At 37.5% G+C, this 243,793-nt stretch overlaps 7 protein-coding genes and 2 non-coding genes across 15 annotated transcripts; 4 read left to right on the forward strand and 5 right to left on the reverse strand.

Moving 5' to 3' along the window:
• Positions 1–54,274: 54,274 nt before the first annotated feature.
• On the reverse strand, positions 54,275–60,692 carry c11h5orf15 (chromosome 11 C5orf15 homolog). The gene is made up of 3 exons (XM_005807191.3): positions 60,545–60,692; positions 56,385–57,016; positions 54,275–55,573 (listed from the first exon to the last, which is right to left on the reverse strand). Exons 1-3 carry the CDS (start codon positions 60,660–60,662, stop codon positions 55,439–55,441), a joined length of 885 nt encoding a protein of 294 aa, XP_005807248.2. The 5' UTR covers positions 60,663–60,692; the 3' UTR covers positions 54,275–55,438.
• Positions 60,693–62,067: 1,375 nt separating this feature from the next.
• On the reverse strand, positions 62,068–74,511 carry vdac1 (voltage dependent anion channel 1). The gene is made up of 9 exons (XM_023342908.1): positions 74,429–74,511; positions 71,931–72,000; positions 70,671–70,720; positions 69,464–69,616; positions 69,231–69,283; positions 68,706–68,933; positions 66,628–66,778; positions 65,118–65,175; positions 62,068–62,969 (listed from the first exon to the last, which is right to left on the reverse strand). Exons 2-9 carry the CDS (start codon positions 71,995–71,997, stop codon positions 62,878–62,880), a joined length of 852 nt encoding a protein of 283 aa, XP_023198676.1. The 5' UTR covers positions 71,998–72,000; positions 74,429–74,511; the 3' UTR covers positions 62,068–62,877.
• A 46,954-nt stretch (positions 74,512–121,465) lies between these two features.
• tcf7 (transcription factor 7) lies at positions 121,466–199,764 on the forward strand. 6 transcript variants are annotated; one of them, XM_023342295.1, is made up of 13 exons: positions 121,466–122,104; positions 122,355–122,424; positions 124,499–124,605; positions 167,516–167,642; positions 179,297–179,384; positions 183,890–183,979; positions 185,402–185,521; positions 186,724–186,886; positions 187,689–187,796; positions 189,124–189,171; positions 193,269–193,317; positions 193,918–193,990; positions 197,224–199,764. In XM_023342295.1, the coding sequence occupies exons 1-13, from the start codon at positions 121,922–121,924 to the stop codon at positions 197,582–197,584; spliced, it is 1,587 nt and encodes a 528-aa protein (XP_023198063.1). In that variant the 5' UTR covers positions 121,466–121,921; the 3' UTR covers positions 197,585–199,764. The 6 variants fall into 6 exon arrangements, with proteins under 6 accessions (XP_023198063.1, XP_023198064.1, XP_023198065.1 ...); XM_023342300.1 differs by having other exon boundaries at positions 121,470–122,104; positions 197,200–197,317; XM_023342296.1 differs by lacking the exon at positions 189,124–189,171 and having other exon boundaries at positions 121,468–122,104.
• A 593-nt stretch (positions 199,765–200,357) lies between these two features.
• Positions 200,358–206,250, reverse strand: skp1 (S-phase kinase associated protein 1). Its single transcript, XM_005807193.3, has 6 exons — positions 206,135–206,250; positions 203,588–203,687; positions 203,416–203,489; positions 202,911–203,054; positions 201,119–201,259; positions 200,358–201,026 (listed from the first exon to the last, which is right to left on the reverse strand). The coding sequence occupies exons 2-6, from the start codon at positions 203,682–203,684 to the stop codon at positions 200,991–200,993; spliced, it is 492 nt and encodes a 163-aa protein (XP_005807250.1). The 5' UTR covers positions 203,685–203,687; positions 206,135–206,250; the 3' UTR covers positions 200,358–200,990.
• A 2,122-nt stretch (positions 206,251–208,372) lies between these two features.
• Positions 208,373–219,609, reverse strand: ppp2ca (protein phosphatase 2 catalytic subunit alpha). Its single transcript, XM_005807194.3, has 7 exons — positions 219,341–219,609; positions 212,010–212,219; positions 211,753–211,926; positions 211,384–211,473; positions 210,393–210,554; positions 209,527–209,645; positions 208,373–208,973 (listed from the first exon to the last, which is right to left on the reverse strand). The coding sequence occupies exons 1-7, from the start codon at positions 219,440–219,442 to the stop codon at positions 208,901–208,903; spliced, it is 930 nt and encodes a 309-aa protein (XP_005807251.1). The 5' UTR covers positions 219,443–219,609; the 3' UTR covers positions 208,373–208,900.
• A 4,410-nt stretch (positions 219,610–224,019) lies between these two features.
• Positions 224,020–224,091, forward strand: trnac-gca. The gene has a single exon. It is a non-coding gene; the product is annotated as a tRNA-Cys (tRNA).
• Positions 224,092–224,438: 347 nt separating this feature from the next.
• trnac-gca lies at positions 224,439–224,510 on the forward strand. The gene has a single exon. It is a non-coding gene; the product is annotated as a tRNA-Cys (tRNA).
• A 3,834-nt stretch (positions 224,511–228,344) lies between these two features.
• ube2b (ubiquitin conjugating enzyme E2 B) lies at positions 228,345–239,517 on the forward strand. Its single transcript, XM_005807195.3, has 6 exons — positions 228,345–228,547; positions 233,899–233,979; positions 235,879–235,904; positions 237,035–237,124; positions 237,869–237,957; positions 238,807–239,517. Exons 1-6 carry the CDS (start codon positions 228,504–228,506, stop codon positions 238,933–238,935), a joined length of 459 nt encoding a protein of 152 aa, XP_005807252.1. The 5' UTR covers positions 228,345–228,503; the 3' UTR covers positions 238,936–239,517.
• A 2,295-nt stretch (positions 239,518–241,812) lies between these two features.
• cdkn2aipnl (CDKN2A interacting protein N-terminal like) lies at positions 241,813–243,502 on the reverse strand. 2 transcript variants are annotated; one of them, XM_005807197.3, is made up of 3 exons: positions 243,251–243,500; positions 242,209–242,314; positions 241,813–242,127 (listed from the first exon to the last, which is right to left on the reverse strand). In XM_005807197.3, the coding sequence occupies exons 1-3, from the start codon at positions 243,460–243,462 to the stop codon at positions 242,119–242,121; spliced, it is 327 nt and encodes a 108-aa protein (XP_005807254.1). In that variant the 5' UTR covers positions 243,463–243,500; the 3' UTR covers positions 241,813–242,118. The 2 variants fall into 2 exon arrangements, with proteins under 2 accessions (XP_005807254.1, XP_023197652.1); XM_023341884.1 differs by lacking the exon at positions 241,813–242,127 and having other exon boundaries at positions 242,269–242,352; positions 243,251–243,502.
• Between the last annotated feature and the right edge of the window lie 291 nt (positions 243,503–243,793).

Below are 243,793 nucleotides of genomic sequence, written 5' to 3' on the forward strand. Positions count from 1 at the left end.
TTAATTAATTTCTCATTTTCAAACAATTTGACACAATAATAATTAACTTTTATTGGCACCAATAAACCAAATACCTTGTGTATTTAAGCAGAGACAAAATCAGTACTAAATTCAAATTGTTGACATTTTGATGAGTTGTTAAAATTTCCTCTTAGCTACTAGTCACTCAGAAAATCATCTATATGCAGGATTCATTAAATTTGGTTTAGTTTATAGTGCAAATATCTTAGTTCATTACTACACTGTATTTTGCCGAAAAGTTATCTGCTTTGAATTATCATTTTAACATTAAGTATAATCTAATGTTTTTATTCTCCACGTTTAACCATCGTTTTATCTAACCATCATCATCTAACCTTAACCTTTTTGTCATTTTATTTATTTATAATGCCAAATTTTTATTAAAATTGTGAGATTTGTTACATTTTTCTAACAACATGGCCACCGTCCTTGTTCTCCTGAGCGCCACTTTCACCTCACACAGAGAAAAGGATGGTCACAATTCAGAGAACGGCTTAAAAGCAACCAACCGTAGCGCGGCACTTCGCTCTTTACAATGACAGCATGTACAGCTGCAGCCTAAAACCAGGAAGGAAACAACTGTACCAGGTGACCTTGAAATGAAAAGTCACAGATCATTTCATAGCAGAAAGGTTTAAATGTTCCTGCTGCAGCGGAAAAGAGCAGCAGAGGTTGTTTGTACAACTTTTCTAGGATTGTAGTTAATTATGAGCGATGTGGGACAGAGATCGATAAATCCTCAACTGTTCGGACCTGGAAGGCAGAATTTCAAGGAGGGTTAGCCATGTTAGCATTGACCACTAATCTGGTCTGATCCTGATATTCTTCTGGTTACCAGACAAAACTGATGGAATCAAGGAGCAAAGTTTCAAAGACACACCAGGCCTGGGCGTCGTGTGTAATGCTTCTGTGTTGGTCTCACAGGTTCACTTCACAACAGACACTCATGTTTACTGAATTTATTCTGACAAAAGATGAAATCAAGCTGCTGATTAACATCTTCTGCTTCTTTACATGAAATAAATACAATAAATAAACTACAGAACAACAGCTTCCAATCAGCAGTTAGCAGCAGCTAACAGCAGTTAGCTGTTGTAAAATGAAACAATGACAACATTAAAACTTACAAAACATGGAAACTTCCTCATGAAACTTTGTACATGATCAAATGTATCTAAAATATGTGTTAAAATATAATATTGTAAAGAAAACACAGAGCTGATCCTAATACCACGGTTACCGATGGCAACAGAAAAAGGGGGGGAGCTAATTACTGGTTGCTATGGCAACCACCAACTGTCAAGAGCAACAACAGAAAGTAAAACACCAATAAATGTCTAGAGACTTTTTGACTAACCAATATAAATTTCAAGAATAAATAAACACATTTTGACAAACTTCACATCTAAAATCATTCAAATAAAACCTGTTACACATTTAGAGATCAGTTTTATTGTTTCATTTATTTATGTTTCAAACTGCCGTGTTAACCTGACCTGCAGCAATACAAAACATGAACGTTCAGGCCTTCAAAATACTTCTTCTACCTGAGCCTCAGAAATATCTTCCTATAATTTCTCTGGGTTTCCCTAAAATAAAAGCCCCAGAATAATAAAAAAACTGTCACTGCAGTTAACTTCCTGTGTCAGAAACACAGACCAGAGGGAAAGTCTGGAGCTTAATGCTGGAGTGGAGAAACAGATTTCATCTGATGAAAGGGAATGTTTTAATACCTGATGCTGCTGACTCTCTGTAACCGACCCGTCCAACGCACAACCAGCCTCAGTTGATTGTAACTTTTCTGGACTGATGTGTCCAACAGCAGAATTCAACTTCAGGGAAAATAACGAAGTTAAGGAACTTCGGGCTCTGCAGCTGAATCCACTCATTTATTACTAAATAAAATTGTTTGTGCATCTAAATGCATTTCCATCCAAATGTTAATTCAGGGATTCATGTTCTAGAATCTAAAGTCATTTTATTGTGAGGTTATTTTCACTGAAACTCCTGTGGATATTTGAAATGGATGAAACTCATGAATCATTATTTTACTTGTGAAACGGTAGAATAATCTTTTCAACAGGATATATTTGGAAGATCAGTCAAACTATTTTGACTAAATTAGCCAAAACAATATAAACCAAGCAAATAAACTGGTTCAGATGTAACCAGAACAAAACTAAATAGAGAGGAATAAACAGATGATGGTAGATCTCTACTAAAGTAAACATTAAACATTAAAGACATCTATTATGCAAAATTCACATTTTGCTCATTTTTGTACTTCTATTTGAGTTTCTACTGCCTCTAAAAACAAAAGCTATAAGTTTATATTTTATGGTGTTTGAAAAACGATTCGTTTCAAAAACCTCCTGAAAACTGAGATACAAGCGATGTGCAATGTGCCGTCACCTAGCAACCCCAGTAGAGTTCTGCCCATCACCTAGCAACCCCAGTAGAGCTCTGCCCGTCACCTAGCAACCACCATAGAGCTTTGCCCGTCACCTAGCAACCGCAGCTGAGCTCCAGCCCGTTTGTTCAGCTGGTTTCCCCACTGCTGTACAATGGCTGCTGGAAAAGACAAGAGTTTAGTTGTTGTCTCACCATCCTGCATTCTAGTTTTTTGAGCAGGAGGCTCCACTAATGCTTTTCAAATATGTGCAGTTGTATAATTGCTCATCTTTTAACGTGAGTGTAGATGTTGGATTTAAAGTGACAGAGACCCTAAATAAGCAGAACTGAGTAGACTGAAATCTCATTATCTCAGAATGACATGTTTTGTATAGGCCGATCCTAAGTTGTTCAAGGAAGCATAATAGATCCACTTTAAGGTTTTATAAATTTATTGGCATGTCTGACTTTCCTCTTGCAACAGCAGCACACTGTGAATGAAATCTGCTTTTTAAAGATGTGGGGAAGAAAGTAAAACAGATTCTCCCCATCCAGATGTTCAGATTATCAGATGTCCCACATGCCATTAGCTTCTGTTTCACTGTAGCAACACGTTGATTCGTCTCCCAGCAAGAGCTGTTTTAGGAAACAGTTAATGACGAGAGTAAAAGAGAGATTGTTACTCACTGCGCTTCAGAGATAAAAGGCTCCTTGGTTCTCAGTAAATAATCCTCCATCTGGCAGAAAGTTCATTTTTTTCCCAGAGAAACTGTAATATCCTAATTGATACGGATATTGATACACGGTTCAATGAATGCTGGATCGTCCCTGAAGGACTATTCAAGCTGCGTGTGCAAATATTAACTCAGTCCCACCTTGCTGTTAATCAAACCTGTCGGAGACGAGGCGAGCGCTCTCTCAACAGGTTAACAAAAGCTTATGAAGATGAAAGTACTGTAAACAAGTCACCTCATTAAACCAGAGGAAATAACTTCTGAGCGCTCCAGCCTTACTGAGCAACATGTTTGTTCTTAATCAACGAGGCTCGCAGGTTGCTGAGGGAGTTCTGTGTTGGTTATGTGCAATTACTTATTTGCCATTCAATAAAGCAGCGAGGCAGCGAACCAGCTTTGTGTTAATCTAAAATTAATTCTCATGAATAGTAGATCAAGGATGGAGATTTCATGCCGCGGAGATAAAATAATGATGCACTCGCTGGAGATTCATTAACAGCCAAACTCAGGAGAGCAGAATGGGAGGCGGCCGACTTTATTTCTGCACCTGGCAGTGAGGAAGATTCAACAGCTTCTGAAAATATTTTATAAAAGATTACAATTAATCCTGACCAGAGATGGGCTCCAACTATAGTTACATTTACTCAATCACATTCCCTTTACCTTTTACTTTTCCTTGAGTAATTTTATCATAAAGTATTTCTGCTCTCACTTGAGTAAAATTTCTGGATTTTCTTCCCACTGAATAAAAATCAAACATGTTTAAACCAGAAATCCTCCAGACTCAGACACAAACCTGCAGCTTCTGTTCAAGTTTCTGAAGTTTTTTATTGAAAGAAACTGATTTGTAATTTTATTTTGCCTCATTTTTGTTGCTTAAAATACCAACATTTCCACTTAATTTGATATTTTTGATGTAATTTTTAAATATTAAATGATTGATAATTTGGTTGTTTTTAGTTCTTCAGTAATTTCTTGGACGGAAACTTTTTACTTTTACTTGAGTAAAATTATGTTGAAGTATTGCAGCAACTCTTGAGTTCAATTTTTGGATACTTTGTCTAACTTTTTGGTTACCTAGCAACTTGCTCTTTGGTTGCCAAGCAACAACCTACTGCGTAACTGGTGCAGCAGCAGTTTAAGGTTTTTTCCTCATAACTGCTTATATGAATTATTGTCATTTTGGTGCTTAATAATCATAATTTTCTTCTTGAGTAAAAATATGTTGAAGTATTCCTAGTCTTACTTGAGTAAATTTTTGGCATTCTGATCTTGACAAACCACAGCAAAAATAAAAAAATGTTTTAAATGTAGCAAAGAGACAGAAGATAAGGAACACAAAGGGAGATAAAAGCGACTGCGGCGCGTTCTCAGACTCTGTTTGGTGATTCATTTTGCTCCCACTGCTCTCCTAACCAACCACAGCCCATTCACAGCCTTCTGCACAAGATCATCATCACATAATTGGTTATAAATCAAGAGTAAGAGCCTGTTGCCCAGCGGGGACCGCGATCAGTCAGGGGAATCGATGACAAAACACTGAGATAATGTTTCTCAAATCGCATTTCTCAGCCAGGAGGGGGTCCTGAGGAGCCGACCTGGAACAGCACAGGGTGCGCTGGCTGTCAAACGCCTTAATTGCTTGATGTGTGATTTACTGAAGTGGGTATTTATTGCCTCTTTAGCTGGAATGTATTTCTCTATATAAACAAAAGTAAAGCATGTTGAAGCAGATGAACGTTATTTTGTGATGTATGTTAGAGAAAACAAAGGAAAGGTCAAGGTCGGCAGGGAGGCACAAAACATCAGACCACAAATGTAATATACTGCAAACATTAACACCCAGTTCCTCTAAATCAAGACCTCCGTTGCTTCTGAACCATAATAAATGAAACATTGAGCAACATTTTGTATGATTTTAGTGATGGTACAAATCAAAACGTATTGATTGTTTAGTTATTGACTGCTGGGGTTTTTCTTTATGACGTAATTTTGTGTTTTAATGATGTGATGATTAATGAAGCTTAAGCCACTTTGCTGCTGAAATATTCCATACAAATAAACTTGATTGATTGATTGAATACTTAGTAGGATATTGTCTTTCATCTCTCACTGCAAATAAAAAAACAAAACAATATCTTAACAAGTAATTTTGTTTAGTTTCTAATGGAAATATCTTACTAAACTTCAAACAAGGCAAAACTAACTTACAAGTAATTTTTCAGCAAGAAATATGAGCTTGTTTTAAGTAAATAATTCCTAAATATTGATGAAAAGTTCTAGATTATTTCATTTATAACAAAACAAGTAAAATAATCGGCCACTGGAGCTAGAACTGGGTTGCCAGGCAACGAATTGGGCGTGGCTGGGGTTGCTAAGCAACAATATGAAATAATCTGCCAGTGGAACTTTTTGATCAATATTAAGGAATTGTTGACCTAAAACACGAGTATTTATCTTGCTGTAAAGTTACTCATGATTCAGTTTTGTCTTATTTTCAATGTACTAAGATATTTGCACAAGAAACTAAAACTACTTGTTAAATTTTCTGTTTTTGCAGTGTAGACTGGAACAACGTTGCAGCTCGGTACCAGAGACGTTCTCACAGATTTCCTTTCCGATCTGCTGCAGAGTCAAATTCAAGCTGCTGTTGGGGACACGCTGTGCACAAACAGCTAAAATAAAAGTAACTTCATAAAGAACCGGATACATGCAGGTGGCAGCTTCAGACTATTTTAACAATAAAAGACATTAAAATGGTGTTGCAAACTTTAAAAAATGAACATTTGTAAAGTAATGACTAATGAAATAAAACCTTGTTTAATTATTAATAACTACTATGAAAGTCATTTCTTGGACGTCTACTTTTTACTTTTACTTTTTACTTACTTGAGTAAAAATATGTTGAAGTTTTGATGCCTTTACTTGGGTACAGTCTTTGGGTCGTCATCATTATTTAGTTTTATGATGTTTTGATGTTTTCTGCTGAAAATAATAATTTGTTCTCAGTCAACTTATCTGGTAAAATACAGGTAAAAAAGAGATACATCTTTTATATGCAAATATTAATATTTTTATACTATGAGACTGTGTTGGAAGAAAAGACAGAAAATAATATTTTTAGTTATTCTCATGACAACAGAAACCCAACTAAAGCAGAAAAACTGAAAACATTAAGAATATTGTGCATATGATCAAATGTACAGGTGTTCATTTATTTGCCCTTATTGTGCAAATTCTGAGGTAAACAGAGATTTTTCAAATAGCTGTTATTTTTTCATAGTGCTTGTTTGGATCTCACACTTATTACCAGTTTCTGTTCATTTGGGTGTAATTTTTTATCTTGTGACAAATGTTTTGTTAGATAGCTGAGCAATTTTATTTTTAGGCATAATTTATCAGCTAAAACCTGAGGCTACAAAAGTGTTTTAATGTTTGTATTAAACTACAACTAAACCAGGAAGCTGGTCACAGTTGATATGATGGATTTAAAATAAATCTCAAAATAAAACAGAAACTTAAAGCAGAGATTTATGTTGCAATGTGAGCAAAACTTAAAAATCATGTTCATATATTTACTATATCCACACCGACTGAGAAAAAACTATATTATTCATTTATTTACAGTATAAACTCAGGAGGGCTGAATACAAATATCCACCATTTCTTTCTCAAATTTTGAAAATCTGCAATATTTTCTTTGAACTTTACTTTATGTTGGTTTATGAATGAACGTTTGTGAAAAATCAGTTTAAAAAGTAAAAATCTGCAAAAAGAGAGATGAACAGAGTTCCTGAAGTAAAAGATACTTCAGAATGAAATTACTCAAGTAAAAGTAAACATAGAGTACTCCTAAAAGTACATTTAAAATTGAGTAAATGTAACTAGTTAGTACTGAGTTCTGTTGTGGACGGATTGCAGTTCTACTTTATTTAGACTGTAAGTGAATGATTACATGTATCCACTTCAGTTACAAGTTGTTGATTATTTGAAAATAAAGTCAGTTTTTGTCTAAAAATATCCGTTTTATAATCCATTTTAAATTTGCAGCAGACAGAATTACGAACCGTCGTCTTTCCATTGTGAATCGTTTGCTGGTCTATTTCTGGCGCTCTCTAAAAGCAGCACTTTATCTCAACCACAAAAAGCTGAGATGGTGCAGAAAACTCTCCACGACGGTCAGCTGTGGCACAAGGTGACATTAATTTAGTCCTTTAAATGGGTCAAACAACAACTTTAGGTCTTAGGTCGTCAACCAACAGAGAGAGAAAAACCCATGAAGCATCCAGGTGTATAATTTCGTCTGTCCTTGTTCTGTCAGCGGTCCCAGCTGAAGGTGATCCTGGTCAACATGTCCTGTCCTAATTACTAGTCTAGCAGGAAGGACCTGGGGCTCAGCAGGACTCTGCAGGACGGAAACCGTCCCTCCACCCATCCCAACGCACGTCAACACACTCCGGTGTGTGTGCACTCGGATTCAAATGTAGAGGGAGTGAAAACGCTTCCAGGTCGTTAGCCGCCGCCTGTCAGTCTGAGCAGAGACAGCAGGAGGTGACAAGTCGTCTCTATGGAGGACCAAAGCCGACAAAATTAAAAATAATACAAGAAATTTATATATTTTCTTTTGAGTTTTCCTTTAACATATACATTTTTTGACAAAAAAGAAAAACACTATATGTATATTTCTGCTTTATTTTTAATGATGTCACCTTTGGTCCTCCATAGTCTCCAAATGCATCACAGTGGAAAAACAGAACCTATTTATTTATTCATCTTTTTAAGTCATCACCTAATTCAAATTAAACATACCTTCCAGCAGAACGGATTTGAGGGACGTCTGTTTGCAGTTTGTCTTTTCATGCTGGACTAAACATCAGAATATTTAGAATATCAGAATGTTAAATGTTCTTGTCTGATGCTTTCCTAAAGCGTTTAAAGGGGCAGTATTACCTAAAATCGACCTTTTTCGGCTTTACATCATGTTGTAAAAAACATGATGTAAGTGTTGCTTTCATTCATGCATGTTTGAGAAATCCTTTAATCTCCATGGCAACCATTCAGCTGAGCAAAACGCCTGGGTGGGCCTAGCCCCGCCTTCCAGGAAAAAGCTCCTCCTCTGAGCTTCAGTTTCCAAGCTTCTCAGCTCCTTCAGACTAGCCAGCAGCAATTAGCAAAAGCCTGGTGGAACTGCTGAGCTCATCACAGGAGCTACTTCTCATTAATGCTGGTAAAAACGTTATTAAAGGGTTAACAGGGGAGCCATGTTTTTAAAGAGACAGGGACCCAATTTCAAGGCGCTAAATCAGAAAGTAAAGTTTCTTTTAAGCATTATTTGACATATAAAGCATTTTTATAACAACTGAAGGTAACAGAATTACTTTATTATGCTATAAAATGACACTATATGCTTGGAAACACATAATACTTTAATAGCTTCTCATTTACAAGCTTAAACATGATTTACTGTTATATTTCCAAATGTTAATTTTAAAGTTGCATTTTTCAAAGTCTTCCCATCTGAATGAACACAAGTCAACACTGTTTGCTGTCTGTGAACATTAGCACCTTTTGGTAGTCCTCAGCAGCTGTTTCAGATCCTTGAGCGAATAAACAAGATTCCCTTTTCATCTCCAAACAAGCGCCTCCAGAAAATATGATAAATGGAATCTCAACTCCGAAGGTTAAATTTGGATATTTTTCACACTTTCCTCCAGCTCAAAAGCAAACCAATACTTTTTTGACTACTTGTAAACACAACATGACAAATGGAGCAAATGTAGAGTCTCCAATTAGCCAAACATGGCTGGCTTTGGTCTGGTTCACACAACACAAACGAGTGTTTATGTGTAGGAAATATGAAGAGGCTGCATCGGCAGTGTGGACTTCATGCTGCCTCCTTCACTCTGCAGCGATTTGGCTGCGGCGAAGGGAAGGACAGCCAAATCCTGTAACCCACAGCAAATATGTCTAGCTACAAAAACTGGACCAAACTGCAGAAAGGAGACAACTCGGCTTAAGTTTTGTTTTCTGTGGAGGGAAAAATCCGCATTTTCAAAATGTAAATAGATCGCTTCAAAACAAGTTTTATTGTGAATATTTTGATGCTAATATTGCAAAAACACCAAATATTTCCAAGTGTTTTTGGTTTAGTTTCTAGTACAAATATCTTAGTACATTTGAAATGAGACAAAACTAATTTACAAGTAACTTTTCAGCAATTAAATAAGAGCTTGTTTTAACATTCCTCTAATATTGATGAAAAAGTTCCATTAGCAGATTATTTAACTTACAATAAGACATTTTTCCCATGTTATAGGTCAATTATGGAGGGTGATTGACAGCATTAAGCCCCGCCTCCTGGCTCTGATTGGTTGTTTCTAGTTAGCCCCGGGAGAAAGCAGAGGAGTTTGATCAGTGCTGAATGTTTCTGTTCAGGTTAACTTCCCAGTGTTCCCAGTTTGACTCAGGATTTCTACTCCAGTTTGCCAGGTTTACACCAGCTGAACATCTATTCGAAGGTTACTTCCCCTTTAAGACTCGACTCCAGACACATTACAGCTTCCTAGTTTCCTTCTCAGCTGTGAAATGTGTTGACAACAAGATGACAATTCCTAAGAAAAGGTTTTATTAAAGAAAGCAGTGGTGTAAACACACACACACGCCCACGCACACACACACACACACACACACACACGCACACACACACACACACACGCACACGCACAACCTTCAAAACTGAATAAGTGAGAAAACCAGAATGGAAAATAAAACTATTCATAATGAGAAAATGTTTTATTCATGCAGAATCTGAATTTAAACTTTTATTCCGTTCAAGTAAATTTAAAAATATTTTATTAATCCTAAAGGAAAAATAAGTAATAAATGCACTTCAAATTTTTTCTACTTTTAACTTAAAACAAACTGAACTTTACTGGAATTTTATGCAAAAGACTTTGACTAACTGGATTATTCTGCTGAATGTGTTTCTTGCTTTATTAATCCAACTTTAACAAATTAAGTTGCTAAGTTTTCTTCTTTCATCTAAATGTTGGATATTTTGGTTTCCTATTTACTTCAAAAAAGTTGCAATATTTTAAAACATTTTCTTTATTGAAGAAATTTCAATTTGTTGAAAATATTGTACCCTAATTTTAAAAAATCTCAGTGAGAATAATAGTATAATATTTTCACAAGTATTCAAACCTTTTGACATTTTTCACTTTGTTTCATTGCAGCTGTAGGAGCCATATATACATTTTTGGACATTTGCTAAAATCCAAAAAGTTCATATTATTTCTCATTAATATTCACTCAGTGTCCCATATTGACAGAAAAAAAGCAGAAATATAGAAATGTTAGCAAATGTATTAAAAAACAAAAACTGAAATATGCAAGCACTGCATGTGTTCACTGCATAAATTGGTCTGCCATTCAAATCCTGATAAAATACATTGCAGCTTATATTAAATAAATTTGCAGGTGGGTGTGTAACCTATAATTTAGTATTGGTGTTATTTAATATACAGTACAGACCAAAAGTTTGGACACACCTTCTAATTCAATGGGTTTTCTTTATTTTCATGACTATTTATAAGGCAATAAATCCCACTTATTAACCTGACAGGACAGGTTGACCTATGAAGTGAAAACCATTTCAGGTGACGACCTGTTGAAGCTCATCAAGAAAATGCAGAGTGTGTGCAAAGCAGTAATCACAGCAAAAGGTTGCTACTTTGAAGAAACTAGAATATAAGGGCTATTTTCAGTTGTTTTACACTTTTTTGTTTAGTGCATATTTCCACATGTTATTCATAGTTTTGATGCCTTCAGTGTGAATCTATAATGTCAATAGTCATGAAAATAAAGGAAACTCATTGAATTAAAAGGTGTGTAAAAAATTTTGGTCTGTACTGTGTATACGTTCTTTATTACTTTAATCTCTCAAATCAAAACAGGAATTTTTGGTGCAACAACTTTGCTAAAAGCCATAAATCAGCAGCGGTTTCCCTTAAAACACATAAAACAGAATTTCACAAACAAAGGAAGACAGACTTCATCAGCTAAATCCTCTCAGGCTCACCTGTGCTGCTCTGTGCAGACCTGGGAGAAGTGTGTGTTTCTCCCTGGCGTTTGTCAGGTCTAATTAAAGAGCAAGCTGCTCACGAGGCGCGCTGATGACACAGAAGGGTGTTTAATTAATATCGGAAAGCAGCTACGCGTGGCGGAGTCGTGAGACGGACCGAGCTGCAGGAGCAACAGGGGAAAAAGCAAGACAAGAAAAAACAAAGACTGGAAACAGGGATGAAGTATTTACTTCAATGGAAAGTTAAAGTTTATAGAGGAACAAAACTGACGTAATTAAAAATAAACATGCCTTTCATCAAGAAATGTATTTAAGGAAAACACAAAAGAACATGTATACATTTCATGACAAAATCGAATATTTAAGGAAAAGAAAAAATATTGATTTCTTGATGAAAATACATATATAAAAAATATGTACATTGTTGATGAAAATACATTTCTTAACAAAAATGCATTCATAAGGAAAAGGAAAAACAAAATATATATTTCTGCTTTTATTTTCAATTATGTCAGTGTTGGTCCTCCATAAAAGCTCTTTCTAAGCAGGCGGGAAAAAACAACAGGAAGCAACAAGGGACAAGAAAATGGGAGTATTGTTTTAATCAAAGGAAGTAAAACAGAAAAAGGAAGAAATGGAAGAAAAAGAAAAGGAGGAAAACAGATTATGGCAGCAGCACCGGCTGTGGCGATTTAATTCTTCTGAGAGAAACGTTTTCATTTTCTGTGTACACACATGGAAACCGTCTGCAGCTCAGTGGGGAGTGTGTGTGTGTGTGTGCGTGCGTGCGTGCGTGCGTGTGTGTGTGTGTGTGTGTGTGTGTGTGCAGCGTGGCAGCTACCAGTAAGGAGCAGGACTCCTTCAGGAGAACAAAACCGGAATCTAATGTCAGGTTACAAGAACAAACTCACTGATTTTTACTGGGATTTTTATTTTTTAAAAAGTTTCTGCCAACAGGAAACATGCATGTCACAAATCTGGGCTCCAAGGAACAGCTGCACTGCAAAAACACAAAACCTTACCAAATATTTTTTTTGTTTAGGTTTTAGTGCAAATATCTTAGCACACTTAGAATAAAACTAGACAAAACTAACTTATAGTAAGTTTTCAACAAGAAATAGGAACTTGTTTTAAGTCACTTATTCCTTAATTTTAATAGGATTAGATTATGTAATATTTTTCTCACTGTATGAATTAAATAATCTGCCAGAAATCAGATACATTCTCGTTAAATACATCACTATGTGGTGATACTAACCACTTCTGACCAAAAACAACCAATCAGAGCCAGGAGGTGTGGCTTAGCGCTGTCAATCAACTGTTTATCTGCTAACTCCTGCTAACTAGCTTTAGCAATCACAACCGAGGGAGAAGCTGTATGGTAGCAGAGGACAAGGGGCACAGGGTGAGTGGGCATGATTGCCAGCAGTAAGACCCGCCTCCTGGCTCTGATTGGTTGTTTCTCATTTGGAAGAAAGCAGAAGATTTTTAAGTAATTGAGACTGGAACATCCAGAGGTATTAAAGGGGCAGTATTACATGTTTTCCAGGCACATAGAGCCATTTTATATTATAATAAAGTAATTATTTTACCTTCAGTCGATATAAAATGCTTTATAAATCAAATATGAGTTAAAAGAAGCTTTACTTCCTCATTTAATGCCTTGAAATGGTACAAACATGGCTCCTCTATTATCCCTTTAACGAGGATTTTACCAGCTTCATAATGAGCTCAGCTTTTCCACCAGGTGTTTGCTAATTGCTGCTGGCTAGTCTGAAGGAGCAGAGTGGGGAGGAGCTGCACCTCGAAGGCGGGGCTAGGTCCACCCAGCTGAGTGGTTGCCATGGAGACTAAAGGATTTCTCAAACATGCAAGAAAGAACCAAAGCAACACTCCAGGTATCAATGAGGGAATAACATCATAACATGAGAAAAGGATCCAAAAAGTTCATTTTCATTCTAACAAAATGGACGAGCGGTACCGTTAATTATACTCAGGCTGGTCTTTAAACAATAAATTTGGCAACCCGATCTGGTTTTCCAACATCCAAATGGGAGCAATTTAAGAGGTCGTGACCCTGTCAGAGCTCTGAGACGCCAACAGCAGAGCTGAAAACATGAGCGCATGTATGATTAACTGAATAAAAGTGACAGGAAACGCCTATCCCATATGGGTAACCGGCCATGTGGAGAGCTGTGAACTGTGCGCTGCACACTTCAGAGTTTTTCATGCACTAACTGTCGTGGACACTGAGACACAGTTGGCATCTCCGCCAGGATGCCTCCAGTCACTCCATTCTCCTTTATAGCTTTATTTGTTTTGTCATAAAAGCAAATTTTTGAAAATTGACACTTGCCGTAACGAGCATCTGTTTTTGCCATCTGTGGGCTATGCAAATTAAGCCGATGAATATTCAGACAGGACTCGGTTTAGACGCAGATTTCCTCAAGCTTCTCTCAGTTGGTGGAGAGAATCAGGTGGGACAGGTGGAGAAAATGTGGATATGAATCTCTGAATCGCTGTTCTCCACCCACCAGGCTTCTTCTTCTCTGTAAGTGAGCATATGCTGAATGAAAGCTCCACTAATTTGGAACAATTTATGGATTTCCAAACATGACTGCTGTATTTATCCATTGCTTTGGACTTCTCAGTAAAATATTTGCCTCTTTTTATGTCCCAGCCATAATCTGCCGTTTTAAAGACTTACGTTTGTCTGCCTGGGTGAAGTTGATCACCTCTTCTTCTTCAAATTAGACGCAACTGGGGTCAAATGTTTGTGCAACGTTTATGCAGCATCATTTTTGTTTGTGATGCTTTTGCTTTGAAGATATTAAGAAAAGTTTAAAAGTCAAACGGCAACCAGCCACCCGCCGTCCACATCACCAGAATCTAGCAACGTTGGTGTCAGATGTTTGTGCTGTGGTTGTGCAGCAAACATGATCGTTTGTGCTGCTATAAAACAGGTTTCCAGAGGTTATCAGAGGTCAACCAACGTTGACACCAATTTTGTTAGATTTGTGTAAAGCTTGGGGATGGGAGGAGCTGGTTGACCTTTTGACCTTTTTCATTGAGCAGCGCAAAGGGAATTTTTTGCTGCACCAACATTGCTTAGTTGATTGACACCAATTTTGTCTGATCTGAAGAATTTGTGTGGCTGGTTGACCTTTCATGACCTCTGGAAACATTTACTAACATCTTCAAAATGTTTGCGGCTCAAACTAAAGTTGTTGCTGTTCAAACGTTTGACACTAATCTTGTCGGATTTGAAGAAGGTGGCAGGAAAACTGCACTCAGGTAATTTGTCTCCTCTGTCTTTCCGCTGCTATATTTTTCTCAAAAAGGTTCAACAAGTCTTTATTTTCCCAGTTTTATTACCTTTAATTCACTCTGCATTTTTCTTCTCTTACCTCTTCACTTAATTTCCATTTTTTCAGCTATCCCCATCTATTCACTTTCTCCCTACAGCAAGGCCATCCCATGAATAATTCAGAGAAACTGGAGGATGATAATGGGAAATTAGAGGTGAGACTGTGTGGAACTGGTGTGTGTATGTGTGTAAAACTACCAGATTTATTCCAGCCAGGAGGCAACTGTAAGGGCCTCTTTGTCTGTATAAATCCCCTCAATAAAGTGACAGTTATGTCTGGAGTTGCAACGTGAGGATGAGCGACAGCTGATTTAGCAGCCCTGCCATGATGAGGAAGTGATTAACATGCAGTTGTTACATCAACATTTTCACAAACAGCAGCAGGACCATCAGTCCAAATGCATTTCCTCAGAAACGTCTCAGAAAGAGAGAAAATGTTTCTTTGTGGTCCAGTTGAAGGGAGAACATTTTACAGCGTCACATCAAAATGTTTTACATGTTTGATTGAGCTTATGAAGCTGTAATCTGTCTGTGTTTTAAAAATGAAACGTTTTAAGTGAATTAGCTGTTTTTCAGAATTATATCGTTATCAGCCGATACTAAACCTCAGATATCGGTGAAAAAAGTGGATCAATGCATTCCTAATATTGATATTTATATAAACATCATGTTACAAAAGACTTTGAGAGAACTAAAAAATAGCTAAAATGCAAATGAGCTCCTCATTAAGTATGCAAAAATCAAACCGGTCGTCCTTTAAACATAAATAAACAACATATTTCCTAAAAATAAGACATAAAATCTCTGCTGAGTTTGTGTGCATTATAACCTTTAACACCCTGCATGTTAAGTTACTGTATTACAGAAAATAACAAAGCATACTAATCGCTAGATTCAAATATTTTGTGCCGTTTCTACAGCAGCCAGGGTTTAGTTGAACTTTCTACAAACAAAAAGACTTTAAACACAGTTTTAGTTTTATTAAACACAAGCCAATAATCACTGAAAACATGCAACTGAATCAACAATTAATCATGACCAAACTTGGTAAAATTTGATTAATATGTGAATGCTGTACACTGATAGACCTTTAAGATGCTTGAATTATTGATTTTCCATCAGACAATCTGACGTTTATTCCAACGTTTATTCTATTATTCCAGCGTTTACATTTGGAGGCAACGTCAGGAATCTCCAGATTCAATTTTCTGCCTGACAACATTTAAATCTTTATTAACCTGATTTTGCTGTGAGACTCAGCGTGGAAGGCGGGCGGGCGGCTCGGTCGGGGAGCTCAGAACCATCTGAGCCGGTTTTAAGGAAAACTGAAGGAGCCGTCTGGAGATTCGGGGCTCCGCACTCAGCTGCTCTGTTTACCGTCACTGCAGACATTCATGAAACACGAGCAGAACGCGCTCTGCTTATCATCCCTTACTGCTTTTCAATGAAAACCAACCAGACTGGTGGAAACTCAGCTGCTTATTGCAGCCGGTCAGCAGATTTCACCTTAATACCACTGAGAGAATTATTGAGTTTTTACAGTTTTCAAAGCTTTCGGACTTCTACTTCCTCTAATAAAAATCTGTTTTTCTGAACTTCTGTTTGAAAGTTTTCATTTCATCATCAGTTTTCATCACAATATGAACATTTTACATCAGTTGATATCAATAACTATTCATCAGTTTTTGTTTTAAATTTCCAAAATGCTACCAAACTAGTGTTTTTCCTCTTTTATCTTCTTGAAGTGTTTCTTATTTTCTCCTTTCAATCCACCTTGTTTTTGAAAAAATATTAGTTATGTAGTTATGAGGAAAAACATGAAACTGCTTCCAGTTTGATCTGATCAGTTTCCTGCCGAACGTCGAGTAGCGTGGCTCACCGAGGCGTGAAGAGCGACGGAGGGGAACTGGACACTGCTGCAGCTCATGTTACAAAACAAGTTGTTGCTAGGTAACCAAAGAGTGAGTGAGTTGCTAGGTAACCAAAGAGTGAGTGAGTTGATTCCACCAACCTTTCGTAGCTGATCGTTAGAGGCTGAAATTAAATTCAAATTCAAAAATACTTTATTGATCCCAAAGGGAAATTAAATGTTGTTACATCAGTTCAGATCGTAGATCATTATTGTAGAGTTTGAAATGTTTTTTTTCTAGAAAATTTCTGAGATTAATCACAAAGTTTAGTAGAAATTTACTCCTGTTTTTCTCTGATGAGGATAAACTGTTAAACATGTCCATTAGCATAACTATATTATAGTTAGAAAAGTTTACAATTTTTAAGAAAAAACTTTTGCATTTTGAGTTTGAAGTCAATAATGTTTGACTTTTGGAAATTTTCTAAGTTTGAAAAGTTGAACATTTCTGAGATTAATCTGAATTTCTGAGGGTTTTTTCTTGCAAATTTGTGACTTTTGGAGCTCAGACATTTCTGAATATTTTGTAGAAAAATTATGAGATTAATCTAAAACTTTCTGAGTTTTTCAGCAGAAATTTGCTCTTTTTCTCCACCAACAGTGGCGCTAGTACGCCATCGTACATTCCCGCTGCGATAGCAATCGTTATTGTTTTATCTGCCAGCTAAACTTGTGTCTCTACTCAGAATCAGCCTCTCAAAAGGTGGCAGCAGAAAGAATCTCTACTGGGTTTTACTCTCTGAATGAAAGGCAAGTTTTCTCTGTTTGCTTTGTTTCGAGTGCTGCTGGGAATCTCATTCACTCCTTCAAGGCTTCATTTAACTAACTTAGAGTCTAAGCCGCACAAATCCATCCAGCTGGAGGTGTCTGCAGCGAAGCAACTGTCAGCTGTAAACTGGCCTCAGTTCAGCTAAATCCCAAAGAAGCAGCAGTGACAGAAAGGGACCCCGATGCAGAACTAACCAGAGGGCACTTTGACAATAAAAGGCATCATCCTCTTTTATTCTCTCTTATTTTCATTGAACTGGATATCTTAGAAAAGGAAGAGTTGTGACAGGAATGAAGAAATAGGAAAAGAGCAAAAGGCTTAATAGCTGTGAGCAAGAAATTAGTGTCAGTTTCAAAAACCTGGGGTAGAAAATGAAAATGATTGAGACTTTGATTTCAGTTTAAGTGCTAAAAAGTAACAAAAACTGTACAACCTCAGAAAATAACCTAAATATTGCAGAACTGCCTAAAACAAGATTAGAGATCTTTTTTCAGAAAACTGGGTCTGTAATGGTTTTTCAGCGATAATTTGATCAAAAATTCCCCACATATTAATACATTCAAGGATCTGTGGGCCAATATGGAGGTGCTAATATCTGATGCTCAACACCACAACACTCCTTCAGGGATCTGGTGAAGTCCATTCCTCAACAGCTACTGGCTATTTTGGTAGAAAAAGGTCACAATAATACACTTTTACACAGATGTTCATTACAAAATGCATGATCGATGTAAGATCAGCTGACTTAGCACCTTAAATGTCAGTTTCCTGTCTTCTCTGGAGGCTCATCAAGTGGAAAGTATCTTTAAAATCTCTTCAATTATTATTCTGCTTCTGTTCTAAGCTTCTTTTTTATACTTTCTCATCCCCAGAGAGATCAAACAAAGGTTGTCTCAAGATGACAAAATCACAGTGAAGGATGTTAGACAAAGAAATCTGTCAGGAAACAAAATTCTGGCTTCAGGGTGAAAAATCTGTGATCAGAGTCTCAGCCTTCAGGTAATGAAAATATAACTTCTTACTTCTTGAAAGTCAGACTCGTTAATTCACTCAAAAACACTTTTTATTTTTTCTGTTGTACTGCAGAATCTCTTTATGTTGTTGGGAGAGGAGGCTCCTGTCTGACACCAGAGAAACTTTTGGACCGGCCGCTCAGGCCTGCATTTACTGAAAGCTGTGCACAACTCTGCTAGAACTGGAGATCACTGCAGGCCACAAAACTCTAACAGAGCCGGAGATCACTGCAGGCCGCAGGACTCTAACAGAGCCGGAGATCACTGTGGGCCGCGGCCTGCAGGAACAAAGCTTTCCATCTGAACAGAATCAGCTGCCATGGAGGAGGGATGGGAACCGATCAGCGATTCCTCTTATTGGTTCCCGTAACCTGTGACGTATTTGCGTGATGACGTCACGTACACGCTTCATATTTAAGTTAGAAAATATCCAAGATGGCGCCACGGCTCCAGAATATGTTTATATGTCACAAAAAAAGACTAAACTAGAGCCGCTTGGCTCTACACAGCATGCAACCGATTTGTACCAAAGTAAAGTGTTTGACATGTTGCTTAGCAACAGCTGTGACTCTCAAAGTCAAAGTGTGTTTTTGGCTTGTTTTTACTGCAAATATCTTAGCACAATTTAACAAAATTAACAAGTAACTTTTCAGGAAGATATAGGAGCTTATTGTTAGTAAAATATTCGTACATTTTGATGAAAAAGTTCTAGTTCCGCTGACAGTCCATAACAAGACATTTTTCATGTTATAAGTAGAAACAATTTGAAAGAACCACCAGTACATTTAAAAAAACAAGCTCACATCTTGCTGAAGAGTTACTTGTAAATAACTTTTGCCTTATTTCAAGTGTACTATGAGATTTGCACTAGAAAATAAAACAAAAATACTTTTGAGTTTTTACAGTGAAGTGCTGCTACAAAACCACATTGTAATTGCAGATCATGAGATGCTGTTATTTTATAATAAATGCCACATTTATGATATTCTCAGTTCTGGGGAAAATGAGGACCAACATCTGATTTTCATCCACTACCAGCGACTAAAGTCAGATTTACAGTCGTCCTTCTTGGTGCTTCCCTTATTTCACAGTTCATGTAGGAAAGCTTTCGAAGTAAATCACTACTAACCTGTGAATGAGCGACAGAGACCTCAGAAAAAAGCAAAATTCACTCAAGTTTCCCCCTCCTCACTCATGATTTAAACATGGAGCCACCATGAGGATATTTCTGTACCAGAGAAAAGCTGAATATTCATGTATCCTTCATCTGTCAGGGGGAGCTCATCCTAAATGTGTCAGTAATTAATCTAATAAGCTCAAACATGATTTTACTGGACAGTACATTAAGTCTTTCCTCATCTTTTTTTAAACTGAGTGAAGCAGCATGCGGGGAGCATAGATATTATTATTCAAAGGAATATTATTCATCATCATTTTTAAATCATTAAAGCTTTTAGATGAATAAAGATGATGAGATCCCAGAGAAACCGCAGTCAAATGGTGCCACTCCAGAAAGGAAAGAACTGTACTTAAAAAATTAAAACTTGTACTTTAAAGCAAATTGAAACTGCAAAGTTGACGTGCTTTGAAGAAAAATTACTTTGTATTATGGAAATAATCCAGAACAGGGTCATTTTTAACTCCAGTCCTAAACTTAAACTTAAACTGTAATGATAAAGCAACTCGTGAATTTCAGAGTTTTGTCATTTTTATGGGTCACTAGTGTAGAAAAACGTCTTGCAGTGTCGTACTTAAAGATTTGAACGTGCCACACATCTCATTATGTATTTTTTCTGATGCATTAAACATCACTGGCTCTCTGAGGTGTTTAAATAAAAAGCTTTGCTGCTGGCGTGAAACGAAATGAGACAAATATCCCCAGTCGCCTCCTGAGGGTTTTACATCTTTTAATATATTATTCTCCACCTTATTTGGAAAGTGGAAAGAAATAAAAAATGATCCGGTTTCACTTTTCTTAAACAGGTTAGGATCACTCTATGGTCTGTACAAAACATGTTCATTACATTTCTTACCCAAAATCACTCTTAGATAATGAGATTTCAGTCTGCTCAGTGAGTCATTTTAGGGTCTCTGTCACTTTAAATCCAAATAATCTGTAGCTGGCCACGCCCCCAACTCAGTACATACAGTCACACATGAAAGTAGCTGCAAACAGATGTGCAAATACACAACTGCATTTCTTTGAAAAGCAGAAGTGGAGCCTCCTGTTCAACCAACCAGAATGCAGCAAGTCAACAACAAAACTTGTCTTTTCCAGCAGCCATTGTACATCAGGAAAACCAGCCGACACAAGATGGTGGAGCTCAGCTGTGGTTGCTAGGAAACGGGGTGGGCTCAGCTGTGGTTGCTAGGAAACGGGGTGGGCTCAGCTGTGGTTGCTAGGAAACGGGGCAGCTGCTGATTTGACACATTACATCCGGACACTAAAAAACATACATTTATCTTCAAAAAACGACTGAAGGATTTTTTAAGTGCGTGGGCTGTTTATTTTTTTTAAGCAGTAGCGACCCAAATGAAAGTACAAAAATTTGCAAAATGTGAATTCTTAATTTAATTCCTTACTTTACTTCATATTATTTCTATTTAATATCAGAATAATGCAAGAGAAGTTTGCATAAACTAAAATTAATATGCCTTGAAGAATTAAGAATGAATTCAGGAAATAAACTCCCATCTGCGTCTTGTCCAGCCAATCAGCTCTCTCTCATTACAAGGCTGTTGGATTACAGTCTCTGTGGTAAACAGCCTTTCTTTTTTTGCTGTGATTGTTGTAAAAATGAAAGTTTTTCACCATAATGACTAAAATAACATTTAGAAAAAACCCATTGCAACCATTAGCGTTATGTTTTGTTGCTGCAGGAGGAACTGCAGCATCATAAATTATAAATTATAAATCATAAATCGCTTCCTAAATCAGCATGAGGAAAGAACACTCAGTATAATATTGAAGCAATATGTAAAAACAGGGCAGTGCTTATGGAAAGCTACAAACTGAATGTTGAGAAGAACATGGTAATGTTTTGTTTTGTTTCCTTTTAATTCATGTAAAGCACTTTGAACTGCCTTGTTGCTGAAAACCTGCTATATAAATGAAATGACCGAACCAATCACATACTCATCTGGAACCAAATCTATAATGCTAATACGTAGCATTAGCAAGATGTCCGTTTCACTTTATGGCCTTTAGAGCTTTATTCTTTGCTGTAGCTGTTTTTTTAAATGTAAGTTTCCTGCTTGGCAGCAAACGGGTCTGTGTTTATATTTTATTATCTGACAGTAAGGTATTATTCTCCCCATGGAGCTTTTTAAAACGTGATACAAAATAGCTAAAATATTTTCCAGCGAACATCATTTTTCTCACCTTGCCCCTGTTTATATTTACCATGGGATTGTGGCGGCTCCATTACTGGAGGTCAAGGCGCTGTGCAGGGAAATGGAGATTAACTCTGAGCAATTAGAGAAGTGAAATTCACTGGCAATGTTTATTATCCTGCCCCTCAGTCTGGCAGCAGGGATCAGCCAGTGAAATATGGATGTACATTCAATATTTAACGTAGGGACATCAAAGTAGGCCAGAGCCAGAGTAAAGGACGAGAACGAGGCAACTTCATCCACCGCTTTGAGCCAACGATGCTCATGTGGGAGCCGCCAAGAATAAACACATTCACAGAAGGACGCCGTTGTTCTTCATATCTCACTGACAGGAATTTGGTTTTACACATTAATTATACGCCTTGGCTTCAGCCTGTTCCTTTTTTTGTTAAATTCTGGGTTTGTAAATCAGATTTTGTTTTTGTTTTCTGTGTGTAATGTTGATAATTTACCAAAATAAAGTGAAACTGAAACCCAACCTGATTATTTCTTAATATACGTTTAAAACTAGGGAGATTCTTTAAAAACAGACTGACTCGATATAAATGGTTTGAAAGTACAGAAGAACAATATGGCTGAAAAACATATCATGATATAAGCGATATCAGTTGATATCGATAATTGTCGATAATTATTTATTAGTTTTTTAATCAGTTATGAGGCACAGGGGTGAAAACTCAAGTTACTCAGAAGGTTGTTGCCAGGCAACCGAAGTTGGGCAGAGCTTGAAACGGCTTCCTTCCCAGCATGTTGTTGCTAGGCAACCAAAGAGCGAATAAGTTAGTTAATTCCACCAACCTAGCTTAGCTAGTTGAGCAGTTAAAGAATTTCCCCTGCCTACATCTCCCAGAATGCCGTGCGGTTCTGGATCAGAGTTCAATGAAGTTATTGAATGTATTATCAGACGTATTATATATTGATATTGATCATGTGTCTATCGATATTGATTTATTGTCCCATCTGAATGTGATTTTTTAAAAAGTTACACCGGATTTTAGGACGAGTTTCAACAAACAGTAAAACATGCAGCAAACAAGAATATCTGGTACACTGTAAAAACACAAAGTAATTTTTCTCTAGTTCTAATCCTAATATCTTTGTAAACTTGAAATAAGATAAAACTGATTTAGCTTTAACTTCTCAGCAACGTATAGGAGTTTGTTTTAAGTCAATTATTTCTTAATATTGATGAAATAGTTACATCAGCAGATTATTTCACTGATAAAAAAATGTTTTGTTATAAATGAAATTATCTGCTAGTGGAACTGGTACTATTTCCTCAACATTAAGTCATTATTGACTTAAAAGAAGCTCATATTTCTTATTGAAAAGTTATAAGTAATATAAGTTAGTTTTATCTTATGCAAGTCAACTAACATATTTACACTAGAAACTAGACCAAAAATACTTGGTAAGATTTTGTGTTTTTACAGTGTAGGTTTTGAAAATGTGAAGCAAGAAGTTTTCCTGATTTAAAATGACTTGAACAGCAAACAATAAACTATCAGATTAAAATATGAGAGGCATCATTAAACTGACTCTGCTTTTAATGTTAATGAATAATGACCGGTAGCAGAAAAGGCTTGGAAATGTTTTACAGCAGCTGCAAAAATTTATATTAATAAATCTGTGAAGATTATGTTGCAGTCATGCACTGCTTTGCTGCTTCAGTGGCTGAACTCCAGCTGCTCACAGCTGTGGAGGTTTTTACATAATCACTGATGGCAGGTGATCCCACACTGCTGGCTCCCAAAAAACACAACTAAGTAAAAGCTGGTATTACCCCCACAGCCACGGCACGCTCTGAGGGGGGTAAGAAGTGACTCGTAATGCTGTTTACAACAAAACCTGCTGTCACCACTGGAGCAGCCTCACTGTGACACAGATTAACTTAATCTCATGTCAGAGCTGCAGTGGAAAAGTCTCTTTCAGAAAACCAATTCAAGGATTTTTTTCTTTCAAACATGGGAGGAGAAAAAGAAGCAAACATTTACGACTTCCTTAAGTTAGAACTAAAGCCGATTTCCACCAGAAAAGGGAAGGGTCAGCAAACATCTTATCTGATGTCCAGTGACGTGCAAAAGTATTCATACCCCTTGAACTTTTCCATATTTTGCCGCTTTATAGAAACAAAAACAAATATATTCCATTGTAATTTACTGTGGAAGACCAACACAAAGGGTATAAAGTTGTGAAGAAGAAAGAAAATTATACACTTGCAATAAAGCAAACCAAGTTTCGTTGATCTAGTTCCTATTGCAAATATTTTACTCTTGAAATAAAACTAAACTAACTTACAAGTAACTTTTCATCAAGAAACAGGAGCTTGTTTTAAGTCAGTACTTCCTTAATATTGATAAAAGTTATTTTTCCATTGGCAGATAGTTTCACTTGTGATCCCGCCCCCATGCGCTTCCTCTCTTCTGCAGCTGACAGGAAGACGGATGGAGCCAGACAAGGTGCAATATTAGAGGAAAACCTGCTGCAGTCTGAAGATTAGAGGCTTCAGCTTCCAGCAGGACGACGACCCGAAGCAAAAGCCCAGGGCTGCGACGGGGTAAAATGTAACATATTCAGGTGTTAGAATGGTCTAGTCAAAGTCCAGACTCAATCAAGAATCTGCTGTTCACAACAGATGCATTGAATCTGACTGAGCTTGAGATGTTTGGCAAAGAAGCAAAAACTTCAGTCACTAGATGACCAAACCCTAAAGACTAGCAGCTGGAAAACAGCAAACACAAAGTATTGACTCGGGGGGCTGGATAACTTTGCACACCGCACTAAAATGTTTTTAATTTCCACTTTGTGTTGGTTTTTCACATTAAATTCCAATGAAGTATATTTATGTTTGTGGTTTAATGTGAGGAAATATGGAAAAGTTCAAACTGTACAAGCCCTGGATTGACCTTTTTTAACTCCTTCCTTCCTTTTCTGGTTTCCTGTTGAGTCTGCGCTCAATCATGTCATTTTTCCAATCTGATGCATTAAAGGTTTCATTCTTTACCTTTTTCTTTTTGGCATTCAAGCGTTTCCTGAAGTACAAAGCAGATTTTGCCTTTCGGTTCCCCCAAGTGGAACAAATGGAAACTCCTCCCCCGAGCGTCCTCTCCCACCTGTGATTTCTTCTTGCCTTTTACCAAACTCCAGGATGCTGAAAGCCAGCCATTTATCACAGCTGCAGGGCTTCACCACGTGACGGCCGTAAATCTGAAACACACGGGGGGCATGTTTCACTCTCCGAAGGAAAGGGTCAGGAAATATCGAGTACTTTGTCAAGACAGAAGTGCAGATGGCATAACGAGGGTGGCTCATTCCAGAGCTAATTAATGGAGACATAACTACATTTCTACAGCGAGGCAGAAAGTGGATTTATTGTTTTCTGCTTGTTATTATGACATGTGGATCGGATACTGGATCAATTTTCATGACTTTAAGGTGGCAGCCCAGTTAATTAATTGGTGTCTGAAGCAGATATTATAAAGTCGTAACTCCTGTGTGAATTATGATCTTTACTTGCTAAAGAGAAACGGCAGAAAAGTGTCAAATGAAATGAAATATCAGGTCTCATTTATATATATATATATATAGACCTGATATTTCATTTCTATACATATATATATTGTATATATATATATATATATATATATATATATATATATATATATATATATATATATATATATATATATATATATACATATATATATATATATATATACACAGTACATATATGTACTGTATATATACTGTATATACAGTATATATACATATACTTATATATACAGTACGTACTGTATATATGTATATATATACATATATACTGTGTATATATATATATATATATATTTTTTTTTATATATATATACGTATATATATATATTTATAGAGACAGATATAGATATAGATAGATATCTATGTCTATGTATATAATTAAATTTAGATATAGATATAGATATCTTCCCCAGAAAGATAAATAGTTTTAAAAAAATTTCCAATTTGTATAGTTTAGATTTCTAAAAGCCTCTTTTTGTTCCATGTTGTTTACATTTTCTTTTTCCAAATCTCCCTTTAATTAATAAATGTGGTTTTCTTATTTTCTGTTTAGCATTAGAAATAAAAATCTTAGAATGGATGAACATGAGTCCTGATGCTGCTGAACGTGGGGGAAGCCGGAGCACCCGGAGTGAACCCACACCTGCACGGAGAGACGCTTCCCACCGTGCAGTCCTGGCTTTTTAATATTCAAATGTCCAATTAACAACAACAGTGGCTCTTTTTCTAATTACCGCCAATCACCCAACCCACACATGGCCCCGCCCCCTTTAAATCTAATAGACATAAAGTCATGTCTACGCTGGATGGCCGTTATTTCTCTTTAAACTGGCGCAGACATGTTGGAGTTAAAGCCTTTTTCAAACGCCTCCACAGAGAAATCTTCTTCATGGGTCTCTCTTCCTGTTCAGAGACGTCGTTCTGCTCAACTGATCCTTCAGCTGCTGGAGTCTCTGATTCCTCAGGTGTTGTTTTGATTACACCTTCATTTAATGTAACCTTTACCTGTGTTCTCTGTTCTTCTATCAGATGACTCTCCCCTTCAGGAACCCAACCTGTTACATCCTCTGAAACTTTGCCAGGTTTTGTCTCTGTTTGTCCAGAAGCTGCCTGTGGGATCTCTGGTATTATTTCTAAATCAGTTTTTGGCATCTTAGTGTTTTGGATCCAGTTTTGTTCTGTCTCTATCAGGTTTACATCAGTTTCCAGTTTAGCTTTCTTTGCCATCTTTCTCTTTTTGTTGCGTTTATATTTAGTCAATGGCCTTTTCTCATCTGGCTGATCCCCATTTCGTTGTATTTCAGGGACCATTTGGTCTTCGGTCGCCTGCTGTAGTTTATCAATCATTGTTTCATTTCTATGAATCTCAATTATGATGGTCGCTGTCTGATCCCCGACTATATCCGGTATTGAAACTTCTTGCTCAGTGTTTTCTACAGAAACTTTATCACTGTTGAGGTTTTCCAGCTCACAGGCAGCTTGTATTGCTGCCTTTCTCCTGATCTTGCGTTTATATTTCTTCGATGGTTTTCTCTCATCTTGCTGGTTCCCATTTTGTTGGGTTTCAGAAACCGTTTCTTCTTTGGTGATCTGCTGTACTTTAGCAATCTCTGTTTCAATCATATGAATGTAATTTTTAATGGAGGCTATCTGATCCCCAACTGTTCCCAGTGTAGGAACTTCTTGTAGTTCACTGTTTTCATTATCGAGGGTCTCCAGCTCACAGGCAGCGTTCATTACTGACTTTCTCTTGTTCTTACATTTAGATTTCTTTGATGGTTTTGTCTCATCTTGCTGGTCCTCACTTTGTTGTGTTGTGGAGACAGTTTCTTCATCGGTCGCCTCCTGTGGTTTATCGATGACTGTTTCATTTGCGTGAATGATGGTAGCCGTCGGATCCCCGACTGTTTCTGGTGTTGAAATGTCTTGTTCACTGTTTGCTTCAGAAACCTTTTCATTACTGAAGGTTTCCAATTCAGAGGCAGCTTTCACTGCCGACTCTGTCCTGTTCTCACCTGTAGATCTCTGAAGTAGCTCAGTCTGCCCATCCTGATGCCCATTCAGTTGTGTTTCAGAGGGCTGTTGTTTTAGCAATAAAGAGAGTTCAGTTTCCGTGGAAATGGTTTTATGGACTGGTTTTAATATATAGCTGGTTTCCTGTTGATCCATTTCAGTTTGTGTGGAAATGATTTGAAGGACTGGTTTTAATGGACAGCTGGTTTCCTGTTGATCCATCTCAGTTTGCGTTGAAGCACATTGATAACTGGCCGTTTTCTGCTTTGGCCAGTCTTGTGAATCTGTCTGAATTTGAACAGAAACCATTAACTTTTTGCTTTGTCTTCTCTCTGAGAGTACTTTCCTCATCATTTCTTTCTCCTGTCTAAGTTTAGCATTGAGTTTTTTGTTTGTATCAAACATCTCATCGAGCTGTTTCATTAAGTACTTCTGTACTTTGATGTATCCCAATTCAGTCTCCTTAAATTTGGCGAGACACGTACAGTTTGCTTGACTTGTTGTCTTTTCAGAAGAGTTTGGTAAATCTTGAATTTCCTTTAAACTCTCTCCTTGAACATTTTCTGCTGTTTGATTATGAGGAACCTCAGTTAAATTCTCTGTTTGGATGTTGTCCTTTTTCAAGGAAGCTGCCTCATCACGTTCTTGTGCCGCCATTGAAACATTTTGGGTGTCAATATTCTCAGCAATAAAACTTACATCGATGCGAGGTTCTGATTTGGGGAGCATTTTCCAAAATGTCTTCTTTAAACTGCTGGGCAAAGCTGCCTGAAAACTTTGGTTTTCCATCAGAGGACCGTTATTGATGTCACTGTTTTCAGTAAAAAATGTTAGATCTATGCAAGCATCAGGCTCTGGGAAAGTTTTCCATAACAGTGGCGTCTTCTTGATGCGCTTACTCTTTGATTTTTGTTTTTCCTCTTTCTGATCCACTTTCTTCTGTGATTGTGAGATTTTTGTCTTTTCGGTGACCAGTTGTGTTGCAGAAATCACAGGTTCCTCTTTGCAAATCTCCTTCTTTAAGGAATCTTCCTGATTACCTTCTTCTTCAGGCAGAAAAGTGTCCTGCTTTTTAACATTTTCAGTGCCAGACGTAGAAGACTGTTCCTTCTCTGGTGTCTCCTGCAGTACGGAGATCGATTCCTGTTTGGTAACCAGTGAATCGTTTTCTGTTCCAGTACTTTCAGCTGAAATCCTTTGATCAGCAGGGGCATGTTTCTCCAACCAGATATGAAATGGTATCATTTTCTTTTTGTTGCGTCTGGTTGTTGGTGGCTGTTCCTTAGACATAGAGGGCTGTTCCTTCTCTTCTATGTCGATCGTCTCCTGCACTCCAGCGGTGGACTCTTCTTCGCTGGCCAGTGAATCGTTCTGGTTTTCATTATTTCCTGCAGAAATCTCTTGTTCAGTGGGGACGTGTTCCTCCGACCAGGTTTTGAATGGTACCTGGTTCTTCTGATTGGACTCACTCTCAGGTGTCGGTTGGTCCCCTTTTTGATCCACCGTCTCCGGTGCTTTGGCGATCGATTCATTATCAGTCACTAGTGAAGCGTCCTGCTGTTTGATATTTTCAGCAGAAATCTTAAGCTCCTGCTGCTCCAACCAGACTGCAAACGACACCTTCTTCTTCTTGCGTTTGGGTGGCGTGGGTGGCTGAAATTTCCTTTCGACAATGTTGTCGGATTCAATCTCTTCAACTCTAAGTTGGTTGGACTCCATTGTATCCTTTGCTTGTTTCCGGTTCTAAGATAAATCACTTCTCTAGAAACTTAGTAAAGATTTCACGTTAAGTTTGTTGTCAATCTCCAAAAGAAAAGTTCACCAAACAAAGTTGAAAATCTTACTATGAAATGCTAAATAAATTCTCAAGAGAAACGTATCAACAACGGCGGCTAAACGGCTGTGATGAAAGTAGATGATGTGAGGAGCTTATATCATCGCTGGTGATGTCAGAATTCTGCCTTTGGAGTTGTATTGTGATGTCACATTGTGATGTCACCGTTTCGTTTGATATTCAGAGCGGGCTTGTCTGATGGATTTTTCATTAACATGATGCGTGCGCAACCTGACTGCAGAAAGAGTCAGTGTACTTTTAAACTGGTTGCCATAGTTACCAGTTACGTGCGGTGAGGGGACGCAAGTGAGGCAGAGCCACACCTGTCATAATGGAAAAATATAATGATAAAATAATTTATATTGCTATTTTCACCCTGTGGTTTGTACTGGAAAGTAATTATTTTTTATTTAGCTTAACCAATTTTTATTTTTTTTTCTTCAAAATTGCTGAATTTTCATATTTTCCCATTCAAAAGCTCGGAGCGCAGCAGGTGAGGCAGCAGCGAGGTGAGACTCACCTGAGATTGATCAACCTCCCGCTAACTGCCATTCAATGAGACCAAGTTCCTCCTGTCTGAACGTCGCCAATAAAATGGTTAAAAACATTGAATATTTAAACTGATTGTCCATAATTTAGTTGATGTATATAATGTTCAGTGTTTGTTGTCACCAACTGTGTGTGTAACGTGTTTCTGTGCTGAGCAGCGATCAGAAACCAGAGAACAGATTGGAGGTGAGGCAGGCAGTTCTCTGGCCTCATGGCAGGGGGCGCTCATGATCCCAGACATTGTGACTCCACAACTGCAGAGTAAGAGACAGAACCAGCGAGCTAGCCGTGGAGCTAGCCCGTGGAGCTAGCCGTGGAGCTAGCCGTGGAGCTAGCCATACAGTAAAGTGCAGCGATATATTTATAGTTTTCTCCTCTTTCCACAGCAATCACGTATTAATAATGGCAAAATAAACATTAAGCCTAAAACCATGTTACTGCAACAGACTGAATGTTCTGCTCTAATATTTCAGTGTTTTTTTAGGGACGTTGTTGTCCGTTGCTATGGCAACGAGTCTGCGTAGCCTGGCCGATGCAGGGAAGTGAGAAAGCCTGGTCCTGAGTTGCACTTAAACGGTTTTCCCTTTGCTGTGGAGCACAGCACGAAATTAATAATGTCTAAATGTCCATGTTTCATTGAGTTAACGAAATTATTATACCGCGGCGGCGCGGCTATGGATGGCATGTAAAAGATTTGATTTTGCCCTCCAGCGTTGTCCGCATGCGCGAAATTTCCTTATGCAAACAATAACATGCAGGGGGTTTATATTAGTAAATCTGATTCAGGCCGCAGCCCTAACCCTAACCACAGTCAAATACTCGAGTCACAATTTGTCCTACTGTGATTCGTATTGATGATTAAAAGGATTATTTTACTGTAGTTATTTGTAAGAAAGCGTTATATTTGTTTTTTTTTTTAATTTTTAAATGCTTGGGCCTGAAAACAGGTTTTGTTCTTTGGTTTCAATATAGAGTGTTTAATAATGCTTTATAATAATTGTAAAAAATAAAAGGATTTCGCCTATCACGGGTTCTCTTCGGAACGCAAACCCCGCAAAAACCAGGGTTCACATATATATATATATATATATATATATATATATATATATATATATATATATATATATATATATATATATATATATATATATATATATATATAAATTATTAAATAAATAATAAATAAGAAATATATTCTTATTTATGTTCTGCGCAAGTCTCTTTTTTACACCTAAAACATCTTTTGTAAATAAAGAAGTGGTGATTCTTTTTCACCAAAATCCCTTTTAGCAAAAAACAACTTGGGCCTTTATTTTATTACGGTGACGATGTTTTTAGAAGCTATTTTTGTTGTTTAATAGAAGCTGAATAAAATAACCAGAATTCATCAAACACATACAGTATCTGTTACTTCTTTCAAGTTTGAGTTTAAGGAAGCTTTTGTGATGTTTGATTTATAACACATTGGCCTAAAAGCCTTAAAGAAGATTACAGTAACAGACTTAGTGAGACGGCAGGTTTTTGTTTTCGAGTACATCTGCATGCAATGCAGAAAAAAACATTTAAAAAGTCTTTCTTAAACAGATTTTAAGTCCAGAACATGGGTTATTTTACATTGGCAGTTCTGGCGGTTTCAGTGTTGTTCTGGAAAGTCATTACTAACAGTAAGAAAAATGATGATTATGGAATGAAAAAGCTCCTCCGTTCCTGAGGTAAATATTAATCCCAACAAGCTGCTGCAGAGCACTTAGGAACAGATTTCTGGATGTAGATTTTTCCATATGATCCTGCTGAGTCTGCGCTGACGTCTCCTCCATGAGTATTTAACCAGAAGTGAGAGCTCAAAAAACTCTCCAAATAAACAAAGCAGATGAATTAAAACTACAGGATTAAAGGGATTATAGCAGCAGAGACGCTCTGAATATCTTAAGTCACGGTGGGCAGAGTGAAGGAGGGAAGGACTTACATGAGCTACTAATACACGTATGAAAACTTTTATAAATGTTTTGTTCTTAATAACAGTGGAAACAGAACACATTGCCGCCTGTCTGTTATTATTTTATAGCTTAAAAAGCTTAATTTTCTGTCCACACTTCCTTCCTCTCCTCAGCCTTTTCTGTCTTTGCAGGAGATGAAAGGAGAAAATCAGAAGGAGGTTCAAATTATGTAGAGCCTGAAGGATCTGGAGGAAGAAAAAGAAAAGGATAAATCAATGAGAGACAGCAGGAGGATATAATGGGAACAACACAAAAGCATGGAGGGAGGATGATAGAAGACAACAAAAGCTTGTCCTGTGCATTGAAAGCTGAAGTCATGCAGCAGGTGGTCGACCTTCGATTCCTGATTTAAGGGAACCTATTATACAAAATCCACATTCTGCATGTTTTTGTACTTCAGTTTGAGTCTCTACTGCAAACCCCAAAACAACCCAAGAATTTTAAAAAATTAATAAGTTAATGGCAATAAATTCATGTTTTTTTGGTGTCTGGAAAACGTAACCCCAGCAAAGCTCAGCCTGTTACCTAGCAATCTCAACAGAGCTCAGCCCGTTACCTAGCAACCCTCAGCCAGTTTTCCCACTGTACAATGGCTGCTGGAAAAGACAAGAGCTTTGTTGAAGATGCCATCATAAAACCCTGACAGTCTGTGGGCGGAGTTAGAAATGTGTGTGTGACGCAAGGCAGCATGCAAACCTGGATCAGTTACAGTTCTGTCAGGAGGACCTGGTCACAACTCAGGCAAACTATACGTAGCTCCCATGTGACGTCACACTTCCGTAAACTTTGTAACTGGCAGCCATATTGGCAGGCAGTTGCTATGACAACAATAAACAAGCCACAAGCTTAGAACTAGCTCTGGCCTGTCTAACTTAAACAATATAAGTATGTTAGAACTGCTTGAGTACTCTACCCACCTGTGTAATGCTACTGTAGTACTTCCGGCTTAGCTAGCAAAATTAGCTTAGCTGAAGTAGCTTTTACCTGCTAGCTAAGACGGACATGTAACCTACGTGTTTGTTACTGCATGTTCTCACTCTGCCAGTCACCAGAACTTTGTTGTTCACACAAAGAGTTTGTACGTAATTTATAAATCTGTCTAAACCCTGATGGTCTGAATCTCCTCCATGGTGAAAACTCTCCACCTGTTCACTAAGTAATGAACTATATCACAGCCAGTCTGACATGTCTCCATTCTCTGTCTCTACAGAAACCATGTTGTTCATTTATCTTTCTCTCGCACATCTATTCATTGAGCTGCGTTTGCCTACCAAGATGGCGCGGGGCACTTCCTGTTCAGACCTGTGGGAACTGTGTGTTGCAGAAAACCCAAAGGTTTGTCACATATAGTTTAAAACCCCGTCGCACCAAATACGATGTAAACTTCCCAATTTGAAGAAAGTTAAACCAAAGTTCTCAAAGTGGATGCAGAGATATAGGAAGAAAAGAAAAGGCAGTCACACAAACGACACTCACACACACACGCACAACACACACACACACGCACAACACACACACACACGCCCACATGCACAGCACACACACACACACACACACACGCACAACACACACACACACACACGCCCATTTCAACTTCATCCAGTTGTTTTCAGTTTTTCTTCCCTCCTGAGCGTCTTTATAGGTGCTTTAAAATCTGCCAGCTTTTTTCTCCATTTTTCTTGTTACATGTTTTTTTATTCTTAAAGAGCTAATTTACACTCTGCTTTCATTTGCTTCACTCATCCATGTTGGAGGTTTAGTGAAAAGACAAACTGCCTGACTGCTCAGCAGCTGCTGAGGAACATTACAGATTTTATTTTTGCTTTAACGCCACATACTGAGCTGAAGTCTGTTATTTTCTGAATATAATTTCAACAATCAAGTTAAGATTGTGACACTGCATGCGTGACCACATGCAGAGTGTCACAAACGATTTATACCTTTTGTTCTTTTCACAACCTGCATGTTTCTGCTTTCCCACATAGTGTGTACCGTGAAGTGAAATGAAAATCCCTGCGCATCTAACACTAAATAAAAACGCCCAGTGAGTAAAGTACCCAAAAATATTAAATGTTTCCACATCAGTTTCTTTCAATAAAAACCTTCAGAAACTGATTCTGGAGGGTTTCTGGTTAATACATGTTTGATTTTCATTCAGTGGGAAAAAATCCAGAGATTTTACTGAAGTGAGAGCAGAAATACTTTATAATAAAATTACTCAGGTAGAAGTAAAAAGTTCAGCGTAGTAAAAATGCTCCTAAATGTACATTTTTTCAGTAAAAATGTAGTTTTAATCAAAATTCACCAGACACAAACCTGCAGTGTCTGTTAAAGTTTCTGAAGTTTTTTATTGAAAGAAATTGATTTGGAAACATTTTTCTGATTTTGCCTGATTTTGTTATTTTGTAATTATTTTTATTTTGGTCCTTAATGATTTATGTTTTGATCAGTTACTCAATACCTGAATCGGCCAAACTATTTTATGAACGGCAACTTTTTACTTTTACTTGAGTAAAAATATTTTTAAGTGTTACTTTTACTGGAATATAATTTTTGGGTTCCTAATGAGGAAAACCTGCAAAACGTTTTGGCTCTTTAATGGTTTACGCATCTCGTTACAATAAAACTCTGACTAATTTATTTGCTTATTAAACTTTTGCATTGTTGGGATAAAATAAGAGTTTTAATTTAAAATATTCTATTTTTGGTCAGCATGTCATTTTTAGCCCTTTTGGAGGAAAGTTACCTATTTTTGTTTCTATATTTTAACAATATTATTGATATGAAGTTTGTCAAAATATGTTTATTCTTTAAATTTATTTTGTTTAGTCAATAAGTCATTTCTCCAGACATTTATTGGTATATTAACTTCTGTTGACAGTTGGTGGTTACCATAGCAACCAGTAACTAGCTCCTCCCCCTTTTTTCTGTTGCCGTCAGTAACTGTGTATCAGGATCAGCTCTGTGTTTTCTTTATATTTTAACATATTTTAGACTAATTTAATCATAAACAGTGTTTCATGAGTAATTTCTTCTGTTTATGTTGTTAACTGTTCATTATTACTGTTGTACCTTTCAGCTACGTTTAACTTACAACTGCTAACTGATGCTAACTAATGCTAACTGCTGCTAACTGCTCATTGGTAGCTATTGCTTTGTAGTTTATTTAGGGTTCTTTATTGATTTTTATTTCATGTATCGGGCCAAAGATGGATAGAGTAAATCCAGGGAACCTGAGTTTGAACCTCCTGGATCTGAGACGAATATCTGAACATCTCAGATTTAAGTTAAAGTTCTGAAGTTTACAGCTAAAAATGTTAACCAGTAGTATAAGATGCGAAATCCTTCAATCATTAAGGCAGATAATACATATTCTTCAGCCCAAATTAAAATTGTTCCTCATTTTTACAAACATATCTGGCTGCATGAGCATCTGCAGCACAAACACATGGCAGCGCTAATAAGCAATAAGACGTAAAGGCCTCGGTTTTTAACCCTCTGTCTGAGCGCGTTTACTGGCTGCCATTTTAACTGGCTGCTCCTAATATGCCTGTCTTTATGAAGCTAACGCCTGAGTTTATTCCTGCCTCAGCTGACTGCCTCCAAAAATGTCAGCCCTTCCCTCCTGTCGTTTATTTTCCTTATGAACATCTGTTGGTAACAAGTCATAACCAATACTTCAGCCACACATGATGCCACCCCAACAGCTGCCGTGTTAAAGTGGAAACCAGAAGCAGAGGCTCTCAGAGGGCCTGGTCTGCCCTCTATTTGACACAAACTTCTCTGGTTGGGCTTTCAAAGGCCTTCCAGCAAGCACAGCTGGTGCTGCCACAAAGATCAGCTGCAGAGATGCAGCTTATCGACGGATAGAAAGCTCAAAATGCACAACAGGACGTCAGGATTGAGGAGGCGGATTCTCCTAAGACTTACACATTTAATAAAAAGTCATTGCCCGTCTTTCAAGGACTGAAGCAAAAGTTAGTTTGTGCAGCAACAAGGCAGTTCAAAGTGCCTTACATCATAAAAACACTAAATACAAAGTCGTAGATCACGCAGTCAACAATGCACTGCAAAAACACAAAATCTTACCAGGTCAAGTTATTTCTATTTTCTGTTTCACTTGGAATAAGATAAAACTAACTTACAAATAACTGTTCAGCAAGGCGCTCGTTTCAAGTCAATACCTCCTTAAAATCGCAGAAAAAGTTTTATTGGCAGATTATTTCATAACAAAACATTTTTCATGTTATAAATGAAATAATCTGCCAATGGAACAGGAACTTTTCATCAATTTGAAGGAAGTATTGACTTGAAACGAGCTTTTATATAAAGTTACAGGTTAGTTTTGTGTCATTTTAAGTATACTAAGATATTTGAACTAGAAACAGCAGAGTGTTGATCACAGTTTCAGTAATTATGTTTCAAATCAACTGCAGTCAGGTGGGATTTTAGTCTGGAGTTAGAGGAACTCAGTGTTTTGGCTGTTTTTCAGTTTTCTGGAAGTTTATTCCAGATTTATGGTGCATAGAAGCTGAAAGCTGAAGGTTAAATCCAACAGCAGCAGATCTTTAATTTTTAATTCAGTGATTTATAAACTACCAGCTGTAGTTTAAAGTCTCTCAGTGAAGAACTGAAGAACCGGGTGGTGTAGAGCTAGGTGGTGTAGAACTAGGTGGTGCAGAACCGGGTGGAGCTGCAGCTGCTAGATGGCCCACTTTGGAACCGTCTGTATTTGGCTCTGGAGGCTCAGGTCAGAGGTCAGAGGTCACTCTGATCTCTGGTTTCCAGCTGTGATTTTTTCTTTTACCTTCTCAACAATAAACATTTTTTAAGGAAATCTGTAATTACACACTGAAACTAAAATAAATAAAATTTAAGATTCTAATCAGAGCAAAATTAAGAAGATAGAAAAAAAGAATAATTTAAATCATCTAACGTGAAATGAGACAATCTCTTTCTAAACAGTAATTTGTACCAATATGGTTCAAAGTAAGCAAAATTAATTTAGAACAATAATTTGTGTTGCATGAGGAAGTGAGAAGGAACTGCTAATCGAATTTAAATATTCCCTTAATAATTAAGTTTATTTTGCTAAGTAATTTGTTACATTACTTTGATAAATGCAACACAAAGTCATTTGTTAATTTCAATTAATTTGGCTGCGTTTTTCCACTGTAGATATTTAATCAACATCTTTACAAGAAGATGCATTTCAAGCTACCAGGTTATAATCAGATACTTTAAGTTAAACTACAACATGAGCAAGAACATTTTAAAAAGTGGCTGTGCATTAGGGGTCAAAAGGTCAAGCTAATTGCTATAAAAAGTAAAAATCTGCAACGAAATCTGTTTTTTATATCATCAGGCATTCTGTCATGGAAAATCTTAAAATGTTTGGAACAACAACACAAAATGAATCCGACCTTCATCTGTTGATGACGTACAAAGACTGAATAAACTGAGAAGGTTTGATTAAATGTGAGTCATTAACGTTCAAAAGAAAATCAGAGAGTTATTTTGAGTCTGGACACAGGAAGCTCTGGTTTATCCCCATCAGTTCCTCTTTAGCAATTCACAACGGGGCAGAAAAGACATCATGAGTTATCTGCTCAGGTCAGGGGGTAACTAATGGAAACGGATATTTATCAAAATATGTCAGTCAGAAAAAAGCTCCAACACTAATGAAACATCCAGCGATTAAAAAGGGAAGAATGGGGCTGGTGACAGTGATGTAACAACAGCAGTGATTATGAGTAACTTTACAGATTAGAGAAACATTCACTTCTTCCTGGAGGCAATTTATCTTCAAGCACAATTTAAGAAAACATTAAGTCACTTATGCAATCAGAGCGATCTGCGACGAAGCCAAATTAATTCACCCCTGAAATATTTGCTTTCTTATGCTTTAATTAATAACACAAATATGATTACTACAATGTTCAAATCAGGAAAATAACTGCTTATTAAAAAGCATTCCTGAAACTCATAATTTATGGAAAAAGCTCACCAATGCAGCAGAGCATAAAAATAAAGTCACAAAGCAAACAGTAAAATGATGACATCATTAATTATGGCAGCCAGCTAACCTCAAGGGAAAACGAACCAAAATATCTAAATTTACCCAACAAGCAAACATCTTTCAGGCCCACTGAATAATGATTGTACTCAAGAAATTAAACTCAATTCCTGCAAAAACCGTTAATCAAATAAATAAATTCACTTCAAGTTTACACCAACTTCACTTAATACAAAGAAAAACCAAAATCCATTGGCTCTGATCGCTCTAAAGACATTTTGATCTTACAGATTATTATAGAAAGAAGAAAAATCAGGAGGTCACATTTAATGTTTATCATCTGTAGGCCTGTCATGATAGCAAATTTTGCTCAGCGATTAATTGTCTCAAAAAATTATTGTGATAAATGATAATATTGTCTGAAGACCTTTTTACACTGATTTAATGGAAATGACGTAATAATTCATGTGATTTCTTGCCAAAGATAGATACACTTTATTTTCAAAAGAATATTTAACACTGGAGCTGATAAACAAAATAAACAAAACAACCAAAAACAAAATGGATTCTCAGTCTCTATTAACAAAAAATGTACTTGAATAAAAACTAAGCAACATAAAGCCAAAGTGGAAATAAATACTGCATTCAACCAAAAGAGTGCAGATTATGAAGTCTGTATATTATGTTGCCCTTCAGTAATAATTAGATTTAAATAGAGAAGATGGGCACATCGACTACCTGATGCAATAATTCACACTACATGACTTTTTGATCCTATTTTTCCCCATACAACAATCTTAGACCTTTGGTCTTCCTAAGATTGTGTGGTGTGTTATGGTAGATCATCATTGCCGCTCTAATCTAAATCAGGGTTTTTCCCCGACTGGGATCTTAACGCAGCCTGTTGAATGTGACAGGCAGCCAATCAGAAACCCAGGATTCTCCTCAGTGTTTTCTGAGGGGAAATTACGGAGGGGAATCCCAAACAGCTGACACGGAGCAACCCGAAGTCCAGCCGACGTGGAAACAACATTAATGTTTATTCAACATGCAAAGAATATAGAAATGACAAGAGGAGGAGTTGGAGCCAAATTGCTACCGCAGTTGATAAACCTGGTAACTTTTCAGCTGTTCTTCGTTAACGTGACGTAAATAGGTTATAATGATTTTCATTCAGTCAGGACTTTACTCTGACACTAGCCACATGCATTGCAGGTAGATTGTAGTAAAGCATTGATTAATGCCTGGTTTTAAAATTAGTTCACTGAACTTGTAGCCATTATTTTGTGCCCATTGTTGGACACCACACGGCAGGACCAAACCCGATGGAACCGTTATACCTAGGATTTCTGGCTAATGTTTGGTCTGTCAGGGTTTGAAAATGGGCCGACAATCGGCCAACAGCTCTAAGATCGGGTCGTCTGCTCTGGGCTTTACACTAAGGAAATGAGGTCAGAGGTCAGTGGAGAGCACCGGAGTTGAGCCTTTTTTCATTCAGTGTCATCAACAGAAAGAGAAAAAGGTCAGAAGAGACGATAATGCCGATAATTGAAATGACGTCGATAGTTTTAATTTATCGTACGATTAATCATTTTATCGTTTATCGCGACAGGCCTAATCATCTGTTACTGCAGGCTTTTTAACTAAACCTCATCTCTGTCATCTGATTAAAACATCACCTCTCACACTTTTTAACAAATTTGTACAGCAGAAATATTTTCTTCAGAAGAGAGAGGAGTGTAATTACAGAGAGTGCGACTTTATAGCCAAGATTTGTCATTTAAAACTGGATGTACGTTTGATATTTGTTGTCTTATTGAGCGCGTTTGCTCATGATCATCATTACTTCCTGGTTTTATCTACATGCACCTGAGAAAATAATCAACCAGTTTATTGAACTGGTGTTAGGAAACATCGTTATCTACCCCGTTTTCAATAAGCTTCAGCTTTTCTGGGCTGGAGATGATTAAGGAAGTTCCTTTCACTAAATTCTGGAGGATTTCATCAGTTCCTTCATCGGCTGCCAGATGAAAAGAGTTTGATTTGTAGCCCAGACTATTTATTTTATGACACCTGGTCTCTTTTCTCCTGCAGCCAATAACTCAGATCAGAATCAGCAGCCATTTGGACGGACGTTTAAACTCAATATGTCAGCTGACCACAAAGGAGAGACTCTCCTCACACCGCATTTTTTTAAAAAGTAAATATTACAGGAAACTTTCAAAGTTTCTAAGAGAACCGAGTTTTTCCTGGAACTCCTGAGAGAAAGGTTTTCTAATCGCTTTATATTTATCCCGATCTATAGAAAGTGTTTCCCTTAGTGGTAAAGTACGACAGCATATGAGACAGAAAACAGATGAAAATTTGAAGATTAATCTCAGAAACCTTTGAGAAAAATATGGAAATTTCTGAGTTTCAAAAGTCAAAGACTTTCGCCAAAATTTCTGAGCTTTTTGTAGCAAATTTTTGACTTTTCAAACATAGAAATTTTTGAGACTATGTCACAAATTTTCAAAACATTGAAAATTTTTCAATAATTTTCTAGGAAATTTCTGAGATTAATCTGAAATTGTTGCTGTTTTTTAAAATATATTTCGGACATTTCAAACTCAGAAATTTGTTGTTTTCTAAAACAAATTCTGAGATTTTTTTGCTGGACATTTCCACTTGTTTTTTTAATCGCCCTAATGCGACGTCATAATAAAGTTCTGAAATAAGTGGAATTTTCAATAATATTGTAACTTAATTAATGGAAAAAATTTAAATTAAAAAATAAGGGGGAATCAAAGTTTGAAATATGCAAATAAGTGAAGTCAAACTGTGGAATAATTTGAATATTGAACTTAGATCATGTTTAGACATAAAACTGTTATTATATAGACATGCAATTATTGTTAGATATCATAAGTCCATTATTGTTAGTTCTGTTTTTTTTAACGAGATAATAATTGTTCAACCACTAATTAAAATGAGATAGATAATAAATTGGTGGGTTAACTGTTCAGTTTCATTGTTACATGTATTGTAATTATGTAGGAGTGGGAATATTGACACGTTTATACTTCCTTAAATCTATAAAACTAAAGCTTTGACATTATGCTTCATGCTGGATGTATTTTTTGTACATATCCATAAAATAAACAAACTATATATAGAGTGTGTGTTAGAGGAACTGATAGCTAAGCTAAGCTAGGCTAAGCGTGTAAGTGTACAGAAATGCAGCTAAGCTAAGCTAACCGAAGCTGCTAAAAACAAACCCTGCGTTGGATTCTCTCTCTGGGAAAGTGGATGTCAGCTGGTTGTAAGTTGTACCACTCTGCTGCAGACTGAAATAACCACCAGAGGATGGATTGTCATGAAAAGTGATACAGACATCTGTGGTCCACAGAGCATGAATCCTAATGATGCTTTCCATCCTGCTAATTTATGCTTCCTGCCTTCCTGGCCCCTCCATCTTCTGGCTGTGTCAGGAAAACCAATCTCCCTCCGCCATCATGAAGGATGCTCCAATCTTTAAATGTGTCTTACAGAGAGGGAAGTACATCAGGATGGAGGATTCACAGGTGTGGAGAAGGTTCCTTTTTTCCTCTTTTTCCTTGGAAACAAGATTTATTTCATCATTTTGGCTTAAAGCCTTTTAATTATATCAAATTGGTCATAACTGGAATCTATAACCTCATATTTTGCTTTGATTTGTTTGACGGTTGATCCGATATAAATATTTAGGGAGGCTAAATGCTGACATTTTAGGCCAATTCAATTTATTTTAATTTGTCATTATGGTTTTTTTGGACAGTTTTCTGATCTATGATAAGAAATATGCCAGAGACAGTTTATGCAACCGTTTCAACAAATATGTAAAAATAAATATTTTTTGTAAAAGTTACTGCAGCTTTAAGTGGAACACACTTTTAATTTCCAAAAGGAAAATCAAATCAGTTATTGGTTTCATACCCCAATACGAACCAGTCACAGCCAATATGGCTCAAATAAAACAACTTACCTGTCCAACACCTGGAGCAGGTAAGTTGCTAACAAGCTTCAACATCCAAGACAGAATCAGAAAGTTCCCATCAGGATGAAGTTCCTCTCCTGAAAGTCTCAGAACCTCCTCATTGGCCTTCAAACATCATCCGTTCAGTTCAGTAAAACTTATGTTGTGTCCAAACTAAACCAGGACAGTTTCCACAGAGACCAAAACAAGCGAATAAAATCTCACAGAGGAAAAGGAAAACGGCGCCGGGTCGTTCCGGTTCTGAGATCCAGTTGGACACTCTGAGTTTTCTAACCACCTTCTCAGATTATTATAGATTTATTTGTCTCTGCTTCCTTTGGGAAACTGATGAATTGTTCATGTATGGAGGTTAAAGTTCAGACTGTGTGAGCAGATCATTTACACGACTTCCTGCTTTATTGCCAGCAACTTTTGTGCTTTATATAAAAACTTGATATCCTGATTTATCTCATACTTTGCATCTGTCCTTCTTATTGTTTTAATCCTCAATTTAAAAAATGACAACTCAGGCTTGTCATGACAACAAATGTTGCTGGACAATAAATTGTCCCAGAAGTTATTGCAATAACCAATAATATTGTTGTTTTTAAGACCATTTTAAAGTAACATGATGGCATCAGTATAATAATAACGCAAAGATCAATAAACTTTAAATTCTAATCAACATTTCAGACTGGAACTGGTAGACATTTTAAATAAAACACGAGCAACCTGAGGAATATGAGCAACACGAGCAACATGAGCAACATGAGGAATATGAGCAACATGAACATGAGCAACCTGAGGAATATGAGCAACACGAGCAACATGAGCAACATGAGCAACATGAACACGAGCAACCTGAGGAATATGAGCAACACGAGCAACATGAGCAACATGAGCAACATGAACACGAGCAACCTGAGGAATATGAGCAACACGAGCAACATGAGCAACATGAGCAACATGAACACGAGCAACCTGAGGAATATGAGCAACACGAGCAACATGAGCAACATGAGCAACATGAGCAACATGAACACGAGCAACCTGAGGAATATGAGCAACACGAGCAACATGAGCAACATGAGCAACATGAACACGAGCAACCTGAGGAATATGAGCAACACGAGCAACATGAGCAACATGAGCAACATGAACACGAGCAACATGAGCAACATGAACACGAGCAACCTGAGGAATATGAGCAACACGAGCAACATGAACACGAGCAACATGAGGAATATGAGCAACACGAGCAACTCGCGGTCTGGATCAACATTGAAAGATTTCCGTTACTTTCTGTCGTTTTCTTCATCTCGTCCTGAAAAACTCCTTGTTCTCATTTATTGTGCTGCAGAAATGCCGTCATCAAAGTGAAGGAAAAGGTTGAGGAGAGGGTTCAACGTCTGTGTGTGGGAACTATGTGTTGTAATTTTACAACACATAGTTCCCACAAGTCTGAACCGGAAGCAATAGGCGCCATCTTAGTAGGCAAGTGCAGCGCAAAGCATAGTGTACCCATGGCTCCCAGACCAACATATAGAAAACATGCAGACACTCTTAACCAACGTGCAAGAAAAAGTTCAATCAGCTAAGATAATGTTGCTAGTTCAGCAGTAAGTACTACAGTAAATATCATTTATCTCAGTATTACTCAGAGGTGGGTAGAGGACTCAGGTAGTTGTAACGAACTTGTATTGTTTTTAAGTTATATAGGAACCAGGCGAGAGCTAAATCTAAGCTTGTGGTTTGTTGATTGTTGCCTGTCAGTTACAAAGTTCACAGAAGTGAGGAGAGAAGAGGATTATGTTTGGGACGCCTTAAATGCTCTCCTGTATTTTGTGATGCGCATTATTTACATAAAACTATTGAATTAATCCAATAATTATCTAAACTCAGCAAAACAGCAGCTTTACTTTACTAGCAGCAAATTAAACCATAAAATAACTGGCACATATGTAACAAAAGCCTCCAGGGAAATAATAGTTATCCATCCTTAAGAAATCCTGCAGAGGAGCAAAAAAAATGCAAGAAGGCTAATTAATGCAAAGAAGAAACACCTAAAAATACACAGAGACTTTACACACAGGCAGCTGGGTGAGAAAGATCAAAGTAGCAACAGAAAAGCGTCTTTAGATGGAGACAGAGCCGAGAAGTACGACGCATGATAAAAAGAAACAAGACAAAAGAGGACAAAGTAACAAGACAGATGGGGAAAACAGAAAAGTAAAATGAGACGGATGAAATAGTCAAATCCAAATTACCTGAGAGGAAGACACACACTGTCAAATATTTAAAAGCAGGAGTTGGGGGTTTTTTCAGATCTTGGGTTGATATGTAGAAAAATTCCCCTGAGTAGAGGAAAGATGGGGCTTTTAAAAGGAGACAGTGACAAGAGCTGTTAAATGTTCAAAGTGCAGAGGGAAGGAAAATGTAAGGTAGGCTGTGACAGGAACTTTAAGGGAGAAATTAAAACAGCTGGCATAATGAGAAATCAATCCGAAAGAGGGAGAAAAAACGTCAAAGCTTTCCGGTCTAGCGCTGCGTTTATCGCTCGAGGGGACAGACGCACTTCAAATGTCTACTTTCAAAACTGAGATGTCTCAAATATTCTTCCTTCTCGCTAAAAACCAAAGTTACTGGCCTGTTTGTTCAAAGACTGAAAGCAAAAAAAGCTTTAAAAATCCCCAAAAAGTGATATTTAAAACATTTATAACTGGCCCCTGACCAGATCACTGATCCGTAATAATAATATATAAATCAGATTATAATCCCAGACTGTGTAGATAATTTAACTTTAGTTAACTCCTGCAGTCCTGCAAAACACAAATACAATTTATTTATTTAGGACTTACACTGCAAAAACACAAAATACTACCAAGTAAATTTGGTAATTTAAATATCTCAGTAAATTTGCAAATATGATTTCTTTATTCAAGTCGTGTTCCACAAAGACATGACAACAATCAATCATGTCTTGATTGTTGTGTATCTTGACACAACAATCATTTTAAAGGTGCAAAATAAAAAATAAAATCTTATAAAAGACTTGCACACCAATGTTTCCACAGAGCCGACCGGCATCTTAGCGCACAGAGACATGAGCTTGTTTTAAATAAATAATTCCTTAATATCAATAAAAAAAAAGTTCTACTTTCATTAGCAGATTATTTCACTTCTAATAGGCGAAAAATGTCTTATTTCAAGTGAACTAATATATTTGCACTAGAAACTAAACAAAAATCAGCTGGTAAGATTTTGTGTTTTTGCAGAAATCAGGGTTTATTTAACATTAAAGGAATAACTAACAATTGGGACAATTTATTGTAAAACAAAATGTTACAGTGACAGCCCGATCCCATTGCTTCAAAGCTTCCTGTCACATTTTATCCAGATTTTACGCCGATGGCGCGAGACATGCGTCATAATTCTGCAGCAGATGCAGTAAATCTGGACTTGGATAATAAATTATAATTCTGAACTTATTTGAGAAGTGTGTCACTGAAGGGAATCACATCACAATCCCACAAGTCACAACTTTTCCACTCCTTGCAGCCTGATGAATTCGGCTGGCAGCCAATCAGAAATAATAATTCAATAAATTATTTTAACTTACATTTTATTTTTAAAAAGTGATTGATAAGGATTATATAATCATTATGAAAATCTAAGATTAAAAAAAGTATGAGATTACACTTTTATTTCTTTATTTTATTTTTTTTAATTTCGTTTCCTCTTCTCCTTCAAACATCCTGAGGGCCCCACAGCGCCCTCTGGCGGCCCCGAATTGAAAAACACTGACCTGATCCCAGATAACAGAGAGTTACAATTATCTATAAAATCTCAACATGAAATTAGAAAAGGAATAAATAAATAAGGACAAACTATTTAAATCAATAGCTGCCCAAAATACTAAATTTTTCTCATTATTTATACAACATAAACTGGAGAAATATTTCTAAAAATGCTGAGAATCCAGGACGATTAGTTTTTAGAAATATGAAATTTACTGCTAGCAGAAATTAAAAATCGCGACACAGTGAGGTTTAAAGGTGCAAAAGAGAAACTGAAACGAACACTGGCTATAAGAACCACTGGTGGGGGAGAAGGTGAGCTGCTCTGCCTGGAGGCTCAGGTGACCCACATCAGCTGATGACCCTCTGCGTCGTCCAATTACCAGCCAGACTGGCAGGGACAGAAACAGGGAATGTTCCCATCACAATGTGCTGCCTCTCATTAAATCTCTGCTCGTTATGAACAAGACCTCCGTCTCTTCCTGTCATGCATCTGGAGCTGAGGATGTGATCAATCCTGTGTTTTTAATCTTAGCCCACAGATGAAATAAAATGTGTTCGCGTTCCTTACCGGTCAGCAGGGCTCGCCTCAACGCCGCAACGCCTCAACGCCACGCAAATGGAGCGGAGCGGCTTTTAGTGCCGCTGAAGCAGACGGTAAACACAACTAGTCTCAGGAAGAAATTAAAGCTCTGCGATCATCCAACCAGTGACAGCAAAGACAAAATCAATTGAAACGGGAGAGGAGTCGGATTTCTGCTACAGTCGGCGTTTCCTACGTTCCTTCCAAAAGTCCAGCTGTTTATTATGAAAAAAGGCAATTTCTGCTTTACAAAGATTGTATTACCTTACCTAGAAACGGCTATATAATAAAATCCAAACTTAATGGCTGCTTTCCAGACCTCATGGTTTCCTTCTCTGAACATGAGCAGACACTGGGATTAAAACATGCTAAGAACCAGAACTCCCAGTATGATTTTCTTCTGTTTATGTATTTTATATACGTTTTCTACAAATATGGAACAAACTTCCCATAAACTGCAGAACAGCTGAAACACTGACTTCCTTTAAATTAAGACTAAAACCCACCTGCTGCTTCTGAACCGTAATAAATGAAACTTTGACCAACATATTTGACGCGTCTCGATGATTTCGATAAAATGGATGTTTCTGTTTTCTGTGATGTTTGTGTGACTTTGTATTTTTGTGTTTTTATGATGTAAAGCACATAAATACATAAAAACATTACATAAAAAAGATAAACACAAGAAGCATAACAGAAGCACCTGAAACTCTTAAAAGGCAAAAAGACGATTCTTTTCCTTCCTCCCTGTAGAACCGTGAACTAAATGAAACCTGGAGACGAAGCTGTTATTAATTCAGTGCAGAGGGAAAATAACGCAGAAACACCAACACAACCACTTTTTTCTCGCTCTCTGTGTCAGCTACGCTACACGCAGACTTTTGTTTTTGTTTTTTAGCATTTCTTGGGGAAATAATAGCAACTGACTGACAACAACAGCACTACTGTATATGTATCAGGATTCAACACCAAAAAACTCTCAAACATTTCCCACACAAAGAGCAGAACATTCAGTCCGTTACAATTTTATGTCTTTGGCTTGATTATTAATAAGTAATCGCTATGGTAGATAAGCTACCGCTGTGCTAGCAGCTAAGGTAGATTAGCTAATTTTAACACTTGTTGTACTGATGGTCTGTCAGTGTTTCGGTCACTTTTATTATTTTTTAACTGAACTGAAACACACAGAATTCCACAGCACACCTACGTGTTGAGGTTGTCATAGTCAAGCTAGCATAACTGAGCTACTACCCTCTCTCTCACTATCTTTTTTTCTTAATTAAAACTTTTCCTGACTTTGTTATCTAGTTGTTGAAGTGTTGACAATTAGTAGCAAAGCACTGTGTCTATCTTTCCTTTACATGTCAAGCGTCCGTTTAAGATTTAGTGCGTTATGTTGACAACTTTGCAGCTAAAACCAATGCTAGCCATGGTTGGCTAGTTGCTTTTTGCCCTCCAGCAGGAAGCTGGGGGCGTGACGTCTACTGCAGTATAAAAACTCCAGTAAGTAACTTCTTTATGAGACAAATGTAAATGAAAAACGTTCATTTCTCCATTTCACTGCATCAAACTACGTATGTCCCAGCTTCACACTCTGCATGCAGATGAAATTATGTTTTGCTCATAGCAGCATAGTAACAGCGCTGACAGTGGGTAAACACAGAGTTTGACCACCAATAAATCTTAATTGAGGTGTTAAATTATACATATACTTTAAGAATCTGTGCCTGCAGCGCAGACTGCATGACCTCTGGTTTTAGCTCAAATGTATTTTATAAATGAGCAAATTCACCACATATACACTGTTTTATTCTTTTCTATGTATATTGATGTATAGTTGATGACAGCCTATAATGTTTTTCTTTTGACACAATGAGAGAATTTGTGTCAGTTTTAACAGTTTTATTTGAAGAAAGTGTGTTTTAAGCGCACCATGTTTCTTCTTTAGCTCCTCTTAATGCTCCTGCTGTCACTGTGAGGGAATCATTTTGATTATTGGGACCTAAAAATGGTCGGTTTCTGTCATATTTCCTGTCTGAATTCATGTTTTTGTGTTTTCTCTCCTGTTCCTCTTTTCTTTTTTCAGTTTTCTGTGAAACAGGGAAACAGTTTTGGGAGCAAACACCTGCATCTACACCTGCAGATCATCACTCAATCAAAAGAAATATTTTTACTCCAGCTTTCCTTCCAATCTGCACCAGTTTGTTTGGAAAGTAGATTTATCATTTCATTAAAGTTATTTCTAAATAATTATTTCAGACATTTTAACCAAATTCTGTCCTTGGTCTTTGTGTAACCCTGAGAAGCTTGATTGCCAAAACTGTGTTTTGCTTTCCTGCCCACTCATCAACTCCCACAACTTCCAAATTATTATTTTTCCTTCTTTTTCTACAATCTTTAGTATCTTTTAAAAAAAAACTCCCTTAGGGTAATTTAATATCTCCTGGCTTGTTTTTAAACCCCATTTTACCATTTTTTAAAGTAATAATTTAGTTTACTACTGAAAATAAGGATTAATAAAAATGATAAATGAAGTATTTTTTATGGGAACAAAAAGCTAATAAAATCTTCCTCCTTTAGTTTTCTTAATGTGTTTTTTACTCTAAAAATAACATTCTGTTATTTAAATTATATTACTATTTTATACAGACACTTTAATTTTAATCGGAGTGTGCAATTTTAATAACAGTTATTGTTTTCCTCATGTTGTAAATATGTTCTTTTTACCTTTGCTCCCATTATTATTCTGGTACTTCTAGCATGGAAGAGTGTGTGTGCGTGTGCGTGTGCGTGTGCGTGTGTGTGTGTGTGTGTGTGTGTGTGTGTGTGCGTGTGCGTGTGTGTGTGTGTTTGTGTGTGCGTGTTCTTACCTGGTGTCCAATGAAGGGACAGATTGTTTGGATCAACTCCAACATCACTCTTCAACCATTTGCAGATCTTCAAAATTTTTCCACTTGTGTAGTTCCATACAAAGGGAGCAGAACAACAAATTATCACATTGTTTTGCTAATTCTATATTACAAACGTATTTCACTCATTTAGTGGATTTTGGAAATGTATAACCAATAAGTAGAAATAAAACGTTTTCACAGTGAAAAATATTTGCATACTTTATGATTATTTTACCTCCAAAACGGGAAAATCGATTTGTTCTAAAATGTACCTTCAACATCATTCTTACCAAAATAATGTACAATTTTACAGATAATTAAATGAATCAGAAAAGTTCTGAGCTGATGGCAATTTGTCAGAAACAAAATATTGGTTTTATTTAAACCTTTATTATTTTTCTCTTACCAACAACTACCTGTTTCCATGACGACTGAAGAGCATTGACAGGAAGCCTGGTGACCGTCAGCGGTAGCGCCCCCTGCTGGCGGCGATTAAAGCCAGAATATCAACTGCGCATGAGCAGGAATTAGAATTTTAAGAGCTTGTTTAAATGTGTCTGGGTTTATCAAACCTACAAAAAACACTGATTTCTTTAAAAAATTACATTTTTGGTCACATTTTTTTTCCAGAGAAGGGCTGCTGTGGTGGGTCAGCGGTTAAGCCAACCACACATGGAGGCCTCAGTCCTCGACGCGACCGTCACAGGTTCGATTCCCGGCCTGGTGACCTTTGCTGCATGTCTTCCTCTTCTCTCATTTCCCTGTTGATTCACTATCAGATAAAGGCAACTAGAGAAAATAAAACCCTGAAACGAAGAGGGAGGCAAGAATGGCTTCATAAATGTGTCTGACAGAGAAACCCTGTTTTTCAACAGTTTGTGGCTGAGGAGTGCAGGCTGCTGCTGCTGCTGCTGCTGCTGCTGCTGCTGCTGCTGCTGCTGCTGCTGCTGCTGCTGCTGCTGCTGCTGCTGCTGCTGCTGCTGCTGCTGCTGCTGCTGGCAAAGAGTCACATTTATAATGTTATTTGACATGTTTATTAAAGTGTCACTATATGGTGACAGCTTGTTATGAAACTAATAATCTGAGAAGATCAACCTCCTCAGAGAACCGTCTGATAGATGCACTAAAAACAACCAATCAGAGCCAGGAGGCGGGTCTTAGCGCTGTCAGTCAACCTCATGTACTCGCTGCTAAATGTGCTAATGGTGGAGAAACAACTTATTGTTACAGGAAAACTGTTTTACCGTCGTTATTAGTGACCATGCTAACTAGCATTAGCTGTAGCAGCAGAGAGCAAGGGGGATGATTGACAGCGCTAAGACCCGCCTCCTGGCTCTTATTGGTTGTTTCTGGTTAGCACAGTGAGGAAGCAGAGGAGATTGATTTTTTTTAGATTATCTGTCTCATAACATCATGACATGGCGACAGGTTCAACAAATAAAAAGTATTACTTTATAAAAGTTAAATGCTGCAGCTTTAAGTTCAAAATTTTGTATTTTATGTATAAATAACATGACACTAAATAGAAGTTTGTTGGACAAACCTATCAAATAAACACACTCAGTGCTTTCAGATGAATACTAGAACTAATTTATTCCTAATTACAGCTGGGAGTCACAAAGATTCCCTTTTTAAAACGGCCATGTTGTGATTCCACACATTTAAAGAGCAGATAGCATAAAGCCATTCCTGCGTCCACAGCTCGGCCTAAAACTGCAGCTCCAGTGTGGACAGTGCAGGAGGTTGATGCAAACCGCAGCAGTGTTTGTGCGTCCTTTGACCTTTCCCACTGAGGAGGAAGCTAATAGGCCGGATCACACGACCCCATCACAGCGCCTGCTCTACGATACGCTCCGGCCTCAACCCAGCAGCTTTATCTGCTCTCCTGCTGCTCAACGCATCGACGGCTAAGTTTGGGAAAAATAACTGCTTACCTCCTGGAACTGATCAATCCAATCCTGCAAAAACACAGGAATCATTAACAAGAGGCACTGAAAAATGTGAGATATTTAAATAAAACCAGCAGCAACAGGGATGTTTATCTGCTTTCTCTGATTCACAGACGTAAAAACTGCATAAAATCTGAATGTTGATAGATAACATTCTGATCGGAGGAGGGTAGAGTACCAAAAATGTACTCAAGTAAGAGTAACACTACTTCAACATATTTTTACTCAAGAAAAAGTAAATTACTCAAGTAAGAGTAAAAAAGTATTTGGTAAAAAATCAACTCAATCAAAACATCATTTAATGTTTAAAAATGGCATCATTAGACAAACCAAAATATAAAGTTAAGTAGACATTTTGGTATTTTAAGGACCAAAATGACAATAATTCATATAAGTAACAAAGCTTAACAAAACCAGGCAACAGAAAATGTTTCCAAGTCAGTTTCTTGAAATAAAAAACTTTAACAGAAACTGCAGCTGTGTGTCTGTTGGGTGGATTTCTGGTTAAAACATGTTTATTTTTTATTCAGTGGGAAGAAAATCCAGAAATTTTACTCAAGTGAGAGTAAAAATACTTTGTTATAAAATTATTCAAGTAAAAGTAAAGATAAAATACTCATAAAAGTAAAGTTTTTCAAAAAAGGTAACTGTAAAAACACAGTAATCGTAAAGAAATGGTCAGATTTGGTGTCTTGTGCACAAAAAAAAATATTTTGTTAAAGATGTGAGATATTTCCATAAAACCAGCAACACCAGGGATTTTTATCTGCTTTTCTTGATTTACTGAATATTTTCCAGACTTAAAATCTGCCAGTTTAATATTAACATTCGGAGTCAGGAGTTTGATTCCCACATGCTCACCATCACAACAAGCAAACTCTCAGGATACTTTTACTGTAATTAATTAAAGTACTTTAGGAGGTTTTGACAGGCCTGTTAGTGGAGGATAATCTGCAACACGGGAGTTTTAGATATTTAATTAATCCTTTGAAACGAGACAAAAACAAGCCAATAACGCAAATAATTAGTCTCTCCCAGCTGACATTTTTAATCAGGAGTTTATGGATAATTTAATTCAGTTATCCTTATGGATGGACAAAAACATTTAAATATTGTTTTGGTTTTACGAAGAGTCTGTGTCTTTCTGTTTGTTCTTTTTATAGGTTTGACATTTCTTGAACCTTTATTATAAATTATTTCTGAAAATAAATATGCTGGTTGGATTTAATTTTGGTGCATGAATATGACCTGAAAAATTATTTTTAACAAAAGACCTAAAAGCAGAAAAACTCACCGAAAACACTAAATTATTATTTCAAAGAGCGATAATTAAAGTCTGGTGTTTGTAAAATAAACGCAGTGCCAACGCACGGAGCCCGTCGTGAATTTTTACCAATTAAATGTCAAATGGAACTAAATTTGTTTGAGGTTGCAAAAGAAGACGACAATATTCATGAGTTAAAATGGCCCAGTTAAAGTTCAGACATAAATCCAACTGAGAATCTGAGGAAAGACTTGAATAACTGTCTCAGTCGGCGTGCAAACCACCCCAAAAAATATTCAACTGCACCAAATATTAACTCCAAAACCAGCTAAATACTAATACACGCCGCACTTTTCAGATTATTTGAAAGACATCTTGCATTTTCTGCTGGTCCGTCACATAAAATCCTCCTGAAACAGAAATATGAATACTTCAGCAAAGCTCCGGCTTCTTCAGTCAATAAAATCTAAAACCATTTTTTCTGGATAATGCTTCCACTTTGCGGCTCAGTCTCTGCAGTCATTTCCTCCCCGTTGTTTTGCATCCTCTCTGTTTATTTGCAGAACTTTTAAAGCCTGCAGACAAACAGACAAGATGGACAAACGTCTTCCTGTGCGTGTTTGGTTTTCACTGATTGCACTGGAATGTAAATATTCGGTCTTGTTTCTGAATTGAACTGCCGACACTTGAAGCACTTTAAGTAAAATTGCACCTCTCTGAAAAATTGTGCACTTAAGTGCTGGGTGTAATTTCAACAATACACAAGCGGTGAGGTCTGGTGCATAATATGCTCTGTTGTTTGGTGCAACAATTCACATCAAAGTTGGATGATTTAGGAGGGCTTTGTCAGAATGTGACCAGGCAATATGTTTGGGTGCAGGCCTGTGGTACATTAAAACTAATTCAGCTCCAGGAACAGACTGTGGCAGCCATTCATCACAGCCAGACATTGGGGGGGAAAGAACAATACATCACATTTTGGGCTTTTTGTCTGCTGTTAGCAAACTTCTACCCCTTTCCTCTCAATCCAGAAAGTCAATTTTAGTGTAATTTATTCCTCTGTGACAAACCTAAATAGCAAATTAAATCATTTCTAAGCTTCTCTTTGTAAAATTGCAAAAGAAACACAAAACAATTAAAATGAGGTTATTTGCCTTCAGTACAAATCAAAAATATAAACGCTGCCATTCCTCTTCCTTCAATTCATAAAGGACGTTGCAAAAAATAAATAAAAAAAACCAGATAACTGAAAATGCTCGTTGCTTTTGAACCAGCTATACGTGTGTGCATACTGCCTCCTGGTGGAGTTTCAGGTTGCAGCTGATGCAAGAAATGCTGCAGCAATTGTTTCCAGTTTTCATGGTTTTAACCAACTTATTTTTTATCTTTCTCAAATTTAACACAAATAATTAGTTTTAGTCTAAATGGTGGCTGACAACAAGCATTAATGTTCCTTTTAGAATGACAAAATGCTGGTGCAATAATTTATAAAGTCAGATTAATCTCAGAATTCTGAATTTAATCTCAGAATTCTTTTTTTTTCGGTGGCCTTAATCCTCTAACCACTTCCCACCTCTGCGGAACACCAAGATAAATATCAGTGATATTTACTGCGAAGCTGAACTTAGCAAAATTAGCTTGGTTAATGTAGCTTTTGTCTGCTAGCTAAGACGGACATGTAGCCTAGTGTTTGTTTCTACATGTACTCACTCTGCCGGTCAGAACCTTGTTGTTCACATGAACCTTGTTGTTCACATGAACCTTGTTGTTCACATGAACCTTGTTGTTCACATGAACCTTGTTGTTCACATGAACAGTTCTTACGTCCTTTTCAAATCCATTTAAACATTGCCTGTTAGCCTCCGAAGCTCCTCCGTGTTGTACTCTCTGCATGTTCATTCATTAGTGAACTGTGTCACAGCAGCAAACGTCATCCGACATGTTTCGATCCTGACATTTTGTTCATGTCTATGGTTCAGCTAAGCTAACATGGCGCGGATCACTTCCGGTTCAGACTTCCGGGAACCACATTTTGTGAAATAGTTTTTCCAACTTTAGCAGAAAATAGAGAAATATTTGCAGACATTTGTAATGGAAACTCGGCAGCCATCTTACTGAAGACACTAACCCTGCACCACAAGAAAAACACAAAACGTAACATTTATATAATTTGTGCTTTATTGAGAAAACGATTGTTGATTGCAGTAGCAGTAGATCATAAGAGCATACCCCATATTCTAACTACCTGGACATGTCTAAAAGGCCATGGTGTTTCACGGCATCTCAACAAAAAGGCATGAAATGGCAACAGATAGAGGAGAAATACCCTGAAAAACTAAATCCTTTACTTGCTGCACATTTTCCTGGTAAGTGGGAGTAAAATGGGAGGCTGCAGTTGCTTTTCATCATTTGCCGATGATTTGACAGAGACTTCACTGAAGCCATAAAGCAGGAGGCCACAAAACATCTGCACAGCAAAATCTTTAGGAACCCAGTAATTAAAACAAAGATATCGAGACCAACACAGACACCTGGCAATAAAAGATTCCTATAAATATTCAACCCGTTCTTAAATGGCTTAAACACACGAGATTATTCCTCCCCTGATCAAATGCTATCCTTAAAAACACACTACCGTTTTATTCACATCCATAAACCAAAGTTGTGTAATACAGGAGGGCACTGTGCATTTTCTGAAACTATTTAAAAGTGCAAATAATATTTATTATATTTAGATCCAATAAAAACCCTAAACATTTAAATGTCCCTGGATGTTTTAAAATGATCTGTTCAGAACTAAAAACATTAAGAGTCTGGTGGCTAATATTTCCTTCATTTACCAACAATTAAGGTAGGTCAGTTTACACACAGGTGTTAATTTATTTTATTTCTGTATTTTACATGGCTGCTCTGCTTAGTTAATGCTTTTTATATGCATGACACAAAGTGCTTTACGTGCCAGTGTACAGCTTGGTTTGAATGCTGAGAGAAATCGACATTTATGGGTGGAAATACAGTAATTAGGAATCTAAACGTTACATCACCTTATTTGTTCAACTATCTTTGATCTTTAACGAAAAAAATTACACAAAGATGCAAAGATGTAATATATATATATATATTTTTTTTTTAATGAAGAAAACATAAAAATAAAAAAATGTCAAAGAAAAGGCAACAATCTGTCCAATTCTACTCTAACAAATATTAAATTATTTCCACTGTTGCAAAGTAAAAGATGATTTTTGAAAAAAAGCAAAGCCTCTCTACTTTATGCGAGTGATCAGATAAGCAGCTGGATTTCTGTTTATAAGATCCTCAATCAAAAAATATAATCTTTGGTCATCTTGAGGGACGGCATGGCTTCGTTGACGTTCTGGTCCAGGCGCCGATATTCCACGTTGTTACGGGAACACAAACCCTCCTTCCAACGGCGGCTCTGAACCAGCAGGAAGATCTGAGAAACAGAAACAGAGGGAGAGAAATGAGAGAAATTAAAGGGATCAGACTGATGAACATCGATTTGTTTGGTCAACTGAAACTATTGTCTGGTTGACAGGAGGACAAACAGACGAATCAACCCTGATTTTTACTTTAAATTCGAGGTGAGCAATAAGTTGCATCAACCTTCAGCTTCTATGCTCCAAACTACAAAACTGATGAAACACTGATTTCCTTTAAATCAAGGCTAAAAACCCAGAACGAAAGAGGATTAGGGTCAATGAAACAACAAAAACAAAAAAAGCAGAAAAAATATTTAGGAGGGAGAAAAGTCAGAATTTGGCTCTTTATGTTGACAACAGCTAAAACCAAAGCTAGCCATCGTTAGCGAGCAGCTTTAGCAGCAGGAAGCGGTTCGTATTTTGTAAACATGTCATGGACAGAGTTTCCCCCAGAAAACCTGCTAAGCCCAGTGGTAGCGGCGCTAGCGCAGTCCGCTACTGTCTCAACAGTTTTATGCTAATAAATGCTAAAAGTTACAAAAATCCTGAGGTGCACAAGCATCATAATTTGTAAATAGGGTGAGAACCCAGTTCAATGCTTCAACTATTGACAAATAAAAAAACCTGCATAGAAAACCGTTTTTAAAACAAAACGCTCAGCCTGGTGGGGGGAAAGGAAAGCCTGGTGGCTGCCAGGCTGATGAAACACAGAAGTTTGAGATAAACTGAAACGAAAACATCGATTCTCCACACACCCCAGGGAAACCGCACAGAGTTACTGTTCATCCAAACTCGACTGATTACCACTAAACGTCCCAGCCTCACCTTCCTCTTGTTGTGATAGGTGATGTAGATGACGGCCACCAGGAAGGCCAGGATGACCAGGTGGAAGAAGAAGTGGGAATCCTGTTCCTCTGAGCTGAAGTTGTCGACTTCCTCCAGCACATTAACCGGCTGCCCTTTATCTTCCTTTCTCCCCTCATAGGGAGAAACTTCAAAGTCTTTTTCATAATCGTAATCTTCAGGAGGTTTGGAGGGTGAAATTTCTGCTTGCTTCTCCGTACCCAGCTGTGGATCGACGCTTTCCTCTGTGGAGGTGCCCTGGACGTCGGGCTCACCTGTTGGCTGGGTCACCTTGATGTTGGCGGTGGGAGCAGGAGAAGTCACCTTCACTGCGTTCTCTTTCGTAGTTTCTTTCGTAGTTTCTTTGTCTGCAGGTGGAGGGAGCGTGACAATAGCGCCTTTCTTGCTCTGGGTGGGTACTACTTGACGGGTCATCTTGTTGACATCTTTGGCCTCGGCAGACGTTGGTTTGCGGGCGGCAGCAGTTGCTGGTGCGAGCTTTGGACTTGGTGTACTCCGTTTCTCTGCGTCTGTAGTCGCCTTCGTCCAAGCTGCTGCCACAGTCGAGACGTTCAAACTAGGTCGTGGGTCTATTCCCTGAGTAGTCTGCAACTCTGAAGGAGAGAAATAACAAAAAATATGTATGTATATTGATATCCATGATTGTCGACATAGAGAATTACTGATTAGTTTTTTGTTGTAAATATCTGAAATACTGCCAAACTGGTGGTGTGACGTTTTCTGTTTTATTCAGTTTTCTCTCCATTGTTTTTTATTTTAAAGCACTTAGGAGGCACGATGGAGAAACTTTAAACTGCTGTAGTGCAAGTTACTCAACAGGTCGTTGCTAGGCAACCAAAGAGTGAGTGAGTTGCTAGGTAACCAAAGAACAAGTGGGTTAGCTGATTCCACTAACCCAGCATACCTAGCTTTGAGAGGTTGAGCAGCTAAAGCCTTTCCTCTGCCTACATCTCCCAGAATGCCATGCGGTTCTGGATCAGAGTTCAGTGAATATTCTATCAGATGTACGTATTATCTATTGATATTGATCACGTGTCTATCTATAGATATTGTTATATATTGCAGTAAAAACAGAAAAATAAAATCCTCTTACTGGCATGTCTGTGATCATTTATATGAAGCTTTAAATAAAACATGTTGTTCCTCACAAAGACATGAGGAAAAAAAATGCAGAAAATGCCATTTCAAACCAATAAGTTCTTGTGATACACAAAATTGTTGTCATTTTGGCAACATTTTAATATATTGACAATATAGATTGCTTTTTAAATTATAAACTTTAATTTTGTAAAGAACTCTGAACACTGAAACTGGAAAATATTTTTAATACTCAAAATGAAACATGAAACCCAAAACAAAGCGGAAATAAAAATACACACAACTAAACCTGATGAAGTCTCTAAATAAAACTTCTCTTCAACAAATAGAATAATTTTAATTTATAATGTCATTAATTGATTATTGTGAAAACATGCCATTCTGGCCCAAATGCATCACGTTTAAAAATGAACCAACTGCATTCTCCTAAAACAGGTAAAACAGGTGCGTTGTGTTATTTATATAAATAAATCTATACATTGCATGCAGAAGTATTCATACGCTGATATTTTTCCTACAACTTCGGCACACCTGAACGTTCAGACATCACCGAACCAAACCTGATTTTTACATCTTTGATCCGTTCAATCAAGCCCAAAATAATTTGCAGAACATTTTTTAAATATTTTGTATCCATTATTAAACAGACATCTCTTTCCAACAAGACCATTTGTTCATTTTTTAAAAATTTAAATCATATTTTGTGGCCAAAGAGTATCTGTCTCAAAGAATTTGAACACCAATGTCTGTAGTTATTAATTTTATCTTGCCTCCTGTTCAAACAAATCATTCACACTAATAATTTTTTTTTTTTTTTTTTTTTGCAAAAGCTTAAATTTCCAGCAAACTGCAGCCTGTAACGATAAACCAAATTTAAAGGCGTTTTTAAATTCATCTCAGTGACAACATGAACAAGTGTTGCTGTTATTTCCTGCTCAGGGAAAATGAGGCGTTGCTTCGGACGGGAGGCGAACACTGACGACTTTAAGTGTGCAATAAGACGCCCCCGAGAGAAGAAAGGGCCTATTCAAAGTCAGGGGCCTTCGCCAGCATAAATCATCCCTAAACAGGAGCTACTTGTTTAGTTTCTCTGAGTAAAACATGAGAGACATTCAGGATATAGACAAGTCTCCTTAAACTCTCATAGAAAGTCAAACATTTACATTAATAATGTAAAAAAGTTTAAATGAATGTAGAATCTGAAAATGTTGCAAAGCAAAAACCTGAAACTTAATAAATCCTGTAAATTCCTCACATAACGGCGCTAAGCTTACAGTTCAAATGCTAACAAATCAAACATTTTCATTTTATTAAAAATAAAACTGAAATAAAAGCCAAAACTGCATCCGTCACAAAAACAAATGTTGCTGGACGACAAATTATCCTAAAAGTTACAGAGATAAACGATAATATTGTTGTTTTGAGACCATTTTTCAATAATAGTTATAATAATATAACGGCGTAATAATCCAAGAACTCATCCTCATGGACCAATAAACTTTAAATTCTAAGGAACATTTAGCACTGCAACTGGAAGACATTTTAAATATGCAAAATAAATAAACAAAACAACAAATAAATTAATTATAAAGTCTCTGTAAACAAAATTATTCTTTAACAGACGGTTAGCAAAGAAAAAAACACCAGACTGAAGACTTTTCATCCAGTTTTTGGTAAAAAAACGATAAATCATGCAAATGGAAATTATTGAGTTTGTTTCATTCATCATGTGATTAATTTATTGCTGCAGGCCTTTAAACAGAAAACCTTCAAGCTGCTGCTCCACTGAGTGAGGGAGGAGCTGCGCCTCGAAGGCGGGGCTACGTCCACCCAGGCGTTTTGCTCTGCTGAATGGTTGCCATGGAGATTAAAGGATTTGTCAAACATGCATGAAATAATCAAGGCAACACTCCAGGTATATCTTCATGAGGGAATAACATTGGAACATGATGTAAAACTCTAAAATGTTGACCTTACATGAAACTGACCCTTTAAATATCTGAAATTCCAGAAACTTTTCAGAGGAAGATAAAATTATAATGCTTTAATAATAATAATGCTCTTGTGGCTTTAAAAACCCACATATGCACAAAAACCAGGAAGTAAAGGGATGACTGACTAGAACAAATATGTAACCAAATCAAACATCTTTCTGCTCCTTTTCTGCATTATTTACTTTTATTATAAGCAGTAAGGATGTTTTGCTCATTTAATCTTGTGAGGAATATTTCAAAATAACGTTTTAACTGCTCATGTTCACTTGAGTAACTTTTTTGTTGTTTTATTACACTGTCCTTTTAACAGTTTATTCAAGTAACACTTCCTGTTTTTACACAAGCTTTGTTGTTCTAATGTTATTTTCTGTTTTTTGATCATGTTGTGTTTGTAGATTAAGATACAATATGTACTCACCATGTAGTTTACTCCATTCAAACATACACTACATACATATTACCATGTTAGTCTTATGATGAATAAAACTGATTTGTTCTGCTTAAAATTTGTTTTTCTAATCAAATTATTTGTAAACATGTCATTTAGTTCTTAAAATACCAAAATTTGCACATGACATATATTTTAGTTAATTAGATGTTAGTTAATAGCAAAATATTAAATCAAATGTTTTGATCAGATAGTACAACTTTTACCTTAACCTAAGTAAAATATGTTGAAATAGTGCTATTTTTACAGGAGTAAAGCTACAGTTTGTGGTACTTCTGGGTAAAGCTGAACATCACGCTCGGATATTTTCGGTTTTACATATTAGCAACGTTAGCTAAGGTATTTCGATTTGTTTTAAACCAAAAAAAGCCCTTTATGCTACGACCTATCGTTACATGGCACATTAGTCAGAGAAAAACAAAAATTCAACCAACAGTTTTGCAGTTGCCTATTGAAAACCAGACTGTCACAGTCCAAACTAACACCAGTGTTGCTAACGTTACATGCTAATTAGCCACAGCAGCTAGCCTCCTGCTACTACAGATATTCTCACAGCACATGAAAACACGCCGGCGCCGTACCTGATGTACTGTTAGCTGGAGCCGAAAGGCAGACGTTGAACCACAGCTGGAGGGAAATAAACAAACAAAAGACGTAAATATTTCTCCAGCTTTGCGTCGAATTTCTGTGCGCCGCCATGTTGATGAGTGACTGAAAGGGGGCGGGCTTTACGGTGGCCTGATATCACGATGGGTGGGGCGTTTCTCTGCGCATGGCCGCGCATCATTCTTTAGCCGGGGAGCAGAGAGGTGCGCCGCGGTGGGTGGTGTTTGTGGGAAAATCAACAGGAATACATACAAGATTCACTGCTTGCCTTCCATATTACAAATGGAGTTTAATTAAAGTGTAACATTATTCCCAGCTACCAAGAAATGCTACATTTACCTTCCATTCAAGAGGATAGCTCCTCCCTCACCAGTATTGCATCAGTCCTACCCAGGCTACTTGCCGACTGGCGGTTATGAGGCTCACCCTCTTTTTGTTTGATTTTTTTGTTGTTCCTTAATCTGACATTTCTTCAATTAGTTTCAATCACTGAAGATCAGAAAACCTACTTACACCTAAAGAGGAGCCATTTATGCTAAACAGGGGAAGCTATGAGTAAAATACGCCTCAGTCAGAGCAGTGGTAATGCAATGAGTCTTATAATGGTTCTAACTTAGAAGTTAGACATTTTCCCTCCATCTAAACACGGAGGGCTCGTCATCAAACCCTTCTACATTAAGGCAGGAAGTGAATCCATAAAATCCTGCAGAACGTCTGAAAGAACTTGGCAGTAAACTCAACCCTGCAGGCATAAAAGACTTAATCAATTCCTGTTTGCAGACACTCCCAGGTGATCTTTGCTCACTCAAACAGGTTAAGGCTGTTACAGCGACAGGAATGCTTTGTTATATCAACGTGGATTGTTCTGGGTTTTGTTAGAACAAACTGTTCACATTACATGTGATATGGAGAGTATTTTTTCTTTAACTTAACTGAGACAAAGTAGGAAACTTTCAGAAATGCATTGGTAGGAAGTTATTGTAGATGAAGTGGAATAGTGAAAATTTGTTTTTAGGGTTTTACATTATTTGTAGGAAGCGTCCAACCTTTGAAAAAAAGAATAGTGAATTATATGATTGCATAAATTTTGGTTAAAACATGTTTGATTTTCATCCAGTGGATAGAAAATCCCTGCGACAGACTGGCGACCTGTCCAGGGTGACCCCGCCTCTCGCCCGGAACGTAGCTGGAGATGGACACCAGCAACCCTCCCGACCCCATTAGGGACAAGGGTGAACAGAAAATGGATGGATGGATGGATGGATGGATGGATGGATAGAAAATCCAGAAATCTTATTCCAGTAAGAGTAAAGATACTTCATAATGGAGAAAAAATTACAGCGCAGTAAAAATACTCCTAAAAGTACATTTCTTTTCAAAAAAAGTTACTCAAGCAAATGTAACTAGTAACTACCCAGCTTTGGAGTTATGACAAACAGGTCTAAGGTTCTTTATTTGTACCAAGGTTATCAAATTAGAAACAAAAAGAGAGAAGAAATTGGTTCAAGGTGTTCTTTATTTAGGCCAGGAAATGACAAAACTGTCAAGTACAATAACCATCAATCCAATAATCCGTTGTGGAAGACAAAACCATTCCTTGGAGTGTTTCTAATCCTTTCATTTCGTCCTCCACCCAGAAGCACAAACTCTTCATCAATTACGTGTTTGACAGTTTACCTGCGAGGGCCGACACGTCTTTGCCTTCTTAAGACTTCGAGTGGATCTAAAACTAGGCAACACCCTCAATAAAATAGTATTCTCTGTTGCTATATGTAACCAAAAAAACACCAGAAGCACAGACACAAAAGACAGGTGAGACAAAAACACAGAATAATGTACGCGGTGGGACGTAGTGTCGCTCAGAGCTAACCCCTGGCGCAGTTTTATTCACCAAAGACAGACAGGAACTCTCAGTGCGGAAATGTTTGAAGGAAACGTTTCATGACTACCATGTCTTCTGAGTGAGAAGTGCTTTCTACAGCTAAGTAACAGCGCCACCTGGAGCAGTAACAGTAGAATTGCATGCTAATTGTGTTGTGGGGCTTTTCCCTTTTTCAATTGATTAAAAGTAACAAAAGCACGAAACTGACTTGATGTACTGAAGCATTCGGTTCTCACAGCTTTGTTCTAAACTGGGCTTTTGAACATAAATATGGTCCTTTAAAATTGGATTTGTTTCACCTTCACTTACTTCCACCTGTAACATTTCAAGGGGAGAGAAGGGGCTGGACTACTCAGAGGGTTTAAGATTTTTTTGGGTGAGGAATTAATTGCGTGGGGAAAAGAGGAAGGCTGAAGTCTTTTCCGTCTACGCCTGGAACTCCAGACCCACACCGAGCTTGTGGCCGCCCGTGTTGATGTTTTTACCATCCAGGAGGGCAGAAAGTGACAACTTCACACCTGCAGAAATAAACATTTAAACGTTCATTTTTACTGCACTGCAAGAATATCCTCCAGAAACTTCAACTATCCAGATGGAAAACAGGAAATAAAAGGTTCAGACATCTGAACATGTTTAAATATTAAATATTATTACTAAGCAGAAATCATTAGTAAATATTAAAATACTCAATATTTCTAGACCAGATTGAGATACTTAAAAATGTAACAATAATGGAATTATTGATTATTTTGATAAAAGTAAAAACTAAATTTCACGTGGCTCAAACACACACAGCTGAATTCTCCAAACATTTACTGATTTAATATTAAAATAGAAAAGAACAAATTCTAAAAATGCAATGTGATCTATGGATCATAATCTTACTTTAATAGGTAGAAAACTATCAAAAATTTAATCTAAAAGTTTTTCACTGCTGCAGAGCAGCAGTTTGGCCTTTACTGCTGTTGTAATTTTAGGACTGTATAATGATGGTACATACAGTATATGGAGACTTTAAATGTATATTATATGATATTAGACTGTGACTGACCACAATAAAACCAAATCTACACCTTTCAAATGACAAAGCGATAACCAATTGTTGAAAATTGATGAAATAATACTTTTTTTAGGATAAAATTTAAGATTTTTGTAGCAGAAACATTAAAATAATGTGTGATGTGTTTTGGTAAACAATGGAGCGAGCCACTAAATATTCCTAAATATTCACAAACACCGTAAAGACGGACGGCATTCATGAAGGTAACAAAACAACGTACTGCAGGGATACTTGGCAACTTTTTTACTTAAACAGTGACGTGCGGTCAGGGGAGGCAGGTGAGGCAGTGCCTCACCAGCCATCATGGAAAGAAAGAAAATATATAATCATAAAGTAATTTAAATTGTTATATTCATCCGGTGGTTTGTACTAAAAAATATTTATTTTTCATGTAGCTTCACCAATTTCGATTTTTATTTGTGCAAAATCGCTGAATTTTCTTATTTTCCCATTCAAATGCTTGGAAGCGATGCCGGTGAGGCAGCAGCGAGCTCTGCCTCACCTTGGATTGCGCAACCCCTGGCTCTGCGCTGGCTACTAAGCGGAGAGAGCATGTTGCTGTACGGCGTCAATAAAATGGTTTAAACAAATTTAATATGTGAACTTATTTCCAATAATTTAGCTTATGTATATAATGTACAGTGCTTTTTGTCACCAACTGTGTTTGTGTAACGTGTTTCGTGTAATGAGCGATTATAAACGGCAGAGAACAGGTTCGAGGTGAGGCAGGCAGTTCTCTTGCCTCATGGCAGGGGGCGCTCAAGATCCCAGACGTTCGTCTTGTTCACTCCTCAACTGCCGAGTAAGTGACAGCGAGCTAGGCTAAACGATTCGGGAAGCAAGTCAAGTGCAGCGATAGATTTTGTGAGCTACAGTTTGTATGTGTAAGGATGCAGAAGTGAAACATAACCTGTAAACTGCTGTCAATCTATGCATCTATTTGCAAATCTGATTCTGATGACGTCAGTGCCTCACCAGCTATGAACCTCACCGCACGTCACTGTACTTAAAAAACGGTAACGAGAATAGCAAGCTAATGCTAACTTGTAAGGAATCTGGTGATACTCCAGCTTAAAAAATGCTGGTCAGAATTGGAGCATTTCTCATGTTTGTGTCTGCTAAATAATTATATAAACAGGAACTTATTTTTCCCGTGTCTGAGCCAAATGAAAGACTTCCCTTCTGCCCACCACATGCAGAACTTTACCACTAAGTGACATTTTAATAGAATACAAAATAATTTGGGAGAAAACTGTTTTCACAGCTGCTTTACTGTAGAGAAGTTAAACCCTCAGGAGTAAATAACTGTTAGACTTTCAGCTGCTTCCATTCACTGTTGCTACATTTTACTGTATAAAGCTCCCTAATTAAGGAATCTGGTGATAACCCAGCGTAATAATGCTGGTCAGAATTGGAGCATTTCTCAGCCATGTTTCTGATAAATAATTAGATAAATTCAGTCTTTCTTTCCCTTTAGCTTTTTCATGTCTAGGTTCTAGACGAAGAACCTAGAAATGAATATGACCAATAAACTTAATCGATTAGGAAAATGAGTAAAAAAAGAAGATAAAATAAACCCTTTAAATCACCTGCAGACTGAACTCACCTGGCTTAATATTCTGAGTGTAGCCCAGTCCAATAAGACTGGAGTTGTTCACCTTCGCCTGTCAGAAAAACACAGATCAAATGTTCAGAAATCAAACACTAAAAAACAGACCCCAGAGTTAAAGGAATAAACATATTAAACAAATGTAACTGTTTAGAAACTATTTTTTTAGTCATAATTTAATTAAACAATAAAAATGCCAGGAACGGTTCAAATCTGTCTTGCAGAAATGGGCTGAGAGTCAAAATGTTCAACTGAAGCCGAGTCACTTCAAATAGAAATGGGCCTAAATAACGACACAAACAACCAGCCGCACTAATTGGCTCTGGTGCAAGTGGGACTTAGGACTAATGTGATCCACGGGCCTGAATTAGCTGAGATCTTTCTGTTGTATGCAGACTTCCTGTTTGGGTTTGTGATCGTCTGCCGACCTGCAGCTCTTTTCCCAGCCAGGAACACGCCTGAGGCACTGCGGTTAAACAACATGGCCGCTTGTTCATGATGATTCACAACAACACAACCTGTGGTTTTAAGGAAGGGATGTCCAAAGTGCGGCCCAGGGGCCATTCACGGCCCTCTGGAGGATTTTGTGCGGCCTCCTCTAGAAAGGAGTAAATCTGCTTCACAAGTTGCTGCAGCTGGACTATTTCTCAATATTTCTGCTTTCATCCACGAACTTTGACTTTTGCTCAAACTGAAATTATCTACAGTTCAAATAAAAAAAAAACAATCAATCCCTAAAAGTTTTACTTGTCTGATTATAAAAGATGAAACCTTTTCATGTTTTGCATCAACCATGATTCACAAAAATCTGACTATTTTGTTGATTTAAATCAAATTTTACACTTTTAGTTTATTATTGAGCAGATCAAATTAAAACAAAAATATTTTCTGACCCTGAAGTCTTTTCTACTTAATGATTTCGGCCCTTACAGCAAAAAGTTTGGACACCTCTGGTTTACCGTAAAATAACTCCTATAAATGCTACTTGAAAGTAGGTTATTATTATTTCACTATTATTATCATTAGATTTTTTTATTTTATTTGTTTTATATAACAGTTTATGGAGAATTTAAATGGTGTACAGTGGCAAGGATTCGATAAATATTATGATGTTATTAATTATTATAGTTACTTTTTAATGGGTCTGTAGATTTTCTTATCTTGTTATAGGAGCCAGTTTGTAATGACTTTGTTTATATAATTTATTTGTTGGTTCTTCAGCAAAGTATCTTCAACAGGCATACAAATATCAATTTATTACCTATAATAAATTATATAGCAATAATATAATAATATTTAATTTTGGATTAATAAAGTATTTTTGAATTTGAATACCATAACCTGGTTTTAATCACAAATTTCTGATAATTGAGATAAGGGGAAGGAGTAAATAAGTGTTTACCACTACAGAGAAGCAGTGGTAAGCTAGTTATTATTTTGTACTACTGATTATTTGTCTTCTTGTTTTTAAAAACATTTTTGAAATAAACAAATAGATGAAACTCACGGAGAAAGATGCGTCAGAATCGATCTGGTACTTGGCGGCGATGCCAAAGCGGGTGTTGCTGTTTCCTGCAGTCCAGGCCAAGTTGACGGCCGTCTCCAGCTTGTTGTTCACCTTCTGGTAGATCGACCCGCCAAACTCGGTGCCATCGTTGCTGTAAAGAACCAGCAGGTTACTTTAAATCCTAGGAGCTAGTAACGTTTGTCTGACCTTCAGAGAGGATTTACCAGGTGAAACAGCAGGAACAAGCCTCGTCCCTCACGCTCACCATCACCTCCTCTGACTTATATAATAAATTACCTGGCCATAAAAAGATCCAACTTATAGAAAACTAAACGAACCAACTTACAGAAAACTGAATAGGAAGAAAAATGAAGCATAATTTGATAGAATACACAGTTTAAAAACAAAAAAACTCACGATTGTCCCAGACGTTATATATTGTCGTTCTGAGACATTTTTCCAGAAATAAAGTGGTGATAATGTCATTATGATGCAAGAACACATTCTAATAAACATTTACTGTAACACTGGAACTGGAACATTTTAAATATCCAAAATAAATAAAAAACAAAAGAAACAAATCAGATAAATTATGGAGTCCCTGGAAACAAAATTATCCTTAAGAAAAGGGACAATTGAAACCAAAATGGTAGATTGAAGAGTTTTATCATCTAGTTTTTGGTCAATAGATAAAAAAGAGAAAAACTATAAATCAAGCAAATGGAGATTATTGAGTCCATTTTAACTGATTGATTGATTGCAGGCCTTTAAACAGAAAACCTTTAAACTTCTGCTCTACTGATCAGTTTGTGTTTAGGTCACTTTTTTTTAAATTTTGCTTAACTCAGTGATTCTTAACCTGGGTTCGGTCGAACCCCAGGGGTTCAGTGAGTCGGCCTCAGGGGTTCGGCGGAGCCTCTGCCGCGGAGGTAAAGACACACCTGTGTAAAGTCGTGATGACGCGCCCCGCTTGGCCATCACTGGCTGCAGAGGATCATGTTGCATTGCTCGGCCAATCAGGGCTGCGGGGCATTTAGTGCGCGCAGTATTAGCGGCTGTCGTAGTTGTACGTCGCGTGGTTTCTTTCTTAATATTTTTAATCCATACTAAATATGTCGAGCAAAAAAAAGAAGAAAATGAACAGACTTTGCTCTGAAGATGCACCTGCCAAGGTGAAGCCACGCCTCTCTGAAGCCACGCCTCTCTGAAGCCACGCCTCTCTGAACTGGTCTCCCAAAGACAGCAGCAGGAGTCTCACTGATTTGCAGGTATGTCATTTGTGCAAAACTTTATTCTGGCCCCAAAAAAGTATTTTGTGGATTCAAAATGACAAAAAACAAACTAAATTAAAAAAAAAAAAAAAATTAAGTTATTAAAAAATTTGTCATTCTTTGAAAAAATCCTAATTTATTTTTAAATTAGTAAAATTGCAACAAAAAATATTTTGGGGGCTGAAATTCTTTAATGGGGCCAAAATATTTTTAGGGGCCAGAATAAAGTAACACTAACTTGCTGTGAGTTCATATCTATGTGTTGAATTTGGAAGAAAAAAATTTTTTATTTATCACTAAAGAAGGGTTCGGTGAATGCGCATATGAAACTGATGGGTTCGGTACCTCAAAAAAGGTTAAGAACCACTGGCTTAACTGAACCAAAACACAAAATTCTGCAGCACATCCAGGTTACTTTTGTCATAGTCAAGCTAGCATAACTGAGCTACTTCCCTCTCACTTGCCTTTTTTTTTTAAATAAAACTTTTTCCTGATCTTGTCATCTAGCTGTCATAATGTTGACCATTAGTAGCAAAGCTCTGCGTCCATGTTATTTTACATATCACTACATTGAGGATGTAGCTCGCTATGTTGATAACTTGACGACTTATCATTAGCGAGCAGTTTTGTTGGGATCTTGTGCATTTAACGTCATGATGCAACATGTTTACATTGTTGTATTTCTATGACTTTGTCCAGTGTTTATGGGGACTGTCAATGTATGCTTTATGATATTATGTGCAAAAAGTTTTTTTTGGTCTTTACAAACTAAACCAATAAAAGCTGCTGAGTATTTATAGTTCTTACACATTCGTATGGAGCTGGAACTCATCGGTCTTGTATCCCACAGCAAAGTTGCTCTGAGTGACCTTGTTCCGGCCGGCCTCGAAGGTCGTCTGGTATCCAGCGAGCCAGCCCTCGAACCCCACCACTGCGGTGCCGTGAATGGCCGTGCCGTTGATGTCGTAGTTGACGTCGCAGCCCAGGTTGACGTGGTCGCACTTGTAGGCCGTCTTAAGCTTCCCGCCTTTCTTGCTGGCCGGATGTTTGGTGAGGAAAAAACGAATCGTTGTTGTGAATATCAGAGGAGAGATTTAAAACATACACTCCAGTAAGAGTATCACTACTATACTTATACCGTCCAGGAAATTACCTCAGTAAAAAATAAAATACTCCTAAAAGTAATTTTTTTCCAAAAATTACTCAAGTAAATCCATCTGTAACTGTAGTTACTGCTGAACTCTAGTCATTATATGTAAGAATCAAGAGCTAAAAGTTTATATTTAATAACAAAGCTGCCAGAGAGCGGCAGGGTGAAGCCGCTGTCATTACCCAGTGTTTGGAGAGAAGGAGGAATCAAACGTAAGCTTCAGCCCTTTAATTAACTGTGGAAAAAAAAGAGAGAATCGTGTTAAAACAGAGCACAGGATTCATTTCCAACACAAAAACAACATTTTCTAACTGCTTGGGAAGAATTTTAAACATGCATATTGAATATTTTCCCAACAGTCTCGCTCAGATCTTTGCTTTCTTAAAAACATTTGTAATTTTCCCCTGGCGGTCACCTGGTCCTCCACGGTGATCTCGGTCCCCAGGGTGTTGTCGGTGTTCCACTTCTCCGTGAAGGTCAGGCCGCGCTCCGCCCACTTGTATTTGGTCTCCAACGACCCGGCAACTTTGCTGGTCTCCGTGTTGCCGGAGCATGTGCTGGTGAACTCCTGAAGGCAAAAGACGTCACTCAGTTACACAGAACAGGCAACCACACGACAAAATAGACGTCCAAAAATAATCGTACATTAGTAAAAAATAAAAAAACTATTATTAAAACCGACAGTCAATTGGAAACCAAAATTGCAACATTTGTTACATTTTCAGCTGCTGCTATAAAATATGGCCACATTTCTATAAAATATGGCTGAAATTAAATTACTGATGTTTTGATATGTAAAATATAAATTCTCCTAAGTTATAAAACTATAACAGTTCGTTTTTTCACTGCACTAATTGAAAAACATGTTCTCCTACTGGCCTGTGGGGGCGCTGCACCAAGAACTACTGAAGGCAACGACATAAAAACCTCTGAAGAAGACAATGAGCGCAACTTCCTTCTTCACCAAATGTAAATAAAAATGGAGGTGTCAGCGGCTGGAGGATTTCTCCATTGATATAAATTGTTGGTTTGGACAGTAATTAGCCTATTAGCCGCTAACGCTAGCGACACTCCGGCAGCAATTTCAATGATTTATTTAAACCCACAACACCAGATTGCTCCAATGCAGGATGAGCAGAAAACTGTCACAAAATGTTCGAAGCGCTCTGATTTCTGACCACATTTCTATAAAATATGGCCACATTTCTATAAAATATGGCTGAAATTAAATTACTGATGTTTTGATATGTAAAATATAAATTCTCCTAAGTTATAAAACTATAACAGTTTGGATTTTATCAAGATGCAAGAAGGCACTAAGCAAATTTTTCTTTTATATTGGTCAATATTTTTAATTTTACATATTTGCTGCTGTTAAAAATTTGACTTTTTATGAAATGTTTAATCACTATTTGATGAATGTTTTGAACATTGCCATGTTTTACAAACAAACGAGGGAATTAGTCCAGTTTTTGTTGTTTACTGAAGGTTTAAAAATGACAGTGACCAGAGAAAAGGGAAACTGACGCCGATAGGAGAATCTCTTTCTATTTCTGCCATCAGTTGTTGGTAAATAAATTATGACAAAAAGAAAATAACTCCAGTCAGCAGCGAAAACTTACCAGTCCATTATCAGACTTTGTCTTCAAATCCAGTTTAATGAGGCCAAAGCCTAAAACAAAAAATAAATCATCAAAGCAGTGTCTATGATGAAACAATGAAGTTAATATTTTAGGTGAAAATTAGTTTCTTTATAAAGACTGAAACACAAACTCAGTTTTATGTTAAAAGATTTGCAGAGGGTTTCTTTATGGAGGTGGGAAGTTGGTATTTGATTAAGAATAATAAAATAAAAGATAATAATGGGAAAAGTACATATATGTACATATACGCCACTGATAACTGAGCATTTATTTTTCAGTAACTGACAAAAACTCTCCAGTTTACACTGTGGGTCATGCATCGCTGTAACCATGGAAACACTTTAAAAAATCTGTTAAAACTGCCACAAACCGTCACTAATTGCTCTGGTTTCGCCCAAACCCAACAGCAGAAGTACAACGCTCAGTCAGAACCAACCAATCAGAGCAAAGAGGAGGGTCTTAGCACTTCCAATCATTCTTCCCCCGAGCTGGTTCACAACAACTGAGCCTGTAGTAAATGTTAGGCTAGTTAGCATAGCCACCAATATTCAGATAAACATTGTTTCTGTCACAGTAAGTTGTTTCTCTGCCATTAGGACATTTAGCAGAGAGTACACAAGGATGATTGACAGCACTAAGCCCTGGCTCCTCACTCTGATTGGTTTTTAAATGCAGTTTCAACTTGTTTGAAACAACATATGTTGTTTATTTCCATCAAAAATATGGACAACACATTAACTAAAAATCTGTTACAACTTAGAAAATGAAAAATGAAAGTTTACTTAATCAGATGTAATAAGTTCAAAAATAATTTTATAAAATCTCCGGTTGTCACACCAGAGATTTGACAAACAAAAGATGCCCACCGCTAAAATAATGGGAGCGTCTAAAACAGTGGAGCCCAAAGTGGGTCCCTGAGGCCCGGCATCCTGCATGTTTTAGTTTCTCCCTGGTTTAACGGCCCTGGATCCTATGATGGATCGTTAGAGGCCTAAGAAGATCACTGACTTGCTGAAAAGGTTGTTTCTACCACCAGGGAGGAACTAAAACATGCAGGATGCCGGAGCTCGAGGACCAACTTTGGGCACCTCTGGTCTAAGTTTGGCTCCAAACTTACTTAAATATATTCTAACTGCCCAAATTAAACTAAATTGATCGATTTAAATTCAACATAAATGGCTACAACAATGTTAAAAACCAATTGCTACCTGTTCTTAATTAAATAGGTTGTCTGCTTACCGTATCCTTTTGTAAAAACATCCCTGGCTGATTTTCCAAGGTCAGCGTAGGTGGGAGGTACAGCCATTGTCTGAAAACAACAAATACAAATAGTTTCTATGTGATCACGCTCTTTATTACACCTGTGAGAAACATAAATCTGAAACGGAGCACCAAGTTTCAAGAACAAGACGCCATGTTAGCTGAAGGACATCTAAAGAACAACAAGCACCAGGTTGCTAGCTTTTATATTTTTAAATAATTTCCAGACGATATGAACGCTTAAAACGACCGTAAAGACAAATCAACTGTCCGGTTAACGCAGCGGTGTCCAAAGTGTGGCCTGGGGGCCATTTGTGGCCCCTGACTGCAGTTCAATAATGGTACAAATCTGATTCTTGGGAACATGGAACCACTACAAAATAAAGGTGTCTTTATTTTGTTGCTTTTATTTTTCTTTCATTTTATTTTACCCAGAAACACACTTTGGCACACCCCTCCATTATATTTGGATAAACACAATAAAAGCTTTAAAAGAAAATTCTTATTTTTGTTGCTGGAAGTGAAATAAAAACCAACAAAAATAGAAAATAATTGTTGCAAAACGTTAAGGCAAACCTCATATTAATGTTTTTTTTTATTAAAATATGACTTGTTTAATTTACTTTAAAATTAAACAAGTAATATTTAAAATATTACTTGTCTAATTTACTTTAAAGGATAAAAAATTCACAATAATAATATTTTTGTGTTTTTAATTGGGGGTAAAAAGCTCATTTTTACACCAAAGGATTTTGGTGTAAAAAGTTTGGACTCCTCTGGTTTGACCAGAACTGAATTTCCCCAAACAAAGCTCATGTTTCCAGCCGGAGAACAAAGCCGTCTCTTTGGAAACGCTCTGCTATCGCGTCTGTGAGCGACTCTTTGTCCCGGGCTTTCACCAACACTCGGTTCTGCAAGACGTTTCATCATAAGAATGACACAGGAACCATTTTTAAATGGAGCAACAGTTAGCAAAGCGCTAGAGTCTGTTGAGAACGTGCAAAGTTTATTGACAGAAGATAAGAAAGTCAATTTGAACAAATGTTGAATAAAAAGGGAAACTAGTTTTCCAGACCAGGTTGTTTTTATTACGGTGCTACGTTAAAGTGGTGCTGCTGGGGAAGAAAAACATCAAAACTAAGAAAATACATTCAAAATGGCAAATCAGTGCAAAATCTGATCAGTGCACATCAACATTAATTATTGACAACCAATAACTAATAATGAACTGAGTAAAAAATGAGCTAACTAAACTCCAAATGTTTCAAATAAATTAGAAAATGGCCTCTATGGAATGCAGTCAACCTTTAAACACTTTTTGAACATTTTTATTGGCAATTCTTCGTGAATCAGAACAATAAATGGAAAAGATTGTAAGTAATTTTTAAGATTCAAGCATTTATATAATGACTTATCTGCCCATTTGACAGAAACAGCAACTGCACAGTAGTGGGAAAGAACAAGATTTTAGTAAAATATTACAACCAACATTTTATAATTCAACAACAAAAAATGCAACGGAAACTTAGTATTCCATGCAGCTCAATTAGCGAGAAATAAAACTGTTTAGTGGTAGTAAATTGCAGCAGTAAATCACACAGATATTAATATATGTAATATATAACTATAGTCTGACTTTATATGTCATGCTAATTGCATCAAGGCTTTAAATCTGCTGAAATTTCAACTTTTCTAGTTTGAAGCGAGTATTTTATAGTTTCATAAAAATACACCATAGAGCCTCTACAATAACCCTTCAAATAGGATGAAATGTTAGAGATTGCAAAGCACGAACCACTAGGTCATAGGTTTATGTGTGGGATGTGAGATTTATAAGGTAAATATGGGCTAAATGTTTATACATAATATCACAGAGGTCTATTAATAAACTTTACCAACCACCTTAGCTTCTACATCTTTGTAATTCAGCATCGCTTTTTATTTTAACTTCAGGATAACAGAAATGAAAGCTCATTGTGAGACTTATTCTGACATAAAAAGTTCAGTATCTTCTGTGAGAGCCCAGTAAGGAGCCTGACGGGGACAAAAAGGTTATCACGCGAACATCCTCATGCCCTCGCCGGCTAACTGGTTAGCATTAGCTCACAGTCAAGGTGGTTAGATGTTAAAAGGGTCTCCGGTTGGACAGTTAAAATCCTAAGTGTAAAACAGAGAGCACGACGAGCACCGAGAGGGTCAATTAGTGAAAGAGCTCAACTTTTTAAATTACAAACAATCTGCACAACTGCAGATAAGTTCTCCATTCAAATGACCGCATCACAAACTAGCAGCAGATGGTAGCTACATAACAAGGACGGGCCTGTCGACTTCTAATGTTTCCCGCGTCAGTTTTATATTAATATAAATACATGAGGAGACAAACGCAGCTCTGCAATTCTTGGTGAGACTCGACCCACTCATGTGAAATGCACAGGAACCTAGCTGGGTTTCGTTTTACGGGAAGATACAGAACATACCTCTGTGTGTTCCAGTGCAAGGCGAGAAAGAGCCTGTCAGCCGCACAATGGGAGGAGATAGGAAGGAGGCGTAGCGACGTCACGTACTACGTCAGAGTCTGTCATCTTCAAAGATGGAAAATCCGGTTAAACAACAAGATGCTTCACGCCGCATTTTAAACTGACATCTGGGAGGAGGAGAAGATTTCAATTTAACCCGAATGAGGGCCACTTAGAACAGGACTTCTGACATTAATCTCAGAATTAAAGTCTGAATTTATTTATTTATTAAAAATTATATTTTTTAATTGTTGTTTTCTTTAAATCATTTTTTATTTTATTTCATTGTATTTTTCTATTTCCTGTCAACAACTGTCACTGTATCTAATAACTCTTTTTAAAGTATTTGTATTAACATGAGTTATAACAACATCTAATTTCCGTTAGGCTCAATAAAGGATTATTGATATATTATTGAATTTGAATAGACTATTTCATCTTACTTAGACTTAGACTGACTTTATTGTCATTTTGCATGCACAGGGTGAATACAGAACGAAAGTTCGTTGCATACGGCTCAGGACAGTGTTTTGAGGTTCCAATGTTGTGAGGTTACTCCAGAATAAAATAAAATACAGTATAAAATATGAATATAAATATGAATATAAAATCTGTGGCTCTAATCTCCTCGTATATGTTTGAGTTGTGGAGGAGGAAAAGCAATGTTTAGGTGATTTTTTTAATTCTGTGAAAAAAAATTGAATTCAAAGATTAAAATTTCTTAAACAGTCTTAATCCTCTTTCATATGGATCATATTATTCTGCATTAAATATTTAGGGTTATGGTTATGACATGCAATCAAAAAATCTAATCATTTTTTAAGACATGAATATAATTTTATGATTAAAATGACCATTTTATTGCCATAACTGACAGATTCCTAAAAATAATTAATATTCAAATCATAGTCAATTATTAGAAGTTACCAAGGAACAGATTATATTGTGATAAGAACTGAGATTAATTGTGATAGCAATAAACTTTTTAAATATTTTTTGTAAAGTGGAGGGTTTTATGTTTGTGATGCAGAACCACAGCTAACAGCTAACAGCTGACAGCTAACAGCTAGCAGCTAACAGCTAGCAGCTAACAGCTAGCTCCTCACTCCAGCGGCTCTGCCAGCCGGTTCCGTTCAGCTGCTGTTGCTCAGCAGTTCAGTGCACTTCAGGATTTTACTAAATAAGGTTATACTAAAGATAAGGATTAAAACAGTTTTTTTCAGTAGGATTTGTTTGTGAATGTGTGCAGTGATGCAGAAATTCTCTACATTTAATAATGAAAAAGGACAAAATTCTCTGTAATGATATTTTAAAAATTGTTTTTGATTGTTGGTTTGATTTAAAAAAAGTAAATATCACTAAATATTGCTAATATCCAGGACAAATGATTTCACTTCTACCCAGTCGTATGCATTGAGATTTCAGCTCATATTAATAAAATTAAGCACAAATAAAAATGTGAAATAGGACTTACTTAGGAAATGCCACTCAATCATAAATATTATATTGTTATTATTTTATCATTATGCTCCTATTTTATGATATGGACATTTTTAAAATAAAAAATAAAAGTAAATGATTATTAATATTTCTTTTGTGAAATTCATTTATTTATAACCAATTACTTTGATATGAGCGGGAAAAATAAAATGACAGTGAAAAGAACAAACGGAAACAGATTAGGATTACCATCTTGCTCTTTGGCTCTTTAGCTCCGCGGGACTCCATTGACTTCTGCGCAGGCGCAGTACGTAGAACGACACCTTGCAGCGTCTTTGAACAGCTGACCGGGGATCAGATGTGTTTAGCTGAACCACAAATAACAATTCAACATGTCGGAACCTGGAAGTGTCCCAGACAAGAGGAGAGCAGAGCGGGTTACACGAGATAACCACTCAAAACATGATATACCATACCATACCAACTTTATTTATAAAGCACTTTAAAACAACCACAGCTGATACAAAGTGCTGTACATCAAAACACAACATAACAATAAAAAAAAAAAACATAAAATAAAAACTTACAGTTTAAAAACAAAAACATACTATTTAAAACTAGATCCCGCTAGAGTTGAAAGCCAAATAAAATAGATGGGTTTTAAGACGAGCTTTAAAAGTGGACAGTGAAGGGGCCTCCCTGACCTGCAAAGGCAAGTTGTTCCATAATTTGGGGCCCATGACAGAGAAAGCTCTGTCCCCTCTGAGCTTCCTTCTTGATCTCAGTACCTCCAAAAGCAGCTGATCTGCGGACCTAAGAGACCGAGACCGATGATATATAATATAACACTGAATTATACTCTATTATGCTATATGATCTGATAATAAATTATAATATAACATATTTTATTTTATGCCAAAGACCGTAGTAATATATTGTAATATAAATGTTATATTGTATAACATATTATATTATGAATATATGTATGAATGTTATTTTACTTTGTGACAAATATGACAAATATGTATTTACTAAAATGACCCATTATTATACAATAAACCAAAGCAAAGAGAAATTACAAAATAATTTTTAAAAATCTCCATATATTAACTGTATTTTATTACATTTTTGTTTAAAGCTATAAAACAATCAAGATTATAAACATAATTACAATAAAAATGTAAAATAAATAAAGGTACATACAAGCATGCTGAAATAAAGAATAATAAGAATATTAAATGTATAAATTGTAAACTACTAAATGTCTGATTCACAGCCACTTATTTACATATATATATTAATTATACTTGTTTATTTAATATTAATAATGTTCTAGCCCAGTTCAGCTCTCTTAGCTCATCTTTGCACAGTTTCTACCTGATGCTTGTTAAAAAGTTTCACCAGGAAACAGCCTGAGCTCACCGTCCAGGCTCTGCAGAGCAGCACTCTGGAAAAAGGAAAGAACAAAAGTTTTTGCAGCTTTTAACGTAGCGCGCATGATTTCACAGAAACAGAGGCGTGTGGTTGAGTTAATGGAACAACGCCAAGCCCTGCAGGCTTCCTCTGCTGCAGGCAGCTGGCAGCAGCAGCAGCAGCAGCAGCAGCAGCAGCAGCAGCAACCTGCAGCACAACTTACTCATTTTATTATGTATCTTCAGCCTGGAAAACCGGTTATTTTATTTTGATTTTCAATCTAAATAGCTTCATTCTGATAGAAATTTAAATAACAGAATCTTCTGGGAAACTGTAGGGATGAAGCGGCTACTAAAGAACCGCCTGCAGTTAAACATTGGACCACTAGATGCCGCTGTTATCCACCTGACTCCGGGATTTTTTATAGAAATGCATCATTTCCGTCAGTTCTGTTAGTTATTGTTTTTTTTTTGTTTCTTTTACTTAATTTTTTGTTACTTTTGCAGTTTTCGAAATATACATACATTGAACATTCAAACCTCCACTAACAAAATTGTTTTTAAAATGTTGAAATAGATTCTAATTTCATCTTAAACAAATTAATTTTCATCAAATATTTTTGCTAAGAACTTTTTAAAAATGATTTGGTAAAGTATAAAAAAAATTAACACATTATTTAATTTTAAAATCCTCAATATTTTATGCAAATAAAAAATACACTTAAAGAGATCCTAATATATTTGTTATTTTAATGAATGATTTTGACTTTGAGGGTTTTCTGTGAGTTGAAAGTAAAATATTCTTCTCACACAAAACTGCCAAGAAGTTTGTTTTTATGTGATTCCTAATGGGAGGAGGATTAACATGCAACAGAGTCGCTTCATAAGATTAACTGTGAGAGAAAAATCAACACCAGGAAACATTTCATCACGTGCCAGGAGGATTGGATAAGAATGTTTTTCTTTTTCTCTTAATTTTAAAACTGAGTTAGAGAATATCTGCTGCCACTAAACTACAGACCCGTCATTCTGACAGAAACTGAAAAATATATAACAACCAGAAAATAACAAAACATACTTATTCAAATAAAGATGTTGCTAAATGTGTCTTAAACATTATTTACAAAACATTAATGTATATTTTTATTCATGATAACATTGTTGTGATTCCATTAAAAAGTTTTAATGCATAAAAAGAGAAAACTTGTTTAAAAAAGGTTTAATCAAAAGCACACAAAAAAGAAAAGTATAATATTTATTTCTGGTTATTATTTTGTTTTTTTAGCAGCTGGAATCTTAATGTACTCCAAAAGATTTTTATGTGCTTTTATGACAGGAAACCGTGATAAATAGCATTAATTAAAGTCCCGAAACATAAATAACAGAATAACTGCGAAACTGTCACCAACTTTCACAGCCAGTTATGATTAAATAAACATATTTAACTGGTTCTTCATGTGTGTTTAGGAGTTTTCCTTCTCCCTTCTCTGTTTGTGCATCACTGCATCTCAAAGTAGCATTTAATCAACAGCTAGTAACGTGTTTGTCGCCTGTCGGTCGCCTTCAGACGCTGCCAAAAATTCATTTCTAGATTATCCTCCAGTCATATCTGGATCCAGCCGGGCTTCAAAGCCGACGCCGCGCTCACTTCAAACGGTGCCAGTCAGCTCCAGAAGACAACAAACACTAAAAGAAAATGTTAATCAACTCGGCCGAGCATCACCAAAGTAAATAAAATAAACTGTAAACAGATGGGATAATTTGCGGCATATGGATAAATAAGGCAAGCCTGTCATCTTTATTCTTATTTTTTAATTTTGCGGTTCACGCAGCGTTCAGACATCCCAAAGCGTCTCCCTCATGAGTCAGGAACTTCACTGCATTTCTGTGGAAGTCCACATCCCGGTTCTGGCCCATAAATCTCTCCGCTCATGTTCGAGCAATCTGAGCGCAGCAACCTTTTTGCCTTCGTCTCTCTGGGATCAAATGCATCGTTCAGCCTGAGTAAAGCTGCTTTCTGTGGACAGTTTTATGGATCACAGTTTCCACTGCTTCAGATCTAGGAAGGAAAAATCTGAGATTAACTGAGAGACTGAATGAAAGAACCGTAAATAAAATGACTGAAGAATGAAGCAAAGCAAGACAGGTTTTAACTAGAGGTGCACCGAGACCGGTGATCGGCCGATACTTACATGTGAAACCGATCTTATCTAAAATCAGTCGCTGTCCTCTTCTGACACATCAGACAAATAAATATCGGTATCGGCCAAAATTGGAATTGGCAGGTCAGGATTTCTAAAGATCAATAATCAGGGATCGGCCAGAAAACTGCAATCGGTGCACTGCTGGTTTTAACTGTTAAAGTCAGGATTCAGCATCATAGAAGATAAACAAAAGTTTTATTCTGAAATGTAGAAACATCAATATATCATCAATCAAGTTAGTTTATTTGTGTAGCAGATTTCAGCAACACTGAAGTTCAAATCATGAAAAACCGGAAAAAAATAAACATAAACACATCATACAGTTATGAAAATAAATAACAAACATTACATCTTGCTAAGCGCCGTCACTAAAATCATCATTACATTTCAAATACACTGCAAAAACACTAAATCTTACCAAGTAATTTTAGACTAGTTTCTAGAGTACAGAAATAATTTGACTATAAAACTAAATCACAGGTCACTTTTCAGCAAGAAATGGGAATTTTTAACTTTAATATTAATGAAAAAATATTAATATTAATATTTAATATTAATTAAATATTTAATGAATGTTAAATATTCATGAAAAAAATTCTAGTTCCACTTTTAGAATATTTGACAAAGTTGCCTAGCAACCCCAGCCAAGCCAAGCCCGTTACCTAGCAACCCAGTTAAAGTTCAACTGGCAGATTTTTTCACTTGTAACATTTTTCCCAGGTTATAAGTGAAATACTCTGCCAGTGGAACTAGAACATTTTCATTAATATTAAGTTATTACTGACTTAACACAAGTTCATATAAATTACTCAAAAGTTTCTTATAAGTTAGTTTTGTCCTATTTCAAGACCTTCAGGATTTTACACTAGAAACTAAACAAAAATAGCCAGTAAGATTTGATGTGCAAAAACATCAAATATTAGACAAAGTAAGACAAAATAACTTATAAATAACCTTTCAGCAAGAAATATGAGCTTTTTAAAGTCAATAATTCCTTAATATTGATGAAAAACTACGACTTCTGACAGATTATTTCACCTATGATGGAGAAAATGTCTAGTTATAACTTAATAATCTACCAGTGGAAATAATTATTATTTCACGCCGTTACCTAGCAACCCCAGCCAAGCCCAGCCTGTCTCCTAGCAACCCAGTTCTAGTTACTATTTTATTTATAACATGATATTTGTTAGAACTAGAACTTTTTCATAAAAATTGAGGAATTAATAAGATCCTATATCTTCCTGAAAAAGTTCCTTGTAAGTTAGTTTATGTGAAGAGGCTGACATGAAGGAGTCTTTATAAATGTTTATTACCTTTGTCATGAAGAGTCATTCTGTAAATAATAACATTTTAATCAAATGTTGCATTAATGTCCGTTGTAGACAGCAGACCCAGGTCCTTGGTAAGGTTTAGTGTTTTTGCAGTGCAGGTTCGTTCTTCACCAAAGGCTTTTAGGCTGCAGGGAAACAAACAGCGACGTTCTCATGTTCTCTGACTCATCGCTCACAGAGGGGAATGCTCTGCGTTTGCTTACTGCTCTGCGTTTGCTTACTGCTCTGCGTTTGCTTACTGCTCTGCGTTTGCTTACTGCTCTGCGTTTGCTTAATGCTCTGCGTTTGCTTAATGCTCTGCGTTTGCTTAGCGTCGCTGGCTGATGCATCTTTCACCAGCTCTGTTTTATCGATGCAAGCAGCGCTAAAATCAAAAGTCAATTTATTTCAGTCATGTATTGTTTAAAATCTCTCTTCATAGTGGAAAACAAAGTGGAAACAAACAGTTTGTCGTTGTGCAATCGAAGCAGTTGTTTTCCTTCTTTTGTTTTGATGGCTGTATAGGTGGGTGACAGCAATAGGAAAAGTGAGAGAACCGTCCTTCCTGTCTGAACTTTGGTAAATAAACTGGAGGCTTGAGAAAATGTCAAGCCTGGCTGTGGTCAGAGCGGCAGTGGAGCAGTGACTCACTCTGGGCGTGGTTTCGGTGTGTTTGAGCGAACCGGGCCTGTGCAGCGCCACGCTGCTGCTCATGTTTGTGCGTGGCACCTTGTATGTACAGCAGATGCTGCCGATCTCTATCTCTCATTCATGGCGTCCAAGGAAATGTAGCGTAAGCTGGTTAACAGTCAGTTTCTTGGTATCTGCCAGGCAGAGATGAGCTGATAATCACCACCTTGCCGCTCATGCAGCCACCTGCTGCTTTGCACTGTGGAAACTGAGGTAATGCTGCAATATCGCCCAATTCACTGCAAAAACTCAAAATCTCACCAAGTAATTTTGGTTTACTTTATAGTTTAAATATCTTAGTGACATAAAACAAAACTAACTAACAAGTCACTTTTCAGCAAGTTGTATGAGTTTGTCTTAAGTCAATAATTTTTTTTATATTGATGGAAAAGTTCTGGTTTCATTGGCAGATTATTACACTTATAACATTTTAAGTTATGTTAAGTAAATAATAAAAACAAACTCCTATATCTTATTGAAAAGTTAATTATACATTAGTTCCATCTTATTTCAAGTTTTCTAAGATATCTTGAAACTTGACAAAAAATACTTTGATTTTGTTTTTTGCAGTGCTTGGAAAGTAACCTGCAAAAACACAAGGCCTTCATAAATAAAAATATTCTAATAAAAAATGAGCTTTTCAGCAATATAAGGAGCTTCTTTTTAGTCAATAACTTCTAAAAGTTTATGAAAAAGTTCTGTTTCCACTGGCAGATTAGAACAAATGTCATGTTGTAAGTGAAATGATAACTACATCTGGGTTGCTAGGTAACGGGCTGGACTTGGCTGAGGTTGCTAGGTAATGGCGTGGAATGATCTGCCAATGGAACCAGAACTTTTCCATCAACATTTAGGATTTATTTACTGCTAACACAGTAAAAATCTGCTTCTATATCTGCAGAGAAAGAGAAAAATCAGAGAATATAATTAAAGTCTGTAAAAAAACAAATTCACATGGAAATATAAACAGCATATAATGGCAGGAATATATAAAGTAGATTTTCCAGAACATCCACACAGGTAAACGAGGAGGTTCTGGGTGGGGAGTACTTTCTATGGAATAAAAACAAAAACACAGAGCTGCAGGAAACAGCAGCTCAGGACTCCAGAAAACAGAATCAGTGGGTCAGAAAAGACAGAAAACAATAAATTCATGTTTTATTTCCGCTCTAGATGAAAGAGTTCCCTTTAAACTGCAATAAAATGTTTAAAAGTCTACAAATCTTATCAGGCTCACATTTAAACACTGATAAACACGGAGATGAATAATCACTCAAAGTTTGAGCTGAAGCCTTTATGAAGAGAAGAAGTTTAAGGCCCTTTGGATGAAAGTGTGCAGCATCTGACGCACCAAATCAGTCCAAGCCAAGTCTGCGCTTTGGGCTTCATTGATCAAGAAAGGCTTATAGCTTGTAGTTTGATTCACATCTGTCCCTGATAACCACAATGAGAAACCACAGACTTGGCAGCAGGAGGAAAGCTCTCTGCCCTGCCAGCACTTTTTACCACAAACTCTCAAACTGCCACGCCGAGCCTCCCGCTGCATCCACAATCAATGTGTTCTGAATACTAGATTCTGCAATCAACACTCTCTCCATATTCTCTCCCTGAGGTGCCTCGCCGACATCAAAGCGGGAGCAGAAGATGGTGTGGTATCTCTGTGCGCCTGTGCCTTTCCCCCGTATGAAACAGCCCGGCTCTCAGCCCCGAGACACAGGCGGTGAGCAGCCGAGGAAATTTGATTTCACGAGCTCCACGTTACTACCCGGCAGGTAGGGCTGTGGTTTCTGCGTTTTGCAGGTTTTGCCTGCACCTGGTTGTGAGCTGATCACACCAAATGCCTCTTAAAGCCACAAGATCAGATATGAGAATCCTGATGCCAAACATTCAACTCGTCTTTTTATGGTTCTGAACACAGAGAAAGTAGAGAAGAAGAAAAGTCAATACTAATGTTTTGGTGGGAAAAAATGTTAACTTTGAGAACAAATGTGATACTTTGATATTGATTCCAAATATTACACTGCAAAATCACAAAGTCTTACCAAGTATTTTTTGTTTAGTTTGTAGTACAAATAGTTCACTTGAACTAAGATAAAACTAACTGACAAGTAACTTTTCAGTGAGATATATGAGCTTGTTTTAAGTCATTAATTCCTTAATACTGATGAAAAACTTCTGGTTCCATTAGCTGATTATAACAAATGTTACAAGTAAAATAATAACCAGAACTGGGTTGCTAAGTAACAGGCTGGGCTTGGCTGAGGTTGCTAGGTAACAGCGTGAAATAATCTGCCAATGGAACCAGAACTTTTTTCATCAATATTAAGGGATTGTTGACTTAAAATAAGCTCTTATATCTTGCTGAAAAGTTACTTTATGCTAATTTTGTCTTATTCCAAGTGAACTAAGATATTCACCCTAGAATGTAGACCGAAAATACTTGGTAACATTTTGTGTTCTTGCAGTGTACAAACTAAATTGTTTAAAATGACATCATTCGTGTTAGATGAAAGATATTTGGAACATATTTCTGATATGTCCCCTTTTTTAAACTTAATTTAGTTTTTCTAGACAAAGTTTAATTTGCTAAATTTCAACCTCTCTAAATTAATGTTGCAATTTTATAGACTTTTCTTCAATGTTTCGTCCAAGAGCCTGAAAAAACATAGTACAAGAGAAAAATACTGTAAATTACATACTGTTGAAGTTTATTGTGGACACAGGAAAAAAAGTGTTTTCTAACAAAAATTACAGTGATTGAAGCCAAAAAAAATATTTTTCCCATAATTAAACCCCCATAAGGTGGGGGACATGGAGTCCGAGTGGACCGTGTTCCGTGCCTCCATCGTCGAGGCGGCCGATCGGAGCTGTGGCCGCAAGGTTGTCGGTGCCTGTCGCGGCGGCAACCCTCGAACCCGCTGGTGGACACCTTCGGTGAGGGATGCCGTCAGGCTGAAGAAGGAGTCCTATCGGGCCTTTTTGGCCTGTGGGACTCCGGAAGCAGCTGATGGGTACCGGCGGGCGAAGCGGCATGCGGCTCGGGCGGTTGCTGAGGCAAAAACTCGGGCGTGGGAGGAGTTTGGAGAGGCCATGGAGAAAGACTTCCATACGGCTTCGAGGCGATTCTGGTCCACCATCCGGCGTCTCAGGGGGGGGAAGCGGTGCAGCACCAACACTGTTTATAGTGGGGATGGTGTGCTGCTGACCTCTACTCGGGACGTTGTGGGCCGGTGGGCGGAGTACTTCGAAGACCTCCTCAATCCCACCAACATGCCTTCCACTGAGGAAGCGGAGCCTGGGGACTCTGGGTTGGGCTCTCCAATCTCTGGGGACGAGGTCACCGAGGTGGTTAAAAAGCTCCTCGGTGGCAAGGCCCCGGGGGTGGATGAGATCCGCCCGGAGTTCCTTAAGGCTCTGGATGTTGTGGGGTTGTGTTGGTTGACGCGACTCTGCAATGTCGCATGGACATCGGGGGCAGTTCCCCTGGATTGGCAGACTGGGGTGGTGGTCCCCCTGTTCAAAAAGGGGGACCGGAGGGTGTGCTCCAATTATAGAGGGGTCACACTCTTAAGCCTCCCTGGCAAGGTCTATTCAGGGGTCCTGGAGAGGAGGGTCCGTCGGATAGTCGAACCTCGGATCCAGGAAGAGCAGTGTGGTTTTCGTCCTGGTCGTGGAACACTGGACCAGCTCTACACCCTCGGCAGGGTCCTGGAGGGTGCATGGGAGTTCGCCCAACCAGTCTACATGTGTTTTGTGGACTTGGAGAAGGCGTTCGACCGTGTCCCTCGGGGAGCCCTGTGGGGGGTTCTCCGGGAGTATGGGGTACCGGGCCCTTTGATACGGGCTGTCAGGTCCCTGTATGACCGGTGTCAGAGTCTGGTCCGCATTGCCGGCAGTAAGTCGGGCTCGTTTCCGGTGAGAGTTGGACTCCGCCAGGGCTGCCCTTTGTCACCGATTCTGTTCATCACTTTCATGGACAGAATTTCTAGGCGCAGCCAAGGTGTTGAGGGGGTCCGATTTGGTGGCCTTAGGATCTCATCTCTGCTTTTCGCAGACGATGTGGTCCTTTTGGCTTCATCAGATCGTGATCTGCAGCTCTCGCTGGAGCGGTTCGCAGCCGAGTGTGAAGCGGCCGGGATGGGGATCAGTGCCTCCAAATCCGAGGCCATGGTCTTGAGCCGGAAAAGGGTAGAGTGCCTTCTCCGGGTCAGGGGGGGTGTCCTGCCCCAAGTGGAGGAGTTTAAGTATCTCGGGATCTTGTTCACGAATGGGGGAAGAAGGGAGCGGGAGATCGACAGGCGGATTGGCGCAGCGTCTGCTGTCAAGCGGGCGCTGTACCGGTCCGTCGTGGTGAAGAGAGAGCTGAGCCAAAAAGCGAAGCTCTCGATTTACCGGTCGATCTACGTTCCCACCCTCATCTATGGTCATGAGCTTTGGGTCATGACCGAAAGAACGAGATCGCGGATACAAGCGGCCGAAATGGGTTTTCTCCGTAGGGTGGCTGGGCTCTCCCTTAGAGATAGGGTGAGAAGCTCAGTCATCCGGGAGGGACTCAGAGTAGAGCCGCTGCTCCTTCACATCGAGAGGAGCCAGTTGAGGTGGCTCGGGCATCTGGTCAGGATGCCTCCTGGACGCCTCCCTGGTGAGGTGTTCCGGGCACGTCCCACCGGGAGGAGGCCCCGGGGAAGACCCAGGACACGCTGGAGGGACTATGTCTCTCGGCTGGCCTGGGAACGCCTCGGGATTCCCCCGGAGGAGCTAGAAGAAGTGGCTGGGGAGAGGGAAGTCTGGGCCTCCCTTCTGAAGCTGCTACCCCCGCGACCCGACCTCGGATAAGCGGAAGAAGATGGATGGATGGATGGATAATTAAACTTTTCATCAATATTAAGAAATGATTATTGTCTTAAAACAAGCTCTTATATCTTGTGTAAAGTGACTTAGTTTTGTCTTATTTAAAGTATTTTTATATATTTGTTTTACAAACTGGATGTTGTGTTTTTACTTTTGGCATAAAAGTGAATATTCAAAAAGTGGAGTTTAACAGTTTGGGTTGTTTTTTTCTGTCACCCAAATTTTTATTTGTAAAGGCTGAGAAAGCAGAGAAGCTGCAGCGTGAAAATCCCCGGCGCTCAGCATGGAGCCTGGAGCCACTTGCAACTTTGCTCTGCTTTTTGATCCTGACTTGGATTTCACAATATATATACGAGCAAAAACAGACAAAAATCAACAGAAATTGGCTTTTATCTTCTCAGGAGTTCAGCCAGATACAGAAAAGCACATGAATGATGTTTTATCACCAACAGACTCAACTACTGTAATGTGCTTGAAAATTCTGGATAATCTGCAAAAGGCAAAGCAGAAGCAGATGGGCGGCCCATTGGTTTTTGATTTTACTGGTTCTGTTTTATTGGGTTCAATCTCTCTGTGGATTCCTGCCTTATATTATTCAGTCTCCCCTGAACTAATCCTCCATGTCGAGCCTGTGATTGTAAAACTTCTCCAGCCTTTTCTATTTGCTTACTTGTTCTGTATCTAAAATGAATAAAGAATCTAAAAAGTGTTTTTTTCTTATACTGTTTGAATAATCTGAAGGTTTTTATCCATAAATATAATTTTTGTGAAATGTTTTTCCAAAGCTTGTGCTGTTTTTAGCTGGTACTTTTATGTTAAATGTAAAAAAACAAAAAAAGACAACATAAATTTGACCTTATTATCCACTTGTTAAGGTTTAATTTGACTTTAAAGTCCTACTTTTAACACTTTACAGCAGGTGTGTCCAAAGTGCGGCCAGGGGGCCATTTGTGGCCCTCGAACGGATTTCGGCTTAGATTCGGTTTGCCAGGCAGACGGTTCAGATACACATTTAAAAACAAAGTTAGGGAGAAATTTTCAAAAAGGCAATTTAACATCTTACAATGCAACACAAAGTATTCATCCAGGTTTATGCTTTAAATTGAATTTATTTTAATAGTAAAATGGACAACAAACATCCTGTGGTTTTTATTAATTTAAAACCAATCAAGAGAGTCATAAAGCATAAATAGATAAAAGATAATCAACTTGAAAATGAAAGAAAGGGTTTGTTTTAAACAAACTTTTTTATGTTTTAAATCTACAATGATTTATAGAAATCTGTTTTATTGTGAGTTTAGTTTAGATTTGAACAGATAAAAATAAAAAATAGGTTTTGCAATTACATTTAAAAAGAAAAATCCAAAACGTCTGAACCACCTCAGATTTACAGTATTTAGATGCATTTCTTCTAGAATGTTGTGCAACTTTGATTCACTTTGAACATGAAGTTGCTTCCATTCAGTGAGACAAAGTTACAGTTTGTCATATCAATGCAGAACAGATCGTTTTCCATGCAGGCGTCTGATCAGAGATCTCTCTCTGGTTGTGTAATTCAATCTGTCTTGAGAAACGTGCCTCGCTGTCTTCACAGAGACCTCAGTGCAGATATGAAAAGCTCTTTCAAGGCAAAGGTGTGAAGAAATCAGACTGAACTGTTGTCTGGGCGTATTTCTGTGTTTGTGGAGATGCTGACGGTTGGCTCTAAATGCCAAGCGCATCTCAAACGCCTCAACATACAGACAACCACACGCCAATACAGTCACATACACTGTATAAAAAGAAACAACCTGCTTTTCTCACTGTTGGGCTTTAAATAAGACAAACTTCTCCTGTTTAGGTCAGTTAGGACCATAAAAGTCCAATAAGTCTCAGTGACGTTTTTGCTGAGTCTTCAGTTGTTTTTGAGGTTTGGTTGTTATTCTGTGTTTAGTTCAGTCGTTCCTGAATGATTCCAGTTTATTATGTTCATTTCTTGTCTAGTTTATTATTTAATGTTAGATTATTTTTCCTCCCTCGCCCCCTGTGCCATTTTCTTTCTTTTTCTCTCCTCACATATCTAATTTACGGTAAAATACAGCTAGTTGAATTTTACCTTATAAATACAGTAAAGATTCTGGCAACCACAGCTCCCAGTATTTTACTGATGTTTATTGTTTTACAGTGTATTGTTGCAGGATTCACTCTCCCAGTATTTAACCCCTTTTCCTGGTTCCTCCTGTTACATTAGATCCTGTTTCCTGGTGTTTCTGGTGTTTTTGGTTCCCCTCTGGCTCCCTGTGCTCCCAAGGTTTTATTATTAAACTTTTAACTCCACTTTCTGTTTCTGCCTCTGCATTTGTGTCAACCATCACAACACAGCATCATGGCAGTTTCATATGTAAGTTAAGGCAATAAATAGACTTCTTCTTTATGTGACATCATGGAAAAATCTAATTCAAGCAAATTCAAGCAAAATATGGAGTAAATTGTTGTTAATTCTTCGATTCAACTTCCAGCTGTTATTTATCTGTTAGCATCACACAGCAACTGTTTTCAGTTCATCTTCACATTCGATGCAAGAACGACTGCAACTGGAAATCCTTTGAAAATATTTGTATTACAGTAGCTACAACATTTAAATAAAGGATAAATAAAGTATTTTGATCTTAATTTGATTGATTTAGCTCATCTGCTCAAGCAGTTGTACATAGTTTTATGATGTAAAGCAGTTTGAACTGCCTTGTTGCTGAAATGTGTCGTACAAATAAACTTGACTATTAATGTCCAGACGGATTCTGTGTCTTGGAGTCAAACATGTTTCGGTGTGAAATGTTTAAATCAGGACAAATTCTTTGTGAGACGTTGGCTGAAGCTGGTTTGATGTGTCACTATCTGCGCTGAACGGCCGCTCAGCGATGAAGAAGCAATCACTCTAAAGCCAGATTACAGTTTCCAACGAGAAAAAAAATCCAGAATTATGGTGACATTCACGTGGAAATAGATTTGTAATATCTCAATTACTACTACTAATACTTTCAAACATAAGAATAAAGTGCTCTAAAAGTTTGTTTTAGATGGCTGAGTTGACTGTGGACTTTGCCACACGTTTTCCTTCCACTGAATTTTCCACTGACATTGCTGAGTCCAGCATGCTGAGAACAACCAGCATGTGTAGGCATGACATTATTTGGCTCATCCTCCTTCTGCGTGTCGGTTAACAGTCTTTGCACGGCTGCAACTTTGCATTTCTGCATAAAAAATAATTTACTACATAATATTTAACTGAACTTACATCAAACTCCTTAATCATCAAGAAAATTAAGAAATTACTGCTTGAAATGCATCACTATGAATGAAAGATAAGTGTAACTGAAATAAATCAATGTCTTACTGAGTCTAATGAGATTAAAAAGCAAAAATAAAACAGAAAATATGTCAAATTTACTGAGTTTCTTCTTTTATGTGCGTCTCATGTTCAAAAATAAATGTAATTCACATGTTGGTGTTCAGTCAGGCACATTTCAGCGAAACAGAAGCAGGCTTAACTTTAACAAAAATAACCTTAGTTACTCTTCACATAAATTAATTTTGTCAATCTTAAAACATGGTAGCAAAACTCAAACCCCCAAAAAACGAATAGTTTTGTTCACACAAAATCTAAAAATTTCAACAGCCACATCGCCACAATGTTCCCATTAGTGCCACATCATCCCGGGCCCAGCAGAAGTTGTGCATTAGGAGCGGCCTGTGATTGTTTCCTTTGTGTTCATAACAACCAGGAGACAGAGCCGATGTGCGGTGACGCATTTGTCGCCATCCCAATAAAGCCCTGTAATATTCCCAGTCAGGAAAACCAGAACAAATTAGGTTGTGCAGCGCTTCCAGTGTGCCATCGCCGTAAATCATCGTCATGGAACCGAACATGTTCGACAAGCATGCAGTGAAACAACAGGGCCTGGGAGAATAATGTTTGTTCCCAAGCCTGGGCCACAAGCAGTGGGTGATATACTGTGAGAAGAGTCCCACTCACATCTAATTCTCACACACTTATTGTATGTTGGAGGAAATCTGTTTCCCAACTATAGGTTTTGGTTTGGCCCTCATCCGTTATCATTACAGGGTGTGAACAAGCATGGGGCAACACGGTGCGTTTGTTTATGGGGACTGTGTGAACGCACAGAGACGCTGCGCTGAAACGCCACCCGACCGAGGCCTGACAAAGAAAGTTACTCACACAATAAACAATCAAAACACTTTTACTGTCCTGAAAGTTTCTCACACGCTAAACAAGAGGAAGAGACATAAATACGAATCTTTGACAAAACCAGAGTTCAGTTGCATTCACACCAGTTCTGTTTAGCTCACTTCAAAACTGCAATATGTCAATTTTATTAAAATCTGTTTGTTTTTTTACATATCTGTTAAAACTATCACAATGATAGGTTATGAGGCAGATAGTCTGTGAAAAATCGATCACCTCCGCCTCCTCTCTGAGCTAATACTGCAGCCCAAAGAAATACAGCAAACAACCAATCAGAGCCAGGAGGCGGGTCTTAACGCTGCCAATCAATATCATGTACTCAATCCTAAACATGATAATTGCAGAGAAACAATTTACCGTTACAGAAAACCATTTAGGCTATGCTAGCTGGTGCTGGAAGGGAGGAGAAGCAGTGCCACATAAGATTGTGATTGACAGCGCTAGAGCCCGCCTCCTGGGCCTGATTGGTTGTTTCCAATTAGCACTGGGAGAAAACAGATGAACTCTATTTCTTCATAGATTATCTGTCTCACATCAAACTGGCAGTTTCAACAACTATGTAAATCAAGAAAATAATGGACAATCCTGACCATCCTATTCAAGAGACTGTCTTGGGTATCTTCAGTCAGAGGCTTCGTTAGGTTCAGGGTGGTACAGACCGCTTCAGGAGATTTTTTCTGCCAACAGCCATCGCCATCTTTAATGCCTCTTTGAGGAATCTTGATGGGCTACAACATTTAATTTCCCTTTGAGTTTAATAAAGTATTTTTGAATTTTTTTTAAATAGTTAATGTAACTCTACTTTGTTTGTCTAGAAAGTCCGGTTCGTTCGAGGTGTGAATGCTAATCGAACTTTGATCGGCCTACAAACCTGAGTCTGGGTTTGGTTGAAGTGAACTCTGGTGCAGTTTGAACACATATGTGAACGCCAAGCGGACTGGAAATCACTCCAAAGCAGGAAGCAAACAATAGCACAGGGCATTCTGGGTAAATACAACCAAGGCTAATGTGCTAGCCTAGCGCTAGCAGCAGAAATGGTTCCTGGTCTTCAGCCAATGACTAAAGAGAAATCCTCCAACACTAAAATCTGACGCCTCCATCTTGTTTCCATCTGGTGAAGAAGGAAGTTGCTCTCAGTGTCTTCAGAGGTTTTTGTGTCGTTTCCTTCAGTGGTTCTTGGTGCAGCGCCCCCACAGGCCAGGAGGAGGGGAACAGGTTGGTTTGACTCAGAGCAGAGAGAAAGAGAACCTCTTCCCCAAAGGGGCTTCAGCTCTGTGGGGGTTGCTAGGTAACGGTCAGGGAGTGCCTGCTGATAATGTTACATTTGGAAGATTTTTGAAACGGCTCATTTTCCAGACACCAAAAAACATAAACGTATCACTAATAAACGACTGGGTGTTTTATTGGTTTTTTGTGTTTGAACTGTTTTTAGAAGCATTTGAGAACCAAACAGAAGATCACAAACATGTAAAATGTGAATTTTGCACAATAGGACCCTTCATACACTTCAGAGTGGCTTCCCATTTATGACCCATCTATCGTCTAGACCAGGGGTGTCAAACTCCAGTCCTCCAGTCGCTGTCCTGCAGTTTTTAGATGTGCCACAGATACAAAACACTGGACTGAAATGGCTTAATGACCTCCTCCTTGTGTAGCTCAGTTCTCCAGAGCCTTAATGACCTAATTATTCTATTCAGGTGGTGCAGCAGAGGCTCATCTAAAAGTTGCAGGGCAGCGGGTTTGACACCGGTGATCTAGACCAGTGGTTCTCAAATGGGGGTACGCGTACCCCTGGGGGTACGTGGAGGTACTGCAGGGGGTACGTGAAGCTTTTCAATATATCTTTAAAAAATCAGTAGGCTCCTCATAATAAGTCTTGGGAAAAATTATTTTGTAAAAAGTTCAATAAAATATAAATGTGTGTTCATGCACTGAATTTTATATTCAGTATTTACAGGGTATTTACAGCACTGTACCTCTTTTTTATTCCAAAAATGTTTTGCCCGTGTCAGGGGGTACTTGACTAAAAATATATTTTTAAGGGGGTACATCACTGAAAAAAGTTTGAGAACCACTGATCTAGACCAATCCTGTCAAACATTTTATCCAAAATCTGAATGTTCTTAAAGGGCCGGTTGTTCCAGAATGTTTCGATAAAATCCCTTAAACAGTTAAAATATTAATAAATAGCAGTTCCTCCAGGATTTTGTGATTGTTTTTGTGGATTTTTGTTATCAAAGCCACAGTTAGAAATATTTGCAAGGAATTTTCATAATATTTCCAATAATGTTTGATGTTAAATGTGACTTTTTATCACCGTATGGATCACGGACTATAACTTGACATGAAGTCACCCAATGTTTATGACCAATTTTGAGAAAAATTTGCAGTAAAATAAATTTTAAAAAGTGGGATCTATTGATTTTGTGTGAATTTTGTGGATTTGTGAAAAACTGGTGTGACTTATTGATGTATTTTGGAGGCTAGAGGGCCACCTGAAAAGCTACGGCGGGCCAGATTTGGCCCCTGGGCCTTGAGTTTGACACATGTGATCCATACAACTAAGTTTGTCTGAACTAAACATGGAGGGCGAGGGAAGCCTTTTAATTAATCAGTTCATTTTTAAAATAAAAATGTTCTGTTTCTTTGGTCTTGTAAAGAACTTTGAATTACCTTGCATGTCAATGGTGCTAAAGTTAAACTGGTTTCCTTTGAGAAAATGGACAAATCATTAATAGATATTTTGAGTAATTAGGAGTTAAAACGCCTCTAATGACAATATTGCAAAGGGTTAATTAAATCAAACTTCTAAAATGTGAAAATGTGTGAGACAGAAACAAAAAGTGAAAACAGAAAGAGGAAGCAAACAGAGCGAGCACAGAGGAGGAAAAGCAGAGTTGAGCTCAGCAGTTGGATATCCAATCTGTGTTCCCCGAGTGAAACCATCAAAGCCGGAGGTTTGGAGACCCAAAAGTCGGATCAGTCTCCCAAAAAGTCCCACAGCCTTTAAGAGGCTGCCAAACATTTATTTGTTTTGAATTAATGTAATTAACCCCCCTCTTTTCCCCGGGTGTCACACAGAAGAAGCAAGTCGCAGCAAAAGGATTACAAGAGCTGGGCTGGCAGAGCGGCTCGCCGATTCCATATCACTGGGATTTATTTTATTTTGCTCCGACTTGACATGTAAATCGTCCTGTGACAGCTTTCAAATACACATCAGCAGGCAGTAAAACAGATAAACTGCAGATGAGCAGCAAAAATAAAACACATCTGCTACAAGGGAGCTCCTTCATTCACAGAGTTACAGTTAATTACATTCACTAAAAATTTACTTTTACGAGTATTTTTACTATGATGAACATTTTACTTTTACTTGAGTCATTTTATTATGAAGTATAGCTACTTTTACTTGAGTTTTTCATTGAAAGAAACTGATTTGAAAACAAAATTATTTTGTTATTTATATGAATTACTGTCATTTTGATCTTTAAAATACAAACATTTCCACTTAACTTTATATTTTGTTCTGTCTGATGTTGTAATTTTAAAATATTAAATGATTAATAATTTATTAGTTACTCAGTACTTGAGTAAATTAAAAAAAAATACTTTTTACTTTTACTTGAGTACAAATATGTGTTAGTAGTGATACTCTTACCTGAGTATCATTGTTAAGTACTCTGCTTCCTCTGCTAGTTACATTTACTTGAGTAACTTTTTTTAAGGGAAAAAAAGTACTTTTAGAAGTATTTTTACTTCGCTGTACTTTCTACTTTTACTTGAGTAATGAAGAACAAACTTGTTTTAAGCAAAACTTCACCAGACACACACCAGCAGGTTGTGTTAAGGTTTTATAAGTTTTATATTGAAAAAATATAATAAAAATAATAATAAAATTATTAATAAATTATTTTATAATGATATTTTTGTGAATTATTTTCATTTTGATTTTTAAAATACCAACATTTCTGCATAACTTTAGATTTTGGTTGGTCTGACGATACTTTTGACTTTTACTTGAGTAAAAATATGTTGAAGTAGTTTTACTCTAAGTTGAGTATTTTTGGATGCTATTCCTCCTCTGCAATGATTCTTCCAGATTTGTTGCCATTTTTAAAACCTTTTTCCAAAGATTGTCCCCATCATGAGTATTTAACCTCAATCCAACTCCAAATGTTTAAAGGAAGTCAGACCCCTGCTGTCTTTTAAAGCCGATGTTAATGCAGATTCTACAGCCATGCAGCCTGTTTTAAGTGGGTTTTAAAAGAGTCTTTAGTTTGGATCATAAAACTCACCCAGTCAAAAACAGGCTGTTTAAAAGTCAGTTCAGTGGATAAGCCAGGTTTTCTCAACCCCGGTTAATCGGCCTCCCGAGCGGCCCAGAGTCGTAACTCTTCTGGCGTCAATAACATCTCATGCGACACAAGTCGCAGCAGAAAAAATGATGTGTAAGTATGTCCTACATTAGCCTTCCAGCCGTAGTAAAATGGCCCATAAATCCAGGGCTTTGCTGTTTCATACGCCACATCTCCATTCATTTGCAGAGAAAAATAAATAAAAAACTGAAAAGTATTGAAAAGATTTAGTGATGAAACCCAGATGTGAAGTCTGGATCGGCTGAATAATGTGCTTTCTCATTCTGGGTGAGCGTGAATTTTGATTTCTGATACAAAAACACAAAACAATCTTTATTTTTATCTTGTATGAAATGACAAAATCAACTCAGAGTTTGATTCTCATCTGATTCCTCTGGTTTAGGCTTTAAACTGCAGCAAACTGAAGCAGTTGCGTCGTGTTATTAGTTCCCTTCATGTTCCTCAAGAGGTCAGTCTAGCTCCCTCTGCAGCAGAGCGGCCACCTGACCAGCAGCAGGGAAGCATGAACAGAAAAATCACCTTCTGCCCAACAAACGCCCAATCTTTGGAGAAAACTTCAGTACAAATGAGGAGAAGAAAATACTTCTTTGGGTTTGACTTCAAAAAAGATTAAATAAATTATACCTATATACATACTGTACACTATGTATGGAGTTTTATAAGTTTAATACCTTTATATTATTGGTTTTTTTGTCAGTTTCTTATTGGCTGCATTCAGAGGTGTTTGAGTAAAAGAATAACCAAAAGTTGTAAGAGTAAAAGGTATTCGTCCAAGAAATGACTCAAGTAAGAGTAAAGAAGCTTCATTAGATGACATAAAATGTAAAGTTATGCAGAAACGTTGGTATTTTAAAGATCAAAATGAAAATAATTCATATAAATATCATAATAAAATCACAAAATCAGACAAAAACTTTTTTTCTAAATAATATATATATTTTTTTTTCAATATAAAACTTATGAAATTTTAACATAAACTGCTGGTGCGTGTCTGGTGATGTTTTGCTTAAAACAAGTTTGTTCTTCATTACTCAAGTGAGTTGAGTAAATGTAACTAGTTACTACTCAACTCTAGGAGCATAATGTCCTGATTATCAGCTGCAGCTCATTTTATTGTTCTGAGTTTCAAAAAATCTCCAAACTCAGCTTATTAACTCAGTACTATTTAATCAAAACTGCTCAGCTTGAAACAAAAAAGCAGAAATGATTCACTGGGTTGTGATTTTTTTAGAATAACAGTAAAACTTTTTAAAACTGTAAACATTGGTTACTTGTCAGCTTCTTTGGCTTATTGTTGTTCAAATGTTTTTTTAACATTTATCTAGAAAAAAGTAAGGATTTTGCACGTTTGGTGTATTAAACAACTGGTTTTCAAATTCTTTTGGATTTGATTTAACAAAGACTGGAAGTGCAGTTGGGGCCACACAAACTCAGTCAAAGGGACAAAAGCGGCCCCCGCGCCACACTTTGGACACCCTGCTGTAATGTAAAAAAAAAAAGAAGAAAATGTGACATTTACCCCAAAAATCTTGCACCTTGAATTCCATGTAACATTTTTTATTATTTCTAATAAAAATGTATTACATCATTCATTATTTTCCTTATAGCCCAGAATCCTGAGCATCCAAAAAATCCCAATAAATTACAATTAAATCCTGTGGTTGAAACGCAAGAAAATATGAAATAGTTCAAGGATTACAAATTCGTTTGACAGGATAATAAGTTGATTTGGAAATTATTTCACATTTTTGTCCACCGACTCTCATTTCCATCGTTAAAATAAAACTTCAAATTGCAAACCAAATTGTTTCATTGCAGATGTTTGTTTGTAAATCTGTGGGTCTGATCTTGAATCCCTCTTTCTACGACCGAATGGGGCTGTGTGGAAACACACACACACACACACACACACACTACCCAAACCTAAACAATGATCCATCACAGGAATCCACATCCTCCTCCCGGCCACATCAGTCCCGCTGCTGCGGAAAAACCGATCCCAGAATCGGCTGCTAACCGTCAACTGCAGGACTGCGAGCCGCCTACTCACCACTAGAAAGAAACCGCTGTGGATGCGTGCATTTAATAGGCCTGCCATCAGCCCAAATGGAGGCTCAGTTTGCGACTGCTCTGATCTCCCTGGGTTGGTGACATCTTTTCTTTTCTTTTCCTATGAAATACAAAAACAAAACTGGAGAAGAGGGAACACAATGGAGGACCTGTGGAGGCTGTAATTTGGATTGTGCTTTAGTTTTGATCCTTATTGTAGGTGAATGGCACAGCTGTCACTGAGGTTTTTAGTGTGTGTGGCAGCTGAGTTTTACAGAGTGTGTGTGCTTTCATGTAGGTCCCTCCCACAGAACACATGCAGCTACTTTAACTGGCTGCTGGCACACGTTTACACAGTTACTGCTTTACAAGCTCAAATACAACAAAACGCCTGGATGAATTATTCAAATAAAACGTAATGTAGCTTTATCACTGCAGGAATATGAACAGAGTAATTAAAATTATACTCAAGTTAGAATGGAACTACTGCAACATATTTTTACTCAAGTAAAAAGTAGCCGTTCATGAAATTATCAATCATGCAACATTTAAAATTACATCATCAAACGGACTAAAATATAAAGTTAAGTGGAAATTTTAGTGTTTTAAGACCAAAATGACAATAACTCGTATAAGTAACAAAATATAACTATGGTTTTAAATCAGTTTCTTTCAATAAAAACCTTCAGAAACGTTAACAGAAGCTGCAGGTTTGTGTCTGAGTCTGTTTCTGGTTTCTGGTTAAAACAGGTTTGATTTTCATTCAGTGGGAAGAAAATCCAGAAATTTAACTCAAGTAAAAGTAGAAATACTGCATAATAAAATTACTCAGGTAAAAGGAAAAAGCAACAATTCGAATGTTGAGTAATTGATAAAAACATCATTTAATATGTAAAAATTACATAAAGATGTAAAGCTATGTGGACATTTTGGCATCTTAAAGATCAAAATAATTAATATAAAAATCATTATAAAACAACAAAACTAGCTTTTTCCAAATCAGCTTTTTCAATATAAAACTTATGAAACTTTAACATAAGCTGTATGTCAGACGAAGTTTTGCTTAAAACAAGTTTGTTCTTCATTACTCAAGTAAAAGTAAAACATTCATCATAGTAAAAATACTCCTAAAAGTAATTTTTTTCCCAAAAAGTCACTTAAATGTAGCTAGTTACTATCCAGCTGTGGATCTGAGTTTATATGAAATCTCTGCTGACTGTCCTTCAGTTTTTGCCCACAGCTCTGCTGCGGATGTGACCACCCACAGTCTCTGGCCTGCTCCCATCACAGACCTCATACTGGACCATCTGCACGGCGAACTCCAGTAAGAAAACCCAGTTAAAGAGATGTTTCCACATTTTCCAGCCTCTTAGCAAACGAGTAAAGATGGACCCGCCTGAGATAAATGTTGAGATTTGCCTCAGTTGCAGCTTTAAACTTTCTGGTTTCATGAAAGGTTGGAAAAGACAACAGGAGTGAAGTCAGATCATCAGAAAGCAAATGTGGATTTGCTGCTAGCCTTGCTTATCTAAGGCGTTTAAAATACACTGAAAAAGAAAAAAACAAATTGAAAAAAAAACTAGAAGTTGAAGCTTAAAGCACTAAAACACATTTTATATCAGCTGACTATAATTATTAAGCATCCGTCCATCTTCTACCGGCTTAATACATTAAGTATCTTACGTGTTCTAATAATTTATAAATGAAATACAATTCGATACAAAAATAATAAATTATATAATAAATGCTAATACGTAGTTCACATGTTACGTCACACTTTCGTGAACTTTCTGACCGCCATCTAGGCAGGTAGTTGCTATGACAACAATAAACAAACCACTTATAAACTTATGAGTAGAACAAGAACATTGAAACTTTTGTTTATCTTAGTATTGCACAAAGTAAAAACTTTGTATTACTTTTTACTGGCGGCGCCCAAAAAATCCTATTGTATTTCCGGAACACCTCGTTCATGCTAACATTAGCGTCTGTGCTAAAATAGCACTGAGATGCTATTTTAGACTAGAATAGCTTTACTGATAGGCTAACTCCTTTTAGCACAATTTGAACACAACAGTTTTCTCCAGCGTCCCATCAGATCGGCGTAGAAGCAGAAATTAACTCACAGCGGGCCGAGAGGAGCCGCTTTGTCGTCCATCGCTGTTGTTTGGTGTTTTATGTGCGTCAGATTTACCGGTGTACCAGAAACGAGCAAACACAAAGGTTCCAGACAGAACATCTGTGTGGAAAAATAATTTTATTAACTGCATTTTTAATAGATTCAACGCGTTGAAAATATATAAAATTACTCAATTGAAATTAACACATTAAAGTCCCACACCTAATAATATTATTATTACTGTTATTATTATTCATTTCTTCAAGTCCTTGTATTATATAACGATTCCTGGTATTATAGAATGTTTCACGCCTGATGTTGCTATACTTTCTCTAAATATTTACTTAAACTTGTGTTGGGATTTACTTCTTATAACCATGCAACTGAAAAGGAAGCAAAAGGAATGTTCTTGCTTTATTAACACAGAGACAGACCCCAAAGGTTTGATACCAGTTAGGAACACAAAACTGGTAAAGTGGGAATCAGTGAAACCCAAACAGAGGAACTGAACAGGACCAGCAAGGGACTCATTGAGGCTACTGTGAATGTCCTGTTTCCTTTGATGATAGGCTTTGGGTAGAACCATGATCGGACAGAGGCAGGCCTCTCTGGCTGCGGCGAACACGCAGACCACTAATATCAGGTTGGTTCTGCAGAGAACAACAGCAAGGCCACATTAACCAGACAGCTGAAGCTTTCTGCTTCAAAATATATAAGAAATGGGACTGACCTCTTAAAAAGCATAAATGACAGAAGAGTCTCTTATGGTAATCATAGGAAGATCTTGGAATATATTTTATAAGGACAAATACATTAAAATAAATGGAAAATCATTTGATTGGACACTAGAAACACATCAAATCTTGCCAAGTATTTTGGGTTTAACTTCTAGTGCAAACATCTTCGCACACATGAAATAGGGTAAAACTAACCTGTAAGTAACTTTTCAGCAGGACATAGGAGCTTGTTTTAAATGAATAATTCCTTATTATTGATGAAAAAGTTGTAGTTAAACTGGCAGATTATTTCACACCGTTACCTAGCAATCCCAGCCAATCCCAGCCCGTTACCTAGCAACCCACTGGCAAATAATTTCACTTATAACTTGGGAAAAGCATGCTGCTATAAATGAAATAATCTGCCAGTGAAGCTAATAGTTTTCATTAAAATTACGTAAAATAACATTAATATTACAGAAATGTTATTTGTAAGATGATTTAGTCTTTTTCCAAGAGATGAGTGCTATGATATTTTCTCTAGAAACTAAACCAAAACTTGGTAAGATTTTGGTGTTTTTGCATTGTTGCAGCCAGAGGTGGCAGAGAAATCAGAATTTGTACTCAAGTAAGAGTAGCACTATTTAAACATATCTTTACTCAAGTAAAAGTAAAATGTAATAATGCAAATCCAAGCGTTTACATTAAGCCACTAATACTGACTTTTTCAATCCATTGTAGTTTTTGTTAATAAATGTTCCTTTTTCTGCACTTTAACCTCTGCATGGTCTCCCGTTTTTGTTATGACCTTGAGCCAGTCATAACATCGTTCAATAAATTCCTGAAGAGTAAAAATGTATGTGGTAAAAAGTCTATTCAAGTACTGAGAAACTGATCAAATTATCAATCATTTAAGATTTAAAAATTAAATCAGACGAACCAAAATGAAGTTTTGACCAGTAAAGTTAACTTGAAATTTTGGTATTTTAAGAACCAAAATGACAAAAAATCATATAAGAAACAAAAATTAACAAAATCGGGCAAAATAAAATGTTTCCAAATCAGTTTCTTTCAATAAAAAACTTCAGAAACTTAAACAGACACTGCCGGTTTGTTTCTGAGTCTGGTGGATTTTTGGTCAAAATGTTTGTTTTTCATTCAGTGGGAAGAAAATACAGAAATGTTGCTCAAGTAAGAATATAAATACTTTATAATAAAATTGCTGAAGTTAAAGGAAAGAGTAGAGCTTAATAAAACATTTCTAAAAGTAAAATTTTTAAAAGAAAAAAGTTACTCAAGTAAATGTAACCAGTTACTATCCAACTGGTTGCAGCTCATCCTGCGTCAGGACGACCCTTCAACCCAACGCCACCATGTCTTCGACGACGTCTGCAGCTCTGCAACATCTGCTGTCCGGACTTGAACTCCATCTGCATAACAAACAAAAATGCAGCTTTTTATGAAACCAGAGTGTTTGTGCATCATTCATTCACACTTTTGTTAGTTGGAAAATAGTCTCAGTGAGAGGTAATGACTAATTTAACTATCCACTAATAATTTACAGTTCTAACTTTCAGACGCTGATGACATATTAGTAATGTGATTAATAAAGTAATGGGGCAATGATGGGAACTGGTATCACAATAAGGGGGCAAGAATGTGTAATAGGAAAGAGTCAGGTCGCTTTGTGGCTTGTAAGCGTGTTGGTTTAGATCTTATACAAGAAGCTTTAAATAGCAGCCACGTTGCCTCGACACAGGCAGATTATTCTCTTTTTAGCATTTTGCTTCGTTCTGTGGTAAAAGGCACTTGTGCATGTGTCTGACATTCTGTGTGTGTATGCATATGTGTGTGTGTGTGTGTGTGTGTGTGTGTGCGTGTGTGCAAGGAACGAGGAGTGAATGGCTTGGCTCCACATCAAAGGCCCATGCGAGTCTCTGCATTAACGAGGCCCTTTGTTTCCTGCCTCCCAGATTACAGCACGGTTCTCCCTGCGTGCGTGTGCGTGTGTGTGTGTGTGTGTGTGTGTGTGTGTGTGTGTGTGTGTGTGCGTGTGTGTGACTAACTTAGTGGAGGGCACAGTAACCTGGACACTGAAGGCCAAGGTCTGATCCTCCTCCTCATTTTCTTCATCCAATGTAACCAAAACCGTGTCAATTGAAGCAAACAGCACATTCTCAGCTTGAGAAAGCCGTTTATTCTCTCCAGCTTTAAACTATTAGACTTTCTGCTGATGCATTATATATTACATTAACTATTCTGTATTAACTTCTTATACCACCTCCGCAAGCATTTCGAGTTTCTAGCTATCCATGGGACATATACGACCTTTGGAAATTATCATTAGTAGTAATTTTTAAGTTTGTGTTATGATACAACCAGAATGTTCAACATTTTATTGGGATTTTATGTGAAGTTGAAGGAGAGGGAAGCATTGTTTTCTGTTTTTGTTTTATTTTTACTGTTTATATTAATTTAAAAACCTAAAAATTAAAGTATTCAGCCTCCACAAGTCGATACTCATGTTTGATTACAACTAAAAATCTTTTTTCGTGGTATGTTTCCATGAGTCTATGTCTGACATTCTGTGTGTCAGACACATTCTGTTTCATTTTTTTGTTTTAAATTTTAGCCTTTTTTGAGGCTAAAATTTTGCTTTGCAAACAAACTCAAGCTTGGATGGAGAGTGTCTGTAATGACTAGCATTTAACTGTCAAGTTGTCAACATAACGGGCTAAAAGTTTAGTATGTAAAAATATAAACGCAGTGCTTTGCTAGTAATTGTCAACATTATGACAACTAGATAACAAAGTCAGGAAAAGATTTTAATTAAAAAAACACAGCGAAGGACAGGGAACTAGCTCAGTTATGCTAGCTTGACTCTGACAAGCTCAACATCTAGATGTGCTGCAAAATTCTGTTTTGATTCAGTTAAAAATTAAAATAAGGCGCTCTTCAAACCAACTCTGACAAATCATCCGTATCGCAGGTGCAAATGAGTTAATCAACCACCTCTGTGTTCATACAATCACTGCTTAATAATCGCAAAATAAATGTTTTGTGGTGTTGAATCCTGATACATAAAGTGGAGTTGTTGTCCGTTGCCATGGCAGTGAGTCTGTGTGTAGCGTAGCGGATGCAGAGCGTGAAAAAAGAAGAATACGGGAGATTTTGAGTTTTTCTTCAACAGTTTTTCTGCGTTATTTTTCCTCTGCACTAAATTAATAACAGCTACATCTCCAGGTTTCATTTAGTAAACAGTTCTACCCTGGCAACGCGGCTTTGGACAGAAAGGAAAAGAATCGGGTTGTTGCCCTCCAGCTTGGTGCGCATGTGTAAAATCAACAAATATATACAATAATATGCAACATGTCTGTAAAGCTGCATTAACTTCACAACAACTCGATCCCTGAGAAGATGTTCTAGGATTCTTCTGAGGCTTTCGCAGAACAGCTGGATTTACAATCACATCAGCTGGGCTGTGTGTGTGTGTGTGTGTGTGTGTGTGTGGGTGTGTGTGTGTTGCTGGCTTTCACTCTTCTGAAGCAATGAAGAACAGGAGTGATTACATACAGCTGCAGCTTGAGACAGATCAGAAAGAGTCGCCAATTTGTTCTCAGCGTTCCTTCCTGGTGTTTGCCTCATGTTGGTCCTGTTGTCCTTCGTCGTTCAGAAACTCTGGATCTCCCAGGAAACAGCTGGGAAGCTCACCTTTGTCCTGGAAAGCACTCACCTGCTTGAAGCTCCACATCTCATCCTGGACAAAGAGCAGAGAAATCAATTGACTGGTCCATGTTTAGATTTATTTTAACTTTATTGTCATGACTGGAGAACACAGAAAAAAATACTAAAAAAGTACATTTGTATATATAAATACATATAGAAATGTAAAAGTGCTCCTGGTGCACGCAAGAGAAAAAAATGAGCTTCTTCAGAGGAGCCCAAAATTATACTGAGTGGCACTTCTTCAACATAATTTTTTACATATTTTAAAAAGTATCCGTCCAAGAAATACCTCAAGTAAGAGTAAAAAAGAACTTGGTAAAACAGACTACTGCAGTACCGAGTAACTGATCAAAACATCAGTCATTTAATATTTAAGGTTATGTGTAAGTTCTGGTATTTTAAAGACCAGAATAGAAATAATTAATTTAAATAACATAATTACAACATAACAAAACCAGATAAACGTTGTCTTTTCTTTTTTCAAAATAAGAAATTTTAACAAACATATTTACCCTCTGTGATGCAGCAATGCTGATTCATGCATTTTCTTTTTTCTTCCTGCAAAAGACTTTTCATTGTAAAAACCTCCAGAAACTGGAAAATGTCCAGAACGCTGCTGCTCATATGGTAATGAGAGAATGGAAACATTAACAGACTGTATAACTCTCCATCACAGCAAGAATTGAAAGTAATATCTCCCTTCTCTCAGTCTGAGAGTCTCAGAAAACAGATCACCCTGTTCATCCTGCCACAGTGAGTCCATCTTCTTTATATGTGCCCAATTCTTTGTCTATATTCTGCTAAAGTCGAAAAAACACCATTTCGCAATTCCGTTGTTTCCATTAAATAAGAGATTAAAATAAAATCGTGCGTGAATAAGATAAGTCACTAAAAATCATGACAATCTATGGTGACGACGTAAATACCGTCCATCAGCCAATCAGAGGAGACGTCGGCGTCTTATTGAGACGTTGGAGAGACAAGCCCCGCCCACTTGGCAGCTACGTATGCGGTATTTAGGGGAAATTATAGTCGGCCATTTTACCGAAGAGTGATGAATTGAACAAGACGCGGTGAGCCAGGTGCCTGCACGTCATCCCAAACAAATCACCCTCCTACTACTTCCTGTCGTCTTCTTCGTGGTTTCCGCCAGTTGTAATATCTGGCGGTTGATCATGTGACTTGTGAGATGTGAAAAAAGTGTGTCGGAAAAACTCTTCATTCTAGCTCAAAAAACGTTTTAGCGAAAAACATGAGTTTTTGTCAAAATTGGTGTGTTTTCATTCAGTGAATTTATTTTTTTGTAATTTTAACTTGCACCATTTTATGGTTAATGGAAACGCAGCTAGCAAACAGAGCAGGACAGCGACAGACGGAGCAGAGGATTGAACCAGCAACCCGGAGGAACTGCTTCCGCCATACTGCTGCCCAGGTGAGATGGTTACAGGGTAAGTTGCTACATTATTTTTCTCTAAGTCCAAAACATTTGTGGTGGTCGTGATCTGCTGGGATTTTACCTGCTTACTGCTGTTGATCATGATGCTTAAACTCGGGATGCGCCACTTTTTTTCACTTCCGGTACCATTGCAGATATCTGAGGTTTAGTATCTGATACCGACAGCATACCGGAAAAACAACTGAATTGACTTAAAACGTTTCTTTTTTTACAACACAGACATGAATATACTTAATTACAAACTTATTTTATGATTTAAATACGCAAATATCTTAACAAGTTTGATCTAACATGTGAAAACAACTTTCATTTGTTGAGTCGGTCAATTAAAGAAAGAACCTAAAACTGACAAAAACTATAGATTAGGTATGTAAGAAAAGAAATGGCCACACCTTCTTTCAAATGGTTCAGAAAGTGCAAATAGGAATTATAAATATAATGTAAATAACAGAGCATGACATGGCTCTTTTCCAAAAACAGATGTCTTGTATGCACAAAGCATAGAAAAACACTGAATAGATCTGTCTCCATGGATCAGACCATGTAGAGTTTTTTTCAGATCGGGATCGATACAGTTGTTAATTTTAAATCTCCATTTCAAACTACTTTATGTTGTGAGGACTGTTGGAAATGATCTGTTTTCTGCCTGATGCTGCAGTTTATGGCTGGTTCAGGTCTTTTCTACTTTCACTCATTCTTTTAACATCTTCATCACAACTGGACAACCCCAGATTTTTCCTCCATTTAATGCATTCTTCTTTAGACAAAGTCATTGTAAACGTTTCAAATGAAAAGCTTTAAAAGTTTTTAAAAATGCGCTTCTGTATTTAATAAGATCACTTGAGGTACATGTTATTTTTATACCAAATCATTTTTGATTTCATGAACTCAATGCACTTTATCATAAAGCTCTTTTTCAAAAACAGATTTCTTTTCCTTTTTATTAAACTGCTGTGGAGATAAAAGCAGGACAAATGCAGAAATACATGTAATACATTTTTCAGTTTGTTTTCTTTTTATAGATAGAAATAACATAAAAAGCCAGATTTCAGTTTGCAGATGTACACAGGTACATTTGAAGTAAGACCAAACTAACTTTTCACCAAGATGTATGAGCTTGTTTTACGTAAACACTTTAATGTTGATTATATAGATTATTTCACTTATAACAAGACATTTTCCCCATGTTATAAACAAATATAACATGGAGTTTATTTTTATGTTTATTTTTTGCTTTTAGTTGAGTTTGCGTTTGTATGCGCCTGGTGGCACATACATGTGTTTATATGAAAAACAAAATACTTTAATAAATAAATGTAAAAAACAAAATACTGCTCCACTGTGCAGCTGAACTCATTTTAATGCAGCATGTTCTGGATATCCTTTATTATATCTTGTTGCTGATTTGTTTTGTTTGCCACCAGAAAAAAGTTAAAATCTTCCTAATTTTAGATGTTGAGTTTGAGTCGAAGTCACGTGTGAAGTGTTTGCATCTCTGTCCACTGATCCTCCACAGAAGAGCAGCAATATGTTTTCAAAGCTCTTCTCCTTCGATGTTTATGTTTGTTGATTTCATCCCCAAAGCCCACTGCAGATCTGTGGTATCACTCATAAATGTTTGATTAGGAGTTAACGAAGAGGTAAAGCAACGGCATTCTGCTAAATCAAAAGAGACAGATTCAAATCAGCAAACACTCAGCAAACCAAATCTTGAACAAGCCTCGTTATTTTCCACGCGACACTTATCTCTGCCTGATTTTTAAAAAAAGTCTGCCTTTTTGCTGAGCTGTGTAGCAGAAGCCAATAGTTGATTAAAAACTTTTTCCTTCACTGATTCATTTCTAGATACTCTGCAACCTTTCTTGAAGGTGATTTTTCCACTACTGAGTGTAAACTTTCTAAATTAGTATCAGAAATGATTCAAAGGTTTCAGGTCACAAATTCAGTGGCATCCTGTCTGTAACCTACTTATGTAAACCTCTTCAATCCCAAAAAGAAACACAAATTTTAAGTTTCAAACATGGGCTCTGTCTGAAGATTCGGACTGTTTTTAATAAGACAACAAGCAAACCACACTATTCAGAAATGTTGGATGCAGAAGTTGCATTTGCCTCCAAACTTTTAAAAACAGCTAAACATAAATCCTCCAAAGTGAACGCATTGGCAGACACGTTTTTGATTTCATTGATAGAAACTTGGATGGTAAATCAAACTGGCGAGGAGGCTTGTGGATGCTGCCTGGGAGGACATGGTTTTGATTGTAGGAAAACTACCAATAAAAAGCACACAAGTGGTTCTAGTTAAGAGCTGTTTGCTTGGATGTGGCTTAACCCCAATGAAAGGACATGATTTAATTACTCTGCAGCTTTAATGCGCCTGATGTTGCTTTAGAATGCACAGTGTGTAATCTTTTTTTTTTAACCAACTGTGATTCATCTTTAAAGGAAAACATGTTTCCAAGTCTACTGCTTAAGGAGTGGAATGGTCTTTTCATATTGAATGGTGCAAATGAATTTACACCAGCATGGCCACTTTAAAGAAACTTGTCTCCAGTTTTCCTGCAGCATGATTATCAGTTTCTTACACAACTTTTGTTTTGTTGTTACCTGTAGTGCATTATGTTTTTGCAGATTACAAGGTCTTTAAAGCAGGAAATACAACATGCCACACAAAAATAGGGTGGACTTTCTTCAATAGTCACAAACAAAAACATAAACTAAATAAACCGAAAAGATTTACAAGCCTCTTCAAATTTATTGCATATGTCATTTAAAACTTTTCCCCCACCTTAAACTGGTTTGGGCATAAACAAGCTATCAAACTACGATTGAGTCCCAAACTATTTATAACAGTTGCAGGTAATCTAGCGTATCTTTCTCTTGTCATTTTGTTAAGTCATGGAGATAAAAGTCTATAAAATAAATTTAGAAATGGCATCTACCATAAATCTATTTAAGCCATAGTGAAACACTTCAATTTACTAAATTAAGAATAGCTTTTTTATTATCATAACTACATTTAACTGATAATTAGGATAATTTTGCTCGCTAGCAAGTTTGACGTTTGCTAGCTGTGGCTAAGTTAGCTAAATCTGGATACAAACGTTTTGAATATTCTGATCTCCGTCATGGTAACGTCATGAGTTCTTCATTAGCAACGACGCGCTCAAGGTTAAGCACCTTACCTTGCTAGCCAGTTTGACTGTAGTTTTAGCACCATTGCTAAGCTAGTCGAAGCAGAATAAAAACTTTTTAAACATTCTGATATGGCTCCATGTAAACATTTTCTCTAACAATCACAGCTGTGACCTTAGTTAGCAACAGCTGCCTCAGGGTTAAGAACCTCCCATTGCTAGCAAGTTTGACTCTAGCTTTAGCGCCGTGGCTAAGCTAGCTAAATCTGGATACAAACTTTATATTCTGAGAGGGGTCATGTTAACATTTTCTCTGACAACTGCTGCTAAGCTGTGTCCTTCATTAGCAACGACAGGCAGGCTCATAAGAAGCTTGACGTTAGCATTAGCTGCTTCGCTAAGCTAGTTAAAGCAGGATAATTTTTTTTACTTATCGTAAGATCTAATTGTCCAAACTTAACTGGCATTTTTATAGGGATATGTTTACAAGTAGTAACTCCAAATTTAATTATATCTGTATCTTTCTTTTTGTAAAAATTTTGTAAACATTTAATTGTATTTGAGTTTTTGCTTTTAATCTCATGGGCTACAACTATATTTAATACTTTTTTTCTTCCTTATTTATCATGTGAAACACTTTATAGCTACTGCTTAAAAATAATTCTCATATTTTATGTCTCTTATGTTTAGTGTTACTTTATTCAGTTTGACTTGAACAGCTAAATATAAACATGAAGCTAATTGCCAGGGTTTTTTTAGCAGAGGAACCACAGCCATTGTTTTTTTCAGACTCTGTATCTCTGACTGTATGTGAAAACCTGTCTTGTGGGGTCACAGCAGCAAAGAAGCGTCTTCTCTTTTCTTTTTTTTCTTCTCGTGTTCTGTGTAGGATGCTTATCGTTTCAATCTCCTCTTGTTTCCTTTTTTGGCCTTTCCTGTCAACACTGGCAGAGCTGTCTGATGTCACAGACGACACTCATTAGAGTCAGAGATAAAAGATGATAAGAAAGGATGCATGTAGTGTTTAACAAAAATAGCTCAGGACAGAGAAAGCTGGATGATTTAAAGGTAAACTATAACTGATCAAACCACGAAAGCCTAAAGAAGAAGAGGAAAAAGAGAGAGAGTGAAAGACACATTAAAAGCAGAAATGTTTGCGGTTCAGTCTTTATAAGACACCGTGAACAGAGAGTGTGTTCATACCAGAATTTCTGTTTCACATCAGATGCCTCAGGTGAACCTGCAGCCACGTGATGAACGTCTGCAACTATCAGTGCAGATATTCACTTAAGATCAGAGACGCAGCTCTGGAAAAAAAACAGCTGTCTATATTTAATCAAGGCGAATAAACAAGGAGTTTAAACAACTCATTTATAATTTAGATTAGCATACATTAAAAACGCTGATTTTAATCTTTTTATTAATATGCATCAACGATATTGTATAAATATGCAGTTTTATGCAAATACCGTGCCCGTTTTCTGTTTGTATTTAATTCTGTTTCCCAGCTGTGGATCATCATTCGAATTCAAGGCAACAGACTCAGATTAAGTCGAATATTAAGTCACAGCATGGGAGTGTATAAATATTTCTCAATTAAAAACTCTGAAGACCAGCTACTGTATGGGCATTAAAAATGCATCGGCGTTGGGAGGAAAACAGGGGAAGGCAAGTTACGAGTTTGATAAGACATCAGAACTTCAAGTCTACATCTTTGAACTGTGTTTTCTTTTCCATCTTTCCCTCCTCCAATCAAGCAGTTGCAACGGCTAGCACTTTTTAGCTGTTTTGGAGGCTGTTACAAAATCTGGGGGATGTAAGGACCAGCCAAAACATGCTGTGCCTCTGTTATTCATGCCTTCTGATGTTTTTTCACAGAATGTCCTACATTTTGCTGCTTCTTGCGTGAGCTGCCACTTCTCTGTTGATGCAAATGAGGAGTTTTGTTCCAAAATGTGAGTGGTGTGACAGGCGACTGCTGGAAAATAACTGAAAAAGGGGCTGAACTGTAAAAACAGTCGCTGTGACTTGATGGGAATACACTGAAACATTTGATGTCATTCTGAACAAGAGATAAGGTTTTAATTTTTACAACATAGCTGAAGAAATGGGAGCAGTGTCACCACTTCTGCATTGAATGAAAGGTCCAAAGATATTTTCTTGGTTTTAAAATTTCATTTTACACTGCAAAACACAAAATCTTGGTTTAATTTCTAGTGCAAATATCTTAGGACACTTGAAATGAGACAAAACTAACTGACAAGTAACTTTTCATTAAAAACTAGGAGCTTTTTAAAGCAAATAACTCCTTAATATTGATGAAAAAGTACTAGCAGTAAGTGAAATAATATTTTAGCTGTCAGATTATTTACTTTTTAATCAATATTGACTTAAAACAAGCCCCTATATCTTGCTGAAATGTTACTTGTAAGTTACTGTAGTTTTGTCTTACTAAGATATTTCCTCTAGAATTACTTGGTAAGATTTTGTTTTTTCAGCGTAACATGAAAGTTTCTATTAAGTTAAAACTGTCGTCTCATAATTGCGACACATAACATAGATTAATGGTAAAAACATTAAAACAGGACAAAAGTTTCCAGTCCACTTTAACTGACCACAAACCAATGCATAGTTTTAAAGTAGAAGGAAAAGGACATCAGAATTTTAAATTTTTCATATAAAATAAGTTTGGTGTGCAGATTTGCTATTTGTTTTGCTGCAAACTATAATAAACAATAAAAATGAGAAACAATATACTTTCATGCATTCAGAACACCGAGAAGCCTTTAACCAAATGCCGCTGAACTTGGGCGGCTCTACAGCCTTCAACTCTGCTAAGTTTGACTTCAGATTTTTAGTTCTTGTTGCATCTCTGACCCAAGACTCAGAACATTTAAAGGGGCAGCAGCATGTATTTTCCAGGAACATAAAATACACATTATATAATAACTGTGTTATCTTGCTATTTAAATGCTAAATGTATCAACTATGACCTAACAGAAATTGTACTTCCTGATTTCACGCCTCTGTCTCTTTAAACCCTCCTGCTCTTTCTGAAGCTCCGCCTTCAGGAAGTCATCACAACATGGCTCCTCTATTTACCCTAAAACAACATTTTTGAGAAGTAGCTCCTATAATGAGCTCAGCAGTTTCACCAGGTGTTTGCTAAATGCTGCTGGCTAGTCTGAAGGAGCTGAGTGGGGGAGGAGCTACACCTCGGAGGCGGAGCTATGTCCACCCAGGTGTTTTGAACAGCTGAATGGTTGCCATGGAGATTAAAGGATTTTTCAAATATGAAGGAATCAAAGAAACACTCCAGGTGTGTTTTTGATGAGGGAGTATGATTTTATATAAATTAGCTGAAGATAATATATACACACACATGTTTTACATGGTACTGCCCCTTTAAATTGAAAGTTTATAAACAAATCTACGTGGAGTTTAAATGTTTTCAGTCGATTCTCAGAGTCAGCAGAGGTTTGTTAGATTAGAGTATAAAAAATATCCCAAGTTTTGATCATCTGCTCAATTATCCAAAATTGAAAAACATAACTACAAACCTGCCTATTTTAACCTACATGCAAATAAAACATTAATATTTACTTATAAAGGGTTGTCAAGAGAAGTGGAGTTTTGATGACTACACTGAGCCCTCTGTGACAACTGAGGATGAAGAATCTGCATCTTCACATCCCAGACGAACATCTTCTCTTTCCAGGGGATGAGGACGGCGAACTGCAGGAGGGTGATGGACTCCCAGCATGTGAAAGGTCTGACCTCGTGGAGGGGGTGTCAAGAAAATCCGAGCTCATCCCACTTCCCCATGCTGGAGATTTTAGTTTAACAGTAATAATAAATAAAGTTATCTTTAAAATGAATCACTCAAGTGACATCAAGGCCCAACAGTAGACTTAGGTGTCAATAAAGTTAGTTTAACAGTAATAATAAATAAAGTTATCTTTAAAATGAATCACTCAAGTGATATCTAGGCCCAACAGTAGACTTAAGTGTCAATAAAATAAATCTGGTTGTGTGTGTTGTTTTTGTCTCATGCAAACTTTGCTTTAATTTTACTTTTTTCTATCTAATCATAAGAAATCATAGTCAGACAGAGAGAGTCATGAAACAGGAAAAGCAGGTTTCCTGGAAAAAGAGGAAGTTTCCAGCCTGCAGATTCATAAAAATAGATGAGACTATTTCTTATTTTAAAGCATGAAAGTTTAAAGAATTAAATCTAAACATTTTGATAATTTGATAAGATTCAAAGTAAAATACTTATATTAATATTGGTTTACTTGTAATAATACTTACACTTATATTTGTGGGAACACTTACAAGAAAAACAAGTAACTGTAACTTTGGCATCAAATAATTAGAATCATGTATTATTCTTGGTTTCTTTTCAGAAAAACATCTGTAATAACTCACATTAAGATTATAATAAGTATAATTAATAAGTTATGGTTATAAAATCATAAATGAATGCTAAATCAGAGAAGCTAAAGAAAATAAATGTGATATAAATGTGATTTTGACATTGAACTTGAAATGGTGTAAAAGGTGTAACTGCAATTAAACATCACTGATATGTTGGAGGTAGAGAGTAGGTGAAAGGTGAAAGGCAAGGAACTAACAGGAGAGCAGAGATGATCAACGCCTTATTTAGAGAGTAGGTGAAAGGTTGTGCAGGCAATGGAGACAGGAGGTTGAGCAACCCTGAGACATTAGCACAGACATCAGGACATAATGTCTGTAAGACAGTGATGGATATGAGATCATCTGTCTAAGCAGACAGCCAATGAAAACGCACCGAAAGGGTGGATAAACCCTATATAAGGTGGGTGCAAAAGAGGAACCTTTTGTTGGATCCTCCGGGCAGCTTCGAGCCAAGATCGAGATGGACAAAGAACTCTGCAGCTGAAGAAGAGCCGGGGCCACGGAGCCGAAGACTGTCCGGCCATGGGGACCAACCCGTCAGCCCCACAACCTGTGGCTTCAAATCGCACTTCTCTCATCGGCTGGGTTCAGACCCCAAAGACAAAGATGAAGACAAAGGCAAAGACAAAGAAGAAGAACTGGTGCCTTTTTTCCTGCCAGCACCAAGTCCTGTGTGACCTCACCATCCATGCGGAGAGGAGGCTCATCAGACCTACAGAGATTCCTGCCTTCGCTGATCAACATCTTCCTCCTGCTGCAACACCTTCTTCATCATCAGACCTGCGGAGATCCTGGCCTTCATCGATCGGCGTCTTCCTCCTGCTGCAACACCTTCTTCATCATCAGACCTGCGGAGATCCTGGCCTTCATCGATCGGCGTCTTCCTCCTGCTGCAGCACCTTCTTCGTCGTCGTGCCAGGTCTGGGGTTCGAGGCGCCAGGCTCCGTCCGTCTCTCTCAAAGGTTCCTTTTTTAGTTCTCAGTGTCAGCAGTAGGGAAAGATAGACTAGATGACTGATTTTACTTATTTGATTATTTCTGCTACTGAATTAAGCTGTACTGACCCTTGCAAAAATGCCTTACTAATAAAATATTTAGCATAAAGAAAATCTAAAAGAGGTTGGTGGACATTGGAATTAATAGAGTCATTTAATCTTCGTTCAGTTCTTTTAATTAAGGTAAAACTAATGTACATGATTCCAGTAAATAGGAGGCTTCATAATTTCCTTTGGTGAGAGTAAATAATGACCCTGGGACTTACATCTAAGTCACTAAACATAATCTAGCCGGTTCCAAGTGCAAGTTATGATTTAGAAAGTGGGCTACCGTTAACAGAAGTGGTTATTGGAATTATGCAGTTGTGAGGGCTACTCAGCTGATTGTTTCTTAACTGTAAAGGGTCATAACTTCTGGATTGGAGGTAGTTAGAGCTAGACGAATCACTTTCGCCACCAGTTTAAATAGATTATCTCTTATAGAGTACTCTTAGGGTAATACCCAGGTCTCAGAGATTTTCCGGACCTGTTAGACAGAGAACTGGCCAGTAGGCAGCCCTGGGTAGTAGTGAGGAGGGGGCGGGGCTGACTATTGCAGGATAACCTTCATTTCTTTTTTTTTTTTTTTTTTTTTTTTTTTTTTTTTTTTTTTTTTTTTTTTTTTTTTTTTTTAGAATTTTATAGTATAAATTTATTAAGCAAGCTTAAGCAGGGATATGCGACATACAAATCAATAATCAATCGTAAATAATTCAAAAACAGTGTAATAAAATTTACATGTACAATCATACTACCCTGTCCTCTTTTCCCTGACTAAAGTCGCAAGTTCTGAAATGGAATTTCAATGAGCAGATTCAACTCATACCCAGACGATGGTGGATCTTTGGCAACAGGAATTTCTAGCATCCTTGGTTGAGGTCTTTGCCTTCTGTGGAAAAAACCCTCTTTAGAAAAGAAACAAAGCAGAACGGGTCCGAATCCTTTTGCAAAACCCAGTTCCTCATCCCTGAGGGAGCTTTGTCCTTCCTCCAAGTCTTGTTGCAGAGTTTGTAATTGCTGGGCTGAGACGAGACCGACGATCGAATGAAGAACCAGGGATGGGGCGATGGAACCCAGTCCTTTCTTGGCGGTGTGAAGTCCGAGCTCTCCCGTGGTTCTGAAGTGCGGTCCGTGGCTCAATCTGCTTCAGCAAGTTGTCTCTCCTTCTGCGCCGTCGGACTGGGAACGGCTGGTTCCTCTTTTCAGCCCCTTTTTATGCATCTCTCCACCATGTGTGTGTATGGGGAGGTTTGGCCTACGTGACTTTCTCCACATCTGCTGTATCTCATGAAAAAGTCCTCACATTGCCCAATCTATTTCTGCTGACCATGGTGGAAAGTCCCGTACTTCCCCTTTCTCCGTTGCTTCAGCCAAACTCAACACAACAAGTGGCGCCCGAACAGGGACACGACTAACGGAGTAGGAGGGCCCTATGCCAAGTCAGTAAAAACAGATGTGAGGATCTGAATAGCTCACTTGGTTTGTTAACTCTTAGGGAATAGAGTTAATGGTGACTGATAAGGCCGTCGGTCACAACCCTTGCAGTAACTGTATGGCATACAGGTGAGGGAAAGCTTCTACTGAGGATAAATGACCGGATCCAGACAGTGAAGCTAGTAGCCAACATAGTCTAGACCCATCCCTGCTCAAGAGCGCAAAGAGAGGCTTTGGGGGATAGACAACTCGAACCGACAGAGAGACGGAGTGATGGATGATCATTTCGAGGAGGAAAATCTGGGGAAGAAACCGGAGGAAGCCGGCCGTCCAGATCGTTTGGAAAAGGAGGAGACCTCAACAGAACTGCATCAACTTTCTGCACAGCTACCCAGGGCACCCAGGACAGCGGATGGAAGGTTTGTTCATCAAGAGCACAGTCCCATGGGGTTCAGTCTGCATGGATGTAGCAGAGCCAATGGGGACAACAGGAAAGAGAGGTGAGAAGTACCTCTTGGTGCTGATGGACACAGTGACAACTGCTAGAAGAGCAGGTCTTCCCCTGCAGAGGAACTCCGTTCACGTCACAGAAAGCAGGGAGGCGAAGACACTTCTCCTTTTTGCTCAGAGAAGAAAAAGGGAAGTTGCAGCTCGAAGTGTCACTGAAAGCAGGGCAGAGAGTTTGGATTAAAGCTCAAGATCGGCCTGCAACTACGGGGATCAAGCTGAGATTCAACGCCCAAGATTTTGTAAAGTAAGTACTGAACTTCAACACAGTACTACTGATGAAGAAAGGGGTCCATGAGGAAGCAGTGCTCAAGCCAGTTCTTAGCTACAGCAAACCAGAACATTACGAGAAGATGGCCAGAGAATCAAGCACCATGCCATCCTACAGTAGACTGGCCACTATTACAGGAAGGTTGCCGTTCAAAGAACAACTTCAAGGCTTTGGACTGGGAGGGCCGTGAAGAAATTGGATTATGCTAAAGAAGAACTCCTGTCACAACCTGATGGATTAAAATGGAAAAGGATCATGATTACGGATAAAGCGTCATGATGCTTATGCTTTTTGCTTTGCTCTGCTGAACAGCCAGAATTTTTTTTTTTTTGTTTGAGGCCTTCTGTCTCAGCCCATCTTCCCTAAAGAACCATCCCACATCCTGAAGAACTGACAGTTCATCCAGCGAAGGTTCTTGTAGAAGAATCAGAGCGATCCAAGTTTTCTTCGACATTCATCACCTCATGGGGGAAATCAAAACTCCAAGGAGGGGGTGTCAAGAGAAGTGGAGTTTTGATGACTACACTGAGCCCTCTGTGACAACTGAGGATGAAGAATCTGCATCTTCACATCCCAGACGAACATCTTCTCTTTCCAGGGGATGAGGACGGCGAACTGCAGGAGGGTGATGGACTCCCAGCATGTGAAAGGTCTGACCTCGTGGAGGGGGTGTCAAGAAAATCCGAGCTCATCCCACTTCCCCATGCTGGAGATTTTAGTTTAACAGTAATAATAAATAAAGTTATCTTTAAAATGAATCACTCAAGTGACATCAAGGCCCAACAGTAGACTTAGGTGTCAATAAAGTTAGTTTAACAGTAATAATAAATAAAGTTATCTTTAAAATGAATCACTCAAGTGATATCTAGGCCCAACAGTAGACTTAAGTGTCAATAAAATAAATCTGGTTGTGTGTGTTGTTTTTGTCTCATGCAAACTTTGCTTTAATTTTACTTTTTTCTATCTAATCATAAGAAATCATAGTCAGACAGAGAGAGTCATGAAACAGGAAAAGCAGGTTTCCTGGAAAAAGAGGAAGTTTCCAGCCTGCAGATTCATAAAAATAGATGAGACTATTTCTTATTTTAAAGCATGAAAGTTTAAAGAATTAAATCTAAACATTTTGATAATTTGATAAGATTCAAAGTAAAATACTTATATTAATATTGGTTTACTTGTAATAATACTTACACTTATATTTGTGGGAACACTTACAAGAAAAACAAGTAACTGTAACTTTGGCATCAAATAATTAGAATCATGTATTATTCTTGGTTTCTTTTCAGAAAAACATCTGTAATAACTCACATTAAGATTATAATAAGTATAATTAATAAGTTATGGTTATAAAATCATAAATGAATGCTAAATCAGAGAAGCTAAAGAAAATAAATGTGATATAAATGTGATTTTGACATTGAACTTGAAATGGTGTAAAAGGTGTAACTGCAATTAAACATCACTGATATGTTGGAGGTAGAGAGTAGGTGAAAGGTGAAAGGCAAGGAACTAACAGGAGAGCAGAGATGATCAACGCCTTATTTAGAGAGTAGGTGAAAGGTTGTGCAGGCAATGGAGACAGGAGGTTGAGCAACCCTGAGACATTAGCACAGACATCAGGACATAATGTCTGTAAGACAGTGATGGATATGAGATCATCTGTCTAAGCAGACAGCCAATGAAAACGCACCGAAAGGGTGGATAAACCCTATATAAGGTGGGTGCAAAAGAGGAACCTTTTGTTGGATCCTCCGGGCAGCTTCGAGCCAAGATCGAGATGGACAAAGAACTCTGCAGCTGAAGAAGAGCCGGGGCCACGGAGCCGAAGACTGTCCGGCCATGGGGACCAACCCGTCAGCCCCACAACCTGTGGCTTCAAATCGCACTTCTCTCATCGGCTGGGTTCAGACCCCAAAGACAAAGATGAAGACAAAGGCAAAGACAAAGAAGAAGAACTGGTGCCTTTTTTCCTGCCAGCACCAAGTCCTGTGTGACCTCACCATCCATGCGGAGAGGAGGCTCATCAGACCTACAGAGATTCCTGCCTTCGCTGATCAACATCTTCCTCCTGCTGCAACACCTTCTTCATCATCAGACCTGCGGAGATCCTGGCCTTCATCGATCGGCGTCTTCCTCCTGCTGCAACACCTTCTTCATCATCAGACCTGCGGAGATCCTGGCCTTCATCGATCGGCGTCTTCCTCCTGCTGCAGCACCTTCTTCGTCGTCGTGCCAGGTCTGGGGTTCGAGGCGCCAGGCTCCGTCCGTCTCTCTCAAAGGTTCCTTTTTTAGTTCTCAGTGTCAGCAGTAGGGAAAGATAGACTAGATGACTGATTTTACTTATTTGATTATTTCTGCTACTGAATTAAGCTGTACTGACCCTTGCAAAAATGCCTTACTAATAAAATATTTAGCATAAAGAAAATCTAAAAGAGGTTGGTGGACATTGGAATTAATAGAGTCATTTAATCTTCGTTCAGTTAATTCAGTAGCAGAAATAATCAAATAAGTAAAATCAGTCATCTAGTCTGTCTTTCCCTACTGCTGACACTGAGAACTAAAAAAGGAACCTTTGAGAGAGACGGACGGAGCCTGGCGCCTCGAACCCCAGACCTGGCACGACGACGAAGAAGGTGCTGCAGCAGGAGGAAGACGCCGATCGATGAAGGCCAGGATCTCCGCAGGTCTGATGATGAAGAAGGTGTTGCAGCAGGAGGAAGACGCCGATCGATGAAGGCCAGGATCTCCGCAGGTCTGATGATGAAGAAGGTGTTGCAGCAGGAGGAAGATGTTGATCAGCGAAGGCAGGAATCTCTGTAGGTCTGATGAGCCTCCTCTCCGCATGGATGGTGAGGTCACACAGGACTTGGTGCTGGCAGGAAAAAAGGCACCAGTTCTTCTTCTTTGTCTTTGCCTTTGTCTTCATCTTTGTCTTTGGGGTCTGAACCCAGCCGATGAGAGAAGTGCGATTTGAAGCCACAGGTTGTGGGGCTGACGGGTTGGTCCCCATGGCCGGACAGTCTTCGGCTCCGTGGCCCGGCTCTTCTTCAGCTGCAGAGTTCTTTGTCCATCTCGATCTTGGCTCGAAGCTGCCCGGAGGATCCAACAAAAGGTTCCTCTTTTGCACCCACCTTATATAGGGTTTATCCACCCTTTCGGTGCGTTTTCATTGGCTGTCTGCTTAGACAGATGATCTCATATCCATCACTGTCTTACAGACATTATGTCCTGATGTCTGTGCTAATGTCTCAGGGTTGCTCAACCTCCTGTCTCCATTGCCTGCACAACCTTTCACCTACTCTCTAAATAAGGCGTTGATCATCTCTGCTCTCCTGTTAGTTCCTTGCCTTTCACCTTTCACCTACTCTCTACCTCCAACATATCAGTGATGTTTAATTGCAGTTACACCTTTTACACCATTTCAAGTTCAATGTCAAAATCACATTTATATCACATTTATTTTCTTTAGCTTCTCTGATTTAGCATTCATTTATGATTTTATAACCATAACTTATTAATTATACTTATTATAATCTTAATGTGAGTTATTACAGATGTTTTTCTGAAAAGAAACCAAGAATAATACATGATTCTAATTATTTGATGCCAAAGTTACAGTTACTTGTTTTTCTTGTAAGTGTTCCCACAAATATAAGTGTAAGTATTATTACAAGTAAACCAATATTAATATAAGTATTTTACTTTGAATCTTATCAAATTATCAAAATGTTTAGATTTAATTCTTTAAACTTTCATGCTTTAAAATAAGAAATAGTCTCATCTATTTTTATGAATCTGCAGGCTGGAAACTTCCTCTTTTTCCAGGAAACCTGCTTTTCCTGTTTCATGACTCTCTCTGTCTGACTATGATTTCTTATGATTAGATAGAAAAAAGTAAAATTAAAGCAAAGTTTGCATGAGACAAAAACAACACACACAACCAGATTTATTTTATTGACACTTAAGTCTACTGTTGGGCCTAGATATCACTTGAGTGATTCATTTTAAAGATAACTTTATTTATTATTACTGTTAAACTAACTTTATTGACACCTAAGTCTACTGTTGGGCCTTGATGTCACTTGAGTGATTCATTTTAAAGATAACTTTATTTATTATTACTGTTAAACTAAAATCTCCAGCATGGGGAAGTGGGATGAGCTCGGATTTTCTTGACAGGGTGAACTAGAATGTTTGTTATTCTTAATTAATATTATTTGTCATTTCCATCAATTTCATAACTAAACTACTTTGTGTTGATCTTTAGCTTAAAATTACAATAAAACATTGTGGTTTGTGGTTATAAAGTGATAAAAAGTGAAACATTTTATGGAGCACGATGCATTTAGTAAAGCTTATTTTTCTGTATTTAGAACATTTACGTGACTCATTACATCATTTTATTTTTTTGTTTAGGTTTTCTACATAAATAAAGTTTATTTGCACAGTTTGCTAGCAGTCATGTGAAAAGTCCATGGAAACTTCGTGTTGAGGGATTTAAACATATCTTTACTTATTTATTTGGGACATTCTATGTTTAGAATAGAATAGAATAGAATAGAATAGAATAGAATAGAATAGAATAGAATAGAAGTACTTTATTCATCCCAGCAGGGAAATTACTTCGCAGTTACAGCATAGAGACAAGACACAATAACAACCACCACTGAGTAGTAGTTGTCTATAAATTGTAAAAATATGAAATGCTGTTAATATAAAAAGCAACTTAAGAGCAGTCCTTGCAAAGAATAAAAAAAATGCAGATATGTATATGTAAATATATATATAACTTGTTTATGTTATATTTAATATGTATGTTATTTAGGAAGATGATATAATAAAAAATAGGTACAAATAATTAGTCTTACACAATTTGTTTCTATTTTTTCATAGGTATAGTCTGCTGTCCTTTAACTTGTGTTCAAAACAAATCAATAATGTGGATTTTAACACTAAAACATTCAAAGTTTTTGTTTTATTCACGAGTAAAAAAACCCTACATTTTCCTCTTTAAGTGCAAAGAAATCTCTTTCTTTTACATCATCAACCCTTAACAAAGAAATTAATATTAAATTAGATATTTTAGAATTTTAGAACAAAAATTTAACAGATGAAATTTGTTAAATTTGAATATTACTTACCCATAAAGACAATTTAAAGAAAAATCTTTTAATTAAAACTAGTTTACCAGTTTTAGAAAAAAAAATCTAAGAAATCATACATATACATCATTTATAAATTACATTTATTTATATGTATTATTCATTTAAATATATTTATTTTTTATAATTATTTATAACATTGAAGTTAGTTAAATAATTTCAACATTATATAAATATAATATCAATATTATATTTAAATAAATAGTGTATATGTATGTATAGTGTGTGTGTATTATCTTTTGTATATATATTGATATTTTCATATTTGAATCTCTAGTTTAGTTATCATGGTGTTTTTTCATTTCTTACTTGTTGGTCTAATAAAGGATTTTCTTATCTTACATCCAAATGTTCATCTACTTCCTTATTTTGGAGAAAATCTACTGAATGTTACATATTTATTACAATGTATTACAGAAACCCCTTTTTCTGAGTGGGCCGTGAATATCGCGCATCCGGCCCTGTGCGTCATGAATAATGCGCGTTGAGCGGCGCAGAGGGAGGCGCTGTCTCTTTAAGAGGCTCAGCCCTCTGCAGAAACAATCGTACAACCCCCAACAAGTCATCGGACCTGTCAATCAAGCGGTCGGCGCCTTTGAAGCCGGGACTCCTCGCCTTGTCTTGGGCTCAAATGAGCTGTTTGCTGTTGTAGCGAAACATTGGTCTTCCACCAAGCAAGCAGCCGGGGAACGACGCCACATCTCAACTTTTTCTCTGCATGTGGTGGGGCGAACATTTCCCTACTGTCTTCTGGAGGCGCTCCACACTTGAGGATACTATTTAACTGAGAAAGTCACTTCTTTATTCATACTTTTTACATTTTTAAAAACATTCTTTACCAGAGGAGGTGGGGGCAGAAAGTCCAAGGTGAGGGAAGTAGTCATGCCTCAGCTCAGTAGCGGCGGAGGAGACGACCTGGGAGCGAATGATGAGATGATAGCGTTCAAAGACGAAGGAGAGCAGGAGGAGAAAACCCAGGAGAACGCGTTCACGGAGCGAGACCTGGCCGACCTCAAGTCCTCTCTGGTGAACGAGTCGGAAATAAATCAAAGTCCGACCTCGGCGGTAGGTGGCTCAGTGTGTGTGTGTGCGCGCGTGTGTGTGTGTGTGTGTGTGTGTGTGCGCGCGTGTGTGTGTAAGTAAACTTGTTTCATTTTACGCGCTGAATGAGACCAGAATTTCTGCCTCCGGGGGTAAAAAGCGGTGGGATTCCCATGCTGCCCGGAGTGAAAACACGCCGTAAAAGTGAGATAAAGTGGATAAAAAGTGGCGTTTTTTCCGCCTCACCTGAGTCCGGCTGTTGTTGTTGTTCCAGGCGGTCAGACGGGGACACCACGGCGAGCAGAGGGTCTTCCAGGACAAACACCGAGAGCATCTCGACGGAGGTAAGAAGGAAACTTAAAAATACTCATTAGTGCGCCGCTCTGTCTAAGAATGGCTAAAAAAATAAAAGTCTTGTGTGTTTTTGGTCACGGGATGCGCGCTGTAGCTTTAAAACCAACTTCAAAGCAGACTCTAAAGATGTCCAGTTATCGGGCTTTCCTCTGATCCGTCACCTGTTAGCAGGACTGCGCTGTTGTTTTCACTCAAAGCTCAAAAAATGCGCCTCACATGTCAAGACCAGCAGTTTTTAACCACAAAATTAACCGATTAATCCATAAAACATCAGAACCTCTCGGTTACCGGGCAATTAATGAAAAGTTATCTCAGTGTGTGTCTGGGTGTCTTTGCGTAACTAAAGAAGATGAAGAGAAAATATGTAAAAATGGGTAATTCACCCAGTTTTATTAATGAAGAACCGTTTTGAGCTCCAATCCATCGGGCAGAAAAATGGATGATTTTTACTCCAACTACAATAAAAACAGATTTAAATGCATCAAAACAAAGAGTTTCTCCAAGAAATACCAAACCTAACCCAGATTTAGCTAATATTCAGATGGGGATTATCTGGTCATTTCTTACAAAACTCTTTTCTCATTCATCTGTTTTCCATTGTTGAAAATAATTGGTGTTAATCAAAATTTGAATCTGGATCAGAAAAATTAGAGCTGGTAACAAACCAGATCGGTGAACGTCTGGGTTTTAGATAAGAAACTTGTAATAATTTATCTCTCTAAGCTTTCTTTAGTCCATCCTTAAATTTGTAAGCGTAAGTGCATTACAGGTTTTATCCGAGCTTTTATTTTTATTTCTTAGCTGCTCTAAAAGTGCAGCTTTGGTCACGTTAACCCTTCCATCGCCAGCAGACGTGTTTCCCACAAAAAGCTCAGGATAAAACGGCTCAAGACGAGTTCAATGTTTCCACACTTGAAGAACTTTATAGAGAGATTGTGAGGAAAAGTTGGACATTTTATCAACGCGGTTCAGGCTGCGCTACACTCGAATAGTTTGGAAAGATTGACTCTGATTTGGAAAAATAAACGTCTGTTTTAATAAATAATTGGCATTTATCGTGCAGTTCAAGCTCCACTTGTGTTTCTGTGCAGAGATAATTGTTGTGTTTCTCCTGGTTTCTGACTTTAACTGACTTCCTACATGAGTAAATTTAATGTTTTGTGTTTTAAAGTGTCTTCAGCTCTTTCGCTCAGATCTGTCACTTCTTCGGCAGAGTTGCTCTGTTTCATCTTAAGAAAGCTGTTATTAATTAAGTCACCAATGCTAATCATAGTGTGCGTCTTCCTTTCTAGTATTTGTGAAATTATCCCTGTCACAGTGAGACCTGCTCATGTTTTGGCTTTTAGAGGCAATTTTGAAGGAAAATTGCAGCTTTTTCTCAACTTTGGGAAAAGAGCAATTAAGTTTTTTTTGCTTTTGCCACCCAAAAAGAACAGAGTAACTTCCCTCCCTGTGTGCAGCACATTTTGAAAGTGTGTAGTTTTACTTGGCAGCTTTAATTATAGGTTTCCCTCAGCCGTTTCTCTCATTTCAGTCTTTACCAAAAGAAGAAATGTCGTCACGTCGGGGTTGTCTCAGGAAAAGTCTTCATCAAAACCGGATTCTGCGGTTTCAAATGGATCCTTGAGACAAATTGAAACCGGTAGAAATCTCTATTAGCAGAACTGCAATCTGGCCAGCAAAGCTTAGCAGTGACAATAGTGGCTAGTTGCTTTGTGTTGCAGTTTCGGTCTGAGCAGGTAAATAACCCAGTTATGTGTGACCCAGAGAGAGAGAGAGAGGCCCCTCGCTTAATAAGGCGGCTGCTGCTGGAAGTGAACGTAGTTCACGCCTCTGGGCTGCAGGTGACGGCTTGCTGCTGTTGTTACATATATATCCAGTCTGCGTTCGTGCAAGGATGCGACATGATGCAACCGCTTGGTAATAGTTTACCTGCTCTGCATGCACGTTTATTCTGGATGTGTTTGTTTCCAGCCGTCAGATTTAGCTTTTGAAAAAGCTAAAAGTTGCTTTTGAAACTGTAAACATAATTTTTGTGTTGTTTCTTCTTTAATTTAACCTCAGTGTCGAAGCAACAAGATGGAGGCATGTACAAGTCGCCGGCGTATCCCGGGTATCCGTTCCTGATGCTGCCGGACCCTTACCTCCCCAACAGCTCGGTTTCTCCATCTGTAAGTCGGCTCTTCCTGTTCTTAACCCTTCCTGCTGCCTGCTGGGCTCTGATTTTTCTCCTCATTGTGTGTTTTGTCAACCTGAGGCCAGCCTTACCTCTGTGACTACCTGGATTTATACCCGGTCTTTCAATCCAGGGCAAGTTTTTAAATCAGATCCTCAGGATTCATTTTGAATGCTAAAGAAACGACATGGCCGTCTTCTTGTCTTTGATATTTTCTGTTTCTTTTTGCTCAAAAAAGTCAAAATCAGTTTGTCTTTATAATTTCTAGTGCATGTTATGAAAAACAGACTGTAATTATTACAGAAAACTCTCCTGTGACTGTTGCCAATCAATATTTCTGGAACATTTTGAACTTTAATCTGAATTTTGAAAAATTCTTTATGTGTTTTGACCACATACACTGCAAAAACACAAAATCTTACCAAGTAATTTTGGTCGAGTTTCTGGAGCAAAAATCTTATTACACTTGAAATAAGAGAAAACTAACTTATAATTAACTTTTCAGCAAGAAATAAGTAAGTAATTCCTTAATATTGGCAGATTATTTCATTTATAACATTGGAAAAATGTTTTGTTATAAGTGAAATAATAACTTTTCTATCAACATTAATTAATTATTTACTTCTGTGTCTTGCTGAAAAGTTACTTATAAGTTAATTTTGTCGTATTTCAAGTGTACTAAGATATTTGCACTAAACTAAACAAAAACTACATGGTAAGACTTTGTGTTTTTGCAGTGTAATGGACAAAATAAAATATATTGAGGCCAATTTGGGTTCAGAGGAGGCGGCTGCCGCCTCACAGTGACATAACGCCGCCGAAATAAAAGGTTTTTATTGTTATTTTGGTGAACTCTGCTGGCAGTCGTTGGAGTGTGATTGTTGCTGTGAGGTTTTTCCATCTACACACACACACACACACACACACACACACTCTCACACACACACACTCAGGAGTGTGAGTGATAAGAGGGTTTTGTCGCGGCCCTAATAAAAGCTGAGCGTTCGCTTTAGACGCAGATCTGAGACGTTTTTCGCATCATTTCTCATTTATGATAAGAATTTAGATTTATTGTTGTCACAATAAATTCCAGTTAATGACGTTTAAACTGTTGTTGGGATTATTAGTCTTACTGTCAGTAAATCTGAAAGTATGATTAAATGCAGTGACTGTGTGCAGTTTAGTGATAAAAATCACATTTCTTTATGAGAAATAGTGTCTTTTTTAAGAGCAGGACCTGATAAATATTTCTTATTATTACTTTTATTGTTGTCACAATAGCACTTTGTCACAAAACTTGTGAAGAAGAGAGTTTTTCCAGTTTTTTACTGTCTGTAACTCACCTGTTTTGTGTTTAAATTGCATTTTTGATCTCCGTTTTATTTATTATTATTATTATTTAGAAGCTTTCTGATAAAACAAGGTGATTTATTTCTTTCTTTTTCTTTTTAGTGGAAATAAAACTTCCCAGAAATGAATCTTAAGTGATTGTAGGTTTTATCCATGATCACTGTGAACTCAATCACTGCAAAAACACAAAATGTTACCAAGTAATTTTTTAGTTTCTAGAAAAATTATCTTATTACACTTGAAATAAGATAAGACTAACTTATAACTAACTTTTCATTAAAATATAAGAGCTTGTTTTAAGTAAATTATTCCTTAACATCGAGGAAAAAGGAGATTATTTAATTTTCCCATGTTATAAGTGAAATAATCTGATTTTCCATCAATATTTACCCGAAACAAGCCAATATATCTTGTTGAAAAGTTAGTAAGTTAGTTTTGTCTTATTTTAAGTGCAATAAGATATTTGCTCTGGAAACTAAACAGAATTACTTGGTAAGATAAATTTTTTATGCAGTGATGCATTACAGTGAAAAACTTTTTAAATTTTTGTTGCCGTTGCTTTAAGCTGCACATCCGGCAACATGATGAACAGCCTGGTGGCGTCTGAGTAGAAATCGCTTCAGAACGATGGAGGAATAAAGAGCACTACCTTTCTCTCTTCTCTCTTCCTCTCTTCCTCTCTTCCTCTCTTCCTCTCTTTCTCTCCCCTTGTTGTTGCCTCCGTATATTTAAGGTTTCAAGTTGCCGCTACCTGACATTTGAAAGTGGTTAAAAGTGTCATGGCGGCTGAGGAAAGTGTCATGGCGGCTGAAAAAAGTGTCATGGCGGCTGAGAAAAGTGTCATGGCGGCTGAAAAAAGTGTCATGGCGGCTGAGAAAAGTGTCATGGCGGCTGAGGAAAGTGTCATGGCGGCTGAGAAAAGTGTCATGGCGGCTGAGAAAAGTGTCATGGCGGCTGAGGAAAGTGTCATGGCGGCTGAGGAAAGTGTCATGGCGGCTGAGAAAAGTGTCATGGCGGCTGAAAAAAGTGTCATGGCGGCTGAGAAAAGTGTCATGGCGGCTGAGGAAAGTGTCATGGCGGCTGAGAAAAGTGTCATGGCGGCTGAGAAAAGTGTCATGGCGGCTGAGGAAAGTGTCATGGCGGCTGAGGAAAGTGTCATGGCGGCTGAGAAAAGTGTCATGGCGGCTGAGAAAAGTGTCATGGCGGCTGAGGAAAGTGTCATGGCGGCTGAGGAAAGTGTCATGGCGGCTGATGGTTGTTGGTTTGGTGGGACGGATGATGATCTGCAGGTTTGGGGCACCGACGGGGAAATCACAGGTTGTTTCTGTTTCGGCGTTAATCTGAGAGAAGGTGACACGTTTCTGACGGGTTTCTGTTGGAGTGAGTCCATTTGCTGGGTGACAGAACCAGATCAGAACCAGAACAGAACCAGAACCAGTCTTCTTGTTCTTCTTTTTCTAGTTTGCCTTTTATTTGGTCAAGTTGTGGAAAATCGGCTGCATTTGTTCAGGAAGCAGGAAATTATTTTAAAAGTTTCTCTATATTCACTCGATGTCGCAGGAGAATCGTTTTCAAAAACACAAAAATCGACTTGTTTTTATCAAAGTCATGATATGATTATTAGGGATGCACCGATTGCAGTTTTCTGTCTGATTATCAATCTTTACAAATTTTCTGATTCTGATTGTTTTACTTTTTTGTCTAAAATTTTGCCAAATTGATCAGGAAAGTCACTGAGTTTAAACAGGGGAAGCAGAAACGTTTGCAAAATCAAAAAATCATAAAAAATATAAATTTCTATCAGTGTGATGTGATTATCTAATGGATTTTTGTTTGTTTCTATTCAGCATGGAAGAGTTTGGTTAAAATAAATCTCTTTGGTTGACGATTATTTCCTGCAGCTTTCTTTTTATTGAGTTTAATCTCTCCGTTCGTCCAGCCATCCGTTACCAGCAGCATATCGACGGAGGGAAACCTGTTTCTGAAAACTTGTTTCTGAAAACTTGTTTCTGAAAACCTGTTTCTGAAAACCTGTTTCTGAAAACCTGAGTGTGTTCCTGTAAAGCTGTAAAACTGCTGAGCTCATTGCGAGAGCATCAGCTGAACGGCAGAAAGTTCAGCATTAAGTTTATTAGTTGTCTCTGTGATTCCCCTCAGCGCAGCATGTGGGTTTGTTTTCACTGTAAAAACTCCAGTCCAGTTGTTTAACTCTGTTTTTTTATGGGGGGCTTTTTGGAGAAAATGAATACAAAATAATTCAATTGGTTCAGTTGTTAATCTAAAAAGTTAACTCATTTTCTGTTTAATTAAGACAGAAAAGCATTTTCCTATTGCAAAAGGCAGAGTGGGTAGTAACTAGTTACATTTACTCAGTTTGATTTGCTTGAGTAACTTTTTTAGGAGTATTTTATTTTTGAGTAATTTTATTATGAAGTATTTCTGCTCTCACTTGAGTCAAATTTCTGGATTTTCTACCCATTGAATAAAAAACAAACATGTTTTAACCAGAAATCCACCAGACTCAGACACACCTGCACTTCTTGCAGAAGTTTCAGAAGTTTATTGAAATAAACTAATTTTAGAAAATTTATTTTGTCGTTTTGGTTCTTCAGATACCAAAATTTCCACTTAACTTTATATTTTGCTGTTTGAAATGATTGATAATCTGATCAGTCACTCAGACTTTTTACTGGCTTTGTTTGTTTTTGAGTAAAAACATGTTGAAGTATTTCTGCTCTTACTCTAGGAATACTCTGGGTACTCTGGACGTTTTGCTGTTGTCACATTTATGGAGATATGGGAGGAAATGCCCAGAGAAGATTTGTGGGATTAGCAGATTAGCTTGTTGCCTTTGTGTGGAGCTTTTATCTGGATTGTGTTTTGTGTTTTCATGGCTGCTGCTGAACTTCATTTCACTGAGTTGCATCTCAGCGTTTGGCATGTTTGTTGTGTTCATCTGCAAGCCTCAGGCTGCTGTTTGTATCCAGAGTTCATGGTGTGTTTTCTGAGCTAATGTTTGCTCTCTCTCTCTCTGTGTGTGTGGGGATGTGCGTGTGTGAGCGTGCGTGTGTGTGTTTTGCAGCATTTGTGCATAACGTTGTGGATTAAAAGCAGACCTTTTTTTTTAAAGGGAGTCAAAGCAAAGCAAAGGAAAGATTTCCTGTAGACATAAAAGTTGTTTTTTCTTCCTTCAGATTCATGTTTACTTTGTGTCGTTTTCACCTTTTCTACCTCTGTTCTCGTCTCTGACGTCTTCGTCATCAGTTCGCCGCTCTTTCGTCATCCTCTCGTCCTTTGAGATAACCTTCAGGCATCTGGGAACTAAAAGGAAAAATGACAAAAGCTCAGAAATGTTTGTTTTTCAGGTTAGGGACGTTTTTACTCTCCTGATCTTTAGTGATCAGACATTATAGATGATTGGACAGAAATTGGAACTTCATGAGGAACAAAGAGGAAGATATTTGTGTTTATGCAGATGATTAAGTGTTGCACTTTTCCAAAATTATTCTGTTACTGATTGGTATCATGTAAAGTTTTAAAGGCGTTGTGAGTTTCTGCTTGTTTTTGGTTCATACAAAGGCAGATATCTCTTCTTTTAGACCAATTTAATGAGTGAAGCTGCATTTCCTGCAACTGTAACTCATGAAAAGTCTTTAAAAGCAAAACATTCTATAAAACTCAGTACAAAAAACAACAAATGAGAGTAAATATTAAGAGAGAAAATGAGAAATAAAGCAGATGGATGTTTAAAAAGACAATGCAAAAGTTTTCTTTAGAGATTCTGAAATTTCTTTTTGTTTTTCAGATTCATATTATGACCGTAATAGAAATGGTTCACGTTTGTGGGCTGGTTGCCACCAAACAACCTCAACATTTCAGACAGATTGCTCTATAAAAGTATCAACTGAACTGATTAAATAAAACTGAACCCAGTACAACATGAAGTCAGAAAAATCCCATCAATGAATTATTTTAAAAACTGCAGCACTGCGTTTGATGATTATCGATATTTGATTGAAAATTACTGCAAAACACAAAATCTTGCCCAGTATTTTTGTTTAGTTTCTAGAGCAAATATCTTAGTTCACTTGAAATAAGACTAAACCAACTTTTCAGCAAGACATAGACGCTTGTTTTAAGTCTATATTCCTTAATTTTTGTGAAAAAGTTCTAGTTCTGTTGGTAGATAATTTCACTTATAACACTGGAAAAGTGTCTTGTTTTAAGTGAAATAATTTGCCAATAAGTTAAAGGAATTATTGACTTATATAGGGGTAAAAAAGGAAAACATAAAACTAAAATCAATCAAATAAACTAGCCAATCATTTAGTTTTTGTTTATTTCTCGTTTGTAGGAAATGGAAACATAAAAAGGATTTTGCACGCTTGCTGTATTAAAAGAACAAATTTATTCTCAGAAGAACTGAATTTGAGTCACTTTTTTAATTCAATAAACTTGATAAAAGCTGATTCAGATTGAGCAAAGTCGGCTTTTCAGTAAAAAAATCTCAGGTTTGATGCAATTCTTATTAATTAAAAGATGAATTATGTTGTTATAATTTTAGCCTGATTTAAAAATGAAAAGTGAATCACTTTCAGGTCATTGTTGGGGGCCACACAAACTGCCAGTGGCCCCCGGACCACACATCGGACCCCCTGACAACTTGCTGAAAAGTTACCTGTAAGCTAGTTTTCTAATTTAAACTGTACTAAGAAACTTGCTCTATAAACTAGAATAAAGACGTAACCTTTGCTGGTTTCTGCTGGTGTTTTGTCTCTTTAGGTTGCAGGTGTTGATGCGTTTCAGCAAAGCTCTTTTGAATCTTCTCTGTGAGATTTAAAGCTTTTCTACGAACCTTTGAATTCTGTCCTGGGAGATTAATCTGGTCAAAGGGTTAGCGTCTGAACCCTGAACCTAATATCTGATATTTGAGTGTGTGCAGTTGTTTTATTCGCTGTCAGACAGGCTGTGAAACTCCCTGTGATGTGGAAGCTGTGGTCACACGAAGACGTCAGCACGCTCCGGCTTCGGCACGGTGAGCTGGAGGCTTTTACCGCCGGCCCGGCCCGGACGCTGACTGTAAACGCCCTCCCGTTAAAATTTACAGGTTTCCTCGGGATAACAGTAAATGTTTTGATTAAGTTACTGTTTGACGGCGCATTGGGCCGTCAGTGGAATTTACGAGCTCGCGTTCAGCAGCTCGGCGCGCGCCGCTCTCGTCTCGTTTGGGGGAATTTCCTGCTCGTTTGACACTTCATTTCACAGACCAAAATTGAAAAATTGACAGGAAGACGTGGCGTGTTTGGGAACGGGAACTTTGAAACATCATTTCTAACAAGTCTGGAGGCTCTGCTGTTTGTTTTGGATGAAATATTAAAGCAGGGGTGTTCAAAGTGTGGCCCTCGGGCCATTTGCGGTGCGTGGGCTGAGCTTGTGCGGTCCATAAACTGCAGTTTAAGAATGATACAACTCATCCAGTGGAAGAGGTTGATGTAGATGGAGACTTTTTATTTTTAAATCAGGGAAACGTTATTATTATTATTTACTTGAGTAACTTTTTTTGAAAAATTTGCTTTCAGGAGTATTTTTACTAAGCTGTACCTGAGTAATTTTATATGAAGTGTTTCTACTCTGACTTGAGTAAAGTTTCTGGATTTTCTACCCACTGAATGAAAAACAAACTGATTTGGAAACATTTTATTTTGTTATTTTTGTTACTTATGTGAATTATTGTCACTTTCATCCTTAAAATACCAGAATTTCCTCTTAACTTTATATTTTGATCTGAGTGATAATGTAATTTTTAAATATTAAATGATAATTTGATCAGTAACCAACATAACTTTCAAGTACAGCACTAAGTATTTATCTTTTTATAACCGAGCCTCTGTAATAATAGGACTGTGTCTATGCAGTTCTATTGAAAAGCCAACTTTGCTGAACCCAACTCAGGTTTTTTATTTACTTAACAATTGAATATAGTGAGACTTTTGAAAGAAAGTTGTTCAATTAAATCCAAATGAATCAGAAAATTATTTTTTGTGTGTTTTTACGGCTAAAGTGTAAAATCTTTTAAAGTTATGGATCTACAACGACTTATTAATTTGCTCTATTTTTGTTTTTATTTTTTTATTTTCTTGGAACTTTTCACTCAACGATTTTGGCCCAAAAAGTTCGTACACCCCTGTTGCCCTCATGTTGCCCCTTCATGGCTTTCTCTGAATCTGAACAGAAATTTCCTTCATGAAATTTTTTTCCTGCTTTCATTCAGAAATCAGCTGCTGACGACGACGGGCTCCTCGTCTGTTTTCCTCCTCGCTGCGTTTTCCAAAATAACAAAATGAATAAATAAATGCAATCCTGCCAAGATCAAGGGAGCACCGTATGTGTGTGTGTGTGTGTGTGTGTGTGTGTGTGTGTGTGTGTGTGTGTGTGTGTGTGTGTGTGTGTGTGTGTGTGTGTGTGTGTGTGTGTGTGTGTGTGTGTGTGTGTGTGTGTGTAAAAGTCGAGGATCTCTCCACTTCCTTGTTTCATTGTACTATGGTGTTGACGGGGGGCTGCTCCTCTAGTCCTTCGGTAAACAATGGCAGCAACGCAGGCTGAGGCCTCGCTAATCCGCCCCCTTCAGGCAGCGCAGAGCCGGGGGCCGGGATGAGCGGCGCGGGGGCCGGGATGAGCGGCGTGGACCCCCCCCGGCCTCTGACCGGCTCTGATAAGAACCCGAATACTCGGATTTAAGAGGCAGAAAAGAAAAGAGGCTTTCACTGGAAGGCAGCAATTCTTTTTTTTACAAATATCTCCAAACATTTTTCATGTTAAACTTCCAGAAACGTGGACAGTTTACAATAGGGATGTCCAAAGTGTGGCCCGGGGGCCATTTACGGCCCTCTGAAGGATTTTGTGCGGCCCCCTCAGTTCCAGAATGGAGTAAATCTGGTACACAAGTTGCTGCAAATGGACCATTTTTCACCTTTTAGGGGAAGATTTTTTATTTTTATCTATTTTTTATAGATGAATCATTGTTTCTGCTTTCATCTTAGCTTTTGGAGAAACTAAAACCACAAACATCGACTTTCACTCAAACGCACATCATTTACAGCTCAATAAGAAAACTATCAATTACAAAAAGTTTGAAACTGTCTGATAACAAAACTGTTCAAAACCTTTTTTATGTTTTCCATGATTCACAAAAGTCTGACTATAGTGTTGATTTAAATCAAATTTAACATTTTTAGTTTGTTATTGTGCAGATGAAGTTGAAAATGTTTGTTTTAATGTTGTGACGACTTCCTGAAGGCGGAGTCTCAGAGCAGGAGCTTCTTAAAGAGACAGGGACCCTTTTGGATAAATGTAGCATTTTTATAACATCTGAAGGTCAAATAATTGCTGGATTGTTCTATAAAATGACACTATATACCTGGAAAACACATAATGCTGCACCTTTAAGATGATTTTTGTGGCTCAGAAACGCTTTAAACGTTTGGACACAGCTGGTTTACAACATGGTGTCGGATTTCAATTATCTATTTTAATGAAACATGTAAGATATTAAGTTACGTAAATGTGTAAATCTAATGTCCTGTTTGATTTTATCAGCAAATTATAAATGTTTAAAATCTTTTGAGATACGTTAAAGCAGAAAAAGATCTTACATGTAATTTTTTAGTTTTTCTAGTTGTTTATTTGTATACAAATAAAAACAGTAAAGTATATTTACACGTTCAAAGGAGTGGGTAGAAAACTCTAAATGTACCTTAATGCATTTATATTTGACAGCCTCATTAAATCGTAACAATAACATTGATAACAACAGCAGTAATCTTTGCTCATATTGATATTGTCTCAAATCATGTTTTTATTTTTGGACGTTGTTTAATTTAAATGATTCCACATTGAGCTTTAAAAGGAAGAGCAATATTTAAGTCACACATTTAATCTCAAAAATCCGTCATGAAATTCTCGATATGCATCAATCAGCCGGTTAGAGATCGGGCCAATTTTCCCTTCAACGTCTCTGATCTTTGATCGGCAGATAAGAAACTGAACAATCTGACTAATTCCCTATTCCTTAAGTACATCTAGAGTAAAAATGTAGATATTTTCGCTCTAGAAACACGTCATCCAGCAGCATGTGTTAGATGCCCTTTGTTTATTAGAAATCTGGTAAATCTTAGGTAAACAATCCGCATCTTTACATTTACTTTCTTTGTTTTCTGTTGGATTCAAGTCTTTAGAAATAAAAAACCTGAATTTTTAGGCCGGGTCTGAACTGGCCTAAAGAAACTGGAGCCAGTTATCATCAACCAAATGTTCAGTCAGACTTCCTCGGGAATCCTGCAGAAGATGAAAATATTTTTGAATGAAGACCAATAAATAGATTTTTAAGGGGAAGAGTTGCTGAGGGAGGCGAAGAGGAGGGTGAGGAAGATTAAAATACAAATGACCATAAGAGCCTCTTCACCGCCCCGGCTGCTGCTTTGAAGCTGTGAAGGCACCTGAAGAGAAACGGTTCACAAGACGCTTTCAAGAGGCGGAAATGTTTAAAAGAAGAAAAAATAAACCCCTTGGATGGCCCCGAGGTGTTTATACCTGTAATTATTCATCCACTTATTTCTTTCCGGTGGAAATGGTGCAGCAGTAAAAGACAGGTGTGTGCAGAGGAAGCGTGGCTGGTTTGATTATTATTAAGTCTGTCTCAGACGTCTTAATAAAACAGCCGTTTAGCTCAGGTGTTTTCACCTTTCTGAGCTTCTGATGAGAATATTAAACTACAAAAACTTTACGCCAACTACAGATTTATATTAATATATATATATATTTCTATATATGGCTTCAGTTCTGCTTTAAAATAAACATTACACATGATGTTCACATTGAATAAAATGATTTGGGATATTTTCCTAATGGAAAAATAAAGCAAAATAAAACTCCTTACAAGCTTCATTAAACATAAGGAGGAGTTCATTTCTCATCATTTTGTCAAACACATTAAACTGAATGCTTCTTTAAACGAATAACCAAAGTAAAAACCAGGTCAAAAAATAATTCTGATTAAATATTAGGCAAAGCTGCAATGAAAACAGAGGAAGTCATGAATTTATAGCTGTTTTTATACAGTATTTTACATTAAGAATAATTAATGTAATTCCATTTCATCTTTCTTTAACCAGGACAGAACATCGTAGAGTATCCTCAGCTGAAACTCGAATATAGATTTTATTATAATTAGTATTTTTTAGGGCTAAGATCGCGTCTCTAAGGTGTGAACATCCTTTAATGGAGTAGGAAACAAGTGACGTGTTGAAAGTTGAGTTGGAGACTCTTCTTCATTTCATGAGTCTCCTTATGATTTTGAGAGAGTGTGAAATTGACAATAAATGAGAGAGAAAGTGGCCCATTAATCATGGGTTTCCTATTTGAGCGTTCACGTTCTGAGCAGCGCGGAAACGGTGAGAAACCGAAACAAAGGAAACTCAACAAGAGGTCAGTAGTTTCAAACGGCAACTCTGTGCCTGGGCCTCCCGCTCTGAACTGTCTTTATGAGCGCTCAGTGTGTGTGTGTGTGTGTGTGTGTGTGTGTGTGTGTGTGTGTGTGTGTGTGTGTGTGTGTGTGTGTGTGTGTGTGTGTGTGTGTGTGTGTGTGTGTGTGTGTGTGTGTGGGTGTGGGTGTGTCGGTGTGTGTGTGTGTGTGTTCAGGATGTTGCACCCAGGTGAGTCACTAGTCCATGGAGTGAAACTTTGCAAAGTTTCTCTGTAGTTTTTTGTTTACAGAGTGAGCTGTCCAGATGTGTATGTTCTCAGCTTGTAGTTAATCAGTCACAGCAGCAACTGACTCTGTTGATTGCAGGTTTTATTTTTAAAATGTTTTTTTTAAATAAGATTTTCTGTTATACTGCAGCTACGACGTGGTGATTACTTTAAAGCAGAAAAGATATAAAAAATGTGAGTTTTTGAACAGATTGTTCTTCCATGTGAGTTTCTACTGCTTCTAAAAACCCAAACACTTAAAAAAATATCGGTAGATAATGGAGTGCCAGCCCCGTCACCTAGCAACCAAAACGGAACTCCAGCCCCGTTACCTAGCAACCCAAACTGAGTTCCAACATGTGTGGTTAGCTTGTTTTCCTGCTGTATAATGGCTGCTGTGTTTAGTTGATGACTTGTCATCTAGAAGCCACTTGCTGCATTCTTGTTGGTTGTGCAGGAGGCTCCACTTCTGCTCTTCAAAGATGGATCTGTTTGCAGCCATTTTCACGTGTGAAGCCAAACATTTTCGGTACGTAAGCCGACCTATTAAGTAAAGAAAAAAAAACAGCACTTGGTTTTATGTCCTAAAATAAGCACAGGAAGGCGGCCATTTTAGTCCACGGGCAAATTTTGGCCACTTTTCACACTTTAACAAGCTTCTTCTTGGGGTTTTGGCTTTTTAGTATCTCATATAATCATATCATTTCAGGCCATTCCCTATAACTGACTTTATTTTAATCACATTAACATGGTTTTTCATTGGTACGCCGCATCAGTCAAAAGAAATCAGACTCAGAAAGCTAGCATAGCTGTTTGTCTCCCAGTCATTGTTTTTAGCATCTCAGCAGCAGCATAAATGTTTTAACCAATGTTAGTGGAAAACTCTTGTGAACCTGTCATCAGTGACGGGTTTTAAAGTAGAAGGTTGAATAAACACCTGCAGCCTCACTGTGCTTTCAGAAGGACTTACAGTTGGTTCAAAAAGCTGAAAAATCAATCTGTTCGGTATTAAGGAAACATTTTGACAAAGATACTGAAGTAAGTCCTCTTCCTTGAAGGATTTTAAATAAAAACATCCAAATAAAGACAGAAAAGGAAAGAAAAAACATACACATACCGTATGTGATGTCACTAGAATCAACCGTGTGTTTTTAGGAGTTCAGATTTTATTTTAAAGTTACGTTTTTGCATCTACATATAGTTTTGTCTGAGGTGATTTGATGGAGTTTGCAGAAAAACAACAGGTGATGGTTGTTTTTGTGGTTAATCAAGTGATTTTCAGGTGATCTTACTCTTCACTAACTTTCTGTGTGGGAGGATTTTTTTAAAGAAACCAGTTGAGCTGTGGGAATTAGAGTCTTTTTTCATTTCCTCCTTCATTTCTCTCAATAATCACAAAGTTTCTCTAAGCAGTCACCCCTGCTTCATCTTTGTTCTTTCCTAAAAATTAAAGTTTTCTTTAGTTTGTCATAATAAGCAGTAAATCAATTAATGGCAAGATAAATTAAACCAACTCAATCATTTCCATGATTTATCATTTTTCTTTTTCTACCAAAACATGGATGATAAAAGTCTTCAGTCTTGTGTTTTAGTTGATTTTAAGGACATTTTGTGTTTGTTTATTTGTTCTTTCTGTTCTTTTCTTTATTTATTTTTAATATTTGAAATGTCTTCCAGTTCCAGTGTTAAAGGTTTGTTAGAATTTAAAGTTTAATGAAATGTGAGACTGTGTTCTTGCATTATTATTATTCTATCATTACCACTATGTTCCTGGAAAATGGTCTCGAAACAATATTATCATTTATCGCAATAACTTCTGGGACAATTTATCGTCCAGCAAAATTTGTTATTTTGCTGGACGATAAATTCTCCAAAGTTATTATTAGAAATCACAATATTGTTGTTTTGAGAGAATTTTCCAGTAATATAAAGCAAGAACAAATGATCAAAGATCAATAAACTTTAAATCCTAATTAACATTTAACACTGGAAATGTTTTAAATATCCAAAATAAATAAACTAAACAACAAATAAAGTTAATTATCAAGTTTCTGTAAACAAAACTAGTTGAGACTAAAACACCAAACTGAAAACTTTTATTATCCAATTCTTGGTAGACAGATAAAAAGATAAATCATCCAAATGGAAATTATTGAGCTTGTTTTAATTTATCATGTGATTAATTGATTTGCTGCTCATCAGTCCTGTGTGTGAAGGAGCTGCTGTAGTTTCCAAACCGGTTCAGAATCTGTCAGATAAAACAGATTGTTGTTTTCTGGACGACACGGCGGCGGCGTTCGCTCAGGTTTCCTTCGCTCGTGGCGGGACGCTGCAGTTCCTCGGCCTTTGTTTGGGCCGCTCTCTGTTCAGTCAGTGTGATCGCCATATGTGAACATAAAGGACGATTTTCCTTATGTTCTTCCTCTTTGATCTCCTGTGAGGAAAATTTACGACCCGCTTGACTCTCCCTCTCAGAGATGGAGGAGCGACGTTCTCCGTCCACAATCTCAGCATGTCAGAAATCCGGTTTTATCTTTATTGAGCTGATTAATGCTGTAAAAGAGATATAAAGAGTTAAATATAACTGTTTCTTATTCCCTTTTGTAATTAGGCCTAGCACAATAAGAAATGTTAATGGGAATTACTGCGATAAACGATAATATTGTCATTTTGGTAATGGTTTAGTAATGCAAGGACACATTCTTAAATATTAATAAACTTTAAATTCTAACTCTGGAACTGGAAGATAATTTAAATATCCAAAATAAACAAAACAGACAAGACAACAATATTATTGTTTATTGTGATAAATTAAAGGACGGTTTATCGTCCAGCACAATAATGGCCGGCTCACTTAAATGATTATTCCTCACGTGTGTCTCTGATTAAATTTGATCAAATTAAAGGATGTTCTTAAAAAATAAATGCCAGATTATGCCACTGTCCAGGCTTTTTACATATTAAGAAAAGGTATTATGCTCTATCATTGCCATTTGATATTCATTCTTGATTTCTAATCTAGAGTCACATTGAAATTGTCCAGAATTTAAGTTGCACACATGAAGTTCTGGTCGTTTTTGTGTTTCGCTGTGCTCCTCATTATTAAAGTATATGTTTCAATTGAGCAGCCTAATAGTAAATATGGGAGTTGTTGGGTTGTGTGGACTCTTCTTATTGATTTGAACACTGACTCATAAAAAGTTACCCCAGATATTCGTCTCAAACCACTTCTGAACAAACCCCCACAGCCAGTGCGTTGATGTCAGCAGCTGATAATGTCCCATAATGACTCTTCCTCCCCCAGACCTCAGCCTCTGCAGCTGACCTTTATTATCATTTTAATATGCACTTTATTAAAATAGTCATCATAAAAATAGTCAACCAGAAGCAGAGAGTCAAACCCCATGGTCCTCCGCCCAGCCCATGCCCGTGGTTCTGCCCAGACCAGCTGGAGCCTCCACAGCCGCATGGAGCAGCACACATGGCTGCGATCTGAAGCACACACACATTTTCAGCGCTGCCTCACACATGATGCGATGGAAAGACCAACACCTTCACGTTCTATTTATGTAAACTTACTTAAATACACCATACTGATACTTAAACGATGTGGCTCATGCTTTCACTTCCTCCTTGCTCTTTATTTACTCTGATGTTCTAACATACTGACAGACAAAGTAGTGACGTGTTTACAATGAAAACACTGTCCTATCGCAAGTCAAGTGAACCTAATCAGACATTCTGCAGGTTTTTATTGAGGCTTTTCCAATAATTTTCATCCAAACCTATAGACATTCTGGAGCGCGGTCAAGATCCTAGCTGCTGGAGGGCAAGAAGCTACTCGCTAATGACGACTAGCATTGGTTTTAGCTGTCCAGTTGTCAACATAACACACCAAATCTTAAATGTACGTCTGATATATAAAATAAGAACAGACTCAGTGCTTTGCTACTAATTGTTAACACTATGACAAATAGATAAGAATGTCAGGAAAAGTTTTAATCGAAAAGGTCAGTTATGCTAGCTTGACTATGAAAACCGTAACATGTGGATGTGCTGTGGAATTCAGTGTGTTTCAGTTCAGTTACACAAAAAAGGCGACCTTAACACCAACTCTGACAGATCATCAGTAGAGCAGGTGTTTATATTAGCTTACCAGCCACCGCTGTGTTAGCTTAGCTAATAGCAGCTGGTCTACCGCTGCTATTATTAGCTAATCTATTAATTTAAAAAATTAACATCGAGCCTGAAAACATAAAACTGTAATGGACAGAGTGTTCTGCTCTTTTTAAGGGAAATGTTTGAGTGTTTTTTGGTGTTGGATCCTGATACATAAAGTGGCGTTGTTGTCAGTTGCTATGGTAACGAGTCTGCATGTAGCGCAGCTGATACAGAGAGCGATAAAAAGGAAGAATATGAATGATTTTGGGTTATTTTATTGTCTCTTTTTCATGAAATAACAGAACAAACTGAAAAAGTCCATGCCGTTTACTTCGCATGTTATGAAAGGTTTGACAAGAGCCGGTTCCGCTTAAATTCAATCAATGCTATTGACTTCATCTGTTAATAATCTGTGAAGTTTGACATCAGTTCCTGTCGCCATCAATAGCAAGCTTTGATGCTTTTTCCGCCTCTTCGGGAACGTCTGTTTCACTTTTGTGGTGAGAAATTTGCAGGTAGGAGAACAGGTAAATGGTGAAAAACCAAAGGGGACAATTGTTTGTGTAAGTGCTGCATCTGTTTCTGTAATATTTAAGAGTAAAGAGAGGAATTCCCTCTTCAACAGGTTTCCTCGTAAGGAGCTCATTCATGCGTCAAATTGATTTCCTACCTTTGTTCAGACGGTTTAGTCATGCATGCTGAGGTTCTCATCCCTGTGTTTTGTGATCACTGGAAGCTTTTCCTCTGGTTTTCAGGAGAAAGAGCCCTGAGGCCATAAAGACAGGCAGCACTGACGTACAAACACAGCGAGCACGCGATGGGGGCATGTTTTTACAATCAGCACTTTATGATGGAGTGAGAAGACTGGTTTCAAATTGTTGTCTGATTTCAGAGATGTTTGGAAACAAGACGAGGATGTGCAAAATGAAAACAAAGCCAAACAATTTTGGCTTTAATGATCACAAAGTTGATGTCATTGACAGCTTGGTGTGTAACAGGAAGCCGTGCAGCTCATAAAGCATTTTTTATTCAGGGTTTTCGGTGTGTGAAAAGCTCTTGTGGTAAATCAGCTTGTGTGAACGTTCTCAAACAAGGCCAAACAAAAACTAGAGCAACTCTGATATGCAGTGCACTGTGGTCGGCGTGAGTGTGTGTGAGAGTGTGTGTGTGGGTGTGCGTGACGGCGTAGGTGTTGCTCATAGTACAGGACGTCTATGTGGGAAACACTGTATGCACACCAAGGACAGATGAAAGGGGAAAGGTGGGTGGGCAGGAAGTGAACAACAAAAGAAATGCACCATCTGATTTATCAGATTGGGCCGATCAGATGGAGGAGAAGAAGGGAGGATGGAGAAGGAGGAGAAGAAATGACAGAGGCAGAGAGAGTGATGGAGGGAGAGGAAGAGAACAATGACGGAAAGAGATAAGTGCACTAGCGGAAGGGAGTTAGCAGTAAACAATGAGAAGGCGGTAACCGCGCTGTGCACCTGGTACAACAAAACCACAGCCCCAGTTGAAACAAACGCTGATACCTTAAGAACACCTTTAACCGTTTCACCGCCGCACTCAAGGAAAGGAGCGCCAAGCCACGGCTAATCTCACTGCCACCGAAAGGAAGAGGAGCTCTGAGGCTGTAAGGAGAAATGATTTTCAAGTCTCACTGCTGTCGAAATCATGAAAACACGCGGAAAAATGGAGAGCAGGAAGACCAGAGAAGTGGATTTCATGTTTTTGTGTTTGGTGCGGTTTGCTTTCACTTTGCAATCAACTGACAGCTGGTAAACTTTTCAGAAAACTTTCTTCATTTTCTGCTAAGTTTAAAAAACAACAATTTCACAGTTGAGGAAATTCACATTTGAATAAGTCGTTAAAAACCATAATATATTCATAATGTAGCCTAGGTGGCGCTAGCGCTCATCATCATCAATCACTGAACGTTTAGTGAAAGTTACTTTTTTTTTAAATTGCCATTAAGCAAATTTAGCTTTGTAATTTCATTTTGTGTTCATGGAAACGGCGCATGTTTCCGACTCGAGTCGGGTCTGTTTTCACACCGGAACCAAACAGAACCAGAGTTTGTCTGGAAGCAAAACCACCTCAACAAGTCGGTCTCGGTCCGGTTGTTCGTGTTCACAGCTGCACAAGCGGCCAGACCAACAGGAAACAAACTCTGGGTTTTTTGAAGTGGACCAAAAGTGTTTTTTTCTCCTGATGAATCTGGATTTTTTTGCCACACCCAAAAAATGTAAGAACAGAAAGTCACTGGAAATTAATGAAAAGTTATTTCTAAGGATTTGTGAATCCCAGTGAATCCCAGTGGACCAAATTTCTCTGAAGACTCAACCAGGACTCATAGACCCAATGTTGGCTTCACCTCCGTCAGTCAGTTTGTTTCTGATTCATTAGGATTATAACACATTTAATTCCCCTGCTCTTAATGAATTTGCATGAATACGTGGACGTGTTATCGCCGCGTAGCTCTACGGCTACCTTCTCATTCTTTAGCTAAGCTAAGCCACGAATTTGGGGTTTGGACCCGAGTTAAGTTAATTCTGGGTTTCCTGAGATGGAGATCAATAAGAGACGTTTGGTTTGACTTTCAGTTTTGTTTAGACCGGCTGCTGCTCTGCAGTGACACGCAGCGGCTTTTAAACGCGACAAATAACAACCTGAAGTCACCTGCTTTACTCCACATAAAGGTCATTTCTGGATTTCAAAATAATGGAACAAAACTTTTATATATTTGATGCCAAATGTGCCAATTTATGACAGACGAGGAAGAGGAAGAGCAGAACTACTTCAACATGTTTTTACTTGAGTAAAAGTAAAAATGTATTTGATAAAATCTCTACACAAGTACTGAGTAACTGATCAAATTATAAATGATCTAATATTTAAAAATCACATTATCAGCTGGACCTGATAATCTGAAACCAAAATGACAGTAAAAACAACAGAATAACATTTTTCCAATTTTTCCAGTTTCTTTTAATAAAAAACTTATGAATCTTTAACAGAAACTGCAGGTGTGTGTCTGGTGAGTTTTCTGAAAATCCAGACATTTTACTCAACTAAGAGTAGAAATACTTTATAATAAAATTACTCAAGTAAAAGTAAAAAGTACAGTGTCTTAAATATACTCCTAAAAGTACATTTTTTCAACAAAAAAAACGTTACTGAAGTAAATGTAACTCTGTAACTCAAGTTGTAGAAAACCAGAAAAAATCTGTAAGATGAGAACAGAAATTCTGGATGTTATTATTAAAAAGTATCTTAATTTATTCCACAATCTAAAATCATTGCAACACTTTTGCCAATCCTGTAAGGACTGCAAAACAACTCAGCATATAAAGCAAGATCATTTTTACTCTGAAATATTTGAAAAATGCAAACAGAAATCTGGATTAGGGTTATTTATTGGGTAATTATTATTATTTTTGCCTCATAATGACTGCACTGCACAAATCTTCAGGTCATTTTAGGATATTTTTGGACTCTAAGCAAAGAAAATGCTTGATTAAAACAGGATTTCCATCATATATGACGACTTAATTTGTAGTTTTGTTTATTTGGAGTCGTATTAAAGCCGCTCATTGTGGAGCCGATTTCCTTTTGTTTTTAATTATGCAGAGGGAATAAAACAAGGACACATTCTATCCTGTTAGACAGACAGACGGTCTCCATCGCTGATGTTTTTACAGCCTCCCCAGCCCAATCATCCTGCAGACAGGCGCAGATTTACAGCAGGCACATTCAGCAGGCAGCCCACTGCGAGGACCCCAGAGGACCGGTTGGCTCGTCTGCTGATCTGCAGAGCGCCGCGACCCTCGTTCCGCCAGCCTGTCTAGCTCCAGCGTTAATCATATCATTTATTTTATTGCCTTTTCTCTCTTCGATTGCTCCACCAGACTAAACTTGGCGCGGTAAAGACAGCAACGACTCCGACACCATGTTGGCTCCATCCGATCACAATAAGGAGAACTCTGCTTTCAATCAGTTATTGATCGGCAAAGCGTCAAGTCGACTGTTTACTCTGAATTAGCGGAGGCAGAATATTACAGATAACAAACATAAAACTCATTAAGAAAAGATGTAATCTGGAATAAAAAGTTGTTTATTTTACAGATTTGTTTATATTTGTCTGCAGAGATTTGATCAGATTAGATTCACTGATAATCCAGACGTGTTGGGCTGATTATGCCAAAGATGCTGCATTAACAGAAATATCTCTATTGCAAATTAAACAACAAATCAGTTAATTGTATAATAAATCGAAACGTGTTCAGTAATTTCCATTTGCATGATTTAATGTTTTTCTCTTTCTAAAAAACTGGATGATAAAACTTTTCAGTTTGGTGTTTTGGTCTCAAATAGACATTTTTAGACTTCATAAATCATTGTATTTGTTGTTTTGTTTATTTATTTTGGATATTTAAAATGTTTTCCACTTCCTGCATTAAATGTTCATTAAAGTTTAAAGTTTATTCATCTTGGGGAATGAGAATATTATCGTTTATCGCAACTTTATCATCCAGCAAACTTTGTCATAACATAATGACTCATTTTCCCTTCTGTTTGCAGGAATATTGTTTGTTTTCACATTTATTCAATTTCAAACGATGTAGTGACATTTACAAGACGGTTTGTGTAGATATCTGTTTATTTTAGTTTGAGATTCATTCATGGTGAATACAGCAGGGACAGTTTGGATTCGCCTGTTCCTCGTTTTTCTGACTTTTCCCTTCATGTCATCATCGCTTCGTTCCCACAACTCTGCTTCAGCCTCTGCAATATTATAGAGGTTTAATCTGTAATATTGCGTCCCTTTGCTTCCCTTTACAGTTTCACACATGTAAATTATGATGATGTATATTATTCAACTATATTGATATAAAATTAACACCAGGGTTTCTACACAGTCTGGAAAACAAAGTTTAGAAAAAATATCCGAGTTTCCAGTCTTTGCTCCTTATTCAAACATTTAAAAGATTTTTTGAATAAAAAAATTCTGGAACATAAGTTTATTTTTGTAAATATTTATGTTTGGATGTTTTTGGGAAAAAACAACATTTTCTTTATTAATTCAACCAAACCATATTTACATTAACAGATCTGTGTCACAGGTCACAAACGTTCATTTAAAGACTGTAAACTTATTTGGTAAATTCTCTAGTCCAGACTGCTGGAGCCTCGGTGCTGAACTTTGTGCAGCAGAGCAGATCTAAACTGGTCCAGACACAGAAAAGCGTTGATCATTGTGTCTTTTTATGACTACTGGAAAACTCAGATAATAAAAACCCAGAAATGTTAATGTTTGCCGCTAAAATGCTTACGATGACTTACTTTAAAATGTTAAAACAAGCCATTTCCTGTGAAGCTTAAAATTGTAAAACTCGTGCTTAGAAGCAGATTTTACGACGTTTTGAGAAAACAAGCCTTCTGTGATGTGCAGGTCTGCTGCGACCTCACAGTGAATTTAATTTAGCCTTTCTGCCTGCGTTTGTGTGACAGCTCTTGTGTTTGTTGTGTAGTGTTAAGCAAGGTTAAGCCTGTTGTGGTTTACCATGGAAAATAAAGGCCTCGAGTCACATTGTCACCTGAACGGCACAAACGCACACACTGCTTCTTTATAACTGGGTGCGCCTCTTGTGTGCTGGTGGAAAATTTTCAAGGTTCGCTTGCTCAACTGCATCTCCTTTTTTCCAAGTACCAGGGGAGGAGAAGTCACCAACCTGCAATGGAAAATCATTTTAACTGCAACAAAACATTCTGACAGAGAAACTGTGCTGTGCTAGCTCAGAGTTAAGGGAATAAATTGTATCTGTTTACATGCAGCGACTCTTTTTCTCTCTCTTTCTATGTTTGTGTTTTAATTTAACCATTGAGGCCACAACAATGGAAGAAACTCTTACCATCATGGAAATATGTGACATTCAAGCTTACATCCAGGTGCACAAATGTTCCACAAAAAGCAGATCACTGATAAAGCAAAGTCGTTGAGAACATGAAGTCTGATTATTAAAATGAATAAACTGGTTGTTTCTTGCTCTGCCATTACTTTAAGGAGAGACAGAAAGGAGTGCGGATTGGGAGCATTGGGTTTGGCTTGAGTCAGAACGTTTGGTTTGTTTGGTTCCTCACCATATTTTTTCTAGAGTTGGATCAAAAGAGTTTGGGAATTCATAAAGTCACATATGAACAGACGAGAGAGGAGAGCCAGGCAGAATGAATTAGAAGTGTGACGATGCACAGGATGAGCCGAGACGACGTGGACGTTCACAGGGCCAGGCTTTCTGCAGCGTTAGTTGGTTGATACGTTTTAGCTCAAGATAAAAACTTCTGGAAAGTCAAACCTGACTTTGTTGCACCAAAACTTCAGCAGTAAACCACCTACTTTTCTAAAAGAGATGCAGAAGGCAATAAATTAATTTCATTTAGAAATGAGTAAAATATAAACACAGTTAAAACCTTTTTTGGTTCAAATAGAAAACGACAGATGCTAATGTTAGCATTGTTAGCGGCTAACAGTTAGCTGCTCTGTGAATGCTTCTTTTTCAACTTGGTAACACAAATGTTTCTGGATAAACTTTTAAAAAGACTTGAGAGCGTTTTGAATGATTCTCCAGCCGAGTGTTGTTAGCTAACCGGGTGAAACAACCGAGTAACTCCGATGCTATTTCCTTTTAAACGTCTTTTAAACTTTATGATGGAGATCCAAATCTCCATCTTAAAGATTTCACCTCCATATCTCTGTTTCTTACTAACAGCTTACTCTTTGTTCACCAGACTAAACATATTCGATAATGAAAAACATTTTATTATCCTCCCAGTCTGTATTCCTTGACCCTTTTTACTGCTGTTGATCATGTTAAAATGCAATAGTTGACTTGATTTTAGGGCCGGACAATGTGACTGAAAAACCTGACGTGAAATAATCATTTCGTATCAATCAATATCGGTAATTATTTAAGGCACAGGCTGATTCAACGATTCAGTAAGTTTGAGAATCATCTGAATGAAGTTCTAGGCGACAAATTTCTCTGAAACTTTTACATATTTGGTGACTCTTTCAAGCTAACTTACTTTTTTAATCAATATATCATATTTTTGTGCTTTTAACCGCGCTGTGTCCTACATCTGACCTCCTTTGTAGAGCAATTAAAAGTGGAAGCAGAGGTTTTAAGGCTCTTGGCTTGGGCAGCGCTCAGAAGGGGAGCGGCCCGGGAACAATTATGGCTTAGCAGGAGCAACAGGGCCGAGCCTGGTGGCGGCCAGGCGGGCGGCCCGAATATGTTTTGTTTCTGCTTTGTGTCCTGTGTGTGTGCAGCTCAGGGGGGCGTCGAGAGGGAGCGATGCTCACACACCCAACCACATATTTACGTTACAAATCATGCCTAAACAATTTAGCTGGCCACAAACGCAAACATCGGGCGTTTTTATAGTCATCCTGGATGGACAGAAACGACGGAGAAGAATTCAGAGACAAGAATACAAAAATACAAAAACAAGAGAAGTTAAACTGATGGATGGAAACAGGGAGAAAGTAGTTATGCTTTATTTTTTTGTTTTTGCCAGGCATAATGTCTGAGAATCAAATCAGTTCTCATTTTTCTAACATGACCTGACTCTTAAAACATTCAGAATGAAATATTGAAAAGTATTTTCCTACTCCTGAAAGATCTCTGCAATCTGTTAGTTTCTGTTTGCTCTTTAAGTCAGAGTGATACAGTTTCTTAACACAAAACATTGTTTTTTATTGTTAGCTTCAGTAAAAATAATTGAAAACTGCATTGGTGCAAGATAAAGAATGACACAGAGAAAAGGACAAAAAGTGAAACATGGAACGTCAGAGAGGGAAATATTCCTACTGCACAGTAAACCAAAACACTTAAAAACCATAAAACCTCCAATGTCAGACTAAACAGTTTTAATTCACAAATCTGGAAAAGGAAATGTCCAACTATTGGGAATTAGATTCGAAACGTAGTTTTAGCTGAGTACTAAAACAATTCGGTCACTTATTTAGGCATTACTAAGGGTACAGTAATTAGGACTTAACTGAGTTTATCAAAACTTTTGTTATTTTGATTCAAAGTATCAGAACTAAAATGCATCACCTTATATTAAAGTAAATTATCGGATCAAAAACAAGCCTGGAGTGTTGCCTTGATTGTTTTATGCATGTTTGAGAAATCCTTTAATCTCCATGGCAACCATTCAGCTTTTCTAAACGCCTGTGTGGACCTAGCTCCGCCTCCGAAGAACAGCTCCACCCCCACTCAGCTCCTCCAGACTAGCCAGCAGCAATTAGCAAACAGCTGCTGAGCTGATTAAAGGAGCTGCTGCTCAGAGCGACGCCGGTAAAAAAACGTTGTTAAAGGGTTAATAGAGGAGCCATGTTGGGATGACTTCCTGGAGGCGGAGCTTCAGAACGAGCACGAGGTTTTAAAGAGACAGAGGCCCAATTTCAAAGCCTTAAATTGCTGAGTTATATTTAATATGTATAGCATTGTTATAACAGCTGAACTTTTATGAGTTGACTTGAATTTAAAGGTAAAATAATAAATAGAGATTTAAAACCTGCTTGTAATGCAAATGGTAGTTCTTGGGTGAATTATGGAAACCCAAGGAGAAAATCCAGATTTTCCAAAAAACTAAACAGAAAATGTGATTAATTGATCAAATTGATTGATCACCTGGCTTTGCTTCATATCTTTTATGGTTAGTGACTGATTAATTTTTCTCGCTTTTCCAAAGATTTTCCCTCCACAGCTGCAGATAAATCATCAGACATCTTCAGTGTGCAAAACAAAAAAAAATAGTCCACAATTTTCACTTTACAAGATTTAAAGAATTAAGTTTACACGAGGCGAGCAAGTGAAGGAAAATAGACACGAGTCTCTGACCAAAGCTAATTCCAGCGCAGAGGTCTTTTAGTGGAGCAAGTCACTTTATTTTGGGGTGATAATTACACGCTGTGGGTGAGCCACCATGTTATTTGTACAGAGATGATCGATAGCAGAAAATCAAGTCAAACGGGTAGTTATGAAGGAGCTTTTCATAAAAATACACGCCATTCATGCAAAGCAACACACATGCTGAGTTTTCTATAAAGCTGAGGCTGCACACACTCACACACACACGAGCAAGCAGATGTGGTGCAAACATATGTTTATACACACACACACAGATGAAGGGTGGCAGCAGGCGGTCTGTGTGATGCTGCAGCAGATCGCGGCCTCCTGCGCCTCTGCATGCGGTGAAGCTCTGGCTCTGCTCCACTTTTGGAGAAGCTCCACATGTGGTCAGCTGCATGGCAGCGCCCTCGCTTCACGCTCCCAACATGACTCCAGCATGGACTGGTGCCATCTCCAGATCACATGAAGAGAAAACTCTGCTGCTCCTCCTAATGGGCCAAGGCCGGCCAGAGCCTTTTTGAGGCCCTCAGCAGAGTTTAGTTAGGGGGCCCTTCAGAGCAACAAGTCAACACCAAATGCTATGGTGCACCGATTAATCAGCCAGTTGATTTATTGGCGTCAATTTCCTTCATTTTGGGAGATCAGTGATCGACCAGAGAGGGCAGATTACCCAAAACTTCTACACAAGTAAAAGTAAAAAAGTGTTTGGTAAAGAGTTTACTCAAGAACCGAGCAACTGATCAAATCATAAATCATTTAATATTTAAAAATTACATAATCAAACAAGCTAGAATATAAAGTTAAGTGGAATTTTTGATATTTTAAGGACCAAAATTCATATAAGTAACAAAACAACAAACTCAGGCAAAAAAAAAGTTAATGAATTAAATATGATTGCTATAAAAACTTCCAGAGTCAGTTGCGGATTTGTGGATTTGTGCCGGTGGAGGATCCCGCCTCCCGGAGTTAATTCAGGAGCTGCAGAACCAAGCAGAGTCTGCTCAGTCGGACTTGTGGGGAGTGCTCTCTGCTCTGCAGCGCCTCTTTGAGCTCCTGGAGATAAAAGCAGCTGGCTCTACATCAAATCAATAAGCCCATCAATGGCAACATCTCCGGAAGATTAAAGAGAAACTCCAGCGCTGGAGACGGGGTGCTAATACGCTACAAGACCCGGCCAATGGGACGGGATTTAATTGATGTGCAGAACAGAGATGGTGCTGTTGTAATGGGGTGGGTCAAGGTTCTGTTGGGTAACTTCTTATTTCATTTTATTCTTCCATTAGGAGGAGTCTTGTTTGTCTCTGTCTCATTTACATGCATCAGTTATTTTTAATGGTTTCTTGACATTCAGTTTCTCCACATCTGTAGATTAATAATTACTTCTTTGTAGTTTTTTTAAATATGCACTCCATTTCTTCTACTACATTTTATTTGATCCATGGAAAAACATGGAGAACATGTATCACGAATAGTTTCTACGATAATAGTTTACCAAAATATTAATTGAGATTCTGTTGGGATTTTTATAATAGATCAACATGTTTTGGGTTTTTACTGGACGATCACGATACAAGGGATTCATATCAGCCAAAATCAATAAGTATTGATATATATATTTTTTATATCTGAAACTGGTGATGTGGCCTTTTCTGTTTTATCCAGTTTTTTATTTTAAAGCAGCTATGAGACACGGTGGAGAAACCTTAAACTGCTGCTGCGCAAGTAACTCAACACGTTGTTGCTAGGTAACCAAAGAATAAGTTAGTAAGTTACTCTGCATGTTGTTGCTAGGTAACCAAAGAGTGAGTGAGTTAGTTGGTGCCACCCAGCCATCTTAGCTGGTCATGAGGGTTGAGCGGCTAGAGCCTTTCCTCTGCCTACATCCCCCAGAATGCTGTGCGGTTCCGGATTAGAGTTCAGTTCTGGCATGACAAAATGTAAAAAACAAAGGGTTAGCAGTACTTTAGCAAGGCACTTTATAAAGGGACATTAGAATCCCAAGAAAGAATCTGCAGCTTTGTGTCGAAACGATTGGAACTGATAAGTTAAACCCAAAACCTAACAGAACTGATCAGAACCTCTGTCCAAAATAGAAAGTTGGGGGAACTCATGTTGCAGCCACTAATACAAATCATCCAGTATATGAAGAAAAAGCCCCTAAATGAGAGCAGCATGTGTGCAGGAATAAAGTGAGGGAATGTAAAACTCTGTCTGAAATATTCTTTCATAGTGAGGAGGAGACCGCAGGATGGAGCCGGCGCTGATCTGGGCCGTGTGGTTGTGGGCCCGAGTTTGTACGCTCTCTATCTGAAGCCACATCAGAGGCCCAGGCCTTGTGTAATGTGATCTGGATGGGCAGAGGAGGGTCCTACACACACCCCTACACACACCCACACACACACACACACACACACACACCCCTACACACACACAACTGGACTCAAAGCGAACCGCCGCTGAGGTGCAGCGCCAGAGCGGCTGGTCAGCGATGGAACAATCATGGCTGCAGGAGGCTAACTGAAAAAATGCTAACGTGACATTAGCTCTTCGTTTTAACTAGCTACACTTCATCCATCCATTCATCCATCCATCCATTCACCCCAACATCCATCCATCCATCCATCCATCCATCCATCCATCCATCCATCCATCCATCCATCCATCCAAACATCAAACATGTTTCAGTTTTCCTTCTCCTCCTCTCTTTTCTGTTTCTTCTCATTGTTTTTCTTTCCCTCCAGTTTTATGTATTTTCTCTCTCTCTCCCTCCTCTCATCCCTCGCTCCTTTTTGTCTTCTTTCTGCTTACTCCAAGCCTTGAACCAACAAGCAGCGGGTGGTTTGCCTCCTATATATAATTCAGTGCAGTCAAAAGTACAGTGAGGATGTTTGTTGAACATGAAGTGAATCTCTGATTCCTGCTGGGAGATTTTTCTCAGACCAGCAGTTTTTCAACTGAAACTGGGAGATTAAAACCAATCTTCCTTCATCTTGTACTGGTTTGTGCTGGTGGGTTTTTAGCTAATAAAAGGTAAACTTAAGGAATTCACACTAAACGTTGCAAACCTTAGATCTTAAATTAGCTAAAGACCAACCTAAGAATATTTTGCTCTTTTTACGTTTTTGTTGTTTTGCTCTTCAGGCCTCTTGTGACTGGCTTGAGGGCACTGATGCAGCTGTGTAACAGTAACCGACTGCAGCCGTTATCCATCACAGAGGAAAGCAGCCTAATCCCCTGAGAAAAAGCCAAACCACTTGTGGTAACAACAACTTATGGTGATAAATGAGTGGCGAGGAAAACCCAAGCTGTATTTCCAGGTGTTTGGATCAAACTCAGGTTTACAGTTTTGAAATCCATTCGATATTTTCTCCCTGAAACTGATGTTAACTTTACTTCACTTTCCTCAGGTCAGCTACAGCTCCTGGTCGCTGTTTATCTAAGTTCATATCAGAAGGGACTGCATGTGGAAAAAATGTATTGCTATCAAGTTAAAAAGAAAAAAAAGACAAAACGGGAAGATTTTTAAAGAAAATTCAATATTTTACCTGAAAATGTTCTAATAAATGACAGAAACAGAATTAGCACACATTAATCACATAAAGCTGGTTTATAAAACGGGATTCTGCCACTTCACTGCAAAAACTCAAACTCTTACCAGGTTTCTTTTCTTTAGTTTCTATTGAAAATATCTAAGTACATTTGAAATAAGACAAAAAATAACGCATAAGTAACTTTTCAGCAAGATATAAGAGCTTGTTTTATACCAATAAATTTCCATTGAACTTATTAAAAATGTTTTGTTTTAAGTGAAATAATCTGCCAGTGGATTTAGAAATTTTTCATCAATATTAAGGAATTATTTTCTTAAACAATCTCCTTTATCTTGCTGAAAAGTTATGTATAAGTTAGTTTTGTCTTATTTCAGGTGAACTGAGATATAGAAACTAGACAAAAACATACTCTGTAAGATTTTGTGTTTTTGCAGTGATGTGTGATATTCTTAGGATAAAGTCATATATGTTCTAGTGAAAGCATCATGGATCCACTCCATGTTCCTAATTTTGTCTGCACGTTGTGCCGGGATGCGTTGAGATAAAAATGACGTGGCTTTTCGGAGCTGGCTTGGTTCCTTGCTGCGGCGCGGCGCGTGTTGAGGGGACCGGCCCCCAGCAGGGGGCCTGACATGGGAAACGGAGGTAGAGAAGAGGTGGGGCTCTCCGCTCATCCCCAGAAATCACCAACGCCGCTGGGGCCAAAGGAATTAATCAGAGAGAATATATTACAACATGAAAGGAGGGAAGACTCTCATCCAGCCAGCCTTCACTTCATTCGTCCTTGTCTCACTTTTGTTTAGTCTTTGAAACTTAGTTAACCAACAGGGGATTGTTAAAGTCACCTAATAATAATGTAGGAAGGAGAAGAAATGATCAGAATATTGTGGCGAATTTCTGATCTCTGGATTTTGTAATGATTTCAGATACAAGTTTTAATCAATTTAGATCTCCCTTAAAGAATTATAACATCCGAAAATATTTTCTAATCAGCTTTACAAGGAAGCTGTTACTATAAAACAAAGTTTAAAAGTTGTTAAAGACAACATTTAAACTATTAGCATCGCTAAAACGTCTGTCTCTGTGACAGCATTAATATTTCCATATCCAGCACGTTTCATGAGCTAGAACACACACAAGCACAAAAGTATTACCTCTTCAGCTTTACTTTTATTACATGAAAGTCTTGCTCTCTCTCACTTTCTTGCAGCCTGAATGAACTTCAGACATGCTGTGAAAAAGAGGTTTCTTATCTCCAAAATGTTCAACCTTCCTGTTATCTCCTGCAGGTTTTCCTGTTCTTCCTCTGACTTCAAAATGTGCAGTAAAGATGCTTATTTAGGACTGGAAAACAAAAATCACAATGTTGTTTTTGCATATAAATCCTCCGTTTTATGTCGCCGCTCTACAAGCAGGAGATGGTTTCTGAATCCTCTTCTGGTTGTCTTGAAAAAAGCAACCTGTAATCATGGTACGAATGATTCTGCTCCTTAGATTTATTGGTGTAGAAAAACACCTCGAGGCCTGTGAGCATGTCTTCGCTCTGAGTTTCGTCTGTTTGTTTGGGTTTGCATTTTTGGGTTCTTCATTGTAAAAGTTGTAACTGCCGTGTTGTTGGACCCAAACCACATTCCCACAACCAGAATGGAAGTGCCAAAAACTGAACGTTTATGAAAAGGCCTCCAAAATAAAACTCCAGTCACAGACTCCATTCATTGCAGCTGTAGAAGGAGATAAATGCAGTCGTCCGTCCGTCTGTCCGTCCATCCTGTGGTGAACCTTGAATGTACCTTTACAAGCAGAGCGGCGTCCATGCTACAGAATAAATATTAACTTTGTCCTCACACCAATCCTGAATTTGAACTTTATCTAAGTGAAGCTTTTAAAACCTGAAAGATTTTGCAGAAACTTTTTGTTTGGAGTCTCAGCTGCTACAACTGAAGCTTAATAATTAAATTGGACTTCACAGTTTCGTGGTTTGACAACTTTTTAAACGCTTAAGCTTTAAAAATATCAATCCAAAACGAAAGGTAGTTTACAGAACAGCAAATGTTCCTGGGAATGATGTAGGAAAATGTATTTTCCAACTAATTCTCTCTTTGTAAGATTGATGGTTATTTGTGTGTTTGTTTATTCATTAATTTCCACTATATTCTTCCTGTGGTTTACACCAAACATTACAATTAAATCGCCTTTACACACATTATAAAACAGACTCAGTGTTATTCCTGAAGACAAACAATATTCAAATCAACTGCTCCAGCAGTTATAACGACATACAAACATTACGGCAAAATATATCACCACACAAACAGTTTCAGAAATAGAAAAACTAAATTAAAAACAAACATTCAAATATAAATGTAGCCATTCCATAAATTCAATATTAATTCATTCTCTATTGTAGATTTTTTTAGGGTTGTTTAAAGAGTTTAAAGTTTTAGGCTAAAAAAGTTTTTTACTGATTTTTTGTGTTTGTTTTCTTTGAAAAGGAAGTAAGGCATTGCACAAATTAAAATGTAAATTTGTGCAAAAATATTTTGCTTATTTTAAACTGCAAATCCTTTCATATTTATCTTAGTGCCATAAAGAGTATGTTTGCATGCAGATGAAAACAGAATATTTCTGTTTGGGGTTTTAAAGCCATTCAGCAGCAGCACCTGCCAGCCACTTCTTTACACGGCCTTCAATACTTCCGCAGCGCCGACGCCCCGGGATCCCAGCATTTGATACAAACATCAAAGCAGCAGATCCGACTTCAGAAAGCGCCTTGCTCATAAAGTCAATGGCCGACCCGCGGGGCAGAGAGCATGCAAAATGGCTGAGCTTCCCATAACCTGTTGGTCTGCAACAAGCACCACGTCAGAAAACACAACAGCACACACAGACCATTAGAGCTGGAAAAGCATGCGCTTCCTTTCCACGGTGAAGTCATTAAAAAATATAGATTTTAGGAGAAAATCTATTACTCTAACTGCACAAAGCTGGACATTACCCCCAAAACTTGCGCTTTTATTTTATGGCTCAATGTGAAATATCTAAAACTGGTTCAGAAACAAAAAACCTTTAAGCAGTGGCTAAAAATATTAAATGTCTAATTATGATCTGTTATGCTTCTGTTTCTAAGTCTATAAGGACGTTAATTTGGAAAACCTGCTGCGTTAGTTGAAAATAAAGTTGCAGAATAAACTCACAATAATTGAAGCTGTATTTTTAAAAAACAGAAAACAAATGATGTCAAATAGATTTTATTCTACCCTTATCTTGAATTTATTATTGAGAAATTAGTTCCATTTATTTAAAATATTTGCTCAAACTTCCCCAGTAATCAGAGTTTTTAATTTTGTTAATTTGAAAGCGAGAGCGAGAGAAAAGGGCAGATAACAGGAAGGAAAACCCAAACTGGTTTAGTTTCTTCTGTAAATCTACATTCATCTAAGAAGAGAGGGAAAAAGTACTTTCACTATGACCCGCCTGGCTGCCTTTAATGTGGTATTTGGTGGCGATATTTGTGTAATAAATACATACTGGCACACAGGAAGCGCGTCACTGCAGGGGTTTTTATTTTCTCGACCTGCGGCGGCATTTCCCATTTCGAGCTTCTGCTCTGGTATTTAAAGCTGAGCTGGCTAGTGAAACGGTGCTCAGCAGCCATGCAGGAAAGGTTTCACAATGAGTGAGCGACAGACATTTGCTCCGTCATCTCGTCAACGGGGGGAAGACGGGACCAGGCGGGATCGCAGTCCGCCAGCGACCTTCCTGTTCTCCCTCCGCCGTTCAGTCGCAGGCAGGAGTCTCTGAAAAAGAAAAAGGTCACTTTGGGTTGTTTATTTTTCATCTTGATAATTGGATAAAAATTTGGTGCCCAACCGCAGCCCGCAGATAAATCAGGTCAGATAAACACAGTTATTGAAGTTTGACATTTTGCACTCGGGAGGAAAAAACTCCTGGTGTGAAAATAAATGCAAACTCTGACTCCTCTCTCTTCTTGGTGTCCGCCTAACAATGCTCTTATCAAACCACTTGGTTTTTTTCCTCCACTGCTAACTTTCTCCCACAAAGACAGACAAATATGGCTGCGGCCTCTGTCTATTGTCTGAGCAGACCAAACCCTGGAGGATTTATGTCCTGTGCGGTCGCCTCGTTTCCTGCCGACTCTATGTGTCAATATTTTTGTTGCCGGCGATTACCCGAGTGTCACAAACAAGTTGTTAATTGTGGAACGTTCTGGTGGAAATAAACAAGTACACCATTAATTAGCCGTCTTCAGGACCAATCATTAGAGGTCCCTTTCGCTGCCGCCGCAGTCTAGCAGAGAAAGTCTGTCTCCGTCGACTCATTAAGAGAGAGATAACTCATCTCTGAATGCCATGGCACTGCTTGGATTTGATTTTTTCATTTTGTCTGCAGCCGGTTGTATCCGTGAGCCGGAGCCAGCTGCAGAGTTTTCTCCTTGGCTCAGAGCTTTTCTCACGGCATCAGGCCTGATGAAATCGTTTCTGTAAATGGAGCAGATGCAGATGTCATTTTCTAACGCTGACGCCTGAAGGAAATTAGGTGAATAATGAATCTGAGGGAATTTAAAGGGAGTAAAGTCCAAAATCTGGTGGGATGGGATGCTAACGTTTAGTAAAAACTAGGTAAAAATCTTTAATCTGCTATCAAACTGTATAGACAAAATAAAAAAACATTTTCAACTAAAAAAATCACTTTGTGCTGCTAAATTATTGAATAAATGGACAAAAAATCTCAACGTAGCGATCATTGTGGTATTATTGTAATAATAATAAAAGTCATGATAAGGACTGAATGGACCTTACCACAGGGCCGCGTTTCATTGGCTGATGCCCATTCTACGTGCCGTCTCACAAACACACTTAGCCTCCCGTTAGCTAAGTACAGCATAAAGGCAGAACTGATACAACTTCTACACCCTGAAGCCTGTCTGCTACACAGTCTGACGTTAGCTAAACAGATCAATATGCAATGTGTCTGTATCTGACATACACTAAAGATTTTATTTTAGCAGAAAAGGCTTTGGACTAAACTGTTACTCCTGTTAGCCACGTTAGCACCAAGTACAGCTAGTCAGTCAACCATCGCTGTGTTCAGGGAAGCTCTGATTAATAATCGATAAATAAATATCAAGCCTGGAAACTTGATATCGTAACGAACTGAATGTTATGTTTTTAACTAATCTTTGCTCGTCTTGCGGGGCGCAGGCGGTTGCCACGGTAACAGGTGTGCTTAAGCTACAGAGAGAGAGAGAGTAAAAAGGTAGGAGTGGTTTTGAGTTGATCACCTGTTCAGGTTATTTTACCTTTGTTTCCCTTTGCTGTGGCTCATTACAGCCGCTGTAGTTTCTAAACGTTGGACTAATTACCTCGTTAGTTTGTGAGTTTACGTCATTCACAACAAACATCAAATAGAACAAATATATTTCATAAAATTTTAACAAACAAATGGCTTCTACCGCGGTAATTATGTAAAATTAAATTAATTATATCCCAACTTCAGAAGATTTGCCTTTACCTTTACAGAGCTCTTTGGTTCCTGTAGCTTCTCATACTGAGGTCAAAGTTCAGATCTACCATAACTGACTGACACCTGCTGGCCTCAGGTTTGCAACCAGCTTGTGACTGAGAAACCAGTAACCTCCTCCCAGTTGATGACATGAACTTGTTAGATCCTCTGTCCATTTAGTAGCTGATATATTGTGAAAATCTGCTAGAAATGACGCACTAATCAGTCATGTTTACATAGAAACAACCAGGCTTTGTTTGTGAGACTTGGGGTCACGTGGGTCGTTGTGGGCGGAGCTTGGTAAGGTCCATTGGCTCCATGACTGAATCAAAAACACAAACGCTGCTCTTGAAAAAATGTAATGTGCATATTTAGACACCATTTACTAAGCATGCAATAAATCAATAGATCAATAGATCACATCATAAATTAAAACAAATTCAATGATTTCTATTTGCATGATTCATTGTTTCTTTCTTTCTACCAAAAACTGGATGACAAGTCTAATGCTTTAGCTTACTAAGACTCATAATTCATTTTATTTGTTGTTTCTGTTGTTTTGTTTATTTATTTCGGATATTTAAAATGTCTTCCAGAGTTAAATGATCATTAGATGTTTATTGAACGTTGAGAATGTGTTCTTGTATTATTATTATTATTATTATTATTATTATTATTATTATTATTATTATTATTATTATTATTATTATTATTATTATTATACCATTACCTTTATATTTCTTAAAATGTCTCCAAACAACAATATTATCATTTATCGCGATAACTTCCAAGACGGTTTATTGTGACAGGCACATAAAGAAACATGATTTGTGTCACTAAGCTGCTCACAGTAACTGCATTTAATCATTTTTATTGATATTTATTGATTCTCTCAATAAAAAAACTGTGAGGAAAATAGTCAAACGAACAATAGTAACAATTTATTGTTGTTACTAATCGTGACAACAATAAATTAAACTTTTTATCTTGATAAGAAATTTATCACAATAAATGATAAATGATACAATAAATGTTCACCCTGAGCAGAGATATTAATTGTTTTTAATCTGTTCTTCAGGTTATTCAGTGATTGGTGCACTGATTTACCGGCCGGTCGTTTTCCTTAGCTTTAGGAGATCGGTGATTGGCCGATACTTGCATGTGAAGCTGATCTAATCTAAAATCAGCCGCTGTCCTCTTCTGCTCTGCAGTGAGAGGTTTGACTGACAGGTCGACCCACCAGCTCACATCCAAACCACTTTTCAGCCAAAGATAATTGGTATCAGCCAAAATCAGCAGGTCAGACTTTTTAAAGATTGGTGAACTGCAATCGGTGCATCTCTTTATTCAACCATCAGATTTGTAAAAACTGCTATTCTACCCGAGTAATACCGCTTTATCTCTCTCTTTATTTTCTGATTAAGATGCTTTCTGAACGCTGTAGTCGCAGATCCAGGAGAATAAAAAGCAGGAATGATCTGCAAACATGTCATTTCAGTGAAGGCTGCTTGGTTACATGCAGAAATCCAGAAACATCTCGGTTAGCAGCCGCGGTCACTGATTCATCATGGCCACGGCCCAGATGTTCCAGCTGTGTGGCGGACCAGGCCGTGTGTACTTGCATGGGCGGATCTTTGCATACATGCACTCATGCATGTATATGAGGATTACTGTGGGCGTGCGCGCGTGTGTGTGTGTGTGTGTAATTGGGAGTAGCGGGCAGGCTTGTTGAGGCGGGGGCAGTAGAGTGGGGGTGTTTGCTCCTTTTTTTAAACATAGCTGCATTGTTATGGCTGCTGCAGCTTTGATGTTACCAAACCTCCAACTTAGAGGCTCTCATTTTCGGCTCCTGACTCTGGAAAAGGCAATGACTTCCAGATTGGGGGACCGAGTGACGGCTGAGGCGGGACGGGCTGTGGGGGGTCCCGTGGATGCTTCGAGGAGGAATGGGCCAAAATCGTTCAGTTTTACCAGAAAGAAATCACTTTTAGACTTTAGAGACACACTAACCACTGGAAGTTTGATTTGACCTGTCGTGATAACAAATGTTGTTGGACGATAAATCGTCTCAGACGTTATCGCAATAAACGATAATATTGTTGTTTAGAGACCATTTTAACGTATATAATGGTAATAAAGCAAGAACACATTCTGAAATATCAATAAACTTTAAATTCTACTGAACATTTAAACACTGAGAATGGAAGACATTTTAAATATCCAAAATAAACAAATAAAATCAATTATGAAGTCTCTGTAAACAAAATTATCCTTCAAAAAAAGGTTTAGTTGAGACCAAAACACCAAACTGAAAAGTTTTATCATCCAGTTTTTAGTAGAAAAACAATAAATGATGCAAATAGAAATTATTGAGTTTTTAAATTGAAATTTTTCTGGTTTGATCTGATTATTATTTAGTTTTTATTTACTTTGACTTTATTGAACAAAATGATTCTTTTAAATAAAACCAAAGAAAATTTTTACACGTTCAAATTACATCTTTTATACCTTGGTTCTCATTTTCTTGCTTAGTATTTTCTATTTATTTATAATTAGTTTGGTTCGTTCTTGACTGCATGTGTTATGAGCAAACATACTTTTTACATGTTACAGTTCTTAAATCAATGCAGTAATATTTGACAATAATATTTAAAATAATAACAGTAATGATTTCTCATTTTGATATGCAGTTATGACCATGTTCATAAATGACGTTTTAAACTGTTTTATGTTAAGTTTAAAGTAGGAAGGCGCTAGTTAAATATTTACATTTCTACTTGAAGAAAGCTGAAGAGATTTTCTTTTCTGTTTTCTTTCTCAGCAGAGCCAAAAATCAGTCATAAACGCTCATTAGTCATAAAGGACGTTTCAGGATTATTCCTCATGCTTTCACTTTAAAAGCAACAACGTTCCTGATGGAAGAAGTTTGTTTACAAGTTCATCAAACATAAGTGGCGTCTGGGAGAGGATTTTCCAGGAGGTCATGGAAACACATACTGTCATTTCCCTAATAAGCAGCTTCAGCCTCATTTACAGATCCTGCTTAATAATTTTCTTCCTTCTTTTGCTTTGTGTGTCTGGCTCAGTGTTTTGTGCTTACTCTCTCATTGCAGGTGTGTGGGGGGGAATTTCACCACATGAGACACAAACCTGTTTTTTTCTTCACTCATAAAACTATAACCATCTGTAAAGATGTTTGTATCATAAAAGAATGAATTTATTTCAACTTTACTATGAATTATTATCTAGAAAACATATGTAATATAAAAACAACAATATAAATGTATCTTAAAATTACTTTCATGTATTTAAATTGTTGTAATTAATATTATTTATTGTTTCGTATCAAATCACTATAAATAAGACGATTAGATTTTTTTCTAAGATGCCATGTAATCAAAAGCATAAAATGTATTTAAGGCTCTGCAGCTGAACCCAGCTACACCTTTTTGATCCACATTTATTCTTCCTTAGAATGAAAATATTAAAATAAATACAACAGATCCTTTCCAGTGATTCCTGGACTTAATTATTTTTATTTATTTTATTGTGTTTATTTTTTTATATTCCCAGGAGGCGTCCAGGCAAAATAAAAATGGAAAAGAAAGAAAATTACACCTAAAATTAAATAAATACTTGAAAAAATACAAAAAATAAATAAATAAAAATGTAAGAAATGATTATAAAGAATGGCTCTTCCCCACTCAGCTCCTCTAGACTAGTGGCAGCAGCAAACACCTGCTGGAATTGTGCGTCATCATAGGACAGTTGTAAACGGGATAGTGGAGGAGCATTGTTGTGATGGCGAGGTGAAAGCAGAGAGTAGAAGCTTCTTAAAGGGACAGAAGCCCAATTTCAAGATGTGCAAATTAAAATTTTAAGTCATGATATTTCTGGAAAATGCATAATACCGCCCCTTTAAATCAGTTACAAAACTGCAAAAAAGTTGTAAAAATAGTTAAAATTGAATAAATAAATCCATTTTAAAAACCTGGCAACATGACAGACATTCATAAAGTGAATTTATTGCCTTATTTAACATGTTTTTTCCTGTTAATACATTTGCTCAGCCAGTCAAAATGAATTCAAATCATTTGGAGATTTAGCTGTTTTTTCCTTAACATACCATGTTTGATCTGGTAGATTTTGAAAACTTTTAAACGACTGGAATCCCCATCCAAAAGGCATTTATTTACCTTTTTTTAGCAGAAGATGTCACAAAATCTCCTGTGGAGACACATTTCCACTGAGAGTAAAGGTGAATCAGCCATTGTTTTCCTCTTTTGTTATTTCTGCTTTGCCACAACAAGGATGACTGAAAGAAGCTGTAAATTAGTGTTTTTAATGTCGCGATCGACGTGAAATGTAAGATTAAAGACTCAAAAGCACTCTGAGGCAGGAGAGGGGATGCTTTAATTTCCTCTTCAAATATTGAAAGAGACTGATCTACTAAGAGTGCCATTTGGAAACTAAAGAATACATTAAAGGCGTTTTATCACCATAAGGTTCGCTAAATTAAAGTGTGCGCACGTTCGGAAACGAGCGACTGCCGGCGTTATTTTGCTTGGATGTCTTAAAAAAACGTGTGCGCACGCTAGGGTCAAGGTGGAGGGCTGTGATTACAAACAAGTGATGTCTGAGATCCCATTAACTCCTGCATTCAGCCGCAGATTTCTGTTCAAATAGAGAGAAGATAAAAGGCAGAAACAATATCCTGATGAATCAAAGGCCTTTCAAGCTAAATGAGACTACAGAGACACGGAGGGACACATTTATGATTTTCTGACGCACTTTAAAAGGTGTTGATATCTAATTGTAATTTTTAAAGTAATCGCTTCTTTGAAGTAATTAAATCTTTGATGTAATCAACAAATAGGAGCCTTATTATTCAGCGCTACTGCCGTTGGCGTTCTTTGTCAGTTCAGTTGCTTGATGTTGGCAGAAACATCGTCCAGATTGTCCCACCAGCTCTACGCAGCGCCGTGAAGACGAAATGAGGGGAGATGGGCGCGACCCGCTGCAGAGCAAACAGAAATGAAAGCAGAACGAAGGAACACAGAGAGTGAAGTTCCCACAGAGAACATTGTGACCTTAAGGTGTAAACAGCTGCAAGGTTAGCGCATTTGTGTTGCACCATCCATACGCATAAAATTTACAGAGAAATAAAAGAATAAATGTGAAGAAAATGGACAAGAAAGTTTGGAAAAATAACGTAAATTAAGCATCACGTTAAAAGCATTGTACATTTTTACATTTAAAACAATCATAAAGTTTTCTGTCCTGATTTAAAGGAGTCAACAGTTTTTCTGGTTTGATCTGAGGAAAGTAGAAACTCAAATCTGCTTTTGCTCTTTTCAGCTTCTTCCCTGTGAACACGGAGAAAAGGTCTCAGGTGTTATGATTTCACACACGACCAACAAGTCTGAAATGTCTTCAGACTCAAGATCATGCAAAATTAAATTGTTTAACATAAAGTTTTAGATGCAATGCTATTTTTAAATGTGACTTACTGTATGAAATGTAGCAGCAAAGCAACTGTTTTCCTTAACGAGTGAAAACTGCCTTTTCAAGGATTGTTGGCAGAGGGTTTAGGCTAAATATGTTCTGGGAATTATTCATTACTGAGGAATCTGGTGAGTTCTTTGTTAAATAAGTGAAGTTTCAGACATTTGACTGGATTTCCTATTGATTTGTTCCATGAATTTCTGCCTTGGTGATTTATGTCAGCCTTGCAGGGTGGGTAATTCATCTGCTGTAAATTAAAGGGCTGCTGAACCAGTTCCTCATCTCTTTATGTGTGCGCCTGAAGATAGGTGTAAATTTTCACTCTTATCATCTAAGAAACTGCAGGTTTATGATTCATAAGGAGTGCAAGTGTTATTCAGCGTGTGTGTGTGTGTGTGCGTGTGTGTGTGTGTGTGTGTGTGTGTGTGTGTCCCATGTGCATGTCAGCACTAGCCTATTGTACCAAAAGTAATTATGTGTAAGTTATGTGTGTAGTGGGGGGTTGAAAAAGGGGAATTTTTTTCTTAAACACAGAGGGGTTGATAATTACGGGTTAAATGAGTGAGCTCAGTCAGCCTCTGAGTGTGTGTGTTTAAAAAAAAAAGGAAGGCACAGCGAAAGCCACTTCAAGGCGGACTAATTACCCCGAGGAAGAGAGGAAACATAAATGGACGATTTTGTGGCTATAATGTTACAGCAAAACGTCTTGAGCGACCTCAGCACGTGAAGCGGAGCCACAGCAGATGTGTGTGTGCGACACGCGTTCGCATCCTTCCTGCAGCACATGCTGAGAATTCAAGAAATTCACGCACTTTCATATTCTGTGGTTGAGTCTCTGAATACTGATGCTGCTGCAGAGCTATCTAATCTCCAAATCATGTGAGTTCATGTAAAGTTTTTGTCAACTCCTGCTTGTGCTTGATTTTAATGTCATGAAACATTTACCGTCACATTTACCGTCTGCTGATGCAAACTGTGCAGTTTTTGGGATTTTCCCTGCTAAATGTCAGTAATTCTGCAAAAAAAACCAAAAAAACAACATTATTTCTTCTTCCCTGGATAGAATACTGTAATTAAATGCAGATAAAGTATGTCAGATGTTCTAACAAGAGGAAATCAACTTATTTAGACAAATCCAGACCTGATAGCTGTTCCCAATGAGCGGCTAGCCGCAGCTAAAAGCTTTTAGCAATTGTAAAGTTAAATAAAACTAAAGTGCAAAACATTGATAATGTTAATAAAATTTTACAAAACATAGAAAAAAATACTCATGAAAAACTACGTATGAATAAATTCTTCTAAAATATATGATAAAATATAATACTTGTAAAGGAAACACAACTGTTACCGCACAGATAGAGGCGACAACAGAAAAAAGGGGGAGGAGGTAGTTACCGGTTGCTATGGCAACCACCAACCGTCGTAGCAGAACTTAATACACCAATAAATGTCTGGAGAAACAACTTCTTATTCGCCTTTTACTGGGCGATAAAGTAATTGTGATAAACGATAATATTTTTGTTTTTGTTAAGTATTTTACTTATTTTTAAGTAAAATACACATTCTTATCGATGAATAAACTTTAACACTGGTTCTATAACATCCAGTGTTAAAGATTTTAAATGTTTTAAATATCCAAAGTAAATAAACAAAACAACAGAACATATAAATAAAATTAATTATGAAGTCTATGTAAACAAAAGCAGAGATTTTTATCATCCAGTTTTTGGAAGAAAGTCAAAAACAATAAATCATGCAGATGGAAATGATTGAGTTTTACTTTATTTATCATGTGATTAATTGATTATGCTCTGCAGCACAGAGTAGTAATGTAACTCCTGTGTTATTAATGAAGTCATAATCTCCCGTTTTGAGCGTCTCTTTCACCTTTTTACGGCGCAGAAAAACACACACGTTGTGTTTGTGATGAACCAGCTCTTTTTGCCAGAATCTCTACATCTTCTCAAAACTCAAAGATTTCTTTTTTATGTCTTCAGATCATTAAGAATGCAGCCCATCTTATCAAACCCCGAACTACCTGCTGCTCCGTCTCTCACACTTCTGCTGCCCGACACAAGAGGCGGCACGTTTTGTTTTCACGTGCCTCGACATTAAACGCAGCTCGGCGGTTTGATCTCTCCAACCGCTCGTCGTGTGGCATACACATGAGGGTCCGTCTCTGTTTGCGAGTTTGGTCAGAGTAAGACTTTAAGATGCTGATGGATAGTGTGTGTGTGTGTGTGTGTGTGTGTGTGTGTGTGTGTGTGTGTGTGTGTGTGTGTGTGTGTGTGTGTGTGTGTGTGTGTGTGTGTGTGTTAATGTGGGGTGCAGTGTGTGGAAGCTCTGCCTTTAAGTGATAAGGTATTCACTTTGTAACTCAGCAGGAGGCCCAGCAGGTTGCACCAAGATCTGCCGCTCTGTAGTGCTGCTTAATGCAAATGGACCCACATCCGTCCATCTCCGATTATAGAAGAGGTTTTCAGAGAAATGTTCACGTGGATCAAAAAATCCTCGTCTTTTCCAAGCGTCACCTAGTTATTCACGCTGAAACATGCATGTTTATAACAATGACCCAAGCATACAGACACTCGCACCGCTAAGTCGGTGTGTTTCTGAGCCAGAGCGGCCTGGACGCCTCCAACTCTGCAAACCGCTGCGACATATCGGATGTCGGCCACCATGCCGAGAGCATTAGCAGCAACCAGATTTCACATAACTTATTGAGAGCCATTTGTAAACAGAAACATGAAAGCAAACTAGCTCGCACGCAGCCTCACTTGATCATCAAAGGCTTATCGATCGGACGGTCCTCCTGCTCCGTTTCTCCTCCTCTTCCATGCTCCCCTGGAAACAAGCGAGAGCAAAGTACAGCCCATATGGGTTTGTTCCAAAACATGTTTAAAATATCAAGGTTTTTCCTTGTGTCCCATGTATAAGTGTAGATGTGTGTGATTTCTGTCTTGTTCTTTAAAGTTTCTGAACTGCAGGTTTTGGTTCTCCTGTGTTGTTTTTGTGGTTGTGAAACTGAGATTTAAACCTTTTGATGCTTTTGATGCTTCTTGCATTCATTTTTAGGAAACGTTACAAGCACACGCTGCGCAGCATTATACTGATGAAATTACATTTCACTTTACATCAATTTTGTCCTTTGATTTACCTTAGAGGTTTTATTCACTGTCAGCTTCAAAACACAGTTAAATTGTTGCTTAAGCGAAAGGTGACTTTGTTTTTATGATTGTAAGAAGAATAGACCCGTTTCATGTTATTGTTGACATCCGGAAATTTCGCACAAAGCTGAAGGACAAGAAGACGATTCTTTTCCTTTCCATCCATTAAACTGTTAACTAAATCAAACCTGGTTATTAATTCAGTGCATGAGCCACAGCAAAGGGTAAATAACGCAGAAAACTGTTGAAAATTAGTCAAGACCACTTTTTTCTCGTTGTGTCGACTCGTTGCCATAACAACCAAAGAAAATGCTGATATTTGCATCAGGATTCGACACCAAAAACACTCAAACATTTCTCAAAGAACATTCAGTCTGATACAGTTTCATGTTTTCAGGCTCGATGTTTATTTTCTGATTATTAGTAAGTGATCGCTGTGGTAGATTAGCTGACGCTGCTATTAGCTAAGCTAACACAGCGCTGGTAGATCAGCTAAACTCCTGCTCTATTGATGACCTGTCATTGTTGGTGTTTAGGTCAACTTTTTAAAGTTTTATTAACTGAACCAAAACACACAAAATCCCACAGCACATCTACATGTTAAGGTTGCCATAGTCAAGCTAGCATAACTAACCTACTTCCCTCTTCATCGCTATTTTTTATATTTAAACTTTTTCCTGACCTTGTTATCTAGTTGTCAAAGTGTTGACAATTAGTAGCAAAGTACTGTGTCCATTTTTCTTACATATATCACACGTATATTTAAGATTTAGTGCATTAGGTTGACAACTTGACAGCTAAACCAATGCTAGTCATTGTTAGCGAGCAGCTCTTGTGTGTGTGACGTCACACTGCAACGGGGCTTTAGTTAAATATTCAGAGATTAAACAATTTATGTAGCTTTTGGAAATAATTATCACCATCTTGATGATTTTACTAAAACAAACTTAATGTGTTTTGTGTGGCTGTGTTTCTGTCAACAGTCCAACAAAGTGTCTGTGGTTCAGCAATCCCACGGGATGCACCCGCTGACGTCCCTGCTGCCCTACAGCAACGACCACTTCAGCCCCAGTCCGCCTCACCTGCCCACAGACATGAGCCAGAAGACAGGTGAGAACACACACACACACACACGCAGACACACACACACACACACACACACACACACACACACACACACACACACACACAAACACACACACACACACTGTGTACTTGATTCAAATGAACCCAAATCTCTTTATTCTTAAATTTAGAAAGTTATTAATAGTTTTGGTTTTTTCAATATTATTTAGGTTATTTTTAGGTGTAGAATTCAAAAAGGTGAATTATTGTATTGTGACTTTACATTGTTGGGTAATAAATACTCAACAGAAGATAATATTTTCAAAAAATGTATTCAGTTTTTGTTGACCAACCAGCTGCCTCTGGAGTTTTCTCCAAACTTCTGCCGATCAGCGTAGCATCGCCAGGAGAAAAACGGAGCGCCGTAATTTACTGACGTTAACGGCTCGTTTGAAAGGTTAAAAATAAATAGATTCATAAACACGAAAGCGAAGGATAATATGTTGGGTATATTTTGTAAAACAAAGCAATAATCAGCATCGGTGGGTGGAAGTAATGTGGGGAATCTAGATTTAAAAAATGATCAACCTGAAAAATGTAGGAAATATTTGTTTTTAAATCTGGCAAAACAGATTTTATGTTTTAAATCTAAAATGATTTACAGAAATCTGACTGCTTTCCTTATTTCATTTAAAATATTGTGAGTTTAGTTTATATTTGAACTGGTAAAAATAAGAAAAAGTTTTTGCAATTATGTTTAAATTTTCAAAAGAAAAAAACTTAGAGTGCTGTGGGTCTTTTAACTTGACAATTTTTGGCCTCCATGCCAAAAAGTCTGGACACCCGTGTACTCACCACCCGTTCTGTTTGTGTTGTTAACAAATTATTCATCACATCTGCTGAAAAGATTGCACATATTCGAATGCTGTGTCATTTTACCAGATGTGGACACAAACACACACACACACACACACACACACACATGATGTAAGATAACATATTGATTGTCTCCATAACCTCTCTCTACCTCTCTCTCTCTCACACACACATACATGCAGTGTGTGAAGTGGCAGCACCGTCTCTAAGCCTGTGGCAATCCCACAGCGGCTCTGAAGTGGCCTGCTCCTCTGAAGGGACTGCCAACCACACACACACGCACGCCCCCACACACACACCAACACACACGCATCCACACACACGTACACACACACACACACAGTCTAAGATGGAAACAATTAGGGTGACAATCGCACAAACCATCACAGCAGCTCACACACGGTTCTCCTTAGCAAGCGCTGCACTCTGGAAGACACAACCCGACATTTAATCACTGCTGGAGCTTCAGCCTGAACCAACGCTGTTTTTAATGGTTTTAATGTATTTATAACAATTTCTGTCAGATGTTTAGGTTCAATTTGACAGTTTTCCTGAAGTCAATGCACACTGCAAAAACACAAAATCATTTTGGTTTAGTTTCAGGAGCAAATAGTTAAAATTGCTCATATCTGTTGCTGAAAAGTTACCTGTAAGTTAGTTTTGTGTTATTTCAAGTGAACTCAGATATTTGCTCTACAAACTAAACAAAAATTACCTGGTAAGATTTTGTGTTTTTGCAGTGATGTGATGGAATCCTGCTGTTATAAATCAGCTTTATGTGATTTAATGTTTGCTGATTTTATTTATTAGGACATTTGCTGGTAAAAAACTACACCTGTATCCTAAGGTTTTGTGTTTTTGCAGTGCATCCTGTGAGCATTAACCTCCACAATCCGTTTCTCATCCAGATGTTCTAGTTTCTGTCACAAAGAATAGAATAAATCCAATACGTACATCGAAAAATTACTTCTTACGATTGAGCAGGAAAAAGAAAGCCATGTTGGCACCGGAGCAACTGTTGGTTCATTTCCAGTGAAATGAAACTAAAACATAACTTTTATGATTGGTATTTATTTGTTTCTGTGCTGTGGTTTGTTAATGAAGTGCAGGAACCGCAATGCTGATGGGAGTTTCTGATGACATTAACCTCACAGGCGCTTACGGACGGCCTAAACATTCACTTGTTGGCAGAAACCTTTTATGAAAATGGAAGAAAGGCTTTTGGAGGATCAACAAAAATGCTGAAAGTTTAGGGAAATGTGCGATACTAATGTCAGAAATTTAACATTTTGAAAATAAATGATCTTAATGGAAACACAAAATTAAAAAAAAAACTCCCTAAACTATGTTCTTTCTGTGTTCATAAAAAAAATTTATTTTGCAAAAATGCAATGAAAATCACTTTTTTCATATCATGAGTCACATGTCCAACAACCGGATGTTACTACTGCTAGAAACTACAAAGAAGAGAATGACAGGAAGTGGTTATTTTTTACTGATTTACTGCATGAACAAACTTATTTTAACTGCTTTCATTATTTAATAGAAACACAACTTCTGCAACATCTTTTGACATTAGCAGAATATTGATAAAGTTTGACAATATTAAATATATTCCATAATTTCCTTCACTGAATGAGATTTTTACTATCCAGGGCAGTGAGAGTTGCAAAGGTAATCATTAAACATTTTTTATGTTGCAATCAAAAAGCAGTAAATAAATGTGAAGTGGATGGAAAACAAATTCTGCTGGATGATAAATTGCCACAGAATTACTTCAATAAACAATTAAATTGTTGTTTTGAGTCATTTTCTAGTAACATATTGTTATTTTCCATGAAAATGCAAGTTTGTCCTCTCAAAGATTGATGAACACTCCGTACTGCAACTGGACAATATTTTAAATATCCAAAATAAAACACAAAAATAATTAATTAAACCTTAGATAAAATGCATTATGAAGTCTCTCTAAACAAAATAACTCTTCAAAAATATGAACTAATCATCAGAATGTAAATTATTAAGCTCATTTTAAGTTATTGTACAATTAATTGATTAATTGCTTTTTGCAACAGGCTTAATTGAAAATATACACAAGTTTTCCAAATACATTTTTCCATTATCAAAATTAAGGGATTATTGACTGAAAACAAAATCATATTTTCTGCTGAAAAGTTTCTTGTAAGTAAGTTTTGTCTTATTTCTACTAAGATATTAAAAACACCTGGTACGATTTTGTTTTTGCAGTGCACACATTTCAGTTCTACTTATTTAACCTCCTGAGACCCGGGCTTTTGTTTGATGTGCATTTTTTATGTCTCCTTACCATTTGGGATTAGTATGACCTAATTTTAGTTGAAATTAAATTTTAGCTTTCTATGTGCTCTTGAACTATGTCAAAACCAATGCCCTCATATGAGGACAATGGGTCTGTTTTTGCATATACATTTCTCCTTGTCATTTGGGATCATAAGGACCCAATTGGCCTAAAAATGAAATTTCAGCTTTCTACAATAAGTGGTTTTCTCAAAACCCAATGTCCTCAGACGAGGACATTGGGTCTATCTGTGTGACGATAAGACCATTCAATCAATGTTATTATTTACATCTGTGTTTACAAAAATGTAATGTCCTCATATGAGGATGCAGGGTCTCAGGAGGTTAAATCTGTGAATCATTTTACCTCCATTTCACACTTTTTATGGTATGTGAAGAAGCAACAATAACATCTGCAGCTCACTAAAATGGACCTGGTTTTCAGAAGAATGGCAGCTTTGTCCTGCGTTGTTCGGTTTTAAACTGCGGTAATCTTCCGCCTTCTCCGGCTGGAAATCCCCGTTTTCCTACAAACACTCGTTCCGTGTCTGGTCTAGACTCTGTGTGTGTGTGTGTGTGTGTGTGTGTGTGTGTGTGTGCGTGCGTGCGTGCGTGCGTGCGTGTGTGTGTGTGTGTGTGTGTTTGTAACTGATGGTGGATCCGTGACTCAGCTCTTAATGACAGACTGAGACACCTGCTTCTGCCTCACACATCCACCAACACCTGGCCGCTCCCGCCGCCGCCACTCAACGTTTTACGCTCACCTTACCTCATACCTGTCAGCTGATCGCCTCACCTGTGAGCTCATTTCTTTCAACACACCTTTACCTTTCTACCTGGACTCAGCCAGGATTGAAACCCGGGAGAGATGACTTGATTTGGAATAATTAAAGGTTCACTACTATTCTTCCATGAACAATAGAGCAGGGGTGTCTAAAGTGCGGCCCGGGGCCATTTGCAGCCCTTGATGCGATTTTGGGTGGCCCTTATTCACAATTTAAGACCGGCTTAAATTTGGTTTGCCAGGCAGTTGGTGCAGATTCACATTTAAAATCAAAGTTAAGGAGCAATTCTCAAAAGAGTTTAACATCTTTCAATGCAGGTTTTTGCCTTAAATTTAATTTATTTTAATAGTAACTTGAACAACAAACTTCCTGTGATTTCTACCTGAGCAAAATAAAGCTAGCGATTGAGTCATAAAGTATACATTAAAGATGATCAACCTGAAACATTTAGGAAATGGTTTGTTATTGTTTTTTTATTCAGAAATCTGATTAGTTTATAGATAAAAACAAAAATTAGGCCATTCATTTTCTAACTTTTTGTAGTAGATGGCGTTTGAAATTGATAGCTAACATGCTAGTGTCATTGTTTTAGCAAATGTTAGCATTTTACTTTATGCATGTTAGCAATGTTAGCATACCACAATGTTAGCTACCTTTAGTTGGGCTGCAATTCTGGACCATTTATTTTATTTTATAACAGAAATATTTTTTATTCCTGCTGCTCATAACTTCCACGCATGTTTTAATAAAACAGTTAGATGTTATGGTGTGGTTGAGCCACATCATGATGATGATGATGATGATGATGATGATGTAAATACCGAATCAAAGCTGTGATATTAATTTTTCTCTCTTCTCTGCATCATGTGGGCGGTGGCCAGTAAATGTGACAGATTTGTTTCTGAATTCCTCTGAAAGTCACCAGTTTTTTCTTTCTTTTAACTTCCTTTATTGTTCGTTAAGATCTCGTCTTATTCTCAGTGCGCGGCTTACTTCCTGTGCTATTTCCATTACCACCCACTGTCTGTTTTCTACCATGCCTCATATGTCTCCCTTTGTGACATTTTTACTAAACTTGCCCCACTTCACACTTTTCCCATCGACTGCCCCTATCGTGGCATCACAGCATTTTATTGATTTATGAATATCATCATCTTAAATTCATCTATTAGAAATCTGTAGTAATGCTTCTGTGATTACAAGCAAATTTAGTAAACACAATTATTGTTTCATTATACTTTGTAAAACTATATTGACTTACGTAAATAATTAGTTTCAGTGTATCAAAAATTCATGTGTCTGTGGCAAATTACTGATTTATCATCCAGCCCCAGAAGGCGCTAAGTCAGAAGCTAACTTTGGAAAATGGACGTCTGCTATAATGTAAACAAACTATTGTGTATAAAATCTTGCTGTCACTCAATTAAAGGATTTAATAAGATGATTTTACAGTCTAGCGCTGTGATTTATCACTATGTCTAACCTCTGTCAGAGTTGGTGTTTAGGTCGACTTTTTTTATTTTTTAAATTGAACTGAAACGCTGAATTCTGCAGCACATCTACATGTTACGGTTGTCAGAGTCAAGCTAGCATAACTGAGCTACTTTTCTCTCCCTCGCTGTTTCTTTTTAAATTAAAACTTTATCCTGACCTTGTTATCTAGTTGTATTGATGACTGACATGACGCCGGATCCGCCCCATGCTGACCTACAGCGATCCTCCCCCAGTCATTCCAGGGCCTTTGTCAGTGACCCATCAGCGTCGCATGTACGCGCCCCTTATCTAGAGGAACTGACCTCCGACAGTATTGACTGTGTTTATCATAGAAAACGCTTCGGTCAGAGAGATTTTGAGTAAAATAATAGATAATCACGGTCCGAGTTGTCAGTGGGGAATGTACAATCCCGACAGCCGTCACCCAGAACGTGTAGAGGGTGGAGAGCAATTTATTAGATTTCCAAAACCAAAAAGGAGTTTGGAATAACGCAAGAAATGGATCGTGGCCTGCAGCCCGCCTCACGTCCAGCTGAATGAAACTGAAGGACGGAAACTACCTCGTTATTCAGCATGAAGGTAACCGGTAGTAAACATCTCTTTTTTATGCGTGTAGATTCCAACAGCAGCGTTAAAACTTAAACTGCAGTAACTGCTGTATTGACATTGAAACAGTTTCATGCTACTGTTTATTTCTAAGCATTTTCCACAAGTCAGTTTTATTTAAGTCATTACTCACCATTTTGTACCTGCAAAATGCGTCCAACCAGATTTTCTCCCTCATCATTTTTCCTCCTTAGCTTTATCGTTTATTTCTCCATTATTTCCCGCTAATGACCTCACAGACCTGACGTACGACTAGTTAGAGACTTTTCTTTCCCGCCGTCTTTGCCTCAGTGTTGGTTTATAAGGTTTATATGGTTGGTTTATATGTGACGAGTCAAAAAAATGTCTCTGGTAACGTTTCGATGTCTGTTACGTCTGCCTAATAATGTTTGTTTGTCGGGATTTGCTCTACTCCCGCATGGGGGCGGAGCCGCGGTCATGTCCAGTAGAGCACTGCGTCTGTTTTTGTTTTGGATATCAACAAAACAAGAGTTAGCTTTTTATGTTGATATCTAGACAGCTAAAGCCAATCCTAGCCATCATTAGCGAGACATGCTAAAGCCAATCCTAGCCATCATTAGCGAGACATGCTAAAGCCAATCCTAGCCATCATTAGCGAGACATGCTAAAGCCAATGCTAGCCATTGTTAGCGAGACATGCTACAGCCAATGCTAGCCATCGTTAGTGAGACATGCTACAGCCAATGCTAGCCATCGTTAGCGAGACATGCTAAAGCCAATGCTAGCCATTGTTAGCGAGACATGCTACAGCCAATGCTAGCCATTGTTAGCGAGACATGCTACAGCCAATGCTAGCCATCGTTAGCGAGACATGCTACAGCCAATGCTAGCCATCATTAGAGAGACATGCTAAAGCCAATCCTAGCCATCGTTAGTGAGACATGCTAAAGCCAATGCTAGCCATCGTTAGCGAGACATGCTACAGCCAATGCTAGCCATCATTAGAGAGACATGCTAAAGCCAATCCTAGCCATCGTTAGTGAGACATGCTAAAGCCAATGCTAGCCATCGTTAGCGAGACATGCTACAGCCAATGCTAGCCATCGTTAGCTAGCAGCTCTTTGGGATGTCTCGCTGTAGGAATGGCTGCAATGCGGTCAGATGCTGTTATTTCCTTTAGGTTAATTTATAGAAATCATGATACAGTTTATGTTTTGACTCTAATAAAGTTGCTGTTTCAGGTTCTGTGAAATTTTCCTCACCTCACTGCAGAGTTCACTCTGATCTCCTGTCAGGTTGCTTTTGACACCATTTGACCCAGCTGGTCCTTTCTGCAGCCAAGCATGAACACCACGCGTGATTCAAAGCACTAACATCTTCTCACTCGATCATGTAGCATCACTTTGCGCCGATGTTTGGCTATGACTGTCGGCCGGACAACAAATTAGAAAATACAGAGTGAGAAAGCAGAAGTGAAACACGTCTGCGTTTGCTGTGGAGACCTGAATGTGTTAGCAAAAGTGTGAACAACTTTAGCAGACTGCAGGTGCATTTGGGGGTATTTTCAGATTCACTCATTTCTGTAATTTGTTATGAAAATCAAAGAAAGGGCCACAGGTGACAATCCGGTTCAACTAAAAATCTTACAACAGAGTCTGAAACCTCACTTTTCTCTATAAACAATCTGTTTATGAATGTGCATTAACGCAAAATGTTTCGTTTTTTGTCACTTTTATCAAGTGTCAAGGCTGCTATTGTCACTGTTGTTGGTGCTGCTTCTCCCACATACAGTTTTCCTTCCACTTAACTTTCCAAACAATATGTTCAGACACAGCACTTTGTGAACAGCTGGCTTCATTTCCAATGATTCTGTGCCTAACCGTTCTCTGTAGCTTTCTGCTGGACAGCTGTGAAGTCAGCAGTTTATCCAGACTTTAAATGTGACAAATTTAATTGTTTTATCAAAATAATTAGAAATAAAAGCGTGAAAAATATATAATAGATATATTTAGTATGAGTTTTACATTTATTGAAATTTAACTTGAATTTTAAAAAACTAGAATTTTTAAGATTTTTTTAAAACTTATTTTGATTAATAAATAGAAAATTTAGTAAACTTCTGAAAATGTTCATGTTGGTTATTTTCCTCTTACTTGTGTCTGATAAGAAACACTGACCAAATAAATGAACCAAAAAAATATCAAATAGACAATACTTATGAAAATAAGGTTGAAACGATTAATCATGATCAATCGATTATTGAAATAATCGTCAACTAATTTAGTAATCGATTAAAAACTAATTGGAGTATTCAGATTAAAAAATGCTGTTTACTGGGAAAAGGCAACATATTCAGGTCAATAATTAATCCCAAACTGCACAAAAAATATACATTTTGCATCTAAAATTTTAAAAAAATTGTTTGAGCTAAAACTCTTCAAGTGGCAAATTTAGCATCACTAGTTTCAGATGTACTAAAGGAATGTTATTGAATTTAAGCAATAAAATAATTAATAAAGTTTATTTGAATATTTTTAATGTATTCCTCATATTGTGTGAAAAGTATTAATATGCCAATTTTTATCTGATTCAATTAATCGTTAAATATATAACAAGTAAGTTAAATATAAAACAGGATCCCCGTGTGTTTACCTTTACTTTTCAAATTAAAAGCAGGACTTGGATTCTTTTCACTTAAAAACAAATAAGTGAGAAATGAAACTGCCGATTATAAATGAAAACAGATGAAAAGTATGTTTTCAGCTCTACACTGTAAAACACTTTTATTATTACTGTGAGTTTCGTTCTTTGCTCTCAGTAAAAGTAACTTTTTTCTACACTTGAGTAAGTCCCGCCTTACAGTAAGAGCGCAGCGCCGCGTTCCTCGTCTCTCCTTTATGTGACGAGTCATTTAAAGGCGCAGACGCTGCAGCGCTTTCACTCTCAGTGGTTAGAACCACCGCAGCGCATTATCGGCACTGCGATACTATTTTCAGCTCCTCTCCTTTTAACACGCACGCGTTCTGATGGCGGCCCGGTTTGACTCAAAACAGCCACCTTTGATCTGGTTCCCCAGACGCCGACGCCGAGGCCGTGAGATAGTTGCAGTTGTTTGGGTACTAGATCGCATATTTTAAAAAAAGGGGCATTCCAAAGAAAACTGCCCCATTACTGCTGCTAATTTCCCCCTGCAGGTTTCCCAACAGCAGCCGGTGACAACGAGGGACAAACATGACTTACAGAAACCGGCCTGACGTTTCCGCCGGCGAAATTCAACTTTGGGATTTCAGTTTTGATGCTGGCGAGCGAGACACTCGTTTAAAGTTTAAAGTTCATCACCTCCATATCTGGATAACTTCCAGTGATGAGGCCGAGTGTCCAACTGCTTCAACGTCGACTTACTCAAGTAAAAGTAAAACGTCCAGAAGTTACTTAAAAAGGAGCAAAACGTCTACTCAAGTCAAATTATCAATCATTTAATATTTAAAAATCATCAGACGGACCAAAATATAAATTTAAATGGAAATTTTGGTATTTTAATTCATATAAGTAACAAAAAATAACAAAATCAGACAAAATAATTTTTTTCCAAATCATTTCCTTTCCATAAAAAACTTCAGAAACTTTAACAGAAGCTGCAGGTTTGAGTCTGTTTCTGGTTTCTGGTTAAAACATGTTTGATTTTCATTCAGTGGGAAGAAAATCCAGAGATTTTACTCAAGTAAGAGCAGAAATACTTCATATTAAAATTACTCAAGTAAACGTAAAAATTCTGAATAGTAAAATACTTTTTTTCAAAAAAAGTTACTCAAGCAAATGTAACTAATTACATCCAACTGTAATCACAACACTGCAAAAACACAAAATCTTACCAAGTAATTTGGTTTTAGTTTCTAAAGGCAACAAGATAAAACTAACATAAAAATAACTTTTCAACAAGAAAAATGAGCTTTAGTTTCTAAATAATTCCTTAATATTGATGAAAAAGTTCTAGTTCTATTTGTAAATTATTTTAATGATAAGACATTTTCCCATGTTATAAATGAATTAATATGAGCACTTTTTCATTAATATTAAGAAATTATTAACTTAAAATAAGCTCTTATATCTTTCTGAAAAGTTGTAATTTTGTTTTGTTGTATTTTGTGACATTGTAGCTTTATTACTGCATTATTTAAACTTGATATTACAATTATTCTTTCAATATTGCAACTTTATTCTTGTATAATGACAACTTTATTCACATTATTACAACTTTATTCACATTATTACAACTTTATTCACATTATTACAACTTTATTCACATTATTACAACTTTATTCACATTATTACTGACTTTTTTCTTGCAATATTTCAGCTTTGCTGTGGTATTTTCTTCTTAGTGATGCTCCATTGTCATATTTGGGTTGGTCAGAGACCAAAAAGCCGAGTTTCTGTGTCCAGACAAACTAAATTAGCGAGAAATGTTTGATAAAGTGGAGGTGAGGCCGAGCAGAGGTTAGCTTAATGTAAGGGGAAGATAATGAAGAAGATGAGAGAGGAACCAAACGAGCCGATGTCTGTAATGAAGGAGGAGAGGTCAAAGGTAAAGGAGGGGTGAGCGTGGATGCTGGGCGATCGGGGGGATTAATGGCGGACGGATCGGAGCGGTGAGACGGGTCGGGCGGCTGACTCAGTCACATTCCTGTCATGCAGATTTATAGCAGCTCGGGGTCCTGGGACAGGCCCGGAGCCGCGGCCAAATTACAGTCATCTGCAGCATTCCTCTGCTGCAAACACAGGTTAGCAGCACGGCCGCGCTAAGTGCTAGGTGCCGCCTGTTGACAAATGACTTCCTTTGAAGGGCACAAAGACGGAGGGAGACTCTCGGAGAGAGGCGGCCTGTTTACCGAGCGAGGGCACAGAGTCGCTCAGTCTGCGTTTTCTTTTGTTGGCGCGCAGCTCTGCCATAACTACAGATGAAGGCTCGGTGTTTGTATGCATGTTTGGGTGTGTTTGTACAACGTGGGCACAGACACCGCAGCTCCCAGCGGAGGGTCCCCCCCCACATGCACCCGGACACACAGAGCGACGCATCGTGACCTTTGATTGGAAGGTCATTCATGGCAGCCACTTAAAGATGACCTGTCATGCTTAGCATCGGCCTGTGGTCTACACAAAACATGTCCATTAGAGTTTATTGCACAAAATCATTCTTAGGGGATGAGGTTTGCTCAGTTCTGCCGATTCAGAATGAGCTGTTTTAGTAATGTTTGAAAAGCATTAGCAGAGCCTCCTGCACAACCAACCGGAATTCAGAAAATGGTTTCTGGGTGGCAAATCAGCAAATCACTTGTGTTTTCCAGCAGCCATTGTACAGAGCATACAGCGGTATAACCAGGTGACCAAACGTGCTGGAGCTCAGATTGGGTTGCTAGGTAATGGGTGGAGCTCTCCTGGGGTTGCTAGGTAACAGGCAGAATTCAGCTTTAGTTGCTAGGTAATGGGACTGGGGCTGTTTACCAAAAAGCGGTTTGGTCTTTTTTAGAAGCAGTTGAGGTCGAAATGGAAGCATAAAACATTCAAAATGTGAATTTTTCATAACGGAGCCGGTTGAGTCGTTTACGCTGTTTTATGACGGCCTCAGGGACTCTGTGTGACGGATTTGTGTTTTTCCTCCAGGCGTTCACAGGCACCAATCCCAGGACCTCTCAGGGTACTACTCCCTTCCTCCAGGTGGCGTTGGCCAGATCACTCCCTCCATGAGCTGGTGAGCTGCACACATTGGTTTAATAACTCGTTCCATGTTTAAATAAAAATGCCAAAAAACTTTTCTCAGGTTTATTTGGCAAAAATGTGCAGATTTCCTCTGTTTTTCTGAGGTTTCTGGTAACATAAACCAGTAAACAATGGGATGAAATGAAACTTTTACAAATTTTTCTGCGGTTAGGAATGTTTTTTTTAAAAAAACAAACAGTAGACATGGTTGCAGTGGATGACAGTCAACATCCTGACGACACTCAACATAAATGAAAACAGAAATCTCATGACGTCTTTCAGCCCAGAGGAATTAAATCGCTGAAAAGCAAATAAAGCAGCAACTCTTATTGTAAAAATGTTTATTTTCTATTTGTTTAAGGTGAAAAGATTGTAAAAGTTAACTGACTAACATGAAAAATTTACATTTTTGGGTCAAGATCAACAATCTGAAAATGTAAATTTTATCCTCTAGAACTGGTACTATTTTAAAAGTTTCCTCCATTTCCACATTGTCTGTTTATTTTCTTAGAAAACTAGTTTAGCCTTTAAGTTGAAGATCTATTTTATCCCTGACAAACTATTCTTCAGCTTGATCAGTATTTATTTTCACTTCCTGTTTTTATTCAAGTATCAGATCTAAAAAAAAAAAGACCATAAAAGAAACAAATTAAATAATTTTAGACAGTTACTCTGCATGTCTATGTAGTTTATTTCAATAAAGATAATAGTAGTGTCAGGCTTTTTAAAGGTCGCTATCGGCAAGAAAACTGCAATCGATTTGCTTTTATCCAGAACATCTATGATAGATAAAGACACTAAGTTAGGCCAGTCATTATTTAGGTTAGGTTAGGTTAGGTTAAACTTTATTAATCCCATGGGGAAATTGAGGTTGTCTGTTGCTCACACATTAATTCACATCCACACGGCATTAAAATCGCACAGCTGGAGAGATCCATAAAAGGTACAAGAATATAATAAATAAATAAATACATTACTACTACTACTTATTTTTTCCTCTAAATGAGAATAAAAAAATTGCAAAACAGTCCAGATTTAAAACTTGTAATTCAGACAGTAAATTTATCATAAATCATCTAACATGTTTATTTTCTTTCTGCTGTTTTTCTTTATTTGCATTTTAGTAAATGAAACCTGTTCATTTCTGCACAAGTAAATGTACAAAGACAATATATAAAATATTTTTTTGCTGATTTTGCCCAAATGAATTCTTGTAATGGAGCAGAAATAGACTCAGTTTGAACCAAGTGATGGACTAGTTGGGATTTTCACCCTAATATGTGAATTTTCCATCCTTTTCTATCTGCGGTTGATTTCCAGCAAAATGGAAACTTTAAACCAAAATCTCTTTTTTTCTTTGTGTTGTTGCATTTTCCTGAAACTGCTCAGAAAGAAGCTGAAAACAGACACATCTGCTCCATGTTTTCTCATTTTAATGTCACGCAGCGTGATTGTGGATCTATAATGTCAGACTGCCGCAGAGTTATGGATCAACACAAATCCGTTTAGAGCAAACCTCCAGAATCCAAAATCCTCTCTGGAATAGTTTAAGTCTTACATCAAATGTCAAGAAGATTTAAGACGAAAGTTGTTTATTCTTTTTAAATGTGTGATTACATGTGTGTTTATTGTGTTTCTGTAAGTCAATATTTGTCCCCAACATTTCTACAAGCATTTTATCTCCTTCAGAGAAAGGATGCTTCACTGTGGATTTGTCATGAGTGTTATTAGCAGATAATCTCCTTTACTCCAGATTATCTGCTTGTTTTAGGTCCTTGTAGTGTAGATCTTTTGTTGAAGGAGGAGGAGAGCTGAAATGTCATTTTTCTGTCGTGTTGACGATCAGTCTGGGACTTCAGAGAAAACCCGATCGCCTGCTGGCTTATTGCTGCTGTTCATCTCACACCACGAAGATTTGCTGTTTGTTTTCATCCTTTTTTCCAGAATGCAGCTTTATGTTTGAACACAAAAGTTTGATGGAGTATAACTGGAACTGAAAGCTAAATTCAATCTGAAATCTCTGGAAATTCAAAAAAACTGCAGGCTTGTTTGCATAAACTACCAAACATCAGCTGCAAAAAGTCTTCATGCCTGTTAAATATGTTTACATTTTGTCACCTTCCAAATGTATCACTTTCAAATTTAGTGGCTATGAAAACGATAAAAATAATGATAAAAAATGACTTACTACATACTATCATAGCACCACAAACACAAATAATCCTCTTGAAAAACTTATTTAAAAAGTGTGACTTATATCACTACGTTGCACACAGTAACTACATTTTATCATATTTTCAAACTTTTATTTATTGATCTTGTGAAACAAACAATAGGAAAGGTAGTAAAAATAATTTTAAAAACAGTTTTTTAACATCATTAATAGAAATTTATGAAAAGAACAAAACTTTTTTATCTTAATAGGAAATGTTCATGATGCTCAGCTCTACAACAAACACAAACTTCATTTTGTTTTTATGTGATAAAAATAAAAATAATTCTGACTTTTATTTTCATTCTCCTAAAATAAAATTTGATTTTAATTCAGCTGTCTGTGAAGAACTGAGAGGTTTGTTAGTGAACAAGCAGACAGATGAGGAAGGTACAAGCAGGGTCACACGGTAAAAAAATCTTACCAGGTGGTTTTTGTTTAGTTTCTAGAACAAAATCTTAGTCCACTTGAAATAAGAAAAATCTAACTTAAAAGTAATTTTTCAGCAAGATATATGAGCTTGTTTCACTCATTATTAATTGAAAACCTACCAAAATGGCCGCCCACTTTAACCATCAAGGTGGGACATCTCAGCCAAGAGGCCTCTGGTGACAAATCTGGTAGAGAAAAGCCATAATTTAAACAATTCAGTTTGAAACAAGAAGACAAATAGATGAACTTGTTATTCTGATCTTCTAAAGGCTTAAAAACTTCATGTCAGGCACAAAGATGATCTACAAAAACAGGATTTCATAGCAAAATGAGGAGAATAAATGCTTCGTTTCTGCCTTCATCAATATGTAAAACAAATGCCGATTATTAGAAACCGCAAAAATGCTGAGAGGAGGACAAGCAAATACAACGTGATTTACTAAACCTGAACCAGATTGCTTTATCATTTATAGAATATGAAATCAAAATAATCAAAAATAAATGAGAAATATCCTCCAGCAATGCAGATTTTGAGCTACAGGATTAATTCCCCGTCACTTTATTTGAGCAGACAAAAGATGTCTTCATTGGACAGATTAATTATTGCTGACATCCAATTAGTTCAAAACATCACGACTAAATCTAAATATTACTTAATAAAACTGAACAGACCAGAAAACCATCATGGTGGTGGCAGAGTCATGCTGTGGGAATGCTTTTTGTTTATTCTTACTTAAACTTTTCATTAGTTTATCAAATGAAATCTTGTTGAAATACATTAAAGTGTGACAAAATGTATGAAAGTTCAAAGGGTGCTGACCAACCGCGATTATTTCCCACATTTACTGGAATATTTTATAAACGTTTTCAGTTGACAAAGCTGCAAATCCGTGTTAAAATATTGGTTATTGAAGCCGTTTTCTGACCTGAGGAGATGAAAAGTGGAAGTGTCTGATGATGTTGATGATGTTTAGATAATGGATGTGGATTGAAGAAGGGATCAGTCAGCTGAAGAGGGGAAGATCTCGGGAGATTGCTGTTTTCTACATATCAAAGCCCGTCTCTCCGTCTCGGCCCTCGACCTCCCACTGTGATCACGAAGCAGCTTCTTCTACGTCACAGCTGTCAGCAGATCCACTCTGCTTTTACAGAAATATGTTTTCATTCAAGTATAAATTGCTCGAATTTATACTTCAAGTATAAATTCAAGTACTTTAATAATTATATAATTATAGTTGTATAGACTATAATTATAGTCTTAATTATAGACTATGATTAAGAATTATAGAGGCTGGTCACCTAATTCTGACTTGACAGAATAAGGTGCGGGACAAAAAGTTTGGACACCCCTGGGTTAGACCGTCTTGTAGCGGTGTAGTTTGTCCGCCATCCAGCAGAGGGCGCCGCTGGTCATAAACGAAGCCGGTTATACAGAAACAAAGATGGTGGTCTCACTGAACGGTACAGAGAAGTGGTCCAAACAGAGTCCAGTTTGAAATGAAAAATGTTTTTTATGCGGTTCTGTTTGGAAATATAAACACTAGATAAACTTCTTAAGTTATCAAATTAATATCGCTCATTAATTTGCGTTATTTAATGAGCTCCGCCGTTTTTAATGGCGGAGCAGCATCAACTTTATCAGCTAAAAGTTACTGATGTGCTACGAGGTCTTGACCCTAACCCCAAAGCAAAGGGCACAGTGCAGGAAAATTGTGACGTGGCGGGTTTCCATGACAGTTTCCTAAAAGCTTCTTCTGGGTGAAGAATCCAGACCGTTTAAATGGGCTCAAACTTTAACCTGTGAAGCTAAACGCAGCACCTGCTGCCGTCTCTCCCTTGCTGTGCCGCGGCAGGCAGAGCCAGCCGGTCTACCCGGCCCTGTCCCCTTGTGGATTCAGGCAGCCCTACTCCTCCAGTCTCCCCAGCGCATCGTCCTACTCCAGGTACCGCATCCTGCCGGCCGGACCGGCCGGACCGGCCCAGGACAAACCGGCCGCGCAACAGCAGGCTCCTGTTTACAGCACATCACCAAAAACTAAACCCAGCGCCTCCGAGCAGGACGGTTCCAGACATCAGAATTTCATCCGGACGGCTTCTGTCATCGGTGTGCTGTAAACGGGACGAGCCCGTCGAACCGAGCCAAGCCAAGCTAATCGCTGCTCAAACTTCATGAAAAGTTTAAAGAACCCCGCTGTTCTGCTGCTTTTAGCTCTGTGCACTGCAAAAACACAAAGTATTACCAACTATTTCTGGTCTAAGTTCTGGTGAAAATATCTTGGTATATTTGAAATAAGACAAAACTAACTTACAAGTAGCTTTACAGTTGTTTTAATTCCTCAATGTTGAGGCAAAACTTCTAGTTCCATTGGCAGATTATTTCTTATTATAAGTGAAATAATCTGATCGAACTAGAACTTTTTCATCAATATTAAGGAATTATTTACTTAAAACAAGTGTATCTTGCTGAAAAGTTACTTGTAAGTTAGTTTTGTCTTATTTCAAGCGTGATAAGACATTTGCACTAGAAATTAGACCCAAAATACTTAAGATTTGTGTTTTTGCAGTGTGTTTTTATTTCTGTCTGTTGCTTTACATACACATTTAACATGCTTTATGGTTAAAATTTCACACAAACATGGTCTGATATCTTAACATAGTCATCCAGCATATGAAGATGCTTTATCTTTTTAATAGGGTTTGCTTTTAGAAATGCAAAAAAGAAATAGTTTAAAAGCTCATATAACAGCATTATAAACTGCTTTGTTCATAATACCCTTGGTGAAATATTTCTATTTCCAAACTCCATAAGGACTAAAACCAACAACCTGCTCTTTGCTCTCAAGCTGCTTAACGCCGTTTAGATGTTGTTTTCTCTTTCTTTGTTGTTTTAATTCAACAGCAGCTGTTTCTCTTTTACTCCAAATATTAGAGAAGAAATATATCCAGTCTAATGTTAACAGTCTAAACTGTAAAACATGTCTTCATCTTTCAGCTGCTTTCTTTTGAAAAACAATACTTGTGCGCCCTCTAGTGGTGACAAATGTTGAAACTACAATATTATATATCATGATTTAACACTATTATATTTTTGACATAAAATATAATATTTAATGATCAATAAAGCTGTTAAAAGTTGCTTTTTAATAACTTTAGACACAACAAATTTAAATTAATGTTTTTGTATGATAGAAAACCTAACTTGGACGTTAGATGATGCTTTTTCTGCTTTCAAGGCTCGGCCAGAAGTGCCTCTTTGCTTCAGCGCTCTCCGTTGTCTCTGCCTGAAAGTTGATGCATCGCTCCAAAACCTCTCAGGTTTGAGTCACTTTTCACTGTGTTCCTCCATTTTGTTTCAACCCGTCCAGGTTCCCTCACTCTTTGATGCTCGGACCGTCGGGCGTGCATCCAACAGGGATCCCCCATCCGGCTATAGTGCCCTCTTCAGGCAAGCAGGAGCATGATCAGTATGACAGAGGCATGTACATGTAAGTCATTCCGACTTCCTTCATCACAACCGTTTCATTTAATACAAATTAAATGTTATTTATTTGTTTAGCACATTAATCAATGTAACATAAATATGCAGTTGATAATAGACTCATCTTTTCCTCGCTGGAGCCGCTGCAGAACCGGTACCAAAATGAAGCTTGGAGATGAAGCTATTATTAATTTAGTGCAGAGCGTCACAGCTAAGGGAAAAAATATCGCTGAAAAACCGTTGAAGAATAATTCAAAACCACTTGTATTCTTCTTTTTTCTTACTCTATGTGTCGGCTACGCTACACAAAGACTCGTTGCCATAGCAACTGACTGACAATATGCAAGGAAAGGAAGGGTGTCAGGTCAGTTTGACCCAAAGAGGAGCCAAGAATCCTTTTGCAAAAACAATTCCTTAAATAGTATTTCCTCTCTTACAACAACAGCTCCACTAATGTTTCAGGATTCAACACCAAAAAACTCAAACATTTCCCACGCAAAGAACAGAACTGAAAACTATGTTTTCAGGCTCGATGTTTATTTTGCGATTATTAATAAGTGATCGCTGTGGTAAATTAGCTACTGCTGCTATTAGCTAAGCTAACACAGTGGGCGTAGACTAGCTAATTTAAACACCTGCTGTACTGATGATGAGAGTTTGTGTTTAGGTCGCCTTTTTACATTTTTTAATGAACCGAAACACACAGAATTATGCAGCACATCTACGTGTTAAAGTTGTCATAGTCAAGCTAGCATAACTGACATACTTCTCTCTCCCTTGCTGTTTTTTATTTAAACTTTCTCCTGACATATTTAGTTGTCATAGTTTTGACAATTAGTAGCAAAGCTCTATTTGTTTTATATATCAGGCGTACATTTAAGATTTAGCGCGCCATGTTGACAACATAACAGCTAAACCAATGCTAGCCATTGTTAGTAAGCAGCTTTTTGCCTTCCAGCAGGAACCCGGGGGCAGGATCTTGTTCGTGTGACGTTTCGCTGCTACGTGTTTATAAAACTCAGTACACCTTGAAAAGCTAACAATAAAAACATGTATACAAGAAATAACTAACAGACAGAAGCAATGTAGAAACCAGACCCTCATTAGTGATTAAGTTTCTTTTTTTTTAAAGTTTTGACTGTTTCTGATATAAATCTTCATTTTCAGTGCTGTTCATGTTTATTTTTGCGGATGTTCTCGCTCCTTTAGGAAGCCGCAGGTGGAGGTCAAGCGGGAGAAGGAGCCCAAGAAACCGGTCATCAAGAAGCCGCTGAACGCCTTCATGCTCTACATGAAGGAAATGAGGGCAAAGGTCATCGCTGAGTGCACGTTAAAGGAGAGCGCCGCTATCAATCAGATTCTGGGACGAAGGGTGAGTGACACAAGCATGAACTCATCATTTAGTTATATCTGCTAGAACATTTGTAACCTCTGACCCCCTTTACAGACCCACAGAAATGCTACAAAATATGTAGAAAATAAAATCAACTTTTAGAATGTTTTTATTAACTATTTCATTATTATTACATTCATTTGGCATAAATGCTGCATCGGACCATCTGATTGTCGTTGGCCATGAGTTTTTTTGCCTGAAAATGTAATTATTAGATCATATATTTTGGCAATTACCAAATAATACAAATTTTCAACACAATCTTCTCTTTTAATAATAAGAAAATATGTGATATTTTATATTAATATGAATAAAATGTTATTTTATTTTCGGAGTCGGTGCTTTTGGTCATTTTCTTGTCAGAAACTTTTCCGTTTGTTGCTAGCTATGCTAGCTTGAGGAGCAAAGAAGCCAATCAGAAAATGAGAAATGAATTATTAACTCATATTTTATTTTAAAAATAATCGACAAGAAATTATTAAAAAGTTAAGATAAAAAAATTATGGAATTAAATTTTTGTTATCTTTGCATGTTTTTTCTCGTCTTCTCTCCAACTTTCTGAGGCCCCACAGCGCCCCCTGGCGGCCCCACTGCTATACAACAAGTATATTGTTACTTATGAACATGCATTTGTTTTTGTTTTTTTTTCATTAATATTCTAACAGTCATTGCAAATGTTTTTCTTTTTTGGAGAAACGGGTTGAAAGTTGTTCATTTTTTAAACGGATCAGTTGTCGTTCTGTTTTGGATCAATAAATAATTCTGACCTATTTGTTCCCAGTGGCACGCTCTGACCCGGGAGGAGCAGGCCAAGTACTACGAGTTGGCCCGGAAAGAGAGACAGCTCCACATGCAGCTCTACCCGACCTGGTCTGCTAGAGACAACTACGTAAGTTATTTTGCTCTGTTCCTGCCCCTCCCCAACCTGTTTCCATCTAACTCTCTGGCTCAGAGTGAACGTATTCAAACCAAGGAGCTGATTAAGAAAAACATAAACAGGAAAGTGTTGCAGCCCCTCCTTTCTGTTGTGCAGAAATTATGAATTTTGTGTCTGGGTTTGCGGTCGGAGAAATAGACATCAACGCGTTGCCGTGGTTACAGCAACAGGGGAGTAAACAACAATTAAAATCAGAAATCACTGTGAATACTTTTATTTTTACTGTACTTTTAATTCACTAATACGTATTAGTTTATATTTATCAGTTTAATTTAGTGGTAGTTGTCTTGTACGGCAAGCTGTTACGACACTTATTTGACGACTCTGGTCTGAAATGTGATGAATGTTCGGCAGGTAAAAGGTTCTTACAGTTGACTGTTTTCCTAATCTGGATTAACAGGATTAAAACAAAACTAACTATTGGAAAATGTTGGAGTCAAACCTAAAAACGTGAATTTCTGAAACATATTAACTTGATTTTATATTTGTTTATATTTAAATTATGTATTTTATCTGTGGGTTTTTTCATCACATCTGTTTTTAATATTTCTTCAGCTGATTGATTGTTTTGGTTTTTATTCTGAGCTGCAGATGATTTCAGTCTCATTCAAAAGATGTAGAAAATGGATATTTTGCTATTTTTAGGCATTTTAAGAACTTTTTTTTTTTAACTGTGGTTCTTAATTTTAGTTTGTTTTGGTTTAAATGTCAACCAAAGCATAAAACTGTCATCAAATGAGTCTCCTTATTCAAGTTTGCATATTTTTTATGCTTCAATAATCAGAATCTTTTAAAAACTGGAGCAAAATTTTAAATTTCACTCAAATTTTATAGAAACTCTTTTTTTTTTCAAACTGAAATAATTTTTAAAAAGCCATAAGCGAAACGTTTGTTCTTCAAATTTTATTTTCAGTTCGATTCTCAATTAATTTTCTGTTGCCTATCAACTTTATTTAAATTTAATCTTTTTGCTATTTTACACTTTAATAAGTAGATCACACCAGATGTTTGTAAAATTAAAGTATGAGTTTTTACTGACGAAGCCCAAATCATTCCATAAACAGAAAGAGGGTGAAAGCGCTCCATGTTCAGCTCAATGTCTGATATGATTCTCTGAATTTTATTGACGCCTCTGGCTGTAAACCCACAGTGAAACGTTGTAAAGATGGCCGGTGTGTGGTGCATGCTGGTTTCTTTGAAAGTTCAATGTTTTGGGGTTTTGCTGAATCTGGGCTGCTGTGTGCCTCTGACTTCTCAGTTTGCTGTTGAACTCTTGCAGGAGGCGGGCCTTAGCGGGGTCGCAGGGGAAAAGAGTAAAGCTGATTGGGTAGGGACTCGTCTAATGGTGGATTTATACCTCTGTGGTGTGGGGTAAAAAATAAAAACATCAAAATAAAGTGTTTGAGAAGCTGCATGAAAGCGGGAGGGGGCTGTGGGTATTTCTGTGCAAAGTTTGCATGCACCCTCCTGAGAGATGGCTCACGTTTGAAGCATGTAAACGAGGACAGGCCCTCCGGTCGGTAAGATGTGGATGCATTTCAAATCTCTTTATCTACTAAAACTCTCCATCACACAGAGGTATAAATCAGCCGTCTCTTTCCAACTAACAGAGAGCAGGGCTGCATGGCTGGCCTCGCTGCATCCGTTTATTTATCATTTCAAACACTACAACAGCTTCATTTGGTTATTAATTACTTTATTATCCGTCCTTCTGTTTTGCTTTGTTTGAGATAAAAACACATTTTGACATATTTCTGCTGCACTTTGGCCTATTTCTTCACGTCATATTCCAAAGAGTCAGACTTTCTTGCAATATTTTAATGTAATCTTAACTTTTAGTCTTGAATGCATCATTTCTCTGCACCTGAAAATAAATGTCTTTATAGGAGATGAGCAGCATCTGAAAGTCATATTGTTAAGAAATAAGGAAGAAAATGTTCTCTTCTTCACTGAGTTGAACTGGAAAATAGTTTCTGATCCCAAAGACTCAGTGTAGAAATGATCCTGCTTGGTTTTCTGTTACGTGTAACATTTATTTTTATTGCTTTGTTTCTGCAGATCAAAAGCATTTCATAATAAAATAAAATTGTAATAATCTAAAACAATCCCTCCACCCTAAGTAGTTCCACCAAAAAGCATAAAATAAATCAGGAAATGTTTGTCAATCCAAAGAAAATCCAGCCTGAAGGAGTTTGGAGAACGATCAGCGTAAAGGGAATCTATAATGGCAAAAAAAAAAGAATAATACTTTTTGCACATTTATATTCTTCCAGTTTGGTTTCTACCGCTTCTACAAAACAACTAAGCACTTAAAAAAATACAAAAAACACCCGTTAGCAAGAAGTCCATGTTTTTTTTGGTGTGTAGAAAACGAGCCGTTTCAGAAGCCTCCCGAATAATGTTACAAATCAGCAGGCTCTACGCTGTTACCTAGCAACCCCAGAAGAGTTCCGCCCGTTACCTAGCAACCCCAGAAGAGTTCCGCACCATACCTAGCAACCTAACCTGCGCTCCAGCACATTTGGTCAGCTGGTTTTCCTGCTGTATGCCCTGTACAATGGCTGCTGGAAAAGACAAGAGTTTTGTTGTTGACTAGAAACCACTTGTTGTGCAGGAGGCTCCACTAATTCTTTTCAAAGATGTACAGTTGCATAGCAGCGTATCTGTTTGCAGCCATTTTTACGTGCGAGTGTAAACGTTGAGTTGGGGGCGTGGCCAGCAGCAGCTTGACTGACATCTCATTATCTAACAAGCTTAAAGTGTCGCCGTTAAAACATTGTGAGAAAGTCTGTCTGAATGAAACGAAGGGGGCACAGCTGACAAGAAAATCCTTTTTCCCACCAAAACAAACAAGTCATTTAATGTGAAAATCCTCTGTGTGTGTGTGTGTGTGTGTGTGTGTGTGTGTGTGTGTGTGTGTGTGTGTGTGTGTGTGTGTGTGTGTGTGTGTGTGTGTGTGTGTGTGTGTGTGTGTGTGTGTGTGTGTGTTTACTGTCTGTTGCTGCAGCATAACTCAATATGTTTGGAGAAACCCCCGTCTGCGAGCAGAACAGGAAGAGAAGCTCCACACACGTAGAGGGTTTCTCCTGCAGAACATGCTAGAAACCTCCACACACACATATTCACACACACACACACGCCTCTACACACACACACACACAGCAGGAGCTCCATTTGCAGGATGACTTGTTGTAAACCACACAGACGGCGCAGAGCGAGGCGGCGCGGCGCGGCGCAGCGTAGGCGGTAGATTCCTCTCCCCACATCCTTCATCTCAGCCTCGGTTCATCAGCAGCAGAAGAGCTCTCATGTTTACCTCAACACACACTAACACTCGAGAAACAGCGAAAGAAATGTCAAGTTTGTGTTTTCTGAGTGATCTGAAATGAAAAAAGGATTTTATAGGAGACGTCTGCTCTTTTTAACACTGGTGGAAACTGAAGGTTGTGCATGAATCTCGGTTCTAGTGACTGAAGCAGTAGAAGCTTTTGTTTCTCTTTCTTGCTTTAGTTTCTGGTTGCTGGTTGTAGCTTTTAACTTTTCATGTTTGAGTTTATTTGTTTGCATTTCAACATGGAGCAACACTTCAGAAAGTTTCTTTTTTTTAATACACTATAAACTGCCTTGCAAACGTACTAATACTCCTACCGAAAACCAACTTTAGTGTTTTATATTTGGATTTTACGTAACAGACCAACACAGAATGGAAGTGAAAGAAAAACCATGAATTTATTTTACACCTTATCAGTGGATATAGTCCATCTGTTCATGGTGACGGTCTGAACTCTGCAGTCATCACACCGTCAGGGAAAGTGGTGGCGGCAGCATCATGATGTGCAGGAGTCTAATAGTTTCAACTATTTCATTTAGCCAGAGCCATAATGAAATATATAGCTAAAAGAAAACTTTTTTTTAAGGTTTTTTGCTCACAACAAATTATGATTATTATGAAATTACTTTTCTTTTGCTTTGTGTTGGTCTTTCACATTAAATCCCACAAAAAAAACATTGAAGTTTGTGGTTGGACAGAATCTAAATTTTGGGGGATTTCTGTGGTTGTCCTCATCATGTTTTAAATCTGTTAAGTTTCCTGTCCCACTTTATTTCAATTCTCTGCAAAAACACAAAATCTTACCAAATATTTTTGGTCTGATTTCTAGTGCAGATATCTTTGTACACTTGAAAAAAGACAAAACTAACTTACAAGGAACTTTTTAGCAAGACATACGAGTTTAAATCAATAATTCCTCATTATTGATGAAAAAGTTCTAGTTTCAATGGCAAATTATTGAACTAATAACAACATTTTCCCTTTTTATAAGTGAAATAATCTGCCAATGGAACTAGAACTGGGTTGCTAGGTAACGGGCAGGGCTAGACTGGGTTGCTAGGTAACGGGTGGGGCTAGGCTGGGGTTGCTAGGTAACAGCGCAGTTCTCTTTGTGAAACAATCTGCCAATGGAAGTTTTTCACCAACATGAAGGAATTATGGATTAAAATAAACGGATGTTTCTTACTGAATGCTTGTTTGGTGGCTAGTTAGTGCAGGAAGAAATCTGCACTAGAAATTAGACCAAAGTTATTTGGTAATATTTTGTGTTTTTGCACTTAAGCTGAAAGTGAGTCAAACATCCAGTCTGATGTTTGACTCGGCTGATTTTTTTCATTTTAGGTAATAAATGTTTCATGCGTTTTGTTTGTGACCACTGTGGGACTCTGTAAACTTTCGATGACCTTTATACTTTCATTACTTCAAAATTATGATTTCCCAGATAAAAACAATCAACATTTTTATCGTTTAAATTGAGTTATTTCAGATTATCATGACCTGCATTTAAAAAGAAATTATATCTATAAAATCTCAACAGCAAAAACAAAGATTTCAAACTGTTTCATTAACATTGAAGGGAGCATTTATTTAAATGGTTCATTGGATATTAATACCTTTGCAAGGTTATATATACTGAAAATATTTGATCATGCACAGTGGAATCAGACTGTACACTGCAAAAACACAACATTTTACCAAGTAGTTCTGTTTCTAATTCAAATATCTTCGGACACTTGAAAATGAGACAAAACTAACTTATGAATAACTTTTCAGCAGATATAAGAGCTTGTTAGATTATTTCACTTCACTTTATAGACATAAAAAGTGTCTTGTTATAAATTAAATAATCTGCCAGCTGAACTTTTTCATCAACATTAGGGAATTATTGACATAAAACAAACTCATATTTTGCTGAAAAGTTATTTGTTAGTTAGTTTTGTCTTATTTCAAGTGAACTAAGATGTTTGTTCTAGAAACTAAACCAACGTTACTCAGTAACCCTTTGTGTTTTTGCAGTGCATGTTGTTATTGCTGTGTGTCTAAAAATAAACTAAATTAACTTGATAAATCTTTTGTTTGTGTTTTTCCCACAGGGCAAGAAGAAAAGGAGAAAACGGGAGAAGCAGCAGGACTCCAACACAGGTAAACATCTCTGCATAAACGCTGCTGGCAGAATGAGCAGAAACTTTGTGCTGCGTTGGTGCTGCAGCTCACTGTTTGAGGCAGGAAGTGTCTCTAACGTCAAACCACCAACCCACTCTGCTTTCCATGCAACCTGAATTAGAAAAGTGTAAAACCAGGAGTTTGGACGTTTCCCATGAATCCAGGCTCTGGATGAAAAAGCATTTCTGTTTGCTGCTCTGCAGAACATGAAGGTTTTTCTGTTTGCTGCTCTGCAGAACATGAAGGTTTTTCTGTTTGCTGCTCTGCAGAACATGAAGGTTTCTGTTTGCTGCTCTGCAGAACATGAAGGTTTTTCTGTCTTGTTTTTTTTTTTTTTTGCACGGCTGCTTTCCTCAGAGTTTAATCTGAGCGACATTAACTGCATCTGTGCTGTTTGTCACTGTCGCGTTGTGCTACTAACAGTTTTGGCTCTTTTCTCTTCTGTATCTCTCCTCTCGTTGTTTTTTGTTTTTCCTGTGACCCTCTAATTTCCCCCTCTTCCTTCGCTCCTTTCTGTTTATTACATCTATTTTTTGCTTTTCCTCCTGTTCTCCTGCATGCTGTGCATTGTGCGCTCAGACCCGGGCTCTCCTAAGAAATGCCGGGCTCGCTTCGGCCTCAACCAACAAACGGACTGGTGCGGTCCCTGCAGGTGTGTAACCGACATTCCTCCACCTCCACCTCCACTCCTCACCATCACTTCAGTCTGATTCAGCCTTTCTGAGGAGACAGAGCGGCCATGGAGGCAGTCATCACCTCACTCTGATCAGCCGCTACAGTTTCACCTCCAGATTTACCCATCCGTATCGTTTCTCCTGTTTTTCATAGGAACTGATTTCCTTAATTTTGAGAGTTCGGTGATCGGCCGATACTTCCATGTGAAGCCGATATTTTCTACCTCAGCAAAGGTCTAAAGTCATCGTCGGACCTCTTCTGCTCCGCAGTGAGCGGTTAGACTGACAGACCGGCTCTTGTTACCAACTCAGAGACTTTCTTGCTACATTTAGCAAAATTTCAGACCAAAAAATATCAGTATTGGCCAATATCTGTATCAGCAGTAATCGGTTTTGATTTTTATCACATTACAGCTGCAACATTTAACGTGTTTGTTATGGATTTTTCTGTGATAAAATTTATGAAGTGGAAAAAGGATATTTAAAAAAAAAAGTTTTAAACTTTCATTTCTCTGTTTGGGATAAAAACTGTTCCCAACGGTTTTCCCGTGTCAGGGAAGGTTATCGATGCACCGATTGCAGTTTTTTTTTGTCTGAAATGTTTTTAGATATAGCAAGAGCTGCTGAATATTGTTACCTGTAAACGTTTGGACCGGAGCCGCTGGGCCGGTCTGTCAGTCAAACTCGGGACCGGCTGGGTGTGAATATTTCTCCCAGGCCCAAAAACAACAGAAGAAACTTTCTTCATGATCAGCTCTGTCTCTCGGGGATCGCTCACTTTCTGAGCTCTGCATGTCGTCTGTCACTAACCTGCTGATCCAAACCCAAACACACCGAGTCTGACCTGAGACTAGAAGAATTCAGCTTTAAATCACTGAGGAAATAAAACACAATCTAAAAGATTTTCATTTTGAATTTAACTTCTTTCATTTCTGTTGCTTTATCTACAAAACTACAGAAACTGCTTTTTCAAAACTGCATAAACATAAAAACGTTTCTGCTGGTTTTCATTAGCCAGTTTTTGTCTGGACATTTATTGTTTGTGCATTTAATGCATAAAAGTGAGATTGTGTGCTGCAGGTAAAAAAAACGTTTCCTTACTATTAGTTCATAAAATTATTTTGCCAGAAACCGGAGCTGATAATCACCGATAATTAGATCATCTGTCTTTCAACCTGGAAGCATTTTCTTTTGCCTGATTTTATTTTTTGTTACTTATATGAACTATTGTCATTTTGATCTTTAAACTACCAAAATTTCCACTTAACTTTAGATTTTGGTCCGTCTGATGATGTCATCTTTAAATTTTAAATGATTGATCATTTGATCAGCGGCTTGAGTCGACTTTTTACCAAATACTTTTTACTTTTGCTTTAGTAAAAATGTCCTACTTGAGTTCAGTTTTGGATATTCTGCCTCCTCTGCTTGTAATAAATGCTAGTTTTATGATTTTTGTTGCGGATGTTTCCATGGATATTTCACCTCCTTTAGTTTTCTGGAGGTTGAGCCACTAGAGGGCAGCAGCTCCCACCAACTTGCCCGTTTCTCTGTGCGTCAGGGTCTGTAACGACGGCGGAGCTGCAGGGGGTCGACCGCGGTCCACGGCTAGTCTGCAGGAGCCGGGAATCTAACATGAAACGCTCGCTCCGCCGTCTTCCCCGCTGTTGCGTCATGGAAACCTGAGTGTGTGTTTCTGATTGAGAGAACAAAGGGGGCTGAATGTGGTTTTAAGCCTTATCACCACAGCTTCACACACACACACACACACTCCCTGCAGCACTGCATCTTCTCATGCCCGTCTGCTTTCTACTTTCTCCATCCCTGCGATGTGGTGACGAGCATCTTTTGATGGTGAACTCTGACATTTAGAATCACTTTCTACTGCAGAGTTCCTCCTCTGAGTCTAAATATGGCGCAGCGCCTCAGCTTGCGGTTGAACCTGGTGACTCATTTCATGTTCTGGTGATGATCTTGGGATCCTGTTAGCTGCTTTGATGGTATGGAGGTCTGCTTTAAACGTAACATGTCACAGAGCGCAGCAGGAAAACACGATCTGATCGTCTTACAACAGCCGCGTCCAAACCTTCAGACGATATCGCTTCGTTCAAAGAGACGCTGCGCCGGCTCATCAGACAGACGATTTCCTCAACTGAAAACTAAAACATTAACCTTTTATTGAAATCATCGTCGAACAGCTCAGTAAATTATTGTACACTGCAAAAAACACTAAATCTTACCAAGTATTTTGTCTTAGTTTCTAGTTAAAATATTTTAGTGAACTTGAAATAAGAAAAACTAACTTAAAACAAACATTTCAGTGAAACATATGAGCTTGTTTTAAATCAATAATTCCTTAATATTGATGATTTAGATCCATTTGCAGATCAGCTAAACAATCTGCCAACTTTTTCATCCAATAATTTGAAGGAATTATTGATTTAAAACAAGCTCATATATTTCACTCAAAGGTTTTAAAGTTAGTTTTTAATCTTATTTCAAATGTTCTAAGAAATTTACACAAGAAATTCAACCAAAATATTTGGTAATATTTTGTGTTTTTCTATTGAACATTTAACTGAAACTGAAAAACATTTTAAAATCCAAAAATAAACAAAACAGCAGAAGCAACAAATGAAATGAATTATGAAGTCAAAATTATCCTTAAAAGACCAAATCGCCAGAGTGAAAACTTTATCATCCTGAAAGACGATAAATCATGAAAATGAAAATTATTGAGCTTTTTTACGTTTATCATGTGACTTATTGATTTATTTGATGCCGCATTAAGTAATATCACCACAATATGTTATAAAGTAATAAAATTGTGCATTATAATGTAATAAAACCATATTATTTAATAAAATCATTTTTTTCTTGAATGCAAATGTTAAGACCAAAGACTCTGAACAGGAAACTAAAGACCAAAAGTTTTAATTTACAGGATTTACTTCATTAGAATGTAATTATTAGGATGAACACCAGCAGTTTGTGATCATTTATTACACATTATTGTAAATTATTTATCGTGTGATTCATTGATTTATTGCCTGTTTTGCTCTCTGATAAATGTCTCATGTCAGTTTTGAAGCAGAAATTCATTTTGTCTCCATGCCGTCTTGTGTTTATTGATCACTGTGATTCTGCGCCTCCACTGAACGCTGCTGACGTCTCCACACTTTATTCACAGATAACTCTCTCTGACTGTTCCTAGGAGGAAAAAGAAGTGCATTCGCTACCTTCAAGGAGGAGGCTGCCCCAGCCCATCTTCTTCAGATCTAAGTGCTATAGACTCGCCCCCGTCCCCGTGTCCCGCACGCCTCCGCCTCTACCGGCAGGCGCCCCCGTCCCCGCGCGGCTCCCCGCCGCCCTCCCCCTCCACGCGCCGCTCCTCACACACGCGCTCGCACCCTCGCTTCCCGTCGGAGCAGTCTGCCGGCAAGCGGGCCGACCTCTGCCACCTCGTCCCGACCGCGACCCTGGAACTGTCGGCCAAGCAGACGCTGTGCTCCTCGGCGCTGTCCGCCGCCAAGGTGGCGGGACTTTCTCTCAAAGTGCTAACAGAGACTCACTGATCGCTGCGGCCCTCCCGCCTCGCTACTCTCCTCCTCGGCTCCCCCAAAGGAAGGAAGATCCTCCTGGTCGCCTGCCTTCACCTTTCATCCTCCAGTCGTGATTTTCCAAAAGTTTCCATTTCCACCGTAGCGACATGAGAACAACACGGCTAAAGCTGTTCAGGCCTGTCACAATTACTAATAAATCCACAGCTCTCATGTGACGTCACTTCCTGGAACTTCATAGCTGACAGCCATCTTGGTAGGCAGTTGCTATGACAACAACAAACAAGCCACAAGCTTAGAATTAGCTCTCGCCTTGTTGCAACAAGGCGTCAGCTAAGCTACATTAGCTTAGCTAACGTAGCTTTTATCGACTAAGACGAACATGTAGCCTACGTACATGTACTCACTCTGCCAGTCACCAGAACCTTGTTCTTCACCTGAAGAGTTCTTACGTCCTTTATAAATCCGTTTAAACATCGACTGTCTGAAGCTCCTCCATGCTGAAACACTTCCTGTTCACTAATTAGTGAACTCTGTCACAGCGGATCGGAAGCAGCTTCTCCACATCGTCTGACGTGTTTCCATCCCATCAGCTACATTTTGTTCACATTTTTTTCTTGCATGTCGGTCAGGAGTGTCTATAAACTTTCATTTTGTTGACTTCGAAGCCAGGCGCTTGCCTACCAAGATGGCGGCGATCACTTCCAGGTCAGACTTGTGGAACGATAAATTGTCCCAGAAGTTATTGCAATAAATGATGATATTCTTGTTTTGAGACCATTAACAACCTAAACAACAGTAATCACATGATAATAATAATAGTAATAATAATGCAAGAACAGATTGTCAAAGATCAATAAACTTTCAATTCTAATGAACTGGAACTGGAAGACATTTTAAATATCTAAAATAAATAAACCAAACAAGAGAAACAAATCAAATTAATCATGAAGTCACTGTAAACAAAAGCATCAGACTGAAAACTTAACATCCAGTTTTGGTAGGAAAATGATAAATTATGCAAATGGAGATTATTGAGTTCATTTTAATGTGATTTATTGATTATTGTGACCGGCCTGCTGACAGGTGCAAATGATTATTGATTATATGATAAATTATTATGATATGTTAAATTATTTTTCAGACTCAAGTTTTCTTCCAGGACTGAACTTCATTTTTTCAACATTCAAGAGAATCAGAGCAAATGTGTGTAAAATGGAAACAGCACATCTGAACTATTAGTTTGTAGTTTTTATTGATCCGTCACATACACTCCTGTTAAAATATATTGATTTATAATGTGGCAAAAGGTGGAAAAGACTTTTTCATAATCTTCTTGTTTTGGCTCAAAGCGTTTGAGTTCTGGTCGGTTTTTGTTTCAGGACGGTTCCTCCTTAGAGTTGGTGCTTAAGATGAATTATTCCTGTTTTTCATGTCATTATCTCTTCTGGACCCGTCTGACCAGCAGGACCTCTGATTCCTGGGAAAAGTATTCCTATCTTTTATGTTTGTATTTCCAGAGGAGGTAAACTCCCAAGCCACTTCTTTTAGCACTTTTAGGCTTCTATTCTCCAGCTTCACGTTACATTTTTACATTTTGTTTTTTACTTTTTTTTGTGTATGAATCTCGTGTCATTTTTAAGGTCATATGTTTCTTTAAGATTTGTTTTTTCTTTCTCTGCAGCTCCGCAAACTAATCTGTGACCGATGGGTACTATTATATTGCATTGTCTTGTAAAGTTTTATATTATAGTAAATAACTTTTGTATGTTTTTATGGAACAAAAGGGTAAATTCTTTTTGAAAAAAATATTAGTTTCCACTTTTTTCTAAAAGCAATATGTTTTTTGTCTTTTTGTGCAAAATGTTACCCTTTTTTGTGGTCCAGTATTACTGCAGAAGCCTTCAAACTATATTTTGTTGTCAGTCTGCATGTTCCAACTGTAATGTTACATTTCAAGACAGAAGGTTTTCATTTCACTGTTTTCTCGCAGCTTCTGACTGCAGTAAGTGTAGGCTGAGCTTTTGTACCACTCTTCTCCAGCAGGTGGCGCTGTTGTGGTAAAAGAAAAGTGGTTGTTAAAAGGTTCAGACTGCAGGCAGAAACAACTGGAAGATGTTTTTGTACTTTCATGCTTTGAACCCCTCTGATGTATGGTTTTTGTTTGATGTTATTAAAAGTGGTTTTTTTTTTTATGTTTAAGCTGCAGGCTTATTTTTTTCTATGGGGATAGTTGTAAATCAAGAAATATTGCATTTATTTTTTTCGCAAACTAAAATTTCTCATTTTTAAACACCAAAAGAAGTGAGCTTCGACACTGGATGGATGGATTCCTAAAAAGGTAAGTAAGGCTTTGTACGCAGCCTGGCTTTAGAGTAAATCACTACTGAAAACTACAAGTTATTTAATAGAAACAAAACTAACAGTCTGAGCTTAACTTTAAATATGAACTACTGTACGACCACTGAAACAGTATAATGAATAAATTCTTATCCAATTGTACTCTTGTGTTTAGAACAAAACTATTAATCAGCCCAAAGTAGCCGATTATCACAATATCTGATATTCCTGTTGCACATTTACATCTTAAACTACCATTGTTTTATTTTAGTAATTCAATTGAAAAAGTGAAATTTCTATATAGTAATCACTGTGTTACAGCTGAAAAATAAAGGTAAATATATAAAAGCTTCACTTATGAACTCAGTAAGCAGCTGCATGATTGAAGGACATTTAGAGAAACTTCTCAACTGAAACTGGTGACTCCAAACAGAAAGACGACGCCACATTAATTTGAAAGGTTTTATTAACTCCTTCAGTGCGTTTATCCAGCTAAAAAAACCAGCATCACAGCTAAGCTGAAAGTGTCCCATTTAATACACAAATTTATGAGTCAACGCTGTGATGAAGGTGAAAACGCAAAAACATTTAGCAACTTCCAACTTCATTTCTCCTAACAAGTCGCCTTCAGGTTTAAACAGCGGAGCAAAAATCACTTTCACCCTTGGTTTTTCCATTGTCAAAAATGTAACTTTATTTAATACAATGAACCTAAAAGAATAATCTCCAGTAAAAAAAAAAAGACAACTAGAGCAACTAAAAATAAGGATAATCTGGAAGGAGGGATGTCGTTTTCTTCTTCAAGGAGACAAAGCCATGAGAACAGGACTATATTTTATGTAGATCCACAAATATGAGTGTGTGAAAACAGTAATAAGCATTTTTTCTTTAAATTAATGACACCACACAGGCAAGTTAAAATGGTCATGCTATTATTGGGAAACAGAAATGAAGGGAACTAGAGAGCAAAGTGGTTGTCAATATCCTAAAAGTAAAATATTAACAAGTATGAACAACGCCAGTGCAACCAGTAAGCAGGGACAATCCTTTCAGTGTGGTAGTGTTGGCAGGATTCTCCGCTTTATTTTTCTTCACACCACTGGTTCTCTTTGCGTACCTGCGCACAAAACAACCGGCAGGTGAACTCTCGTTTTGCCTCGAGCGAATAAAATGATCTGATTTTATGTTTTAATAAAGAACAGTAAGTACCTGGGCCTCCTCCTCCTCTGTGAAATCATTTTTGATGTTGAAAGTCTTCCTGATCTCTTCTGGGGTTTTGCCTTTGATCATGTTGGCCACTGTCTTGCAGGTGACATCTAAGAGGCCTTTGATGTCCAAATAGTTAGCGGCCTAAACAGACGAGAAAAATAAAGAGCAGCAGCATGAGGCGAGGCGAGGCGAGGCGGTGAGGGGATGAACTGGTTCTACACCAAAACAGCAACAGAGGAAAATCTGAGTCCAACATTCATTTCAGGCTCAGTGCATTTCTGCTAGGATTAAAGTTTTAAACACAAATGTACTATAAAATCAGGCAATTTAAAAATTAAAAGCTTAAAGAGGTTGTCTTTTTAAAAGTTTATCATTTGCACTGACATGTTTAATATGTTTTAAACACATAAAAAATATATTAATCAGTAATTTAAAAAATAAAATAAAAATGTAAAATAAAATCAATAAACTTATTTCATGCCGCCATCTTTCCCAGCTTGGGTTGCGTCACTTATGGGAGAAGGTTCTGGAAGGTGGGCGGGGCTTAGGCTGGATCAGACCCGCACTTACTGAGTCCAGTCCGGCTCAGTTGTTCCTCTTAACCGTCCATGGAAACTAAAGCTCGCCTCCTTTTACTGTTAATAAGGTAATATTCTTTTCAAGCTAAAGCTGCCATGATAAAAATCTACAGCATTGTGTCTGTTAAGCACAGTTTAATGTTGCCAACCGAGCTAAGCTAACTAGCCAGCTAGTATTAGCTTCGGGGTTAGCTTCTCCAGAACCTCAAGTAGTCATAATATTCTGCTCAATAACGTCAATATATTCAGCGGGTTTTATATTCCACAATGTTTATCACGTTAAAAATATTTTTAAACAAACACCGACTTAAATTTTATATGACTAACTGTTTATTCAAGATTACACTGCAAAAATATCTATAAGCTTATGTATTAAAATTACAGTTTTAATACCATTGTTGGGTCTTAACATTTTTGTTTTATTTTTTAGCAGTAGAAATTAATGCTTTTTGATGCTTTTTAATTAAACACCATTGTGTTATATTAGTTCTAAATTTGGGGTAAAAACAGATTTTATTCCAGGTTGTCATACAGCCAATTTTACATCAAAATAATTATTTAAGTGTATTTATTCCTCATTAAATATCCTTTAAAGTGATGAAGCCTCCTTAGGGTTTGTGGTTATGAACGCAGGTGGAGGGTGAAGGTTCATCAGCTCATGTTTCTCTTTGGGAGCCTCAGTGAGGGACCGGTACCAGGTCCGCTCTCGGGTTTCCTCTCACATGATGGGCCTGTTTACCCGTCCTGCTGCCCACATCAACTCATCAACCATCTGTCCTCACTTAAACTTAAAATAAGATTATTTCAACTCAACTATTTGGCTTGGATAAAGCAGGAAACGTCACACCACCGATTTGGCTGCTTCAGATATTTAAGAGAAAAAAACTAATCAATAATTATCAATATCCACCGATATTGATAATTCAGTCAATAGTATCGTTTTAAGTTTTTCAGCTCATAATGTCAGCCTTACTGAAGGCAGAGCAGCAAAAATGTTTGATCATTTATGACCAAAAGGGATCAAAACAAGACATGTGGAAGGAAATTCCTGAATAAACTGGCACCAGTTTATTTTTAGAAGAGAGAAATAATCTCAGGTTTGCTAGTAGCTGCTGCGTACATAGTGAACAAACGCTGGACGTACCAGAGAGGTCAGGGATTTCTGTTTAGATGGCGTTCGTTTTAAAGTGTTACACTGTAAAAAGTTACTTTACCAGGATGAGTTCAAACAAGGTGCCTTGGTCCACTTTGAGGAACTCCTGGTCCCAAACAGGAATGTCGTCCGTCCTCTTCTCCTTGTTCTCGTCGTCCTCAGGGGGAGGAGGGTCGTCTTTGTGATGGGTGCACCACTGAATCACCTGCAGGAAAACACAGCATGCTCATTTACATGCAACCTGACGGTGCGGTCAGCTTTAAATCAGCTGGTCCAACATCTCCAAGTGTAAAAAGAAATGTGTGCAACCATTTTATGAACTGATTCTCCCAGTCAGTGAAATCAGCTGTAACTGCAGAAAGCTTTTCTAAACTTAGAGCTTCTGGCGTCTCATCCTCTCCTATCGTCACAGTTCAATTCTGTTTTATCATGGAGAAAACAACGTTACTGTCAAAACCTGTTGCACAGATTTATGTTTACTATTTAACTGTTTTAAAGGTTGTAATATCTGGTAGATTACACAGGTGTGTGTGTGTGGGGTGTGTGTGTGTCAGAGAGTGAGAGACCTTCTTGAGAATGGCAGCATTCACATTAGGGAGGGGGACGGGGTCATCGTCTCCTTCATCATCCATTCCCAAATCTGGAAACATAGAAACCAGCATTCATCTCCATTACATTCATGATTATACTCATTAAAAAGCAAAAATCATGTCAGAAACAGATAATCAGATGATTCACCTTCTAACATGGTCTTGATGGTGACGGACTGTTTGGCGATCTCAACGTCCACCTCAAAGATTTCCCCATCAGAGCTCTGGAGTTTAATCGTGGGCATTTCCTGAAACAAGAAAATTCACTTATTTACAGAGTTTCCTTTTAAATGGCTAATACACTTATTTATTATTTTATTCCTGGACATTTTTATACTAAATATTTAGTTTGAACTATTGTAAGTGTTTAGTATAATAAGGAGCAGGTTTATGCATTCAGTTAGGCATGTAAACAATATTTAAAGATCTATAACATTTAGATTTTCAAATTTAAATGGATTATGCTTCATCAGATACATACAGAAATGTTTTTCATCTTAATCAAATCCAGGTATATTTTTAAACCCTGATCTAAGAAGTGTCTGAGTTCCCAGAAAGTCACTTTAAAGCAAAAGATAAAAAACATTTGAGTTGCAAAAACATAAATTCTGATGGAGCAAATAAAAACAAGAGAATTTTCTATGGCAGTATACACATTAATAATTCAATTTAATTATTTATTACTAATAAGAAACATAGCCCAAGATCTACATCATACTTTTGGTTTGACTAAAAACAAAAATCATACTTCAGGTATGATTTGAATTTACTGAAGAGCAGAATTTCCCTTTTCATGTTTTCCAGAACAATCTGCTGATTTTATACCTGTCCACTTGCTTTTCAATCCTGAGCAAAACAAACAGTGTCCAGGATTAAAGTGCTGAAAACAAGGTGAACACACCGACATGAAAAAATTATTATTAAAGCAACACATAGTTCCCACAAGTCTGAACCACAAGTGATGGCCGCCATATTAGCAAGCAAACGCACTGCAATGCATAGATGAACCATGGCTTCCAGACCAACAAAAAGAAAATATATGGACACTTCTGACTAATGTGCAAGAGAAAAATATACACAAAATGGCTGCTGACAGGATCGAAAGGTGTCAGATGATGTGGAGAAGCTGCCACCGATCTCCTGCTGACTAGAGAACAGGAAGAGTGTTTACAACATGGAGGAGGACAGAAGTCTGTCTTAGCTAGCAGATAAAAGCTCCACTAGCTAAGCTAATGTTGCTAGTTCAGCAGTAAATGTCACAGATATCTATCTCAGTATTACAGAGGCGGGTAGAGGACTCAGGTAGTTGTAATGTACTTGAATTGTTTATAAGTTAGATAAGAACGAGGCAAGAGCTAGTTCTAACCTTGTGGCTTGTTTATAGTTGTCATAGCGACTCCATAGCAACTACCTACCAACATGGCTGTCAGTTACAAAGGTCACAGAAGTGTGATGTCACATGAGAAACATGTATTTGAAAATGTTTGGTTTCAAATATAATTCTAAGAGAATGCTTTTTTTTTTTTTTCCAGAAACAGGCTGACAGCCAAACAGCCTCCTCTGACCCACAGCATCATACGTCTCCTCCAGAAACCCACCTGGACAAAGCAGGCAGCACTGAGAGGATCAATCATGTTTCTCCAGTGATTTAACACAATTCAGCCCATCACCATCTACAATAACGCTCAAGAATCTTGAATGAGTCACAACAACAATTACTTTCCTTTTGGGATTAATAAAGTATTTTCGAATTAAATCTTTATAAAATACCATCATTTTATCTGCTGTTCTTAGTTATAAAAACATGATCTTTTACAATAACAAACTTGAAAAAAGTACACAAAGTGATATTTATTTCCACTGCTGAAAGTTTCTTGACAAATAAAAACGAAAATATGAAAAATCTTGAATATAATATATATAAAACTTCAAAAGTTTTACAGTAAATTAACCCAGAAAAACTGACGTTAAGCTGCTCTAACTGTTCATGTAACCTACATGCAAAATATTAGCATCATTTGAAAATGCCTTGATTATTTACTCATTTGTTTCACATTTTAAACCCAATTGTCGTTTTTCATACTTAAATTTATTTTTCTTATTGATGTTCTGACCTGATATAATAATAAAATCTAACTCCAAACATTGAGCTAGCGTTTAATGCTTCGCGTTGGTTAGCAAACAAGCTAACGTTAGCTAAAACTACCAAAAAGGCTCGTTGACAACGTGCTGTTTTCCATTTCTACTAACAATACATGAGTACATGTCATTTATAGCTAGTAATAATAAAACTGTACAACAGTAAATGTCATTTTAGGTTGACTGCGGGGTGTTGTTGTCAATTACGCTAACCTGTTAGCCGACCTGTCATGCTAACGTTCATAAGCGAAACAACGGAAATGCTGAACAATTAGCCTGTTTACGAATGAACACTGTGGACAAATATCGGATATAGTTTCCATCTAACGCCATAAAAAGGACAAGAATTATACTGTGACTTTACAAATAAGATACATAAATATTCAGATTGTGTCCAAAAAGTCTGCTAACCAGGGTGCTAGCCTCGGCGAGGCCTATTACCCACCAGACCGAGGCGGTTTATTAAAATAATAATAATAATAATAATAATAATAATAAAGACACAGCAGCTATATTCACTATTTATCGACAAATGACACAACGTAGAGCTACGTACCGTGAACAACTAAACTGAAGTCAGGCTGTGAATTTCTTCCGCTGTGCAGAAAGGCCTGAGCAGCGTGGCGGTTACCGTGTGCGGCTGAGAGTCTGTGGCTGAACCTGCTGGAAGCGACCTGCTGGCGGCTGGACGGAGGGAGGGGGCGGCCTGCTTATCACGTCTCCGGCTCGGAGGTAACAGGTCCACAACGTTCCGACCACTTACCTATTTACTTTTATTATCGTTTGCATTTTTCGGAATACTATATATGATTTTAAAAGGTTTATATGCAGGGCCGGCACAAGTTTTTTTGCAGCCCAAAGCAGGTTTTAATTTTGGGGCCCCACTTAACATGTTACCTTTATCATTCCCGTGTGTGTAACGAGAGTTAGGTAGTAACTAGTTACATTTACTCAGTTACATTTAGGCCTACTTGAGTAGCTTTTTTGAAAAAAAAAAGTACTTTTAAGAGTATTTTTTACATCGCTGTACTTTTTACTTGAGTAATTTTATTGTGAAGTATTTCTGCTCTTACTTGAGTCAAATTTCTGGATTTTTGACCCACTGAATGAAAAACAAACATGTTTTAATCAACAATTCAACAGACTCAGACACGCAACTGCAGTTTTTGTTAAAATGTTGGAACCATTTTATTGAAGAAACTGATTTGGGAGAAATATTTTTTGGCTAATTTCTTGGACGACTACTTTTTATTTTTACTTGAGTAAAAACAGGCTGAAGCAGTGCTGTTCTAACTTCAGTACAAATTTTGAACACTAAAAACCTGTAGAAAATGACCTGCAACTATTTGCAGCAATCTATACTTACAGTATGTACTTTTTAAGTGTCCACCCCTATGAAAATGACAACAGCATTGTAAAAGTAAATTTTGTAACTTGGCACTATTTACATTTATTTGCTTATTTTACAGTATATCAACAAAAGATTATTTTCTTTTTACCATTTTTATGTGTACTGATATTAACCAATCTGAATGAATAAACCAATATGAAATTGATTTAATAAATGTCTAACAATGCTATGAGTTAGAAAATGAGATTTTATCCACCTTAAAAAGAACAGATAAGAAAATAAATAAAATGCTTCACAGTGGGTATGGTGTTGGTTTTGTAATTATAATCAAAAATCATCAGATCATGACACTTCCCACATATTTTTAGAGACTCCAGATTTTTATTTTTTATTTAGTCAGTATTGCATGATTTTCCTTTTCAGAAAATGTTTCTGCGTTGCGTCTGAAGCAGATGGGAGATTGTAGCCAGAAATTCCTGCAGCTTTCTGAAACGCAAACCAGTTTTTCATCATTCTGGAGGACTTCCAGTTCTTGGTTGTGCCACTATAGTGCTCTCACCTTTAAGAGATTTTGTAGAATTTTATGTGCACGTTTTCTGATTTGCTTATCTGTATAATATTATGTTTGTGTGCGAGTATGGCTGTAAAGTATCTTAAGTTGTCTTAAGATACTTTACAGCCAACTGTAAAGTATCTGAAGTGCTTTTCCAGCACTTCAATGGTGCTGGAAAAGCACCATTGAAGTTTAATCCATTTATTTTTGCAACTTACTGAAACATTTCTTTTCCCTCTGGGGTTGAACAGAGTATGTGTCACAATAAAAGTGTACATTATTTATTTGCTTTCACAGATTGAAATCACAGAATATTTGCATTTTAAAATGTGATGCACAGTTTGGCTTATTAAGGCCAATGTAGATTAAGTAAATTTCCATCAAGAAACTCAAATTGTCTAGAAAAAATAGGTCATTTCTGAACTCCAAGAATAGAAAATTTGCAAGAAAAAAACTCAGGAATTTCCTAGAAAAAACATTTCTGAGCTCATAAAGTTGGAAATTTTAGAATCTTAGAGCTCAGAATTTTTTTCTAGAAAATTTGAGATCTTAACATTTCTGAATTTTGTTTCTGCAAATTTTTAACTTGGAGTTTGGAAATTTACACGTTTTTTCTAGAAGATTTGAGGTTAATCTCAACATTTTTTGGCTACAATATACTTTTCCCATCTTCAATGGCTCTGATACGCCGCTGTATACTTACTGTATTATATCCACTAACTGTGTTTGTGGTGTTATACCTCGGAGAACCACTGGGTGGCGCTAAACAAGCCCTTCTAAACAAACGTCTGAAATGATGCATTTTATAGAAATACAAACATTTCCAAACACTTTGACTTGAACCAAGCAGTTACGTTTGATTCACTTATATCTTAAAAAAACAACTCAGACATCCAGAAGCCATCTTTATTATTCTAACTGCTTAGTTAAAGTACAGAGCTGGAAGGGAGTCGGTGAGTTGATGAGGATTTTTATAAGTTACATACATTTTATAAGTTAAACTGTAATTTGTGTAAAGCTTTAGATTTTTTTACAATAAAAAAAAAAAAAAACAGGAAGGGAAAAAAAATCATATTTATAATCTGTATTTTTTAGACATACGATACAAATGTCAAATTTATTTAAATGTACAAAAGTGCAAACATATGTTGAGAACTGTTGAACTAAAGCTGATGGGATTCGAGCAGCTGCAGATGTTCAGAATGAGGAGTTTCATGTTTCGTCCTCAGCAGCGAACAGCGCAGTGATTATGGCACACACCGTTTGGTCCGTCCTCCTCCCAGAAACCGCCTCGTCGCTGTGTGGATGTTCAATGTGCACTGCTGCGTTCCCCAGTTTCCTGTTCCTCATTCGTGTCGGTATTGGTTCGTATAACGTCTGGACTTGGCTGTATGCGGGTCGCTAGGAGAGGTCAAGGTTCACAGGAAGTAGTCTGGGGTGCGGCGGGTTACGTGTGGCTCTCCTCTGCGAGGCGCCGGATCGAATTGCAAGCTGGACGGACAAGAAAGGTTGAAATTACAAATCTGAGCGAAATATAACTTGCATAACAATTAAACCAGGGGTGTCCAAAGTGCGGTTCAGGGGCCATTTACGGCCCTCTGAAGGATTTTGGGCGGCCCACCAACCGTAATTCAAGAATTGAACAAATCATAATTGGCTCATCTTTTATTGCAAATAACATCTTAGAAAATAATTTTAAAAAAGAAAAAGATTTATTGGCCTAATTTTACTCAAAAGCAAATCTTACACCCCAAATAAAAAAGTACAACCTGTGTGTCTCTTAAACTAATGTTTTCTATCTAAAATTTTATCAAAAATTCTCCTTTTTTTATTTCAATAAAAATTTTCATTATTTAGTTTATTGTCGAGCAGATAAAGTTAAAAAAGGCAAAAAAAGTTTGCTTCAAAAATGCTATAAAAATGATAAAGTTCTCATGGCCAAAAGTTTGGACTCAACTGACTAAAGCTAAGCAGCTCGTCTCATTTTAAACATTTTGTCTTAAAATGCACCAGAAGGTGCATGCTGGATTATTTTTGTACTTACAAGGAGTATTTGAGAGTGTCGTCTAACTCCATGATGGCCGCCTGGTTGCCACAGCGATAGCAGTAGTTGGGAGCGCTAAAAATCGTCACCACGTTCCTCTCATGGCACCAGTTGTATCCCTGAGTGAAGCAGATGTATTTTTAACCCAAAACACAGAACAACGTTTCAAATATATCCATTTTATTGGCAGGTTGCAACTGTGAACACTTAATGGATTTACTGGGATTTCATGTGACCAGCCAACAGAAAGCAGTGGATCACTGTGAAAACGTTTCCACAACTTTTTAATTGGATTGATTGGTTACTGAATTCATTTTCAACTAATTTAGTAATTGATTAATCGTTAATTGGAGCAAAAGGGCTGAAAAAACAACATACTCCGAGCAGTAATTAAGATAAAATTGTGTAAAATATATAAACATTTTGCACTGCAGATAAAAACACCTTGGAGCGTAAAAATGTTTTACCTAAAACTCCTGAAGCGGTGAAGTTGATTTTTAGCTTCACCTAATTCAGATTCACTAAGGAAATGCTGTCACTGCATTTTAGACAATAAAGGTTGATTTTCTTTAAAACAGGAACTGAATTGTTTTTACATCTTTATATGCATTTCTAATATTGTATTAAAAATTTAAGAGGTTAATTGAAAAATCAGTTGTTTTTTTTTACCTAATTAATTAATTTCTAAAGTTGTTGTTGCAGTTTGTTCACAGGATTTATATGGAGATTAAATTTCCTAATAAGTCAACTGGACTTTACTGAGGGGGATCAGGGTCAAAGTACTGCTGAAGTAAAGTATCATCTGTTATAAATAAGCAGTACTTTGTGTTAAACATGAAACTTGACTGTTTGGTGCAGAACCGGACCTCCATGACGAGCTGGTGGGCTCGGGACACCAGCGTGAGGCGGTTTGCGTGGTTGAACGTCTCTGAGATGTCCTGGCCGAACGTGTAGCCGGCTCCGCGGGGGGAGATGCCCCAGCCGCCGCGGTCGTCAGGATCCGACCACAGCAGGTCGCACATGGGGCCCTGAGGGACACAACGGAGCCAAACGGTCAGCACTCACCAGAAAAAATAGGAATTTTGAGAACAATCTTAGAAATTTTCTAGAAAAAAAATCTGGATCCTCCTAAGCTACAAAAGTCAAACATTTAAAGTAAAATGCAGAGACCAATCCTAAAGTTTCTATAAAAAATATCTGAAAATATTTTTTTAGAAAAAAAATAAAATAAGTAAAACTAGAAATCTACTAGTTTTTCCACTAAAAAATCCCTAGAAAAACTAGAATTAATCTCAGAAAAAATATGAACATTTCTGAGCTCCAAATAAACATTTTCAAGAAAAACTTCAAAAATTGAGATTAATATCAGAAATATTCTACAAAAAAAGTGGAAATTTCTGAGCTACAAAAGTTGAACATTTCTGACTTTACAAGCTTAGAGAAAATCTTTTTCTGGAAAGATTTTGCTCTCGCACGTTTTCCACTTTTGGAGCTCAGAAATTCCCACAGTCTCCTTCTTCACTGGGCTTCTTCCTACACCATCCACCACACCGATTATCACATTTAAAAACCCCGAGATTTACATTCACAGGTTTTTTTGTGAAATCTGATTTTTTTTGCCTGGTGGTTCACATTTCCAAGTATATGCGACTTGAATTTCATCTCCCAATTTGAGCTGCAAACAACCTACAGGCGTCCTGCATGCCCAGCAGAGGGCGCAACAACGTACAGCGCCTGCTCGGTGTTTTGCCAGCCGCCACAAAGCATGACCCTAAATTGCAATTTCAGATCAAATCTAATACTTTCCTATCAGTGTGATATTAGCATTAATAGTTGTACACATTTAGCTGATTTTACCTCATGTGGTACTTCCTGTAGGCGGTCCAGAGCCCTGATGTGGTCCAGGGTGTCTATAGATGGTGACAGGCCTCCATGAAGGCAGAAAATCTGAGAGCAACACAGAACAACATGTCTGAATCTTTATTTAATGATGAGTTACCAGAGGCGGGAAGAGAAGCCAAAACCATTACTCATGTAAGAGTAGAGATACTTCATGATAAAAATACTCATGTAAACGTAAAAAGTACACTGCAGTAAAAATACCTGTAAAAGTTTCTCAAAAAATGATTCAAGTAACTGTAACTAGTTGCTACACGTCTGTTCTAAATCTGAGCCGATACTGGGTCGACTCTGGTGACTCAGGTGGGATAACGCAGCGGCTCTCACCTGAGAGTCTACCAACGCGGTGAGCGGCAGGTAGTCGAACAGGTCGGTGAAGTACTTCCACACGTTGGCGTTCCCGTATTTCCTTAGGCACTCGTCGTAGCAGCCGTAGACCTGCGTGATCTGTCTGCTCTCGTGGTTTCCCCTGAGGATCGTTATTCGCTCCCGGAAACGTACCTGAAACGCCAAGAGGAAAAAATATCCTTTATAAAACAATGTTTCTCCACAATCCACTGGAGAAACCTCCGGTGTGTAACCACCTTAAGAGCTACGAGCAGAGAGACAGTTTCTACAGAGTAGTATCCTCTGTCCACATAGTCGCCCATGAACAGGTAGTTTGTGTCGGGGGACTTCCCTCCGATCTTGAACAGCTCCATCAGGTCGTGGAACTGACCGTGAACGTCGCCGCACACCGTCACCGGGCATCGCACCTCCTGGACGTTCGACTCTTTGGTCAGGATCTCCTTCGCCTGCAGGAGGAAACCACAGAAAATCAGTGACTTTAAACATTAAACATTATCCACAGCAGGGAGTCCAACGTGTGGCCCAGGGGCCTTTTGTGGCCCTTGGACTGATTCTGTGAGGCCCTCAAGTATAAAACAAAGACTTTTTAATTCATTTAGGGTAAAATTATTACCAACATAATTTCCTACCATGAAAAATGTTCATTACAACACAAATATTCATCTTTTTCTGATTAATAGAACTGCGTTTATCCAGAGATGTTTACTGACAAGCCGACTTGCTGAACCCAAATCAGATTTAACTTAATTAAACTTTTTGAAAGGAAGTGACCCACATCCTGTTTTAATAACTGAGAATACATTTGTTCAATGGAGCCTAAGGGAAACTGGAAACTAGATTTCTTTCTTTTGATTCAGTAAACGTGTAAAATCCTTTTTGAGCTTCGGATCCATGATGAATAACTTTATTTTTGTTATTATTATTATTTATTTATTCATTTTCATGGCCCACAAATTTAATGTGATGTTTTTACCTAATGTGAGTTTTTGCTTCACCTGCTTGAATCCAATTAATTGCTTAATACAGAAATTAGTCATCAAATGATCAAGTGACTACTAAAGGAAAGCTCTGCATTTTAGGTAATAAAATGTTTACTCTTATTCCAAAAAGTATTTGAATTATTTATTTGCATTTTTAATGCATTTGTAAAACTGTATAAGAAAGGCTAAAGTATTTCTGCAGAATGCAGCCATAAAAAAAAAATCCAATTAATTGATAGAACAATCAATCCTAAAATCAGTTATTTGCAGCCCGTTGCTGTTTTATTGGTAATTTATTCCAGCCACGCAGGAGCTGAAGCCGCCTGCTGCAGTGCATGACTCAGCGTGTGGCCTGCAGGCGTTGCCGCCGCCGCCGCCGCCGCACTGAGAGCAAAACAGAAAAATTAAATCATTCTGAAGAGACGCTTTAAATACACACAACCCTGATTCCTTCAGCTCCATTTAAAAACTTTACATTTAACTGCGTTACCATGAGAACATTTTCAATTTCAAGAAAAATAACAGTGATTATTTCTATTAAAAATTAAAACAAGCTCAATAATTTACATTTGGATGATTTTTTGTTTTTCTTTTTTGGATGATAAAAGTTCAGTTTTAATGTTCATTAGACTTTCATTAGTTTATTGATCTTTGAGAATTTGTTCTTGCATTATTATTAAGCCATTACTTCCATTATATAACTAATTGTCTCAAAACAGCAATATTATCATTCAGTACAATAAAATTTGTTATCGTGACCGGCCTTACCACAATTACCATGAGTACTGAAACAATACGGGCATTTGGGTCACCGCTCACGTCTGATACGCTCAAACAAACGTCTCCATTCATTTCGACGGTTCTCATGGACCCGGCTGCAGACGGAGAGCTTCCCCTGGCCTGCAGCCAGCAGACGGATCCAGACGGTCAGCAGGCCTGCAGCGCTGCACAAACCTGACCTACATTGTACGTGCACGCTCCACGTGCGCGCACCTCTGTGAGGCTGGGAGAATATTCTAGATGAGCGAAGCTGTTTGGAGATTAAAGAAACAAATAAGTGGGTCACGTGGATCTGTCTCAATATCAGACCTATTTTCAGTCGACTTGCCTTCAGTTAAACAATGAAATGAACAAACAGTCATGAAGCAGAGATTTTAGAAAACAGTGTTTGGGGCTGAACTATCTGTTATCTAATCAGTTTTAACTACTTGAGCCTTTTTTATACATTACAAATGAATAAAAATATACAAATAATTCCATTTTAAACAAACATTTTATTGCCTAAAATGCAGTATCAACCATTTAATTATTTTATAATGAAGGTTATATGAACTATTTTCACCTTGACCTTTAAAATACCAACATTTCAACATAACTTTACATTTTGGATCATCTGATTATGTTTAAATATTAAATTATGTTTTGATCAGTTACTCGAGTCGCTTCTGTTACTCTTAAGTAAAAATATGTTGAAGTCGTTCTACTCTTACTTGAGTTTTATTGGTTACCTCGGATGGTTACCTAGCAACACACTCTTTGGTTGCTTAGCAACAAACTGCTGAGTAACAGCAGCAGTTTAAGGTTTGAAAACAAAACAACAGTGTGGAGTGAAAACTGGAAAACAGGAAATGTCACCAGAGGTTTGGTATCATTTAAGATATTTAAGATAATTTAAACAAACACTAAAATCAATAATTATTGATACAGACTGATATGAAACTCTCATATTATGAAACGTTTCTCAGCCCACTACATCCTCCATCAGGTTTAATTTATTGATATAACCTGTGAATTCAGTAACCTGCTAAAAAAAAACTGAAGGTTATTCTGATCAAATATTACATAAACCTGAACAGGGTGACCTTTGACCCTCAGTCTGATCCACTGAGGAAACGTAGCAGAACAAACCACAGACAGATGTTGCATAAGAAACCTTCACACCACACCTGTCCAGGTCTGCAGCCGTCAGACGCCTCAGAGTCGCCAAGCCGGCGAGCCGAGCGTCCAGAAACAGTCAGCAACTTCCCAGCTGCCGCCGTATAATCCCAGTAAAGCCAGTTAAACCTGGCTCAGGCTCTCAGGGCGAATTAACGCCCATAACGAGGCAAACACAAAGGATGACTTCATTACCAACAACACGACACGCTGCTTTTGTCACGCTTACCTCATTTCCTTTCTCATAACAAACTCAGAATTAATTCATTTCTAATGAAGTGGAAAACAAGCCTCTGCTTAAACAAGAACAGAGGTCATGAGGTGAGGCGACCATCACCTCATTACATCATCATGACATCACAACAGGTGATTTCATGTGTCAACAATACTAAAACAAAATACTCACACCCCATTACAACGGCAAACCTGATGTACTTTATGTAACTGAAAGTATTACATAACTGAACTGGAAGGAAAATGAGACGCTGGTTTCTAAATATGTTCCAAATACAAATCTGAAAAGTGTGGAAGGCATATTCTGACCTCACATTCTGATCTTACAGGTCTGTCACCATAACAAAATTTTGCTGGTTTCTAAATTGTCCAAGAAGTTATTTCAATAAGTAATATTGTTATTTTATCCATAATAAATGAACAAAACAGAAACAAACAAGTTAGGAATTATAAACAACATTTTCTTTCAAAAGAAGTCTAGTTAAGACCAAAGCGCCAGACTGAAAGCTTTTATCATCCAGTTTCTGGTTGAAAGAGAGAAAAGAGGAAAACAATAAATCATGCAAATAGGAATTGCCAAGCTAATTTTAATTCATAATGCGATTAATTGATTGATTGTTTGCAGCTTCAGATGTTTCCAAGTATGTGAAGAGTGAATATTTTGCCCATTTTTCTGTAAAAAGCTGAAGTTTGACCATAGGCTGTTTTGTATTGATGCTGCCATCACCATATTCAACCCTGCTGTGTTCAAAAACATTCACAGTCATGTGGATTTAAATGTGGTGTCTGTAGCTGACGTTTGCTTTATTGAATAGCAGGTTTATAAAGAACAGAAACAGATTTTCTAAACACAAGATGATTCAGACCAAGGCTGAAAACTACAAACTATAAAACACAAATCGGTTTAATTTTAACAGAAAAAAGACAAAGAGGTCACCAGGAGGATGAAGCTCCTTTTCTGAACTTTATTACGTTTCTCCATCTAACTGACAAAGAATCTAATTTCCAGCCAGCAGAGGATTGTCTTCTTTTAAATTAAATTAAATAACAGATATTTGGTTTCCCTCCCTACATCTTGTCAAACACTGTAACATGTAAAGTTAATTTTCTTTTTGTGCAGGTAGAGTGAGCCCTGGGGGTTGTGTGTGGGGGTTTGGGAGGGGGGAACACACTGTATGATAATTTTTATCTATTTTGTTTTATTTTCATGGTTTTTTTGGTTTTTCCTGTAATGTCTGTATAGCAGAAAATTCTAATAAAAATATTTTGGAAAAATAAAAAATAAAGCAGAACTCCCTGTTCTGTAAGTAAACTGTTTCTGAGACACTCCAGGCTTTGAAAGCACTGGGACAACTGGAGCAGCTCAGATTTTTAGCATTCCTTCCCAACGGCAACCGAAGGAAACCCAGAGAGCTGGAATGTAGGGAGAGAACGAATTACACAACACGTCTCATTCCTTCATACACACACACACCCTCACACACACACACACACCCTCTGAGCAACAAAGCTGCCACAGCGCTGCTGATGCAACGAACAATCAATTATGTCCTCTGCTATTTTGGAAACAGGAGGAAGCTGTGTGGGCGCGTTGAGCTGAGAATATTAACATGGATGGAGGGATGAAGGCAACCATCTATTTTTAAAGCTACTTTGTTCTATTTTTCTGACAATAATACGGGCAATAGTTCATCTGACAGCCAAAGAAGGTTAATGAACAGTTAAGAAATAACTGCTTCACTTTTAGGATCAGGTCTGTCATGGTAACAAATATTGTTAGATGTTATCCCAGAAGTTATTGCAATAAATGATAATTGTTGTTTTGAGACCTTTTTCCAGGATTACAATGGTAATCATGGCATAATAAAGGAACCGATTCTCAAAGATAACATAAACTTTAAATTCTTATGAACATTTAACACTGGAACTGGAAGACATTTTAAATATTCAAAATAAAACAAAACAACAAATAAGACTAATTATGAAGTCTCTGCTAGTTGTGATCAAACTCAAACTTTTATCCTCCAGAAAACTGATGAACTATGTAAATGGAAAAGACTGAGCTCGTTTTAATTTATCATGAGATTAATTGATTTATTGCTGATTGTAACAGGTCTATTTATGACAGTAGAATATGACGTCTGAGCCAAAGCAGAAAAGAAATGTCAGGATTAATGAGCCCCTTGACATCACTGACTTTTAACCTCCAGCACTCAGCAGACCAAACATGGCAATGAGCTGACTTCCTGTTTCCTGAAGGAAAACAGATCTGCTGAAAGAGAATTAAAGGAGCGCTCTGGAGGAAGAATACTGAAAAATCGGATTCTTCTCACTCATTGAACGCATCAAAACAAAAAGCTTCCATTATTTCCATTGTACAAATTTATCAAGCAGCAGCTTTAATGCATGTTTGAGCTGAATACAAATACATGTCTGGTTATAAAAGTTGGATAAATGGTTATATACTTTGATGCATAAGCTGAGTGTGTTGACGCATAAACCTGTGCAGCAACATTAGAGCAACACAGGCTGCTAATCCTTAGAAACAGATTTCTATGCCCTGATTTGGATTTTGGCTAAAACTGAGATTCATATTTTAGCTTGTGTTGTGCCAATACTGGTGATTTTATACTTTTGTGATTTTAAAATGTGTCATAGAAATTAACTCGGCGTTGACTCTCATAATTTCATTTTTTTCTTTGATTCATTATAATCCTTATGTAGAAAAAACAAACATCTGCATCAGTTGAGTTGAAGTCAGCAGGTGAGATCATAAAATAAATCTCATTTAGTTAAATGACACAAAAGGGACATAAAGAGAGGAGGGCAAAGTATCCAAAAATATTATTCAAGAGTATAAATACTTTAACATATTTTTACTCAAGTAAAATGAAAAAGTAGTAAAAAAAAATCTACTAAAGTACTGAGTAACTGATCAAATTGCCAATAATTTAATATTTAAAAATTATGTTAGATCAAAATATAAAAAGTTACGTGAAAATTTTGGTATTTTAAGGATGAAAATGATCATCATATAAATTACAAAATCAGGTCAGATAAAATGTTTCCAAATCAGTTTCTTTCAATAAAAACTTCAGAAACTGTAACAGAACCTGCAGGTTTGTGTTTGTCTGACGAGTTTCTGGTTGAAACTTGTTTGGTTTTCAATCAGTTGGTAGAAAATCCAGAAATTTTACTCAAGTAAAATAAAACATACTTTATAATCAACTCAAAGATAAAAAGTACAGCATTGTAAGAACACTCCAACAAGTAAGTTTTTTCAAAAAGTTACTCAAGTAAATTTAATAAATATAACTAGTTACTATCCACTCTGCATATGAACAATACAAGTTGTACAATTTAATGATACAAAACTTTTGTCATGGTGTAATAAAAAAATCATCCCATTTTTAAAGTATAAACACAAAAGTTAACTGAATTTATTTGGACGGATAGGAAACACCAACATTTTAAATATTTTATTCTCTTTGGACCTAGAAACACCTAAATCAGACTCTAGTCTCTTCCAGACAGCGTGTGGACGCTGGATTGGGGTTAAGCTGCAGCTCAGACCACTGAACTGTGCAGCGTTTGGCAGCAGAAAGCAGCAACATATGGACATCCTGCATCCAGCTTACAGCAACTCGGCTCAGAGAAGCAACCAGCAGCAACACCAAGCACAAACGCAGAAACTCACTCCTTATACACCTGCCCTGTCACTTCCTGATCATAAAAACTATTGTCATTTCAGGATTTAATAGAATAAAAGAAATATCCATTTACAAAAAGTTTTTTGTTTGTACTCTTGAAGAAAACGGCTCTAAAAAAAAAAGCCTGAGACTCCTAGGGAGATTAAAAAAACTGGAAACACAACTACACTGAAAAAATACAAAATCTTACCAAGTAAATTTTTTTAGTTTATAGTGTAAATATTGTAGTGCACTTTAAATAAGACAAAACTAACTTACAAGAAACTTTTAAACGCTTGTTTTAGGTCAATACTTCCTTAATTTTGGTGGGAAAGTTCTGGTTCCATTGGCAGATTATTCCACTTATACATTTTCCCAGGTTATAAGTGAAATGAACTTGAAACTAGACAAAAATACTTGTTAAGATTTGGTGTTTTTTGCAGTGTACAAACGCTGGTTTATCTGAATGAAAGCTGTAAATGTGAAATTACTTGAACTTCCAAGTTAAAGTTAATTAGCCACATTTAGTCCTAGTTGTTGTTTTCAACCCGCATGTATTCAATTGGCTTAACGGTTTCAGGCTCCAGCTACTAATTACCGAATAAATAAGACGCGCCGCGCGGTGAAATCTATACTATAGACGCCATTTTAAAAATGTCTGGAAGGCAACAGAGAGAATAGGCAAGATGCTGAATTTTAATTTCTGATTAACGTGCTCCGGTGTCTCACCTTTTCGCATAGTGTCTTCACTTGTCCCTCGGACAGCTGCCTGCATTCGTTCAGCTGCTCTATCCACTGATCCAGCTCCTTCGTAAACGCCTTTTCGTCCATTTCTGGTTTATTCTTCTAACAGCAACAGTTGCTTTTTTAAACCGTAACGTAAAGTGATGTCGTTGGAGACGCGGTTATGTGTCGCAGCTCCACTGCGGCTCCAGACGCTGTAAACAGAAGCGACGTCCCTCCAGCTGCCGGGTCGCTGTGATTTGACTGGACTGGATCTGAACAAGGGGAGGGAAAAAGCGTCAACTTGAGAGTAACGACGTCTGTAAAGATGACCGCCAGTACGGCAGGCATTTCCGGAAAGTACCTTCAAAATAAAAGCTTTCTCGCTTAGCTACCATTTCAGAGTGAAAGAGACTATTTAATCAGACGCAAATCTTCTTGCATGATCGTTTTACTCCTATAATTTTTAAGCAACCAGATAATAATCTCAAGACTAAACCAGGGGAAAAAAACTAAAGATAGTAATTAAATATCTGATAGCTTAGTCATTTATGTTTCATTTGCCTCCAAATATCAAACTCCATCCATCCATCCATCCATCCATCCATCCATCCCTAGGAGTCTTCAGGGATGTGAAGTTCCTCCAGGTGAGTTCTGGGTCTGCTCTGACGTTACTTCCTGTTGGAGCGTACCCAGCATACCTCCAAAAGTGAGGTGTTGAACAGTCACGTGTTCAACACTCTCCAGTTAGCTCCTCTGAGCAGCAGCTCACCTCACTATGGGAGAAGCTCACTAATGCCTGCTGTGATGCATTTAAATCGGTTAAATCAAATCCTGCTCTGTACTACTTCCGGTCTGCCATGACCTGATTGGTTCAGCTTGACTCAGCGGCAGACAGGAAAACAGCTGGAGGGATGACAGCAGCTCTGTGATTGGCTCCCAGTTTAACGGAGCGGTTTCTACAGTCGCTACCTGGAACTTTGCGTCTGAAGCGAATTTTCTATTGTAGCCATGATGTCACTGTTAGCATTAGAGCGAGTAAACAAAGCAGAGGGCATCCGTGACCTTAACTCGCGTCAGAAACACATGAAAGCTGCCCATGGGAGACGTGCACAGCAGCACGTAATCTGAGTCCCACCGATTAATACGGTTTTCATGTTATTGGACGTCTGAATAAGGAGGAAAGCTGCGTGGTCACTTCGCATTTCATCAAACCAAACACTGTTGCGTCATGCGGGAGACTGCGTGATTTGGGGAGGTACCAGTTAGCGCATTAAGGAGAAATTAAACACAATAAGGCCTTCAGTTATAAATAACCTCTGACCTCTAACTCTCTGATGGAGAGTTTAACTATGAGCTTTGTACATCTTGACTGAAATTTATATCAGTTTCTTTTTACAAAATTATCCAAGTTTGATCAGATTCAGTGAAGGATGTATAATAGACACCGTTTTTAAGTCTTGTCACAGATTTCCAGTTTGATTTTGATCTGGTGTTAACATGAATTAGCATTAATTTAAACCATTTGACAAATGTTTAGTGTTTGACCTGCTGGAAGGTAAAACAACACCTCAGTCTGGACTGAGAAAGATGTTTAATACATTCAGTCTTCCTATTATTTACCATTCATTTGTTTAAAAGGGTCGTAAAAAATGCTTCGAATAATTAATGTCACTGGTTCATTTTCTTCCCATCCTCCCTTTTCAGTAAACCATAAAATAAAGCACATTTTTGAGAGCACATTACTTTTAATTTGTAGCTCTTCGTTATGATGAAATCATCTAACCGCTTTCTGCTTTGCAAAGAAAGGAGATAAGCCACATTGTTGAAAAGATTTGAAGCAGACTTGATCATCTCAGGTCTTTCTCACTTCAGTTTTATTCTGAAGAAACAAACAGAATAAAACTGTTTGTTTTAGTATTAATGATGGGAAATAAATACTACATGGATATTCATCTGTTTCCAGGACATTTTCCATGTTTCTGCAGCGTCAGGTTTCCAGTCTCTCACACATGACCTGAACCCATTCTCTGCTTCCTTGGGTTTCACATTAACAATTTATTAAACACTTTGTGAACAGCCTTGTTGGTGTAGCTCATTTTTCAAAGAGCGCTCTGCTGGTAGTTTATCACTTCTGGGACGAGAGACGGATAAAACAGAAAGAGAACTGGGCCTTGGTTCTTCTGACTTAAAATGAACATTTTGTTTCTCTGGAAGCTGCTCCTCTTTCCTGCATGGATCCATTGATAGAGAAATTGCTGACATTAACAACATTTACTCTTTTCTCTCCATTTCATGTCATATAAAAATGACATGAAATGCTCCAACCACTAAAATCTGACTCCTGCATTTTTGTTTCCATTTGGTGAACACGGCACAAAACTCTTACTTGCATAATTGCATTTAAAGCCTGAAACTGATGAACTTTGCATCTGGACGTTGTTCCCAAAAATGGATCAGAATTATCACGGATCTTAATTCTCTCCCTGATATCTGATTTTTTTGTCTTTGAGGTGTTGCCATCTATAAGTGTGTTTTCATATAAGATAACACTGTCTTCAGTGAGAAGATTCTTCAGCACCGCTGTAACACAGACTGCTACAGGAGATCCTTCCTGAGCATCTACAACAACTCTTTCAAAAAACTTGAATAAAATGAGAAACCACAACAATTAATTTCTGTCTAATTTTTATTTGAAATGAAAATTGTTCTTCAGCAGGGAATGGATTTACTGTCAAACAGAGAGGAAAAATAAGTTATTACATAGTTAAAAAGTCGACATTGTTATGGTTTAGCATCGTGTGTTGACAGTGTTTCCTAAGGTAGTTTTAGGATATAAAAGGAATGACCTGTTGGTCATTATTACATAAGAGAGCAGGAGACATGCCCATGCAATGTAACACAGAAGCTTAATCCACAGTAACCTGAACTGCATGGATTATTCTAGTATTAACGCTGCCACTCAGACTTGTTAGCATCAACCTCAGAGTTTGTGCAACAGATTGGGTCTAAACTCTGAGTACCTGCTGCAGCCAGCGGGTTTTGGACGGTTCCCCGTTTGATTCCAGGAAAACAGATGCAGGTCACATGTTTCTGCTGGGGCCGAGCTGCCAGCAGGATGAAAGGCCTTGTAAACAACACTCACTAAAACGGGTCCGGCCGATGCGACAGGAAGCCGGATGATGATGAATGGGTTGTTATGGAAAGTTGGATGGAGATGCTGGTAGCTGGTGTCCGAGGGGAGGAGGAGAACAAAACCCTCACAGATGAGTCGCCATGTTTCCTCCAAAAATACCAGCCAGGGATTGTAAAACATCGGTGAAACATTACATCATCTGGTGCATTGTGAAGACATGTGATACCTGAAAAATATTTGTCCTCTGCCAGTTTAATGTTACAAAAATACAAAAAATGAATTGCAAACTTTCTGCTTATGAGGAGAAAAATCTGCAGCTAATTCGTCTTTTTCCACATGGTGTCACTTTCAGGTCGATTTTCACAGGTAGAAAAAACAACTAAAGCTACTCCCTTCTCTCTCTACCAATCAGAATCCAGTATTTTACCCCGAAACCCTGAAACCATGACAACAAGAATCCCGCGTCCATCCTGAATGTCTGGCGCCATCTGCTGTTTGAAAAGAGGAAGTCCACTATAGCTTTAAAACCAAAACAGATTTCTATTTATAAAATACTGTAGAATACATTAGAATATGTTGGGTAAATAAACTGTATGCTTACTGATAAAATAAAGATGTTTAGCTTCAGTTTGTTAAACTGAGTGAACAACAGAAATGGAGACAGAAACTCGCAGAGACAAAGAAAACCAGAAGAATTTCACCTCCTGATGCAATGCAGCGATTTTTAGCCGCTTCTATTCTTTCAGAAAGCATTATGTGATTTCAGCAAATCATATAATGAGGATGCTTCATCCCTGGTGTCTTCAGAAATCCTACCACCACACATTTTAGTGATGAGTCAGAAATCCATGCAGGCATTTCACAAGGAAAACAATAAAGAGGCTTCGCCTTGTTGGATCTAAGATAATAATTCTCCCTTTCTTTTATAAGTTTCACACACAACTCCCCTGGTTTTCATTCACAAAATATGCAGTTCTTCGCAAAAGTACTCGTAACCATTTTAATTTTACAATGTTTTTAATTTTTTCTCGCTGAGATTTTAAGTTCTACAAAATTGTAAAGTGGAAAGAATATAATATGAGGATGAGAAGTGAAAAATACATTCATATTCAGCTCCCTTTGCTTTAATGCTACCATTATTAGTAAACAGATCCCACCTAAAAATAATTTAAATTTGGAACAACTAATAGCTGTCACGATTCTGGCATGTTTGGGTTGCATCTGTGTGTTTTCTAGATAAATTCCTCATTTTTATCCCTTTGTATTTATTTTCTTAATTTGTTCTGATATTTTTGAGAATTGAGTTTTGATTAGTGTTTCAAATCAGATTAGTGTTTAGTGATGTCAGTCCTCTTGACAACAACTATCAATGTGATTAATGGAGGAGATCCGACACAGATACAGAAATCTGTTCTTGTTTAACAGGTTTGAGCATTAAATATGTTGTGTTCAGATTTACATCTTTTGAGCTTTAAACTGACCAATGAACTCAATCATATGTTCTTAGTTAAGATCCTGGCTGAAAGTACTGAAAAGCTGAATAATGTGTGGGGGTATAGCTCAGTGGTAGAGCATTTGACTGCAGATCAAGAGGTCTCTGGTTCAATTCCAGATGCCCCCTGATTTCCGTTTACTAGCTGAATGTCTTGACCACAAACGTCAATGTGGATTGACAGAGATCCTAAATAGATTTGTTGTTTAAACATTAAATTTGTTATGTGGTCAGATGTAAGTCTCTTGGTTCAAATCCAGATGACCCGTTATCTGTTAGTAACTTCTTCGACTGAGTACAGAGCCATCTTTTGACAACTGCTACCAATGTGGATGGATTCAGAGGACCTTACCTAGAGACCTCAATCCAAAATGTGCATCAGAGCTAAATCTGCTGTTAATACTCAGATGTAAGTCTCTTTATCAATGAGCAGCTGTCATTGATCAATTCATACATGAGTAGTTCAGCTCCCATGTGGGGGTATAGCTCAGTGGTAGAGCATTTGACTGCAGATCAAGAGGTCTCCGGTTCAAATCCGGATGCCCCCTGATTTTTTTTTTTTTTTGTATTTAGGAACGTTTGTCGACCAAAAAGAAACGTCCCTTGATGCCTACAACCAATGTCTATTGACTTCAAAGTTTCTTGTACTTGTTCAGTCACTTAACTAAACAAGTATTTTAGTTAAGTTAGTAAACGTCTTGTTTAATAAGCAAAATATTTGCTATTTTGCTTTTGAAAATAGTAGATTTTATAAGGCTTTCATAAGGTTCTGTTCTGACTGGTTGGCAGTTGATTATAAGTCAAAATCTCTGATGACTTTATAAAATAGATTTTAACCAGTTTTCATGATGTCTGCCTATAACAGCACTGCTGGCCTTTACTGAACTGTGACTGTGATGCTACAAGGCTGAACATCCGAATATGTAATTTAATTACCTTTGCCTATGTAACATGACACGGCAGCTTTAATGAGGCAATTAGCTCCTGTAGTGCAGATGGTGGCTGGTTGCTGCTCTCTGCATCACCCAGCTCTCAGAATGAGTTAGATTCCTCCTTAGTTTCTGTGGAGATGCAATTTGTGATTTAAGTGAGACTAGTGAAAGTTTCCTGATTAATTTCACTGTTTCATTAAGTATTTGCTTTTTTATTTAGTCTATTCAACAAGGACCATATATAGGAATATTAATCTTACTTCAGATTACCATCTGCAGACCATTTGCACCTTCAGCTCTGCCTTGTGAAAACCTTTTCCTTTCATTTAATGTGAAATGTTTGTTTCATTTTTAGTTCTGATAACCTCTAATGACAGCATTAATAATTAAAGGGGCAGTATTATGTGTTTTCCAGGCACACAGAGCCATTTTAAAGCACAATCAAGTAACTGTGTTAACTCCAACTTTTATAAAAAATGCTACATATATAAAATATGACTTAAAAGAAATTTGATTTTGTAATTTAATGCCTTGAAATTGTCTTTAAAAACTCCTGCTCTTTCTGAAACTCCGTCATCACAACATGGCTCCTGTACCTTTAGCAACGTTTGTACATTTTGTAGCCCCTGTAATGAGCTAGCAGATGCAGTTCCACCAGGTGTTTACTAATTGCTAATTGCTGAGTGACAAAGAAGCTCAGAAGATTAGAAACTGCAGCTTTGAGGAGGAGCTGCACTTTGAAGGCGGAGGTAGGTCTATCTAGGCGATTGCTCAGCTGGATGGTTGCCATGGAGACTAAAGGATTTTTAACACCTTCATAAATAAATCAGTTAAACGATTCCCCAGATAAAACATTGTTAAACTATTTAACTATGTTAAACATAGTTAAATATAATCAATCAATCAGGTTTCTTTGTATAGCCATTTCAGCAACAAGGAAGTTCAAAGTGTTTAACTTCATAAAAACACAAAAACATCATACAGTCAAACTGAGAACAAGTGAACAATAGAAGTGAACATGCACAATTAAATCTTTTTAAAATGTACATAATATTGTACAGTTGTGCTCCAATGCTGCTTTTTCTCGCAGCACATTGGAGAGAATGAGAAAGCAATGCCAGCATTTCCTCACCCTGTCTATTAAAAGCAGCAGAGCTAAGCAGGGATTCTTTCATCCTGCATATTTTGGCTCGACCCAAAGCTTTTGTCCAGCAGCTGGCAGAAAGGTCACCTTTTCCTTTACCAACTGTAAAACAAGCTCTCACTGCACTTCATAATGTCCCATAATAATTATAATAATAATAATAACAACAATAATAATAATAACAATACAGTTTTAGTGTTTAAATGTGACTAAACAATGTTATTTTAACAGCTGAGATGTACAGAAAGTCTATGGAAATAAAAAAAACTATTCTCATGTGACGTCACGACCATCTTGGCAAGCAGTTGCTATGACAACAACAAACAAGTCACAAGCTCAGGACTAGCTCTCGCTTTGTTCCTACCTAACTTATAAACAATACAAGTACGTTACAAATATTATTTTACAGTTGTTGAGTTCTCTAACCACCTCGGTGTAATACTAAAATACATATCAGCGATATTTACTGTAGTACTTACTTACTGCCGAACTAGCAACACTAGCTTGTCTAATGTAGCTTTTATCTGTGAGGAGAAGGATTAGGCTTGATTCAATAGCTGGTTCTTGTCAGGAGGTTGGCCCAGCATGCAGTGGTGACTCATAGAGTATCGGGATGTATCTTATGATTAACGTCTCCATAAAACTGTCTCTACAAAACCAGTGAACTATTAAAGAAAATACTTGAAGTAAAACCAACAAAGTACAGTTTAACATTTTAAAATGTGAACTATTTACCTGTTTCCATCAGATATATTAAGCTGAAAATGTCTTGAATTAAATTAAATTTCCATACTTTTACACTCCCTTGTGCATCCATAATAAAATTGTATTTTGTTAAGTATAGAAACATCAGCTCATCTTTTGCTGATTTTTGCTTCTGATCACTTTCCCAGCAGGACAATAGAGGCAGAATGCATCAGCTTCAGATGGATTACGGGGATTATAAAGCAAGCCACTTACTGACTGAGTAGATGATCACACTGGAGCACATAATTATTTAATCTGTAATTTCTCAAAAAATCTAAAAGTGATTGTAAGTGAAGCATTGATTCCTATCATCTGGTAAAAGTATTTGAAATATTTAATTTAGTAAACATAAGTATCTTTCTACACTAAATTATACACATAGCTGCTGGAATCTTCCACTGTGGCTCTTAGAAATTTAGGTACAAAGTGCTAACTTTTATCCTTAAATACAAATACAATAACAAATGTAGAGTTTTAGCAATTTATGAGGTTTTTAATGGACTTACTGGCTTAGATTTCCACTAAAGAATAACACTAAAAGTACCAGTAACATATTTATAGAGCTAATTTTCTAGTAATTTCTTTTTAAAATAATAAAAAACAAATATAACTACTCTCTTTTTGCAAACATTTTACGTTTTCCTTTATTTTAAAATATTAAAAATAGAAATAAAAGAGTAGTTCTTTAAAAATGTGAACAAATTCATTGCAACACTATATGTTTGATTGGATTTGTCTTCTTATCCGATGCAGGTAAACATATGGTTTCAAAAATGTTTTAGAGAAAGAGATTTGGGGGTTTTGAGTAGCTGTAAGCAGAGGTAGGTAGATTACACAAAAACTTTACTCAAGTAAAAGTAAGAAGTAACCATCCAAGAAATTACTCAAGTAAGAGTAGAAACATATTTGGTAAAACAGTGAGTAACTGATCAAAAATCAACCATTTAATATTTAGAAATTACCTCTTCAGAAAGACAAAACAATAAGTGAAAATTTTAGTAAATAAAAATAATTTATATAAATAATGTAATTTCAAAATATAATAAAGCTAAAGAAACATTTTCAATATGAAATTTTAACAAAAACTGCAGGTGAATTTTTGATTAAAACAAGTTTGAAGTCACAGTGCGTAGAGTATCCAGAAATATTCCTCAAATAAGAGTAGCAATACTCCATAATAAAATTACTCAAGTAAAAGTAAAAAGTACAGTGTAGTAAAAACGCTTTTTAAAGACTTTACAATTTCTTTACTCAAGTAAATGAAACTAGTTACTACCCAACTCTGGCTGTAAGCCACTATTATTGTTGAGATACATCACTCGAAAATAAATTAACTTTTGAATAATATTCCAATTTAAGCACCTGCACATTATTAGTAGTTGTGTAATAAATAATTATTACATTCATATATAAGCAGTTTAATCTTTTAATATATTCCATCAGAATTTCAACTGATTTTTTAATAATTTTATTTATTTGTTAGTAGGGAGGAGTTTTCGCAGCATTTTTTAACAGAAACATTGTGACATATAAGGGTTGCGCCTCTGTTGGCCTCAGCACTGCAACCAACCGACGTCAACCATAAATAGCGAGCTAGCCAGTTGTTGTTTTGGGGGAATAAGAAAAGAGCTGCAAGCGGAAGAAACACCGGATTTGGGCTTTTTCCTCTTCGCTCATTTAGTTTTTTTCAAATTGTTTTTGTATACACAACTGAAATAATGTCTACGCCCGCAAGGAGACGGCTAATGAGGGATTTTAAAAGGTAAAGTAGCCGTTTGTGGAAGCTATCTCTTCTGATTTAGCCGACGGAGCTACGTGGCTAGCACGGTTAGCTTAGCGTTAGCTCCGGTTGACGACAATACTGTCCAATTTTTACTACCTAAAACGTCTTAGACCGAATAGTCCAGTCTTTTTATGATAGCTGCTGCTGCTTTTAAAAAAAAGGAAATAACAAAGTGTAACGTCTTAAATGTTAACAGTTGATGACAAACGGCTCATTTTAGCTGAATTACGCCAGTGTTTTTCAGTGTTTTTGATCGGTTTTTTAGGCGTTTAGAGCTCAAATTTTCTCCCGCAGGGAAACAAAATCAGTTTGGATCAAACATGTTTAGCAGCCGTTTGACCTGCTCATGAATATTAGCTAAAATATACACAAATCGGTTGTTTAGCATCGAGAGGGTTTAAAATGATCCCCGTTAAAATAATATTTAAACATTTCTCTTCTTAAATTTGGTTTTGGTTTTTTTCTGTCACGGAGATTTCGGGGATTTTGAGTCGAAGGAAACTACCGTGTTTACAATAGCGATATAAATTCCTGCCACTATTTCTGTTTTCACCTTAATGTTCTCTGTTTATTTGTAAGTCAACATTTACAAATATATTAACATTAATACTATTGATCTTTATTAGATTTGGAGATTTTTAAATGTTATTTTACTCTGGACTGTAGAATCACAATGATTCCCATTTCTGCTAAAATCAAAGTATTACAGTTTTGATAATGTTCTCTGTATTATTTAGTTATTGTCAGTTATATTTTGCCATCTCCTCTAAATCTGGATTGAATTATTCTGCTATTACTGTAGAATAGTCCAGTCCTGATTTTGTACTGCAAGAAATTATTTTTAACGTTCTCTAATCAACAAAAGCTTGGCTAAACAGAAACTGGGTTTTAAATTTAAAGCTATTTGTGCAGAATTGCAATAAGTCAGTAAATCGCATGATAAATGAAAAACGAGCTTAATAATTTCCATTTGCATGATCAAATCGACCAGTTTTTATCGTACAAAACCTGGAGGATTAAAGTAAATTTTTTTACACATAATTTAGTTTGTTTTTTCTGTTTTTAAAGTTTATTGATTTGTGAGAATCTGTTCTTGCATTATTAAGCCATCAGCGTTATGGTAGTGGAAAATTGTCTCAAAACAACAATCTTATCGTTTATTGCAATAACTCCTGGGACAATTTATTGTCCAGAAAAATTTATCGTTACAGGCATCCTCACAACAAATCATAGTGTGGTATTAAGTGTAACAATCTAAACATTAAGTGGTTTTTGTGTTTAAATAAAAAGTTAATGTTTCTTACCTTAGCAGCTACTGCTAGTTAAGCTTATCATTCCCAGAATGCTGTGCTGCTGTCTGTGGCGTCCTGTGCTGTTTTACGTGTGGAAGCAAAGAAAGTCTGTAAAAACCTCAATGTTACAGCAGGATGGATAAGGTGTCACTGTAACTCCACTCTGCTGTGGGGAACGTTAACACTGAATGGATCCGTCTAATGTGTCCGGCTCCAACACTGGCCGACTGCACTCGTTATATTCTTTCAATTTCTTGAAATGTTTTCTTACAAAACCTTCTAAATGTATTATTATACATTTATAATAGAGGAGAGCAAAGTACCCAAACATATCACTCAAGAGTAGCACTATTTCAAGTAAAAGTATTTGGTAAAATGTTTACTCAAGTACTGAGTAACTGATCAAATTATCAGTCATTTAATATTTAAAAATTACACAATCAGACAGAACAAAATATAAAGTTAAGTGGAAATTTTTCAAATAACGTAATTATGAAATAATAAAATTAAACAAAAATATTTTTCCAAATCAGTTTCTTTAAATAAAAAATTTCTAAAACTTTAACAAAAACTGCAGGTGTGTCTGGTGGGTAGAGAATCCAGAAATTTTACTTGAGAGTAGGGATACTTCATAATAAAATTATTCAAAAATAAAAAGTGCAGTGTTGTAAAAGTACATTCTTTCTAAAAAGTAAATGTACCTAGATACTAGCCAACTCTGGTTGGTTCAGTTTATAGTTGTACACAAAACTAAAGACTGTTGTACAACCATTTCATGACATCCTAACAGCTCAGTTTTGAGCAGCAGAGATGATATTCCACAGCAACCACCATCAGTTGTTGGCAAGCAACTGCTAATCCACCACATTTGCTTTTGCTGCTGCTCTGTTGGTCTCTGTCTGGTCAGAAATCCAGGCAGAGAGACGTTGGAGTCGAGGATCTGAGACGGTTTGAACTTCGTCCTGCTCTTCATGAAACCTAATTTTTAACTCCTCTGGGATTTAGTTCATAATTCATGTGTCATTTAAGCTTTGGACATGCTAATTGAAAAACAAAAACCTTTTCCATCATGACAACTGTCTGATAATAGAACAAGTAAAAACAAAAATCCTTCTTGCCGCAATTGTCCCAAAAAACATCAATAAATTAAAAAAAAGTTCATAACATCTAGAATTTAAAAAATGAATAAATAATTTTTTCTTTTATGCCAATAGCTAAGGTTTTTGAATTTACAGATAATGCAGATTGAAAATAATTTTGCATACTACTTAAAAACTTCTCACGATATAAGGATTTCATATCAGTCTATCAATAATTAATGATTTTTTTATGTTAAATATCTGAAATGCAACCAAACTGGTGGTGTGGCTTTTCCTGTATTATCCAAAGTTTTTAATCCATATTTTTAATTTTTAATCAGTTATGAGGCGCGGTGGAGAAACCTTAAACTGCTGCTGCGCAACTTACTCAGCTGGTTATTGCTAGGCAACCAAAGCTGGGTTGAAGGGGTAGGCTTGAAGCTGCTTGTTACCCAGCAGGTTGTTGCTAGGCAACCAAAGAGTAAGTGTGTTAGTTCAGCGGTCCCCAACCTTTTTAGTCGCGCGGACCGGTCAGCCGGGGGAGCAGTACTCCGATGTTGTTTTGTTACTCATTCTGCTGCAAGTTGGCTCAATTTTGCGCAAGAAGTAACCGGTAAAATCCGGTTTAGGATTTTTAAAATAAAAGATCCCGAAGTAGTTCATTATTTCTTGCGCGGCCCGGTACCAATTGGTCCGCGGACCGGTCCCTGGCCCGGTGGTTGGGGACCACTGTGTTAGTTGATTCCCCTAAACTAGCTTAGAGCTGCTAAAGCCCTTCCTCTGCCTACATCTCCCAGAATGCTGTGCGGTTCTGGATCAGAGTTCAACGAATATTCTATATATTGAATATCCTATTGGATTGTATTATCTATTGATATTGATCACATGTCATGATATTTCTAGCTGTATAAAGTCCTGATGCTGACATGTTTCCTGGTATCCGCTGAGCTCCAGCTCTACAGTAACTGACCTGTGCAGTAAAACAAAGTAACCGTCTCCTGGCCGATGCATCCAGTCCTGTGAGTTTGTCTGCAGGACGGCCGTTAGAAAGAGATCTGGGCTCTTACTGCTACAAATCTGCTTAACAGATTTAATTGCTGTAAACCTTCATAAAGCCTAAATTTCTTCATGGGGGTTATATACAATCTGTAAGTTGTGTGCAGTGGCTCCTCCACCTCTACTGTCTTCATTAGTGATCAAGAGTCTGAATGTGAGGCATAACATGAAGCAGCTAATTTCAACCAGTTTATTTATCATGTTGATTTGGTCCATTACTCTGTAATCCGCAGCAGACTGGTGTTGGAAAATTAATTTAGAACGGCGGCTCTGATTTGCTCCTGTCTCTGTTGCCAGGCAGTTGTTGCTGTGGCATTTTGCTCTGTGTGTCTCAGATCATTTGTTGGAGTTCAGATTGTGAAACCACAACTGGCACGGAAAATCAGCACTGAATTATTTTTATTTCAGGTTAATCAATCGGGTTGTAAACTGACTGGAGGATTAAACTTAGACATTCCACTGCACAGGATTAGATTAGCATGTTCTCAAATGTAATGTTTTAATTACTGAAAACTAAAATCTGGAGTATGTTTTTAAACTTTGAAAAACTAAAATAAATGCAGTATGAATAGAACTTAAAGTTATTACAGTAGATCTTCAAGATGCTCGATTTGTGAATTGAAAGGTCCATTTTTAGGGAATGAATTGGATTAATTTCAGAAAAGATATCTAAAGAAAAGTTCCAAAAGCACTTTAAATGTGTAAACAAGTTCAAGTTGAGTCAGTCAGGAGGAAGTTGTTTTGTTGCAGATCAGAGAGAAACTGCAGCACATGACGTTTCCTGACTGCTGCTTCGCTTCTGCAAGTTTAGATATTTAGAAATCATGTAACGGAGTTACTTTCTGTTCTGCAGAAAACAAGGAAATCAGCATCAAGGCATCAACAGAACTCATCAGAGCGACCAAATCACTGACCAAGCAGAGACGTATTAACTGCAGAGCATCACTGCTTTACCGTCTGAAAACAGTTTATTTTAACCTAAACAAAGTCTGGATAATATGGCTGACAAACACGATGGAAGGGTTTCATATCAGTCAATATTGATGATTATTTGTTGTTTTAAATATCTGAACTACTGCCACGTTCTATCCAGTTTAAACTGCTTCTGTTTAGCCTGCAGGCTGTTGCTAGGTAACCAGAGAGAGTGAGTTGCTAGGTAACCAGAGAGTGAGTGAGTTAATGCCACCAACCTTTCTGAGCTATGAGCAGCTGTAGTCTTTCCTGTGCCTACATCTCCCAGAATGCTGTGCAGTTCTGGATCAGTTTTGTAAATTTATTGATTATTCTATCAGTTATCTATGGATATTGATCACGTGTCTTTCTCAATATTTTTTGTGATTGATTTTATTAGACAGCTTTAGCAAAACACCCCAGTTCTTCGCAGTGGAGAAAGCAGTAAAACTAACCACTTTTGGGGTTTTTAAAACATCATTAATTGGACTTTGTTATGAAAACTATAAATCAGAATTCTTATATTAAGAAATTTATCACAATAAATGAAAAACGATGTGATAAATACCAACCCCACAATATACACTTTGGATTATTCCTTTTTTACTTTAGTTTATATCAGAATGTTTTTATGGCTGAGTTGGCGTCAGCGGCGTTTCCAGCCACAGAGCCCTGGCAGCACCATGTTGGCGTTGTGCCGCGCAGCGTTGTGCCGCTGATCCTGCACACAGCCTCATGTTGCAGCTTCTTGTTTTGACTGATAATTGTCCCGTTGTCAAGGTGTTAATTAGTCGCCTCATGCTCCACTCGTTCATCACTCCCTCTGGCTGTTGTTCCTCCTGTTCTCTATTACTATTATTTTATAAATCTTTTCATTGTGTTGCCAGCTGCCTCCTTCTGAAATTCACTTCTCTTTCCTCTCCTCCTCATCGTTTCTTCCTCTGCTCCTCAGACTTCAGGAAGACCCTCCCACCGGTGTGAGCGGAGCGCCGTCTGAGAACAACATCATGCTGTGGAACGCTGTTATTTTTGGGTGAGTCATGTTCTAAATGCAGCTCCTCCCCACCGTCTCCTCTGATGCTCACATCCTGCAGCCGCCTCTTTGCTTTAATAAAATATCAGATCTCATCGCTAAACGCCTGTCTTCATGTGTTATACGGACCAACGGCACGATTCAGCTTAGATCTGAGGTTTGGTTCACTTATTTTAGTTGAAACGTTCGTTCAGGCCCAAACCACATGCAGCCGAATATCCACAGGAAATAATCATAATATCACTAAAAACTATTATTTATAAAACACAAGTGAAGATGTGAGAAAACTTGTTAGCGCTACAGTTTGATGATCTGTTTGATTGATAAATTAATAATAATTTATCCACAATTGATAAATCCACAATTGGCATTTAAGTTTATTGATTTTTGAGAATGTGTTCTTGCTTTATCGTGTCATTAATATTATGTTACTGGAAAATGGTCACAAAATAACAATATTATCGTTTATTGCGATAACTTCTGGGACAATTAATTGTCCAGTAAAATATGTTATCATGACAGTCTTCACATTCTTGCTTTGACATAATTCCAGTCTTGTTTTATTAACTTTATATTCTTCGTCCCACAGTCCAGAAACATGACGGTCAGGTTAATTGGTCTCTCTAAATTCTCCTTAGGTGTGTGTGTGTGTGTGTGGTCCTGTCTGTCTCTGTGTTGCCCTGCGTCAGACTGGCAACCTGTCCAGGTGACCCCTCCTCTCGCCTGAAATGTCTCGTTGTGCTGGGTGAGAAAATGGACAGATGAATATTCTAATACTGTATTTAAAAGTAGTTCATCTGTCCAGTTAAATGAACCTCCTGGCGCCATCTTTAATGGGCTCTTTGCACCTGCTGCACTGACGTCACAACCGCATGCGCAAATGCGGAACCAGAGAGCAGACCAGAGCCAGACAGCCGAGCTACTGATCCGCCTGTACACACTGCTGTAAACACCGTCCTGCTTCACAAGAAACATGCTAAACTAATAAAGTGAAATAACACAGAGACCTTAAGGAACACGGCCATATTTTTCTAAAAGCAACAACTCTGAACCTGAACCGTCAGCTGAACTAGAACTCCGACACCAGAGCTGCTCTACTGTTAAGCTATGGGCTTGTTGTTCCTCAGGCTGCAGAAACAAAAAGCCTGAACCGTAAAATCCCCATTACTTGGTCTCTGACACTAACGACAATAAACCACGTAATATACTTGAACATAAGGTAAAAACATTGTCCGTTAGAATGGATGAAAAATGTTTAGATACTTAAATAGCACATTTTTACAAGAAAAATGTCTAGCATAAGCTAAAGCTAATGTTAGCCACAAAGTTTAAAGAAAGTAAAATTCACCTTCGTATCTGTGTATAAGGAGGCGAACATCTTAAAACCTTTCTCCAGCTTATTGTCGGGGCTTCAGATCGATGTTCATCATTAATTGTTACCTTGGACAAGCCCTGCAAACACCCAGTGGAAAGAGCCTTTTTCAATAGATCGGAAAAGATTGAGCCGCTTTTCCCCGAACGCGGAAGCTGAGGTGCAAAGAGCCCATTGCTATCAGGAAGTTGTTGTTTTGAAGCAATCTGATTGGCTGACAAAGGCTTTAGCTCTGCACTGCACTGCCCCCTAGTGGTTTGGCATGTTAAAAGCAGCGAATTTGTGTGAATTTCTTATTTTAGTTTTGTTTTATATTCGGCCTCAATGTGATTTAACGCGACACAAAGAAAACGAAGAATATAATTGGCTTAACAAACCTAAATTAATTACCATAACAAAACATCCTGACACAAACAAGTCTAATCTACTAATTCTAGTTCTCTGCTATAGAAAGTGACGCTCTGCCTCAGGTTATCAGATCGGTGTTGAACTTATAAATATAATATTTCTCTCTCTGTCTGCTGCAGGCCTGTGGGGACGCCATTCGAAGATGGTAAGTTATACGTTTGGATTTATTGGGTTCATAAAGTGGTTTGTTTACCAAAACACAGATTTTTATTGAACTGGAGCCGCATGTCTCCTTCAGCCAAACGCAGCCTGGGGCTGCGAACATGACTCTGCAAAATAAACATAAAACAGAGATGGATATGAAAATACTGAGTAGTTCTGGAGCACTTTGATTGGACAACAACTAGGTTTCATAATTATTATCATTATTATGAGAAAAAATACTTGAGCTCTGCAGAAAACTACAGGAAGTAAATGTTTGTTTTGGGAAAAATATAAATTGAACATTGACATTATTTTTCAACATTAGAGTAACATTGAAACTCTCCCTTGTGTTTTTATGGATTTCATGGATATTTTGTCCCTAAAGGAAATCCTTCTCGCTACTTCTCATCATTTCCATGTGGAAAAGTTTCAAGTAGAGCTTTGCTAGCATGCAGCCTCTCTTGAGGTTTTGTTTTGACCTTTTTCATTTTTGATCGCTGATGTTTCAGCTGCTTTCTGTGCTGTTAGCTGATTTTCTCCGTTGTAGTTTCTCTGTGAATGTCTATGTAAAAATGATGGAACAAATCAAATTTCTCAGTTTAAATGTGAAGTGTTAATGATGGTTAAAATGAAAATAGGTTGTGAGATTTAAAAATGTCCAGCCGGTTGGGCGGCGCTCAGGTTGTTCGTCTTTAGTTTCATTATGTCTGTGGAAGAGCAGCAGGTTTTTGTCTGTTCAGTACTTTGCTCTACATGATCCGTTTCTATGCTTTAGTTTATTCAAACTTTGCAAAAAAAATGTGAATAGACTGATGTTTATTCAGTCTATTCTATTGGCTACGAGGAAATGTGGATTCAGAATAATTCACTGTGCTTTGGCCCTGCTTATGAAATAAAAGTTACAAATATTGCGTCTGAAATTGTAGGATCTCTTCCTGCTTTTCTAGTTGACGTTTGTTAGCCTCTCCTCGCTGCTCCTGTCTAATCCTGCACAATAAACAGATTTTGCTGCAGTAAGGGGTATTTATAGTCCCTTCATGGTTTCCTTTGCTGTCAGCAGCGTCTCCGTTTTTCACATCTGCATCTTTCTTGCAGAGTAAAAGCGTCGTGTCTTCCTTTCTGCCTCTGCAGGAACATTTAAGCTGCTGATAGAGTTTTCAGAGGAGTATCCCAACAAGCCCCCCACGGTTCGGTTCGTCTCCAAAATGTTTCATCCAAATGGTGAGGGATGCTGCAGCAACAAATACACACACACACACACACACACACACCTGTTCTGATTATCTACACATTTAGAGCAAAAATAACTTTAAAATGCATCTTAAAAACTAGTTTTTTGAACTTTTCCACCAAAATCTTTTCATAAACATCAACCGTTTTGTTCTTCCCTTCAAAGGAATCAAGATAATCATTTATTATCTTGATTTTAATTTATCACATAATAAATTAAAATGAGCTCCATCATTTCTATTCTGTTTTTTTTCTGAAGGGAAATTCTGTTTTTCCTGTTTATAATTCATTTCATTTATTGCTTAAGTTGCGTAATTTTTAGTTGTTTACTTTGGATATTTAAAGTGTTTTCCGGTTCCATTGGGTCCTTTACAAAGTTAAAGTTTATAGGTGTTTTAGATGATGAACATTATCAATAAATTACTTTATGATGGTCTCAAAACATTATTGTCATTTATCAACGTAATTTGCTTTGAAAGCTGCTGTTTTAGTTTATTTCTGAGTTTTAACAAGAAGGTTTAGTTCAAATCCATTAAAGCTGAATTAATTTATCACCTACATTTACTGCCACGACATTTTCTTCTTTTTTTTAATAAAAAAATTAAATCTATGAGATGATCAGCATAAAGGTCGTATAATCATACTGTATTTGCAAACTTCATGAGTTGTACTGTTCAACGTTTTTCGCTTGGAAATGACCTGCTGAAATGTTAAACATTGTTTCCTGTTTTCCAGTTTATGCTGACGGCAGTATATGTTTAGACATTCTCCAGAATCGCTGGAGCCCAACGTACGACGTGTCGTCCATACTCACGTCCATCCAGGTCTGTCGGACTTAGATTTCTGCAAACTAAATTTAAACAATCTGAATACAGGAGAACTGAAACACTGTAGATTCACCACAGATAGCGATGCTGAAATATTTCATCAAATTAAAGCAGTTTCTGTTTGTAAAATTATATCAGTGTGAAAATATGTTAAACATTATTTAATCTTAAGAAGTACTTTATTCTATTTTAATAAGTGCCTCTGACAGACATCTGTGTGGTGGAAACTGAAAGTTTTTCCTGCTGCTTCTGCACCTTTTTTTTTTCACTCAACTTTTAATATTCTGGGATTTTGGCTTTTATTGGCAATGATATTTTTGTGGCTGGCGCCTCCTAGTGGCAACCTGAACAAGGAGATTTCAGTATTTGAATAGCTTAGTAAAAATATGTATTTTTATACAGATTTATGGAAGTTTACCTTGCAGTTAGATCTGTCATAGTAAATTCTGCTGGACGATAAATGAAATTATTGTTGTGAGATTTTTTAAGTGTTATATTGATCGTAATAGAAATGCTTCTCAACACTAATGAACTTTACTTCATTTGCTTCAAAAAAATTTTTTTTACTTGGGCGTGCCGTGGTGGCGTAGCGGTTAGCGCAACCCATATTTGGAGGCCTTGAGTCCTCGTCGCGGGTTCGACTCCCGGACCCGACGATATTTGCCACATGTCTTCCCCCCCCCTCTCCTTCCCCGTTTCCTGTCAGCCTACTGTCATATAAGGGGAACTAGAGCCCACAAAAGACCCCCTGGAGGGGTAAAAAAACAAAAACAATTTTTTACTTGAATAAATATATTTTTTAGATTTCTTGAATAAAATTAAAGTGTGTTTTATTTTTGTGTGCAGTCGTTGCTTGATGAGCCGAACCCCAACAGCCCGGCGAACAGCCAGGCGGCGCAGCTCTACCAGGAAAACAAGAGGGAGTACGAGAAGCGGGTAACGGCCATCGTGGAGCAGAGCTGGGTGGACGGCTGAGCGTCTTCCTCTCCATACCCGTCGTCTTCATCACCCTCCTCATCATCATCCCTCTTCTTCAGCCGCACATCAAGAAACAACAGTAACTATCAAAACTCAAGTGCCACCCTGATAAGTAAAAAGGAAAACCAAATCTGAACAGACATCAAGTTGCTTACTGATCGTTGCAGGAAATCTGGGGTGTTGGGTTTCCATCTTAAATTGTTTCTTGTCTTTTTTTATTGCATGGTGTGGGATAAGTTATTGCTAAGAAAACTTGTAATATATGTTTGGTTGGACTAAAAGCGGTTAATGGCTGAGTTGTACTTTTTTTTTTTTTCTGCTGATTTGAGAAGGAAACGCTAACGACCAAATCGGCACGTTTTTAAAAGCTGTGGAAAAACCCAGGAAATGCCTTTCAGAGCTCATAAATATCACTGATCCTTAGTTAAACTAAGTAAAGAACGTCTGCCGCGCCGTTTCTGCTTCGGTTTGGATTCAGTTAGTTTGAGGCTGCAGCTGCAGCAGGCGAATCACGACTCCCCGGCTCGGCACGACAAAGGTTTTTTATGAGAGAGGAAATAATGTTTTTACGTTTTATTTTGCAGAGCTGTTTTCTAATTTTCTCCCTCCGTGTTTGTGTTGGCTGGAAATAAATTCCCCTGAGTGTTTATTAAAAGCAGGTAAAAATAGCATAATGGAGGCACTGCAAAACACATTTATTTTTGGTTTACTTTCTAGTGCAAATATCTTAGTTTTGTCTTACTTCAAGTGTGCTAGCTTACAAGTAACTTTTCAGCATAAGAGATGGTTTGAAATAAATAATTCCTTATTATTAATGAAAAAGTTTCAGTTCCGTTGACAGATTATTTCACTTATAACAAAATATCTTTCCCGTGTTTATAACTGAAATAATCTGGCAGTGGAGCTAGAACTGGGTTGCTATGTAATGGGCTGGGCCTGGCAGGGGTTGCTAGGTAACGGGCAGGGGTTGCTAGGTAATGGGCTGGGCCTGACTGGGGTTGCTAGGCAACAGTGTGAAATAATTTGACAGTAGAAATATTATTTTTTAAATAACTTACTGGATTATTGACTTAAAACAAGCACATTTTTTTTGTTGAAAAGTTATAATTAGTTTTGTCTTTTTTGTGCACTAAAATATTTGTACTAAAACAAAACAAAAATACTTTAAAATTGAGTGTTTTTGCAGTGGGATGCTTCCACATCATGTTTTATAATAAATAAATGCAGATTGCAGGGAAGTCGGTTGGGTATGGGGAGGCTTTATTTTTGTTTTATTTAATAATTTCTCTCCCAAAACAAAACAATTTGTGTCCATGCTTCTGATTGCTCTATTAAAACAACTTGGCTGCAAATATTAAAGAAAAAAAGAAAGCAAAATTAAATAATGCTCTTCTTTTTTTATTTAATTTGAAAACAAGCTGCTGCACCTTCTTGCTGTTCAAACCTTCAGTGAAGTTTTAAATGTTTGTTTTTTTGGTGTCTGTACCTTTTTTTAAAAATGTTTTTATTTTCTTTCTCTTAGAAAAACAAAATTCTCCTTCAGTCATGACTGAACCCGATCCGCCAACATGAAACAGAAACCCCCCTTTCTTAAACAGAGATGCTCATATTGTGGCTTGTGACTTATTTCACCTAGTAAACAGAATATGCTATCAAATTTTGAGAAACAAATGTATACTTAAAATAATATGCTGTATAAACATAATAAAACACATTTTTCAGACTTTGACAGAAGTTTCTTTGTGACTTCTTTGGTACGTTTTGAAAACTAGATTCATTTCTTTTAATGCAGCAAAACAAAATCTACTTTTCTTGATTTTAGGGTTTTTTTGCCAGGTGAATATTTTTGACTCAGCAGAATTGGTCATGTGACAGAGTTTGGGGTCCAAGTTAATTTCTTTCTACAAAACTGGCAAATTTAATGCTGAAATTATAATTTTTTTAAAATAATTTTTTAAGTTTCACCTGCTCAACAGTAAAGTATTTTTATAAAACCTGTATACCATTAAAGATCCAAAAAAGAGCTTTGGATTTTTACCTTTTTAAGAGAAAATTTGGGTCATAAATTATTTTTCTAATTATCGATGTTGCCTTGTGGTCAGGGGCCGATGAAAATGAGTTTAAGGGCCACAAACGCCCCAGTGTCAGTGCCTTTTAATTTTCTTAAACCTTCATTTCCAGTAGTATTTTTTTTTTATTCTGGGTGATAATTTTTGTATATAATTTACTTAATCAAATCTTAAAAATCCTGGTCTGCTTTTCAAACTGCATTATAAGTCATCCACATTTAGTTAATCTGCATTTCTCAAGCAGTCTAGTATTTTAGGCACTTTTTAGGTTCAGAGTAACTGAAACCGTTTTGGCTGCTGCAGCTTCCTGTGTAGCTGAAACACTTGTTACATTTTAAGGCCTTCAAATAAGACACAGAAAAAAGTTAACTATTGAAACAATGCTATAAATTAACACCAAATTATCAGCAAGCCATAATAAAACAGCTAACAATGAGATTTAGCTGAATGTGTCAATGTACAAACTTCTGCACACTTAAAGAAAAGCTGACTTTGCAAAAAGATTTTTTGTTTTATGTTTAAAATCAAAATTCTCAAACCTGCATGTTACTGATTTTAAATTATCCACTTTTTCTGATTTTTTTAAAAGTTTTCCGCCTTGGCAATATCACCAATATTTTATTCAAAGAAAATCAGAGAGTTAAAAAAAACAAGGTTCTTTATTCTGCTATAAAACACATTAAAACATGCAGTTTCACTGTAAATGTACATATTTATGCATAACAACCGAATGCAGTTGATGCATAGTGATGCATGATATATCATCAGTATATTGCTAATTAAACATATCGGTACGCTTAGTAAATAAGACCAGGCTGATATTAACCAATATTTATTTGTTGTTTTCTTTCCAAAGGTGTCAAAACGATTGAGAAATGTATATAATATTGATTATTGGCCATAATGATATTATTAAATATCACAACAAATTTTCATATCGGTGCATTCCTAGTAAAGTCGATAAAAAGTTAAGCAATAAGATGCTACCATACCCTGAAAATACAGCCGTTTCTTTACATGATTTAAAACAATTTGTAAAACCATAAAAACTTGGTCCATGTTGGTAAACATTTCAGCTTTTCCGGTTCTGACCCGACGGGTCCGGTTCCGGTCATCGGCCCTGTCAGGAGCATAGCAACAAGTCGGTAAGGATGTCCTCCTACAGCGAGTTAAAAGTTGATGCGTTTCCAAGGCAACCGACCTGCTGACTTTTAATGATTTCATCTCTGGTCTTGAAAACGGGCGCGTCCTCCACCATGATGCCGTCGGCCATTTCCTTCACTTTTTCCAGCAGCGCCGCGCTGTAGCTGCAGTTAGCAAACAGACGGGGTCAGTCGCGACGGAACTGCAGTTTTTATTGACAAGAAGAAGAAGAAGTATTTTTTTGGGGGGGGGGACTGCAGCAAAGGGATGTAAAGAAGGTTATGGCTTAAGAACTTAAAAATAAAATATCTTTTTCATACCAGATCCGATTTTAATCTGTATTTTTCTCCCGTTTTCTAAAAAATAAATTACAAATAGCAGAAATATTTTCAATAAGGGGTTTTTATTCCAATCATCCCTCCTTTGAGTTGTACGACGGAGTATCACGGACAAGCTTTTAATTGTTTAATTACGAGCACATAGTCATATTTGCAAAAACTAAGTGATTTGAAACAAAAACGGCTTAATGTGACTATTGCATATTTCGGGTAAAATTGCATATTTTATTTCTTAAAATAAAGTTTAAATGACAAAAATTTCTGTAAAGAACTGATGTGGGCAGATCTTTCTTCTGAATACTCGGATGTTTGCATGATTGTTTTAAAGTCCTGCAAGTGATAATTTGATGCTGATGTGATAAAAGATGAAACATTTTCTTATACAGAAAACTTTGGTATACTCTGGATGGAAGAAAATAATATAAATGAATGTAAAGAAGGATGAAAAGAAGAGATAGAATAGGAAACAAAGAAGAAAGAAAAAGAGGTACACAAAGGGAAGGATATAATTAAACAAAATGGACAAGTAAGGGAAGGAGGAAACTAAACTCAATAAAGAAGAGGAGTACTGGGGAAATGTAATTGTAAATACGTCACAACAACAATTACACTTCCGGTGTAAATATTCCGATTATTTAAAATCCCAGTTTTCATAAAATAACTCTTAAACATGGTTCTGCTAATTCCTAAAACATGAACTAGTAAATGTGTTATGAGTTATGGTTAATTTCAGCAAACGGGGCTCGTGGTGCGTTCACGTACCGGCAGCCCATGAAGACGTTGTTGGCCCACACCATGGACAGGGACAGCAGATGGTCCAGCCGATCCGCCTCAAAGTCGCTCATGTTCCGCAGGATGAACTCCCTCCGCGCCTCCCAGTGCTTGTCGCTCTCCCAGTAACCCCGAAACGTCTCCGCCTGCTGGGCCGTGGCCCGGTTCTGCTGGATGAAATCCTGGACGTCGAGCGCAGACATCTTTCGCGTGTGTAAGAACGCAACTTCCGGTGACGTATTTCCCCCTGCAGCGCCGCACTGTGGTGGTGGAACGAGATAGCAACTCATTTGAAGCAAGGCCAGGTCAAATCGCTTCAAATGTATTTATTATGCGATTAACTCGCAATAAAATGTTTACAGTTATACCAGTTTACTCTAAAAGTAATCTATGGATAGGTTACTTTTAATTTTCAATTCAGAACATCCACTAAATTTACAAAGATAATCTTTTTGCCTGTTTTGTGTTTAACACAAAATATTAGGGCCATAGTAAGGAAAAAAGATTAAAAAAATTAAATTATTAGAATAAATT

This window comes from Xiphophorus maculatus, chromosome 11 (genome assembly GCF_002775205.1).
Source record: "Xiphophorus maculatus strain JP 163 A chromosome 11, X_maculatus-5.0-male, whole genome shotgun sequence".
In the NCBI taxonomy this organism is placed as follows: domain Eukaryota; kingdom Metazoa; phylum Chordata; class Actinopteri; order Cyprinodontiformes; family Poeciliidae; genus Xiphophorus; species Xiphophorus maculatus.

Coding starts and splice junctions, on each gene's coding strand:
- c11h5orf15 (XM_005807191.3), bottom strand. CDS start 60,662: ATGGCGGCGCACAGAAATTCGACGCAAAGCTGGAGAAATATTTACGTC. Junction 57,017..60,544: donor TCCAGCTAACAGTACATCAG/GTACGGCGCCGG, acceptor TCTCTCCTTCAG/AGTTGCAGACTACTCAGGGA. Junction 55,574..56,384: donor CCTATCACAACAAGAGGAAG/GTGAGGCTGGGA, acceptor TCTGTTTCTCAG/ATCTTCCTGCTGGTTCAGAG.
- vdac1 (XM_023342908.1), bottom strand. CDS start 71,997: ATGGCTGTACCTCCCACCTACGCTGACCTTGGAAAATCAGCCAGGGAT. Junction 69,617..70,670: donor CAAAGTCTGATAATGGACTG/GTAAGTTTTCGC, acceptor TTTTGCCTTCAG/GAGTTCACCAGCACATGCTC. Junction 68,934..69,230: donor TCCTTCTCTCCAAACACTGG/GTAATGACAGCG, acceptor ACATCCGGCCAG/CAAGAAAGGCGGGAAGCTTA.
- tcf7 (XM_023342295.1), top strand. CDS start 121,922: ATGCCTCAGCTCAGTAGCGGCGGAGGAGACGACCTGGGAGCGAATGAT. Junction 186,887..187,688: donor ATCAGATTCTGGGACGAAGG/GTGAGTGACACA, acceptor ATTTGTTCCCAG/TGGCACGCTCTGACCCGGGA. Junction 187,797..189,123: donor GGTCTGCTAGAGACAACTAC/GTAAGTTATTTT, acceptor GAACTCTTGCAG/GAGGCGGGCCTTAGCGGGGT.
- skp1 (XM_005807193.3), bottom strand. CDS start 203,684: ATGCCCACGATTAAACTCCAGAGCTCTGATGGGGAAATCTTTGAGGTG. Junction 203,490..203,587: donor CATCAAGACCATGTTAGAAG/GTGAATCATCTG, acceptor CTATGTTTCCAG/ATTTGGGAATGGATGATGAA. Junction 203,055..203,415: donor ATGCTGCCATTCTCAAGAAG/GTCTCTCACTCT, acceptor GTTTTCCTGCAG/GTGATTCAGTGGTGCACCCA.
- ppp2ca (XM_005807194.3), bottom strand. CDS start 219,442: ATGGACGAAAAGGCGTTTACGAAGGAGCTGGATCAGTGGATAGAGCAG. Junction 212,220..219,340: donor TGAAGACACTATGCGAAAAG/GTGAGACACCGG, acceptor TTCCTCCTGCAG/GCGAAGGAGATCCTGACCAA. Junction 210,555..211,383: donor TACAGGAAGTACCACATGAG/GTAAAATCAGCT, acceptor TGTGTCCCTCAG/GGCCCCATGTGCGACCTGCT.
- ube2b (XM_005807195.3), top strand. CDS start 228,504: ATGTCTACGCCCGCAAGGAGACGGCTAATGAGGGATTTTAAAAG. Junction 228,548..233,898: donor CTAATGAGGGATTTTAAAAG/GTAAAGTAGCCG, acceptor TCTGCTCCTCAG/ACTTCAGGAAGACCCTCCCA. Junction 235,905..237,034: donor GGGGACGCCATTCGAAGATG/GTAAGTTATACG, acceptor CTGCCTCTGCAG/GAACATTTAAGCTGCTGATA.
- cdkn2aipnl (XM_005807197.3), bottom strand. CDS start 243,462: ATGTCTGCGCTCGACGTCCAGGATTTCATCCAGCAGAACCGGGCCACG. Junction 242,315..243,250: donor AACGTCTTCATGGGCTGCCG/GTACGTGAACGC, acceptor TGCTAACTGCAG/CTACAGCGCGGCGCTGCTGG.